This window comes from Vitis riparia, chromosome 13 (genome assembly GCF_004353265.1).
Source record: "Vitis riparia cultivar Riparia Gloire de Montpellier isolate 1030 chromosome 13, EGFV_Vit.rip_1.0, whole genome shotgun sequence".
Taxonomy (NCBI): Eukaryota; Viridiplantae; Streptophyta; class Magnoliopsida; order Vitales; family Vitaceae; genus Vitis; species Vitis riparia.
This window is the reverse complement of record NC_048443.1, coordinates 23252653-23541010: the sequence shown is the minus strand read 5'-3', so window position 1 is coordinate 23541010 and position 288358 is coordinate 23252653. Positions and strand designations below refer to the sequence as shown.

The window sequence follows — 288358 nt, the reverse complement described above, 5'->3', positions numbered from 1 at the left end:
TTCACATTTATGAGGTTCACTCTTATGCTCTAAGTTCCAACTTCTAACCACATCCATGGTGTTTCACATATTTCTCTTTCCAACAATTAAATCTGGTTGGTGGAAGAGTCATTTCCTTGACGTTTTCCAACCACCACCTCCTCCTGTCATCATCTTGGATTCAATTTCCATCACCCAGTACCCCTCCAACCTCAGTAGTGATACAACCACACCTTCACATTCCAAGAGAAATTAGCAAACTTGAGGGCTAAAACTTCTCCTCTGGAATAAAATTAAGAACAACATAAAATATATGTAAGGATTCAGAAAACCGTCCTCCAGCTCTGATGTAGAATTGAGAAATATTGGTTTACATCCCAGAACATTAAAAATGTAGGTATAGATTATTTGTCTCACAATGATCGATACCCTTATATCACTTATCAGAACTGAAAAAGAGTTGAAGGATACAGCTTATTTTAAAGGCATAAACTAGTATATGACACGGCATGTTATAATTGGCATCATCCCATTTTTATAAGAGAACGGCGCCTACGCGCCACCATCTCCACCACCGGCAGCGGCCCGTTCGGCTCTGGTTCGAAGCCACTCGACGATGTCCCCAAACACCAACTCTACATTCTCATCAGGCTCACCCACCAACTGGTGGATCATATCGGGGTAGATCTTCAGCGTCTTATCCTTACTCGGGGCGCGTCGGTACAGCTCCTCCACGCACGCCGGATCGCACACCACGTCATCGGCGCCGTGCACCACTAGAAACGGCACCTCCACCTCACCGTATCTATTTTGGATCTCTCGGCACACTCTCAGAAGCTCCTGCGCTGTGGCGGCTCTCGGCCTCGCCACCGGACGGCGCGGGCTCGCCAGGGCCAGGTTCCGCTTCCACTCCACCTTGAACGACAGCTGCGGCAAGGCGCCGCGCGTGGGCACCACGCGCCACGTGGGGACCACGGCGGCCAAGAGGAACAGAAAGTGTTCTAATGGCCAAGGGGGTTTGAACTTGGGGCTTATTCCGCACATGGCGCCGTTAAGCACGAGGCCGTCCCAGGGGCGGCTAGGTCCGCGGCGGAGAGTGATGAGGAGGGCGATGGCCCCGCCGAGGGACTCGGAGTAGAGGAAGGAGGGGAGGGATGGCGCGTGGCGGGCACGGAAGGAGTCGAAGAAGGCGATGCAGTCATCGACGACAGGGTTGATGTCGGGGATATGGGCAACGAGGCCGTCGGAGAAGCCGTGGCCCTGGTGATCGATGGCGCAGGTGGCGAAACCGGCTTTGGTGAAATGGACCGCCGTGAGCTGGAGAAACCAGCTGGACTCGCCGGTGAAACCGTGGACGACGGCAAGAGTACCGATAATTTTAGTAGGAGGGAGGGGAGTCCAGGACTGCGTGAAGAGCTTCATGCCCCTGGAGTTGGTGATGTACTCGGAGGAGTGAGTGACCGAGTGACGAGCGTAGAACTCGGAGGGAGAGAGCGAGCCAAAGGGGCTCTGCTCGTTGGCCTCAGCCACTGGGTGCACCATTGTTGGCTAAAATGCGCCTGGACTGAGAGGCTAGTAGTATCAACTATCAAGTGAAGCGCATATGCAGAGAGAAGAGGAGGGAGGTGTGGATTGGAGGATTGTTGAAAACGGGTGGGGTGGATTTATTAATATTCAATGCCTCCATTCTTGGACATTATTCTGTGAATTTCGTCTCAAATTTCTGCGGCTCTTTCAAATATGGACTATTTCGACAGATGATGAATCCCAAGGAACTCAAAATTTCAAAAATAACCCTGCTATTACTTCTTCCTTTTTTCTTTTTCTTTTTTTAACATCTTTACCTCAATTTATTTTCCTCCAAAACCACCATATCCCTATGGTCTATTGAACTTTGAACCAAAATACTACATTTAAAAAAAAATCCATAAATTACCCCCTTTCTAAAATAATGTTCAATCTAATATGTCTGCGTCATATAGATTGTCACATCATAAAACCGTAGTTGATAACTACGGTTTTATTTTTAAAAAATAGTCAAAACCGTAGTCACCAACCACGGTTTTAACTTTAAGTTTAAAACCGAAGTTGGTGACTACAGCTTTAACTATTTTAAAAACAGTCAAAGTCGTAGTCACCAACTACAGCTTTAACTTTCCTTTACCTTTTCTCCCTTTCCCGATTAGTTTTATTCATTTAAACTAATTGGTTTTAGGTTTAAATTTAAACTAATTATATTTATAACTAATTAGTTACAACAACACTATATTGATATAGAAAAAATAATATATTAAAAAAAATTTACAATCTAAACCTCCAATCAAAATAACTTTTAAAAAATTGACCATTCACATGATTTAAAATTTGAACTTAAAAAATTGGTTTTAGGTTTAAATTTAAAGTTATGATCACCAACTACTATTTTGACTATTTTAAAAAAAAAAAATCAAAAATCATGATTACCAATTACAATTTTGTGATGTGAATACCCACGTGAATAAGACACACGTCACATTAAAAATTATTTTGAGAATAAAATTATTTTGTGAATTTTTTGTTTTAAAGAAATCATTTTTGCCCAAAACTCCCATTAGTACCCAATAAAAAACATTTTTCTTATTATCAATGAATTTACAAAAATATTCCAAAGCATTTTCATCTATTTACTAAAACAATTAAACTAAATAGTGAATCGATTGGAAAAACAAAGGTATTTTCTTTCTACAATTCTATATTTTAAGAAATGGAAAAACAAATTCTTTTAGGTTGGCATTTTAAGTTTAACATTTTAAGCATTTCCATTCCATTTTGATCCCATTTTGAAAGGAGAAAAATGGAAAAAAAATTTATTTTTGTTGTATTTAAGTAATTTTCCAATTATTTACCCACTTGAAGTCATATTATATTTTGAACAAGTGCATAATTGCCTTTAATTTTTGCACAAAGTTACAAAATAATATAACATTCTTCATTATGAGGGTATAAAATAGTATATTTATAACTAATTATATTTATATTGAGTATAGTGCCAAATATTTTCATAAAATTATCAAAATATATTTTTATATTAAATTAAAGACATCAATTATTTAATTTTATATATTACTATTCTTTAAATAATGAGATTAATTAAAATTAAATATTTTTATTACACCACTTACATATTTTTAATCAATATAAAATCAAAATAATATAATATTTTATTTAAAAAATTAAAGGTAAATATATATATATATATATATATATATATATATATATATATATATATATATATATATATATATATATATATATATATATTTATATATAAAATTAAAATTAAAGTCGTAGTTGGTGACTACGCCTTTGACTGTTTTTAAAAATAGTCAAAGCCGTAATCATCAACTACGGTTTTAACTTTAAGTTAAAACCGTGGTTGGTGACTACGGTTTTGATTGTTCTTTAAAAGTAAAACAACTACGGTTTTATGACATTAGATTGGGCATTATTTTGGAAATGGGGGTACTTTATGGATTTTTTTTTTAAAACATCGTATTTTGGGTCAAAGCTCTGGTCTATTTTCCTTCAAATGTCTCTTTTAGTCTTTTCTCTATGTTTTATTCCAAAAAAAATTGAGAGAAAATGTGATGAAAAGAAAATAAAAATGAAAAGTAGTAGCTGAAAATTAAAAAATAAAATAAATAAATTATTTTTATATATTATTTTATTTAATTAAATTTTTTATATAAACATTAAATAATTTATATATATATAAACTTTTATTTAATTTTAATTATATTTTATTTTCTTTCATAAAAACTAAACATAAAAAATCATTTTCCTCTAATTTTTACAATTTTATCTAATTTCCTCATTCAGTACATATTTTTTTCTATCTTACTAATTTTAAGTTAGTTTTATTTTGTTATCATCGAGATTGCACTAATTTTCTCTTACCACTATCAATTTTTGTTTATATTTCTCTCACTAACACGCTCTCACCCAATGATAAAAAAAATCGATAATTATGGATATATCGGTACTTTGATTTTACATATATATCAGATATATACGGATATTTTGAAAAAAAAAAAATTGATAAGTCTAAAATTTATCAAAACTCATGAAAATATAAGAAAAACATGTAATTAGAAGTATAATAAACATTTTAAAGTTATTTTGTTGGATAATTTGATATATATGTATGTGTTTGAAAATTGAAATTTTATAAATTATTTGAAAATCGAATTTTTGAGAATTATTTAAAAATTTGAGTTTTGAAAATTAAATTTTGACACCAAAATATGAAAAATTAGAAGGATGACATTTGACCTTTAGGTAGTGCACTGGAAGGTGGCCGTGCATAGCCATGTGGGAGTGAGTCTTAGGGTAGAGAGATGCTAGTAGGGATGGGTAGAACTTTGGTGTGCTGCTGAAACTTATTTAGATCAAAGCATCAAGTAGCTACAATCTCTTCATAAATCTAAGCTTTCATCACTGAATTCTCACCATAAAAACCACCATATGCAGCCCACAATATCACCTGAACTCCACTGAAAATTCAATCTCCAAGAATCCATTAACAACAATGAAAATTCAACAAGTTTTAGTTAGCATCAACAATAACAAATGGAAGAGTTGAACTCCACTTTCAGCAAATAAATAAAAAATCTCATTTTCTCCAACCATAGCCCGGCCATTGATGATATCATCCCACCATCAACAAGAAACATAGCAATAAAGTGATAAACAGAGAAGAATGAAAAAAACAAAAACATGAAAAATAGAATATGAACTTAGCTCTTTTTCATGGATTGTTAAAAAGTTAAGAACATGTGGATTTAGCAAAGAAAGCAAGCATGATTCTTATATATATATATATATCAAGTCCAGGGATGGAGTAATGCATCAACTACTTACAAGAGGAGTCAAGGAAACCAATATAAAATCAAATAGAGCATGTATGCAAACAAACATATTCGGCTAAACAGACTAAAAATCCTTAATGTCCAAACCAAACAATAAAATAACACCCAAGAATCTGCAGAAAAATGTAGGACAATAATATGAAAATGAGGAAATGTAAGGTTCACAAAGACCTTACTTGGGAGGCCTCCTCTTGAGCAAGACTTTTTTCGTCCAGCTTCCTAATTCTTTTTCCTCTGCTCCAACTCTCTATCTCACAGTTTTTCTTGCTTTCCTTGCAAGAATATCAATAGACTCATAGCTCTCCCTTTTTCCCTCAAGCTCCCCAATGGATCCTCTCTAACAGCTCGTCATCGGAAAATGTTCCCCTAAACTAGAATCTGAATCCTCTATTTCCTTAATGTCTCTTATCTGATCTCTCTTCCATTACCTCACTCTCTCGAAATCACTCCCCTATAACCCTCTAGCTCCCCCTTTCTTTGCTCTGTTTTTCTTTCTTCTTTTTTTCAAGTCTCCAACTCCCTCCAAAAACCATTTTTCTGCAACTCTCTCCTTCTCGAATCCCTTTCTTTGTCACACCCCTTCGGACTCCTCATTCTTCTCTATTTAATGCTCATATCATCATCATCTAAAGCTCCCTCCTTCCAATCATCTCCCTCTTTTCCTTTTTGCTCTGTTTTTCTTCCCTTCCCAATCTCTACCCGTTCCACTGCTCACCCTCTACTCTCATGCCCTCTATTCAGAAAATGTCTCCATCTCAACCACCACCATGGAAAGGTGGTAGTGTATTTTTGTCACATGTCCCATGCAGTTCTAAGCACTTATGGAGTTCGTCTCCCACTCCTCTAAATGAAAAAAAAAAAAAAAAACAGTTCCTCAATGGTCCAAAGAGGGTCTAAAGTATGATACAATTTATCATATTTGATAATAATATGGTATACGTGGGTAAAAAAAATGTAAATTCTATAAGGGGGTGTTTGGTACACGGGAATAGAAAGTGGGAATAGACATCTCATTCCTTTTCTCCCCTATTCCTATGTTTGGATAAATGTTAAGAAAGCGGAAATGAAATAAAAAATTATTCCGACAGAAATCAAATCCAACTTATGAGTCGGATTTGCATTCATTAAAAGTAGGTGGTATTCTGATTCATTAAACCTATTTGATAATATAAAATAACCTAAATTACTATTTTACCCTCTTATCTTGTTCTTCAAACCCGATGTTTATCTTCTTTGTAAAGGTAGAGATCCATTCATCATCCACTTCTTATCTTCTTTGCAAAGCTAGAGACCCACTCATCATCCAATTCTCTGCAACAAGTGATTCTTCCAAATTGAATCAATTAAACCTTCCACGATATTTTAAAAAAAAATAAATAAATAAATTTCTAATTTATAGGGTTTTGGATGTTCATTTTGATTGTTGGATCTAGGATTCGTCATTGTTTGCTGCAACTAGGTTCTGAAAACTCCCTTCTACATCTTGGATTAGGTTTACCTTATTTTCTCTTTCTTCTTCTACTTCTTTATATTTGTTTATTCTTCTCTATAAAATAATTAATTTTGGAGGATATACTAGTTGTAGATTTTAGTAGATATGGTACTTATATTGAGAACTAGAATGAAGTTTGTGTTTTTTTATTTCCTTTTTTGCAAATAAGAAATAAGTATTTGGTAGCTTTGACAATTTATATGTTCTTATATTTTTTTCTCTTTTTTTTCTTAGTAAAATATAATTCTATAGCTTTTTTTTGCATGGCAAATTATTTAAAATTTTGATAAAAAAAAATGAATATTTAAAATTTTTTAAGGTTATGGATTTTATCGGATATGATACTTGTTGAAAATTAGAATAAATTTGAATTCTTTTATTTCCTCCTTTGAAAATAGGAAAAACATTTGCTAGCTTTGAGAATTTAAATATTATAATAAATAATTTTTTTTGCAAAATATAATTTTATAACTACTTAAGCATGACAAATTATTCAAATTTTTAATAAAAATAATAATTGAATATTTGTGCATTAGGGTTATACGATTTTTTATGGTTAATTTTTTATTTATTGAGTATATATATATATATATTTTTTAGTCTTATTATTTAATAACGAAAAACCTCTCAAATTTTATTTTTTAAAAAATAAATGTAAAAATAAAAAATATTTTAAATTATATGTAAGGATATTATTGTAAATTTATTTCTTTTTCATTTCCATTCCTATTATTATCAAACATTGGAATGGAAACAAATAATCATTCCAATCTTGCATTCCTAAGTTCATCCAAATGCTAGAAATGAAATCATCAAATTCATTCCATTCCACTAAAAAATAGGAAAGGAAACAAAATATTATTTTCATTCCCTATTCCGACGTACCAAACACCCCCTAAGTGTAAATTCATTATTCAATTACATCAAATATTATCCAATAATAATATTATAATATTTTATTATAATATATCTAATTTTAAAATATATTTAATATTAAAATTATTATATATTTAATTGAAGTGTATTAAATGGAATAAAATAAATGATGATATATGTATAATTTTTTTATATTTAATTAATATATTAATAATATTAAAAATACTATGAAAAAATTATCATAATATTTTTTATATTTTTGGTAATTAATTAAAAAATTATTTGATTATAAAATAATTATCTTTTAATATTTTTTTATGAGATAACTTTTAATATAAATATATTAAGATATTTTAAAAGTTAATATATATTACACCACTTAAAATAAGGTGAGTTGGACTCCTCAACTACGTAGAAAATAAGGTGAGCTTTGACCGCATTTGACTGGAGTTGGTAGCAATTTTTTTGCCAAATTTCGACAAAATTTATATTTTTCCTGCTTCATTGATTAATCGATAAATGCAGAAATTTCGATGAAATTTTGGTGAAACTTGTCGATTTTTTTGGATATTTCTGGCCTCTGACATTTCGATTCTCTATTTTGTTTCCATGACTACCGAAACGCGATATTTCGACGAAATTTTGCCAAAATTTATGGAAGTTTTGCCAAATTTTATGAAAGTTTTGCCAAAATTTATGGAAATTTTCATCCATGCTTTCACCTCATGGTACTCTCATTTATAAGTTGCAATCCTCTTTTAAAAAAAACATGAAGAAAAATATATGACAAGATCAAACAAAAGTATATAAAAATATATATATATATATATATATATATATATATATATATATATATATATATATATATATATATGACAATATCAAATGAAAGTAAAAAAATAATAATAATGATAACTGAAACAGCGTTAGCTTGCTATTCTTAGCACTAATGATTGTAAGGAAATTATGAAATTTTAGACTAAAACTCAATGAAATTACTTGTAAAAGAAATTTATATGAAGTGAAGTGATATTCATATTTAACAATATAAATTTGGATGTCACAAGTGTCAAGTTTTTTATAGATGAAACTTAAGGACAATTAATTATGGCTTAAATATTGATAGACAATTCAACGATATTAAGTTGCTTGCAAGGAATGTTAACACCAATTAAGTCTAACATTGTTTATCAGTACTAATATTCTAATCATTTTTTGTTAGAATGATTAATAAAGTGAAAATAATGTTTCAAAAGAGACCGGGTGCAAAATGAAAATATGTACCACTTTGAAGGGTGTTAAGGTAAGGATACCGAGATTAAGAAGAATACGACCTATGAAAAATTCTTAAGATTTATATGTCACATTTTAAAAGCAAATCCAACATAGTGTCATCATTCAATGAAATAAGTATTCAATGTTAATATACCAACTCCCATACAACTAGGTTATTACGGGGATGTGAAATTTTTCATTCATTTAAATTGCACAAATAATAGGTTACCAATTCTATTAAATATCACAATATAAAAGAGAATAAATGGGCATGAATCAATCATCCACATTAATGTTGATTATCATACGTAATTTGGGTTTGAGAAAGAAATCGATGGAGACCTCATATCCATACGTGCAAATGAACCTCAAAGTAACTTTGATGATGAAAGCAAAACAATATTAAATTATAATCCACTTAATTGTTTTGATAGTAATGACTTGAACATTAACAAGGATGATGACGATGGTGGGATGAATGTTAACCCTATTGAGAGTGGCCAAATGACCCAAATTAATTAAATCGAAAAGACAACCATAGAATATGAAATTAATGAAAATTAAACATAAGGAAATAGTTATACTTGTGTCACTCGTTATAACCATATGAAAGACCACCAAATATGCTATAATAAGAAAGAATTGCAAAAAGGAGTTATACATGATTACTTAGAAAGTAAAGTTTCAATTTTAAACATTAAAACCTTCAACCAAGTCATTACATGTGCAATCAAATTAAGAAATTCTTATTTATTTGAAATAAGGAAATATTATTCAATACATGCATGTAGCTAAGACAGTATCTCCCCTTCTCATCATCATGCAAATAGTTGGTTGGTCGTCAACCCAATCAAAACACATTGTAACTAGCGTTTGAAATAAGTATGGGGTGGGGATCAACTAGGTCTAAGTGAAAATCAAAAAACAATAAATCCAAGCTGATTAGAATTGACCAAATCAGTTTGGTTTTCAGTTTCTTTATCTCCTAATCAATAAAATCCAAAAAAAAACCAACATTTTGAGACTAATATCTCTTGTGGTTTATAATTATTCAATGTTTGATGAGTTTTTTATATTACACTCTATTAAATTAATTTATTATTAGAAGACTATGGTCACATTGATTTCTAAATGTACTCATTATATTTTGGGTTATAATTTTTAAATGTATTTTTAATGTCAAATCAAAGTTGGTTTTAATTACTTTTAAAAACAAATTGAACTTAAGGCCTAAATTAATTTGTATCCAACCGATCATTTCAATAGAACTAAATCAAATCAACCTCAAATAAGCTTGGTTTAGTTGAGGTTGTTCATCATTGAAAGGTCAATTTGATTTTGATTCAAGCAAAAAAATCAACCATATCAACTCAATTTAACTTTTCTTTTAAAAAAAAATCGATTAAAACATGCATTTTTACACTCCTAGGACAAACTATAACAAGGCAGAGAGAGAGAGAGAGAGAGAAAGAGAGAGGATTTGCTCTAAATTTTATTTGAGGATCACTAAAGAAGGGACATTATTGTGTTTTACCATCTTATAATTATGTCTTATATATGAAGCAAAAGAATCATGATATCGTTGTCAATATAGTTATTAACCATGACAATTAATTTAAGTATTTTTTATGGCTTTTGGTGTCTATTTTTTGGATTTCACGCATCAATAAGGCATGTTATTTCAATCAATAAAACATTTTCAATGACAAAATTGTTATGAATTTTGTTTGTTGCAGCATATAAGGATGACAATAATCATAAATGCCCTTTGTGTTTTAGAATTGGTGATTCTAAAAATGATTCTTCTTGGGAATGGTTCCTTATAAAATTGTATGAAGTGATTAAAGATGTTGATGATTTAGTCATGGTTTTGGATCATCACAACAACATTGAAAAAGTTGCGCAAAAAGTGTTTCCCCATGTAAGCCATGGTGTATGTAGTTATTGTACAAAACAAACTTTAAAAATGTCATAATCCATAAGTTGTTCCATGATGTTGCTACAAATATCACTAATTGAAGTTTAATGTTATATTTAGGCAATTACAAATAATTTCTCTAAGAGTAGCAATATACATAATGAATGCATGTGTTGATTAATTTATTTGCTATACTCCATCAAAAAAATATATAATGTTAAATACTTCATCAATTTGAGACTTTAACTGAGTACTTTAAACATTCCAAGTGGCTCTGAAATCCTATAATACATAGTGAGGGCATTGTACTTATATAAGGGGTGATTGCGATATCCCATCTGGATAAAGGAAGAAGTTCTTTGCACTATATATGTGATATTCTCTTATTTAGCTAGATGCATATTAAAGTCATGCGGGTTCCTTGTGCCTAAAGTGGATAATATATACATAGGAAATAACAGACCATTACAAATGGTATCAAAGTTAATCTTCAACCCAAAGTGAGACTTTTTCCGTCCAACCTCACAAAATATGTTTATCTATTAGAGCTTGTAATCCTATTAAATACAATAAAGATGTTATGCCTGCATAGAAAGATGATTGTGGGTATGATGATTATAATATTCCACATCGATTAAAGGAATAAATGAACAATATTTACACAAAATAGAGTGCTTTGAGTATTTTGAGTGGTCACACAATCTCATGAAACACAACAAAAACGTTGTGTATGCATAAGGGGTGATTGTGATGTCCCATATAAAATGGGGTAAAAAGTTTTTTACACTATATGTATAGTAAACTTTTCTTAATTGGGTAGACACATTTTAAAGTAGTGAGGACTTATTGGACCTAAAACAAACAATACTTGCATAAAAGGGAGTAAATGATTATAAATAATATTAGAGTCGATCGTCAATCCTAATATGAAACTTTATCTTTCTATCTTATAAAGTGTATATGTCTATTTGGCTCCGCAATCTCATGTGACATAATGAGGAGATTGTGTTTGCATGAGAAGGTAATTATGATATTTCATATCAATTAAAGAAAAAAGTTTTAACACTGTATAAGTATTGAGTTCCTCTTATTTATCTTAACTTTACAATTTTGAAGATTAAAAAATATTATAAAATTTAAATTTTATGAAATGTATAAAAAAAAAAAAACCAATAAGATGATTGCGATCTGTTTGTTCTTATCATGTATTTGTCTCTTTTTTCATAACTTTCCTAAAGTAGAATTCTCTCTATCATAGAAAAACTTATTAAATGCCAAATAAATGAGATGAACAAACAAAAAGGCGATGACCAGACAAAATGATGGTTGGCACGCTCATGCTGCAACAACATCTCATTCATTAGTCATGACACTTCACTTCCCATCTTCCCCTCTTTAATTTCTCACTTTGTCTTTTTCAATTTTACATTTATTAGTCATGACACTTCACTTCCCATCTTTAACTTTTCACTTTGTTTTTTTCAAGTTTTTGCCTATCCTTATAGTCTATATGTAACTAATAGCAATAAGGAATGAAGTCCAATGACTTCTTTCTCAAGTTTTTTTCCACTTCTATATATATCTTTTTAAATTAAAAAAAGTTAAATATTATTTACTCTCTCACATTATTTTTACTATATTTCTTCATATATTTTATTGGCAAATCGAAGATTGATATCTAGCTTCACCCTAATTTTAACACCTAAATAAAGGTTTAAATACTTTAAAACATTTAAAATATTTTCCCAAAAAGTTGTGTATTAAGGTTGAAGTCATTTCACATTGGTTAATAGACAAAAGACGGGAGTTTCCTTATACCATAAAAGGAGGCTTTCACCCCCTACAATATTCATAAAATAAAAGGGATTACATTATTTTGTAAGTTTTTATATTCTCTTATCTTAATTTAGAGAGAGGTTATAATTTGGTCATCATAGTGGATGTTTTTTCGGTTTCTTGAGTATCATTTCAGAGCAATATACATTATAGGCCATTAGTTTTAATTTGCATAAAGCAAAAGAAAAAAAAATCATACGTTGTATTTTGAATAAGTTTTTTTGAGCAAAAAGTTAATAATAAACATATTGTGAAATGAAAAGAGTGTATTTGTACTTACAAAAAATTAAAAAATTACAATAATTTCTATGATCTCATTCGTATGCCCTAACATTGTGCTCGTGTAAAGTTGAATAATTGACAATTTAACGATTGATGTCATAAGATAAAATAAAATGTTGATAGTTATACCACACATTTTAATTCAATACCACATAATAAAAATTATCAAAGTGGATGTTCCAATTCATCACATACATGGAATGAGATGAATTTGAAAGAACTTATGTAAAGATTAGGTGTAGAACATGCAAATAGAAAGGTCATAAATTAGACAAGTATAGTACTTAAGATCGGGACAATCTTCCAATATCCTTGATAAATGACCTTTTCAAATAAATATTGAATTTTTTTTTTCTTAAGACTATACTTGGATCCTAAAAAATTTGAGGGAAAATGAAAATGAAAGAAAAGAGATAGAAAAAGAACCATAAAAGAATAAAAAAAATTGAATTTAAAACCAATAAATTATTTGTATATGTTATTTCGAACTTATTTCACTTATTTTTCATTTTCTATGTAAAGATTAAATAATTTTAAAGTACATAAGATTTTAACTAAATATAATTATATTTTTTTTCTTTCATATTTTCTATGGTGAAATTAAATATACGAAAATTATTTTCTTTACTTTTTTTTATCTTTTTGGAATACTTTTCAAAAACCATGTAAGAGGTGAATGATTTATGAATGACATATGAACCCTTTGAATAGCCAAACAAGGTCTTAAATGATGTACAAATTCTTGATGTTGGATGAACTTTTCTAATAGTATTCCAAGTGAATAATGTACAACATTTTGATAATTGTGTAATAAGTGAATGATATATGAACTTAAAATTAGTATAGCATGTAAAAGATTATTTCAAAATATTTAACATAATTATGATTGTGAATTTATTAATATCCAACTTATTTTTATAGGTGTTATGGATTTAAGTTATTGAACTACTTAATTGACTGAAAAGTGTAAGCTAGTGCATGATAGTGAGATGACAGTACATATCAAAATAATATGTCACAACTCTAAGAGATAAAAATCTTTTAAAAAATTCCTAATGATCTACGAATTAAAATGAATTTGAGACTTAGATTATTCAGTGGAAATCAATAAGACACTTAATCCAGTCCGATAAATTATTTGACAAATCCAAAAAAAAAAAAAAGAAAAATTAAGTCAAATTAGTCAATTTATGGATATGCCAATTTTTTTATTTTTTATTTTAAATATTGATGGATCAATTAATTGGAAAATTCAATAATTGAAAAAAAAAATGTATTTTTCATTAGATAACAAATTGTACAAAAAAAAATTTCTATTTTTTTTCAATTAATTCAAAAGTCCATGAATTGAAAAGCACACTAACTAAACAAAAAAATAATCAAGAAGATTTACTTAAATGTTACATAAACTATTTTCTTCAACAAAATTGTTTTTTTTTTTTTTTTTTTAGCAAGGAATTTGAAAGTTGTTATTTAATTATTTGTTTTAAGGTTTGTAACTTAAATGGATTTGTCAAGTAGCTCATAAGGTACTCTTAGGAGTTATTATTTGTGAGCACATGGAGGGATTTAAAAAATAAATAAATAAAATTGGACTTCTATGCCAAAATAAATCAAATTTAGGGCATATTCTTTTTGCTTTTTTCCAAATTTTGGCCTCAAAACATAATTCTCTCAATTAAATTTATTGGTCCCTCCTAAAGTCGGGAATACTATTTTGTTGACATACTGAAGATGAACAACGAATCATATAGTGTGATGTGTGTAGATTCTAAATTTGTCACATAGTACTTTCAATTTGTATCATCATAGTCCTATATGTTTATACTTTTATCCAATATTTTAAATTTCATTACACATTATTATTTAATAATCAAGGCGAGAAGGTCATTTTTCTAATTATGATCCACCTCCAATTAAAATTCAAAAAACATTGTTCATAAATATAAATGATCATTTTTAACTAAATTTTACATTTTGTATTATTATGTTTAATAAGAATTGTAAAAAAAAAGAAGGGTGTTTGAAAGCAATCATGAAAATATCAATTTTGATAGAAATATTTTATGGAAATATGGATATTGATCATAAGAATTTATATAAAAAAATTTTAAAAATCACAAAATTAATTAAAAATATGAAACATTTTTATCAACTTTGATAAATGAAAAAAATAAAATAATATGTTCAATTAATTTTTTAATAAATTAATATCATAATATTGATATCATAAAATAAAGTTTGTATGATTATAGAATAATATTTAATTTAATTTTATATGACATTTGCACAAGAAGATTGTTAAATATCTGCATTTCTTCTTTTGATGCCTATACATCTAAATTATGGATACAATGAATATACTTGATATTATGAATATTTTTATTCTTGCTAGAAAGAAAAAATAATAATTATTTATTTATTTATTTGGTGGAACTACAAATAGCTGGTAAGATGAGTTGATCATAGATTAGGCCATCAAAATTGAAACCTAATTTTGGACTCACTCTATGGTTAGAAGTAAAATAGAAAGCCACCAAATGGTTTCTACAAAAACGTTTGAATGGTATTTGTTTTTTTAGCTTTTTATTGAAAGTAATTTGTTTTCAGAATTTAGATTTTTTATTTTTTTTATTATTATAAATTTTTTACTAAATAAAAAAAGTCTATGCAATTTTTTTAAATTAAAAAAATAATATATTAATTTTTTTTCCTTTAAATACTTAATAAAAATAAAATACTATAAAAACAAATAACTTAAGGTTCTATTTAAAATTAAATAAAAAAACAAACACGACGTTGAAACCTAATTTGAATGAAATAAAATTAAACTACAATATGTAATTGGCTTCTTGCTCCGTTGTGATATCATTTTCAATTGCGTACGTAAACAATAATTGTATTCATTTGTGAGGCCCCAGGGGCGTGCAAGAGGCTTCGATGAATTTCGAGCGCTTACAGTGAATGGGTAGAAGCCAGAAGGCGACTAGAGAGAGGGTGAGTCAGGTGTAGCTGAACGTGTCCTTTACATTTATGAATGAATCTGTCCGTTGGCATTACCGTTTACCAAACCTAACGGCTCGCATTTACAACCATCACCATTATCTTCCTACCACATAATTTCTCTTTGTGAATTATATAACATGAAGAGAAATTAATGGTATAAGATACGATGATTTTATATCAAAACCTTAACTTTCTTTCGTATTTTTTATAAGAAAATCATTTTTCTCAATATTGTTTTCCTTTCCTAATATTTTTCAGGAACTAAATATAGCCTTCGACACTCAACTAATTTTAAATTTAAGTAATTAAAAGAAAACATTTTAGTTCAATTAAAAGACCTAAAGTCCACTTTATGCTACATTTTAATCAAATTATCATTTCTCGAACCTTTTTAGACTTATTAGTATCATCCTAGATTGATCAAACAACAATTTTGAGTCTTCAAAGGAAAGTAAGACATAAACAAGTAGAAAATTTCTAAGCTAGAATGAATAGAATAATATCATCAAGCACTAACACAAACTAATGCCTCCACTCTAGAAATTGTTGCAAAATGCACTTAGACAAATAAACATCTTGTGCAATTAGATAAATAGTTGTTTCTGTCTAAATACCTTTTTTTTTTTTTTTTTTTTACTGCAGAATAAGTTGAAAAAAAGCAATTTTCATATTTGAATTTTCAAATAAAATTTTGTACTTAAAAATAATTTTAAACTATTTTTAAAAATTATTCTCAAAATTGATTTTTTGAGACCTATTTCCCAAAAGGCTGCCAAACAGCCACAGAACACCACTGTAAAATCTAGATATGGCCCCTGTTATGATATGTTCCGGATGGCTTCACAGATGATGAGGAAAAAAAGGCCCCACGGCCATGCCCAATAATGCCTGTGGCAGGGAGGGATGTGGGGAGATTTGACAGTTTTGTCAGCATTGAAGAAGCCGAACTCTCTTCAATCAAACACTTGTAGAAGAGAGTGAAATGAACCAGGACTGTAAATGAATCAACATCTTCATATCAGCCAATCAACTAAGCTCAAGCTTCATTTTTAGGCTTATTCGTAAACCACCCAAGGCTGAGGGGACCCCAGCTTGAGGAAAGAACTTTTAACAAAGCAATGAACTGATTTACAAACTGGATTGATTAAGCACAAGAAAAAGTTCTCTAACTACAAAGAAATGAGACATGCTTGAACAGGCAAGTTGAGCTTGATCCAAGAAGAAGAAGAAGAGAACCAAACATGATGAGAATATTATGGAGTTTATTTAACTTAACTATGTATGGTCTCTGTTATTTACTCTGTAAATCTTGTTTGCACAAGGATGGCTTTTACCACGCCCCATAGTCCTTCCCAAAACATGCACAGTATCAGTTCTATTCTTCATCAACACAAGCTGAAAATAGGTAGGAAGAATGTTATCAGCATGCATGACTAGCAACTTCAAATTTCAATGCCCTCAATATGTCAAATGCAGAATCTTCATTAATTTTGATACTGAGGACAACCCAATCCATTATTCAGCTTGAAAATGCTTGTTAAAAATCATACAGGCATGCAAGACTAAAAGATGAAAACATGAGCATGAATAATTAAAACAAAAGACATTTTAGCAATGTCAATCCCATCCAAGGGAACCTGATTATTGACTAATTAAAGCACATTTGACGCAGCTCTAGCTTCCAACAAGGTCTGTTTTTCTACTTAACAAAGTTTTAACTTCTGAAACCTCTTCTTTTAAGCTCTTATGCAGAAGGATCTCACTTCAAAACTTTACTGAAAAGAGCTTTAAGCCACTTCAAAAATTCTTTAACAAGTAATCAAATAATTGTAAAGCTCTTTAAACAGTCTCAAATGGCTTTTAGCCAGTCAAAAAGCTGCACAAACAAAGCCTTATAGTACTGTGTAGAAACCTATAATCCATATACAGAAAAATGTACAAGAACTTAACACCCAACTGGCAACTGTTAGAAAACTCAAGTCTTCATGACATTTCACATGGAAAACTGAGATTCATTTCAAGCAAAACCCAATTTAATCATGTATCTTTTCTGTAAGATAATATTTTTTTAGTACTACAACACTGGTGACAAAGAATTTAGAATCCAAAAATTGCAAAATGTTTAAAAATATAAATCGAAAAAGAAAATTGATGCATTTTAACAAACAAAAAAAATTGTCTGCCCTACAAAATAGAACCTCTCAAATCCAGAAACTAATTCTTCCATAGATGTGAAAAGTTATGGTATCTTCAAATATAATCAGGATTAGCACGAAGCTAGTTAGGCTTTGTGGAAACTTAAATACATATACCTGCCCATCATTTGATTTTTCTCTCAATATTATGGCTTTTAATAAAATAATATTAAAGAGATGCAAAACATTAGAACTCTACATCCAAAAACTTTCTAAAACAAAAAATAGAAAGGACATTATCCAGGAAGGCATAATCTAAACCATCAACTCTTGCCAACAGAAGATATGAGTGCCTGTATCAACTCTTACCTCATTCCAAAGTGGATTAATTCCTAGCTGATGAAGTGCCAGTAGCAAGGTCAGCCTTTTGGGGAGTCATGTATTGGCAACTGAGAGGATTAATAAATACACCAACACAGACACCAACATTCTTTGAAACCATGCCTCAGTACCAAAATCTCCACCTCCTTCAGGATCAATACAATCCATGACCAGCATTTCACTTGAATTCCATCCATTAGATCGATTGGTGGCTGAACTCATATATCAGTTCTCTATCACAATTTTAGTTTAACCCCTTACTCTACTAAATAGAAATAATCTTTTCAAGATTCACAGCCTCAAAGCAACAAAATCATCCATACTGAGAATCCTTCACAACCACTGTCACATCCTTCATCTCCCACAACTTCAAACTTTTGTCAAGGACTACCATTCAGATCATCCACAAGTATACCATGCCTCAAGCAAGCAAACCACAATCCCTTGACATTGTACAAATAACTTAAGCAAAATTGTAAATTTTAATCAGTAATTTTCTTCTTATTTGAAAATAAGAAACATCTATCTTATTTATCCTGCAGGTTCCTATTTCTCTATCTTTAGCAAACTTGAATTTTCCATGCCTTGGGGGAAAGAGAATATATTGTGTTCCCCATGAAAACTTAAATCTTCTCTGAAATTGTCAACATAAATTTAGGGGAAGATACAAAAAAGAAGGCTTCATGGTTTTGCACTTTCATGAGAAGCTGCAAACCAGTACTCTCATCCTAACAAAGTGCAGCCTAAGGAAACTGGAAAGTTTTCAGTTTAACACAAAATTTTGCAAAATCCAATCAGGAATGCTTCTGAAATCAATCCTCTACAATCCCATAGATCTAGGAAAGTTAGATACTCATAGGGCCTTCTCTCTCAAGCTCCTTAAGGCAATTAATTTTGGAAATCATCTCAATACCTGATGAATGGATCTTCTGGATATTAAAATTTCTCCTTGAACTTCTCATATCCCACTCAGCCCCTCTCTTCTATCTGCTCAGTGGGACATAATTTTGATAACAATTTTCTTCTCTGACAAGGACAGCCATCTCCTTGGCTCCCGTTTAAGATTCTCTCTCATCCTAAAAAACCAATACAAAATTTGTATATCCAAAATGCTGCATAGCGCAGACACCCAAAAAATCTGTAGGTACGATACAGATGGCGTTATATGAGGCAAAAATTTACAAGTTCCAAAGTTAATAAGGAAAACCAAACAAGCAATGTAAACAAGAAGGCAAATGATTGCCAAAAGTATGCCATTTGGTATAACAACCAGATTCTATTCTACAACATTAGTAAATGACACGATCAACAAGAGGACTTCTTTTTCTCCTCATCTTTACACCCTTATTTTCCTTGTCATATATGTTTGTCAGTAAATCCACTGATCCAGAATATGTTAAACTACCACCAAAACATTTGGCAATTAATTTGCAAATTAAAATATATCCTCACATATAATTTTGGGCAACAAAGGAAAATTCCGTATGTCCACCACATATGGATTTTCTTCACATCTTGCAAACCAAATTCACAAACTTGCATTAATTTGAGCAAGCCCAACTCAAAACCAACCTTCCAAGGCCAACTTTTTACTCCTCATAGAGGCTGTTATTCTCTAATTCTAGAATTAAAAGGTCAGTTTCCCATTAGCATCATGCCAGCCTAGAATGGTCCTGTACTATCAACAACCACTTTAATCCATCTCCAGTTATAATTGACCTTCTGGCAGGCAGTGACTTCTTCAATAGAGTACTAACGACGTTTCAATTTGCTGCTGCTATTATTCTCCTCAAGAAACTACCAAATATTCATACCACCTATAAATAACTAATTAAAGAGCTCAGGATTTTTAATTGTATCTCTTCCTCAACCTCCCTTTACAAAGCATCAAAATCAACCAAAAACATACACACAAATAAAAACCAAATATAAGGAAACCCCATCTGAGAAAAAAGAAAAATCCAACAAAAATCACAAAAAAAAAGAAGAAAAAACACAAACAGAGGAAGCGGGGTTACCTCCACAGCAGAAACAACAGTAACAGCAAGAAAGAATGATCAGGAGGTCTCTGGAACAGGCAAGAGTTCCATGCTGTTCAATCGGAGCATTCACATCATTAGAGCCTCCTTCTTCAGTATTCAGAAGTTTCTTCTTATTAGTTGGAGACTCATTTTCCATTCTTTTGAGGTTCCATTCCAGTTTCTTGAGGTAATCAAACTTGAACGACTCTCTGATCCTCAAGGATGGCCATAGATGCATCTCTCTCTTCCTATACCAAACAAAAAAAAAAAATAACCACTAATAACTACAGAAATCAGACCTTGTTAGGGTTCTAAGGTTGCTGTGAGGTCGCCCAGACTTCCAACGAGGAGAGGATTAGCTAACGACGTCGTCTTAACATCCTCTGTTCCGATGGAACTGTTGAGTGTAAATTTAAAATTGAGATAACCGTATAAAAGGAATGAAATCTTTTCCAAAAATTAAGCCTTCACCTTTTTCAACCTTAAAAATACATATTTTAACAAAAACACCCTCATATTTTTCTTGTAAAACTAACCATTTCTTTTAAAACACACATATAAATAATGAAAATAATGAAAATATTGAAGGGTATTTATGCCAAAAATGATTTCTTTTCAAACACACATGTAAATAATGAAAATATTGAAAGGTATTTATGTCAAAAATGAGTTACTCTTTAAGTTTAAAAATTGGGAAGGTTAGTTTTACAAATTTGGATGTTTTTGATCCTTTTTCATCCATTAATCCTTTAAAATTTGACTTGCTTACTACGTTGGCGTAAGCGAGGGAGTAAAGCTGTCTGGGCTGGGCCTGGGCCTGGGCCGAATCAATTTTGGAGTTCCAACCTTTCTGGGTTTGTGGGTCCCGGAATGGTCCACACCACAGAAACTGGGCTTAAACCCCGGGCTCAAACTACTGGGCCAGTTTTACAGGCCCATAACAAAGGTAATAAACTGTAAAGCTCTGCACTTACAATTTCTTTTTCTCTGGAAAATCCCTTTTGCCATGTTTCCTCCTTATTGTTTTACTTTTAGATGAAGGAAGTTTCTGTATGAGTTGTGATTTGTGTATATGTATGCAATCACCTACAAAAGAGTAATCAAAGTCCAGGAAAGAAAACAAGATGAAGTGAGGAAGCCCATGATTCAAACCATTTACATTCATCACCTCAAACATTGGCTAAATATCACAACCAACAATCAACCCCAAGAACAAGGCCTAGAGTTCTCACTGCAACTCATTATGTGTATGAATGGTAATTCCTTTCATGCCAACAAACCCCTCTAGTGAATAGACTCGCAACATGCATGGAATCATAAAAGGGTTAGCATATCTGGATGCCAGATGCCAAGCTCCATGGGGTCTTGATACCTGAAACCAACGCCCAGCACCGGAATCAGATGGGTGGTTGTGAGAAGAGAAAGAGATGAGAGGAAGAGGAGGAAGAGGGTGGTAATAGGTGCCATCTTGATGAGAGTGAGTGGATCTGGTACTTGGACGATTGTTCATTGTCATTGAGTCCCCTTTATTAGGCCTGAGGAAGCGGTTGTTGCTTGAGTATGAAGTATTGTGTTACCAATGCTGTGGGCAACATGATTAAAAGTGCTTCTACCATTGCTTATTCCAATTGGAAAAATGATGTCTGGTAAACTGGTGAGTGACTGGCAGTTTCAAAGAAAAAAAAAGGGTCTAGGATTAGGTGGTGTGATCAGAAAAGCATTTTGTGTGCATATACACACACACCCTTCAATCCTGAACCCGGAAAGGCAATTGTATTAACACAACACCAGGGCCAAATGACTGGAGATGTAACATGAGGAGTAGGCAAAGCCGCAAAGGTATGCTGTCAGTTACTTTCAAATTGTCATTTCTTTAAGCTTTAGAAGTGGAGTAATAATGGTTTACAAGGGAAGTGGAGATAATGAGTGCCTTGAAATCTACCAAGTATCTTGCGTGTGGAATTCAACAATGCCTTGGTTGGCATGTAACAAACGACTTATTTTCAATAAGGCAATGTTTGGTTTTTCTGATAGTTACACTTTGAAGGGGATAAGGGAATTTTGAGAGATTGGGCTGAGCTTGTTTTATATTCAATTCCTTATAATTAACTCTCCATTGATCTCCACTCCAAAGAAAAATCTGTTCTGTATCCAAACTGCTGAACACCATTTTCAAAATTCATCCCTGAGAGGACTAGCATTTTCTTATGGAGCTCTACCACATGGTGAACTCCTCTGAGCTAGGCTAGAAAATGGAAAATGACAAAAATTGGGAGGGGAGATGCATGTGCTGATCACAGATAATGAAGGAGTCCATCAGTGAACAAATGGGATAGCAGCAGTGACTGACATATATTGGCACTGGGTGAGGTCTGAGGTCTGAGGACTCAGGACTGAGAACAATTCATGCCATACAAAAACTGAAAAACTTTCACTTTCTTATGGGTTGTCCTCAGCCATTTTTCACATTTTTTTCTCAGATGTTTGCATCCTGTTTTCCAAATGAGCATCCATTCTGTTTGTCCCAGCCATTGAATGCTTCTTTTGTGGGTTCATTTCTCCCTTTCTTTCCATATATGATTAAAATGAGTGGATATTTTGATGGTAAACGCCCTGCTACCATCTGGCAGGATGATCAGAGAGTAACATGCACAAGTCACATGAACTATGTGCTACTTTTTAGGCAGTGGTCCATCTCATGTTTGGACTCATTCACCTACTTGGGAGTTGGGATGGATTTTTCTAGGTTCATCCTTGCCTCATGGCCATCACTTTAAAAGCTTTTTTTCATTTTTTTTTCAAAATTTTGTTGCCTTAAAATGGCAAAAAAATTCCAAATATTGGCCGAATCCATGTGAAGATTGCCTTGGATTTTATTTTCTTGACAAAGAAGCAACAGCAACCCACCCTCCCAAAGCCAATGGGGTCTAAAGCCAAAAGCGCATCGCCCCTAGGGTTTGGCAGTACCTACTCTTAAAGCTTAAACCAAAATTTCTAAAGAGTAATCAAGGCAGACTAGGATAAGGTTGGTCATGTCATTGAGCATGATTTTGATGTACATAAGCAAGAACATACCACAATGTCCATGTGGCCACTGGCCACAGAGTACTAGAATGGAAAGGGAGTGTTCAATTTGATATTATTTGACCCAAAAAGTTGTTTTGATTCAAAATTCAATTTCATTGGTCTGCATTTTATAATTTTCTTCAACCTTTAATTTCTTGGTATTAGTATCTAGAATAGGAAAATTTCACTAAACCCTATTTAGAAGAGGAGATAAAAGACTAGAATGAACAAATATTCTAAAGGGTGTCCAAATTTGATATCATTTGATCAAAGAAAAAGTTATTTTTGAACAGGAGAATGTATGTTAAATGGTCCAAGCTTGAAAAAAAAATTAAAAAAAAACCAGGAAAATAACAACTAATATTTGAACTAGTGGCTACAAAGAGACAAGAGGAAATATGTGAGAGAGATTCGCAAGGACATGGTTAGAAAGAGTCCATGCTTTGGAAATTTGGATTGGATTAGTACCATGGCAGCAGTACAGAGTGGAAATTGGATTTGGAATTTTGCAGAGAGAGGATGAATTTGGTTTGGTATATTGAAGAGGGGAGAAGAAAGTTGCCCACTTGCCCCAACAAAAAATTAATGCCCTGTGGACTAGGGAGAAAAGGTTGAATTTTGTGGCTCAACCAACCCCACATAAATTTTACTTTGCTCATCTTTGTATTGAATTTTTGGCAACCTCATCTTCCAGTGCTCTCCAATAATGCAAGCCAAATGCAGAAGAGGTTCATTTTTCTGTCCTCTTCTAATAATGCAGAAGTAATTCACCTTTTATGGTAACTGCTAAATTCTAAGTCAGACAATTTAATTATGCTCCATAATGGCCACAGTGGGCATCTGAGAAAAGCTAAGAAAGGGAAGCAGTTGAAGTTAGACTAGAATCTACGGCAGTGGATGGAGTTGGCTGAGGAGAGATTTTGTGATGAAATTGTAAATGAAATAGCAGGAAATAAATATAAAAAAACAAAATAAAGCCCTTTACTTCCAACAAGACAAAGCCACAACACAGAATTTTGTTCAAGCATGAGCAAACAATGAAAGAGAAAACTAGGAAAAGATAAGCATGAAGTGGATTAAAAGAAAAGTGCTTAAGGGAGGAATACAAAAAGCTTCCTATTTCCATAGAGATGGTATCTACAATTTCATGCCCTCATAATACACATCAATAACAACCTCCATAATTATTCTTCCAATTCCGATCACTTCTCCTTCTTCCAAATTCTTTTTCTTCACCCCCAAAAACAGTGGAAGAAGGAATCAAAATGGCTCTGCAAATCACACACGAGGGGTGCTCCTGAATGACCCAAGAGCCTTGATAGCTCCAGCTCTCAATATGAACTGGTGGTAGAAGGCTGCAATGGCTGCACCAATGAAGGGTCCAACCCAAAAGATCCACTGCAACCCAAAAAGGAAAAAGGAAAATACATTAGACACCCATCATGGTGATAGATTGACAGTGACAATAGGTAGCCATGGGGGAGGGGAATATACTAACCTGGTCATCCCAGGCCTTCTCATTGTTGTAGATAACAGCAGCCCCCAAACTCCTGGCAGGGTTGATACCGGTGCCAGTGATGGGAATAGTGGCCAAGTGAACCATGAACACGGCAAACCCAATTGGAAGAGGTGCCAGAACCTTAAATCCAAAATAGCCCAGAATACAAACATACATCAATATTTTCCTTACACCATTAGCAAATGCAGAAAATCACAAAGACCCAGTTTTAGATTAGTCTAATACCCCTTTTTTCAACTAACACCAACATAATCAGCTCAACTAGGAAAAAGAAACAGAAAAAAATTATGCCAAAAGTTAAAAATAATGCTCCATATCCCAAGCATAGGTTGGATCTAGTGCCTCATTTTCACAAAAATACAAGACAAAATCAGGATTCAAGTGGATTGAATAGGATAGTGGGGGTGGTTTAAAAGGCTATGTAATCTATGGGATCATATGGAAGAACAATATCGTGCCAGGCTCAGCCTATCAAGTGTTTTTGGACTTTTTTGTGGGTATAGCCGTTACAGGGCCCCCACACTTGACGTTAAAAGCACATCACTAAAATACAGGCACAGACCACAGACTCAGAATACAGCAAAGCACTGGACCCTTCATGAAGGAAAAAAAAAAATGTGTTTAAAGTAAAAGCCACCTTTTGGCAACAAAACAAAAACTACCCATGTCCATCAACAGTGCCTCCCACAACCACATCCACACATCCTCCCCCATCATGCCAAGAATTAAGCCGCCCAACGCCTCAGCCACATTTTTTCTAACTCAAGAACATCTCTCCTGTCCCTTTTTCTATGAATAAGGGCACAAACATTACTTAATAATATCTACTCAAGATTCTAACAATAATCATTCACACCAATTTTGATTGGAAACAAAAATTGGAGAGAAAAAAAATTCAACTCACAGGAACATGGGAGTCTCTGGCACTCCTCTTGGGGTCAGTTGCAGAGAAGACGGTGTAGACAAGGACAAAAGTTCCGATGATCTCAGCGCCCAAGCCGGTGCCTTTGCTGTAGCCGGTGGAGAGCTCGTTGGCACCGCCCCCGTAGCGATCATAGTAAGCAGATTGGAAGGCTTTGACGAGACCCACACCGCAAATGGCTCCAAGACACTGAGCCACCATGTACAATATTGCTCGGATCAGCGACACCTTCCGGGCCAGGAACAGCCCAAAGGTCACCGCCGGGTTAATGTGTCCCCCTGCGCATTTTACAAAACTATCGATCAGCATATGCTACCTTGCGCCATGCCATTTACATTAAGATAAATCTTTTGATTTAAGGAAAAACCATGAGAAAGGGGAAAGAGTAAATCAATTTCAATTCATTTATTCTAAATTTTTAGCATGAAAAAAAATCAAAACTTTCTGGGTGGGAAGGAAATTACATAAAGCTGATTGAAAAAGTTTTTTTTTTTTTAGAGAAGGTTCTCCATCACGATCGGAGAAAGAGACCCATACCATCTGTTTGGTGAGAAGGAAAACTAGAAAAAGGATAACATAAGTAAAAATTTTATGTTTATTTTTCGGTTTGGGGCCCAAAGGAAGGGGTAAGGCAACTCCGGCCAATAGTTGAGTTGAAGCTTTTTACACTCTAGGAAACAAAGCCAACACTATTTTCCAATTATTTCTCAGAAACCAAACGTCAACTCCATCAACTACCTCCTTCAAGTGAACCTTTCCAGCAGAATTATTTATCCAGGGAAAGAAAAAAAAGGACCACAAAGAAAGAAAGGTAAGAAAGGAAAGAAAGCTATGAAGTTCTAACAGATCCTTTCTTTCTTTCACTTTTTTTTTTTTAACTTCACAAAGAAATGGTCATAAAAATAAATGAATCCCTGAAAGAGAAAGAGAAAGAGGGAAAAAGAGAAAGAAAGAAAGAAAACCAGTTTTCTAACCGATGTTTGCAGGGTTTTTTTTTTTTTTTGTTGTTCTCGAGAGTCAAAAAGAGTGCATGAAAACAAAAGAAAAAAGAACAACCCAGAAGAGAGAAAACTGACCAGAAATGCCGGCAGTGCAGTAAACAAGGATAAAGATCATGCCACCAAAAGACCAAGCGATGCCCAGAATGCCAACACCCCCGCATGGGTCACCCCCAGCAGTCTGGCTCTTGTAGCCGATGACTGTCAGCACCGTAATGTAAAGGAAGAGCAGCGTGGCAATGAACTCCGCAATCAGGGCCCTGTAGAAGGACCACTTAGTGACCTCGACTGAGTCGAACAGCGGCGCCGGCGGTGGGTCATGGTAGTCCTTGGCGGAGAAGGACCCATGCTCCGCAACCTCAACGTCCTTAGTCATAAATGTTATAGCAGAAAAACACTAGGCAAAGAGAAGAGCTAGGGGGGTTCAGGAGAAGGTAGCAGAAGGTGGGAGAAGGTGAGAGTAGAGCGTGGAGACTGAGAGGAAGGGAAGGGCTGTATTTATGGGGAAGAAAGAGGGGTGGTGAGGTGGAATTGGGCTGGGCTGCCTTCTTGTTCACTGTAACCCCTCTGCAATGGTAAGTGGTAACTTGCCTTTTGTATATTGTATTAATATTATTATTATTATTATAAGGGCTTTTGGAGTGGGGTGTGGGTGGGCCTGCAAAGGGGCAAAGTGGGAAAGGACACTGCATTCGCCAGCCAGCCAGCCACCTTCTCACCACACCCTCACTCACTCAGCCGCTGCTGCTGCAGCGCTGCTAACCGCCCCAGTCTCGTGCGACCCCACTTTCATGTCTCTTTAGTCTTTTTCCATTCAAGTTTTTTCTTTCTTGTCCCTTCCTTCCTCGGAATTGGCTTTGGGTGTCTACCCACCAACTCTTCTGGGCATATCCCATCACCATTTCACCATCCCATTCCTTTCTAACCACACCAATCCTTGCTTTCACTTCAAAATATAGCATTATTTTTCTTTCCCAATCTCAACAATTCCCCATTTTGTGCAGGTTTAAAAGATTAAAATCTTATCATAAAAGCTATATTTTATTATTTTATCTCATATACAAACATTTTTCCTCTTCAATCAAAATTTTTGTAATTACCATTTCAAAATCATGACATTTGCGAACAACAAAATGTCATCTCAAAACAGCCTTTACAAACGACCAAAACTTTTGGGGACAAAAAAAAAAAAGAAAAGACTTTTAGTCACATCTTGAATTTAGTCTTCCATTTAGTGATATGTCATGTACTTTCTGGCAAGTATTTATCTTCTCTACCACGCTTTATACCCTAATAATGAAAAACATAATATTATTTTGTTACTTTGTGAAAAATTTAAAACCAATTATGCACTTGTATGAGATATGATTGAAAAATTACTTAAGACAACAAAAATATTTTTTTCCATTTTTTTCTTTCAAAATGGGATTAAAATGGAATAAAAAAACTTAGAATTTTAAACTTAAAATACCAATCCATTTAAATTTATTTTTCCACTTCTTAAAATATAGAATTCAAAAAAAAAAACCCTTTGCTTTTTTTATTAATACACTATTTAGTATAATTGTTTTGATAATAGACCGGCTTTGGAATGTTTTTGAAAATTCATTAAGAAAAAAAAATTCTTACTTATTGGTACAGTGTTTTTGGGCAAAAATGATTTCTTTAAAATAAAATTAATTTTATTCTCAAAATAATGTGTCTCATTCATATACATATCCATATTATAAAACCGTAATTGATAATCATAATTTTAATTTTTTATTTTTTAAATAATCAAAAAATCATAATCGATGATCGTATGTAATAATCTACACTCAATCTTTCATCATGTAATATGACTTTTTCATGTTTATCACAACATGAAAAAGTCTTATATATAGTCACCGACGGTTTTATTGAAAAAAAAAAAAAATTCAAATGTTGAAGTCGAAATCACGACTTATTTTGGTAGGAGATTTAATTTGTAAATTTTTTTAATATATTATTTTTGCACAAAACTAGTACCGACAACCGAGGACACGCATATTTCGAAAAACATAGGTAAGTAACACACGTGCAACTCACGTGAGAGAAGCTGTGTGCATAATGCATATACGATCCTTTTCCCGTATTAAACACTCATACGATTGCATGGAAAGAAGTGCAATGTTTGCAGTCAAGCGAGGAGAGCCGACTGTGCCCGTACGATTGTAATCTGGCGGGGCAGACCCACGGTGCACGGACTCATTAATAAGGCCCGCATTCACACAGCTGATCGTTCTCACAGGTCAAAGTACGAACGTGGCAGCCTTTGATTGGTCTCCATGAAAAGACAACGACGAAACAATGGAAATTCCGGAGAGTAAAACGTGGAAAAATAGGGGCCAGTTGTTGACCATGATATTCAAGACCGACACGTGGCTAAAACATAAGGCTGGAGATGAAGTGGCGGTTCCGGGTGGGATCCCATGCACAGTCAGTGGACGGTGATTGGATGAATAAAAAAGGAGAAAATGTGGGGAGATGAGATGACGTCGGTGGACAGGTCAGCATCAGCTGCTGAAGGGTCATTCGAGTGCAGTGTTGCTTAAGAAACTTTTCCTGCTATTCGCTCACTCAGTGAGTCAGGGTCCTTCTGGTCATCATCATCAATGCCCTTTAATATTTTAATGAACGGGTTTAGAGTATGAGTTCACGTAAATTTAAAATTGATATTAGTGGGTGGGGACTGGGAGAGATTGGATTGAAATATTCAAAAATCATTAGTCCAATTATGGTTTGATTGAGAGACTGAAAATTACTTAGACAGCACACCACATGAGCCACTAATGAAGCCAGGTGGCAATTAAATTAAAATACCACTAAGTTGGATTAGAACATTCTGCAGTCTTCCAGCCTTCCTCAGAATGGTTGCAGGCCGTAAAAGATGAATGAACTTGGTTTCTTTTTTTCTTTTTTCTTTTTTGTGGTTTTCATGAGACGCGTGTGTTAACATGTGAAGATGACCGTTGTTGACTTTAAAAAGCACATTAAAATAAGAGCAAAAGGCAAATGAAACAAGCAAGCTTTATTGCCATTCTTTTTTTCTTTTGAAGTCTCAAGGCTGTGGTTGCAGATCATGCATCAAACCCATCGCCTTCTCTTAATTCCATCTCTCCCTCACTCCCCCTTTCTAATTCAATATTTTTATTTTTTTTGTTTTTGTTTTTTAGTTTAATTGTGGGCACCACTAATCCATATTTCCACATTCATCACATGCTTAACCCAGATTCTTCTTCCACCAAAAGCAACTAACGGGCAAATCCTTGCACGTGAACAAACAACCCATTTAAAATCCCAAAGGCCCACATTTTTTAGTTCCAATATTTTATTTATTTCAAAGAGGAGTCTGGAAGGGATTAATAAGACACCAATGCCAGCCAAGAAAAAGCGGCTTCATATATACGTTGAGCAGAGGAAAAATGATTGATTTTAATTTATTTTTTTTCTATGATATAAATAAGTTTGATAGAAATAATAATAACAATAAAAGAGAAAGAAACCAGAGGCAAACCGACCATGACAGCCAGGCAACCAGAGTGGAGGATAGAGATGGGCATGAGCGACGTAGGTTGGCAGGCGGCTGTTCTAACTCCAAACCTATTATTTAGGCTTACCGACTACCAAGTTCCAACACCGTATAACTCAATAATTTTCCCTTGTATGATGATGATGGCATTAGATGGACTCCAAACATTTTTTTTCAAACTTATACGGCCCGCCCCCCACCCTTGACGCACACGACTCCCATCACACCATTTGTAAGCTAGGATGCTTTTAACTCCACGTTTTATAGGTAGAGAGGGATTGTGGTGTGGGACACATGGTTAAATGTCATATTCAAATGCAGTGAGTAATGAGATTATAACAAACTATATTCCATTTTTATCCTATACTTTTTTTTAGTAACACTGTTGATATGGTATGCAGTATTTGTTGCATTATTATTTAATCACTATTTTTACCTGGGATTTTCAAATCATCAACTACTCTAAATCTATGAGGTTGAGATTCAGAATTTATTGAGAAGACACACAAAAAAGACGCAAGAGTCACAATCACCACTAAGCAAAAGTGAAGGCGCTTTAGGGTTCAATAAATCAGAGCCACATCTGGAAACCCCCCTGCCACCCCAACTCCATGTTCTACGAGAGAAGGCGACCCCCCGTCCAACTCAGAGAGAGGGCCACCAACAACCAAATCAAGAATATGCCTACCATTATGATTTGGTCCCACTCAGATGTGAGCACACACCATCCCACGGACCACTCAAACCTCTAGACAAGGGCTATCAGGGGGTCCCTCCACCCGTGTTCGACAGATGCACAGCTCAGAGTCATATTATTCCGGAGCCGGGTCTGTATTACAACAGAAGCCCTCATTTCTCAGTCATCCTTGTCTTTGTTTGTGTGCAGTGGATGCCTTTTCTATTCTTAGGAAAGAAACATTTCTTGCGACCACTGCAGCAAGCAAGGCCAGGGAAGTAGAGATGGAGAGCTAAGGCTGCTCCAATGATAATCATCAGAAGATATCTTATTGATAGTAGTGAATACAGGAAGGTTTTCCAATCTAGACGCTTCTGATTACATGTCCTCCTGCTATATTGTCTGCTGGAGATGCAGTTCTATCTCAAGAATAGACAAATATGCAATTAAAGGGTTGATTTCAATTCTAGTACTGCCATATTGTAAGTTCAAAAAGCAATCATCAAAAATGATTCTGATGGCCACCAAAAGTCGTGAATATGCTTTTACAAGGATTATGGCACAAGAAGATTCTTGACAAGTTCACAATCAAGGGATAAATAGTTTCTATGATACCAAACAAGAATGAAATGATATAGCAGCCGTTACTATGTTCAATAATAGTCATGCACGTCAGCAGAAAAACAATGGGCAATGGATGTTAACTAAAGCCTGTTTTTGAAGAACAGATTGATTCCAGAAGAAATATGATTCTTCTAACCAAGAATCTCCAAGCTATCAAAGCTTAGCAACGCATTAAACATATCAAATCACTTCCTTCCAGAAATATTCAACGAGGAAGGTTTCCTTCTAACATCCAAATTAGATTTGATAGAAAAAAGAAAATTAAAAAATAAATAAATAAAACAAAACAAGTGGGGATCCAACAGAACAACTTGAATGGAGCCACACATCCAACAGACCACAAAAAAAGGGAGAAGACGACAATCCAATCTAATAAGAAAAAAATACAGATAAGACTTCAAAACTGTGTATATGTGGATGCATATCAAGATATTTTGCTGCGAAATGGGTAAAAGGAAAAAGGAAAAAGAATTAAAAAAAAAAAAGGACTGTTCCACTTTTAAAGTTTCCTCTCCCTGCATAATCAAAGGAATGATTAAAAACAAACAAAATATGTGTTTCTTCAATTTCTTTCCTTTTCATCAAGAAATATTCAAAAGAAATCACAATATAATAATTCTTTTAAGCCACTACCTGAGTTGAACCAAACCCACTGCATCCATTTTGTAGTTGCCATTTATAAAACATATTTGTAATAACACCTAAAAAAGGTGTGATTCTTTACGATAACAGACACCACCAAAAATAATAAACATCAAGATGCATATACCCCCCCCCACCCCACATCTATTTTTACTAGTTTAGCATTCCTAAATTGAACTTTTAAAAAGTACTGTAACACTAGTATCATGCTATCAGCCAACTATCCCATCATAGTTAGCACCAAATTAAACATAACATGCAAGGCTGTGCTACAATATAATGATTCTTATCATCAATGGCAAATAATATTACATGGATTCAATCACATCTTCTTTGCACAACTCTTGTTTAAGTCATCTCTATTGGCATTAAATCTTTTTTCCTTTTGTTATTGAGAAGCTTTTCTTGCTAACAATCCCGCTCTGGTTTTCATTCTTCCCTTCATTCAGCTTTTGCTCCATTTGGATCAGGAAAAGTGGGAGGGAAGGGGTGAGAGTGGCAAAAAACAAGGAAGAGAGGAAAGGAAAGAAAGATTGAAGAAAAAATTAAAAATTTAAGTTTGAATTCAGTAATTTTTCCCCCCCAATTTTACCTGCTTTCATGTATGAAATAAAAATTCAGAGAATGTGTAATCTTTAATATAATCTTCCAGCATATTTTCCATGGAAAACTAGACGCGCATTTGAGACTTTTTTCCTTTTCTCCATTTCCTAATACTTTCCAAGATCTGAACCATAGTAGATGTCATAATATTATTACTGGAAGTGGAAGACCAGATATATCTTTTTAATTTTTGAGAGAGGAGACAATAATTTGAACAAATTTGAGAGATTACAGGAAGAGGAAGTTAAGGTGGTGTGAGAAGTTGAGAGATTGGAAAGCATGGAATTGGAAGATGTTTAGAGATTCACGGACATTAAAGTTGGAAGACGGGGAAAGAAAATGCAACTAAGTTATTCACAGAATGAAGATGGGACACCAAGAATAGAGAAACATTATTTGAACAGTTCTATGACACTATTAACAGGTTATTTGAGCAATTGGCACCCTTTACATATTTATTAATATACATACCCTTATTAAAAGGTTATCTTACAGTATTTCACAAAGATGGGACATCAAAGCAAAATTGGCTTTTCTTCTGAAATAGCATCATAACAACATATAATTCCTAATTAAACAAAATGGCCAAATGGTTTATAACTAGTATTCTCTAACATTCATAATTTGGCCAGCTGCATATCTTATTTAGCTACTCAAGTGGGGTTGAGTAATCTCTTCTTAGAAGATTAGTCCTCTAAACCTTTTCATAGTCCATGGGCTATGATTTATAGTCTCTAAAGCAAGCTGCAACACAATTGCCTGGAGCTGTCTTGGCCCAACCCAGCTGCAACATTGGGCAAGCTTGGCCAAAGTATTTTGATAGCTCAAGTTGCATTTGGTTTATAGACACCATCCTTTCACAAACTTAGATTGAACATCAACCCGAGCCTGACATCTGATAAATACATAGATGATGCATGATGGGCTCATTTTTAAATCATAAAAGAGAATAGAAGCATGAAATCACACATGTTCCAGAAGGGCCAAAAGGACCAACCCTACTTCTCTTAGATATCTTTACACTTAATTCCGCCTATGGTCATGAGACTCTTGACTCTCTCCTTTTGCTCTCGCTGGGAGGCCTTTGCACTTGTTTTATTCTTTCATTTCTCCTCCACTTGTTTCAATTAGGTTTTCCGAAAAGTATTTTCCTGCTTATTCTCAACAAGATAAACAAACAAACCATCAACTATTCAATTTAATTCTTGTTTTTTTCTATGGAATCATTTTGATAACAGTAGATCTGCATACAGTTTTCACCAATCTGCCATAGAAGGAGCCGGAAATTTGATCAATCTGAAGAGAAAAACCTGAATGCAAATAGCATCCGTAAAAAAAATCTTGGAGTTTAACTCCTAAGAAGCACAGCTATTTCCGCAGGATTGGGTAATTATGGGCACATTGATCCTATGGAAACATGGAAATATTAATGGAAACATCACAAAATATAATCTTAAAATAATAAATATAAAAAGGTGTAGTATTTATAGGGTGAAATTGTTACATATTTGCTTCTTCAAAAATAAAAATATTTAGAGAAATGCAGAGTCAATACTCAATAGGATGATTCTGTCCACCAAACTGAAATATATTGTATCGTCTCTATGACTATCATGAAATATTAAAAATATTAAATAAATTGCATCTCTATAATCCTCATCAAATACTAGCAATATCAAATAAACTGCATACTGGATTTAAATAATTATTATAACAATATATGTATGTGTTTAAACGGATCAATATATTTCAATTACTAAATTCTCTCTACTTGATGTCAAAAATGTTTCCAATGGAAAATATCTTAAACAACACTATATAGTAGTAGCAAATTACCAAACAACAGTATCTTGAATACCCATCTTCCCTCAGTTAAACTTCACTAGTGAGCGGGCTCACAGAAATTGTGATGTTATATTTAATATTGACTAATTTGAATTTTTTTATGAAAAAAATAAGTAAATACTTAAAGCACCAAAAAGAGGGCAGAGCCTACTACAATGGGAGCATATAAGCTTACCGTAGAGGGAAGGGGAAAGAAAAAAACAGAAGACCCAAAAAATATGAAGATTTGATAGGTGGAATATGTTGGATTTGAAGTCAGGTAAGAATCAAATAGAAAAATAAGGACAAGGACCAAGGAAGGATCAAATCACCTTTCGACTATTTTTCAAGGAAAACAAGCATGGGAAAGAAAATTTCTGCAATACTCCATGGAAGAAAACAAGTTGGAGGTGGTAAGTGCCCCATCACACTCACTTGCCCATCTTTTCCTTGGTTCTTCTTTCCAATTCATTCTCAGCCCTGAAGTTGCCCCAAAATGCAACAGGTCATGTAGCTACCTAAGTTTCTCTTCTACTACTCCATAAGAAATTATAGTGCCACGCACATGCAACAACTGGAAATCAACTCACCCTCCCTTTCCTTACCTGAAAACTCAAAACCATAACCACCTTTTATTCACCAATCAACCAGAACCATAATATAAAGGAAAGGAGACAATGAATTCTCCCCAAAAATCCAGCTCGATACCTAAGGAGCCACATTATTCAAGCGCACCAGAATAAGAAATCTAAAAACGAAACACAGTTTCTTCTTCTGTTTCCCAGTGCTTTCCAAATATTGAGATTCAATTAAATAAATCTAAAAACTCAAAATGAAGATACGTCACCATGAAATTCCTACTTTTTAGACATGTATCAGTAAGTTTTATGAACATCAAGAAGAGGAAAACAAAAGCACATTTAGCTTCGTGGACAAATGCGTTATCCCTGACCTTATATACACTGGCAATCCATTAAACTCAACGCACATAAAACACCACGTCGACTCAGAATGAAATCCAAGATACCAGTAAACCAAAAAAGAATGCATCATTTTGTAATCAAAATTCAAAACAAAACTTATGTGTGCAATATCATCCAACTACAAGCCCATAAGAAACATCTAATAATATAACAAAACAAAGCATCAAATCTAAAGATACATAAACTTCCAAGTAAGTCCCTCATTCCAATTTATGAAACTTGGACAAAAGAAGCAAACCGTAGCAATCCGAAAACGCTCAATCTTCTGGAACCTCGACGTCTCCATCGGCAATCTCCTGCTGCAAATCCTTGGGATCATTACCGTCGACCGTGCAGCCGACAGACACGCAGGTGCCGAGAATCTCCTTCACTGTGCCGGACAAGTCCTTGGCCATGGACCTAGGGCGCATGACCCTGGCGATCTCGATAACATCGTCCAGCGAAATGTTGCCATTGTGCTTGATGTTCTTGGTCTTCTTGCGGTCGCGCTCGGGCTCTTTGAGGGATTTGATGACCAGAGCGGCGGCGGAGGGGACGACGGAGACCTTGGCCTGGCGATTCTGGACGGTGAGTTTGACAGTGACACGGAGGCCCTTCCAGTCCTTGGCGGTCTCTTTGGCGATGTCTTCTCCGATTTTCTTAGGGGAGAGACCGAGAGGGCCGATTTTGGGGGCGAGTGAACTGGCGGCTCCGACTTCGCCGCCAGTGACTCTGACGTAGACGTCGACGACTTGGGATGGGTCGAATTTGGGCGGCATTGTGGGGGAATAGGAAAAGAGTGGCTGTGCCGCGGAGAAGAAGAAATGATCAGGGGTTTATGGGCTTTTATAAATCTAGGGTTTTTGCTGAAGGATGGTCAGTTCCTTGATCACAATCCCTAACTTCCTAAACCAATGCTTGGATTGGGCCAGAGTGTACCCTAATACCTTCCTCCATTTGTAGCCGAATTTCATGATTTTTTTAATTGAATTAAAATATATATTCTAATTCTTTCAAACTCTCTTATACATCACTTTCGTTATAATCTTGTTAATTATAAATTATAGCAATAAGATTAATTTTTTTCCCTAATGCATTGCACTCACACCAAATATTAATTATATTTTTCATTATTTTTACATTAATAAAAATCAAAATCAAAATCAAAATCAAATAAGATTTTTTAGATTCTACTTTTAAAAACAGTTTCCATTTTCCTTAATCAAAAGTACAAGTGGTGAGATGCAATTACATGCATGCATGCATGCATGGAGAATGAATTTCGACTGCATAAAGAATACGAAAATGAAGATGTGCTTAACAGTTTGATAAAGAAACCTGGATGCCATTGTTCTTCCCATAATATGCTTCTGAAACAATCAGCTACTACATAGGCAATGCATACACGTATCAAAGAGGGCATAGACTTATTAGCTGGTTCATCTTTAAAAACATCGGTCTGGAAATCCCAAATCGTAGCCGAGGCTGAATCCATCAATTTCGTAAGGCCTTGTTTTCAGACCAGCAAGAATAAATATAAAGAAAATTAAGGAGATATTTTGCAGTTCTATAAGGAGAAGTTGCGCCCCCTTCTTTTTATTTGCCCAACACTTCTCTTACAGATTCTGAAACCAAAGATAGAAGCAAAAGGTCCTGCACTATTTCCATTTTGATTAAAAAAAAGGCATAGAAATACAATCAAATACCCAGTAAACTAAGACTTCAACGGTCACTAAGTCAAATGCACTGTCTTTTCAACCTGATAAAAGCAGAATGACCAAAGACAATTTCCATAAAGGGCTTCTGTACAGAATATACAAACACCCAAACCTGAAGATCTGAGATACACAATATACAGCTGGTACCTCTACAAAGGGCCCTAATGCTGTCTAGTATAGTACTGGTGAAATGGCTGAAACTAACCTCCTTAACTGAACATGGCAACACTTTACTTTACAAGAAAGGGATTTGTGTTTGACCTCTAAGCAGAAAAGGCTGAATCCATTGCTTTTAAGATTGCCGTGGTATCAAACCTGAAGTTTCTGAAGCTCCTGCCAGGACCTGTGTCAGGAGGGTGAACATCTGATACGGGTTTTGTTGCCTGGTTCTCCGCTATCATTGTGCTACTCCCTGTAGAGCTGTTCTTGGCATTCCACACACAGAATCCTTAACAAAATGACCAAATGCTCATCAGCATAACCACACAAGAAAATTAAAGCACCACCATACTTCTTATGAAAATCATAGTATGCAAACTAACAAAAAGAAACACTAGGGCATGTTGCTAGGCAGCTTAATTAGATCTTTCTCAAATCAAGAACCCAATTTGAAACAAAAACAAGCTACTGCTTACTCAGTCTGGCTCTCCATTTTTTGAATCAAACAAATTTTCTTTCAGCATCATTTCTGTTTGATAGCAAAGATACGTAGGGAAAAGAGCAAAAATTTGGAATGCTATAACAGGTTGGGGTTTGGGTGGCTGTTGTAAGATTCCATCCAAGTTCCCTTCTCTTCACATGACTTCTTAATCCTAATTACAAGTCCTGATAAATAGTTTAATAGCCTGTACTTGTGTCAACAACAATATTAAGATTTAAGACACCATGTAGTGATTATTTTGATGATGCTTCCTTGTTGAAAATTTTCTAACATGGCAATATTAAGATAATTAAGAAAAGTGAGCTCAACTTTTTTTCACTGTTTTAGATTAGGGGCTGAAGATACATAAACTAATGGGAAATGCAAATGCCCTGTTTCTGGGGGGCTCTATCTGAGTTATTTTCCTTCATTCTTTTTCGGCTTTCTATCCATTAAACATAAAGAAACACTTTAATGGGATACCTATCACAAGTAAAAACAATGAGAGGAAAATGTCAGAAGTTTCAGAAATTCCATTCATGGAAGGACAAACCTTTAGCAGGCGCATCAAATTTTGGGGCTATGGGGGGTTGATGTGCTGAAATCCATGATTTCAAAGATCTGCATGAGAACACTATTGAATAAAAATTGTCCAAGAATGTAAAACCCTTTTGGAGATCATACCAAAATTCTGTAAACAATACTCACAATAAGAAAGGAGCAACCATGTAAAGCTTGACACCTGAGAGCCCACGAGATATCACATCACCACTTACTGGCTGAAGGTCATCGAGTCGATGCCATGAGATTTCCTGCAAGCAGAAAATTAAGGCAACCTCTCAAAATTTCAATTTTCTGCAAGGTACCAGCCTTTAACATTGCCTCTCACTTAGTTAAAAAAGTAAAATAAAATAAAAAGATTTGCAGCAGTCGTGAGAGGTGTAACAATTCAGAAACTTAATTGGACGGCCAAAAAGAAGCATGAGATGTGTCCTAAGAAGGTCCTTTAACTAAGTATAAGCTAAAAAAATTTAGCCTGTAAGATTACAACACACTAGAGTGATGAAGTTCCTTATCTAGTTAATTTCTAATCCAAAGTTAGATAAGAATTAGAGGGTTTTTTTTCCTTCTATTTTTTTAATAGTTTTCTGTCTCTTGGTAGGAAGAATAATAGTTTTCTGTCTCTTGGTAGGAAGAAATCACTAGACTGATTAAATCAAAACTATAATCTACTTGCTATGAAACCTCCAATATAATAACCCTCTGCCAAAGTGCATATGCTTTAAAATCTTCCCAAGATGAGAACTCCTAAAAGATTGATCTCATATAGTGGGTTCTGGAGGGCTCAGTTAAAATGTTCTCTGCAAAACCTAATGGATGTGTGCATGCATATAAATTAAAAATATAAAAAAAAAAATTATAAAATATTAATATATATATATATCACATAGTAAGAGTGTGCATGCACGCAGAGGGCTGTGTGCATGTGTGTGAGAGAGAGAGGAGAGAGAGATTTGCACATGTTTTGCAAGGGGAGGAAGGTACTATTCAATGCCAAAGTGCATATTCTATTGGTCATCAGTATTGCAAATACAAAGCTCTTTTACCTTTCATTTGTAGGTACCAAGCTTAAAAAACTAGTCCAGGAAATTCAACAAATTTGATCTAAGCTGGTGTGGATTTAAAAACAGATTATTTAGCATGTCTTGCAAGTAAGAAAAAAGCAGGACATAAATTTCAGGTGATAACTTAGAAACCAAGAAAGTTTAACATCAAATCTACCCAGAAATTTCTCTTTAACTGGTAAACTTCTTTGCAAAGAAAAAAAAAACTGAGAAATGGATTTATCTTAAAATATTGACAGTGTTTAAAAGGAGAGGAGCATATACACTGATCTCTTTTTTGGTAAGTGGCGCAAAGGCAGTATCATCCTTCACACCAGCGATTATGTAAAGCCGCACCCTTTGTTGTCCAAATATCTCTTCAATGTACTCATCTTGGTTAAGAAGTTTTGAGACATCAAAACCTGTTTCCTCCTGGACCTGCATCCACCATAACAAATAGTTAGGTGAAAAGTATGAGAAAGGTATAGAGAGAACAGCAGTTTAATTTAGTTCTCCTTTTATTTCAAACAAAGGCAAAAAGCAATAAGTGATATTGATTTAAGAATCCAATCTGTAGCTTGAAATAGCAGGTTTCTAATAAGTTTAGCAAGGTTACTTAACAAATTTTATATTATAAATTTTAATTACCATCCTCCTTATCGCAGACATCATTAGCATGCAATAATTAAGAAGAGAAATTCACACAAAAGAAGAAAACACAACCAAAAGAGTTTAAGGTAGCTATATCTATGGGTCAAGACAGCAAAACTAGATCTACTGAATTAATGGAAATTACAAGAACATAAGTTCTTTCTCCTGAAAAAATAAAATGAGAGAGAAACAAGCAAGAAAACCAATCATGTCTGGGACTCAGGGGTCACTCCCAGAGTCACAAGACACCACTCAAACAATATCAAAGTAAACAGTTACTCCTAAATGCTCCAGAACTCTAACAAAAGCCACAACACTTCTCCCTGAACCATGCTCCCCAAGAATGGGGATTTCAAAATCACCCAAGCATGCATTTTGTTAAAAAAGATTCTAAAAAAGTTAAAGACAATTCTAAAAAGTTCCCTATTGAAAAAAAAAAGGACCTAATTGGACAAGGAATAGCAAGCTAATCAACAAGTAAATCTTTAAAAGTGGTCTGGAAATAGTGACAATTTTCAGGCAAAATGAATGGGCCCTGCAAAGCAAGTAGTAGTGGAGATGGAAAACAGCTTGCAGAGGAGAATCATCAATGCAATTTATCATCAATCCTCAATATGGTAATCTACCATTGGCTGTGCTCCTGGTTGTACATCTGGAAGAATTTGAACAGAGGAATTCAACAATATTTTGGAAAGCTGTGAAGGTTTTGGTAGGTACAATAAGGAAAAGACAAATTTGGCTGACATTTAAAGCCAAAAAAGGAACTCCCCTTTACAAAGCCAGCTGCAAGTCTCATCATCCTCTCCCAACATGGGAAAAGCTTTGATCAGCACTTGTGGACTCCAGGTTGTTAGTATTAATGGTTACACCCCCTAGCTTTAGAATCTTCATGTTTGGGAAATTGATTCCATATAGATCCAGTTACCCTTCCTTTGGTCATGCCCCTCAAAGGTGGAGGGGCAGGATTGTTCTTGTGGAAAATTAGTTTGGAAATTCCAAGCCCCATCAGATTTAGATTTCTTCTTCTGGTGTGCATTGTCAAAATAAATTTCAAGGACTGATGATCTCATTTCAGGAAAATGACATTCCAAACAGATGTGTTATGCAATTATGTGTAAGAAATAGTGAGAGACACTGAATCAGATACACCAGGATCATCAAGTCCTTACAGAAACATCATTTGACAACTTGTTATGATAAAACCATTTCCCATATTCTAAGTCAATCTTGGACAACATTATGATCTTCAAGGCCTGAAACTAAATTAGAAGTTATGAAAAAATTGGTAACATTTAAGCCTTTTTCCCTTCACCATCATGCACCAACTAGTTTGAATCTATGGGAAATGGTGTTTTAAACAAGTGAAGAGTTATATAAATAAAAGAACCAGATATACTGAGATAGTCCAATAAAATACACAACGGCAATAACATCTTACTTCTCTAATGGCACACATGTGGTCTTCTTCATCTTTGTTCTTTTTTCCACGGGGAAAACTCCAGCTTGTTCCTTTCCATCCCTTCACTAGTAAGCACTGTTAATTATACAAAACAAGCATCAAAACAGTGTGACAATATTTGTAAAAGGAGAGCTGAATCAATTACTTCAAACTATTAGATAACTCTGTTATGTGTACTACAGTTTACATTTTACATTCTGAATCATACAGAAAAGCATTTAATGAAGGATCCAATTCACCAAAATTGCAAAAGAGATATTGGTGTGCAAACATGAGGATATCCAGTTAAAATATAACGGCAGATAGGGAACCATCTCTGTCAACTGGTTAGGAGGAAGCCAGTTAGGCATGGTGTAAGAGAGGTTATATAGAAAATAGATGTTCAAGTATCTTTTAAACTTAAATTGAGAGAAAATGAAGTTTATGCTAGTCTTGCAGTAGCATTACAAGCCAGACCTGCAAGCTATAGATCTTCAAATTGAGCTACTACCAGCCAAACCATGACCCACTACAAAAGTGCAGATAAACAAGATTCTTAACAATAATTAGATAGGACTACTCCACTATTCTAGGAGAAACCTTCGCTCCTTTTCCTTTTCATTTCTTTTCTTTTCTTTTTTTATTTATTTATTAACTTTTTTGTTCTTTTGATAGGTAAACCAAAAGCACATTGGGAGTTGAACCTGGGAAACTCCCACAAACCCTCCCAACCTTTTACCACTTGAGCTAGGCCTCAAGGGACTTTGTTTCTTTCCCATTGCAACTGGGTGAAGCTCTTTCCAGGCTCTTAGGAGGCTAGATTTCACATTTCCATGAAAAAATTCCACTTTCACCTATTCACAAGTAATTTGCATCACTCGCAATATATTGAACAGTGGACTTGTACTCCTGTTCTCTAAAATTCTACAAAGTTCCATTAAGATTTCCATTTCTTCCTAAAAATCTTCTGAATTTTCACATTTTTGTATAATCACATTTTCAATATCATAAACACTTCAGTAGCTCAAAACCAGCATTTCCATCATCATATAAAGCCTTAATGTTTCTTATCTTCACCTCATATTTTCTGCCAAAGAAATAATCAAAGAGCCATCAGTGAAACAGATGGTGAAAAGCTTCATTTATGGCAGGCTGTGAGAATTTATTGGACTGCTAAGGAAAATGCATCAGACAACTATGAAACATTCAGATCAACAGTATGCATTCTATACATGGATGACAAAATGTAAGATAGAATCAATGACAACAGATTCTTTGATAGGCAAGCAGCAACATCAGATCTTAGGCTAGTGTAAAGCTGCCAAAAGTAAATAAATGAATAAAGGTTGGTTGTTAAAAGAAAATGCTATAAAAGGGATTTTTCTCTCCAAGAAAGGACCAAAATAGAATAATCTTTCCCTAGCTTTCATTGACAAGAGTCCTCACCCGTTCAAAGGTTTCATCCAAAATGATTGCCCCAGTTACAGGTACTCGAACCTTGTAGGAAGTGAAGTCCTTAAAAATGTCATCTATATGAGCAACATAAGGTCGTAAAACATCACAGCTGTTAAATACTGAAAGATGTTAAGGAAAACAATCATAAACCAATACGGAAATACATTGAAAGAATAAATCCACAATAAATGATCATCACGTTGTCAAGAAGCTAGTCCTTCCAAAGTAACCTTTACAATAACTTCATATTGATGTTCCAATATTTGATTGATTGGGTGGGCTGTTAGCCATACAGGCTTTCTTTTTTCCTTTAGATAAGCAAATGATAATAAAGCACCAAACAATATGGTGCACAGGAACCACATCTAAGAAGAAAAAAGAAACAATTAACAATTACATTCCCAATCTATTACTTAGTGCACAACCTCTCAATGAAATCTATCAAGGATGTGGAACCAACTTGAAAATCATCTTGAAGAGACCCATGAGACCACATGTATAGATTAGAAATAAGGGAGCCCTTAAGAGATTGGTTTGTGCATTGCACCCCTTCAAAACTTATTTGGTTATGTTCCTTCCAAATTGTCCAGAATAGGCAAAGAGGAGTTGCTCTCCAAGCCTTTCTTCTCTTCTTACCCACAAAACTCTCATTCCAACAAATCAACAAGCATTTCATTGAAAAATAGAAAAACCACAAAATGCCAAATAAAGAGAACAAGAAGTGCCATCAATGTAGGACAACTCTGAGATGGTTGCCTACACTCAAATAGGTGAGCTAGGGTTTTTCTTTAAGGAGATAAACTAGGAATAAAGTTTATGGTCGAGAAAAAATAAAATAAAAAATAAATAAAGAGAAAGAAGATACAACGAATAAAAGATGGAAACCTTAAGAGTCTCACTAAGGCCTTCTAGAAGTCTCACCTAGAAAAAAATCGATGGAATCTCACCATCGAGGATTGCAAGACTTGTAATAATAAAAACATAATATTATTAACACCAATCAATTCATTACTTTGATTTATTGATTAGTCCTATTTATTGGTTTCTCTAAGAAATCCAAAGTTTACTAGAATTCTAATAACCTATCATGACTCTAATTCTAATTATCTTATAACCTAACTAGCTAATCCTAATTTGACTCCAACAAATACTAATCATAATTTAATTCCAATTAATAATAATTCTAATTTAATTCCAATTAATATTAATCCTATTTAAAGTTTATTTATATCTTCCCTTTCCTTCTTGAATAGACTTTAAAAGACTTTCCCCCATCAGCCATAGTCCCTACCTTCCCTATAATGGATGAGTAAATGGTTTACTTATTCTTCTACATTTTTATACATACAATAATAACTCGCTAAAAACCAACCTCTTCTTTTAAGTTGGTTCATGGTTAGAATCCTTCTCTAAGCCGTTTTCCATGTGCAGAAACCCACTTTGGTAGGAACCCAAGATACCCATGCTATCTATGAGGGGAAAAGCACTTCTACCTCCAAACCCAAGGTAGAGTAGAAGGACTTAACCAAGAATATCCCACTCTTAATAGTCTTCTATACCATTTTGTCTTGTCCACTACTCCTTTCTAACACATGTAGCTTTCGAAGCATCTTTGTAACATTACTCACCTCGCAAACTTAGGAATGTCTCAAAAAGCACGGGTTCTACAGGACCAACTCACTCTCTACCACCCAAACATCACCCACTCAAGCCTTTTTTTATTTTATTTTATAAAAGTTATAAAAAATAATAGAGATGGAAAAGAGTCCTTCAAAGGAACATCACCACATTATACATCTTGCCAAAATTTGATTCTTCTTCCATTGCTTATCTCAAACCCTGTTTTGGCTTTAAAAACTTCCCATCCTTTTCTTATCATCTTCCACAAGCCAAGGTCATAACCTTCCTTCCTACCCAAGAGCACCACTTATCCGGCTCTTCTCCAAACTTTCCCACTATAACCTTTCTCCAAGGCAAATCCCTCTCCAAAGCAAATCTCTAACACCATTTTCTTAGTAAGGCTTTATTGAGGGTAAACATGTGCTTGATGCCTAGGCCCTCTTTCGTTTTATCTTTGCAGATTGACGACCATTTTTACGAGATGATTTTTCTTGTTAAGAACCCCTTCTCCCCATAATGAATTGGTAGCCATACATGCATGTTTATGTCATTACCTTACCTTACACATACAATTGAATCAGCAAGATCATATCATTCCCCAGCCTCAAGCTAATAAAAACAAACTTCAAGTTGCAGTAGACACAATGATTAAGACTTACAGAAAGTTTGTACTTTTACATCGTAGTTTCCTGAACTTCTGTCTTGTTGGAGCTTAGGAAGTTTTTTTTTTTTTGTATAGATTCAGTACTTACGAAAGTTTATATAGTTTGAGTTCAAGGCAATTGGCAACCACACACATGCATAAACAAGAACTTTCTTTATTTTTTTTCTTTTTCTTTTTCTTTTAATTGGCAGATAAAGAAGATGCATCTAACAGAAGAAGGGCACAACCCATATATATACTATGTGTACAAACAGCACACCTGCAAATAAAGCAGTATAACAGACCTAAGCTAATTAATCCCCATAGTGTTCTACATAAACAAATAATTCTACAGACAACAGCGATCTCTAGAGATTTTTCACATTTTTAATCACTCTTTTAGATAATACTTCTAGCAGGAATTTGTTAATTCTAAGGTTATCTTCTCTTTTTGTTTATTTTCTTTGTTGTTTTGCACAGTTACACAAACAACCATCTTGCCCAAACTAAAATATGACAAACGGTGTCAAGATAGGTTGCTTTGTCTTTGTTTGACATGTTTAGGTATAGAAGAAATCAAGAACGTGCTTACATGAAATCTGGTTCCACCAAAAGAATAAAAGATGATTAATTTTGAAGTTATCTTTGACTTTATAAAGTAATAGAGGTCTGTTGACTCAATGCAAGCAATCATAAAATGAAATGAAACTAATAAGCAGCGAATAGGATACATAAAGAGGTAAATTCTTTTAAATTGAAGGACTTCAGCGACGGATTTTTTTCTACTGAGTTGTCCTCATAGAACCAGTGTGCATACTCCACAAGAAATAAAATCCTCTCGAATGATTGTTGGTCTTCCTTCGGCACATTCAAGACAAAACGACTGCAGGGGAAAAAGGGATTAAAGCTGAATATACATATTAAAGAAAAAAACCTAGTCTTGAAAAAGAAAACACGATATGCAAGACACTGCAACTTAGAAGGTTGATGTGATAATATCATAAGCACGGAGAAAGTAAAAACAGGCCTCCCAATTCTATAGATGGTACAAAAAATGTTTAGGAGTCACAAACTAACAGCTAAATGAGATTTTGCAATTATTCACAGCAAAACACAAACAGAAAGCAGTTGCTCAACCAGTCATAAAGCTAATAAATATTTTGAATTTGTACAAATGGCTATTCAAATCCATGACATATCAACAAATATTTCTTCCTTTTCATACAACGCAGTATATTACAGATTGAGCAAATTCAGTATAGATCAAAACAAGCTGCAATTTTCCACTCTGAGATCCACACCTATCAAGAAATTTGGTCACATAATCCTATAGCCCGTTTGCAATATGAGAGCCACGGAAAAATAAAGAAATGGGTATATGTATAGATACAGCCAGAAAAATTTGATCATACAGTTTGACCTTGATTTGGTTCCTAAAAATAAATGAAATAATCAACTCAATAAAGTCATGAGCAATTACTTCGATGAATTAAACTGAGTTCCTCTTTTCCTTGGAATTTAAACAGCAAAGGAATGCCAAACTTCAGTTTCTTTTTCTTTTTTTTCCATTTTCTTTTCTCCACAGCTAAACAGAGGGCAATGTGAAAAAATATTTCCTGTCCTCCTCACATTTCATCACGATAGAAAAATCAAACACCAAAATAAATGTACTTCCTGTTACGCCACTAAGCGTCCTAAACCCTAACAAGCGATTGCAAAACAGTACCTACAACTGAAAAACAAATGCCATCGACTGTACACTGAAGCTCTGTTTGGCTACCGAGAAACCACAAGAAAAATGAAAAAAAAAATAATAGAAAACACAACTAAAAGAAGCTCAAAAGCTCTTGAGTTCCTATTTCTTTTCCACGCTGTTACTCGACAACCAAAGGTGTACTTACCTACAGAGATCGTCGAGGAGTTCTTGAGGAGGATTTCCGTTCTTCAGAGTAGCGCTTGAAGATCGATGGATGCTTGACATGACTTCTCTGTACAATTCAAAACCCTAGTTTTGGGGAAAATAAGACGTTAATCTCTATTTCTTCCGTTGACGGAAATGGATCGGATCGGACTGAGCAAATATTTCCCGACCTGGCCTTCTATGGCACACCGAAACGGTGCCGTTTTAACTTTTTATTGGGACTCTTAAACCGAGCCGAACCGCCGTTTGAGGCCGGCTGGACCGCTCGGGGGATTTGCCCTTGCTAGTAGGGCGGTTTCCTTGTTATCAAGTTTTTAGGCTAAAAGAGGATGATTTGGTAACAATGTAATTGGACTACATTTTATAAAATCTCATAGAGATTTTCTAACATTAACCATTTTTATGTAAAATACTTTAAAAATTCTTTAGTGTGGAAGATTTAATGAAGTCATGACTATCCTATGCTTGTCATGTGTCACACTTAAATTCGATTTTAATACATCGGTCTTAAATTGTCACGTGTCTTTCCTTTATTCAATTTGAATATACTAGCCCTATATGTATTAGTAGTTGGTTTGGAACATGTTAAATCAATTCAATTTGAACATATTAACCCTCTATTTGTTAGTAGTTGGCTCGGAATATTTTAAACCAAACGCCTATCTTTGAGCTTCATCATCGATACATTAATTTGGAATATGGATTAATTGATTTAGGTTAACTCGTGCAAACCAATCCTATCAATACTTTATAGAGGTCATCATGTTCATCCTAAGCTAACACCTTGACATAGTGACAAATATAGCAAAACAATTGAAACTCCTACTCAAAACAAACTCTTGTTATGATAATAATCAAATATCAAGATAGTTTACGATATAAATTGTTATGATAATAATCAAATATCAAGATAGTTTACGATATAAATTGGTTGTTAGAGTGCTTTTGCCATCAATTTTCCTTATAATGAGTTTCGTGCGTACGAGTAAAGTGTGAAGTCAAGTTAACCCAACCTAAATATATACCAAAGAGAGAGGGTGAATTGAATGTTGATCAATTTTTACAGAGTGATGTAATGTTGAACAATTTTAAAGTTTAACTAAAATGAATTGCAATTGTTAGATAACAAGGAAAAACAAATAGTAATGTAATATGGTTCAATGCAACGTTAGCTACAACCGTGACCTTAAGCTCCAATCCAAGCCTTCAGGTAATCCACCATATAGCAAAGATCCTTCAACCTAAGTGAATGCTTTAACTTGTACACTTGATTTTTAGGTATAGACTTTTACAATTCAACAAGCATCCTTCAACACTTAAAGGGTATTTGTTTTTTAGCTTTTTGTTGTAAGCAATTTGGTTTCAGATTTTAGATTGTTTGTTTTTCTATTTTTTTTTATAATTTATTATAAATTTTTAATTGAATAAAAAAGGTCAAATATATGACTTTTCCAAAATAGAAAAAGTAACATGTTGGTTTTTCTTTATCTTTTAATACTTAATAGAAATAAAATATCATAAAAACAAATAACTTAATACTTAACATTATCAAACATTATTTAGTTTTAATTTTTATTTAGAATTAAGTAAAAAAAAAAAAAAACACCACCTTACATACAATATAACGGTTTAAAAGAAAGCAATAGCTAACTATAATTAATGAAGCACAAAGAAGGAAAGGGCTTGACTCTAATGGTAAAATCGATATAATATGTAGGTGGGTATAATTGTAATTAAAGGGTTCTTCAAAATTTGATCAAGACCTCTTCGAAAAATCTTAGGTTAACAATCTCGCATTTTTTCAATGATGAAAAAACCTATAATTTTTTAAAATATATTTCCCTTAAATACATGCAATATGTGGAGCTAAAAATAATTAACATAAAAGCTATAAACATAAATCCAATCATTCATACATATTCATACCATAAATCATCCATAAAACCATATAGAATGATAAAATAATAACTATGTCTAAAATATAAAGATGGCACTAAACATAACTAATATCATTCATGATGGAATCCACAAAGCATAGTATGATCATAACTATGTCCAAAATATAAAGAGATATTAGAAAAATCTAAAAAGTATCAAGTAACACTAGTCGAGCATAACCATAACCAAACATAGTTGTCCAAAATACAACCAAAAACTTTAATACAACCTTTTTTTATCTCGCTAGAGGGGGAGACTCCATATTATACTAGCATTTATTTCAATTCTTCAGTCATCCAAAGGTTTATATTCCCATTATGCCTAGATTTGGTATCATAAATTATATCATTTCGACTTTTTCAGGAAAATCGGCCTTCTCATAGCATCAATAACCTATACTCGTGTCCTAACTACTCTGATAACTAGATTCACCTCAATTGCTTGTCTCTTGCCCTTAGTTCATAGCCCGTGGCTTGTCTTTGCTCCTTATCCTTGACCGGTCTTTTCCTTCATCAAAAATCAACTTGAAAATAAAATACATTTATTGAACTAGGAAAATATAATTTTTTTATTTGATTACAAATCCTATAATTTGTTAGTCTCATTTGACGTTCCTTTAAAAAGACCATCATCTTGTTCTAGTTATTTCACTTAAATTTTCATTTTGTAGTTTATTATTGATTAGATAAAATCAAGACATGGTTATAAATATTATTATAATCCAAATCTTTATTTATATAACCATTTAAGTTTATACATTAATTATTCAACTTTTTTATATTCTTAAGAATTAATTATAACTATGATAAGTCAATTCAAATCTAACATCGGATAAAAACAATTGTTCGATGAAATTCAAAATTCATTTTCTTTTTCTAATTCTCTTAACCAATTTATATCTCATTGGAAAATATTAAAATCACAAAAAGAAAATAAAAAATTAGATTAAAATAAGTAGTGCAGATGGTTCATATAAAATGTTTAATCACCAAGAACACTTAGAATATAAGACTTTACACATACTAGAAATATAAAAAAGTTGGATATTATACATTTATTTATTTGATTTTATCTTTATTTGTTTCATGCTAGAAATGATTACAAATGATGAGATTTGTTCAAGTTATTGGAAAAAGTGGGTTTTGACTCATTAATATGAAAATATATGAAAAAAATGAATCTTTAATTTTTCAAATCATTTTAAAAATAAATTGAAATATATATATTTTTTTAATGAATCATCTATTTATTTCATAAAATACTCATTTTACTTGTCATGTTATCAACATCGGACAATTAGACTCCACCTAAATATTTTCATTCCTTTTAAATTTATTATTATTATTTGTTATTTTTTTCACTACTTCTAATGTCCATAATCTTCAAACTACCTCACTTTTACTAAGGGATGTTTACTCATGGAGAAAAAAAAATCTCAACTTTTCCTAAGAGGTGTTTACTTCTAGAAGGAAAATTTGTTGTAAAATAATAATAATAATAATCATATAATAATAAATCTAAAAAGAAGATAAACATTTATGTAGAGGAATATAATTGTCAAATGTTGATGACATGACAAGTAAAATGGGCAATTTAGGGAATAATTAGGCGACTTCATAAAAAGTGTATGTATTTCAAATTATTTTTAAATAGGTGAATCTAATGTTGATTTAAAAATTTTGAGGTTTTTTTTTTATATATTTTCATATTATTGAGTCAAAATCTACTTTTCCTTTCATTTTTCTATATATTTTTCATATTAGTGAATCAAGACCTATTTTTTCCCAAAAGTAAAGTACTACTATATATAAAATGATTTTTAAAATATATTTAAAACCATTAAAAATAAATTAAGAACAAGTCAATTTCCAAATAAAATTTTGATAATAATTTTCAATTTTTTTAAACATTTTTTTGCTATAATTGTTGCAAAATAGGAACTAATTAAAAAAAACAAAATCTAATTAAAAATAATATTATATTAAAATTTGATATTATAAAGTAATTACTAATGTCAAGAAATAAAATTGAAATTATCATTATAACATTTCACATTTCCAATCCTCTTGGAAATATCTTATTTTTCTTCATCCCTATAATATTTCATAATTCAGAGTCCGTTTGATAGTAATTTTAGGAAACGTTTTTAATATTTTTAATATTTAAAATTTTTATCATTCAAGCACTAAAAATGCTAAAAATCATTTTCAAACATATTCTTACTAGGTCAAAAGCTACAAAATTGGAGGTCAACACCTAAGTGAAATTACCTTATATTATAATTTACATTATGCCCAATTTAAAAAGTGTTCTCAATTTCCAACAAGGAATGATAAGGTGGTCCTGCATATAAATTTCATTACCATATCATTTATTTTCGTGTACCTTTTTTTTTTTTTTTTCTTTTTTTTTCATTGGGAGTTGTTGTATTAAATTTGTCTGTCAACAAAAACACTCTTTGACTGAAATGTGGCACTATAACCAACTCATTATGGAAGAAAAAAAAATAAAAAATTATAAAATAAATAGTAAAATAGCATGAAAGTACATGGCAATGGAGTTAAGAACTTAAGAGTGCCTTAGAGTTGCTGGCTGAAACTCTTCAATTAATAAATTTATGCTTTCCATGTTGTTAGAATAGTGGGGCCCTTAAGCTTCTTGATTTTCTAAAGGAATATTTTTTTTTTAATTCACTATTTGGATGGTAGTACGGTACTTGACTGTTTTTATCATAATTTTTAATACTTAACAGGAATAGAATGTAATAAAAATTGGGTTTGATTTATTACGGGATGTTTGATAAAATTTAATATTTATTATTTAATTTTAAGCTAAATTATATTTAAGTTATTATCTTAAAACTTATTATTTAATTTTTTACTTTAAGTTATATCATTAAATTATTTTACTAAATATATTTGTTTTACTTAATAACTTAAATTAAATTATTAAGTTATTTTAAATTATTGAATTAGTTTACCAAATACCTACTTTACTAGCATCTACTTATCATTTAGTAATATATTTTTCTTTTCTTTTTTTTATTTTATACATATTCAATAACGCTTGTTGATTTGATGATTACATTTCTTTAATGGAAGAAAGGGGTAAGGAAATAAATTGATAAATTGATATATTTTTTTGTTTTGTATTTTAAAAAATAGAAAATAGTGATGATTTATATGTAAAATATAGTAATTTTTAAAACTTGTCTTATGAAAATTAATTTTAAATTTTAAAATAGTAAAAAAAAATAGTACTTTATTTATTTATTTATTTTTTATATGGTTAGAGGAGTTATTATCATTTTTTATTTTTAAAACTAAAAATAAGAAGTGTATCCAAATGATCCTTTAATATTGTGTTTGTGATTATTGAAATTTATTAAGAAAAAAAATCAAATATTTGAAAAAAAAAATTATAATTTTTAATTCTTTAAACAACAAATAAGGTTTCATGAAATTTGAATTTTATTAAAATAGAAGTCAATAAAATAAAATTTATAAAAATACAAGTTATGGATTTCCTTTCAATTCATCATTTATTTGTTTTTTCTTTTTTTCTAACCTTAACCTCATCATAAACTTTTTTTCCCATAATATTATCCTTATAATTAAATTTTCTATTATATGAAGGATCTAATTCAAGTTGATTAGGTAAAATCGATAGTTGACCCAAGTTCAACTCGAATGAGAAGATCAAAATTGAATCCAACTTGAGTTGTCTAATCCAAGTCCATTATGAACTTATGTTTCTAAACCCTTTTACATTCATATTGAAATCAAATCAGGATTGATTTAGCATTTATGGACACATCCAATTAAATTAGATGTGTTGATGCTAGTTGTGAAATTGGGTAATTGGGTCACGTTAAGTTGTCTCCATGACAAAAATATCAAGAATTTGTAAAATGAAAATATAGAAACCCTCCTCATAGTGTAATTTTAATTTTAAAAAATCAGTTATATGGCGACCAATTTTTCTCCTATAATGAGGGAAAACTGACAATGAACTCATTAAAATATTGGGATAATATTGGAATTATGATAAAATTACTAAAAATTTGCCAAACATTGGTTGTCCAAGATTTTGTTTGCATTTTAGTGTTAACATTGGCTAAAGATCGAAAATTTAAAGCAATGTGAGTCCAAATGTCTAAAACTTTAAACATTAGTTGTATTTAGTGTGACAAATAACTAATTAGATTAAGGAAATCCCTCAAGGGAAGGGAAATGTGGTAAATCAGGTGTTTTAAAACTTTTTCCAAAGCAATTAATCGATAACAAAAATAAAGAAAAATTTAGATGTAAGACGATAACAAAGTAAAAAGATAAAGAAAAGATATATGCAAACTTTTTTATGGTGATTTGACAAGTCGCCTACTGACCGAACTTCTCTGTTATATCAAAATATTTAAGCCTGATATGTAGTAGCTTTAGCTAAGAAAGATCAAAGAAAAAGTTGTTACGACTTTTGTAGTGTTCCGGGTATCATCCTCAATAATTGGCTTATGGGATTTGTCAATATTAGGGTGAATGAATTGATTTTGTTTGAATCATAAAGTGGAAAACGATATGTGAATAATATGAAACTAAGTAAAATAAAATAAATTAATAACAAAATGAATATTGATTTTAAATTCGATTGATTCAAGTTTGGAGATTTTCACAATCCAACTTAGGGTATAGAAATTAGAGAAAATAAGGGTCTTTTAAGTAATATGATCTTAGGGTTTTGGGATCCTTGGGCATTCGCGATCAACTTGAATTCTGTAACTCAAAATTGTATATGAAGCCTAATTTTTCATTTTTTAAAATAGATTATTAAAACCATCAAATGAATGAGATTGATTATTGGTTTAAGAATTGACTTTTTAACATTTTCTATTCCTCGTAGCTTTGTTTAAGGGCAAATAATGATAGGAAAAACGAGGATAACTAATGATCAAGAGTTACCAATAATCACTAGTATCGGGTAATAACTTACTGTATCATTCCCTAAACTAACTCACAACAATATGATAAAAAAAAATTTGATAAATTGTTACCCAACCAATAATTAATCACATTGTTATAACAATTTACCCATTGTTCTTATAAGTTTCCTAACCCTTAGGTTTTCATACTTTAAGCCCTAAGTTGACTTCTTAACCTCTCATGAGAGTGATGTCACATTTATAATCCATAATAGGGTAAAAATCCATAATCTAAATAAAAATAAACTAAAAACAATATATTTAATAAAAAATAAAAGAAAACAAACTAAAGTTCTCATCTTCTTCCACCTTCAATGTCAAACTCTCCGAAAAAAAAGATCCAAGATCTCTAAACCCTAGAACTAAGAGAGTTTATATAATATCGTCAATAACTCAACATGTGACACACTCTCATTGGCCACTTATTACAAAATAATTATCTAAAAGTGATTAAAAATAATAATAAAAATGGTGATTTTTAGTCGTGTGGGGTCCACTTAGGGTGGATGGAGTGCCTTAAATGTAATTCCTGAGATAGAGGAGACGAAACATCAAAGTGACAGTAGGTGAATTCAAAATATGGCAATTTCAAATTGGATTTCGAATTTATAAGTTGGATTTCGAATTCATAAGTTGAATTTCGAAATGGTCTTGTAACTTTATGCAATAGTCTTCAAATGACCATAACTTTTTAATTTCAACTCCGATTTGCACACCGTTTAAAGTGTTGGACTTTTGACTTCTCGAGCTTTGAAAATATATATGGTATGTATAAAATGGACTCCATAAAATACTCCAAATTTTTCCTCAAAGTCAAAGCATATGTTGCCACCAGATTTTGAGATCTAGTGAGTTTAAGATAAAGGACTTAGGTATAACGAAGCAGATACTTGGGAATATTAGAAAAGTACTATGGGATATGTGTTCACTTTTAGTATTGCTGCTATTAGTTAGATTTCTCAGTTGTAGAAGATTGTTGCTTTATCTATATAAATATATATAAAATAAAATTAAAAAAAAATCATTAAACTTATCGAACTAACTTATCATTGATGTATTGTCTCATCGAGATCCGATCCTATAATAATAATAGAATATCTATAATTATATATATATTATTATATATTTTATAATACACAATTGGTAATATATGATTACTATATTGTATCATAAATGATTTTATTTATAAATAGAAATAGGAGTGATCTCAAACTGTTAATCAATCGAGTAATAGGATGAATACGTCGAATATTTGGTGAAGACATGAAATAAATAAAAAAAGGAAGTTGTAGTAAAAAGAAGTGGTATTGGGGGCATTTGACATTTGGAATGATATTAACTCCTATTTATTCATTATCTATGTCACGCCAGATGTTCTATGGATACAAGCTATTTAATGCCCCAAACTCTTATTTTTTTGATTCTGGACCGCGAGAGTTATTTGTTTTGATCTCTATCTTTCTACCCGTAATAGGTATTGGTATTTACCCGGATTTCGTTCTCTCATTATCAGTTGACAAGGTTGAAGCTATTCTATCAAATTTTTTTTATAGATAGACTAAAACAAAGTATGTGACTATGACAAAAGCTAGCACAGAGATGATTTGGTTACAAAGTTTGTTGGTAGAGTTAAGATTCACATAGGTGATGAATGTTTTGCATATTGATAGCCAAAAATGCAATAGATTTGGCAAAGAATTCAACATTTCATTCAAATACTAAACATATACCACTTCGTTATCACTTCATTAGGTCTTTACTTGAAGATAGGGTGTTAACACTTATGAAGATACAAGGTAACATGAATTCAACTGACATGTTGACCAAAACAGTGATAATAAAGAGACTAGAGTTGTGTGTAGTTTTAGTGGGTATAGGGTGAGGACAAGTTATTTGAGTGCATTATACCATTAATCATTGAAACAGAGTATTTATTTGTATTTTAATCTTCAAATGGCAGATTATTGGATTGTAAAGCATAAATCGGTTTTGTTGTGCTTTGTGCGCCAAAAGTCAAGCTAACCGTTGTGATGAATGGCAAATTTGCTCTCATTATATATTTAACCTTATTGTGTTTTTTAAGGTTTTTTTTAGAGAGCGCGATTGTGATTGAGAAGGTTTTTTTTAGAGTTTAACATTGTAATTTTTTTTCCTTCTTTTGATTAATGAATTGTTGAGTATTTGTGCACTCTGTGAATGTATAGATCACATTACTTGTCAAACCATATTAAAAATTTTGTATTTTTCTTTATCTTTTGCTCATGTGTATGCATGGTTTTAGTTAACACTTGATATCTAGTTAACTTAGTTTGATCCTATTATTAACAAATATAAAGATCAAATCTACAAAATGGTTGTAAGTTTTTTATTGAATAGAGCTTAAAACCAAAATTAATAATGGTATTTAATCAATTTAAGAAATTTCGAAAAAAAAAATATAAGTTCCAAAAGTCTTTGAAATTCAATTTGATCTTGAATACCTTGGATCCTAGATTCTAGATTTTACAATGCTTTCTCCAAATATTAGACATTGGATTGAAAAACTCTGTAGCATATTTTATTTTATTTTGTTTATAACATTAAATATTTTAGGAATTCTTTATCAATATTTTATTTATGTTCATTTAAATTGTGGTTTCATTAAATCTATCAAATGATTAATCCTCTTAATATAAAAAAATTGAACACATTAGTATTGATCCAAGAAAACAATCACTTGAAATATTACAAAGTTATGATAACCATATCTTTGGTGTCTCTTGGCCAAAATTATCATATATTTAAACTTTAGTAATTTAATTACAAGAGAGATTTGCAGTCAATAGCTCATAGTCCAAATATTTTATAAACTAAGTCCCTTTTTTTTTTTTTTCAAAAACTACAATACGTCCATTGAAAAAAATGTTATTTTATTTTATTTTTTATTACGAGATATCTTTTCATAATGGATTCTCTTCAATAGTTAAGCTATTTCAAAAGATCTAACTTTGATACCAAATGAAGAGTTTTGTTAAGTAATCGTAAGTAATCACAAGAGGTGCAGTGAATTAGATGATAGTCTATTTTAAATTTTTTTAGATAAAGAAACTAATGTGTTGAAATTAAAAAGAGTAAAAGAAGAGAGGATGCAAACAAGATGATTTATTACGGTTTGACAACCCAAATATGTCAACGCCCTCTAACTCATCCCCAAGCCTTAAGGTATTTCACTTTTCAATTAGGAGTCTCCTTAATTCTCTTTTTGTGAAGGTTACAATCAATGAATAATACAAGAAACCCTTTCAAAAGAGTAGTGGGCAAGTTAATGCTCAAGTTTGGGTGCTTTAAAAGAAGGTTAGCAAATGTAAGTTAAAAACATTCTTGAAGTTGTTAAAAATACTCTTAATAGAGTTGTAAAGTGTTGGGTCTATGTTAAATATATGTAAGGTATAGCATTTGTAGCTGTGAAGTCAAACACTCATTGGACCCAAGCTCTCTAGAAGAGGTCAACCATGTTGTCCATTAGGTTGACTAATGGCAGACAATTTTTTCTTTCATGATTTTCTTTGTTTATCTTGAAATAGGGAAAGAAGTTGACCATAGGTGAATCACATGTGTTGTACCAACACCTTTGCTAATCTTTGGGCTTTATTTGAGAACTTTTGATACCTTCAAATCCCTTGAACTTTGAACCATTTTTTTTTAAGACTTAAACTAACTTTTAAATTAAAAGGTCTCAATTTAATCTCTTGACTTCTTATAAACTTTAAAGTTGATTATATATATATATATATATGTTTTCTGAAGCTTGTTTTTAAAAACCGTTTTTTTAAACTTAAAAATAGTTTTTTAAAATAAGTTTCAGAAAACATGGTTAAAAACTATGAAATAACTCTTATTTGTTCTCTAAAAATTGTTTTCTATTTCATTTTATTTTTAAATATTATTTTCAAATAACAATGGTCAAACAATGTTAAAAATATTTAAAAACGATTTTCCATTTTTAAAAACAGAAAATTGTTTTTAAATCACACTACTAAATAAGCTCTTATATTCAAAATAATTTTCTATTACTTAGATAGGGTCTTTATCATCAATATATACTACATTTTTATTTAATTTACAATCATAAAACTTAAAAAAAAAAATCTAACTAGATTTTCGTTTACATCTTCAAGTTTTCTTGCTAAAAATCGGCTCTTCTTTAATTATATTTTGTTTTGTTAATTTTTTTTTTCTTTAGAGATGCACTCAAATTTTGATATATGAAATGACATAACCATTTTTGGTCTATGCACTTAAATAATAAAATCATTAATTTTTTCAACCTTTACTTTGTTATCATCAAAATTAGTTGGCTTAGCAAAAAAAAGGGTATGCTAAATTCATACTCCTTTAAAGGGTATTGTGATTTTGAGGTGATGGGATACAATAAAAAAAATACCAATAATCAACCAAATACAAAAAAAAGGGGGAAAGGGGTAAAAGAGTAAAAGTGACATGTAATGAGCAATTTGTACGTGTAAAGGAAGCTGAAAAATTCATGAAAATACTTTTAAAAAACATGTGGATAAAATATTTTTGATTTTGTCAGAAATTACACATAGCGGAATTGAGTGGGGGTAGAATAGGGGAATTGTTTGGACAGTAATAGCAGGTTTTTCTTTTGTATTTAAAATGATGAAGAAAACAAAAAATGTGAGACCCACCCTTCCAAACGGCCCCTAGAGATATAATAAATAATAGTATTATTGTAACCACTCGCAGAGATATTGTTCCTATACGGCTAAATAAACAAACACCTATTATGGGCCAAATAAATCCCAGATTAATAATCAATTTTGATATTATTTATAACGAGTTACACCCGATCATGTAAATATTTTTCGGTTCTAACCTAAAAAAAGCTTCCCAAATGTAGATTAAGAGGAGCCCATATGTGTATATATATTATGAGAGAATAGAGATATCATAATTATTTAAATATGATAATTATTTAAAATATATATATATATATATATATATATAAATAAAGGAAGGAGTATTCAACAAATTCAGAAATACAAATACAATAAATCCATGGAAGCGAAAAATCCGGTGGAAGTCAGAAGGAGCTGATTCTACAGAGACCGCTCTCACTCGTCCTTCACACTTCATAGTTGTTCAACCCCAAATCTTAATGGCCGATCAGAGTATCAGTTGTTGAGCTGTCTCCTCATCTAAACCCTCGCCTTCATTTACTTCGTTATCTGGTCTCCCTCTTCTTTCTCTCTCTCTCTCTGGTCTCTGTTGTTTTCGTTTCTCTTGAAAAAGGCTCACAATGTTGGAAGCCAAATCATGGAAGCTGAAGAGGAGGAAAACCAGGTGCTTTTGACAACACTGGGGGCGTTTCTCGCAGCAGATAAAACAAAGCAAAACAGATGTGTTTTCGAATATTTTTGTTTTGGTTCAGTCTGCTTCTGCTTTCGTCACTTTACGTTTTGACCTAATCGGACCCTAGACGGACTCTCCAAAGCTCGAGAGGGGGGAGGCTTGTTGGTTGTTGAGGTTGAGGTTGGGGCTACGCGATGGAGGAGTTGGCGGCGACGGTTGGAGCTCAGGGTGAGAGCAGCGGGGGCGGCGCGGGGGGAGGCGGCGGCGGCGATGGAAAGTATGTGCGTTACACTGCGGAGCAGGTGGAGGCGCTGGAGAGGGTGTACGCGGAGTGTCCGAAGCCCAGCTCCACTCGCCGGCAGCAGCTGATCCGGGAGTGCCCGATTCTTTCCAACATTGAGTCAAAGCAGATCAAAGTCTGGTTTCAGAACCGCAGGTTAGGGGGTTTGGGTTGGGAATGGTGGATCAGTTGTGCTATTTTCTTGAAATTTGTTGTTTGTTGTGATTCGCTTGCACGAGAACAACGGCTTCCTTACAGTGGTTTCTTTATGTTCTTGGAATTGCATGGTGATTTTCAATGGTGCTGCTGTCGTTACCTGCTTTCAAGTTTGAATTTTTAATGCTAAAAAAGTTATTTTGATTTGGTCAAGTACAGAAAGGGCGAGATAAGAAAGAGAAAGAAGATGAAGATAATTTTATAATACTTTCCATGCTTTTTCTATCATTTTGAAGACACCATTCCTGAAAATTTGCTTGTTTTCAAGTGAGAATCAATCTTTTAGAGTCGGGGCTTAAGCTCATTAGACAGCAAATTGGTTTCCAGGTTGTACTAAGTTGATTCTGAGGATGCAATTCAGAGTTCTGTTGTTGAGTAGAAAGGCATATCTCATTTTATTAACATTTTTCCTTTTTCTTGCAGGTGCCGGGAGAAGCAGAAGAAAGAGGCTGTCCAACTTCAGTCTGTGAACAAGAAACTGAATTCAATGAATAAGCTGTTGATGGAGGAAAATGAACGGCTTCAAAAACAGGTGTCACAGCTAGTATATGAGAATGGATACATGAAGCAACAATTGCAAAATGTATGGCCAATCTATTGCAAGCTGTTCCATGTGACTTTGTTTCTTGTGATTTTGTTCCCTTCTGCTTTATTTTTATTTTGGTTAACTTATTGAGAACTTTTGTTGCTAGAACTTATTCAAGATATGATTGCTATGCTTAAAAAGTAGATGCACTTGGATGCATCTTATATTTGATTTTGTCTGGTTCTTTGCATCATTGCAGTTTGTACGCTATCCATTGTGATTTATGTTATGGAAGGGGACAATCTCGATTTAAAAGGGTGTTATCTCTCCATACCTCAATGGGGTCCCCCTTTCTATCATGTTTCTTACAACAATTTTTAACAGTTTTAATGTGTTTTTATGTAGAGAAGTTGTCCATATTATGGCTTCCTGATATCTTTACAATTTTATTGAGAAAATTTTCCTTTTCTGTTTTGAGAGATACTAAGCCTTGTTATTTTAGGAGATATTAAGACTTCATTTGGATATTTGAAAGTACTAAGGAACAAGAAAAGGAACCTTACATTCTTTTCTTTGATTTTCTATGGAAGATATGAAGGAAAATGTATTGAAAATTATTTACAAAGTTGACACATTTTCAAATTGTCATTATCCATATAAAAGTGGAATTAAATGGAGAGTGATTGAAGAAAATTTTTTATTGATCTCAAACTTATTTTTTTATTTTTACCTCACGCTTTCCATGATCCATACAGAACCTAAGCATACTTCTGCAACTAAGATGGATGGTAATAAACTAATTTGCTAATTCAGAGGCTTTATCACATTTTTTTGCTTATTGTCGATTTCTATGCAGGTAACTGCAACAACTACTGATACAAGATGTGATTCTTTGGTTGCTACTCCTCAACATTCTTCAAGAACTGGAAATAATCCTATTGGGTAATGTTAACCATCAGCAATATGGACCTCTGTAGAACTCCACTTTTGATGTAGGTTTGCTATCATTTTTTCAATTGCAGCTGCTGATGCACTTAATCCTTTATGTTCTACAGGCTCCTCTCAATAGCTGAGGAGGCCATGGGGGAGTTCCTTTCAAAGGCTAAGGGAACTGCTGTTGATTGGGTCCAGATTCCTGGGATGAAGGTATTTTTTTATATTATCTTCATATATTTATATCTATACATGTGTGGTGTGCAAGTGTGTTGCATCACATTGATTCAAACTTTAGGTTTTACTTATCAAATGTATGTTTTTCATTATCCTTGTAGAGCTGACTCATTTACATCTTGTGCTTGTTTCTCTTTTGAGTCCAGCCTGGTCCGGATTCGGTCGGGACTGTTGCCATTTCCCATAGTTGCAATGGAGTGGCAGCACGAGCCTGCAGTCTTGTATCTTTAGAACCTACAGAGGTAACCACTGGTATTATCAGAGTAGATTCCATAATCTTCCATAAAATTGAGAACAACCACTTTCTAAAATTTTAGATGAATAAAACATATTTTCATGGGATTACTTATAATTTATTTCATCAACTATGCATGTCCAAACGATAATTGGAAGACACTTATGCTATGTTTGGTTCTAGGAAAGTATTGAGGAAAGAAAATAAATACTAGGAAAAATAATTTTCTTATGTTTAGTTTTATTATGGAAAAAGCGACAGAAAATAAAATAAAACTAAAATTAGTTAAAAAGTTATGCATTTTTAAATTATTTAATCTTTGTATAAAAGAGTTAAAATAAGTGAAATGAGTTTGAACTAACACATAAAAATAATTTATTCACTTCAAATATATTTTTTATTTTCCTTTACTTTTTCATCCTTCTACTTTTTTTTTTTCTCTCATTTTTCGCTCAAATTTTCCAAGAATCAAACATAGCCTTAAGAAATATGTCTAGTAAAAAATTGAAAGGAGTTGCTATTCCATTGCTTGTGGTGTTCCGGTTGTCCATCTTACTTTTTTTTTAATAAGCAAAATGAATATATTGATAATGACAAAAAGCAGTTTTCCATTTTATTTGTTTGTTATATGCTTGAAAACTGATCTTTTGGTTTTCTTTCTTTGATAGATAATGGAGATCCTCAAAGACCGACAATCTTGGTTCAGAGATTGTCGGAAACTGGAAGTCTTCGCCAAGTTTCCAGCGGGAAATGGGGGAATACTTGAACTGATATACATGCAAGTGAGCAGAAGTGGTTGAATGTTGTTACTTTATTTTCTTGCTTCTGGGTTTACAGCAGCATAGTATGGAGGTTTAACCTTTTGATTTCCTTAATAAAGCACTAATATTTTCTTTCAGGTTTATGCTCCAACTACACTGGCTCCTGCACGTGATTTCTGGACTCTAAGATATACTTCAAGTTTAGAAGATGGCAGCCTTGTGGTAATTGCAGTTGCAGTTTACTTGTTTGCTATTTTTTCATTTGTTATTTTTTGAAATAATGAACTTTGGAGCAATGATTTAATGTGGTAAATGTTCTTTGACTTCTTTCCATTGATCATCTGGTGCTTTTTACATAGATCTCTTATGAAAATGACATATTTTGAGTGTTCCTGCTGTCATACACGAATTTAAGATATTTGGTGATCATGTTTGAATGTCATATTTTCCAACCAAAAACAATCACAGCAGTACCTGTAATTGTTAGATCTATTTATTATTTTATCACAGGAATTGTTAGACTTATGGAATTTTCCCCTTTGCTACTAGTCATATTGATTCAATCTTTAAGGATGTGTTTAATTATCAACTTTGAGTGTAATTTATCAAAAAAAAATTATCAACTTTGAGTGTTGAGTCACATGTATTTTGAAGTAGAACCCATCTTCTGGCACTTATGCAATGCCAATTGATATGCAGTGATACCTGAACCTTTGTCTATCAGTCAGTACCTTTGGTTTGCTAGCCATCAGAACTTATATTTTTTGAGTTCTTATTGAAGTGATAACTTGAATGAATATGCTAATAGTCTAGTTGGCTGTATACTTCTAACTGAATTTTTAAGAAAATTTTATCAGGGTATAGTTGAACTTAATCTAATTTGCTTTTTATACTTGATGTCAATATCTCAAGGTATGTGAGAGATCAATGTCTGGGTCTGGTGCTGGCCCAAATCCCTCTACCGCTTCACAATTTGTCAGAGCCAAGATGCTGCCCAGTGGCTATTTGATTCGGCCCTGTGAGGGGGGAGGTTCAATCATTCACATTGTTGATCACCTAGATCTTGAGGTTTGGTTTCTAGCAGTTATCTTTTAAGACATTCTTTGCTATAGACTTATTTTCACAATCCTTGTAGGCATGGAGTGTACCTGAGGTGCTGCAACCACTTTACAAGTCTTCCAAACTTGTGGCACAGAAGATGACAGTTGCTGTAAGTGGCCAATTGTTTTGAATCCTGAAAGCATGTAGATTATTTTATCTTATAATTGTTGATGGAAACATTATGGTGGATAGTTTCTTGAAAGAATACCCATGAATGTTAAGGATGGCCATGACCAATTGCATTCAAAGTGTTAAGATTGCCTCTCTCTCATCTGCTGCCCCATTCCAAATACTAACATGATAGATAACCTTAAACTTTTGACATATAGCTTCTGAAAGGACTACAAAAGAGAAAATCTGGCGGAATGGTGCTGTAAATTTTCCAGAAATTCATGTTTTATTGTTCTTACTTTTTTGTTAATTTTATGCTAGATCGAAGATATAGCATGCAAAGTGAACACTTCCAGTTGTTGAGCCAGTGGGCTTTATGACTTCCATGCTCTTTCTTATTGATGTTTTTTGAGTTATCAAGCACAGATTTTGATGAATAATATTCAACTTTTTTTATGCTCTTCCACAGCAAAACTCTTACAGATTCTAGTTTCTGTATTTCCTTCCAATTCTTTTCATTGTCCTAGTTAATATTTTTATGGGGAATTTGGAGTCTCAGCATTTGTTGCATCTTTATAAATCTGTGTTGGGGTACAATGGATTGGAAATCAACATTTCTATGTTTTTAAATATGTTTTAAAAATAACTTTTATATATAGTGCTTTATTTTTAATCATTCTCTATATTTGTATAATTATTTTTTAAAACAACCCTTAGAAAGCAAGTGAAAACAACTAAAAGTTAAAACACCATGTTTTCTATTTTTAAGGAGAGAAAATAGTTTTCTATTTTCTAGTTGCCAAACGTGTTTTCTTGTTTTGGAAAATATAAAATTGTTTTAAAAAATAATCACCAAACAAGCCCTAAATCTTCTTTTTATGAGTTTTTTTGGAATAGGCTAGAGTGTACATACAATGATCATTCATTTGGCATGATAGGTTTTATTGATTGACTTAGTTCTAAGTGAGGAGAGGGAGCTGGTTTTTTTTTGTGTTTTCTCTTCTCTTTGCTTGTCTGTTGGTGCCTATTGTGTACATCATATGTACTTTGGTGTGCCCTTTCCTTAGGCCCTATTAATATATATCCAATTTTTGCCTCTAAAAAAAATCATGGTGCTCCTCTCTCAAAATGTTAGGTGTACCTCACTCAGCTGTTGTCGTGGTCCCACTTTAATTTAGATACTGGTCCATCCATTGTGCTTAAAGTCTCTGCATGCCCCAAAACAATCTTTTATCTTGTTGTTGCTTTGTTACTATTTCTTTGTTTAAAATTCTGATTTAAAAATTTCATTTCTTCTTCCTATCAAAAAAAATAAAAAATGAAATTCCATTTCTTCTTAATTTCAGCTAAGGCTTAATCTCTACCTTTTACAATATTGTTTTAGGACACATTTTTCATTTTTGGTGAATCCTTTCTCCCTCCTCTCTCCAAGATCAGTCCTTTTTGACAGGACATTCTCAGCTACTTTTGAATAGTTGGTTGATCATATCACTCTTAGTATGGCTGAAATCTTCAGTCACATTCCTTAACACCAATCTCTCCTAGGTGAACACTGAAAGAGCACTGGCTCACAAACATATAAAGAAAATTTACCCATTGGGCATATCACTGTGTCAGCTTCTTTAAAAAAAAGTTATGGATAAAAAAGAGATTGAATAATTGAATCCTCATGCACTAAAATTTGGGTCACAGGCAGTCTATGGTTCTTCAAGCTCCTCCTCTTGATAATTCTACTAAAATAATGTATTGGCCAAAAATTGAAGCTATTTTTGATAGGCAAGAACAAAAAGAAAAAAAAATTATCAAAACAACCCTGTCATAGCTGTCTTCAGGGACTACCCATGCCATCAGTAAAATCTAAGAAAGAACGTGTCCTAGTTGCTGTCAGTTCTGCTTTCCAAACACATGGAGAGACCACAAAACTCTTTTTTTTCTTAGCTTAATTGCCAAAAAATTGCCCCTAGAGATCCTTCCATTGTGCTCCCTCCATGGGCACCAACCTGATCCCATGTAGGCAACATATATGTCACACATACTAATCAAAAAAAAAAAAGAACATATATTTCACATGTATTACCCATGCATACACTTTGCCCCTGAGGCTTAACTGAAGTGGCAAGGGGTTGGGGCCTCTTTGTGTTAGGGCCAACTGTTAAACATAAGACAAAGTACCCTGGCCCTAGACACTCACAAATGAAGGTAGAATTAAATGTTCATGATAATCTTTGATGTGGAATTCCTTTTTGAGTTTTATTTTAAGTGACATAGTAACAAAGGATAGATGAACAGACAAGCATTCCCTGGGACTAAGCCTGAGCTTTGATGTGTCATATAGGCATTATTTTTTCTCTTTTCCATCTTAAGAGGTAAATTGGTTGGAGAAAAATTCTCTATTTATTTAAAACAAAGGTTTTATGGCAACTTCCCCCAAATCATATCATTCTCTTTTACTAAACTGGGTGGGAAGTTAAGGTTAATGTTAATTGAAGTAAGAGGAGGATGGAATTACTGTCTGAAATCCAAGATGTAGTTTCTGAAACTGGTTTACTGTTTCCTGTATTGGCATGTGGCATCATGTGCTTAATTTCAACTTAGAATTGCTTATGAATTATGATATAGTTATATCCTTCTCAAAATTAAGGCATTCTTCTTTAGAACTAAAGTCAGCATTTTCTGTGAAGGCTCTGCACCATATTAGGCAAATAGCTCAGGAAACAAGTGGAGATGTAACACATACTTTGGGCAAGCAGCCTGCTGTTCTGCGAGCTTTTAGACAAAAATTGAGCAGGTGAGTTCTATAATATTTTGTTCTTCTGTTTCTCCTCTCATGATACATATAGTTGTGTAGTACATTAATACACCTATCTCTATAGTATATATGTTGACATACTGACACCATGTGGTTGGCATTAAGGTTTTTGAATTGAGAATGCATTTGTAGAAATCATGGCACTAGAATATCTTGGAAATTGAATTTTTTGTTTTCCAATCTTTTCCTTGATTTCTGTAGAGGATTCAATGATGCTATCAATGGATTTAATGATGATGGCTGGTCACTGATGCAAATCGATGGTGCTGAAGATTTAATAATATCTGTAAACTCAGCCAAGAACTTGAGCACCATTTCAAATTCGACAGCTGCTCTTTCCTTGCCTGGAGGAATTCTCTGTGTGAAGGCTGCCATGCTACTCCAGGTGAGTTGCAGGATGATCCCTTTAAAGTTATTATGACATCTATTATTGGATGGTATTGTATTCCTGTTTATTGGTGAATGCTTGCTAACTTTGTTAGGCATTTCTAGATAAGTTACTTTTCCTGGAAAGTTGACCTTGACATGGGAAGGAAATATAAGTATTGTATTTTTAGTTTATGAAACTTAATAACTCATGTTGATGTCTGGATGAATAGCATTCTCCAAGGAAATCTGCCAGCTCAAAATTGAGGAATTACAATGATCTTTTGGGAGCTTTTTCTCTAATTGGTCCTAGTAAAATACGTTATTGGCATTACTTCTTCTGCTTCACTAATTGAACTGTCTGTCAAAGGAAGTTTGAAATTGAAACCTTGTTGAGTTTTGATTTTTTAGCAAAACATGAGTTCTGTTTTTTTTTTAGATATTAGCAAAACATTTTATCCTGCCCCTTACCATCTAGCGTTGTTTGATAACATAAGGAATATCAGTGCACATTGCTTTGCTTTATGAACCAAACATAGCTTAATAGATTGACAGCATTTAAGATTCTCTTTTGGCTAGACTCCTGTGATTATAGCAACATTCTATCCATACTAGAAGTAAGTGATTGTGTTGATGTCAAGCTTCGATGAGTATTCTGATGAAATCTGAGAATAAATTTTGTTGGTTTACAGATTAAATGTAGAGCAATATCAACTCTTTTAACTGTATGATGATCAGATGTTTTATGATCCCTTTGCTAGAATGTTTCCCCTTCACTGATGGTTCGATTCCTGAGGGAGCACCGTTCTGAGTGGGCTGATTTCAGTGTTGATGCATATGCCGCTGCATCATTGAGAGGTGACACGTTTGCTTTGCCCGGATTGAGCCCCTCCCAGTTTTCTGGCAACCAAACTACCATGTCTCTTGGCATCACAGCTGAAAATGAGGTCTGTTCATTATTAGAATTTTAGGTCTCTCTGTCTGGTCAATCAATGAAGATACAGTAGATGGAATTTACTATTTCATGATTTGGCTTTCATCATATAGCCCTAGCTATGATTCTATTTTACTTCGTTACTATGTATTTTGTAATTATTTGGACTGTAATTATTGTTTTGCATCCCAGATACTAGAAATAATTCAACTTGAAGGCCATGCTCTCAGCCAAGAAGAGGCTTCTGTTATGTGGAGGAACATTCATCTTTTACAGGTGTTCTCTTCAGCGTCTCTCGGTGATTATAGTTGAGAAAATTGTATGCATGCTTTTCCTTGAATATTGCCTGTTATACATGCGTGTGCTTACACACACAACGCTCCTTTCACATTTGAGAATTGCTCCAGTTTGACTTAGAATCATAAATTGCCATGAAATAATGGCCCACACAGGTTAACCTGCCATGCTTAGTACATCTTCATAAAAGAATTTGATTTTCCAAAGTTGAAAAAACATCTGGAAAAATCAAATTTGTTGAAAATGTTATACTCTGCTCAGCCACTCTATTTTTGCTGGCAAAAAGGTCCCTTACATTTTGGTGTGTGTGTTATGACTTGCAGAATTTTGACATAGTGGATGTGATATGTTTGCAAATAACTTGCAGATTTGTAATGGAGTGGATGATAATGCTGGGGAAGCCTGCTCAGAACTAGTTTTTTCTCCAATTGATGAAATGTTTCCAGATGATGCTCCGATTCTGTCCTCTGGGTTTCGGATCTTGGAGTTGGATTCAAAAACAGTTGAGTTAACATGTGCTCCTCTTGAACTATTTTTCCATGGCAAATGTTGTTATCTAGTACTTCATTAGATGTTTATTTCAGAAGATGGTGACTGTACAGTTTATCAAATTGTTACTATATGTTGCCCTGGTAATTTGAAATTTTGCTTCGTTATTTCAATGTATTCTCATGTTGAGGTTCTTTTATCAGAATAATAAAGAAATGGGGATGGTGCTCTCAGATATGCTTGGTATTTTTGTCAAGTTGGACAATGCTTATGCTGAAAGAAGCATTAGTATTGCCTTGTCCTTTCTGTCACTGGTCGTACTACTTTTTTAACTACTTCTCATTGTTGAACAGTCTTGCAAAAGAGCATCTTCTTTCTAGGACTGCCAAAATCTTGTGATTAGCCTGTTGGAGTCATGTTTATGAGGATATAAGTGAATGCATATCCATGTCTATGTGAGTTTAAGAGTGTTAAAGCAGATGGATGAAAAAGGACAACTGAAAGTATCTTTTTTGCCTTCCTTTTGAGACGCTCTTGAGCTTGCTGATACTAAATGAAACTTAGACTAACTCTGCTTGTCAAGAGTGTCTGCTTTGAGTACATTAGTCATCTTATCATCTAGGCAGAGCTTGTAAATGGGATGACTTGTCTCAGTACAAGTTATGGGTTTAAATGATTTCAAACATTAAGATTCTATGGTGTTATATATGTTTCAACTGTTAGGTAAGTGTATTCTTTAAGTTATTATTTCTAACAGTTTCTTTTTACAGTGTGACAGACAAGATATGTTGGCTGCAAAACGAATGATGAATCTAGCATCCAATCTTGAAGTACGCTCATCCGACGCTACTGGATGCACAGCTTCATCTAGTGATTCTCGCTCAGTGTTGATTATTGCCTTCCAGTTTCTTTTTGAGAGCCATCTTCAGGGAAATGTGGTGACTATGGCTCGACAGTACGCCCGCAATGTGATTTCCTCTGTTCAGAGGGTTGCTATGGCAATAACCCCATCTGGATTGCATGGGAGGCCAAAGTCAACCTCAGGCTCTCCTGAAGCTCTCACCCTTGCTCGTTGGATCTGCCAAAGCTATAGGCAAGTTGAATGCAGTGCATGTTGGAAATGTGGAAATGAAACTTCATGAACTTGGATTACTACCCCTTTCAGTGATCAAAAACCTTAGTCATTCAAATGATAATTTCTTCCTAACTAGGAAAAATATCTATACCTAGTTGTTTTTGCATATGAGAAAACAAACCTAATAATAGTATAATAAGCTCTTAGAGTTTTAGTATTGTGGGAACCTTTGTATACTCAGTCCTTTCTCAAATAACTTGCACATCATCCCTTAACGATAGAAGATATACAAATTTCATTTGAAGATTCTACTGCCAATACATATGAGGATTCTACTGCTGATACATGTGTGGATTTTTAGTTGTATATAAATGTCAATTTTTTTTCCTGATATGGTCCAGTCCTAACTATGTAGTATCTCATATGTACATATAATGCTCATAATATGGAACATGTCCTACTGTGTTCAATGGCTTGTCCTAAAGCATAAACCATTTTGAAACTAATTTCCATCATCTTCATAGAAACAAAAGTTTCAACAATGGTTGAGAAACTAAGGTTAACATGTTTTTTCCTTTCTTTTTCAGTTTCCATTTAGGAGATCAATTGCTAAAGTCTAATTACCATGGTGGAGACTCGGTGTTGAAACAGCTCTGGCATCATCAGGATGCCATATTATGCTGCTCATTGAAGGTACGTGTCTATGACGGTGACCCTTTTTTACCCATGTTCAACTGATCCACTAGGTTGCCTGTGAAAGACAATGGTTTATGAGTGAAACAATTCTTTGAGATTTATAGGCAATAAAACATATCTGTCAATCTGGCAAGGAAAAAAAACTGGAAAAGAAAAGCATGCCATGGATTAGGTGTGCATCTTATTTCACCTAGAAACATTATACATCTTTGAACTCACGACATCCATATATTTTGGTTTGTATGAATTGGAAATGCTGTAAAGCTGGCTATATCTCACACCTGTTTTTTATATTTGATATACATGTATTGATCATATCATTGGCAAAGTTTCAAGGAGATATTTGAACAATGGATAAATTAAACAATCTGAAACAAATTAAGGAGATAGGGTTTAATGGTTGTCTGGCTGGTTGGCAGTTGCACCCGGTTTTCATATTTGCCAACCAAGCAGGGCTTGACATGCTGGAGACTACACTGGTAGCTTTGCAGGATGTTTCACTGGACAAGATATTTGATGAGGCTGGTCGGAAGGCATTATGTAATGTCGTTCCCCAGGTTATGCAGCAGGTAATTTTGGTTGGTAAATAATACTGATAACCGGATAACTTGACATTTGTCGCTTTCAGTTATTATTTTAGGCAATGTCCTCTTGTATCAAGAAAAAGACTAATTGATTTAAGGGAGGATAAACCAGAGGTGTTAATGAATGTTCATGTTGCAGGGTTTTGCTTTAGTACCAGCTGGAATTGGTATGTCAACCATGGGGCGTCATGTTTCATTCGAGCAAGCCATTGCTTGGAAGGTCCTTACTGAAGAAAATACCGTTCACTGCCTCGCCTTTGCCTTCATTAACTGGTCTTTTGTGTAGATAGATATCTTTTGATATCTTTTGTATAAATTAGACAAAAGAAGGAAACTGTTCCCCTGTTTTGCAATTAGTTTTTCTCCATGCACCAAATGCTTTTAGGCTTGAGAGAGTTTACCAGCAGTTCCATCAACAGACGCCAAGTTTGATTTGATCATTCTCCGGCCCTATTTGTTTTTTGGCAGAAAGGGAAACAGCTGTGCAGCCTAGCGTTTAGAATCAATTGCTTACGGTTAAGGTAGTAACTTAACTGGAAGCATCAAACCTTTTTACCTTGTTTGAATTGGCTGTTCAAAAGGGACAAGGCTTCTGTTTTAAGTTTTAGAAGAGTAGCGCACAGACAAACTCCAGAAAGAAAGCACATGGATTGTTTAGATGATTCTTAATGAAGCGTTTTTGCTTTGACAAGGAGTGTACCACAAAATAAAGACGGTGTTGCTTCTCTCGAAAGTCTTTTTTAGCTTATGTGAAAAGCATTTATATCTTTCATGTAACTTGGCTATGAAAAAGATAAGGCCTTGGATGATAAGCCTGCTCGATTAAGGACATTATGGAGCAATTTTGCCATGAAAATCAATCATTTCACAAAAGGAAGGACTTCTGAGGAGACTACCATCAGTTCCGAAAGGTTTTGTACTAAAAAGGATACTTGAACAAAAGGGAAAATTTTAGCAGCCATAAATGTCAGCCTACAGGTGGTAACCAATTGAAAATATGGTTCACCAGGGTCAACAGATCATTGATGGCTTATACGTACCCACTGATCAATTTTGGAGGGCTATCATTCCATCTTAAATAGCAACGTAAAATCATTAACACTGATCGAGACCAAAATATTTATATTTTCTAGCAGCAACCAAGAGTTTTACCCTTTCCCCTGCAGAGGGTAACTGTTGTCGCTTTTTGATGATCAAGTGGAGCATGTCTATGACAGTTTTCTGCAACCAAACGGAGATTCGCTCACAAACTGATTTTTCATAATTTCATTCTGTGTCGTGAATTATAATTCACAATAACGAAAGAAAATCTCTTCACCCCCAAGCAAACCCATTGCACTCTCAAGGCAAAAACAGAGCAACGTATGGTCTAATTTTCCTACAAATAACAGTTCTACTGAACTAGTACTCAACTAAGTATTTGAACAGGGCCACCCCAACCATGTGCCTGTCGCGTTTATACAACAATATAACTAGTGATCCTAAGATTTCTTCATAATAATAGTTAAGCCATCCAAACACTCAAAACTATGGACTCTTTCTCTTCTTTGCTTCCTTTTTTGCAGTTATAACATAATGTTACACAACTGCATTTATATGCCAAACCAGACTTGATTTTACACAGGAAGGGTCATAGTATCTCAGGTAAATGGGAGAAAACCAACAGGGAAATCATGCCAAGAACACAGTTTGAATAATACTTTAGTAAGCTACCCCAAGTAATGGGGATTTTGGACTTTGTTGAATTGAGTTGAATCCCATCTTGGTTCCTTTCACTTGGATGCCAGTGACCAGAAATTCAAGAGAAATGATGGTGAGACCGCAAACCAACTGAGGAAGGCCATTGCTGTAGCTGTTTCAAATCTGGTGCAGTGGTTCACAGCACAGTTATCAAGATCATTGCCAATAAGGACTGTTATACCAGCAGATGCACAGGCTGCAGCAAATGTAAGTGTCGAAGTAATCTGCACATTCCAAAATAGGAAAAATGAAAACGAGAGAGAAAGAGGTCCATCATTTTGTGTTGTGGAACAAACATAACAGACTATTCTAAAGGCACCCACCAGAGAAAAAGGCTGAGCCCTATTTAGAAGTGCTTCTTAAATGCTAAAAGAAACATTTGAAGGTCCAATGCAATTTTTAATGATGTTTGGATAAAACTCACAAATGTGGGTCTCACACTTTTGACATGATTTATCCACATTTTGGGAAAACAGGGGAGACCTCTACTTTTTTTAAAACCTGATGCAGTAAGCAGATTTTTACAGTAATTAAATTTTTAAAAATTTAAAAATTATTCTATTTTTAATAAAAACATTTCTGAAATATAGTTTCCAAACCTTAAATCAATCACATAGCAAAAGTAGTTCTTATACTGCTAAAAGTAGAAATTAACAGCTCTCCCAATTGAGCTCTTACACTTACACTGTTTAGAGGATGCAACTACTTTTCATGTCAAGGTCAGAGAAAAGAAAATTACTATCAACACAATTTGAGAATGAAGGTTAGACTTGTATTTATGACTATCATGAAATGACAGTGAGGGTTGTCAAGCAAACAGAAAATTGGCCTTATATGGCAACCAAAACATAGAAACTGAATCCTACTGAATTTGATGCTGCTCCCCCTTTCGTTCACCCTTTCATGGAATCAGTACACGCGTATAAAAAAACCTAAAAATAAAATAAAAATAAAAATGTGCCCATTTGATTCTAATCAAAATCTTTAGGCAGTTTGATGCAGTTGCTAAATGAATAATGTGCTTGGCTTCAGAAAGGGACAGATCACAAAAGCCTGTAGTTCTCACTCAAGCAGAGGATTGGTACTCCACTCCAACAAAGTTGATCTAACTCGGGTATGGCTATAAGATGGTTAATTGTGAACAAAGGAGAATGAAAGAGCTGACAAGCTGTCCCAGCAGTCTGAAGCCTGAATTTCTCATCATGCAAGGAAAAATTCTTCTCCTCAACTCTGGTGTTTACAACAGCAAAGATTTTTGGATTCAGGTTGTTTAGTTAGTTGTGCATTAAACTCTCTATTCATAGATTTATGCACAAAGCATATTTTCCAAGTGTCAAGAAGCATTAGCACTACCTCTATCATATAATTCCATGCCCTTCCTCATTAGTGCTCCACTCATCCTCTAATGGTAGGATGGAAGAAGACTCTCATCGTCTCACTAGGAATGGCAGATTGGGTAACCCTTTTCCTATTCTCACTCCATAAAATTGGCAAATATCCTAGCTGCTCTAACTAGCATTCTACTAATTCAAATCCATAATAAAAATATAGAAAATGAGACTGTATTAAGAAACCATTCATTTAGACAACTAATTTTGGAACTTCAGAGCTTCTTCTTCATGTTTCGTATTTTCCTTCTTTTTTTTCCCCTTGATAAGAAATCTTGAGCTCATTCCTTCCCTCAAAGTGGGGAAACCAACAAGAAAGAAAGCCCTTCCACAAGTGTAAATTGGATATCTTAGCTTGAAAATCTTCTGTTTGATCTTATTTGAAGGATAGCTCATTTAATGAAAATCTATTTTTCCTATAAAAATGGAAAGGTTGCTCAGTTAGCAATTGTGTGAAAATTAGGACCATACTTTGATGAATTAGTGAAGGAATTAGCCAGCACAAAACAAAAATAAATAAATAAAATAAAAATAAATGAGAAGGATTTGGATGAAGAAAATAATGGTTCAGGCAGCACAATGATATAAAAGTTGATTCTCCCCTTTTTCTTTTAAAGTTGATTGGGTAATGTGGCTGGAAGGTGAAAAGGTTTAAAGAGGAAAATAAGAGATAGGATTTGAAAGTATGGGGGTCAATTAGGGTTTGCTAGAGATTACTTTGAATGTTTAAGAACGAATGGAACTGGTTTGCTTAGAAGTTGAGCTTGATGATAGAGGATAGAAAGAAGGAAAAAGGAGATAACTTAGGATACATGCCTAAATTTGTGATAACTTAGGAGACATGTCTAACTAATCTTTGAAAGACTCCCTTATATCTAATCCATATATGTGGTCTTAGACTCTTAGGCATATGTTATAGTTGATGGTCAAGCTGGTCCACTATTCTTTATAGATTTTATTGAGTAGTTGAGCTTTAAGTGCTAGATTGAAGTTGTGTTGCTGCTTGCTTCTTTTTGTTTTCACACATGTACACTTCTAGTGTGCTATACTCTCCTTTTGTTTATCCTTATTTGCCTATAAAAAAACCATCTATACAATACACAAGCCCATGAAGGTGCCCTTTAGCAATGAGAGCATGAATATTCACCAACACTAAAGACCAATTACAAATGAGCAACTTCTATTAGGCTAATATTTTGCCTAGCAGCACAGAATTAGCCTAGTAGTACATGACAACAAATATAAAACCAAAATCAGTGATTTTATGTCTATTACCAATTTTCCTCCAAAATTGACACTAATGATATAAAGAGATGTCGTTAATCTAATTACGGGTGGGATTTAATGAACTTGCAAGTGTATTCTTTTGGAACAGTACCAAACTATGAAGAAACCCTAGCAGACCCTAACTATCATCCATGTAAAATACAGACTAGATTTGACCAGTTGCCCATCCTTGATCCTACCTCCTCTATCCCACACATAATGCACCTCTTCAGCATTATCCAATTTCAACCGATCAAGTGATCCAACATCAATCATTTACCCCTCACACAACCCAGCACACAAAGCTGCCTTGGTTGGAACAGATGAAATCCACACCCTCCTGGTCAGGAATGCAATCTCTTTATAATTCTCCAACCTCCAACATCTTAAGAACAGATTAACCAAGAACAAGGCATTATCACACTTCCATGCCAAACCTCCTGATCATTCACTTCTCTATTTTTCTTTATGGATACAGCTTTTGAAAGAATAACAGAACTTAAAAAAAACTATCTTATTCCCAGTTATGGAAGTTTGTAATGATAATCACAATCTGACCAACCCACAACATGCTCTTTCACCTGCAATTCTCCTATAAAGGACAGGATACTTCTCCATTAGATACAAATTGCTACACTATATTATTGTCTAATGCTTCCTCAGCCTCTCCATAAATCTTGGCCCATATCCTTCATTAGTGTCCAAGCCACCAGTAATGATCTTCCCCTATCAACTCTATGGCTTAAAACTTTTAAACCATTAACTCAAATAATAGATTGCTACAATGCCTCCTCATGATCTACACTTCAGAGCACCACAGTGTGTGCCTAAAACATGATGGGGATAAATCTCCAAGATCTACTCCAGAAAAAAATGACAAGAAATCAAGAAACCCCAAATTACTTTATCAAGAATATTTACGTAATTTTGCAGATTTTTTTTGGTTCTCTAGAAAGTGATTGATATTTGACTTTGATTTCAAATTTGGAATTATTTTATTGAAAATTTCTCCTTGAAAGAAGTTTCCACATTTCTAAATTTTTATTTTTAAAAAGTTTTTTTTTCCCCTAAAGTTTGCATGAGTTCTCAAAATCTAGAAGTATTATTTATTTATTTATTCATAAAAAAATGTATTAAATGAGGATAAAGAAATACAAAAGAAGAATGGAGAATCTTCCCTAAACTACAATGACCTGATAAAAAAATATGTTTGACACATCCAAAATACTAAGTACACTTATACATCAATATAGTAGCAAATAGGAATGTAAAAAAAACAATTCAATGAGCGGAATGCTCCTCTCCTTGCTACCCCAACCTTTTGATCTACACACTGAATACCAATCGGTTTGGAACACATTGAGAGGAATGCCCTTTAAAGTAGTGGACCAAGAGGCCCAAAAGGATGAGTAGAAATGAATGAGGTCCCAAAGAGTATCTAAAGTCCTCACCTTGTCCTAAAACATCCTAGCATCTTTTTCCTACCCAAACATATGAGACAAATGGTTTGCCAAAAATCTTTGCCTCTAATGAAGCTCCCTAAGTCCTTATATGAGATAATCATCATTTCACAAAGACTCGTAGGGGAACTCAATCCAAATTAGCTACTCTAAATAGTCAATACCATAGCTCCAAAGTCAACGGACACTATAAAAAAAGATGATCCACAGTTTCTCCACTTTCCATATACAAAAAGCAAATATCAAAACTAAGGGCTTTGTAGGGCATGTCATTGGTGTTTACCTTCTTGTGTGTCGCTAACTAAATGAAGACATTGACCTTGAATGAAACCTTGGGTTTTCATAGAAGTTAGCTACTCTAAAAGTATTCTTTATTACAAACTCTAATTACAAAAGGTTTCTATAAAGTCAAGCTTCTAATTCTAAAAAGAAAGTTTCAATTTTATTTTAATTTTTTAGAAGATTTCATAGTTTTAAAGAATGAATAAGAATCATAATAAGTTATTACATAGCTTAAGTTTTTATTCAATTTTTAAGGTTTTCCAAAGCCTACAAGTAAGCCTAATTGCTGTAAAATGAGATTAATGATAAACAATAATAAGTCTTATACATATATTGCAATTTAATTTTCAAAGGTGAAATTTTATTACTTTTTCTTCTAGGTGAGACTCCAATAATAAGGCCTTAGTGAAACCCTTAAGGTTTCTTATTTTTCTTCATTATTTTTTTCTTTTTCTATATTTTATTTTCTTTGTCCAGCTCCCATAATTTTAGTTCGTCATTTCTCTCCTTAAATTCTAAAAGATTGAAGCTTTAGCCCAACCATTTAATTTTAGACAACCACCCCAAGGTTTCCCTACATCATAGAAAGTATCTAATGTGAACCCCACACACAAAAAACTTCAAAACAAACACATTGTTGAAATTGCAGAGAATAGAAACAGCAGGTACGCCTATTCATATTTATTTTTAAGTTTTGACTCTCAATTGCCTAAACCTATTGATAAAGCTCCTAGTTTCACCATTATTAACCCTACCAACATCAAAGGATCCAAAGAAAGCAAAGATGATGCTAACTACATGATTCCTCAATTCCAACAAGATTGAGTTGGGCCAGATTTTTAACACCCCCAATCCAACAGGGGAAATTTATTTATTTAAAAAAAAAAAAAGAGTACCACTGAAATAATATTTCATAAAATGTAAAGGAGAACTGGATAATGCCAAAGACGAGAAGGAAATGATGCCAAACCCTACACAGGAATGCTACTCCAATCTCTAAGGTATGGGCTTTGATAACAACTTTGGGGAATAAAAATTTCCAAACAGAATAGTTTCTTCATCTCTTAACTTGAGATTGTTCACCTTCTAACCTGGCCTACATGATGTGACAACATAACAGAAGCCCGCCAAGACCCAAGACATGTCTACATTATTAATGTAACTGCTCAATTTTGTTAAAATACCATGCAAATATTCCCTTACCCCATCACCCACTGTAAATAAGCTGACAATTCTGGAATTTCGCAAGCAGCGCCTCACTAAAAGTGCATATATATCAACAATGGCAAGAGAAAGGCTCCACGAGCTTTGCAAGCTGACAGCAGCAACAAGGTAGCTGGCACAGAAAATACAGGAAATCCTATTATGCCATGAAACAGAAAATAAAAAATGCAATCCTTGTGTTAATTCTGTATTTTAAAACTGGGAGCACATTCCATATCTTGCCAAGAAATACAGACAGAACATACAAGAACCATTTTTCTTTTTCACTAAAGATCTGTTCCCATGAAGAAAAAGGTAATTCCTTTATAGCATTGTATCAATTTGTGTTTTAAAAACAACTTGTTTCCTTGGTGTTGTCAAAGAATCAGCCTTTAGGCACTACTTATAAACACCAAGGTCCTATCTACACATCAGAGTCCATCTGTGCAGTTAACACCCTTTAAACTCCAGCCCTTAAACTTACCACCTAGCAAAAATTCGTTCATGCTCATTTACAATTTAGTGATGAAATAATATGTATTGACCATGTTATTTTAAGTAGTTACTTCCCTCAAATCCAAACCGTGACATGCAAAATGTTGATCTTGTCCAAACATAAGGAAGTTTCGTTGGCATAAATGTTATAGAAGATACGTATGAAATGAACAGCTCCTAAATTTCACTAAAAGACAAACATCCAATATCTAAGACTTGACCATTATAAACTCCAAAGGGACCATAATATCAGGATCCGCCAACATTCCCAGCGCCAAAAAGAAACCTCCCTCTCTGTAATAAGAACAAATCGTGCTAAACATTCAGGCCAAAACTCAACATTTCATGGGAATTCCAAATCTCTTCGCTGTGTTTAAAATAAAAGTTTACGTACAAATCCATCGCCGCGTAAAAATTACAGTGAAAAAGTTGAAAACTGATCTGAAGCTTTGCAACAACTCCAGTTCTGCATCTATACTTCCAAGTTCTACGCATCTAAAAAATTTTAAAGCTACAGAGAAAGAAGGATGCCATACCAGAAGGCGGTGACAGAGGGGAAATCACTGGTGGTGGCCATGACACACAGCGACACTGCCGCAAACGCGAACTGGAAGAACCGCAACACCAGGCCTCCAAGAGTGCCCGGCATGCCTTGGATGTCCTTCATCCGCGCCCTCGGCGCACCGTTGGCGGCATCGGTGAGCGGAGGTGCCTCAATTGGGTGCACCGCAGGGTGGCTTACATTCATCGTTTCAGAGAAAAAAAAAATGCTATACCGCCACTGTGCCCATGGATTCTTGCGATCCGCTCAACTGAATCAATTTCTTACGATAAAGATCGGTGATTGTATCGATTTCTATAATTCGAAACCGTATTGAATCAGTGATCGGCCGCGCCGAAGAATTCCCGGCTCCGCTCTGCAACTCGGATAACCCTAACAGGTCAATCCAAGTCCCTGGCAGCAACCCTCGGTAACAGATGTAGCACACTGATACGACGTCGTTTGCAGATTCGCGTTGCAGTCGTTAGGTAGGCGTTTAGCAGCTAGCTGCTTTTTTAGTTAAAGTACGGAGTGTTTTGGAAAAAGGCCAATAGGAATTTGTGAATTTACAAATATATCCCCACATTATCACAAAATTACTCAAGAAAGGCGGTAATGCATAACTTTGGGCATGGGATAAATAAATTAACAAGTCAAATTCTTAATTTGCAAATTACCTTACTATGTTTGTTTATGAAAGTACTAAGAAAATAAAAAAAATATTAAGAAAAATGGTTTTCTTATATTTAAATTCACCATAAATTTTTTTAAATATAATTAAAATTAGTTATAAATTTATATATTTTAAAATTATTTAATCTTTATATAATAGGTTTTTTTTTAATAAATAATAGATGAAACTAAGTGAAAGGAGTTTAAAGAAATATATAAAAATAAGTTATTGATTTTGAATCTATTTTTTATTTTTTATTTTTTTTTCTTCCATTTTTCCTCTTTATTTTTTTCTCTCACATTTTTCGGGAACCAAACATAACCAATATTTTGAATTTATAACGTTTATTTGTTTGTTATTTGTGTAGATGATTTTGATAAGAGGCTGATTGGGCATGATGAGTAAAGTTTTGTTTTATTAGGAAGATTACAAAATTAATAATGTGTAAGATGGCTATAAATTAAAGTTTTCTTGTTTGTTTATTTGACTTCCTCCCATTGTAATTTAGGTTATAAGTTTGTTTTTTTTTATCCTAACTTATATAATTTTTATCTTAATAAAAATGGTCAAATTTTCCATTTTATTTTAATAAAGAATATCCCCCTTCCTTTTTATTCTCTTATTAACCTTCCACCCAAATTCAAGTAGGGATGGTAAAATAGGTTTAGGGAATGATAAGATTTACCATAGGTTTAGGAAATGATAAGATAGGTTTAGGATGTCAAGTTGACTTGATCTTATTTCATTTATTTATATTTATGGGGAAAATGGATTTCGATTCACTAATTAGAAAAATATGGGAAAAAGTAAGCTCAATTTTTTAAAATTGGTATTATCTTCATCAATTTAAAAATTATTTGAATATATGCATTTTTTAACGAGTCATCTGATTATTCCCTAAAATGCTCATTTTGCTTTCCATGTCATTAATATCAATTGACAACTAGACTGATCCACGTAAACTTTTCCTTCTTTTTAGATTTTTATTATTATTGTTTTATTATTTTATTATTCAAAATTTTATAATAATAATAATAATAAATGTAAAAATAATGAAACATTTTTGTGAAAAAGTCTAGTTGTTAACCGGTGTCGATGAGAGAGTAAGTAAAAATGACATTTTAGAAAACAATAAAATAACTCATTAAAATGTGCATGTATTTCAAAATATTTATAAATAGATGAAAATAATAGTGATTTAAAAAAATTATTTTTTTTTCTCCATATATTTTCATGTTCTCATTATTACAAAATAAATAAATAAATAAATTGATCACAACATCTTTGATGTAGAAAATTCTTACATTCCACCATGCTTTGTTTACTCATGAAAATATTTTACAAATATTTAAAAAGTCAAAAGTAATAATTAATTAATTAATTAATTAAAATAATTTTTTATTTTACTATTATCCACAAATGAAGCGGGGGCTAAATGAGATAAAGTCATATTAAAACATTTGATTATTTTACATATATTTGAACAAAAAAAAATGATAAACTAAATTATTAAAAAAAAATCTAAAATGGCTAAAATATAAAACATATTAATCACTAAATATTTAGATATTACTTGACACAAATTTCTACTCATATTATTTTAACACTTGTAATTATTTGAAAATTTTTTCTCTTCAAAAAATATAAATTTATTATTTGAATATTTTTTCCTTCTCGAAGCATATAAAAATTGATCATCAAATTTAATATATCGAAACTCTTATTCCATATATATTTAAAATAATATAGTAGTTGAAGCTATTTAATTTTTCTATCTAACTTTTTTTATATTTTAAATATGATAGTGGAAGCTATTTAATTTTTATATTTGTTTATTTTTCTCTATGTACATATTTAATCGATGGATATGAATGAATAGCAGGCAGCAATTCAAGTGTGATCTGATGATGTATCTTCAAATTGTAGCGTGAGCGAAAAACTTTATACGATTCAAAATATGATACAATTCCTCAATCAGATTTGGAAATTATAAGGAGAAAAAAAAAAAAATTAGAATCCTTTCGTAGATTCAGCTTTCACGTTAAGTAGGCGCGTTTTCTTCTTCCTCCAGCCCCAGTCTCCGCACCCACTTTTCGCACTCTGCCATCATGCCTCCTCGAAATTCGCCACCAGGCAATGCCGAAGTGGTGAATTCGTCCGGTGTGAAGTACCCCAAGAGATCAGCGCTCGTATGGCTGGCCTTGTTCGTCGTTATCATATATTTCTCTTGGGCTGTTCATTACTATCAATTCGATAACATGCCTGCGCCTCTGGGCGCTGACCATGCCGGCAAAAGGGGTTTCTCCGAGGTTGAGGCCATCAGGCATGTCCGCGCCTTGACTCAAGTGGGTCCCCACTCTATCGGTTCTGATGCTCTCGATGACGCACTCCAGGTTGGGTTTATTCAATTCGACTAGTCAATTTCACTGTTTTTCATTGTTGTTGACTGGCTATGCAATCTGTGACCAACCAACTAAATGCCTATGGATGATTTGAAATTTTGATAGTCATGACGTTAAGAAGCTGTGCTGCAATTCTAGCTTCTGGTAATACGATTCTTTCGAAAGATTAAGTGAATTTTTTTTTTCTGAAACCTCTTCCTCGAAGCTCTTCTTTATAACTGTTTCATCCCCAATTTGGCTAAAGAGGGACTTCAAAGCCCAACACTAACGCATTATTCAGAAAGAGAACCTAAGTGTAAACAGAGATTGCTGAATGGTCAGAATCCCTGTGTCTTCATGTAAAGAGTGTATTCTCACAAAGAAATAACGGTGGACATGGGAAATATCTTGCCTAAAGGGGGTTTATTGTTTTGAGGAAGGCACTCTTGTAACCTATGTGAAATTTTGGGAGAGTGCATGAATTCAACCAACTTGGACTCTTCTATCTGATGGATCCGGAATGTGTTAGGAAGCTTTGCATATTCTGCATGCCGTTAATTTGTTAGAAGAATGGAATAGTTGTAGGGAATTTTCATTGTGCTCTCAAATTGATCAACATGGCAATGTTGGGAATGATAAAAATTGTAAGGTGATTTATTGATTTATTTATTATTTAAGTTCCGTAGAAAAAATGTACACTATGAGTTGATATTAGGCGTTTTCCTACATCTTTTTTGATGTCTACTCAGAACTTCTTTTCTTCAAGTTTTTGTATGTTTTTTAAGTTATCAGTTCTCACACATGGTCATAATTGTTCCCGTGTCTGTGGGACACACAGCTTATGGCTGCACTGTTGGTGCATATGGGTTGCTCAGCCCAAAGGAACAATTATCATGGCTGTGGCACACGCAGCCCTTAGCCGTGCTTCTGGTGCACACGGCCATGCCATTCTCAACGCCTCATTGCCATCACTTTGTATAGAACATGACCATTCCCTTACAGATATCACCTATATCACATAAATAGCGAATGCTGAATGCTACTTTTCATAACATTATGTTCAAGACCCTTGTTCAAATCAGGTCATCATGAAGAAGATGCCATTTGGTGTTAATTAAATAAATGGGTTTCCAAGTTGAAATGGTATATGGTGTTCTTATAATTGGATATGGATATAGCTTGAAATCTGGGCACCCTGTTTATGAAAACCAGAAGAAAAGCTAATTCAACTGCCACTATGGTTTGTATACTTATTTTACTGATTCCTCAAATTTTGAGCCTGGATCAATTCCATTATTTTCCTTCTTGTTAGGATTAATATTATTCTTATCCAATTAATGGTCTTTTGATGATTCCTTCCTTGAAGATCATCTTGTAGAAATCTTCCTTTGACATGCTTTCCACCACAGTATGTTTTGGCAGAGGCAGAAAAAATTAAGAAAATGGCTCACTGGGAGGTTGATGTTCAAGTGGATTTTTTTCATGCAAAATCTGGTGCAAACCGTATGGTCAGTGGCCTGTTTGCCGGGAAAACACTCATTTATTCGGATCTTTATCATATCATCTTACGAATATTGCCAAAATATGCATCTGAAGCAGAAGACAATGCTATCTTGGTGTCTTCACACATTGACACTGTTTTCTCAACGTATGGTTCCTTCATCGTTATATAACCCTTTATTCTTACATTGCTGTAATTATTTTTCAGACACTATGGATTAGTTTATCAATATAAGTGGAATGCTTGTCTCGGTTTTTTCTAAAAGTGGTGACCATCAATTTAAATATGATGTTTTGATAATCAAAGTAATGGCATCAATATAAGTATTAGTTTGTCCTGTTTCCTTCGGTAGTAAGCATACTTGTCTATGGGACTTAAAACTGTCATAAGTATCTAATCTCTGGCAAAGATCAGATGTTTTTTCTAGTAAATTCTATTGCCCCAAGCCTATGATAGTGCCCTCTGAACAATTCACGAGTTTTAATCTCTTTAAGTCCCCCATCTGATGGCTAGAATTTCTGCATTGTAAGAATCTGCTTAACCAGCATGTCTAGAAAAAAAGAAAAAGAAAAAGATGATAGCTCATTAATTGTTTTGACCTATCAAAAAAACTATCGCATGGTTGTTTCTGCATATCCAGCCAATGCCTGTTTGCCTGGATTGTTAAGTCTACTTGCATAACCAATTTGGGTGCACTAGAGGGCTGTCGCCTCATCTGGAAAAACGAGCGAATTGACACCCCATCCATTTGGAAGTTTGAATTCACAATGCCTTAGAATTCATTGCTACAAAGATTGGAAGAAGTTGTGGCTTTCAGCCAGCACCCCTGACAAGGAAGAGAACTTGTCTCATCCCATGAAAGCTCTTTTTTTTTTTTTTTTGGTTTTACCCCCCCTCTCCATGTGATCCTTAGGATGGCCAATCTGAGATGCATTCATAACTTGGAAATTTTGAAAACACATCGTAGCATATCTTTTGCCCTTCTTTCTGACATGACCGTTCAACTCATAAATAATTTTTTTAACGGGTTATGTAACTTGAAAAGGATGCTTCTTATGTTCCAGGGAAGGAGCTGGTGACTGTAGTTCATGTGTAGCTGTTATGTTGGAACTTGCTCGAGGGGTTTCTCAATGGGCTCATGGATTCAAGAATGCTGTTATATTTTTATTTAATACCGGGGAAGAGGAGGGTCTGAATGGTGCTCATAGCTTTATAACTCAGGTTTGCAGCATTTTTCATGTATCTGCCTAAAAATTCATTATTAGTATCTTCAGCAGCTGAAAAGATTGTCTTTCACCAGTAGATAATAGATTTGATGAGAATTTAGTGCTGTTACATGCTATATTATGTGCTACATTATTTTTTCTGATATTTTTCATGTTTTGTCTATAATGAATACAAAAAATTGATTTTCCATCTACCATTTTTAGATACACATTATTTGTTGCATCTGTGCAATGCACTTATTCACAGTGATCATTTTTATTTGAAGTAAATTGCAGATTAGTCTTCTAATCACAGTATTTAATATGAAAGCTCCAGAACTAATCAAAAAATGAATTTATTTATAAATATTTGTGACCAATATAAAAGAATTTCCTTCCCCAACCTCTGGATCATCTATGTTATGTACTGTAAACCTTTGTCTGTTAGGCTTAAATCCATAGATAGAAAACTAGAGTTAATTGTCTTACAAAATCTTATAATTATTTTTGTACAAAATTATGCGCATTTTATTCCAACAATGACTGCATACTATGACATGGTAATATAAACAACTAAATTAGCAAACAGAAATTTGCTTAGGGTAGCACATTAGTCGAATCAATCACATTTTTTCTAAATGTCTAAGGGAAAAGTTTGAGGTTTTTCAATTTGACTGCTAAATCACCTGGTGTTCTTGGGAGGGCAGGAATGAAAACATAGCCTATCACTGTTTGCATAAACATGGACGTCCATCTTAAAGAGCACATGTTTCTGATAAAAATAATGTTAAAGAGCACATGTTAAGCCAAATCTCATCTAATTAAGAGCTTTGCATTATTATTATTATTATTTTAAATACTATTAGAAAATTTTGTTCAATTTTTGAAGGATAAAGGTGAATATGTATAGAGTAAGTTAGGGATGGGTTATATTGCAAACTGTCAATAATTATCTTTCTTTGTGAACTGCCCCTGCTTAATGAGATTATATAGCCTTATGTCTATATGTTCTAAATCCAAAAGTAATGTTTAGCCTAAAACATTTGGTAGCCTTTTTGTTATTTGCTACAACTTGGTGCCCAACACTTGAGAGAAAGGGCTTCGTACTAAACAGCAACAAAAACACAATTTACTAAAGTGATCTGAAATGGATATGAGGTTTGCATCTCTCATGTGCTTTGCATGCATAATCTGCTAGTGCCACAAAAAAAAAAAAAAAGAAGACAAAAAGTAGGTCACAGTACCACTAATAAGAACACTAAGAACATAAAGAAGAATGTAAATCTGGTTAAATATGGAGTGGAATGCTTGTTTCTCTCTATTGTAAACATAAAAATACTAACTTAAAACATATGGCTGCCATTTTATTATTTATTAAAATATGATTGGACACGGAGTCAACTGTAGAAAACTTGATTATACTTTTATGGGGTAAATGGATAATCTGATACGTTAAATTTTGTTCTATCTTTAGTAATTGTGCTAATACTTAGTCTTCTTGTATGCGAGTAGGCTTAATCTTCTTGTATGATCCTTGGTGAGTAGGCCGGAAGTATATCTCAAATCTAACCTACATTCGGTGCTCATGAATACTTCATAACTGCCAAGAAGGATAAAAACGCCAAGTGTTTTTAAAACAGCGGGACTTGTCATTGTCATGGTAAATAGGTAGATGGGAACTGTTTCTGTATCATATGCTGGCCAATCAATCTGAGTTAATCAACTCATATATGAAGTTTTGATTGTGTCTGGAGACACTCCATATCTCCTTTGGATACCCTCATGGATCATTCAACTAAAATTGAAGAAATAAATACTAAAATCATTTTCACGTTTATCATTTAAAATTACTTATGCTGACACATTTATGTACTGTTATGATATGAGCTTCTGCCTATTAATTTTTTGAAGTTCTTTTTTCTTTTTAGCTTTTTATTGTAATAGAATGCTTGAAATTTGACATGTTTCCAAATTAGCCTGCTAACCTTCACATATCGATGAATAGTGAGTTATGTGCCGGCTTCTCTCTGAATTATAAATAAATTGCAGTTTGCTTAGTATATGAAGCATGTTATTCAAGAGAAATTCTAGATTCTATACATTGGAGGGAGTAACCTTGAATTTGTTAATGCAGCACCCCTGGAGTAGCACTATCCGTATGGCTATTGATTTGGAGGCCATGGGCATAGGGGGAAAGTCTAGCATATTTCAGGTAGTTTTATGAATCACCAATCCTGAACCTTTTAGTTGATTCACCTCCTGTTGGACTTAGATGGTGGTAGTTATCTGATATTGGGCTATCAATTGTGTGCTGTGTATATGGTTTTTTAACTAGATATTGATTAAAAAAAATGTTAATGTTCTTTGGTTTTTTAAATGCTAGAAAATATTATTGCTTGCAATGCTATTTGGTATTATGAAATATTAGAACATATTGTATATGCCCAAATTTTGCATCCAAATCTAGTGGAGAAAAAGTACTGTATAAAAGTAAGATGATTAATTTTCAATAGATATGTGGACACAATCCTATGTGATGTATCATTTAATCATCTTGATCTTGATTCGAGAAGTGAAGAACTTGTGCCCTTGAATTGGAAGTTTAGTCTACTATCAGAGGTGGCTTGATCTCGAGTGACCTTGTCAAGGGTGTGTTGTGCTTGGTATTCTTCCACAAGTTTGTGAGGGCTTCCCTTGTTTTTGTCTTCGGAAGCCTGTAGTGAAGGAGGATACCCCTACTTATAGGAGGAGCCAGGGCATTTACTTAGGTACCTAAGAAATTTAATTCACTGAATAATGGAATTTGCCAATGAGAGAATATATCTGTTTTTTTTTTTATTCTCTTTTGAGTATAATTTGATTTGATCTTCATTTTGTAAGACTTAATTTTGTGGTCTTATAAGGTTTCACCATGTGTCTTTCGTTTAACTCATAAATTTTTTGATAAGCTGAATGTCACATCTATAATGTGTGAGACTCCATCTTTTGTCAAACTCGGATTTGCTGAGTTGAGGAGTCAAAGTGTTGAATCGTTAAATTTAATGATTCACTTGATGGTGATTTGAGCCCACCAAATTTTTGGTTTCTACACCCTATAAACATGATGTGAACAAAACTTCACCCATCAACCTCTCCAAGTTCCTCCCTCAACTTTCTTATTGATCCTGTTAATCTGGGAATCATAATATTTGTTTTTCTTATTTTTTGTCCATCATTTTATAGGCTGGTCCCCATCCATTGGCTATTGAAAACTTTGCCAAGGCAGCAAAGTACCCAAATGGTCAAATTGTTTCACAGGTTTGTATTTTCTTATTTTTAAATCTTCTTCTTCTTTCATTTTTAACAGTTTATTTGTTTCAATTCATGACCAGAACTTAAATCCAAGTAACTTTACTGCTGCAGGATATCTTTTCTTCTGGTGTCATAAAATCTGCAACAGATTTCCAAGTGTACCAAGAAGTTGCTGGTCTTTCTGGTCTTGACTTTGCCTACACAGATAATAGTGCAGTATATCACACTAAGGTTTTTCTTTGCATTAATAACATTTTGAATATCTCCTTTATGCTTTTGATTGAGCACATGAAAAGTCATTTTCTATTTGGGTTCAATTTACCTTCTTTGGGTTTGAACTTGGAATGCCCTTGAACAATGCTTTTTTTCCTGAACTGGAAAACTTTATGGCTATATGATTGCCTAGAGGGTGATTGATTAGTTAATGGCTTCCTTGTGAACAAAATTTTTCCAATTGCAACTTTAGTTCTATATTGACTTTGTATTCACTAATCAAAATTTTAATTCCTTTGCAGAATGACAAACTAGAGCTTTTAAAGCCGGGTTCTCTTCAGCATCTTGGAGACAATATGCTTGCTTTTCTGCTTCAGACTGCACCATCCAATCTTCCAAAAGGCAAGGCAATGGAAGCTGAGGAGAAAACTGGCCATGAGACTGCTATATTTTTTGACATTTTGGTAAGCTAACATTGTTCTTGGCTCTCTCTCTTTCTCTCTATTTCCCCTCCTTCCCCCAAGCGCATTCTACTATCTCTAAAGTAAGTTTGTACTGCAATTTTATTCTAACACTAACGTGAATTTCCAGGGAACATACATGGTTGTATATCGTCAACGTTTTGCAAATTTGCTTCATAATTCTGTGATAATGCAATCCATTTTGATATGGGTTACATCCTTGCTTATGGGTGGTTATCCTGCTGCAGTTTCATTGGCCTTATCACTCTTAAGTGTTATCCTCATGTGGATATTTTCATTAAGTTTCTCAATTCCTGTTGGCTTCCTATTACCATTGATTTCTTCATCACCAGTGCCCTTTGTTGCAAACCCTTGGTTGGTAGTTGGGTTATTTGCTGCCCCTGCTTTCCTTGGGGCATTGACTGGTCAACATTTAGGTTATCTCATTCTTCATTCATATCTATCACATGCATCTTCCAAGAGAATGCAGAACCTGTCTCCCATTATTCAAGCTGATGTGATTAAGTTCGAGGCGGAAAGATGGCTCTTTAAAGCTGGATTTGTCCAGTGGTTTGTTCTTCTGATGGTGGGAAACTATTATAAGATTGGATCTTCCTATGTGGCTCTTGTTTGGCTGGTCTCACCTGCATTTGCATGTAAGTTTGCTATCATAACTTTCTTAGCTTGGGTAACTAGAAATTATGATTCCAAGAAAAGAATTGAAATATGAAGAATAGTCGTGTGGATTCATATCAAACATGAGGGATCTCTGTGGTGTTGAAAACTACTAAAATGGCTATTTTTTTTTTTTGTTTAATGACTCTTAGGTCATGTTTGGTATGTGGGAATGAGGAGCGGGAATGGACATCTCATTCCTTTTCTCATCTATTCCATATTTGGATAACTCAAATGATGATGGGAATGAAATCAATAATGATTTCAAAGGAAATGAAATCCCACTTATAAGTGGGATTTCAATTCATTCCCATAAAAAGCCATTTTGATTCCTTAATGCAAGTTATTTTTAAAAACACTTTTAAATTTTTTTTAAAAAACCAATAACTTTTTTAGATAAGTTGTTTTTAAAAATAATTGTGTATTTTGATTTTGTAAAAAGCAAATTGTAATTCAATTTATATAATATAAACAAAATTTAATTAAAGTCTTATTAAAAATAAAAATAATTTTTAATTACAAATTAATAGTTTTTAATAAAATATGAATAGTAATATTATAATAAAATCATAAATTATATATTTTTATAAATATTATAAAATATGGATATTAACATCTTACAAAAGCATAATTGATTTATTTTGTTAAAATAAATGATAATAATTCAAAATTAATAACTTATATTATTTTATGTTGAATGAATTTAAAAACAAATAAAGTTTAATTTTTTTAAGTTATTATTGACCCAAAATTTTCACTTATATGCATATATTTAGCACTTAATTACAGATATGGTATTATGAAATTTTTTATTTAACCTATCATTAATTAATCTGTTTTTTGAATTTCAAGTTATTCTTAAAAATTAGAAGATTCATTAAAGAATTTTGAATCATGAATTATGTTTATTTTTTTTTATAGTCATTATAAATATTTTGTGAGTTCCAAATTATTTTTAAAAATTATTAAACTTATTAATAAATTTAATACAAAGTCTCACTTGATTAGAAATTCATTTCTCTAGTGAAAAAAATGGGAAAAAATAGTTTGCTATTTTACTTTGTTTTTAAAAATTGTTTGTAAAGAACAATAACCAAATAGTGGTATAAATTTCTAAAAAACAATTTTTTTTTTATAGATTATATGCCCAAATAGGTTTTCATTATTTAGGCTAAAAAAAAAACTCTCAGAGATGTTTTTTTAAATGCAAATAAAAAATTATTTTAAATTATGTATAGTGTGAGAGTTTTTCTTTTAAATGAAGATAAAAATTATTTTAAACTATATGTATGGATATTATTGTTAATTTATTTATTTTTTTCATTCTCATTCTCATTATTACTTGACATTAAAATGGAAACAAATAATCATTCCAACCTTACATTTCTATGTGCATTCAAATATATGAATTGGAATCACCAAGTTCTTTCCTATTCAAGGAGAAATAGGAATGGAAGCAAAATATTCATTCTCATTTCTCATTCCCATGTACCAAACATGGCCTTAGGGTATTTTGGTACATGGAATAGGTGAAAGAATGGAATAACTATTCCATAGAGTTAGTTAGTCCATTGTTTGGTACCTCTTCTACTTCAGCAAATAAGTATTCCCTTTTCAAAACCTAAGGAATAGCTATTCCATCTGGCTATTGGAAGAGGCATCTTTAAACCCATTCATAATCTGTTGAGAAATCTAATCTAAATTGTGTTGGTGTCTAGCCTGCACAAATCCTAGACAACTAGCAATCTTTTGTTTTAACTGGGCCGATTTATTTCTTAATTTAGGTCGATTTTCTAGCTGTATGATATCTATAATTTTTTTTTCCTTATATGTTTTCCTAGCATATTTCTTGCGTAGAGTTTAACTAATCTCTTATATATATATGTATATATGTTTTCGGTCATGTACTATGCATAGTAATAAGAAAATTCCAATCCTAAATTCAACATGGCATGAGAACTTCTATGGGTTTTGGGCCACGTGGATGTTGTAGGTTCTTCCATTAGTTAATCAACCTTCATTTGCTAGTTAAATTCAGAGATCTCAATGTCTAAAATCACATTTGAGAAAATGGAAACTCTTGTGGAGCAATTTGCAAGCTCCAACAAGAGTCTCACGATTCATATTAATAGACATAATTTCCTGAGATGGGCATGGTCTTTGAAGTTTTTCATTACAGGCCAAGGTAAGATGGGGTGCTAGATGGCTCGAAGAAGGTAATGAATCTAATTGATTCTGGATTTGATTTTTGGGATGCTGAAATCTCAATGATAATGTCATGGCTAATCAATTCCATGGAAATCGAAAGCGGTGAATCTCACCTATTGGAATAAGGACAATGATGCACAATTGTACAGTCCGAAGTGCGTGCATGATACCAAACAAGGAAACTAGTTTTTGACAACCTACTACATCACTATGAATTGGTAGTATGATTTTCTTACTATAGGCAAATTCCATTAATCAAAGTGCAGCTGATCATACCATGTTTAGTCCCCAAGTAAAGTGACATGGCCTCCTTTTACATGGTTTTAGAATATGGTATGATTGGTTTGGCTTTGCATGTATCCCTGTTACGAACTGATTTGATATATTTTTTAAACCAAGCCAAAATGAGTTGCTTCAATCTGTAGAGGGACTTTCTCAACTTGCAAACTTTTTTTTTTTTTTTTCCAAGTGTTTCTTCAAACCTTGATGGCAATTTCATGTTGACTTCTTCCTCAATGTCTCATGAAGGAAAACATTCTTAACGTCTAGTTGATTTAGTGGCCAGTCCTATTGGAAGCAATCACACTTTTTTTCTTTTTCTTGATTTATGTGTTTCTCTCAAATTTTTAGGCTTTCAAATGAAAGAGTAGGAGTAGGGATAGAAATAGAAATAGGAGTAAGAGTAGGAACTGGTATAGATTACACATCCATGGTAACTGGTATAGATTTCAAAACTGATCTTCCTTTCTATTCCTTTCCCCCTTGAGAGTAGGGTGAAATAATGTTGATTCTTGAAGAAAGTGACATCCATAGTAACTAAGAACTTTTGAGATGTGAAATTGAAATGCTTATACCCTTTTTGAGATGGTGAGTACCAAGAAACACACGCTTAGTAGACTTTGGGTCTAATTTACTTTTGGTGCAGTATGGTCATGAACAAAGGCAATGAAACCAAACATTTGGGTGTAAGGGAAGAAAAAATATGAATAGAGGGAGGAAATGCCCCTTTTGCATGTTCACTGAAGTTTCATACTGAAGAAAACGAGTTGGCATCCTATCGACTAACTTGGAATCTATCAACACAACTACACCCTAATAGTGTTTAGGAACAACCATTTTAAACAACAAAGCCCTGGCCAGTTCAAGGTGTCTTTTTTGTTCTTGGCCACCCTATTTTGTTGGGTTTACCTATACTAGAAGTTTCATGAATAATCGCATTTTCATCAATATATTTTCCTAGGATTTCTGAATGGTATTCTTTCACATTCTTAGTTATTGGAACTTGGAATTTTTTTTTAAATTGATTTTAAACCATTTTGTGAAAATTTTGAAAGACCTTAGCTGCATCAGATTTGTATTTAAACAGATATGTGTAACACACACAGGTATGATCAGCTATGAAAGTAATAGACCATCATGCACTAGATATGTTATTCACCGAAGAGGGGCCTCACATATCATTGTGCAGAAGAAAAATGGGCTAGACTGAACATAAATTTGTATAGGAAAAAAGACTTGGTGATGTTTAAAGAGCTCACAAGTTTCATATTGAAAATCGGAAACATCCTCCTTAAATAAAGAAGGAAATAACATCTTGATTTGAAGAACTCTAAGATAGGATGCCCTACTCTAAGATGCCCCAACATTATTTCATCCATTCAATTTGAAGAACTCTCACATTGCAGTACCTGCGGAACCTTCTTGATTTCTTTTAATTCTTCTTCTAGAATAAACAAGCCTTCCATCTCCCTAGCACTACTAGTCCTCTTCGCTGGACATACCTCTTGAAATTCATGGTGAGTTGGGGAGAATTTAGCTACTCAATTTAGATCACAAGTAAGTTTACTAATTGAGATAAGATTATAGAACGGATTTGGGGCATGTAGGACAAAATTTAGAACAAAATTTTTAGACATGATTATAGAACCTTTTCCAGCAACAGAGGAAAGAGAACCATTTGCTATTTTTACCTTTTGTTATCTTGAGCATGGAGCATATGAGAATTTTTTTTTTTTTTCTGAAGAACATATCACATGATCTAAGGCCCCAGAATCAATGATCCAGGGGTTCGATTTTGAATTTCTGGTATGTAAAGCATGGATAAAATTACCTCCTTGGGCTGCATTGGCAATGGAGGTAGAGAGATTGGAAGGGGAATGGTTTTAACTCATGAACAGAGATATTCTAGTTGTTCCTTGCTGAAAACTGGAGGTTTGGATGGTCCTGATTGTCTATTCTGATCCTTTTGCCAATTAGCAACAACTTGATGGCCTCGCTTGTTGCATTTGCTGCTGCATGTTCTGTTTCTTTTCTCCCTTCCTTGTAGTTTCCCATGAAGTTTCCAACATGCCTCTCTCGTGTAGTGTGATTTTTGCAATTATCACACCAAAATCTGTTGTCATCATTCCTTCTGTTATAATTCTACTGAGCACCATTCTAGAGTTTGGCAGAGACTAAAGCTGAGTTTTTGTTACTGGGATTGTTCATCATAACTGTCAACCTGCTTTTCTCTCTCCTTATTGCAACATAAACATCCCTTAAAGAAGGAAGGGGCTTTGTCCCAAGAAGTCTCCCTAACTTGATCAAATGCATTCAAACTAGCAAGGAAATAAAACAACCCTAGGCCTTTTTGCGAACATTTTTGAAAACAGTTATCAAAAAATAGTTTTAAAAAACAGTTTTCTAATGTTTTTTAGAACAAAATTTTATTTGGTAACTTGGAATGTTTTCAATATGTTTTCTGTGTTTTTAAATATCTCTTAAAAATAATTTTTTTTTTGTTTGTAGTACTTTATTTTCAATCATTCTCCTTATTTGTACAATTATTTTTCAAAAAAGTGTTTTTTATCAAAAGAAAAAAAAGAGTCAAATTTTAAAGTAAGTTTACTACTAATATGGAGGATGATTAAAAATAAAGTCCAAATTTTTAAGTCTCAATTAGACTCCCCATCTTTTTCAAGGATCGTTTTATACCTCAGGTTGTCCTCAACCCATTTTCAGTCATGATCTTGATAGAGATCCATCTCTTACCAAAACGATTCATAGTGTTGTAGTACGTTGTCACAGACTGGTTTCCTTATTTGGTATCATGCACTCATATTGTACAACTGTTCATCATTGCCCATATTGGATTAAGTGAGATTGACAGCCTCCCATAACAACTTAGTGGTGGAAAGAAAAAATGTAGCCTGATTGATCTTGGTTTCTGTGGAATTGATTAGCCATAGCATTACCATGGAGTTTTCAGCGTTCTAGGAATCAAATCTAGGATCAGTGAGATCTGGTGTCTTCTTTGAGCCATCTGACAACTCAATCTTGCCTTGCCCTTGATGTAAACTTCAAGGACAATGATGCTAGTTCTGTCCATTGAGTTTGTAAGTTGTAATATGAATTATGGGATTCTCATTGGAGCTCACGAATTGCTCCATGGGAGTTTCCATTTTCTCAAACATGACCTCAGACATTGAGATCTTTCAGTTTAATCAGCAATGAAGGTTGATTAATGATGAAAGAATCTAAGAAATCTACTTTGCCTAGAACTCACAAAAGGAGCTCCGAGACCATGTTGAAATTTAGGGCTGAAATTTTCTTATTACTATATTACATAAGGCATAATACCTGTCAAATATATATATGTATTACATAATGCATAATACACAATTGAATATATGTAAGAGATTAGCTAAACTCTATGCTATAAATCTTCAAGGAAAGAATATAAGAAAGGAAATTTTTTTTTATAGATATTATATAGCTGCGAAATTGGCCTAAATAAGGAAATAAGTAAGCCTAGTTAAAGTAGGAGATAACTAGCTATCTAGGATCTGTATAGGCTGTACGCTAGCCCAATTTAATGGGTAACCCATGTGTGTGTATGTATAAATAAAATTATAAATTATAAAAGAAAACTAGAAAAATGGAGGAAAAAAAAATTAGAAAAGTAAAAAACCAAAAACATAAAAAATTTTAAACTAAATTGGATACTAACATTGAGTTTAATCATAGGGATGCTTTTCCTTCCAACATCTTTTATTTGTAGGAACAGCTATTTTTATTCCGTCAGGAATAATCGTTCTGTGTACAAAATGCACCCTTGGTTATTAACAAGTTTAGGATTCATTATTTGACAATACTTGCCTTTTAACTAATCTTGTATTCTGGAATATCTAGATGGCTTTCTTGAAGCAACTTTATCCCCAGTCAGGCTGCCAAGACCACTCAAAATCGTAACCCTCCTAATGGGCATATCTTTGCCAATTTTACTTTCTGCTGGCATGTTTATTCGGATGGCAGGCACTCTAATTGGGACTGCAGTTCGATTTGATAGGTATTTTTTTTTCTATTTTTGTTAATTTATAAATGTGAAACGACTCTTTATAAATCTGTATCCATTTGGGTTTAAATTATTGCTATTCTTTTTCATTTTTTCCTTTCATCTTCTAATTGGTTATAGAGTTTGGTTAGTTTCTATGTGGAAGACATTGAATAAATAGCAGTTCCTGCAAAATATTTGGATGCTGGTGGTTGTGTGGAGGTGAATTAATAAAAAATTAGAACAGAAAAGGGTAAAAAAGGGCAAGATTTGGTGTACTCTATTCTTTTTGGTGAGTTCAAATATTTTTAGACGTGTCTTCCTCATGCTTGTGCCAAATTCCATACATTGTAATGGATTGATAGTTCTCTGACATTCATTCTGCACTAAAATATCTGTCTTTGAATCTTTGTACTAAAATCCTGCATGCTTTTAATTCTGAAATTCATTAAATGTTTTAAGAATTCCAGTAGTACTGTTAATTTTCCAAATTTTTTGCAGGAACCCTGGCAGCACTCCTGAGTGGCTGGGGAATGTAATAATTGCGATTTATATTGCTGCTGTCATATGCCTGACGTTGGCGTATCTCCTCTCTTATTTTCACCTTTCAGGTTTCTATTTATTGCAATTGCATATTTGGTTGCTCATGGTATTTGCATTCTTGTTGATGACAATGGATCTCTCACTAGCTTGTAGGACTCTCAATTGGCTGATTTCAGGCTCAAATTTAGCGTTATCTGATCTGGACCTTGTTATTAGCTTTGGGTTCAATTCTGAGAAGGAACTGTTGGTTGCTAATGCATGAAATGGAGCAAATCTAGATAAATTGGGGTGTGATCATCCTTGTCCCCAGTTTCCATTTTGGATACAGTCAACCAGACTGTTTGGATCCTAATAGCATGAGCAGATATGTTCCATGACAAAACATGGGATATGTGCTCTAAGATCTTTATGGAACCTGATGTTTTGGTCCTTTTTGGTCTTTTGCCAGTTTGAAATGGTCCTTTGGGTATTAAGATGTTATAATAAACTTACAGGAACACAACTACCATAGATAGTATAAGAGAATCATTTTTCCTAAAAGCTTAAACTTGTAGGATTTGGGACTAGATTATATATCATGCTCTCCAACATCCTTTCTCACTTGCAGCCTCATACCTACACATGGAGAGAGATATAGACACATTTTTTTTTTTGATGAATAAAGAGACAATATATTAATAAAAAGAGGCACTTCAAGGAAGCACCCCAACGTACACAGGAAGTATACAAAGAAAAAACCTTTACCCATGGCCTAACCAATCAACAAAATCTACAACGGAAGTGGGATCAGAAACAAAAAAACCCCTGGACCACGCCCACAGATTACAAAGTAAAACCGATTTACACCCCTGAATCGAATGCTCTACATTATCAAAAGCCCTACTGTTTCTTTCCTTCCAAACAGTCCAAAAAAGGCACAAGGGTGCTGAACGCCACACTTTCCTCCTTTCCTTTCCCACACAAGGCCCTAACCACCCCAATAACACCTCTCTTGTTGAAGAGGGAAGCACCCACGAAACTCCAAAGAGAGAGAATAGTAAGCTCCATAAACTTTTGGCCAACCCACAATGCAAGAGGATGTGATCAATAGATTCTTCCTCTACCAAACACAAATAGCATCTATTAGCCAAGGAGAACCCTCTTTTCTGAAGACGATCCAATGTTACGGACTTTTTCCACGTGGCCTCCCAAGCAAAAAAACTTACCCTCGGAGGCACCAAAGAATTCCAAATGATGTTTGCAGGAAATTCTTCACGTCTTTTCGGATCCAAATCCTTGTAAAGAGACTTAACTGAGAATCTTCCGTCCTTTGCCTTAGTCCAAATTACTTCATCTTCCACATCACTGTAAACCCTCCTCCCTTGCAACCTCAAGAGAAGGCGTTCCACCTCGATCACCTCCCAATCATTAATTCTCCTAGAGAACCTAGGAGCCCACACTCCCCCTCCAGAATGACTCCATACATCCGCTACCCAAGCCTCCTTATCCAAGGATATAACATATAGAGAAGGAAAAAGAGAACACAACTTATCATCTCCACACCACTTTTCCTCCCAGAATCTAATCCTCCTACCATTTCCCACAGAATAGACCAAATTGTTACCTACCGCTTCCCACCCTCTCCTAATCGCTTTCCATAACCCAACCCCATAACTTCCTCTCACAACACAAGACCTCCAACCACCCTCTTCTTCCCCGTACTTTGCACTTATGACTTGCCTTCATAAAGCTTCCCTTTCCACCGCAAAACGCCAACTCCACTTACATAGGAGAGCCTTGTTTAGCAACGCCAAGCTCCTCACACCCAAACCGCCCTTTCGTTTATCTGAGCGAATAATAGACCATTCCACTAAATGAGGCTTCCTTTCCAATGCCCCACCACCCCAAAAAAAATCCCTTTGGATTCGCTCCAATCTCGAACTCACGCTTCTTGGCATCTGAATCAGGGACATACAATAGATAGGCATGCTGGACAGAGTGCTCTTGATCAAGGTCATTCTGCCCCCCTTGGAGATATACTACCTTTTCCAAATAGAAAGCCTCTTCCTCAACCTTTCCTCAACTCCGTCCCAAGTAGCCACCTCCTTGAAGCGAGCTCCCAAAGGAAGACCCAAATAGGTAGAAGGAAGCTTGCTGACCTTGCATCCAAACTCAAGGGCCACCTCCTCTACATTCTCCACTCTTCCCACCGCGATGATCTCACTTTTGTCTAAATTCACCTTCAACCCTGACATTGCTTCAAACCACATAAGTAGCCAACTCAAATAGGACACCTGATCAGTGGAAGGCTCACAAAAAACTAAGGTGTCATCCGCAAACAACAAGTGAGTGATCTCCACTCCCCCCCTCCTCTACCACTGAGTTCCCACCCCGACAAAAACCCCCCCTCCTTTGCTCTCTTCAACAAGCAACTAAGAGCCTCCATGACAATCACGAACAAGTAGGGGGAAAGGGGATCCCCCTGTCTCAAACCCCTAGAACTTTTGAAAAAACCTGAGGAAGTTCCATTAATCAGGACAGAGAAACTGATAGTCCCAATACACCACTGAATCCAACTGATCCACTTAGCTCCAAAGCCCATCATTTCCATCAACCAAAAGAGAAAACTCCAATTCACATGGTCGTATGCTTTTTCAATATCTAGCTTGCAAAGGATGCCCCCTCCCCCACTTTTTTGCATTGAATGAATTGCCTCATTCGCAATCAACGAGGCATCCAAGATTTGCCTTCCCTCCACAAAAGCATTTTGGAACTTGGACACTAACTTATCCATCACCTTTTTAAGCCTATTAGCTAACACCTTTGCTAACAACTTATAAAGACTTCCCACCAAGCTTATAGGTCTAAAGTCCTTGAAGTCTTCGGCTCCTCCTTTCTTAGGAATTAAGACCAGAAAAGATGCATTTATGCTCTTGACGAACTTGCCCTGATCATGAAAGTCCTTGAAAAACCCCATCACTTCCTCCTCCAAAAAGCTCCAATTGAATTGCCAAAACGCCATTGTGAAACCATCAGGACCAGGAGCTTTATCCCCATTGAGATCCGATAGGGCACCAAAAACCTCTTCCTCAGAAAAAGGAGCTTCTAACATAGTTGCAGTTTCCCCTTCCAAGACCCCAACCTGCAGCCTATTGCACCTAGGCCTCCACTCAGCTGTTTCTGACAACAGAGAGTGGAAAGCCTGAACCACACCCTCCTTAATGTCATTCTCTTCAGAAACCCACGTCCCATTTATCTTGATTTTCACCATGGAATTGACCCTCTTGTGAGCATTGGCCATTTTATGAAAGTATCCAGTGTTTTTGTCTCCCTCCCTCAGCCATAACTCTCTCGACTTTTGCCTCCAAGCTGTCTCTTCCATTAACACCCACTTCTCATACTCCTCTAAAGCCTGCTTTCTGGAATTTTGCTCTTCAGTATTCAACACCCTATCCCCTTCTATTGAATCCCAAAACATCATTTGCTTCAAAGTTGATTCTTTTCTGGCATTCACGTTCCCAAACACTTCTCTATTCCACACCTTCAAGCATGCCTTAAGCGCTTTCAGCTTTTCAGACAGCATGAAACTAAAGGAACCTCTGAATTTGAATCCCACCCACCAATTCCTAAGTAAATCCTTAAAACCTTCTTCTTTCAGCCACATATTCTCAAACCTAAATGGGGAAGGCTCCTTCCTCGTTCCTCCACAGTCCAGCAGAATTGGGCAGTGGTCAAAGACAATTCTAGGTAAAAGACTTTGAATTGCCCCACTGAAATAACATTCCCAATCCTCTGAAACTAAAAATCTGTCCAGCCTTGACTGAGTCTGATTGTTCAACCCACCCCTCCACGTGAAAGACCCCCCTTGCAAAGGGAAATCCCTTAATTCCAAGTCGTCAATGATCTCCGAAAATCTTCTCATTGCTGACGACAATCTTGATATCCTGTTCCTTTCTCCCAAAAATCTAACAACATTAAAATCACCCCCTAAACACCACGAGTCCTACCACAATCCCCTGATTGTCCCCAATTCCTCCCAGAAATCCTCCCTCAACCTCCCAATAGCAGGGCCATACACCCCTATAAAGACCCAACAGAAACCATCCTCCACATTTTTAAATCGGCAAGAAACCGAAAAATTCCCAATTTCCATTTCCAACAGCTCTAGAACTCTAGTATCCCAAAAAACTAACACCCCCCCTGCCATACCCCGAGAATCAAGAGCTCCCCACTCCAATGATCTTCCCATCCCCAAGGACCGAACCAGACTAGACGACATTCTTTGGATTTTGGTCTCCTGCAAACAAACCAAATCCGCTTTTTGAGTCTTGGTTAGAGATTTGATGAGCCTTCGTTTATCTCTATCATTTGCCCCTCTCACGTTCCAGGAGATAATTCTTAACTTCATTTACCCTCAGAGACTGACCCCCCACTCTCTTTAAATAGAGCTCTTCCATGCCTTGAACTTTTAAAATTAATGGAGCACTCCAACCTTTTAAGTTCCCTTACAGACTTTGAGGTTTCAACCTTGACCCTTTTAACCCCATTCCTCTGATTCTTCTGGTCTTTCCTCATGATCCATTTCTTGAGCATATTTAAAATTTCCTCTTCACATCCCGTGGTTGGCATGCCTAGAAAATCACTAAACTGAGCAAGACAAGAGGATTTCCATTCCTCAACTGACTCCGTTCCACCCACAGTCTGCCTCAAAGAGTTTCTTTCATCAAAACTCGTCTCTCCGACCAAAACCATGGCCATTTCCTCCTCGGAACAGCCCACCTCATCCCTTCCGTCAGCCAAAACCATGTTCAGGGGGCTAATGTCCCCATCCACTCCAACCATTGCCGTCGCCGATCCACAGCCGTGTGTTCCAGACCCATTCGCCGCTCTTTTCCGACAGGAAAGAGAAGAAGAAGAGAGGGCCCGCACCCCCCTAGACCCTTTCGCTGCTCTTTTCCGACAAGAAAGAGAAGAAGAAGAGAAGACCCGCACCCCTCGAGACACCAAAGGAGAGGGAGAAGAGGAATACCTTGACGCTTCAGCCTGGAGAACTTCATCGGCGCCTGAGTTCCAAGCTTCCGGTTGCTCGAACCACTCCAGTGGGACAGTCGCTGCTGCGCAATCCTCCCTCGCGATGAGCCCTAGCGGGTTCTCCACCCCCATGCTGCCCCCCTCACTTAAAAGAGAAGGGCCCCCGAAATGGGCCCGACCCAATCCTCCCCTTACTTCAAACACAGTCCCAACTCCCCTTTTATCCTGTTGCCTCTCAACTGGGCTTTCCCCCACCGACCCGCTTGCCCCCTTAGAGTCCCTTGTCATCTCTAAACATGCCCTCCTGCCACCGCCTCCAAAAATGACCCCGCCTGCAACTCCCTTTTGGAGATGGCTGTCCAATCCTTCACCTAAACAGCCACTCTTCCCTCCAGAGCTTGACACGTCTTCTCTACCAGTCTTTCTCCACTCCCTTGCTCGCGCGTGGATCACCACCACCGTCACCTCTAACCTTCGACTCAGGCGACCCTTCACTGAAACTTCTCAGAACAACCATTGAAAATTTCGGGAAGACTTCCCACCAGAGATATAGACACACATGCTTGTAGGTAAACAAACCATAGACAACCTTCTTTAGGGTTATATGTGAGCTCAATAAATTGGGGAAATAGATATGTTGTAAGGTTTGAACACATTATCTCCTGCCAAACGAACCTTTTATACCATGTTTGCTGACCATTTTTCTTAAAAGCTTTAGCTTGTAGGATTTGGACTCACAATGTGTATCATGCTCACCAACACCTTTGAAAACAGAGAATGATTTTTGAATAATAACTGTGTATTCACTAGATATATTTACAACCTATTTATAATGTTTACAATGGGAAAAAGAAAAGGAAATCATTCCATTTTAGGCCTAGAATTCCTTAGTAAATTAGCTAGTAATTACAAGAAATAAATACCAAGTCAACTATAACAAAAAAGAAACAACCCTAAATTAAATCCCAGCCTATACAAGCTGTATAATCCAATAATTATTGTATGGATTCTTCAACACTCACCCTGAAGTAGTTGATGAGTAAATGTTTATCATCCCGAACTTGTTTGTGATAGATTGGAATGGTTGGGTTGTAAGTCCTTTGGTCAGTATGTCAGCTAACTGTCTTTCTAAGGATATATAGGGGGTGCATAACAACCCACTATCGAGTTTCTCCTTGTTGAAATAACGATCAATTTCAACATGTTCACTTCGGTCATGTTGAATTGGATTGTTGGCTTTATCATAGTATAGCTTCATTGGATTTTCCTAACTTACCCTAAGATCATTTAGAATAATTTTTATCTAGAGAAGCTTACATAGCCTATGTACTATGGCTCCAAAATTCTACTTCAACACTTGACCTAGCAATCATTGATCATTTCTTACTCTTCTTATGTTACCAAATGCCCTTCCAAGAATGTACAATAGTTAAATTTTGACTTCCTATTAGTGACAATCCTACCTAATCAACATCTGTATAAATTGCAAGTGTCATCTTTCTAGTTTTCTAAAGAAAAATACCATTGCCAAGAGTTAACTTTAAGTATATGACTACTAAGTAACCACCTCCACGTGTGTCAATATTATTCGACAAGACCTGATTTGGCACCATCTAATTCAGTCGTTGATGAATATCATCTTCCTAGTTTTCTAAAGAAAAATACCATTGCCAGGAATTAACTTCAAGTATCTGTATCGAGTAATCACCTCCATGTACCTCCTTAAGATTGTGCATAAATTGGCTCATCACACATATAACATATACTATATTAGGTCTAGCATGTGATAGGCAAATTAACTTGCCTACTGAGCTTTAATACCTCTCTCTCAATTAGAGGACTTTCTAATCCTTCATCAAGTTTGTGATTAGCCTTAGTGGGTGTATATGCTAGCCTACACCCCAACAATCCTATTTCTTTGAGGAGATCTAAAATATAGTTATGCTGTGAAATCATAATTCCCTCCTTTAACCAAGTGACTTCGATCCATTGTAAGTATTTAAGTATTCCTAGTTCTTTAATTTGAAGCTTTTTCTCCAACTTCTCCTAATGACATCATCAACATACACAATGAGACTAGTTATTTTCTCATTCTTGGAATATTTAAAAAACAACCCATGATCCCTTTTGCTTTATATATAATTCATGTTCTTCATTGCCTTAGCAAACCTTTTAACCCAAGCTTTAGGGTACTATTTAATTCTATGCAAAGCCTTCTTCAATTGACAAATCTTGTTTCTTTTGAAATTTTCTTCTAGATTAGGTGGTATCTACAAACTTGCTTGATGGGTGAAAGCCTTTTAAAGTATATTCAAGAAAGGAAAGACATAAATAAACTTTAATTAGGATTAGTATTAGTTAAAATTAAATTAAGATTAGTATTAGTTAAAATTAAATTAAGATTAGTATTTATTGTAGTCAAATTAGGAACAATTAATTAAGTTATAGGAATATTAGAATTATAGTCATAATAGGTTATTAGAATCCTAATAGACTTTGAATTTCTTAAAAAAGCTTGTAAATAAGGTTAATTGATGTAAATCAAATTAATTGATTGGTGATTAAATAATATTAGTTCTTTTGCAATTCTCAATGATGAGACTCTATTGATTTTCTTCTAGGTGTGACTTTATTGATTTTCTTCTAGGTAAGACTCCTAGGAGGCTTTAGTGAGACTCTAAGGTTTTTATCTTTTCTTCTTCATATCTTCTTTCTCTACATTTATTTTATTTTATTTTTCTCTATCATAAAATTTATCCCTTGTTATTCTCCTCAAATCCTAAAAAATAAAAACCCTAGCCCAATTACTTGGTTGTAGGCAACCATTCTAGGGTTGTTCTACACCAGTTTTAGTATTAGAGCAAACATTCTTGGCTTGAAGGTGTATGCAATCGAGGAGTGAAACAACTTATGCAAGCATGAGTTCAAAAAATACTTCTAATAATCAAGATGTCATTACAACACACTCAAAGGAAATTTTTGCCATACAACAATCTCATCATGATGCTATAATACAACTAAATAGCAAATTTGATGAGATTATGAAGTTATTAGAAAAGAGTAAAAAAAAAAAAAAGGCCTGATTGAAGATGATATTACAAGCCATCAATTCGAACAATCATCTCATAAACCACGTGATGAACAAGGCAATTTTTTGATAAGAAATCAAAGATGGGACAAAATCTTTGAGCAAGATGATGATGCAACAAAAAAGGTTTGCCTTGAAGTTGTTGAATTGTATGGAAAATAAATCCAACAACTTTTCTTGATTGAATTATGTCAATGGAATATTATTATAATGGTATGACGAAAGGCCATAGTCTTACAGTGCGGCCTTTGGTAACTATATCAAAGGTGAAGGGAAGAAGATTGGTGACGTACTAGCATTTTCCATACACATATCTCTTTTCAAGGGAGGTTATGTATCATGATTATTGATAGAGGTAGCAGTTTGAATATAGCTTTACAAGAGCTTGTCGATAAGCTAAACCTTAAAAGAGAGAAACATCTAAATCCATTTTGAGGAGCATGGGTTAATGACACCTTCATTTTGGTAAGTTTTCGTTGCTTGGTCACATTCTTTTTTGGTAAGGACTTTGAAGAGTTTGTGTGATGTGAGGTCTTACCATTAAAAGTAAGTCATATTTTGCTTGGAAGACCTTGGCTTTTTGATAGAAGGGTTCAATATGACAACTATGCAAATACATATACCCTCGTGCATAATGGGCGTAAGAAGATCCTTCGTCCAATGAAAGAAGTCTCGCCAATTAAGAAGTCAGATGAGGCACAACCAAAAAAAGGTGTTTACTATGCGTCAATTTGAAGAGGAGAGCATGAAAAATAAAGGTTTTTTTTTTGCTCTAGTGGTTTGGGAAGTGGATGAATTTAAAGAGTAAGATAAGGAATATCTAGAAAAAGTGCGTAATATCCTTGATGACTTTTCCAACTTGTTGCTTGTAGAATTATCTAATCAACTTCCTCTTACGTGTGACTAACAACATGCCATTGATTTGATTCCTACTGCATCATTACTGAATTTACTAGCCTACAAAATGGACTAAACAGAACATGCTGAATTGAAGAGGCAAGTTGATGAATTACTTACTAAAGGCTTTATTTGAGAAAGCTCGAGTCCTTGTGGAATTCTTGCTCTGCTAACACTAAAGAAGGATGGATCATGGCAGATGTGTGTGGATAGTTGTGCAATCAATAAAATTACAATCAGGTATTGATATCCCATTCCAAGATTTGATGACATTCTAGATATGATGGTTGGATTAGTAATCTTCTCAAAGATTGATCTAAGAAGTGGATTTCATCAAATACGTATTAGATTGGGGGATGAATGGAAGACATCCTTCAAGACTAAGGATTGATTGTATGAGTGGTTAGTCATGTTGTTTGCATTAGCCAATGCCCCAAGACATTCATGTAGGTCATGACATAGGTATTGAAGCCTTTCATAGGACAGTTTATTGTTGTTTATTTTGATGATGTTCTTATCTATAACTGATCTTGTGAAGATGATGTTAAGACAAGTAATGGACACTCTTAGGGCTGAAAAGGTTTACATTAATTTGAAAAAAATCTACTTTCATGAGCTCTAGTGTTATATTCTTGGGCTTTGTCATATCTTCTAAGGGTATTGAAACAAATCTGGAGAAGATCAAAGCTATAGTCGATGGGTTAGTACCAACAAAAATCCTTGAGGTGTGAAGCTTCCATGGAATGGATACATTCTATCAGCGATTTGTTTGAAATTTCAGCTCTGTTATGGCCCCAATTATTGAATGCATGAAATATGGTCCATTTATTTGGACCAAGGCAACGAACAACGCAGCGAACAAGGCATTTGAAGAAATCAAGTCTAAAATAATGAAACCTCTTATCCTACATCTACTAGACTTTGAGAAAGTATTTGAGGTGGCTTGTGATGCTTCCCATGTGGAAATTGGAATTGTTCTTTGCTAGGAAGAACATCCTATGACTTCCTTTAGTGAGAAGCTCAATGGGGCAATGAAAAAAATACTTTACATATGATCTTAAATTCTATGTAGTAGTGCAAGTAATTAGGCATTGGCAGCATTATCTTGGTTACAGGGAATTTGTTTTGTATTTAGATTGTAAAGCCTTGCGATATCTTAATTCTCAAAAGAAGCTTAACTCTCGGCAAGCAAAATGGAGCAATTTTCTTCCGTTATTCACCTTCAATTCAAAGCATTATGTAGGAGTTGAAAATAAAGAACCTAATGCCCTTAGTAGGAAGACACTCCTCTTAGTAAACATGTCAGCCACTACCATTGGATTTGAGGAATTAAAGCATTGCTATGGTAGTGATGCTGATTTTGGAGATTTTTATTCCTCTCTTTTGAGTGGTTCAAAAGTAACACAAGTTGATTTCCAAATTTTAGAAGGGTACTTGTTCTATAAAAATCATTTATGCTTACTAACGGCTTCGCTACATGATCATGTCATATGGGAAATACATGATCATGTCATATAAAAATCGTTTAGATGAGATAAGACCATTGCTTTGGTGGAAGATTGCTTCTTTTGGCCTAGTTTGAAGAAGGATGTTTGGAAGGTTATCAAGTAATGTTGAGCATGTCAATTAGGAAAAGGTTCAAAGCAAAATATAGGGCTATACATGCCATTACCAATTCCAACCAAACCTTGGGAAGACTTGAGCATGGATCTTGTATTTGAATTGCCAAGGACACAACGGGGCTTTGATTCTATATTTGCTGTGGTTTACATATTTTCCAAAAGGGCACCTTTTTTATCAAGTGAGAAGGCTTTAGATGCTTTTTATGTTGATGCCTTGTTCTTTAAAGAAGTAGTTTGCTTGCATGGATTACCAGAGTCCATTGTTTCTGATCATGATGTCAAGTTTATGAGTTATTTTTGCAAAACCTTGTGAGCCAAGCTAGGTACCTAATTGAAATTTTCAAGTTCTTTTCATCCTTAAACTGATGGGCAAACGGAAGTTATCAATCGAAACCTTGGTAATCTTTTGAAATGCATTGTGAGATATTTGTTGAGAAATTGGGACAATGTCTTGCCTATATTTGATTTCAATAGCTCCATTAATCACACTACTTGGTTCTAACCTTTTGAAGTGGCACATGGGCTGAAACTTTAGCAACCTGTTGATCTTATACCATTACCTACTTCTGTATGCACCAATCAAGATGGTGATGCACTTGGATGTAATATACATGAAAGGGTATGAGAAAAAATCAAAATCAGCAATGAGAACTATGAGGAGGCAGCAAATGCACATCGAAGATATATTCAATTTCAAGAAGGTGATCTAGTAATGGCTTGTCTACATCTAAAAAGATTTCATCCGGGCACATATCAAAAGCTTCAAGCTAAGAAAACATGCCTATTTCGGGTGCTAAAAAGATTGGGCAAGAATGCTTATTTGCTAGAGCTTTCTTTAGAATGACATTTTAGTATAATATTTAATGTGGAAGATCTATTTGTCTACCATGGTCATCAAAGTGAGGTAGGTGAAGAATTGTATCTTCAATTGCCCACCTAATCCTAGCTCATGTCCTGAAATTAAGTATGTTCTTGAGTTTATTTGACAAAGTGGATACCAAAAAATTTTTGTGAAATGGCAAGGCAAAGTAGACTCTGAAAATACATGGATTACAACAATAGATTTTCAGAAACTTAACCCTGATTTCTATGAATTGGATCAAGCATCTAACTCGTTGGAGTTGAGTTCTTTCAAGTTGGGGGAAATTGATGGGGGAAAATCTTTTAAAGTATATTCAAGAAAGGAAAGGAAAGACATAAATATTAATTGAGATTAGTATTAGTTGGAATTAAATTATGATTAGTATTTATTGGAGTTAGATTAGGAATAACTAATTAAGTTATAGGAGAATTATAATTCATAATAGATTATTAAAATCCTAATAAATTTTGGATTTCTTAAAGAAACTTATAAATAAGGCTAATTGATGTAAACCAAAGTAATTGATTGACAATTAAATAATATTAGTTCTTTTGTAAGTGTTACAATTCTCAATGGTGAGACTCCTAGAAAGACTTAGTGAGGCTCTAAGGTTTCTATCTCTTCTTCTTTGTATCTTCTTTCTATACATTTTATTTTATTTTCTACCATAAACTTTATTCTTTGTTCCTCTCTTTAAACCCTAAAAAAATAAAAATGCGAGCCCACTTGTTTGATTGTAGGCAACCATCCTAGGGTTGTCCTACATCACTCCTCTAAATTCTCATGGAGGAATGTATTCTTTACATTAGTCTGTATAAAGATCAATCAATGTTAGTAGCAAGGGATAACAATATATCAATAGTATTTTCTTTGCCATCAAAGCAAAGGTTTCTTAGTAATCCATCTCATAAGTTGGAGTATATCTCTTAGCTGCCAATTCAACCTTATACGCCTCTAGTGTTCTATTTGTTTGACATTTTATTGTAAACACCACTTACACCCAATTTATTTCTTTCCAACAAGAAGATTCGCAACCTCCAAAGTGTCAATTTTTTTGAAGACACTCACTCCTCTTGCATTGCTTTCCTCCAATGCTCATCACCTAATGCCTTTTGAACACTTTTGGATATCCAATGGAGTTAAATTTGATAGCAAATGCTTTATGAGATGTAGAAAGGTTATTAAATAAAACAAAGTTGGTAAAAGGGTGTTGAGTATAATGTCTCTTACCTTCATCAAACAACAATAGGTAAATGAAGATCATTAAACACATTAGAACTAGACTCAAATTGAGTTTCAATGCCTTTCTGAGTTGATAATTGGAGCCATGCTCAAAGGTCTAGCAATAGATTATATTATCCTAGGTAAAACTTATGTGGTAGTATATCTTTCTCCTTGTCTTCTTGGACAACAGAATTAGGAATAATGGATTGAGGAACCACAGGTTCAAAGTCGGTTGGCTTGGGGTGAGCTTGGAGGGTGACTTGGGGAAAGACTTGGAGAGCTTGGGACAAGAGCAAGCACTGGTTTAGAGTTATGACTTAGGAGCAATTTTAGTGTATGAGGACAGAAAAATTCCAACAAACTCCTAATATTCTACAAATGGCTCCCCTTGAAGATCTTGAGAAAATAGAGGATTTTCATGAAAGGTAACATTCATATGCATGAAAAATTTCTTGAAAGTTGGATGATAGCATATATATCTCTTTTTTGATAGATAATAGCCAACAAACAAATACACACCTAAGGGCTCTATGATCAGTTTTTGTTCTTTAGTTAGCATGAATGTGCACAAAGGTTACATAACTAAAAATTTTAATAGATATATGACTATAGCTATCAAATTTGGGATATGATTTACAAAGTTAACTCATAGGTGATTGAAAGTCAATAACTTGAGAGGTTAATCTATTAATAAGATGAGCAATAGCAAAGACAACTTCCTTCTAATAGGTTTTGGGGAGATTCTAGTAATTTCAAGCAAATGCTTGTTTTTTCCCTAGCTATCCATTCTATTGTGGGGTATCAATGCAAGAAGATTGGTGAAAAATGCCCTTTTTTATTAGGTATGATGTAAGACAATGGTTAAAATATTCCCTCCCATTATCAAATCCCAAGGTTTGTATTTTTGAGTTAAATTGGGTGCTCACATTTTATGGAAAACAAGAAATATAGTACCAAAATCTGACTTTTGTTTCATAAGGTAGACCCAGGTAACTCTTGTACAATTATCAATAAAAGATGCAAATCATTTTGCCTTAGAAATACTTTGAACCTTTATGGGTCTCCAAGTTTTTGTGTGAATTAATTTTATTGCTCAAAGAAAAAGACATTCGATGGTGCTTGGCAAGTTCATCGACATCACAATGCAAAGTCTGAATATCTAATTTTTCCAAAGGGAACGTTTCTTTAATAATGTTAATCATAGACTACCAAGACGAAGATTGAGTCACTAAACTTCGGTTTTGTTGAACCCTGAACTTTCAAATGAATAGGAGAGAGGACTTGAGCCTATTGTACCACTTTCAACTTTAAGGAAGTGTAATCCACCTTTTTCTTTGAACATGTCCAATTATCTTTCTTGTACTAAGTTCTTGAAAAGTACACTCCAAAGGTGATAAATTTACAGATCAGTTTAGAATTTTAGTGATTTTAGAAATGGAAAATAGGTTACTTGAAAGCTTTGGAACATGAAAAATATTTTCAAGGATGATATTTTTAGCCAAAGAAATATATCCTTGACTAGTTATGGTGAGAACAGGTTCATCTACTATTTAAATTTTCCAATTTCCATGGCTTGAGTTGTAGGTTAGGAAACACCTTGAAGAATTGGTCATATGGTACCAAACTCCTAAATTGATGACCTAAAGGCTTAAAAAATGTTCTTTTAAGACGTTTAGGCCAAGAGAATACTTAACTATCCGAGCAAAACATTGTGTCTCCCCTGGCTTTTCAAGTTGTGACAAGAATTACTTCAATTTTCCATGTCTTCTGTCTTCAATTCTCCCTCTCAACAGACATTATTGTCTGGAGGGTTTTTCATCAAGGTTGGTGAGATTAACTTGAAGTTTGTACTCTTGGTTTCCTCCTTGGCCATCATTTCCTCTTCCAAAAACATTTGGAGGCTTTCCAAGGAGTTGCCAATATGACTCTTTGGTATGTCTAGGTCTCCAGCAGTAAGTGTATCACCATGAGTCCTTGTCACTCGACCTTCTGCCTTCATTCCTTCCTGGGTTTATGGCTGAAGTAGCAGGAGCAGTATCAGTGGTCCAACCAGCAATAACAACAACAGTGTTTTTCGGCTAGGTAGTGACTCATGCCGAGCCATTCGTAGGGTTCTGATATAATATAACTTGTCTTAGACCTTCTTCCTCTCTAACAATTGCAAAAGCTTCCCTTAAGGAAGAAAGAGTTTCTTTACCAAGAAGTTGAACTCTATTATGATCCAATCATTATGTAAACCAGTCAAGAAATAAAAAACTCTCCCTTTTAAAAAAACTCTTGATTCATTGTTGTATCTTTGCCACATTCCATTTTTAAATCCGTTACTAATTTAATTTGAGCTACAACCCTTGAATTTCAAGCACTGAAAAATTACATATTTTGATATTATGAATTTAGTCTTTAGTTAATAAATCTGAGCAGCATCCTTAAATTTTGAATAAGTATGATAGACAACATCCCAAATCGCTTTTTTTGTAGAGAGGTACATATAAGTTCTGCCGATCTCCAGCTGCATTGGGTAAATGAATAAATTTCCCTTTCCTTTTAGGCACATTTTTATAGACTACGACTACTCTACTTAATTGCTTCCATTAAGGTGAAATGTGGCTCATACACTTTGAAATTCCTCTGAAATTGGGATTGAGCTTTGGGTGTTTATGTTTGTTTGGGTAGCAGTGGAAGAGACATTAGATTTTTTAATCATCTTGGACTGATTGGAGATTGAATGGGATTATTGTGATGAGGAGGATAAAATTAGGGTTTTTTTTTTTCCGATACTAGGTTCTACAACCAAATACGTACCAGGGAAGGAAACACATACCAGAAGAAAATAGGCAACAAAAAATGGGTTTCCAACCAAACCTTTTAACCAACACCGACAATGAAGCCCGAAAGAATACATGAACAATCCAACAACTTAGGCTAGAAAAAATTGGGACTGACTTTGCAAATTGGGGCCGATCAAAGAAAGAAAAAAAGGCTATTGAGCCCAACACTAATACGATGAAAATAGAGAGTGATTTCTGAATAATTCTTCTGCATTCATTATATATTTTTGTAGCCTATTTATAATGTTTGCAATGGGAAAAAGAAATGGAAATTATTCTATTCTAGGCTTATAATTACTCCAATAAATCAACCACTGATCACATGGAATAAACATCAAGTCAACTGTGTAGAGAAAGAAACAATTCAAAATTAAATCCCAGCCTATATAGGTTGTATATTCTGACAATTATTGCACCAGTTCTCTAACAGGAAGGATCTATTTGGATCTTCTAGTATGGTTTTGTATATGCACTGGCTTTTACGATTTCAATTGAGAAGGCACAATTTATCTAATTCTTTTACTAGACTTCAAATTTTAGACATATGAATTGACACAGTTAAGTAAGAATTTTGATTAAATCCACTTCATTTTATGCTCAAATAGCTAGTTACCTAACCCTACTCTACTTCATGGCTTTGTAGTCACTTGTCCCACTAGATATCAGGTTCGAGGTGGCTGAAGTCTCATTGATTTTGTTAAATGTATGACAAGGAAAAGAAACTCAATCGTATAAGAAAATAGCAGTATCTTATAATACTAGCCAAACCATTTAATTACTTAAAAATGATAAACTAAAAAAATCCTCCAGCTAGGGGGTGGATGGGTTGGGTAATTGGTATACACGTATCCATCCACAGTGTCTAGTTGATGGGTTGTATTTTGGTTCTTATCCTATCAGCCCAAGGAACAATTATGAACATGTGTAATTAGCTTCTTCAATAATTTTCCAAGGTTGTTAAAGTCATCAAGATCTAGCAACTAACAAATTCTATAGAATCATTTGGTATATGCCTTTTTGGCCAGCGGTCCATTAAGTGGCACCTGGTGCCTTATCTAAGCTGCCTAGATAGATAAAGTGGCAGACAGGTGATAGGCGTTACGTCTTACCTTGGTCTGAAAAATACACTACCGATCCCTCAATTGTGTCCACAATTTTATTACAAGAATAACTGTGTTGTTTCCTCCTTGCTACTGCTAATAACTGTGCACTTTTCCCCTTGACTTTCTTAGGTGCATTGTCATAAATACCAAGGCTTTCTTGATATTACACATTACTCAGTGGTTATAACTGCAACTCATTTTATTTGTATAATTGGTGTTTAGGTGCAAAAAAATCAATTGTCCTTTCAACTTGCATGCTGTTTGGTCTCTCCCTAGCTGTTGTATTATCTGGTACTGTTCCATCATTTACTGAAGACACTGCTAGAGCTGTAAATGTAAGTTTCCTTTAGAACTTAAAGTCTGTTGTGCTAGCTATTGTATGAGTCTCTATGTTTGTTTGTTTGTTTGTTTTTTTTTTTTTTTTAATTTATTTATTATTATTATTTTTTTGTGTTGGATAGCCAAATACAAATAGTATGCTATAAATCGAAATGCCAATAAACAGAGGTTGCAACCCAAGTGCACAGGAAGTATATGAGTAACACCAAACTACACACACACAAACGGGATAATGACAGAAAAATGTAATTCTCAACTACTACCCAAGCTATCTAGGAAATTTGAAGAAGACAAATTTTCATCTTCTAAAGGATCACTTGAACCATAGTTTTAAAAAGTGCAAGGGGCACCTAAGGTGCAAAAGTTTCCCACAGCTTTGGTGCAAGGCGCAACACAAGGCATATGCCTGAGCTAAGTGAAACTTGACCTAAGATGCATACAATTTTATAAAATATGATCTAAATCTAATACGATTAATAAAAAATTTAAGATTTTATACATTTAAAAGAAGTATTCAACAAAAAGTAATGAAATTATATAAATTTCACCATCCCCGCCTGAATTTTCCAAGCACCACTGTGTTTTCTCTTTGCGACCATCTCCTCAGGAAAATATCATGTCCCCTCCTTCACTAACAACCTTCCTTGCTCTTAAAGCCACCAGGCTCTTTTAGCGGAGTCCACAAAGAACAACCCTTTAGATGCCAAGAATGGAGTTATAGACACCATTCCCCTCAAAATCAACTTTCGGGCAATAGCCTTTCCGACAGTGACCCTATTCGACTTTCACAAATCATGGTGCTAGCCCACTTCTCAACTGGAATTAAAGCTCTTCTTCTTGGACCCTCCTCTTCTACAACTCTCAGGTAGGAGCGTTTCACTTTGCAAGAACCATCACCCATTGCTTCCTCTGTATTCACCTGATCTGATTGTCCGACTATAATAACACCAAAAAGAGACTCCAACACTGAGGATATCATCTTCCTTGGGGTTTCCTATCCTCTGCTTTTATCACCCTCAGGAATAACCAATGTTGTGGTTCTTCTATTTGTAATAAACTTGGTGATTTTGATGAACCCTCCTCTACTGTTGAAACAAATCTCCAAAAGATGTGTCCTTGTTTCTCTCCCCTGTACTTCTGAATGAAACCCAGAGAACACTCCAACTCTGATGCCCTCTTCAGTTGCTTCCTCAGCCAAGCAATCTCATCTCCTTCAAAAGCCACTAAGAAAACAGCCCCTCGAAACCTTTCTGTGACAGAAGTCCATTTCACCCCATGGAAGCCTTCAAACTTAACATCAAAGATATTCTTTTCAGCTTCAAACAGCTTCACTGCCATTGCCATACCATCACAGAAACCTAAATAATAATCACATTGCTTTTATGATCTCAACCCAATTCTTGTCAGCCCAGTCCCCAGTAAACACACATTAAAGTTTTCTGCAAGAAGCACAAACTGTTGAGCCCCCAAACGGAATCCTATTGTCTCTACAAGCCTCTGTCCAGTCTAGAAATATCATGCCAAATGAATGCCCCTTCACTTAATTAGACTAGAAAAGTTTCACAGGGTATAAATGTATGATCTGTACTAATACTAGTGGGGGAAAAAAAAAAATCTAAACATGGAATTACTCCATGATCTACTCTCCATGAATATACACAAAACATTAAATAAATTAGATGCTATGAATCTGGATAGGTTCTAATATAAAAACGAGAATTTGCAAAGTACTTGTAAAAATGCAAGAGAGAGAGAGCGAGAGAGGGCGAGAGAGAGTGCGATGGCTAGTGCGATGGTGAGGAGGGGGAGGAGAGCTCGGCGCCGAGGAACAGAAGGAAGGAGTGCAGTTTCACAGTGGAATCCAAGGAGTTCGAGATTGTTGTGGAGGATAGAAGAGGAAAAATCCAAGGCTTCATTGTGGAGAAGAAGGGAAGGGTGTTGTCATGGGTCAGATTGGGTTCGGATAGCATAGGGTTTTTCTTAGAAGGGTTGAATCTCTGTATCAAGGATGAGAAAGAAGCAAGATGGGGAAGGAAATGGAAGGAGCAGGGGAGAATGTATTCTATGATACGAGGGATAAACAGAGGGGGGAGGGGGGGGGGGGGGGGGGGGGGTTTATACGGCTAGGGCTCTCCGATATAGAGGGGAAGAGGTACTACATTTTCATCCCGAGAGGTTGAAGGGATAAAAGGGGGTGGATGACCATGGTGGAGAAGCTTAACCAGATGGTAGGGTTTCTTGGCAAAAAACCAGATAATCAGGAAGCAAAAAACCAGATAATCAGGAAGGAAAGGTTGTGGAGAAGGCTGGTGTGGGAAGATCGTATGCAACAATGGTGAAACGACCAATGTTGGGTAACCAAAATGTTGTTGTAGTGAAGGTGAAAAAGGAGGAATCAATAGGACTATTACAGAAATTGGATCATTGTGTTGTGGCGAGTTGGAAAGATAGGTCAGGGGGAGAAGATGATCTTGCGAAGTTGGGGCAAATCTGGGCAAAGTCTTGGGATCTTAAAGGTAGTTTAGGGCTGGCTAAGCTGGATAAGGAAAGAGTGCTGCTGGAATTTGAAAAATTGGAGGAGGCTAGACGCGTTGTTTCCTCTGGGAATCGCGCGATGGAAGAAAGGCAGGTAAGGCTGGAGTACTGGAGCCCTAGGAGTGGATGTTGGGCAGAGGAGGAAGAGAGAAAGGAAGCCTGGGTGAGGATAGTTGGGCTCCCAATCTCGTTTTGGAGTTCAGAGATATTGAAGAAAATGGGGGACGAATGTGGAGGGTTCATTGCAGTCGATGAACAGACGAAGTCGATGGGTGAACTCCAATGGGCCAGAATCTTGGTGAGATTGAGAGGAGAACTTAGACCGAGCGTTCTGGAAATCGAAGTGGAGGAGGAGATTTACGCAGTGTCCTTATGGTGGGAATGTTGGCCGGTGATGAGGAGAAAGCGCAGAAACGAAGCCGGTCGTCAGAGCAGTGAGGTTAGGGGTGAGGTGATTTCACGCGCGGGGCAGCGAGTGACGAAGGAGTGGGTGAGCGTGAGGCTCGAGGCGCTGAACCCGTCAGACGAAGGGATGGACATGCAGGGGGCCGGGTCGGGTCGGGTTGAGGTCAGTCCAGATCTAAGCCCGACAACCCGGACTTGGGCTTCAACTGGCAAGATACATTCTTTAAGTCCAATTGCGGGCCCAAAGTTGAGCGGGTCCATGGACTTGAAGAAGAAAGGTGTGGCTGCAAGCAATTTTGACCTAGATGCAGGCCCGTCGTTTAGGATGGAAGATGTGGGCTGCTATGCTAAAGGCCCAGCTTCGCCAATAGTCCCATCATCAAACGAAGGCCCAAATTGTTCAAAGGGTTGCTTCCAACAGCTTGATCCAGGTGGAAAACTAAGGGAGAGCCCAAAATCATCAGCAGCCCAAGAGGAGACGGGCTTTCTGTTGAAGTGTCTCGCCTCCAGTTATCCTCCTGAACCAGAGCCTTTTGTTGCAAGGGAGTCTGACGATACAAGGAAGCTTCAAGGTGGGGTCAGGCTGACAAAGACGGATAGGGCGCTCGAAGAGGAATCAATGAGGTATGGAATGGGGTATGGTTCTTGGGGGAAAAGGGTTTTAGGGGATTCTCATCTCAACTCTTTTCTTTTTGATCGGACTCCGGCGGGGGAGTTTTACGATCATTCTGGGGATTTGGATGAGGAAGTTCGGGCTGATAATTCAATGTGGCTTACAGTGTATGAGGCCTGTAATGAAAGGATTAATGGTTGTAAGGAATTGGGAGTAAACAAAAGCAGTAGTGACAAAGACAGGGGGATGGAAGGGGTCGGTGACACATATGATGCTCAAGTTGAGAGAAGGGAGCCGGAGGGCAAATGGGAAGAGAGTGGATTGGCGAGGTTCAGCCAGTTCCTGGGCTTCCCCACGGAGGGGCTGGAGAAGGAAATATTGAACTTTTTGACCAAAATCAGAAAAAGACGGGAGAAAATTCATAGCAAAGAGTTACTGGAAAAGTCTAAGTTTGAAAGGGAGTTAAGAAGATTGGAATGTTCCATAAATTATGAGGGGGGGATGAAACAGAAAGGCTCGGTATAGGGTAAAGGGCGCCAAATTGTGATTGTCCAATGAAGGTGAAAATTCTGAGCTGGAATGTGAGGGAAGCAAATGATAGCTCCAAAAGAAAAGTGATTAAGACTGTTGAGAGAGAGAGAAAGAAGAAAAACCTTAATTCTCATTAATGTAATGATCTACTTACAATTGAGAAATATATATATATACAAGGCTAGGAGTCCTAACTACCATACATGTATCCTATATTAACAAGGAAAGGTTATATACTATAAATACATTATATTCAACACTCCCCCTCAAGCTGGAGCATATACGTCATATGCACCAAGCTTGTTACAAATATATTTAATCCTAGACCTCTGAGAGATTTAGTGAAGATGTCAGCTAGTTGATCATTTGAATTAACAAAACTTGTAGCAACACATCCTGATGCGATCTTCTCTCTAATGAAATGACAGTCAACTTCAATATGTTTGGTCCTTTCATGAAAGACTGGATTGGATGCAATATGTAATGCGGCCTGGTTATCACATATGAGTTTCATCTGTTCATCCTTTCCAAATCTCAACTCTAGAAGAAGATGTCTCAACCATATGAGTTCACATGTTGCAAAGCCATAGCTCGATACTCGGCTTCAGCGCTAGATCTGGCCACTACATCTTGTTTCTTACTCTTCCAAGATATTAGATTACCTCCAATAAAAACACAGTACCCTGAAGTGGAACGTCTATCTGTGGGTGAGCCAGCCCAATCTGCATCTGTGTAACCAACAACCTGAGTATGACCTCTGTTCTCGTACAACACACCTTGGCCTGGTGTACTTTTGATATATCGAAGAATGCGGATTACAGCATCCCAATGGCTATCACATGGTGACTGTAGGAATTGACTAACAACACTCACAGGAAAAGAAATGTCTGGACGAGTAATGGTGAGATAGTTCAATTTACCTACGAGCCGTCGATATCTCCCGGGGTCTCCTAAAGGCTCCCCCTGTCCTGGTGCAAGTTTGACATTCGGATCCATAGGTGTGTCTACCGGTTTACAGTCTAACATACCAGTTTCTTCCAGGATGTCTAAAGCATACTTCCTTTGGGAAAGGACCACAGCAGAACTGGATTGAGCTATCTCAATTCCCAAGAAATACTTGAGTTTCCCCAAGTCTTTGGTCTGAAAGTGGGTAAAAAGGTGTTGCTTTAGTTTCTGAATACCATCCTGATCACTGCCTGTAATGACGATGTCGTCCACATAAACAACCAGATAAATACACTGCCCCAAAGAGTTATGATGATAGAAAACTGAATGGTCTGCTGTACTGCGAAGCATGCCAAACTCTTGAACAACAGAACTAAAACGGCTAAACCATGCTCGAGGAGATTGTTTCAAGCCATATAGAGAACGGCGTAACCTGCATACTAAACCAGACTCCCCCTGAGCAACAAAACCAGGAGGTTGCTCCATATAAACTTCCTCGGCAAGATCACCATGAAGGAAGGCATTTTTAATATCCAATTGATAAAGAGGCCAAGAACACATGCAGCCATGGAGAGAAGCAGACGGACAGAAGCAATCTTGGCAACCGGAGAGAATGTGTCACCATAATCAGAACCATAAACCTGAGTATAGCCTTTAGCAACTAAGCGGGCCTTAAGGCGATCAACCTGACCATCAGGACCAACCTTAACTGCGTAACCCAACGACAGCCAACGGTAGATTTACCCGAGGGTAAAACAACAAGATCCCAAGTGCCATTAGAGTGCAGAGCAGCCATTTCATCCACCATTGCCTGTCGCCAGCCTGGATGGGAAAGAGCTTCATGGGTGCTCTTTGGAAGAGAAACAGAGGATATAGCAGAAACAAAAGCAGAATAGGGTGAAGATAATCGATGATAACTCAAAAAATTGTAAATAGGATGAGGATTACGAGTAGAGCGAGTACCTTTCCGAACAGCAATGGGTAAGTCATTAGGAGAAGGCAGAGCCGGGTAGGTGAAGCCGAAGGGATAGGAAGTGAGTCAGCAGGTGCCTCAGCAAAAGGGAGAGGAGCAACGACACGAGGGCGACGATGATAAACCTGAAGTGGTCGAGGAGGCATAGCATCAGGTGGGGAGACAATGGGAATAGGCAAGACTTCAGAAACAGGAAGAGACTCAGAAGTGGTGGAAAAGAATGGTGAGTCCTCAAAGAAGGTGACATCAGCGGAGATAAAGTATCGATGAGTCTCAAGGGAATAACAACGATAACCCTTCTGAAGTCTGGAGTATCCCAAGAAGAGACACTTCATGGCTTTGGCGGAAAGCTTGTCCTGTCCAGGAGTGAGAATATGAACAAAGCAAGTACAACCAAAGACACGAGGAGGAAGGAAATAAAGTGGTTGGTCAGGGAAGAGAAGGGAGTGAGGAATCTGATCATGTAAGACAGAGGAGGGCATACGATTAATCAAATAACAAGCGGTAAGAACAGCGTCCCCCAAAAACGAAAAGGAACATTACTATGGAGGAGGAGAGTACGAGCTGTCTCAACAAGATGTCGATTCTTGCGTTCAGCTACCCCATTTTGTTGAGGAGTATGAGCACAAGAAGACTGATGAAGAATCCATGATGAGACATAAACGAAGTAAATGGGGCTGAAAAATATTCCCTGGCATTGTCACTGCGTAACACACGAATAGAAAATTGAACTGGGTTTGGATTTCAGCATAAAATTTCTGGAAAATAGAGAATAACTCAGCTCGATTTTTCATTAAAAATAACCAAGTACATCGAGAATATCATCAATGAAAGTGACAAAATACTGAAATCCTAAAGTAGACGCAGTCCGACAAGGACCCCAAACATCAGTGTGGACAAGCTCAAAAGGAGACTTTGCCCGATTATTCAAACGCTTTGGGAACGAGACACGAGTATGTTTCCCAAGCTGACATGACTCACACGGAAGCGACGATAAAGTGGAAAAACGAGGGACCATCTTCTGGAACTTGGAGAGACTAGGGTGGCCCAGACGATTGTGAATGAGGAGAGGAGCATCAGTGGAAATGCAAACTGCAGGAGATGAATCCGAGGTGAGGTGATAGAGGCCTTGAGACTCACGTCCTATGCCAATCGTCTTCCCCGTACTCCGGTCCTGCAAGGTCACAAATTTATCAGAAAAGGTAATAGAGCAATTAAGAGTACGAGTGATTTTGCTGATGGAAATAAGATTAAAAGGACATTCAGGAGTATAAAGGACAGAAGTGAGAGGTAGAGAAGGCAGAGGAAGGGCCAAACCAATACCTTTAGCCACAGTTTGAGAACCATTAGCTAAGGTAACAGTAGGTAAAGCAGAGGTAGTAGTAATAGAGGAGAAAAGATCCTTATTACCAGATAAGTGATCAGAAGCTCCAGAATCTAGAATCCAGGGTCCAAGAGAAGATGTGTGGGTAAGGCAGGCAGAGGCATTACCAGGCTGGGCAACAGAGGCAACAGAAGCCTGAGATGCGGAAGAGCTCGGAGCTGAGGCAGCGGAGAATCAGAGGACTGGGCCACATGGGCAGTGCGAGGAGGTCGTCCATGTAACTGATAGCAACGATCGCGAGTGTGGCCAAGTTTATTGCAATAGGTGCAATGAGGACGTTGACCTCTACCTCGGGTACCACTACGGCCTCCTCGAGAGTTAGTTTGAGAAACTAACACAGAAGAATCTGAAGTGCTATCAAATGGCAAAGTCTGAGTGGAGGAGATACGGAGGAGGCGAGCAAACACATCATCCAAGGACGGAACTGATGAACTACCAAGAATCTGATCGCGGACAGGCTCAAGATCCGGACGGAGGCCAATAAGAGTAAGAACCATGAAGAACTTGTCAAGCTGTGTTTGTTGAGCCCCAACATCAGGAGTAAGAGGCATCACAGTCAAGAACTCCTCCTTAAGAGAGGCAATCTGGCCAATATAAGTAGATAGATCCAAGTCCTGTTGGCTGAGATGGACAATGCAGAAGCCACCTTATAAAGACGCTGGATATCATTCGTATATAATCCTTTGGCCTGAGTCCAAAATTTAAAACAAGTTTTGTAGGCCCGAAGATGAAGAAGAATCTTGGGATCAACCGATTGCCATAATACACTACATAACTGTGCATCTATCTTCCTCCACTGTACGCGGTCAACCTCAGGGATATCTGCCTCCTGTGTAATCAAGTGATCCTCATATCCTTGACCCATAAACCAAAGTTCAACAGAGGCAGACCAGGAAAGATAATTGTCACTGCCAACCAATTTCTCCGAAGTAATCATAGGAGATCCAGATATAACAGCGGAAAAAATGGAATTTTTAGTAGTCATATCTACTTATCTGGAGAATGAAGTATGTTTGGATCGAAGAGAGCCCTAATACGGCTTCAGATTGCGGCGTGGCACCACCGAAAAAGGGAGACGGCCTCAGATCGCGGCGTGGTACCACCAGAAAGGTAGAAGAACACTTCCCAAGGCACGTGCAGGGATTGGAGTGGAGAAAAAGTAGTCGGAGCTTCGCCGGAAAGGCTGTTTGGAGGGCCGACGGAGACAAAAATCCCCAAAAGAGGTAGTGCAGGGCTCGGATGGGAGAACCAGGGAGGTAGGGAGGCTGGTCGGCGTCAGGCGAAGCTGGAGGAGGAGGCGCGTCGCCGGAAAAGGCCTCACGCGCCTCACGCGCCGGCGCGTGAGATTCAGTCGCCGGCCGGAAATTTGCGCGTGGACGGCGCGTGGATGGATTTTGGTGCCGGTGCCTTCACAAAAGTTGTAGATCTCCTCCAGGCGCTCCTTCTGGTATAGTCGGTGTCGGAAAAATACGTCGCCGAAAAGTCGCCGGAAAGCTCGCCGGAAATTCGCCGGAAAATTCGCCGGCGGTGAGTAGTTTCTGTCGACGATCCGAATGACCGGAAAGTATTGGAAGATGGGGAAGGTGACCGGAATGAAACACGGTCACCGGAAGGTTTCCCGGAGTTGATGACACGGGAAACAGAAAGAATTAGGTTTTCTTCCTTGGCTCTGATACCATGTTGAGAGAGAGAGAAAGAAGAAAAACCTTAATTCTCATTAATGTAATGATCTACTTACAATTGAGAAATATATATATATACAAGGCTAGGAGTCCTAACTACCATACATGTATCCTATATTAACAAGGAAAGGTTATATACTATAAATACATTATATTCAACAAAGACGTTCATAAGAAATCAGAGGGTGGACTTAATTTGTATTCAGGAGACAAAAATGCAAATTATGACAGATAGCATAGCGAGAAGTTTAGGCTCTGGGAGATTCCTAGATTGGAAAGCTGTGAATGCGGAGAGGGCTTCGGGAGGAATCTTTATATGTTGGGATAGAAGGTCTTTGGACATTATAGATTGGGAGGAGGGTCAGTTTACATTATCTTGCAGATTCCGTAACGTAGAAAATGGGATTGTCTGGGTCTTTACGAGAGTGTACGACCCTTTCTCTAAAGTGGAAAGGGATGCGTTATGGGAAGAGTTTGGGGCGATTAGAGGGCTGTGGGAAGACCCCTGGTGTTTAGGGGGGGATTTTAATATCACTTTGTTTCCAAGGGAAAGGAGTAGACAAAGGAGAATTAGTTCAGCAATGAGGAAATTTGCTGAAATTGTGAATGATCTGGGGCTGGTGGATCTTCCCTTTTAGGGGGGAGAATGTACTTGGAATGGGGGCCAAAATAATCAGACCTGGGCTCGTTTGGACAGGTTCCTGGTGTCTCCTAGCTGGATAGACCAATTCAGTGGGATTAATCAGTGTAGACTGCCCCGTCCGGTATCCGATCATTTCCCAATTATGTTAGTGGGGGGTGGGATAAGACGAGACCCGACTCCATTCAGATTTGAAAACATGTGGCTTAAGGCTGAGGGCTTCAAAGAGCTTGTGCGCAGCTAGTGGCAAGGGATTGATGTTAGGGGCAGTGCTAGTTACAAGTTGGCTACTAAGTTGAAGGAAATCAAACAGAAGCTAAAAGTCTGGAATAGAGAAGTCTTTGGTAAGCTGGAGAGCAACAAATCTGAAGCCTTGCAGCAAGTGGAATTCTGGGATAGGGAGGAAAATGAGAGAGTTCTGACTGTGGAGGAAACAGAGCTGAAGAAAGAGGCAAAAGAAAATTACAGAAAATGGGTGATTATGGAGGAAACTCACTGGAGATAGCTCTCAAGGGAAATATGGCTAAAGGAGGGGGATAGAAACACGGGGTTCTTTCATCGCATAGCAAGTGCTCACCGTAGAAATAATTCTTTGGAGAGAATTAAGATCAATGGGGAATGGTTTCTAGAGGAGCAGGAAATTAGGGAAGGAATTGCTAATGCGTTTAAAAATTTTCTCTCAAAAGATACGGGGTGGAAGGCGGATATTGGGAGACTCCAGCTTGATCAGATCAGCCATCAAGAGGCTGAGAATCTGGAGAAGCCCTTTACAGAGGATGAAATCCATGCGGCTCTGATGGAGATGAATGGGGATAAAGCCCCTGGCCCGGATGGCTTTACTTTGGCTTTTTGGCAAAGCTGTTGGGAGTTTATCAAAGAGGAGATTCTAGAAATGTTCAAGGAATTCTACGAACATAGCTCTTTCCTCAAGAGCCTTAACAATACTTTCTTGGTATTGATCCCCAAGAAAAGTGGGGTTCAGGACCTTGGAGACTTTAGACCCATTAGTCTCCTGGGGGGACTTTACAAGTTATTGGCTAAAGTGCTAGCTAACAGATTGAAGATAGTAGTTGGAAAGGTGGTCTCTACTTCTCAGAATGCCTTTGTGAGGGGAAGACAAATCCTTGACGCTTCCTTAATTGCAAATGAAGTGATAGACTCGTGGCAGATACGAAAAGAAAAGGGCCTTATATGCAAACTGGATATAGAAAAAGCTTATGATAGTATCAATTGGAAGTTTTTGTTGAAGGTGTTGCAAAAAATGGGCTTTGGACCTAAGTGGGTGGGGTGGATGTGGAGCTGCCTATCCTCAGCTAAATTTTTAGTGTTGGTTAACGGTGTGCCAGCAGGATTCTTTCCTAGCACTAAAGGTCTTAGACAAGGAGATCCCCTGTCTCCTTATCTCTTTGTTATGGGAATGGAAGTGCTAGATGTTCTTATTAGGAGAGCTGTGGAGGGGGGTTTCTTATCAGGGTGTAACATAAGGGGTGGTAGTGAACCTCCTTTGAATATCTCTCACTTGGTTTTTGCTGACGATATAATTATATTCTGTGAGGCCAGAAAGGATCATCTAACCCATTTAAGTTGGATTTTATTCTGGTTTGAAGCGGCGTCAGGCCTAAGGATTAATTTAGCCAATAGTGAAATCATTCCAGTTGGAGAGTGGTGGAGATGGAGGAGTTGGCTGTTGAGCTAGGCTGCAGGGTGGGGTCCTTACCTTCTCAGTACTTGGGTCTTCCCTTAGGGGCTCCCAATAAAGTGCCTTATATGTGGGATGGGGTGGAAGAGAGAGTCAGGAGGAGACTAGCTCTTTGGAAACGGAAATATATTTCTAAAGGGGGAGGAGTCACCTTAATAAAAAGTACTTTGGCTAGCATGCCAATCTACCAAATGTCTATCTTCAGAATGCCCAAGATTGTTGCTAGAAGGCTTGAGAAAGTGCAAAGGGACTTCTTGTGGGGAGGGGGAAATATGGAGGGGAAAATTCATTTGGTAAATTGGGAGGTGGTTTGTACAGATAAGGATAAAGGTGGGCTAGGCCTTAGGAAGCTACCTATGTTGAACAAAGCTTTACTTGGCAAGTGGATATGGAGGTATGCTTGTGACAAAGATAATCTTTGGAAACAAGTGATCAAGGGGAAGTATGGGCAGGAGGATTTTGGTTGGAGGCCAAAGAAGGCTAATGGGACGGTGGGAGTAGGGGTTTGGAAAGAGATTTGGAAAGAATCAGATTGGTGTTGGAATAACATGACTTTCAGAGTAGGGAAGGGCAACACGATCAGATTTTGGACAGATGTGTGGTGTTCAGAGTCAACGCTATCCCAATGTTTTCCTCATCTCTTTGGTATGATGGTTCAAAGGAATTCAACGGTTGAGGAAATGTGGGATCAAAATTCGGGGCAAGGAAATTGGAATCTAAATTTTTTGAGGGATTTCAATGATTGGGAGCTGGAGTTGGTTGGGGATTTTCTCCATATATTGAGGGGTCACAAACCCTCTTTGGAGGAAGATTCAGTTCTGTGGAGGAAAGGAAAAAGAGGTCAGTTCAGGGTCAAGGAAGCTTATAGTTTGTTGGCGAGGTCTGATGATACAGGCTTTCCTTCAAGGAGCATTTGGGTGGCAAGGGTGCCAACTAAAGTTGCTTTTTTTGCGTGGGAGGCGACATGAGGGAAGGTGCTCACTTTGGATAGACTTCAAAGAAGAGGGCTACAACTTCCAAATCGTTGCTTCCTGTGTGGTTGTAAGGAAGAAAGTGTAAATCATATCCTTATACATTGTACAGTGGTTAGAGCTCTATGTGATATTGTTTTTGGTTTAGTTGATGTGAAATGGGTTTTTCTAGAAACTGTAAAGGAGGTGTTAGCTAGCTGGAGGGGCTCATTTGTGGGAAAGAAAAGGAAAAAGATTTGGGACGCCATTCCGTTGTGTATTTTTTGGACGGTGTGGAAGGAGAGGAATAGATTAGCTTTTAGGGGAGGTGTGTTGAACGTGCAGAAGTTAAAGAATTTTTTTGTTTGTAATCTGTGGAGTTGGGCCAAATTGTATGTAGGTGAGGAGGCGTTCTCCCTTATAGGCTTCCTAGAGTGGATAGCTTCCATTTAAAGGGAGGTGATTTTTTGTTGTTGTTTTTTGAAGCCTTAGCTGCCTTGTATACTCCCTGTATACCTTGTGGCGTTGTGCCTTTTGAATGAATATCCTTTACTTATCAAAAAAAAAAAAAGAATCTGGATAGGTTCTATGAATCTAAACAATTTGTAGGAATTTGGGCAAATTCTATGTTGCCCCTACTAATAGTATAACCAAGTGATAGCTCTTTTAGGGAAATGGTTGTGGAGGTTTCCTAGGGAGAGTACAACTCTATGGCATCAGGTCATTCTTAGCATCTACGGGACACACTCAAATGGTTGGGATGCCAATACTCTAGTCAGATGGTCACACCGCTGTCCTTGGAAGGCCATTGCACAAGTCTTTCAGGATTTTTCCAAGTATACTCGGTTTGTCGTAGGAGATGGGGAAAGAATTCGCTTTTGGGAAGATTTGTGGTGGGGGGACCAGATCTTTAAAGACCAATATCCAAGACTATTTAGAGTAGTAATGGATAAAAATATTCCTATATCTTCAGTTCTCGGTTCGGCTCGCCCTTTCTTATGGAACTTTAATTTTCGTCGTAATCTAACCGATTCTGAGATAGAAGATCTAGAACGCCTCATGCACTCTCTTGATCGTATGAATTTATCCACTTCCGATTCAGAAGCGAGATCTTGGTCCTTATTGTCTTCAGGATTGTTTACAGTCAAGTCTTTCTTTACAGCCTTGTCCCAAATGTCTGATTCATCTCCATTTTTCCCCACTAAGTTTGTATGGAAATCTCAAGTCCCTTTCAAAGTTAAGGCCTTTATCTAGCTTGTGGCACACAAAAAGGTAAATACCAATGACTTGCTACAATTGAGGAGACCCCACAAAGCTCTTAGCCCTGACATTTGTAAGTTGTGTATGGAGCAAGGAGAATCGGTAGATCATCTTTTTCTTCATTGTTCTGTGACGTTGGGGTTGTGGCACAGACTTTTTCAGCTAGCCAAGATGGATTGGGTTTATCCGAAAAGCAGTTTAGACATGATGTTCATCAATTATAAAGGTTTTGGCAAGTCTAAGAAAGGGGTAGTTTTGTGGCAAAACGCGTGCATAACTTTAATTTGGGTTGTGTGGCGGGAAAGAAATGTTAGGATATTTGAGGACAAAGCTAGGAATTCTGAGAATCTTTGGGACTCCATTCATTTCCTTGCTTCCTTTTGGGTTTTTTGTTTTGCGGGTTTTAAGGGCATCCCCCTTAACGTGTTACAACTTGATTGGCTAGTAGTGTGTAGTTCCAATGGGACGGTCTAGCGTATTGTTATTTTTTCGTGTTGTTTAGTTTTACTTTTGGCGAGAGGATTCCTCATCCTCCTTTTGTACTTCTTTTTCTATCAATATATTCACGTGTGGTTTCCTATATAAAAAAAAATAGTATAACCAAGTGACATGAGAACAATCATCAATAAAGGAAACAAACTAACAAGTTCTAGTGACACTTGAATCCAAGAGGCTTCCTAAACAGTAGTATGAATTAATGGAAAAAGATAAAATGATCTATTATTGCTCAAAGAAGAAAAACTCAATGATGTTTGCTAATTGACAAACTACACAATGAAAGTCATTAACATCCAGATTCCGAAAAAAACAAAGGAAGTATAGTATTTAACAAAGAAGAAGACATATATACTAAATATAAATGATGTAGCTACATTTGGACTTTATTGGATGAAAAACTTGAAACATGAGATAAAGGTATGTGACCACTACCTTTCTTACTCCCAACATCATGATGGTAAAGCCTCTCTTGGTCCTTAGCATGACGTATTGTCCTTCTTTTATCTAGGTTTTGAAAAACATAGTGGGAAACATGTTACCGTGTAATTTGGATCTTTGGTGACTTGATGAATTGATGAGATTTATTGAGAGTTTAGAAACATGTAGTACAAATCTTTGGTAACTCCTTAGTCCAGCCGCAGTAGCTAAACTACCATTAGCTACCTTGTTTTTTTTTATTCCTGGGACATCTGGTCTAGCACCCGATTGTATAACCTAATTTTCATACCAAGGAGTATGATGCATTGGGCTTATCTCAAGAGGTGAAAAAATTCCATTCTTTCAATTTCTTCCTTTTTCGAGTCCCTCAAACTTCGAGCTATTTAAATTCTCATGGCCGAATTTCTCCAAAAGTGTCATATGTGATAAGCCGCCTTGTTGTTTGGACTGCTGCTGGTTTTGGTTTTCATCATTCTTGTCGAGGGACTGTGGTTTCCCATGTAACTTCTAGCACATCTCCTCTATATGCCTTAGTTTCTTGCAATGACTACATCAAAGGCTATCCTTGTTACTTGGCCACTTGGATACCTCTCCTCTACTAGAATTTGTGCTAGAGATTGGACTGCTTTGAGAGCCTTCACTTGCTAGAGCGTCTAGCATTATGCTCCTTCTTCCTTCTTCAACCCTTACGATTGAGAGTACCTAATTCAACTCGCTCAGTTTTCACTACTATTATTGCAAAGTGTATCTTCCTAAATTGTATGTGCTCATAGTTTTGTGACCAATAATTGTGCTAATAATTCATGAGGTAAAAAACCCCTTTAAAAAAATATTGCATTTGTTTCAATTCGTTTTATCAGTTGCCTGTAGGCTGATTAGTATTATGTTTACATACATATTTAGTTTTAGACCTTTTGGTTCCCTCCAATGCTTTGCATTATAGGATTTTGTACAAAGATGAGCATCTGATTCTAACCATCCTTGTTGAGTCTCAAACTTAGGTCTCAGGGTAGGAGTATGCTTTTCTATTCCCAAAATATTCAGGCAAGAGTTTTTATTGTATTCATGTATTAAATTACTTGTTCTCTAATATGGCTAGCAAAGGGTTTACTTACAAGTCAATTCATGGACAAACAGCTCTACTGACTGCATATCTTACTGTAGTTTTCCAATTATTTAAAGTCCCGTCAACAGTTTAATTACTTACTATTCCTTTGTGATTTGAGATTTCTGAAGAAAATGCAAGCATTCAATCAACTATCTTAATGACTTGATGGTATTTCAAATATTTTATTGTTCTCAGGTTGTGCATGTTGTGGACACAACAGAAAAGTATGGTGAAATGCAAGATCCTAGATCATATATTTCCATATTTTCTACAACTCCTGGAAATTTGATAAAGGAGGTGGAACAAATAAATGAAGGATTTGTTTGTGGAAGAGATAAGGTTCTTGATTTTGTTACTTTTTCTGTCAAATATGGTTGCTTGACAAATGATGACATTGGAGGTGGGTGGAGCAAATCAGATATCCCTGTGCTGCATGTAGATAGTGACACAGAGGGGGATGGCAGAACTACACAAATTTCTATTGATACAAAGGTTTCCACACGCTGGTCTCTTGCAATCAACACTCAAGAAATAGAAGACTTCTTGTTCAAAGGTATTATGGATTTAGTGGATTTGTATCTTTCATTTTTTCTCATCAGAAAAACTAACCTGAGGGCATGCTACATGGAAAACTGATGCATATATTCCAGGTGTCAGGAAATGAATTCTAGGGCTTGTCAAAAACCTGAGCTTTTAAGGGACATCTTAGTGCCTTATGGGATCATTTTAGCTGCTCATTTAACTTTAATTGGGTGGCCAAATGTAGACCCAACTTGTCACTTCCTTCTACAGTGGTGGCAGCTGATACAGTTTCCTGACTTAACACCACCTAGCCCCATATGGTTTATAGTCTCTGGTGTTTTGTCTGAAATGTCCTTATGTGCATCTATATTCCCGTGGGATTAATATACAAGGGTCTTGTTTCATTGTTAAGTTGTTCTTTACAAAAGGTTTGACACATACTCCTTGGATTAATATATTATAGGTTCTGCATTTTGCCTTTCCATATTATAACTTGAACTGAGGTCAAGGCAGACCCCTTGGATCTAATACCTAAGTGGTGTTGTAAAAATTTTACTGAATTATTTTAGATGCTGTTTACACTAATGTCGCATGTTTTGTGCATTGAATGTGTATGCTCAATTGAGTGGTTTTTAATCATGTCCAGATTGTGAACTTTTGAAGGTTGGTTGTTCTTGCATAGAATTCCAAGATTGATATTTGCTTTTTCATTTTTAAAATACGTAGTGGTTGAGCTGTATTGGCCTTTAAGAGGACAATTTAGCTCAGGGATGGTTGGAGTTAAGCCACAGAGTGATTCAGGAACATTTAGTTTTTAATGTTTTCCAGTTGGCCATCGAAAGATATGTTAGCTAAAAGGGAAAGTAGATCCTATGTTAGCTAAATCATATCATTTGCAATACTTGATGACTCTAATATCATTTGCCATTGATTGAATATAGGAAGTGAATGCTGTCAAAATTGACAGGTTTTACCTGCATATATGTGTTTGTAAATAATTCAAATCATGTGAGTTGAGATTTACCTGACAGATTTTATGGCTGTGTATTGGTTCTAACCATTGGACTTTTGGCAATAAGTTTTATGGAGAAATTTGAATTTCATTCATACAAATGTTGAAATTACTATAGGATATATGTACAGCTGTATGAAGTAATTCTAGGAAACTATCAAATGAGTCTAGCCACTACTATTCAAGAATTTACAGCCTACATATTAGCCTGCATACATTTTCAACATGTGGGGAACTATCAGCATGCATATTTACAGAAATGGTGCTATTAGGAAGAACAATCGGCCTGAATATTTTCAACAAGTTTCTGTCTCTATCTTTGTTTATATGCCTGTTTCCCCATGAGAAGAACTCCCCACTTCTTGTACTATTCTTCTCATGGGCTTGACCTGACAACTTGTATTAAACTGCCTTGTAATTAGGATTCCAATTAGTTGTTTGTTAGAGCAAGAGTATACTGTTTCTGACATGGTCGTTCCTACAATAGTTCTGTACATATTTTGTTATTATTTCCTGTTGGTCATTTCATCTAACTATTTGGATAAGTAGCATGCATCCTGCTTTGCCAATTGATCTGATATGATTGTTCATTCTTTCTTTGAATGCAGAAAATTCTGATGAGTTAGTTCCTCTGGGTGGCAAGGGCAGCAACAACGGATGGCACATCTTCCAGTTTTCTGGTGGGAAGAATTCACCAACAAGGTTTGATCTGACTCTTTTCTGGAGAAAAAATTCTACCAAGTCAGCTCACAATGCGGACGGACAGCGAGCAGAGCAGCATCCCCTGTTAAAACTAAGGACGGATGTTAACAGATTGACACCAAAAGCTGCAAGAGTGCTTACAAAGCTTCCCTCATGGTGTTCCCAATTTGGGAAGTCTACATCCCCTTACAACCTAGCCTTCTTAACTAGCCTTCCTGTTCTTTTCTAGGTACCCAACAATTTCATTCCCCAAATGCAACATCTATAGTTGGCAATTTTTATTTTTTATTTTTAATTTACAATTAATAAGTGTGTCAGATCCTTAGATTATTCCAAGATGAGCTGTTTCTTTTTAAAAATTTTCATGTTCAGGTTGTGACAGTAGGAACGGTTGAGTTGAGGTGTATGGTGAACTTTCCTTGGATCACCTCTGTGGCCAGGAGAAGCATTTGATTTGGCCCTGAAAATGATTGTTGGTAGTTGGTACATCCCTTGATAAACCCCATCTGAGATTTGGATGGAAAATATACCGATAGTAACTCGGGTTTGTTTGAATCAAATCTCATGTTCGTACAATGGATACATTTTATAATTTTTGTAAAAATTACTTTTAGACATTTTAAAAATATGTTTTGATATCTCAAAATTTTTAACGGTTTAAATTTTTTTTTTCTTTCAACTTTTTAAAAATTATTTATTTAACCTTTTTTTAATAGGTGAAAATATGATTATGATAGAAAGAATCATAGGAAAAAAGAAGAAAATTTGTGTTGAGAAACTAAGAGGGTGTTTGATTTTTTTAGTTTTTGGTTGAAAATAATTTGTTTTTAGAATTTAGATTGTTTATTTTTTTATTATTTTTTATGACTTATTATAAACTTTTTACTAAATAAAAAAAGTTAAAATATTTAATTTTTTTTAAATAGAAAAAATAATATATTGATTTTTTTTATTTTTTAATATTTAATAGAAATAAAATACTACAAAAACAAATCATCTAATATTTAACACTATTAAATATTAAGATTTTATTTAGAATTAAGTAAAAAAAATAAACATCAATTATTTTTTCTATTTAAAAAAAATTACATATTTTAACTTTTTTATTTAGTAAAAGGTTTATAATAAGTCATGAAAAAATAAAAAAATAAAAACTTAAATTTTAAAAATAAATTGCTTTTAACAAAAAGCCAAAAAAATAAACATCACCTAACTTAGGTGAACATATGATTTATGACAGAAAGAACCATCGGGAAAAAAAAGAAGAAAGTTTTTGTGTTGAGAAACTAAGTTGAAAATGAAGTTATCCAAAGTGTTTTGATTCTTGAAAGAGATAGAGATACAAATAGGTAAAGGAATTATGGTAGAGGAATTAAAGTGGAGAAAAAGAAATGAGAAAGAAAAAATATTTTTGGAGAGAAATAAAATAGAAGGGTAAGATTGTCAATCAAATTTGAACAAAGAGTCATTTTTGCAATTTAGCGGGTATTTGGACCCACCTCTTCAAATAGCCTTAAAATTGTTATTATTATTTTTTTATTTTAAAAACATAAAACAGAAAATGTTTCTGCAGTGAAAACATGACTAAAGTTGAATTAAATTTCAATGGGTGAAGTGAAAAGAAAAAGGAAAAAAGGGAAGAAGAAGAACATGCAGGGGGATTTTTGCTTGCACGTGCGACACAAACAGTTGACAGTTTAGTGGGGAGTGGGGTGGCGGGTGACAGTCCAGTGATGACTGATGAGCAAACAAACACGTGTGTAGTGGTTGTACATAAAGCTGCTTCTCACATTCTCAGTCACACTTGAGAGAGAATCTCCTTTAGCTGTAGCGCCGTCGATTTTGGAATCTCAGTTTCTTTTCCGAGAAAGAGTGCGAAAATTTTTCTAAGAAATGCGGACTCTACCGCTAGGAGTCTCACTGGTATCCCCTACCACCACCACAAGCACAGCCACCCCCATTAATTCTCCTCTCACCACCATCAAGAAACCGTCTAGGGTTTCTAATTTCCCCAAATCAGGTACCACTTTTCTCCATATTTCTTCCTCCGTGGATTTTTTTTTTTTTCAATTGTTGAATATTTTTATGTTTGATTTTTAGGCCATTTGGATTTCTTCAAAAAATAATAATAATAATAAAATAAAACAAAATAAAAATAAAAATAAAAATAAAGAAATTCATCACTAGAAAGCCAAATAATTGTGTGAAGTTTAGTTGAATGAGGTCTCAAGGCCAAATAATGAAAGATCTAAGACTCAAATTTTATTTTATTTCATTTCTAATTGTTACAGTAGAAGATAGATTCCTGGGAAATTTTTCCAAGAAAAGATAGTGATTCTGCTATTACTTAATTTAGTTTCACGAAAATAAAAAATTCCAGCTAAATTTTTTTTCTTGGGAAGGGGATTTACCGGAATCACTGGCTGTCAAGACGAATCCAATAATGTAAATTTGGGTTTCTGTGCTTATACAGATATATTTTGGTAACTGTGTTATCTGGTGTATAGGGATTTGCAGAGCCAGTCAGGTGGTTGAGCTATTTCCAACAGTGTTGCCCGAGATTGTCGTTCGGGAGGCCAGGTTAGAGGACTGTTGGGAAGTGGCTGAGACTCATTGCAGCTCCTTTTTCCCTGAATATTCCTTCCCTTTAGACTTTGTCTTGAGGATTGACAGGCTGTTGGCAATGTTTGCGGGTTTCTCTCTACCAAATGGTTGCAGGAGAACTTGTTTGGTGGCTGTCATCGGTGGCTCTGCTGATGATACCTTCTTCCTCGGGAGTGAAGATTTCAAAATTGGAGGTTTTGATGGGAAATTCAGTTTTAACAAGGGGTATGTAGCTGGGATATTAACAGTGGATACTGTTGCTGATTTTCTACCAAGGAAAGGCCCGCTTCGCCAAAGAAGGTGAGTTTGGTATTCTTCTTTCCTATTCCTGAAACTATTTCTGATAGGTTGTGCCATTGTACAAGGATTTGACATGTAAATGCAACTAGATTTGGATGAGGCATTTCTTTTGTATGGATGTTAAAAGGGTACAAGAACATAGTGATTCAAGTGTTCTTGAGGGCTACATGACTGGGGAGAGTGAGAGAGAGTGCGATGGAGAGGAAGGAGAGAATAGTGCAGCGATTCGAAGAAGAAGGAAGGAGAGCGGCTTTGCAGTGTAGTCCAAGGTGTCCGAGATTGTTTTAGATGAAAGAAAAGGAAAACCCCAAGTTCTCATCGTGGAGAAGAAGAGAGGGGTTTCGTCATGGGTCCGAATGGGATCAGAGAGTCTAGGGTTTTTCATGGAGGGCCTAATCCATTGCATCAAGGATGAGAAAGAAGGAAGATGGGGAAGGGAATGAAAGGACAAGGGGCGATCGTACTCCCTAACGCGAGGGTTAAATAGAGCGGGATGGTTTCTTCGGCTAGGGGTTGTCGATTTGGAAAGGAAGAGCTTCTGTATCTTCATTCCGAGAGGCAGAGGGGACAAAGGAGGATGGGTGACTATGGCGGAGAAACTACATCAAATGGAAGGATCTATTGGCAGAAAAGCAAATATGCAGGAAGCAAGGGTCGAGGGGAAATCTGCCTTGGAGAGTTTGTACGCGGCAGTAGTGAAGAGATCAAGTTGGAGAGATACAAGCTCAATCAGAGTGAAGGTTAAAAGGGAGGAAACTCTAGGAAATTTGCAGAAATTGGAACACTGCATTGTTGCGAGCTGGAAATCCAGAACAGAGGGAGAAGAGGACCTGGAGAGATTGGGAATATGGGCAAATTCTTGGGGCCTAAAAGGAAAATTAAGGCTGGCTAAATTGGAGAAGGATAGGGTCTTGCTGGAGTTTGAAGATCTGGAAGAAGCAAGACGCGTTGTATCCTCAGGGAATCGATCATTGGGAGGGCTCTAGTTAGGGCTGGAACAATGCAACCCTAGGATTGGCTGCTGGGTAGAGAAGGAGGTAGGAAATGAAGTCTGGGTCAAAATCGTTGGGCTTCCAATCTCGCTGTGGAGTCCGATGATTTTGAAAAGATCATCGTTGGGCTGCTGGGAATGTGGGGGTTTTGTTGCAGTCGATGATCAGACGAAGACATTGGGGGATATTCAATGGGCTAGAATTTTGGTTAAAATGACAGGAGACTTTAGGCCGAGTGTGCTGGAAATCGAAGTGGAGGAGGACGTCTATGTCTGTCACTCTATGGGAGTTCAGACTGGTGGTGAGGAAGAAACACAGTGAAGCGTCTAGATGAAAGAGTGATGAGGTTAGGGGTGATGTGGTCTCACGTTCGGAGCAGCGCGTGGAGAAAGAGCTGGTAAGCACGAGGCTCGAGACGCTGAACCTGTCAGCTGAAGTGAGGGGTGTGCAAGAAAATGGGTCTGGCCGGGAGTTGGTAAACCAGGTCCAAGGCCCGGTGATTCGGGACTGGGCCTCCACCGATGTGCTAGCGTCTGGGTCGACTTCATTAGGCCCAATCGTGGGCCCTAAAGAGGCGAGGAGGGCTGGTGGGCCTGTCGTGGTTAATGGATCCTTAGGCTCAAAGTCAAAGGAAGTGGCAACTGATGATGATGGATCAGAAGCAGGCCCATCGTCAAGGAGGTGGGCTACAGAAATGGGTTGCCAAAAGCTAAGTGGATTTGAAGGTATGGAAAGGGCCGACCCAGTCACGCTAATATCCCAAGCCTCAAGCAAAGGCTTTCAGGAGAAGGCCTGCCTTCTGGATTGCACTATTTCTAGAAGTGGGAACCTTTCAGAGACGGAGCCCTTTGTTGCCTGGGAATCAGAGGAACTCAGGAAGCAACAAATAAATGTTTGCTACTCAGCGACAGACCGGGCGCTTGAAGAGGAAGCTTTGAGTTATGGGTCGGTTTTCTATTCTAGGGGAAAAAAGGGCTTTGGAGACTTCTCATCTTAATTCTTTTTATGCTGATTGGGCTCCGGAGGGGGAGTTTTACGATCGTTCTGGGGGTATAGAGGAGGAATTCCGGGGTGATAAAACAACATGGTTAACAGTGTACAAGGGGTTTAATGAGAATGATAATGGTTGCTGGGACTTGGGAGAAGCCAATAGAATCAGTGATAAAGTCAAGGGTACGGAGGGGGATTCTGGCACGCCTGAGATCCAAGCTGTGAGAAATGAGAATGAGGAAAAATGGGAGGAGAGTAGTTTGACAAAATTTAGTCACTTTTTGGGATTTCCGACAGAGGGATTGGAAAAAGAAATCCTGAGCTTTCTGATTAAAATCAGAAAGAGACGGGAGAAGATACATAGCAAGGAGCTTCTGGAGAAGTCAAAATTCGAAAGAGAGTTAAAGAGGTTGGAGTGTTCTGTAAACTATGAGGGGGAGAATAAGCAGAAAGGTCCATCACAGGGCAAAGGGAGTCAAATTGTAGTTGTCCAATGAAGCTAAAGTTCTGAGTTGGAATGTGAAAGGAGCAAACGATAGCTCCAAAAGGAAAATTATTAAGTCTTCTATAAGGAATTAGAGAGTGGATTTACTATGTATTCAGGAGACAAAAATTCAACCTATATCGGAGGGTCTTGTGAGAAGTTTAGGCTCTGGGAGATTTTTAGATTGGAGAGCTCCGGATGCTGAGGGGGCTGCGGGTGGTATTCTGATTTGCTGGGACAAGAGGTCTCTTGACATTCTGGACTGGGAGGAGGGCCATTTCACACTATCCTGCAGATTTAGGAATGTAGAAAATGGGGTTGTTTGGGTGTTCACGGGAGTTTATGGCCCGTTCACCAAAGTGGAAAGGGATGGTCTGTGAGAAGAATTTGGGGCGATTAGAGGCCTTTGGGAAGACCCTTGGTGCCTAGGGGGGGATTTTAACATCACCCTCCTCCAAAGGGAAAGGAGCAGTCAGAGGAGAATAAATTCATCAATGAGGAGATTTGCTGAGATTGTTGATGATCTAGGGTTGGTGGATCTTCCTTTACAAGGGGGAGAGTTCACCTGGAATGGGGGCTACAATAACCAGGCATGGGCTAGATTGGACAGATTTCTTGTGTCCCCTAGTTGGTTAGACCAATTTAGTTGGGTTACCCAAAGCAGGCTGTCTCGGCCAATTTCTGATCATTTCCCAATCATTCTAGTGGGGGGTGGGATAAGAAGAGGGCCTACTCCATTTAGGTTCGAAAACATGTGACTTAAGGTTGAGGGATTCAAAGACCTTATTCGAAGCTGGTGGCGGGGGATCGAAGTTAGGGGCAGTGCTAGTTATAGATTGGCTGCTAAGATGAAGGAAATAAAAAGGAAGTTGAAAGTATGGAATAGAGAGGTGTTTGGGAGGCTGGACTGTAACAAATCTTCAGCCCTGCAACAAATGGATTTTTGGGATCGGGTGGAAAGCGAGAGAAGCCTGAGGAGGAAACAGAGTTAAAAAAAGAAGCAAAAGAAAGTTATAAAAAGTGGGTGCTTCTGGAGGAAGTTCATTGGAGACAACTTTCAAGGGAAATCTGGCTAAGGGAGGGGGACAGAAACACGGGTTTTTTCCATCGTATGGCAAGTGCTCATCGTAGAAACAATTCATTGGACAGAGTTAAGATTAATGGGGAGTGGCTTTTAGAGGAGCAAGAGGTGAGGGAAGGAATTGCTAACACCTTCCAGCAGCTGCTTTCAGAAGATACGGGGTGGAAGGCGGATATTGGAAGGCTTCAGCTTGATCAAATCAGTCAGCAAGAAGCGGAGAATATGGAGATTCCTTTCACAGAGACTGAGGTACATACGACTTTGATGGACATGAATGGGGACAAAGCCCCTGGTTCGGATGGCTTTACTGTGGCCTTTTGGCAAAGCTGTTGGGACTTTGCTAAAGAGGAGATCCTGGATATGTTTAAAGAGTTTCACAACCATAGCTCTTTTCTTAAGAGCCTCAATAATACTTTCCTGGTCTTGATTCCTAAGAAAAGTGGGGCTGAGGATCTTGGAGATTTTAGACCTATCAACCTTTTGGGGGGGCTTTATAAATTGTTGGCTAAAGTGCTAGCTAACAGGCTTAAGAAAGTGGTTGGAAAGGTGGTCTCCACTGCCCAAAATGCCTTTGTGACGGGAAGACAAATTCTTGATGCATTCTTAATTGCAAATGAGGTGATAGACTCGTGGCAGAAAAGAAAAGAGAAGGGTCTTATCTGCAAATTGGACATAGAAAAAGCTTATGACAGCATCAATTGAAAGTTTTTGTTGAAGGTCTTGCAAAAAATGGGCTTTGGGGCTAAGTGGTTGGGGTGGATGCAAGGATGAAAATATCGGTAATCACGGATATATCGAAGATATATCGGCGGATATTTTGGAAAAAAATATCTTTAAGCTTAAAATTGTTAAAAACTCATGAAAATGTAAGGAAAACCTCATAATAATATAATTAGAAGTATAATAGACATTTTAAAGTTATTTTATTGAAAATTTTGATATATGTATAACATGATTTATCATATTTGATAATAATATCGTATGCATCGATAAAAATATGAATTTTATAAGTGTACATTTATTATTAAATTACACCTAATATTATGATATTTGATTATAATGTCTAATTTTAAAATATATATTAATATTAAAATATGATCCATTTAATTCAATTGTGTTAAACAATATAAAATAAATTATGATATTTATATAATTTTTTAATATTTAATTAATTATTAATGATATTAAAAACATTATGAAGAAAATTGTATAATTTTTATATTTTTGGTTATTAATTAAAAGATTTTGCATTTAATTATAAAATAATTATAATTAATTTGCTCTTTAAAATATTCTTTTAATATTTTCTTTATATAATGAGTTTAAGTATATATAAATTTATTGCACATTATATATCAAAGGGCAAGTTAGCCCAGATGGTAAGTGGGTGAACCCCAAACCAAAAGGTTTGGGGTTCAAATCCCCTCGGCAGCAAATGGGAGGCGCACTGTAGCGGCACTGTAGCACATTGACTGCACTGTAGCATGTTTGACTTTCGTTGACCCGCGTTGACCATGCGATATATCTGGAAAAATCGACGATATATCACGAGAAATCGCTGATTTCTCGAGACTTATCCCGAAATATCGTTGGACCGATATTTCTCCATGAAATATCGTATCGATACCCTTCGATACACGATATTTCGGCGATATACGTGGAGTTGCTTGTCTTCATCCAAATTCTCAGTTTTGGTTAATGGGGTGCCAGCTGGCTTTTTCCCTAGTACTAAGGGGCTTAGACAAGGAGATCCTTTATCTCCCTACCTATTTGTTATGAGAATGGAAGTGTTGGATGTTCTCATTAGGAGAGCTATGGAGGGGGGATTCTTATCAGGGTGTAGCATTCGGGGTGGTAGTAGATCCACTTTGAACATCTCCCATTTATTTTTTGCTGATGACACAATTGTGTTCTGTAAGGCAAGCAAGGAGCACCTAACTCACTTAAGTTGGATTCTCCTCTAGTTTGAAGCGGCTTCAGGTCTAAGGATTAACTTAGCCAAAAGTGAAATTATCCCAGTTGGAGAAGTGGAGGAGATTGAAGAGTTGGCAGTCGAGTTAGGCTGCAGGGTGGGATCCTTGCCCTCTCAGTATTTGGGACTTCCACTAGGGGCTCCTAATAGGGCTCCTTCTATGTGGGATGGGGTGGAAGAGAGAGTAAGGAGGAGACTTGCGCTTTGGAAACGGCAGTATATTTCCAAAGGGGGGAGAATCACTCTCATAAAAAGCACTTTGGCTAGCATGTCAATTTACCAAATGTCTATTTTCCGAATGCCCAAGATTGTTGCTAGAAGACTAGAGAAAGTGCAAAGGGACTTCCTGTAGGGGGGGGGGGGGGGGGGGGGGGTGGAAACTTGGAGGGGAAAATTCATCTAGTTAAATGGGAGGTGGTTTGTATAGAAAAAAACAAGGGTGGGCTAGGCCTAAGGAAGATAGCCATGTTGAACAAAGTCTTGCTTGGTAAGTGGATATGGAGGTATGCTTGCGAAAAAGATAATCTTTGGAAACAAGTGATCACAACGAAGTATGGGCAAGAGGATCTTGGATGGAGGTTAAAGAAGGCAAATGGGGCGGTTGGAGTAGGGGTTTGGAAGGAGATCTTGAAAGAATCTGATTGGTGCTGGGATAACTTGGTGTTTCTAGCTGGGAAGGGCACCAAAATCAGATTTTGGACAGATATTTGGTGTACTGATACACCGCTGTCCCATTGCTTCCCTCACCTCTTTGTCATGGCTATTCATAGGAATGCAACGGTTGAGGAAATGTGGGATCAAAATTCTGGTCAAGAGGCTGGAACCTAAACTTTTTGAGGGACTTTAATGATTGGGAGTTGGATATGGTTGAGGATTTGCTCTATGTTTTGAGGGGTCATAGGCTTTCTTTGGAGAAAGATTCAGTTCTTTGGAGGCGAGGAAGAAATGGTCAGTTCAGGGTCAAGGAAGCTTATAGTTTGTTAGCCAATCCTAATGACACAGTTTTTCCTTCAAGGTGCATTTGGGTGGATAGGGTGCCAACTAAAGTCGCTTTCTTTACTTGGGAGGCGACGTAGGGGAAGGTGCTTACTCTAGATAGGTTCCAAATAAGAGGGTTGCAACTTCCTAATTACTGTTTTTTGTGTGGTTGTGAAGAAGAAAATGTAAATCATATTCTGATACACTGTATGGTGGTTAGAGCTTTGTGGGATATTGTTCTTGGGTTAGTAGATGTTAAATGGGTCTTTCCAGAAACTGTAAAGGAGGTTTTGACTAGCTGGAGGGACCCCTTTGTGGGGAAGAAAAGGAAAAAGGTTAGAAAATCTATTCCGTTGTATATTTTTTGGACGGTTTAGAAGGAAAGGAATATATTAGCTTTTAGGGGGGCTGTGTTGAATATCCAGAAATTAAAAATTTTTTTTGTTTGTAATTTATGGAGCTGGGCCAAATTGTATTTAGGTGAGGAGTCTCTCTCCCTTATAGGCTTTTTGGAGTGGGTAGTATCCACTTAAGGGGAGGTAAATCTTTTCTGGTTTTGTTGTTCTTTTTGGAGGCCTTAACTGCCTTGTATACCCCCTGTATGCTTTGTGGCTTTTTGCCTCTCTATTAATGCATTTCTTGTTTACTTATAAAAAAAAAACATAGTGATTCAAGTTAGTCTTGTCTTTACAAAAAATGAGTCTATTTAGATAATTTATTGACTGTTGTCTCTGTTTGAATATGTAAGCATGTTCTTGATTCGCAGAAGCTACTTGGAGGGGTTGAATAGGTAGTCTACAATTTTCATCCAATTATTCTGAAAGCACAATTATTGATTGAGTCAATTAATTAAATGGAATGATTTGATTGACTCTAAATATATTCAAGAAGAACCAAATATGACACCAGATGTAATTGGAAAACCACCTGTAGAGATTCATGGAAAGCTCTGCAGATGTAAAAACTACGACCTACTGATCATAGCAATAATCCACTAAAGATAAAAGAATATATAGATTTTACTTGGTTCAAATGCTACTTATCTTACAAGACTTATACCAACCAGTACCTACACTTCTTCTTCACATCCCTGATGCAACACACTCTTAAGGGACTTTGTGTGCTTACTGAAGATCTTGGACAGATCTTGAAAGTCCATGTTAGATCAACTAAGCCTTTCATACTTGGAGGCACTTTCAAGATTTTGTTTGGACAAATCTTGATTGAAAATTTTAGAACTAGGGTTATATTAATGGGGGAGACTCTCATTTTCTCAAGGCTCTCTCAACATATATTTTTCAGTTTCTTTTTAAATCTAAAGTTAAATTTTTTGTTTTGTCAAACTCAGAAAACCAATTAAGGTGGCTCTTGAGTGTCCTTTATTAAATGTTTAGTGTCCCCTGTTGGATGTGTCCTAGTCAATTTTCCTCATTTCAAGTGCAAACTTCACTTGATCATTCTCGGTTGCTTTCAAGCATCATTTGTGCTCCTTTCAGGCTTAATTATGACTAAAATATGCATTTAATCATTTCATTATGTTGTCCTAAATTAAATCTCTAAACTCACTTGAGCTTCATTTGTAGAGTCTTCAACTCAAATATGACGTGTATAAGTCTCAAAGGAAGTGAAGTAGATTTGACCTAGTGATTTTGGAGAAAATTTGCCAACCTAAACTAAGACATTAACATAGCATATTCTCAAAATGTCTCTAAATAATTTAATGATTAGGGGACCCATGGAAAGAATGAAATGGTTTAATTTTTGGGAGAAGAATTAACATTTGCTAGATCTGATATGTAATTAACAAATTCATTAATTCAGATCAATGAGAAAATGCTTGTGATTTATCTCATCAAATGGACTTTTTTTTTTTTTTTTTTTCTTTTGATAGATAAAATAAGCAAATATATTAGAAGTGCTTGGAAAAGGCACGCAAAGTGCATATGGAGTATACAAAATGTGCCAAAAGGCAAGCATAGGGGAAAGAGAAACAACAAACCACAACCAAATACAACAATAACACCTTAAAGATCTAGAAAAATAGAGAGCTCCCAAATGACCTTCTTGCAGGCAAACCAAGAAGGTTGTATGAGTTTATTTGATGAATTTGTCTCATCAAATGGACTTATAAGTTCCGCATTTTTAGCATGAGACCTTAACACATTGTAATGCAATTCTGCCATCTCACATGCATGTACTTGGATTTGGTTAAGTTTGACAATTACTTTCACTTTGTCTGCAATGAAACAAAAAATAAAAGTTTTTGTTCAAAAGAGCTAACCTGTATTAATTTTTATGCATCATTGCTATTACATTTTGACATTGTTAATTCAGCTTCATACTACCTAAGAATCGGTATAACATGATTGAAGCTCATATGGAAGTGTGTGTATATATATATATTCTTTTTCTTTTCTATAGGTAATAGTGATTTTATGAAAAGTCCCTAACAAAAGAGAACGCGCTGTATGTGTACACTGGAAGTTCATATAGGAATATATACTTTCTTATTTTGTGTTGGAAGCTATATAGCAAAGTTAATAGTGCAGTGAGTGATCGTTTTGATAGGGAGAAATTAGAGTTATCAACGGTCAGGATAGGGAGTTAGGCACCTCGTTTCTCTAGGCGGCTCAATGATTGGGAGGTTGATATTTTGGAGTGGTTCCTCTTGAGGTTGCAATGGTGGAGGCCTGGAGGGTGTGTAAGGATTTGGAGGATATATTGGTGTGGACTGGGTTGAAGAATGGAAATTTTTTGTTAAAACCTTGTTAAGGATTCAGAGTTGGGAAGACAAATGGATTTCCCAACAAGTGTTATTTGGAACCCTTGGGTGCTGCCCAAGATGGGCTTCTTCAATTGGGAGGTCACTTGGAATAAAGTTTAACTTTGGATCATATTCAGAGGAGAGGGTGGTTTGTGACAAATAGATGTTTCTTTGTTGCAAAGAGGAAGAATTGGTTGATCACATTCTCATCCACTGTGACAAGAACATCTTTTGTTTTATCTTTTTGGTGTATCTGGGGTGCTCCCCTCTTTAGTGAAAGAGACACTCTCAAGTTGGCATGGATCTTTTGTGGATAAGAAAAGGAAAAAGGTGTGATGGGGGATCAGTTATTGATTGGACAAAGGATATTTCAATTGTGACATTGACTTGTCCTAATGCACCTGTTATTGACAACTGAAAATGACTCCCAGCAGATAGTCATCAATCATTGATTGGACAAAGTATATTTCAACTCTGAGGTTACTGGTTACCAGCTTTATGCGAGACCCCATATCATTCTGGCCCTTCTTCCTGAGAAAGAAAACCCTAAGGCTTATTTATCGATTCAACCCAACTTATAAAGACACTGTTTGAATTTATTATGAGGATTACAATTTAGCAACTCAGTTATGATTTTGTTAAGTATGACATTCTGGTTCCAGCTGAATCCAAAACCGTGTCTGATACTGGATATGTGACACATTTTAAACATACATCCAAATACTAAGCCTTATTTTTCATTTCAACCCAACTGGACACTCGTCAAATTCTTTTCATATTCCTAAATCTCCCAGGCCCTTTGTGCTTGTACCTGTCTTTTTTGATAGGATCCATTTGTGTTTATATGGAGGATTACAATTTAACAACTCATTTATGGTTTCATTAGTATGACAATCTGCTTCCAGCTGAATCCAAAACCATGTTGGGTACTGGATATGCAAAACATTTTAACATACTTTCTTATATTACTGTATAATTCTTTCTTAATTATATTTTTACTAATACCTTGCCAGCTGTGGATGCACAATTGTAGAAGATATGAACCTTTAACTTGTATACTTACATTACTACTGATTATTTTGCTCTGACAAGTGAGGCATTGATTTTATCATTGCAGGAGTGGAATTGCTTACATATCAAATGTTGCAGTTCGGGAGACATTCAGGCGCAAGGGGATAGCCAAAAGGCTTATAGTAAAGGCAGAGGCTCAAGCTAGAAGCTGGGGCTGCAGAGCAGTTGCACTGCATTGTGATCTGAACAACCCTGGGGCTACGAAATTGTACAAAGGCCAAGGTTTCAAATGCATCAAGGTGCCAGAAGGAGCAAATTGGCCCCAACCCAAAACCTCTCCAGATATCCAGTTCGGCTTTATGATGAAGCTCCTAAACACCTCTAGTGCTGCTTAGATTCTATAGAAATATACAAAACATTGAACAGGCAGAAAAAGAAAAAAATTTGAAAGTGCATGCCAAATTGGGACATCGAGATTAACTTGTATATATCTAAACTGTATTCATGATGCTTACAGTGCTTATACTGTATCAATAACTTCTCAATTTGTGTGATAACTTCTCAATTTGTGTGATAATTGGCTAATTTTCTTTCCAAGCTAACGAAGGTTTTGTTGTATTGCCGACCAAGTTGCAACTCTAGCATCTACACTCTGCCTTTTTCTTCTTATCTCCTTCAGTTGCCTTAATTCACTAGATGTGTTTATTCTGGTGAATATAGTCATCCCCGGTTCATGTATATTATTTATTCATTACTAATTTTTTCCAAATCTTCTCATGCATAAGGAATAATGCATCTTTTGACAGTATCTCTATTTCCCATTTAATCTAATCCTTATTGTCTCCCGATTGTTTCACAACCAATTTTAGGTCTTCTACACGACTCTAGTTATTGTTCTATACAGTAAAACAATGATGCTAATTTTAATTGGTCCATAGCCGGCTGGTTGTACTAGCATGGTTGTTATCTAGTGGATTTCTTAGAAAGCGGATACCAGTTGCACTCTGCCTTTCTTGAAGACCCGCTGTTAGTGCCTTTGGCAGGATGGATGAAACCGAAACTCCCAAGCTTCAGATAGAAAAGTATGGACAAACTGGCCCGTTTAGTTATAATTGGATTTGGGGCTGGCTGCTAACTGACAACCCACCTAACATACATTACTCACTTTAATTTTTCAATGTTTTGAAGAAAAGGGAATGGTAGTTGGGGATTTTGTGGCCTTAACCCAAAAGGATTGCCACCTCCAACCACAGGCAAACTAAGTCATTGTTGTATAAAAGATGTATGGTTCCTATATTAATTCCTAAAGCTTATAGTTCCGGGAATGGTGCACTTACATCCAAGCCCAATGCCACTCCCTTCGCTGGAAAACTGGGCTGATCACTAACATTTACTTTGTCATGAAAACTAGCTGGCAGAGTCTTTGTTAAGTCCAAAATAAGAATCCAAAACAAGAAATTGGTGGTGCATTTATAAATCTGGGTACACGAAGGAAGCAGTCATTGCAACATATTGATCATCATACCAAAATTGCAGCATAATTCATGGGCAACTGTGGTAGGTAATGTTACCAAATTTGTAACTCTTGACGTATACAATCATCACATCGAGATAAGTCATATCCAAGTCCCACCACAAAACTAGAGTTTGTGAGAAGCTAAAACTTCTCAGAAACTCTTAATTACTCAAAGTTAAGAGTTGCAGATCAGTCTAAGTACAAAAGTTAAGTGTTCCTCAAATTTGAGATAGAAATGCACAGGGTAATCTCCAGCTTATGCATATGATACTCGGACAAACTTGTCTAAGGCAGATGTAACCAAAGCTGGAAACTCTTTAACAGCAGCAAGAATGGCAAGCACCAGTTTCACAGCATCATCATGGCCCTGATTATGATGATTGGACAAACTTGTCTAAGGCGGATGAATCCAGAGCAGGAAACTCTTTAACAACAGTGAGAACAGCAAGTCCAAGTTTCACAGCATCATCATGGCTTGGTGCCTATGGAGTTCTCATATTGTCAGTTGCAAAATATCTGGTAATTATAACTTAACGTGACACTTGAAAAGGGATTATACCTCAATGTTAAGGGGAAGAACAGGGTCATGAAGGGAGAGTCTTAGAAGGAACCATCCCCCAAAGCCAGAAGCTCGAACCTGTTCACACAAGCAAAGTGGAAAAATGAGTTTGAACTTTTAAAACCTAAAAATAAGAAAAGAAAACAATTTTGAAAAAGCTACAAGATGGGTCAGAAAAACAGAAAATTATGGATGAGTTTGTCCAAGCATTTTCACAAGGTGTTCTATGAGACTATTTGAGGGAAGAGACATTCTTAAAACTGTGTTGATTGCAATTGAAATTATGGATGAGAAGTTGAATTCTGTGGGGGGAATGGTTTTCAGTGTGAATTTTAAGCAAGGCTATACCATATTTATTGAGATTTTGTAGTTTCCAAAGTAACATTGTAACAAGTTAATCTTCTAAGCAGTGAGTGTTTTTCAAGGTTTTAGGCTTGGAGGAAATGGATCTGAGGTTGTATAACCTCAGTTTTGTTGTAACTGTTCACAGTAGGAGTTAGGTGTTGGATTGAGATTGGGAGGGAATGTGTAGGAGTTCCCCACATGCAATTTTTTTATGACAGTATCTTTCTCTAAGACTAGTGTATATGATGTCTTTAACTTCAAGCTCATCCTCAAAACTTCCATCTAGTATCAGGCTTTCAAATCAATGTATGCAAGAGAACTTTCACTGGTGCTTATTGTTAACAGGATGATTTAGATTTTACCTTGGGTGGTAATCCTAGGGCACCTAATTTTTGGGACTTGATTGTTGGGAAATCTCTAGGAGATTTTATGGGGAGAAGAAAACCCTCTTTTCATTATATGTTGCAGAGGGTACAGAACCAACTTCTCCAGTATATTACCTTTTCCTTTTCAAGATCCTAGTCTAAATTGCATCTAAGATCGAGAGAATTCAAGAAAATCACTTTTGGTTGGATATAGGAAGGAATAAAAAGAGGCATTTGATTAAGTAGAATCAAGTGTGTAAGCCAGAAGTGAAGGCAGTAAAGTTGAAATGGAACTCTAATGAATAAGTGGTTGTGGTGGTTTCCTACGAAGTGAGACACATTATGACAATGATCAGAAACATTTATATGTTGCAATGTAACAAATGGGATGCTGACTTTTTGGTTGGGTGGTCAGACTATTATCCTTTGAAATCCATCTTTTAGAGGTACCATGACTATGCTCGTTTTGTTTAATAGGGTATCAGAAATAATCTATTGAAAATCTGGTCATTGGAGGCTTTATGGTGGGAGAACCAACCCCTCTGCTTCCTTTACTGCATTTGCGTCCCTTCACTTAGACTTTCCACATCTGTGATGTTCTTGCCCTTAAATACTCCCCCTCGTTTGGGAGAACCAACCCCTCTGCTTCCTTTACTGCATTTGCGTCCCTTCACTTAGACTTTCCACATCTGTGATGTTCTTGCCCTTAAATACTCCCCCTCATTTGTCATAACATTACAGTTCAAGAAATAAAAACCTTTGTTCTTTTCTAATTGCTTTGCATCACATGTCTATCTCCCATCACCATTATTGAATGAAGGATGACAAACCTTGGACACCTTAAGCCTTTTCTCACTGAAGTTCTACTTTCATGCTCTTTCAGATAAAGAGATTGACAATTGAATGATCTTTCCTGAGGCCAAATTTATTTAGAAGTTTAAACCTCCTCAGTGAGATTTTTTAGTATTGATGCAACTTAAAGAAAAATTAATTATGACATGAGCAATTGATCGTTTGGTAAATTATAGTTTCAAAACTGTTGTAAGTTTCAAAACTAACATTTAAGTAGTTGATAAACTGAATTGCTAAATTGCAATGACATGAATGATGACTAAAGGGATGTCTTTAATTAAATAAATCATTGTACCATTTAAAAAACCAATTCTCAATATTTTCATTCTAAAAAAATTAATTTAATTTTTCTATTTTTATTGAATTCAAGAAAACATATCCATGAGTATAGTTTTTTTTTTTTTTAGGATGACTAATATCAAATATAAATTCCAACAAATATTACACATCGACAATTAAAGAGTTTTAACTAACATTTAGTATAATGCACACATTAAAGTAATATTATTTCTTAAATGATTCATTTATTGCGATTTTGGACAATTGAAAATAAATTTCAGATATTAAAAAATTTTGATTCAAACAATTAACTTATTTGAAAATAAAATTATTTTATTTTATATGATAAAATTTAAGCAAATATTTAACAAATATAAAATAAGTTCATATATTTAATAGACACATACATGTTATAATATAATTGACTGTAATTGACTATATGTATAATATTAAATAATATTATTGCATTAAAGAAGATATCCTGATTCATGGAAAATCATTTTTGAAAAACTACTTTTTTACCTACTTAAAATAACTATGAAAGTAGATGAGATTCTCCAAAAATCACTTTCCTTTTACTGGTCTAAGAAAAGTGATTTTGAAAGGTCTAGATTCAATCCCAATCACGGGCCTTTATCTGGCTAATGAGTAATAAGGTCAATGCTAACATTGTAAATTTGGAGATCATAAAAAGCTACCAGCCTCGAGTGTTGTATCATGTATTTAAAGAAAGAAGAGATCACTGACCATCATTTTTCTTCTTTTATCCTATTGCCTTGTGTTTGTGTTAGATGCTGTTTCTTTTTGTCTGGTATGTCATGGTCTTCTCCCTGAGATATTGCACATATGTTGGTTACTACATCACCATGAAACCTAAGGGAGAGAGTATTGTGGTTTGGAACTTTACTAGGTATTCTTCTAGTGATTTACTAAAAAGAATGACAGGATTTCCAATAATAAGAAAATCTCTGTGGATTATTTTTGGGAAAATATGCTATTTAACCTCTTCTCTTACTAACTAATCCACTTGTCTTCCAATCAATTTGACATGTTGAACTGGCAGGAGGTTTGCTGTTAGTACAGGAGGAATGGTATGGCCAGGGCTGAGTAGTTCTCTCCTTTTAGGGGGCCTTAAGCTCAATTTTGATTATTATTCTTTAGATGGGTCAGAGAGAACACGGATTGGTGGGATTTTCAGAGACCATGAGAGGGTGGTTAGAAATTTCTCTGGACAAACTTGTTTTGGTTTGATAATCAAGGAACAGGTTTGAACTTTATTGGAAAGGTTTAACAAAAAGCGTCATTATTAGGAGTTACTAATGCCTCGGTGGAGGGGGAATTATCTATTGCTCTCTGCCAGACAACTGACCATTCTAGAGTTAGTGGTGCACTTTTGATTAGAATCAAGAATCAAGCTCAGCCAACCAGTTAAATAGACCCCCTGGCTAAGTAAGGAGCTACCTTGTCAGAGGAGTTTGTTGGGGATGAGTCCATACACACACACACACATATATATATAGAGAGAGAGTCCTTTCTAAGACTTGAACTTGGAACCTCCCACACCTTTTGCCACCTGGGCCAGACCTCAAAGTCTATCTGATATTAGTTAGACAGGTTTTCCTTTCCTACTAATAAAATGCAAGCTTCCTATCAGGGAAAAAGAACAAAGAGGGTATATAATAAAGGAAAGTCCTATCGTATGTATTCAATTCATGTATTGTATGCATCAAAATTCATTTACTTGGTAAAAGTTTTTCTACCCCAACTACATTCCTTTGTTTTGTTTTGTAACAACCACACTATTGCCATTATAGTTATAACCAAAAAAGAACTTCCTCATGCAAAGCTAAAAGCTAAAATCAACCCATGAACCATAATGGTTCCATTATGGATGGAATAGCATTGATGGCATGCAAAACATAAGAGATACAAAAATATAAATTTACTACCAATGCTGAAATGAACTTTCCAAGTTGGTTGAGGCTAGAAGTGCTAATTTCAAGAAGATACTACAGTCATGAATGGATGAACATTAAACGTTAATCAACTCAAAAATCACATGTGTGTAGAGAAACTTACTCCTTCATAGTTAACTGGGGCTTTCTGTAGCTTAGGATCTGAATCAGTCAAATTCTCCAGGAGTTTCAGCACTGCCTCTCCATATTCTCGGAAAGATCTGGAAGCTCTAAATTATGAGTGAAATAACAATGAAAGTAATATATCAGTATAACAAAATACAGCAAATGGCGTACCCTCCTTTAAGATCTTCATGGCTCTTATCAATCTTTAGCCTCAGTTCGACTGCAACAGCTGGTTCCTGAAGACCCTCTACCAGATCAGTCAATACTTCGCTGCCACCACGTATTCCAGACGCTCTAGCTGAAGCAAGTTTGTTTAAGAGCTTGACCTGAAAACAACCAAGAAGCCAATATAGAATATACAATGTCTTGGCACTAACAGTCACATGTGACTAATATGAACCAGATGCTATGACTTCAATTCTACTGGTGACCAAGAGAATGAACATACAAAATGAACAAAATTTTTAGAATTTGAAATGATTTCTTTCTTGATCAATGAATTACCAATCTAGCATATCAAAACATACTTCAAAATGACAATTTCTCTAAAAGGCCTACCATGAGGTATGCACCATCATCAAGCCAGTGATTCTCCTTGAGAGCTCCATGGCCACTAGTCTCAATAGCCAGATGTGACTCCTCACCAACAGAATTCTGTCAGCAACATTACTCTTCAGTTAAAATATTCTCAGCAGTGGAAACCCAAAATGCAGAATAGTAACCAAAGTGTGACAAGGAAGAAGATTGTTTATATTTCTAAATTGATACGAACAAAAAATAGTGAGGTACAATAAACAAATGGCATGCAAGTTTGACTTTGAGATATAAAACCTTGTTTGAAGGATTTCACATTCAACACTGGATAAAAAATAAAAATGCTACTAACTGGGGACTGAAACTCCCAGTTATCCTCTGCTCTAATTGTTGGCCTAACACATGAGAAGTCTCAACCTTCAATGGAAGACCAACAGCTAATGATGGCAAGTGATGTTTACAAGTAATAAAGTACTTATAATGGTCTGAGCACTCAGATTCAAGAGTTTCCTTAGTTACTTCCTCAGTACGGTAATTCATAAAACTCACATTCTTAAACCAAAAATCATGTAAAATTAAATCTTACCAAGCGGATAGCTTCATCAATGACATTTTTATAGCCCCTTTTGAACCGGTGGTGCTTTCCTCCTATAAGGAACTCTTGAGTTAAGAACAAATTCATCATTATATGATATGGACATTATGCCATTTCAGTTTCAACATACCAAGTTTCTTTTCAATGAATGTAGTCAGGCCATCTGAAGTTACACTATCTGTGACTATGGTTGTTCCTGGATGCTATGGAAAGAAAACAAGAAGAACAAATTAAATATACTATCCAGACAAAAGTTGGACCTATAAACAACAGCTCTGAACATAACTGAATAAGGAAGACCATACTTTCTCAAGAACAATGGCGGACATTAAAGCAATCAGACGATTCCTATTTAACTCTCGACCAGTGGAATCCACAGCAGCAGATCTGAACAAAACACTTGCTTGTAACAATCAAACTGTATGCATGTTAAATGAACAAGTGAATGGAAATAGCCATCACCTGTCAACATCTGTATCAAAGATAATTCCCAGATCAGCCTGGTTTGCTAGGACAGCCTGGGTGATGGCTTTCATTGCTTCCTTATCCTCCGGGTTAGGAATATGATTCGGAAACAAGCCTGATCCACACAAAGATCTTTCTTCAAATCCATTAATATTAAAAAAAGGGGGGTGGGGGAGAGGGGTTGCGCGGGGTGGGCGGTGGGGTGGGGTGCAGGGGCAGGGGGGGGGGGGGGGGGGGGGGGGGTTGTTTAGATTTAAATATTACCATCTGGCTCCAAGAACTGACTTCCAGTGGTAATAGCCCCAAGAGGTTCAAGCACCTTTCCCTGATTTCATTAAGAAAAAAAAAACCATTATTATGGAATAAATAGTGAGTGCAACAAGTTTATCAAAAAAAATCAAGACGCTACTTTTCAGACTCCAATAAGCCATGTCTACCATCGAAGCATGGACATCAGCATGTTATGTGATAGGTGATGGCATGTAATGCCCATGTCAAGGTGCCATGGATTCACATAGCATAGCCATGCAAACTGATGCCACACTATTGTAACACACAATCATCACTCAATCATGCCCGAGAAAGGGGTTTGGCTCCCTTGGCAATTGGCCACAATACCCACGAGGCAGATAATTTAGCAATGACATAGGCATACTTCCCAAGGTTTACATGTCATAAGCCAGCCCAGCAATGGCAAGAGCTTCCAACACACACGCCATGATATTCTGTTGCTCCAAATGAAAGCCGCATTTGGCCTCCCATGGAAATGGAATTACATTTTTGTGAAAACAAGGCACTTAGCATCCCATGGATATGGAACTGCTTCTTTATAAAAACATGGCATTTGGCATCCCATGGAAATGTTGCCACTCCATAAAAACATGGCATTACGAGTATTTCCATTTTGCTTTTTCATAGCATCTGAAACAAACTATGCCCCACTGTTTGGTTGAATTCGTTGAGCCTTGTTCATTGTGCTCTTTTTTTCCCTCCTATAGCTCCAGATGAATCTATCTGTTTATTTTTTTAACACTAGATTAAACAAAGAACAGTTTAGGATTTTAGTGAATAAACTCATATCTATTTTATCATAGTGGTTTTAAATATTTTTTTATGATTAAACCACCAGCTTGTTTTCCAAAATGCTAAGTATAATACAATTTGCTGGTCCAATTTTTCCATTAAAGTTCAGGAACACTCCTGGGATTTCAAGAAATAAAATCATCTGTGTCTTAATCACTCCATTCAAAATGATGTATTGCACCTCCAATAATATTCGGAAGGGCATTTGATAGAAGCCAAAGAATGCATTAAAAATTTAAAATTAAAAAAGACAACTTCATAATATAATCCTTCAATCTATATGGACATCCAATCTAAGGAGAATGTTGCCTAGACACAGTGTCATAAAGCCATAGAACTAGCGTGGAACTTGACACTAAAAATTTTAGTGAACACCCACCCCACAATTCCCCCTCCTCAAGACAACTCTTTCTCTATCTCTATCTACATAAATTGATGTATATTTATACGGGAGATACTCCTGGCTACTCCTCTATTTCTACATAATACACCCACACACACTAATATTTAGAAAGTCATACATACTATATATTTCCTGGAAATTTTACACATCCCCATAGCATGCTTAGCAAATAGCATGTTTAAGATAATTTATATTATTAATCTTTACGAAACAAAACAAACCTGTATGTGCAATCTCAAAACATTTGGAATTAAAAATGATTATAATGATGAAAGCAGGAGCAACAACAAGATTTAGAGATTGTTTGAAAGTTTTTAAGACTAAAAAGCCCATAACTTCATATTAAAAAATGTTTTCAGAAAATTTCCTACAGTTATATCCTTACAACTGAGGAAAAAATGCTAAAAATGTTGAAGTAAAGAGTATGAATGAAACCTACAGCAAAAAATCCTCCTGCTCCATTCCCTGCATCAACAACTATATGCAACCCCTCCAATGGCCTCTCTGAGAATAAATAATACTAAGTGAAATTAGCAAACTGGATCAGACCACTTAAGAACATACCCCATAAATAGTATAAAATAAGTACTGGTAAAAAAAGGGGGAAAGAATTTTTGGAAGGCTGAAACAAAATATTAATTTCCAACCTTAGTACTGTATGCTGAACATAGCATGATGACACCCATTTACCAAGAAATGTACTTCATGTAATGGGAGAAGGAGAGGGTAATCTCCAAAGGCAGTTCTTTTCCACAATTTTCATTATTCCACATGAATGAAACATCTCAAGCAATATTACCTATATTTCCTGCAGCTCTACGAACTGCCTCTACAAGGTAAGACGTATAAAGAGCCATGTAATCAACTCTCTTTATCGATACGGAAGCCTTCCTTTCGGAATCTACCAGACCTTCAACTGCAAAATTACTGTATATACTTGCAGCCCGCTCCAAGATGTCTTTAATGTCAGCTTTTCCAAGCCCTCCAGCATTTGTGAAGAATTTGAATCCATTCCTGTTGTAAGGAAGATGACTAGCTGTTTGCAGGAGAATGTTAAGTAGAGTTTTTCATTAGCTTAGAAACAACCTTTTAATTGATAATTGTTAACATGATCAAAAGGATTCTCAGGTTTAGTTTGTTATGAAACTAAGATATTATGTCCTGAGCATGAAAGAATATTCGAAGGCAACCACTTGAAATTTAGTTCATTTCAGGTAGATAAAGAGAGTAGACCACATTATGTGATAGGATCTTCAATTGCCGGATAATTTTAAATGCCAGATTCACCAGATATATACAGTTTGACAAAAAAGTACATTTCATATTACCGGTTATCATAATGGATCCATCTGCAGGACACAAAAACTGTTCGCCTTCAGTAAGTGTGCTATTAAACATTGCTGGTGTTGAAGCTAATCTGAAAAAAGAAATGATATCAATCAAGGCAGTAAAAAATCAGACAAAAAAAACAACAAAATTTCCCTTGATGATGGTATCTATGGAAAACATAGCATATAATTCCAAGGAAATAGAGAGGACAATATCATTCCTGAAACACTTTCTGTCTTTCCCTTTTCTTCTAGGCATCTTTTTTGAACCATTTTGAAACATTGCTATCAGATTGAAGCTATATACTGAACCATTTGTGGGACTAGTCATTGGATGAAACATCAGGTTGAGAAACCAAACTATGCATCATAATTATATTTAAGTTAAAAACCAATAACTACTAAACTAGAAAAAAAAATGAGAATTTTTTGAAAGATTAGTGTTATGTTTTTATGGTCACCAATTTAATGTATTTATATGTATCAATGAATTATCATTGTTTATATGTATACATGTAACTCCAAATATCCAAAGTATGAAAAGAGGTAAAAATAAATAAATAAATAATTATATGGAAAAGTAACATGATTATATATGCAAAACATAATAATGTTACACAGGTCATATAAAAGCTCTCTGGGGACAGATCCTTAAGTAGAAAAAGGTATATCAGACAACCCACTTATAAAATGGAAAATCACCACTCACCCATATTGAACAACTTCCAGGCCAGCACTAGCAATTCCTAGAGAAACAGCTTCCTGAAAATTGAAATATCAAAATCGTAATAAGTGTAGGGAATTGTGAATACTAAAAGTTCATGAGATTTTCCGTAACAGAGGCATTAAAATAGTAAAGAAAGATTCTTCCACAAGACCAAATTCAGTCTGTTGCATCATACTTCTGTAAGATTGCATAAGTCACGTGCTACATACATTTTCAATTGCCACAACAAAGAAGAAGAAGAAGAAATACTATGATTATTATTGGGATTTAAGGCTTTGACGAGTTGNATTAACTTCTCAATTTGTGTGATAACTTTCTCAATTTGTGTGATAATTGGCAAATTTTCTTTCCAAGCTAACGAAGGTTTTGTTTGTATTGCCGACCAAGTTGCAACTCTAGCATCTACACTCTGCTTTTTCTTCTTATCTCCTTCAGTTGCCTTAATTCACTAGATGTGTTATTCTGGTGAATATAGTCATCCCCGGTTCATGTATATTATTTATTCATTACTAATTTTTTCCAAATCTTCTCATGCATAAATAATGCATCTTTTGACAGTATCTCTATTTCCCATTTAAGCTAATCCTTATTGTCTCCCGATTGTTTCACAACCAATTTTAGGTCTTCTACACGACTCTAGTTATTGTTCTATACAGTAAAACAATGATGCTAATTTAATTGGTCCATAGCCGGCTGGTTGTACTAGCATGGTTGTTATCTAGTGGATTTCTTAGAAAGCAGATACCAGTTGCACTCTGCCTCTCTTGAAGACCCGCTGTTAGTGCCTTTGGCAGGATGGATGAAACCAAAACTCCCAGCTTCAGATAGAAAAGTATGGACAAACTGGCCCGTTTAGTTATAATGGATTTGGGGCTGGCTGCTAACTGACAACCCACCTAACATACATTACTCACTTTAATTTTCAATGTTTTGAAGAAAAGGGTGTGGTAGTTGGGGATTTTGTGGCCTTAACCCAAAAGGATTGCCACCTCCAACCACGGGCAAACTAAGTCATTGTTGTATAAAAGTGTATGTTCCTATATTAATTCCTAAAGCTTATAGTTCCGGGAATGGTGCACTTACATCCATGCCCAATGCCACTCCCTTCGCTGGAAAACTGGGCTGATCACTAACATTTACTTTGTCATGAAAACTAGCTGGCAGAGTCTTTGCTAAGTCCAAAATAAGAATCCAAAACAAGAAATTGGTGGTGCATTTATAAATCTGGGTACACGAAGGAAGCAGTCATTGCAACATATTGATCATCATACCAAAATTGCAGCATAATTCATGGGCAACTGTGGTAGGTAATGTTACCAAATTTGTAACTCTAGACGTATACAATCATCACATCGAGATAAGTCGTATCCAAGTCCCACCACAAAACTAGAGTTTGTGAGAAGCTTAAAACTTCACAGAAACTCTTAATTACCCAAAGTTAAGAGTTGCAGATCAGTCTCACTAAGTATAAAAGTTAAGTGTTCCTCAAATTTGCGATAGAAATGCACAGGGTAATCTCCAGCTTATGCTTATGATACTCGGACAAACTTGTCTAAGGCAGATGTAACCAAAGCTGGAAACTCTTTAACAGCAGCAAGAATGGCAAGCACCAGTTTCACAGCATCATCATGGCCCTGATTATGATGATTGGACAAACTTGTCTAAGGCGGATGAATCCAGAGCAGGAAACTCTTTAACAACAGCGAGAACAGCAAGTCCAAGTTTCACAGCATCATCATGGCTTGGTGCCTATGGAGTTCTCATATTGTCAGTTGCAAATATCTGGTAATTATAACTTAACGTGACACTTGAAAGGGGATTATACCTCAATGTTAAGGGAAGAACAGGGTCATGAAGGGAGAGTCTTAGAAGGAACCATCCCCCAAAGCCAGAAGCTCGAACCTGTTCACACAAGCAAAGTAGAAAAATGAGTTTGAACTTTTAAAACCTAAAAATAGAAAGAAAACAATTTTGAAAAAGCTACAAGATGGGTCAGTAACAGAAAATTATGGATGAGTTTGTCCAAGCATTTTCACAAGGTGTTCTATGAGACTATTTGAGGGAAGAGACATTCTTAAAACTGTGTTGATTGCATTTGAAATTATGGATGAGAAGTTGAATTCTGTGGGGGGAATGGTTTTCAGTGTGAATTTTAAGCAAGGCTATACCATATTTATTGAGATTTTGTAGTTTCCAAAGTAACATTGTAACAAGTTAATCTTCTAAGCAGTGAGTGTTTTTCAAGGTTTTAGGCTTGGAGGAAATGGATCTGAGGTTGTATAACCTCAGTTTTGTTGTAACTGTTCACAGTAGGAGTTAGGTGTTGGATTGAGATTGGGAGGGAATGTGTAGGAGTTCCCCACATGCGAATTTTTTATGACAGTATCTTTCTCTAAGACTAGTGTATATGATGTCTTTAACTTCAAGCTCATCCTCAAAACTTCCATCTAGTATCTGGCTTTAAAATCAATGTATGCAAGAGAACTTTCACTGGTGCTTATTGTTAACAGGATGATTTAGATTTTACCTTGGGTGGTAATCCTAGGCACCTAATTTTTGGGACTTGATTGTTGGGAAATCTCTAGGAGATTTTATGGGGAGAAGAAAACCCTCGTTTCATTATACGTTGCAGAGGGGTACAGAACCAACTTCTCCAGTATATTACCTTTTCCTTTTCAAGATCCTTGTCTAGATTGCATCTAAAAGCTCGAGAGAATTCAAGAAAATCGCTTTTGGTTGGATATAGGAAGGAATAAAAAGAGGCATTTGATTAAGTAGAATCAAGTGTGTAAGCCAGAAGTGAAGGCAGTAAAGTTGAAATGGAACTCTAATGAATAAGTGGTTGTGGTGGTTTCCTACGAAGTGAGACACATTATGACAATGATCAGAAACATTTATATGTTGCAATGTAACAAATGGATGCTGACTTTTTGGTTGGGTGGTCAGACTATTATCCTTTGAAATCCATCTTTCAGAGGTACCATGACTATGCTCGTTTTGTTTAATAGGGTATCAGAAATAATCTATTGAAAATCTGGTCATTGGAGGATTTATGGTGGGAGAACCAACCCCTCTGCTTCCTTTACTGCATTTGCGTCCCTTCACTTAGACTTTCCACATCTGTGATGTTCTTGCCCTTAAATACTCCCCCTCATTTGTCATAACATTACAGTTCAAGAAATAAAAACCTTTGTTCTTTTCTAATTGCTTTGCATCACATGTCTATCTCCCATCACCATTATTGAATGAAGGATGACAAACCTTGGACACCTTAAGCCTTTTCTCACTGAAGTTCTACTTTCATGCTCTTTCAGATAAAGAGATTGACAATTGAATGATCTTTCCTGAGGCCAAATTTATTTAGAAGTTTAAACCTCCTCAGTGAGATTTTTTAGTATTGATGCAACTTAAAGAAAAATTAATTATGACATGAGCAATTGATCGTTTGGTAAATTATAGTTTCAAAACTGTTGTAAGTTTCAAAACTAACATTTAAGTAGTTGATAAACTGAATTGCTAAATTGCAATGACATGAATGATGACTAAAGGGATGTCTTTAATTAAATAAATCATTGTACCATTTAAAAAACCAATTCTCAATATTTTCATTCTAAAAAAATTAATTTAATTTTTCTATTTTTATTGAATTCAAGAAAACATATCCATGAGTATAGTTTTTTTTTTTTTTTAGGATGACTAATATCAAATATAAATTCCAACAAATATTACACATCGACAATTAAAGAGTTTTAACTAACATTTAGTATAATGTACACATTAAAGTAATATTATTTCTTAAATGATTCATTTATTGCGATTTTGGACAATTGAAAATAAATTTCAGATATTAAAAAATTTTGATTCAAACAATTAACTTATTTGAAAATAAAATTATTTTATTTTATATGATAAAATTTAAGCAAATATTTAACAAATATAAAATAAGTTCATATATTTAATAGACACATACATGTTATAATATAATTGACTGTAATTGACTATATGTATAATATTAAATAATATTATTGCATTAAAGAAGATATCCTGATTCATGGAAAATCATTTTTGAAAAACTACTTTTTTACCTACTTAAAATAACTATGAAAGTAGATGAGATTCTCCAAAAATCACTTTCCTTTTACTGGTCTAAGAAAAGTGATTTTGAAAGGTCTAGATTCAATCCCAATCACGGGCCTTTATCTGGCTAATGAGTAATAAGGTCAATGCTAACATTGTAAATTTGGAGATCATAAAAAGCTACCAGCCTCGAGTGTTGTATCATGTATTTAAAGAAAGAAGAGATCACTGACCATCATTTTTCTTCTTTTATCCTATTGCCTTGTGTTTGTGTTAGATGCTGTTTCTTTTTGTCTGGTATGTCATGGTCTTCTCCCTGAGATATTGCACATATGTTGGTTACTACATCACCATGAAACCTAAGGGAGAGAGTATTGTGGTTTGGAACTTTACTAGGTATTCTTCTAGTGATTTACTAAAAAGAATGACAGGATTTCCAATAATAAGAAAATCTCTGTGGATTATTTTTGGGAAAATATGCTATTTAACCTCTTCTCTTACTAACTAATCCACTTGTCTTCCAATCAATTTGACATGTTGAACTGGCAGGAGGTTTGCTGTTAGTACAGGAGGAATGGTATGGCCAGGGCTGAGTAGTTCTCTCCTTTTAGGGGCCTTAAGCTCAATTTTGATTATTATTCTTTAGATGGGTCAGAGAGAACACGGATTGGTGGGATTTTCAGAGACCATGAGAGGGTGGTTAGAAATTTCTCTGGACAAACTTGTTTTGGTTTGATAATCAAGGAACAGGTTTGAACTTTATTGGAAAGGTTTAACAAAAAGCGTCATTATTAGGAGTTACTAATGCCTCGGTGGAGGGGGAATTATCTATTGCTCTCTGCCAGACAACTGACCATTCTAGAGTTAGTGGTGCACTTTTGATTAGAATCAAGAATCAAGCTCAGCCAACCAGTTAAATAGACCCCCTGGCTAAGTAAGGAGCTACCTTGTCAGAGGAGTTTGTTGGGATGAGTCCATACACACACACACACATATATATATAGAGAGAGAGTCCTTTCTAAGACTTGAACTTGGAACCTCCCACACCTTTTGCCACCTGGGCCAGACCTCAAAGTCTATCTGATATTAGTTAGACAGGTTTTCCTTTCCTACTAATAAAATGCAAGCTTCCTATCAGGGAAAAAGAACAAAGAGGGTATATAATAAAGGAAAGTCCTATCGTATGTATTCAATTCATGTATTGTATGCATCAAAATTCATTTACTTGGTAAAAGTTTTTCTACCCCAACTACATTCCTTTGTTTTGTTTTGTAACAACCACACTATTGCCATTATAGTTATAACCAAAAAAGAACTTCCTCATGCAAAGCTAAAAGCTAAAATCAACCCATGAACCATAATGGTTCCATTATGGATGGAATAGCATTGATGGCATGCAAAACATAAGAGATACAAAAATATAAATTTACTACCAATGCTGAAATGAACTTTCCAAGTTGGTTGAGGCTAGAAGTGCTAATTTCAAGAAGATGCTACAGTCATGAATGGATGAACATTAAATGTTAATCAACTCAAAAATCACATGTGTGTAGAGAAACTTACTCCTTCATAGTTAACTGGGGCTTCTGTAGCTTAGGATCTGAATCAGTCAAATTCTCCAGGAGTTTTCAGCACTGCCTCTCCATATTCTCGGAAAGATCTGGAAGCTCTAAATTATGGGTGAAATAACAATGAAAGTAATATATCAGTATAAACAAAATACAGCAAATGGCGTACCCTCCTTTAAGATCTTCATGGCTCTTATCAATCTTTAGCCTCAGTTCGACTGCAACAGCTGGTTCCTGAAGACCCTCTACCAGATCAGTCAATACTTGCTGCCACCACCTATTCCAGACGCTCTAGCTGAAGCAAGTTTGTTTAAGAGCTTGACCTGAAAACAACAAGAAGCCAATATAGAATATACAATGTCTGGCACTAACAGTCATGTGACTAATATGGACCAGATGCTATGACTTCAATTCTACTGGTGACCAAGAGAATGAACATACAAAATGAACAAAATTTTTAGAATTTGAAATGATTTCTTTCTTGATCAATGAATTACCAATCTAGCATATCAAAACATACTTCAAAATGACAATTTCTCTAAAAGGCCTACCATGAGGTATGCACCATCATCAAGCAGTGATTCTCCTTGAGAGCTCCATGGCCACTAGTCTCAATAGCCAGATGTGACTCCTCACCAACAGAATTCTGTCAGCAACATTACTCTTCAGTTAAAATATTCTCAGCAGTGGAAACCCAAAATGCAGAATAGTAACCAAAGTGTGACAAGGAAGAGATTGTTTATATTTCTAAATTGATACGAACAAAAAATAGTGAGGTACAATAAACAAATGGCATGCAAGTTTGACTTTGAGATATAAAACCTTGTTTGAAGGATTTCACATTCAACACTGGATAAAAAAATAAAAATGCCACTAACTGGGGACTGAAACTCCAGTTATCCTCTGCTCTAATTGTTGGCCTAACACATGAGAAGTCTCAACCTTCAATGGAAGACCAACAGCTAATGATGGCAAGTGATGTTTACAAGTAATAAAGTACTTATAATGGTCTGAGCACTCAGATTCAAGAGTTTCCTTAGTTACTTCCTCAGTACGGTAATTCATAAAACTCACATTCTTAAACCAAAAATCATGTAAAATTAAATCTTACCAAGCGGATAGCTTCATCATGACATTTTTATAGCCCCTTTTGAACCGGTGGTGCTTTCCTCCTATAAGGAACTCTTGAGTTAAGAACAAATTCATCATTATATGATATGGACATTATGCCATTTCAGTTTCAACATACCAAGTTTCTTTTCAATGAATGTAGTCAGGCCATCTGAAGTTACACTATCTGTGACTATGGTTTGTCCTGGATGCTATGGAAAGAAAACAAGAAGAACAAATTAAATATACTATCCAGACAAAAGTTGGACCTATAAACAACAACTCTGAACATAACTGAATAAGGAAGACCATACTTTCTCAGAACAATGGCGGACATTAAAGCAATCAGACGATTCCTATTTAACTCTCGACCAGTGGGAATCCACAGCAGCAGATCTGAACAAAACACTTGCTTAACAATCAAACTGTATGCATGTTAAATGAACAAGTGAATGGAAATAGCCATCACCTGTCAACATCTGTATCAAAGATAATTCCCAGATGAGCCTGGTTTGCTAGGACAGCCTGGGTGATGGCTTTCATTGCTTCCTTATCCTCCGGGTTAGGAATATGATTCGGAAACAAGCCTGATCCACACAAAGATCTTTCTTCAAATCCATTAATATTAAAAAAAGGGGGTGGGGGAGAGGGGTTGCGCGGGTGGGCGGTGGGGTGGGGTGCAGGGGCAGGGGGGGGGGGTGGTGGGGGTTTTTAGATTTAAATATTACCATCTGGCTCCAAGAACTGACTTCCAGTGGTAATAGCCCCAAGAGTTCAAGCACCTTTCCCTGATTTCATTAAGAAAAAAAAAAACCATTATTATGGAATAAATAGTGAGTGCAACAAGTTATCAAAAAAATCAAGACGCTACTTTTCAGACTCCAATAAGCCATGTCTACCATCGAAGCATGGACATCAGCATGTTATGTGATAGGTGATGGCATGTAATGCCCATGTCAAGGTGCCATGGATCACATAGCATAGCCATGCAAACTGATGCCACACTATTGTAACACACAATCATCACTCAATCATGCCCGAGAAAGGGGTTGGCTCCCTTGGCAATTGGCCACAATACCCACCAGGCAGATAATTTAGCAATGACAAGGCATACTTCCCAAGGTTTACATGTCATAAGCCAGCCAGCAATGGCAAGAGCTTCCAACACACACACCATGATATTCTGTTGCTCCAAATGAAAGCCGCATTTGGCCTCTCATGGAAATGGAATTACATTTTGTGAAAACAAGGCACTTAGCATCCCATGGATATGGAACTGCTTCTTTATAAAAACATGGCATTTGGCATCCATGGAAATGTTGCCACTCCATAAAAACATGGCATTACGGAGTATTTCCATTTTTGCTTTTTCATAGCATCTGAAACAAACTATGCCCCACTGTTTGGTTGAATTCGTTGAGCCTTGTTCATTGTGCTCTTTTTTTCCCTCCTATAGCTCCAGATGAATCTGTTTATTTTTTTAACACTAGATTAAACAAAGAACAGTTTAGGATTTTAGTGAATAAACTCATATCTATTTATCATAGTGGTTTTAAATATTTTTTTATGATTAAACCACCAGCTTGTTTTCCAAAATGCTAAGTATAATACAATTTGCTGGTCCAATTTTTCCATTAAAGTTCAGGAACACTCCTGGGATTTCAAGAAATAAAATCATCTGTGTCTTAATCACTCCATTCAAATGATGTATTGCACCTCCAATAATATTCGGAAGGGCATTTGATAGAAGCCAAAGAATCCATTAAAAATTTAAAATTAAAAAAGACAACTTCATAATATAATCCTTCAATCTATATGGACATCCAATCTAAGGAGAATGTTGCCTAGACACAGTGTCATAAAGCCATAGAACTAGCGTGGACTTGACACTAAAAATTTAGTGAACACCCACCCCACAATTCCCCCTCCTCAAGACAACTCTTTCTCTATCTCTATCTACATAAATTGATGTATATTTATACGGGAGATACTCCTGGCTACTCTCTATTTCTACATAATACACCCACACACACTAATATTTAGAAAGTCATACATACTATATATTTCCTGAAATTTTACACATCCCATAGCATGCTTAGCAAATAGCATGTTTAAGATAATTTATATTATTAATCTTTACGAAACAAAACAAACCTGTATGTGCAATCTCAAAACATTTGGAATTAAAAATGATTATAATGATGAAAGCAGGAGCAACAACAAGATTTAGAGATTGTTTGAAAGCTTTTAAGACTAAAAAGCCCATAACTTCATATTAAAAATGTTTTCAGAAAATTCCTACAGTTATATCCTTACAACTGAGGAAAAAATGCTAAAAATGTTGAAGTAAAGAGTATGAATGAAACCTACAGCAAAAAATCCTCCTGCTCCATTCCCTGCATCAACAACTATATGCAACCCCTCCAATGGCCTCTCTGAGAATAAATAACACTAAGTGAAATTAGCAAACTGGATCAGACCACTTAAGAACATACCCCATAAATAGTATAAAATAAGTACTGGTAAAAAAAGGGGGAAAGAATTTTTGGAAGGCTGAAACAAAATATTAATTTCCAACCTTGGTACTGTATGCTGAACATAGCATGATGACACCCATTTACCAAGAAATGTACTTCATGTAATGGGAGAAGGAGAGGGTAATCTCCAAAGGCAGTTCTTTTCCACAATTTTCATTATTCCACATGAATGAAACATCTCAAGCAATATTACCTATATTTCCTGCAGCTCTACGAACTGCCTCTACAAGGTAAGACGTATAAAGAGCCATGTAATCAACTCCTTTATCGATACGGAAGCCTTCCTTTCGGAATCTACCAGACCTTCAACTGCAAAAATTACTGTATATACTTGCAGCCCGCTCCAAGATGTCTTTAATGTCAGCTTTTCCAAGCCCTCCAGCATTTGTGAAGAATTTGAATCCATTCCTGTTGTAAGGAAGATGACTAGCTGTTTGCAGGAGAATGTTAAGTAGAGTTTTTCATTAGCTTAGAAACAACCTTTAATTGATAATTGTTAACATGATCAAAAGGATTCTCAGGTTTAGTTTGTTATGAAACTAAGATATTATGTCCTGAGCATGAAAGAATATTCGAAGGCAACCACTTGAAATTTAGTTCATTTCAGGTAGATAAAGAGAGTAGACCACATTATGTGATAGGATCTTCAATTGCCGGATATTTTAAATGCCAGATTCACCAGATATATACAGTTTGACAAAAAAGTACATTTCATATTACCGGTTATCATAATGGATCCATCTGCAGGACACAAAAACTGTTCGCCTTCAGTAAGTGTGCTATTAAACATTGCTGGTGTTGAAGCTAATCTGAAAAAAGAAATGATATCAATCAAGGCAGTAAAAAATCAGACAAAAAAAACAACAAAATTTCCCTTGATGATGGTATCTATGGAAAACATAGCATATAATTCTAAGGAAATAGAGAGGCAATATCATTCCTGAAACACTTTCTGTCTTTCCCTTTTCTTCTAGGCATCTTTTTTGAACCATTTTGAACATTGCTATCAGATTGAAGCTATATACTGAACCATTTGTGGGACTAGTCATTGGATGAAACATCAGGTTGAGAAACCAAACTATGCATCATAATTATATTTAAGTTAAAAACCAATAACTACTAAACTAGAAAAAAAAATGAGAATTTTTTGAAAGATTAGTGTTATGTTTTTATGGTCACCAATTTAATGTATTTATATGTATCAATGAATTATCATTGTTTATATGTATACATGTAACTCCAAATATCCAAAGTATGAAAAGAGGTAAAATAAATAAATAAATAATTATATGGAAAAGTAACATGATTATATATGCAAAACATAATAATGTTACACAGGTCATATAAAAGCTCTCTGGGACAGATCCTTAAGTAGAAAAAGGTATATCAGACAACCCACTTATAAAATGGAAAATCACCACTCACCCATATTGAACAACTTCCAGGCCAGCACTAGCAATTCCTAGAGAAACAGCTTCCTGAAATTGAAATATCAAAATCGTAATAAGTGTAGGGAATTGTGAATACTAAAAGTTCATGAGATTTTCCGTAACAGAGGCATTAAAATAGTAAAGAAAGATTCTTCCACAAGACCAAATTCAGTCTGTTGCATCATACTTCTGTAAGATTGCATAAGTCACGTGCTACATACATTTTCAATTGCCACAACAAAGAAGAAGAAGAAGAAATACTATGATTATTATTGGGATTTAAGGCTTTGACGAGTTGTTAAGTCCAGAAGTTGTCAGCATCAAACTCCCTGTAACTTGAATAAGACAAGCAAGCTGCCTAGAATGCTATTTTAGTGTCTAAATTTCATTGATAATATGAATTTGAATAATGCTTAACCTGAATTTGTATAACTTTTTTTTATAAGATTGTTGAAAGAAAATGCATATATATATATATATATATATATATATATATATATATGAACTAAAAGGGAAAACAAGAGGCAGAACTTAAATGCTGGAGTTTACAAAGATTGCCCTCAGGAAAACTTTCAAAAAAAAAGAACAACAAAGACACTTGAAGAAGAGGTCCACTACAAGACGCGTCCACTTAAATCTAAGAAAGGCCAAATGAAACAAAAGTTTCAAATTTCCAACATTCAACTTGCAAATTAGGTTACACGTCCTCAAGAATCCCCTTGCTCTCTTTCTAGATGCACCACAAGACATGTCGAGGGGTTATTCTCTACTCCAGACTGGCGGAAGATGCCTGGTCATAAACTTGGGTTATTCTCTACTCCAGACTGGCGAGAGATGCCTAATAATAAACTTTCCTTCCCGACTCCCCAAAAACTCCCTCACTGTCATCGCCTTAACCCACACCATCCCAATATAGCAAATAAAAAAGCCCAGAACTATCTTGATAGAGACAAAAGCAATAAAAGGTAACCAGCTGTCCCATCATCATTTTTGACATATATAGCCCTAATTAGGCATAAGCTTTCCCTTCTTAATTAGTTTATCAATATCCCCATAAAGAAAACCACCTTTGAGGGGTTTTAGGATGCCAAATCTGTTTCCAAGGAAATATAACATCCCTTCTCCCTCATTAACTTCATAATAAAAACGATTTCATATGAAAGACCCTTCTCTTGTTGCTGTCCAACTCATCTCAACCTCTACTTCTCACTGAAACCTCACCATACAGGTTTTCCTCAAAAAGAATGAAATTACTCCATATCCCAATCCCAAGCTATTCTAGTTAATCTTTGGCTCCAATGACTGTCATCACTTCTTCATCCTAGATAATCTCCATGTTTTCATGTAGTCTGCAATATTCAATAAAACCGATACCAACCTTCAATGCCATACACCGGCACCTAATAACAAGCCAAGAAAGAACCCCCTCCCTGCCTTTCCCAACATCAAATGAATACCCAATGATGAAAACATCAATATCGATAGAAATATCAATGGTTTGCATTTACAAAAATATCGATATCAGTGGGATTATGATTAAAATAAAATTAAAATCATGGAAATTGACCAAAAAAATATAGAAAATTTGGAAGAAACTTTGAGAAATGATAAAACAATTAAAATACACACATTAAACTACTTTTTTTAAAGAAGCCATATATATATAAAATAAAATTAGTGGCATTGGTCAATAAAAGAATGTGCACTGATGATAAATACAACTTTGAAAGGAACTAAATATTAATACAAAGATAAAAATTGTATCTTATTAAGTTTCAATACTTGAAAACACATTATATTACATTTAATGCCACAATAATGATTCAAAAAAAAAATATAGAAATATGAACAGTGCTTACATGAAAATGCATTCTACACAGCTATATTAAGAGAAGATTAAATCCTAAGTTTTAGGTTGTTCACCAATTTTTCACACTTCAATTCCTAAAACACCTTGTTAGAAGCATCACCATGAATAAAGCGAGGTACCTAAGTAAATGCAATCTAAGCATGAATCAAGCACCCAAAAAGAATAGAGAGTGGGATGAACCTTAGTAAGCATAACAAGCATAAAATTCTACCAAAAGAGGATGGAGACGTGGTTGATCCAGTTTAAGTGTAAAATTCTACTCTGTGTGTGTGTGTGAGAGAGAGAGAGAGAGAGAGCGAATCCATTCACAAAGAAGGGGACAAACATCATGCATGCCCATGACCCCTTGTAATAAATAAATTGAGGAAGCACACAAACAACTTCTAAAGGAAACATCTTTAAATTAATTTAAGGACTGTTTATATTGAATTCGTTGTCAAAGGAGGTTGGACACAAATGAAGAAATTGGCACTAACTCTCAATGGATTTCTGAAATGGAGAGAGTTAATTTCAAAAAGGCAAAATTCTCATTCTTCGAATAGTGACCCTTAGCCTATTTATAGGTGCTTCAGTCAAAAAGGGCCAACTAAGTGATAAAACATGAAGCAATAAGCCAGTGTCATGTGTACAGGACTAAATAAGATAGGCTCATATGTAGACTGAATCAATGTTGGGGCAGGTCAAGCCCACTACGAAGGTGCACCAAGCTCAATTATGTTTTCCAAGCTCTATTCCTAATGGATGCAAGCACGAGGCATTTAGATGATATGCTCTTAGGCATCTAGGAGGCATCTCAAGGTGATGATATTATACTTACGGCACACACCCAAACCCCCTCACCACCACTAACCCAAGAACTCACCCTGCCCCCAACCAGGGGCATGAAGACAGCCATGGGTTAGAGATTTAGGTATCCCTTTCCTCAATGGCAGAATAGCCTTAGTAATCAGCACTAATATTGCTGGCAATCACATGACACTGCAATTAAAATAGTGCTACTAATTATGTGATTTCGTTACATGACACTTATGTTGCAGTTCATGATAAATACATGGTGTATAACCTTTAGTCCATGTGTCTCTGCAAAATTAGATATCAACTAGGAAGGATAAATATTTCATTTAGCCACTGGAATCATCTCAACACATACTAATATTGGGAAACATACCTGCAACTTTTGGGCAGATATTCGGGAATCATGACCAATGGAAACTCTCAGTCGTCTAGATCCATCAGCTTTCTTCTTTTCTAACAACCAGGCACCAAAGGCAGCTGCTATTGCTTCTGTAACTGGTTCAGTAAGAGTAACAGGTTCTCCCTCAACACCAGCAACAGCTACACCTCGAATATCACTGCATGGACGGAGATCATTCCAGATAAACGAATAATCTTGATATGCTCATTAAATGAAAAAAAAAAAAAGAAATAGCAAAAATTATGTTGAAGTGTATTATTGTGAAATTAATAATAATAATTAAAAAAAAAAGAAGACTCAAAAGGCAGAACTTTAGTTTCCATAAACTCTCCCAGAGATAATCCCCATTTGGAGACATTTTACAAAGCATTTTTTCAAACTCCGGGTCTAAAATGCCCATAAGATAAAAATGAAAAATAAAAAAGAAGAAATTTTATAACCCACTATGGCTTCTCTCTTTTACCATGATCAGAAGTTCTTTCAAAGCCCTAGCCACCCATTCCACCCTCATATCTTCTGTATTTTCTCAAATTTTATTGACTCTTCTCCAATACATTTTCTCAAAAATTTTGCTGATTAAAGGCAATCTTCTACATTTCTGAAATTTTCTTCACTTTTCTCCTCCACAACTTTTCAAAACTTCATTATACATATATTAATCAGAAAATTTTTGCAGATTGAGGATTTCCATGTCTATTTTTGTTCTTGATGTAGCAAATTGTTCTCCACTGCTTTGAGTTGATTCTTTTCCTAGGATTGTACACTTGCAAATGTTGGAGAATTTAAGGTTTTACCCCTAGTTCCTCATGCCTATTTATTGCACAAGGGGTGTCTTATGAACCATCTTTTCCCTTATCAACATTTAGAGTTTGACCTGATTTATTTTTTCTATGCAGTGAAAACCATATGATAAGAATGCCCATATCTTCATCTTCATTCTTGTTTCTTCATTTTTATATTATTCTTGGCTTTCATTTTCTAATTTTTTATTTATTATTATTGCTTTTTTGTATTAGGGATAAGTTTTCCTTCATGAGCTTTGGCCTCACAAGTCAATTTTGTAGTCAAATTGCTCAGTCACTTCCATAAGGTAAAAGTGAGGAGTTTTCTCGAGATTAATTTCTGGATAAACACCCCCCCTTTTTTTGTATAAATGTAACAAGAACTATAAGATTAAAAGCATGTATGCAACTGACAGTATAATGTGGGGTGCAATTTTATATTTGAAAACTTCTTTTATAAGAAGAAATTTTGAATTTTCATGCAAACAAAAATGAATGTACTGATGTCCTACCTTATAGAGAGGAAGGTACTACAATTTACAAAAGGATGTACTAACCAGTATTTTGCTTCCAATGTTGGTTTTTTTATTTCAACGGCTAACTAACACTCTCAATATGGATTTTATGATGATTATATGGTTTGGGTATATGTGTATGTACCACTCTTGGTAAGCCAATGTACCACTCTTAGTAAGTCGATGTACTACTCCATATAGAAGGGATGTACTAGCTCATATAAAAGGATGTACTAACCCATACAAGAGAATGTATCAGCTCATAGCATGTGCTAACCACTGATTTTATTATCAATTTAATTACATAAATAATTCAATAATTTCATTAAAAAAAATTAGTATTAAATTTAGGAAATTATCATGTAAAAAAGGATAATAGCATGAAAAAAATGCAAGTAACAAAAAAAAATTTCAATTTAAAAAAAAAACACTTGATTTCAAAATTGATGCGTTTTGCAATTTCTTTTCAAAAAAAAAAAATTAATTTGAATGCTTAAATGAGAATTTTTATTTTAGCTTAACTATAAATGAAAAATTAAAAGCATATAAACAACAACCAAACAAAATCTTAATTTTAATTAAGTCAGATGCAATGCTTTTTATTTTTAAGGGTGAAGATTCTTTTTTTTTTTTTTCTTTTTTGTTTTTCATTTTGATGGGGATTGACTTAAGACTTTAGAGGGTTAAGAAGCAAGGGTCACATGTCCCTCCAATGTGGCCCACAGCAGTTTGATGTGTATCTATGTTACAATTTATTTGATTTATTCTCAATCAGTCACATATTTTGAGTAGTAATTATGCCTAAAATGCTCTTACTAGAAAGGCTCTTCTTTTGGTAAACATGTGTTGCCATTACGATAAATTTGAGGAACTAAAGCATTGTTATGAAAATGATCCTGATTTTAGGATTGTTTATGCCTCTCTTTTAAATGGTTCAGAGTTACCACATGTTGAATTCCAGATTTTAAACAGGTATTTGTTCTATAACAATCATGTACACTTGCCTAAAACTTCTTTATGTGATCATTAGATATGGGAACTCTATGGAGGAGGTATGAGGGGACATTTTGGATGAGATAAGACTATTATTTTGGTGGAGGATCGATTCTTTTGGCCTAGCTTAAAGAAGGATGTTTGGGAGGTTATCAAACAATGTAGAGCAAGCCAACGGGAAAAGGTTCTAAGAAAAATATGGGTTTGTATCACCCTTACCTATTCCAACTAGACCTTGAAAAGACTTAAGCATGAATTCTGTACTTGCATTATCAAGGATACAACACAGGTTTGATTTTATACTCGCAGTTGACCGGTTTTCCAAGATGATGCATTTTATACCATGTAAGAAGGCTTCAGATGCTTCTTAGGTGGTTAAAAAGTTACTTTTGGAAGACCTTATGGACCATATGAGGGACTCAGTTGAAATTTTCAAGCTCATGTCATCCTCAATTTGATTGCCAAACGGAAGTTGTCAATAGCAACCTTGGTAATTTCTTAAGATGTCCTATGAACAACCAACAGAAAAGTTGCTACAGCATCTTACCACAAGTTGAATTTGATTTTGTTGAATATAATGTATTTATAGTGTATAACCTTTCCTTGTTAATATAGGATACATGTATGGTAGTTAGGACTCCTAGCCTTGTATATATATATATTTCTCAATTGTAAGTAGATATTACATTAATGAGAATTAAGGTTTTTCTTCTTTCTCTCTCTCTCAACATGGTATCAGAGCCAAGGAAGAAAACCTAATTCTTTCCTGTTTCTCGTGTCATCAACTCCGGGAAACCTTCCGGTGACCGTGTTTCATTCCGATCACCTTCCCCATCTCCCAATACTTTCCGGTCAGTCGGATCGTCGACAAAAACCTCTCACCGCCGGCGAACTTTTCCGGCGAATTTCCCGGTGATGTATTTTTCCGACACTGACCATACCAGAAGGAGCGCCTGGAGGAGATCTCCAACTTTTGTGAAGGCACCGGCACCAAAAGAGCATCCACGCGCACTTTTCCGGCCGGCGCGTGAGGCCTTTTCCGGCGACGCACCTCCTCCTCCAGCTTTGCCTGACGCCGACCAGCCTCCCTACCTCCCTGGTTCTCCCATTCGAGCCCTGCACGTACCTCTTTTGGGGATTTTTGTCTCCGTCGGCCCTCCAAACAGTCTTTCCGGCGAAGCTCCGACTACTTTTTCTCCACTCCAATCCCTGCACGTGCCTTGGGAAGTGTTCTTCTACCTTTCTGGTGGTACCACGCCGCGATCTGAGGCCGTCGCCCTTTTTCGGTGGTGCCACGCCGCAATCTGAAGCCGTATTAGGGCTCTCTTCGATCCAAACATACTTCATTCTCCAGATAAGTAGATATGACTACTAAAAATCCCATTTTTTCCGCTGTTATATCTGGATCTCCTATAATTACTTCGGAGAAATTGGTTGGCAGTGACAATTATATTTCCTGGTCTGCCTCTGTTGAACTTTGGTTTATGGGTCAAGGATATGAGGATCACTTGATTACACAGGAGGCAGATATCCCTGAGGTTGACTGCGTACAGTGGAGGAAGATAGATGCACAGTTATGTAGTGTATTATGGTAATCGGTTGATCCCAAGATTCTTCTTCATCTTCGGGCCTACAAAACTTGTTTTAAATTTTGGACTCAGGCCAAAGGATTATATACGAATGATATCTAGCGTCTTTATAAGGTGGCTTCTGCTATTGTCCATATCAGCCAACAGGACTTGGATTTATCTACTTATATTGGCCAGATTGCCTCTCTTAAGGAGGAGTTCTTGACTGTGATGCCTCTTACTCCTGATGTTGGGGCTCAACAAACACAGCTTGACAAGTTCTTCATGGTTCTTACTCTTATTGGCCTCCGTCCGGATCTTGAGCCTGTCCGCGATCAGATTCTTGGTAGTTCATCAGTTCCGTCCTTGGATGATGTGTTTGCTCGCCTCCTCCGTATCTCCTCTACTCAGACTTTGCCATTTGATAGCACTTCAGATTCTTCTGTGTTAGTTTCTCAAACTAGCTCTCGAGGAGGCCGCAGTGGTACCCGAGGTAGAGGTCAACGTCCTCATTGCACCTATTGCAATAAACTTGGCCACACTCGCGATCGTTGCTATCAATTACATGGACGACCTCCTCGCACCGCCCATGTGGCCCAGTCCTCTGATTCTCCGCTGCCTCAACCTCCGAGCTCTTCCGCATCTCAGGCTTCTGTTGCCTCTGTTGCCCAGCCTGGTAATGCCTCTGCCTGCCTTACCCACACATCTTCTCTTGGACCCTGAATTCTAGATTCTGGAGCTTCTGATCACTTATCTGGTAATAAGGATCTTTTCTCCTCTATTACTACTACCTCTGCTTTACCTACTGTTACCTTAGCTAATGGTTCTCAAACTGTGGCTAAAGGTATTGGTTTAGCCCTTCTTCTGCCTTCTCTACCTCTCACTTCTGTCCTTTATACTCCTGAATGTCCTTTTAATCTTATTTCCATCAGCAAAATCACTCGTACTCTTAATTGCTCTATTACCTTTTCTGATAAATTTGTGACCTTGCAGCACCGGAGTACGGGGAAGACGATTGGCATAGGACGTGAGTCTCAAGGCCTCTATCACCTCACCTCGGATTCATCTCTTGCAGTTTGCATTTCCACTGATGCTCCTTTCCTCATTCACAATCGTCTGGGCCACCCTAGTCTCTCCAAGTTCCAAAAGATGGTCCCTCGTTTTTCCACTTTGTCCTCGCTTCCGTGTGAGTCATGTCAGCTTGGGAAACATACTCGTGTCTCGTTCCCAAAGCGTTTGAATAATCGGGCAAAGTCTCCTTTTGAGCTTGTCCACACTGATGTTTGGGGTCCTTGTCGGACTGCGTCTACTTTAGGATTTCAGTATTTTGTCACTTTCATTGATGACTATTCTCGATGTACTTGGTTATTTTTAATGAAAAATCGAGCTGAGTTATTCTCTATTTTCCAGAAATTTTATGCTGAAATCCAAACCCAGTTCAATATTTCTATTCGTGTGTTACGCAGTGACAATGCTAGGGAATATTTTTCAGCCCCATTTACTTCGTTTATGTCTCATCATGGGATTCTTCATCAGTCTTCTTGTGCTCATACTCCTCAACAAAATGGGGTAGCTGAACGCAAGAATCGACATCTTGTTGAGACAGCTCGTACTCTCCTCCTCCATAGTAATGTTCCTTTTCGTTTTTGGGGGGACGTTGTTCTTACTGCTTGTTATTTGATTAATCGTATGCCCTTCTCTGTCTTACATGATCAGATTCCTCACTCCCTTCTCTTCCCTAACCAACCACTTTATTTCCTTCCTCCTCGTGTCTTTGGTTGTACTTGCTTTGTTCATATTCTCACTCCTGGACAGGACAAGCTTTCCGCCAAAGCCATGAAGTGCCTCTTCTTGGGATACTCCAGACTTTAGAAGGGTTATCGTTGTTATTCCCTTGAGACTCATCGATACTTTATCTCCGCTGATGTCACCTTCTTTGAGGACTCACCATTCTTTTCCACCACTTCTGAGTCTCTTCCTGTTTCTGAAGTCTTGCCTATTCTCATTGTCTCCCCACCTGATGCTATGCCTCCTCGACCACTTCAGGTTTATCATCGTCGCCCTCGTGTCGTTGCTCCTCTCCCTTTTGCTGAGGCACCTGCTGACTCACTTCCTATCCCTTCGGCTTCACATGTCCCGGCTCTGCCTTCTCCTAATGACTTACCCATTGCTGTTCGGAAAGGTACTCGCACTACTCGTAATCCTCATCCTATCTACAATTTTTTGAGTTATCATCGCTTATCTTCACCCTATTCTGCTTTTGTTTCTGCTATATCCTCTGTTTCTATTCCAAATAGCACCCATGAAGCTCTTTCCCATCCAGGCTGGCGACAGGCAATGGTGGATGAAATGGTTGTTCTGCACTCTAATGGCACTTGGGATCTTGTTGTTTTACCCTCTGGTAAATCTACCGTTGGCTGTCGTTGGGTCTACGCAGTTAAGGTTGGTCCTGATGGTCAGGTTGATCGCCTTAAGGCCCGCTTAGTTGCTAAAGGCTATACTCAGGTTTATGGTTCTGATTATGGTGACACATTCTCTCCTGTTGCCAAGATTGCTTCTGTCCGTCTGCTTCTCTCCATGGCTGCTATGTGTTCTTGGCCTCTTTATCAATTGGATATTAAAAATGCCTTCCTTCATGGTGATCTTGCCGAGGAAGTTTATATGGAGCAACCTCCTGGTTTTGTTGCTCAGGGGGAGTCTAGTTTAGTATGCAGGTTACGCCGTTCTCTATATGGCTTGAAACAATCTCCTCGAGCATGGTTTGGCCGTTTTAGTTCTGTTGTTCAAGAGTTTGGCATGCTTCGCAGTACAGCAGACCATTCAGTTTTCTATTATCATAACTCTTTGGGGCAGTGTATTTATCTGGTTGTTTATGTGGACGACATCGTCATTACAGGCAGTGATCAGGATGGTATTCAGAAACTAAAGCAACATCTTTTTACCCACTTTCAGACCAAAGACTTGGGGAAACTCAAGTATTTCTTAGGAATTGAGATAGCTCAATCCAGTTCTGCTGTGGTCCTTTCCCAAAGGAAGTATGCTTTAGACATCCTGGAAGAAACCGGTATGTTAGACTGTAAACCGGTAGACACACCTATGGATCCGAATGTCAAACTTGTACCAGGACAGGGGGAGCCTTTAGGAGACCCCGGAAGATATCGACGGCTCGTAAGTAAATTGAACTATCTCACCATTACTCGTCCAGACATTTCTTTTCATGTGAGTGTTGTTAGTCAATTCCTACAGTCACCATGTGATAGCCATTGGGATGCCGTAATCCGCATTCTTCGATATATCAAAAGTACACCAGGCCAAGGTGTGTTGTACGAGAACAGAGGTCATACTCAGGTTGTTGGTTACACAGATGCAGATTGGGCTGGCTCACCCACAGATAGACGTTCCACTTCAGGGTATTGTGTTTTTATTGGAGGTAATCTAATATCTTGGAAGAGTAAGAAACAAGATGTAGTGGTCAGATCTAGCGCTGAAGCCGAGTATCGAGCTATGGCTTTAGCAACATGTGAACTCATATGGTTGAGACATCTTCTTCAAGAGTTGAGATTTGGAAAGGATGAATAGATGAAACTCATCTGTGATAACCAGGCCGCATTACATATTGCATCCAATCCAGTCTTTCATGAAAGGACCAAACATATTGAAGCTGACTGTCATTTCATTAGAGAGAAGATCGCATTAGGATGTGTTGCTACAAGTTTTGTTAATTCAAATGATCAACTAGCTGACATCTTCACTAAATCTCTCAGAGGTTCTAGGATTAAATATATTTGTGACAAGCTTGGTGCATATGACGTATATGCTCCACCTTGAGGGGGAGTGTTGAATATAATGTATTTATAGTGTATAACCTTTCCTTGTTAATATAGGACACATGTATGGTAGTTAGGACTCCTAGCCTTGTATATATATATATATTTCTCAATTGTAAGTAGATATTACATTAATGAGAATTAAGGTTTTTCTTCTTTCTCTCTCTCTCTCAACAGATTTTAATAGTGCTACTAATTGCACTACTAGATATTCTCCTTTTGAGGTTGCATATGGGTTAAAGCCTTAACAACCTATTGATCTTGTACAATTGCCTAATTCATTTCGCATTAGGAAGATGATTCTTTTGCCCTACATATCCGCAATATACATGAAGAGATGCGAGAAAAGATTATAAGACTAGTGACAAAAATTAGAAAGCGGAGGCAGATATGCATTGGAGGTTTGTTCAGTTTAAAGAAGGTGATCTAGTAATGATTCATTTACATACAGAAAGGTTTCAGCCTGGAACACATAAAAAGCTTCACTCAAAAGAAAGTTAGCCCATTCTGAGTGATAAAGTGCTTAGCCAAAAATGATTATCTGCTAAAACTCCCCTTAGAATTGTGTTTCTGTCTAATATTTAATGTGGAAGATTTGTTTGGCCATCATGGTCATCAAGATAATGTGAGTGAGGACATTGATATTCAACTACCACTGCACTATAAACCTGGTAGTAAGATTTTGTCCTTGAAGATCAAATTGTATCAACTCATCAAGGAGGCAAAATACCAAATTTTTTTTGTGAAATTGAGAAACAAACCACATTCAGATAATACTTGGATTATGGCCACTGATTTTCAAAAGCTAAATCTCAACCTTGGAGCCGAGTTCTTTCAAATGAAGGAAAGGCCAAAAAAATAAAAATAAAAATTTAAACTTTCTATTTCCTAAAATAATTTATATCTAAATGATCCTATTTCGAGTCCTCAGAATCTTGTAGTCTTCTTTATTGGAAATGTATTATGAGAAGTTTCTATAAAGTAAGTTTCTAATTCTAAAAAGAAAGTTTCTGATTTCTTTCAATTTTTTTATAAAATTTAATAGTTTTATGAAAGGAATAAGAGTCCTAAATAGTTACTACATAGGTTAGGTTTACTTTTTCATAATTTTATTCAAATTCTAATGTTTTCAAAAGCATATAAATAACACTAATTGATGCAAAACAAGATTAAGAGTTAATGACCAATAATATTAAGTTTTTTTTTTTTTTTTTGTAGACCTAGCAATTCTTAATAGTGAAATTTCATTGATTTTTGTCTAGGTAAGATTCTTAGAAAGGCTTAGTGAGATTCTAAATTTCTATCTCTTCTTTTTTTTATCTTTCTTACCTCAGTTTATTTTACTTTCCTCCATTGCCATAATTTTTTATTCCTCATTTCTCTCCTTAAACCCTAAAAGATTGAAACTCTAGCTTGTCTATTTGATTGTAAACAACCATTCTAGGATTATCCTATATCAAATACTTAACAATTAATGAAATTTCTTCCAAATATTCAGCTTTAAATCTCCTCCTTCCATTAAACTGGTTGTATTCCCCTTACAATCACTCTTTTTCTCCACTGGTCTACATGTCGAATTTATAAACCACTATTACAAATCACTTTCACAAATCCATCGTCCATGTGTTGTCTCACAATTACATTTTTTTTTTTAACAGAAACAAAAGATGTATTACCTCATAATTACATTCATAGTGTACACTTTCTCCACTTCAGCTATTCCTTGCAGTCGAATTTGAAATATTGCTTTCCCCAGCATAAGGGAGAAAGATCATCTCCAAAAATTTAAAGAAAACACATCAAAAGCATCTTTCTATTTTGAATCGCTTTTGTGGCCTTAAGGTCTCCAAAACCATCACTTCTGACAGCATCCATATTTTCAGATAAAACAGGCCAAAAACTGATCACAATTCATTAGGGTCTGAAAACCATCAAACCTGATCCAAAACCATACATAGCGCAGTCAATGTCCTCATCATTTGATTAACTGTCCTATACATTCAGACCTGTGGGATTTTACATGTTCAGACCACCTTATAACCATAATTTTTAAATTCCTATAGCAAACTGACATTCTGAAGCACTATACAGCCCTAGTACAATAACAAAGTAGTCAACCAGAAAATCACGAACCATAACTATCAATTTTCCTGTAAATTTCAAAATTGTATTGATTTCACTAAAACCATTGCAACAACAAAATGCAAAACAATGAACCAGCATATTTAATATAAATCACCCTACAATTGATGAAAACAATAAATGAGATGCTTCAAGTGTACAAAAAAATAAAGAGAAGAACAAGAAAACAAAGATCATTTAAATTTAACAAATGATATGGCAAATCAAAAAATTCTTTACCTGCCATTTTGAAGCTTCAGAAAATCAACTTTTTCAAGAGATGGTAATGAAGTAGAAGATGGAGCAGCTGCAATCAAAATCAAAAAATGAAAATAAGTAAACTCAGAAAGATTAAATAACTATCAGCTTCTAATCATCCATATCAGCAAAATTAAAATTAGCCCGTGTTTTTATGCAACCAAGGCTGTCACAAAAAAAAAAAAAAAAAAAAAAGAACAAAAAGCCATGTCAATAAAGAAAAAATGAACAAAGTTCAATTCACACTAAGAATGAAAGAAGGGGGGGAGGGAAGAGAGGGGGAGGGGAGGAAAGATATTTTAAGCAGGCTCGAAATGTTATGGCCGCACTTGATATCAACCTGAATAGTGAGAGTCTAGAACGGACCATTGCAGTAAACATTTCCTTGGTTAACAAAACCACTCTGGTATTTTGATAAGTTGCGCAGATGCATGGAAGAGATGCCAGTCCATGCCAACTTCCTTCCTTGGAAGGGAAGCAAGCTGCGCAAATTAGGGGCACATCTGTCCCTTTGATATTGGGCGCCGAACTGCCTATTCTGATGGCAGCATTGTGCTACAAAAATGTTTTGGACAATCTTCCCTGACACTGCTGCATAAAAATTTGGAATTTTATCAGCTTTCAGGTTTGTAAGAGCTTAATCAAAAGTTCAGAATTGTTAATGTGATTACAATTGCAAAATTTTCCTTAAGATATTCCCATTTTTATTTTTTGATCAGGTTCTACCCAAAGATGAAGACGCTATCATTAGTATTGCATGAATTATACATTGACAATCCAATACAATATATATTTACTATATTCAATCTGTTTCACCACCGATGATATCATTAAATCTTGCACTCAATTGAGGGTTTTATCAAGCCTAGTTCAAGACTTCAATTGATCTCATTTTCATTCTTTATGTTGTGTATGAAGACTTTTCCAACAATAACAACACAAAGCATTTGTCAATCAGCACCAGCATTTCCCAGTCCACAACTACCTAATTACTCCTAACTCCCAATGACCCCACGAACCCAAACAATGAAGCATGCTCTTCAAATGTAATTGACAAAGTTCCTATGGACTCAAAACTAGTGACAATCTAAGGAATGAGCATGTGAATATATAATAACGATGGGTAAACTTGGAGGGGGTGCTCCTATGCGTGACCCTTTTCAACGATGTCAATGACTGCTCCATAACTTGTCACCCCCTTTCTCATTACGACGTCCTCCATGAAAGAAAGCATGAGGTATTGAATTCGTTTGATATCATCCATGAAATGCAATTCAATCTTGCTTTCACTGTTGAAGTTTTTCCTCAATTCAACCGCAGGTTTGGAATTCAAATTCCAAATCCATGGAATTCAAAAATCCTGCTTCTACTGTGTACTTGTGGTTGGGGATTCAGGATTTCCCAATTGTTTAGACAAATAAATCAACCAAACTGCAGATTCTGAGTAGGAACCTAAAATTCCATGCAACCAAACACACCAAGAGCACACACGACCGAAATACCATAAAACTGAATTAACTAGCAAGAATATCAACTTTGATGAATGAAGAATATTACGACATGACAAATTAGAATCAAAATAATTATGGGAGAATTGATAAGAAAATCAAGAAAGCAAGTCTGATTCACCTGCCATTTGATGACCGATAATTACAAGGATCGAGGGAGCGTAGAGAGAGAAGATGGGCGGATATAGAGAGCAGGTGCGACAACGTGAAGAGAGAGTGGAAGGGGTAGGTGGTTAAACACCACAAAAGAGGGTGCACGGTGAAGTTGCCGCACCGGATTGGTGCTATAGCTCTCAGCTATCTGTTGCATACGTGGCCTGCGATAGGATGCCACTGTCATGGGTCCCACTTTTAATCTGTTGTAACTTGTAACGTAATCAAATGTCTTTTATTTCTTATGCTGCTAAATATCTTACTAAGATAAATTGTGTAGACACTGTCCGAAACTAAAAATTATTTTCCTTCACTCTATTTTTTTATTCTCATAAATTGAAAAATATGTATATAAAATAAAATATAATTAAAATTATTTAAAGTTTTATATATTTTTAAATTATTTAATCTTTTATATAAAAAAAATTAAATATATTTAAAGCAACATATAAAATAATTTAATGATTTCAAATTTATTTTTTATTTTTTTCTACTTTTTCTTTCTATTTTCTTTACTTTGTGTTTATTTTCGTATCTTTCTGAGAACCAAATATAACTTTAAGGATTCAATTCTCACGAATTTATGAAAGTTGTTGTCTGATTTTTTTTTCTAAAACTTTATGTTTCATGTTAATATAAGTCTCACATATTTATGATAAAGAAATTTTGTCTTTGTGTGTAGCGTATTATAATCAATGATAAAATGTCGATATTTACAAAAGTACTAATAGTTGAATTTTACTGATATATGGAGAAGTTACAACAAAAATTTGACCAAGAAAAAAAAAATGAATCAAAATTGATCAAAATTTATAAAAATATATTAAAAAAATTAAATAAAAAAAGGTAATAATACATCTATTAAATTTATTTTTATTAAAAACGATATATATATATAGGACATAATTTTTTATATATGATAAAAATATGTGGAACTTAAAAATGTGTTTTACATTGATTTATCTAATTTAAATATATTTAATAAAAAAAAATATTGATATATTTATAATTTTTTATTTAAAAATATTTCAAATTTCATTCATAAGTTTACATTTCTTTTTTATTTAGTTAATATACAAAAGTTAAAAAAAAAAAATTTGTCATCATAAATTTTATATTTTTAATGGTTAAATGGACTTTGAAAATAAAATAATTAAATTAATTAATTTTTAAAATTTTTAATTTTATATAAACACAATATTATTATATAAAAACTCCTTGCCCAAATTTAAATCAAGGGTCCATTCTCCATTTCATCAATAATTAAAATAGAATGACTAGTAGGATTTTTTAACCCTTGCTTTTTCCATGTCTCTTTTTTAAGCCCTATAGGAGCTTGGAAAGATGAAGCCATAGACTAAGACAAGGTCAGTTAATGCCATGCGATCTTAAAAGAAAAGAAGAGTACTCACCCACTAGCTATATTTCAAAACAACTTTTGGCTTAACATAAGTTAAGATTAAGATTCCAACTATCTAACCATGCTTATAATGGTTAACCATGGTTGTAGCCTTTCGACCATAGTTATAACAACTCAACCTGAGGTTATCGACAACCTATGTAAAGATGAATTGAGTTTTAAGTGGCATCAAACAATCATCTATATATATAATTAAAATTAGTTAGAAATTTATACATTTTAAAATTGTTTAATTTTTATATCCATAAGTTAAAATAAGAAAAATGAGTTTAAAAGTAACAAACAAAAATAAGTTATCGACTTTTAATCTATTTTTTTATTTTCTTTTATTTTTTTCTTTTTCATTTATATTTTTTGTCAAATTTTTCCGATAACCAAACATAGCCTAAAACATTCCTTGGCTTAACGGTATCAAAAATAGATATACATGAATCTTTTGCTTGGTATTTAATGAGTTTGATGTTATCTTCATCCACTAAAGTTAAATGGATATGCTTGTTTATGCATCATGTGTTAAGAGGAGAGGAATTCCCCATCATTACCTCTACAATTCCCCATCTACTTATCTTTAAGGTGTTAATAAGTTGGAAATTTTTTATATACATATGTTACGCTCACTTGAACCAAGGTGTTGCACAAACCAATATGTTATTATGGCCTGATGCTGCCAAGGCTTGCATCAGAGTAGTCAGTGTCATAAAGGCTTCCATCAGAGTACTTGGTGTCATAGAGGCTTGCATTAGAAAGCTTGGCAGCACTGAGTGATAATCTTAGACCAATGTGTCAATCAAATTAAGGTGTCACCTATAGAAGGTTACATGAAAGGGCTTGGTATTGTGATCTCCACGTCGGTTCAAGTAGAAAGTCCTTGACATGTTATATGTAGAGGTTTTTCCTAATTTTATAAACTCGTTTTAAAATTGTAAATGTCCATTTGAGTTTAAAGAGGATAATATCTATAAATTGAGTGTAGATTATTATAAATGATATTAGAACCGATCTTCAACTTCAGTGTGAGGGTTTATTTGGTCCTGTAAGGGGTGTTTGTTTATTTAATCTTACAATGTTATAAGACAACGAGAATATTTTGTTTATATGAGAGAGTGTTTGTAATATCTCATATCGAATAAGAGAGAAAATTCATAACATTATATATATAAAAGATCTTCTTAACCCTGTAAATATGTTTTAAAGCCACAAAAACCCTTTAGGGTTCAGATCACACAATATTTATATGATTAAATCCCTGACTTGTCTTCATATTGTATCTAGAGATAACTTTTTAAATTTTTGTCATGAACATCCTTAGAATAAAAAAATTCTAAGGCTTCTCGAATTACTTTGATTCCAATCATAGTAGTGGATTGCCATTCAAACATGCAAAAAGAAAAAAATGATACTACATCAATGCATTCATAACGTGATTATAGACAATCTTTGAATCTTCTCTCATAGACAATCTTATCATTGGAACCAAAAATTTTAGAACTCCTACATTTTACTTTTAGGGGATCTTCCATCTGGCTAGTATGTCTCTCATGTAAGCAATAGTATATTTTTAGGACATGCAAAAAAAAAAAAAAAAAAACACTAAATCATGGTTCTCCAAAGTGCAAAAATAAAAGAAATTTTTGAGTTAAAAGGTTGAAGAGTGCATTTAGTAGTGATTTTCGGAAGTATTTTTAACATTTGTAACATCTAAAATTTTTCATCATTCAAATATTAAAAATACTAAAAACACTTCTTATAATTACCATCAAATGTACTTGAAAATGTCCTTCACTTTATAAAAGTAATTTACATATATTTAAATTATAAATATAATCTCAAATAGACAAAAATACCCTTATGTTATTTTACAAAAAGTGCTCTAATGTGAATGGGCAAAAAAATTTTGGTTGGAGGGTATTTTGGTCTAAAAAAGGGTATTTCTTCTAGTTTAAAAGAAAGGGCTTTTCAATTTTTTATTTAAAAAAAAATAGAATTATAAGTTGACTTTATTTAATTAAATATCCCAAAATGCAATAAGCTATCCTATAGGGACATGTAAAATGCTATAGTGTGTGCATTCTGATGCCCAAAATGTGTGCAATGTACATAAAAATATAAAATCTTAGAAATTAAATTAACGGCCCAAATGCTGGTTGGATCATGTACTCATTATGAACCAATCCAGCCCATTTTTCACCTAAGAAGTCTGGCCCACCATAATAAGACCGGGCTCAGTTTTTGAAGAAGAAAAATTAATTATTTTATTTTTTATGTTACATATGTTCACTTCTAAGGAGGTTCTTTGCAAGTTATTGATGAATTAAAAAAAAAAATTACATAGGGTAAAAATAAATAATTGTATTTTTCACATTTTTCCATTTTAAAATGATTAATTTAAAATATCATTTTTATAGGTCTTTTTTACAACTAGTTTACTGTGGTGTAATACATTTGGTTATCAATTCTGTCATAAATAAGAAAATACATTAAGAATGTGTTTTTTTTTTTTTAATTTTTATTGAAATTAATTCAATTTTAAATTTTAAATTGTTTGTTTTTCTATTTTTTCATGATTTATTATAAATTTTTTCTTAAATTAAAAAAAATCAAAATATTTAATTTTTTTTTAATAAAAAATATAGTTTTTTTATTTTTTATTTTTTAACGGTTAATAAAAAAAAATAATTTAATTCTTAATATTATTAAATACTATTTAGTTTTAATTTTTATTTAGAATTAAGCAAAGAAAATAAACCACCTAACCACCAATCAATGGGATATGTTTCAAAATCGTTGGGTGCATGGTTGGCAAGAGTTGGCATTGTACAGAAAGGGTAAAACGGTCTGCACACTTTTTACCAAACCACCCCTCCAAGACAGTTGAGAAGTTTGTGCCACATAAAACGTGGTCAAATCACACCCCCGATAACCCCCCTTTATTGCATGACTTTAAGACCAAAAGAAAAAAAGGGAAAAAAAAATCAGAATCCACATGCAAATTTGCGAAAAACGATGTTGGTTGACAAATTGGGGTTTGACCCAAATTAAAGAACTGATACATGCTTCCCATGCAAATGCAAATTGGTCAGCCTAGGCCTTACCATTTTTCACTAACATAATCATGATAACAAAGTAAGAAGAAGATGGGGAGTAGGTAGCTTCTTCTCCATGATCGAGATCTGATTTCCAGGGTTGACTCTGGTTCTATGAACATGGGTATGGATTTCTTGGATCCTGCTCCCTAAATTAAACCACTCCACAAATTCAACGCTTTGGGCCGTGGATTCTGGGGTTGGTTTTGTTTGAATTTACGGAAGAAAGAAAATTCTGAGAGCTGACATTTGGATTGAGTTGGGGGGTCTGGGGGTGGTCAGTGGCGGTGTGTGAATTCTTGTTCACAGAGAGCTACGCCCCATACGGCTGTTTCGAATCCCCATGGATGAGGTGATTTGTTTTCTCCAGCATTTGCGCCATGTTAGTGCTTAGTAGGTATGGTTGAAGGTTGAAACCATTGAATTCCAGACTTGTGCTATTTATTAATGGGATGAGTTCAATTCATTTTAATTGGACCCTCTGGTTTTCTGCCCCCACCCCTCCAAAAGAGGGGAAAAAAAAACAAAATCTGTATTAAATTAAGAGGAATCTGCTTTTGATGTTAAGAAAATATTTTAAATTGTAAAAGTCTTTTTTAAATTGCAAAAATCTTTGGGAACAACTTGGTTTCTCAGGTGATGGAAGAGCTGCCTTTGACAGTTGCTAGGATTTTGACTAAGACAATTGGAATTTTTTAATTTTTTTTTTCTGTTAGATCTTAATAGGTTTTGACTAAACTAGCTGGAATATTTTCCTGGCAGGATCTCAATCTGTGTTCTATTTTATAATGAAATCCAGGTCTTGAATTGTTAAAGGCAAAATTGGCCAATCCATGTGACCACCCTAAACATAGGCATGGTTGATGCCTTGGGTAAAGATGAGAAACCAACTATGCCTGCTCCATTGAGAAATTTCCATGTTCTATATATATTCAGCAGGAAATACTCCCATCTCTCAGCTTAGTGAGAAGGACAAAGACCACCATGGATGGATAGACTCTGAGAAGATAATTCATCTTGACTTATAGAAGCACCAGCTGATTAATGTCTCTTCTCAATCAAACTGAAAACTTTTCCTTCTTAGCATATAGATTTAGCATGTTCCTGTGGAAAAGGGTTATCGGTCTTTTTCAACAATTCTGCAACCCTTATGATGTGTCCTGCAGAAAGAATTTCATATCCGTATTATGTGGGATTGAAGGCAAGTGTTTGAACTAGCAATAAGGAGTCAGTTCATTTAGAGACCAAATTTAAGCTGGGCTAACAAGTCACGAGCTATGATATTGCAAAATCGGATGAAAGCGGGCTTCTCCCATAACTCCCAAAAGCCAAAACCAAAACAAAATTAAACTGAGATTGTTGGCTCTGTACATTTAATAAAAGTCACCTAGTCTTCTACCTCCCTAGGGTGTTGCTGCCGAGTCGGCCAGAATTGTTAGCCTTCTTGCTGTCTTCAAAAACTCACTGCAAATGGCACCAAAGGAAAGAAGTCAGATATCTCATAGAGCTTAAGTTTCAAAAACTAATTGGAAAGGATCACAACATAAAGATTGAAGATATTTACCCAAAGGGTGCATCTCCAATGTGCTTAACAATGCCCGCCTCATCCCGGTAGAGTACATTGCTCAGCATCTCAGCTCTTTCTATGCCAAACATGTTGGCCAACTTTCTATAGAGTTCTTCATATGAACCAAGTATTGACAGATCAAGAGTCCGACCCACATCCTCTGATTCCATGAACACCTTGCAGTGACCAGTCTCCAGGCCAAGATTAGTTTTTTGGTGATCTTTGTACCAAGTGAGGAGCCCTTCATCCGAGGAGCTCTCCTGTGGGCCATTCTGGTGAAATGCAGATCCAGAACCGTCTGAGAAATTTGGCGTTTTCTCTGGATTTCCATCTGATGAACTGATTCCAGCTGTATCACCAGAGCAGCTCTGAGAAACCTGCTGCTCAATGAGAATAGGTTGACCAAAGAGGAAGAAATAAGGTGCCTTTATTTCATTATTTTTCTTCGAGTTCTGTGTGGAATTTCCAATTGTAAGCAAGCAAGAAATATTTTCATTGTTCTCATGGTTGCTCATGGTATTCCCACTAAGAATACTGGAAGGTGGGGCAGTCTGATCAAGCTGCTGCTGTAAACCAAGTGGAAACAGACCCAACTGCAGTTTGTTGAAATGGAGATCTGATGAAGATAGTCCGAATTGAGCATGCCTGGCTCCCTGTATGCCTGCAGGAATGTTGTCAGATATACAACACAAGGGGCTGCTTGGCCTGAGGGCGTTGCTGGAAAATGATGGCATTGGAATTTGGCCAACTAGGGGGAATTCTGACTGTTGTTGAAGCCGCAACTTCTTTCTTGGTGGTGAGAAGGGGGATAGATGGATAGAGGGCACGTGTGACACCAATTCAACCAACCAGGGGTTAACTCGCTTCACATTCTGGAGTAAATCTGGCTCATCCCATGTTACCTGCAAGATCAATTTACAGTGTATTTAAATGTGAGCTGACTATTTTCTGAATCTCATATTCCAGAACCTTGAAGTTAGGCATGACAAAACTAAGTTACCAAAAGGAGAAACAAGGAAATTTTAGGCCAAACGCCATTAGATTTACTGGCACATTGATTCTGAAAGTCGATATACTTAGGACCATGCACATATGGGAAAAAGGCACTTTGGATTTTCCATACTAATCCTACTAACCATGCATGACAAGGATCTATAATCCCCAAATTTAGCCAAAAAAAAAGACATAAATTCTGAAACAACAGTAATTCAAGTTGGTGAAAATAGAGAACAAGATCAAGAATAAATAGCAAGTAATCCTCAAATTTAACCATTCTCAGGAGGGGACAAAAAAACCATAAGTTAAGAACCAACAAAGATTTAAGCTAGTGAAAAATGGAGAATAAGGCACGCTAGAAGTCATTGAGAGTTTAAAGAAAACATTATTCCAACTGAACCGGTTGGGGGAAAAGGTACCTGAAGAAGCCGCCATGGAGAATTAGGCCAGCGAATGGGGTCATTAACGTGAACAGAAGAAATGTTTCCCATGAACCAGCTAATCCGAGAAGAATCATCGGTTTCAAAAGCCATTTTGAACTTCATTCCAGGACACCACTGGATCTGCATTGCCGCTCTCACAGATGAGGCCTTCACACAAAACTCAGGAGTGCTTGCACGTGGATAGTAAACAATAACAAAGGGCTGGCCATTCGCAGCAAGTGTTGCAGCTTCAGCAACAGATTCAGCCCTTACTCTTCCCTTTCCCCTGAATCCCGCATTGGAATGTGTTAATATCGGCCTATTCTCATCCTCCCTCAAGAACCCAGAATATCCCCTATATGGAGAGGTACCATTTCCAGATGCTGGGTTCCAACCAGATGGAGACTCAGGTCCACAGCCAGCCCTCTTTGCCCGCCGAATTCCAACACAGAGATCCCCATTTTCTGCTCTCAAGAACACAATCGAGTCCCCTGCAACAAGATTCTTCTTGTTTACAAAGTTGCTCCATCCTGTTGTTAAAAGATGGCGTCGTGGAGTTCCCCTATAGATATGCCGAAACCTCCAAGTCTCACCATGTACATCCTTTGCAAGGATAGTTTGGACAGGCGGGTCTGCTGAGTAATCCAAGCGTGGAAAGATCGTCTCAGCACAGTAACGAGGGACGGAGAAACCTCCACCATTATTTGCATCAGACTGTGTCAAGGTCTTTGCAAAAGAAGCTGGTTTCTCAGGAGCCTCAATTCCATTGCCTCCCATTAACACATCATCTTCCGTTTCACCCTCAGTGTTTCTCAATGGAATCAACCTTATCTTGGCATAAACCTCATCTGACTCTGGATCCGCCAAGTATTTTACAGCAGATACTCTGCAGAGGACAAGCGGGGGAATCCGGGGATTCCCAAAATCCACATTCCCATAGGCGTGTTCAGCATGGCCCTGAGGGAAGTAGACGACCCTAGAATTAAGGGATGGCATATGCACCATTCCTCCTGCACAGGCATGCCATAATTGAGGATCCAAGCACTTGTCCAACTCCTTCATGGGATCCATAAGACTGATCATCAAAATAAAACACACAAATCCTTGTTCCTTTATTGCTTTTCAGTAAATGCTGCAGAATAATAAGATTACAAGCTTCAGGCAAACAAATTCATAATAATAGTGCTCCCCTTTGTGAATGAGGAAATGTAGGAAAAGAAATGAAATCAAAGTGTTAGTATTTGGCTTAGGCCGAGGTGTCTTGATACATCTTTCAAAAGTAATAAATAAACACATAAGATTCAACTTCTGTTCTCGTTTTTCTCAGTAAACAAACAGAGGAAAACCGACAGACACAAAAAGACAAAGAAAATTTTCCGACACTGTTTGGGTGCCAAGAAAATGTAGAAAAGGAAATTAAATTTAGAATTTCAGATTTTTCATTATTTTAGACCTCTACTTTGCGGAGCCTAGAACAACTAGATAGCTAAGTAGAGGTGACTTTTTCATATTTCTTTAATCGAATATAACAGAAAAAGATAAGATTCATATTCCATTCTATATTCTTCTCTTTTCCTAGCCTAAAATTTCTCAGCTACATACCGATCAAAGCATTCAACAATTTTCGTACCAAAAAACACTACCAAAAGCAACAATCTCTTACCTCCCTCTGTCCTTCTGTCTCCCGAATTGAATACGAAAAGCCTCAAATCAACGAATGCAAGGAACAAACAGACTCCTTGAAGAACACTCTCCAAGTTTCCCCAAAAATTAAAAACCCTAAACACAGACAAATCCTCCGATACGAAACAATTCTAAGCCGAAACTATCACACCCTCATTCAGCACCACCAGAAAAAACAAACCCTAATTCCAAGGGAGGAAAAAAAAAAAAGTCTCCGCAGTCCACAATCCTCACCACCAAACACGCACACACCCTTCAGCTCTCTCCATTCCAGCAACTCAACCGCAAATCGAAAGGAAAACCTTTGCACTTCCCAGCGCCCGCCAAGATTCATCCCAAATCGAAAGAATTCGGAATTCCATCTCGATATTCTTGCACTGGGTTTGTTTCTACTTCCTAGAAAAGGTTGAGCGGAAGCAGAGAGAGAGAGAGAGAGAGAGAGAGAGAGAGAGAGAGAGAGGGAGAAATGGAAAGATGGGTGTGTGGTATAGAAGTGTCAGAGATTATAAGCAGAGAAATGTAACAGTACACAGACACACCTGAAAGCTTCGTTGCCGACCAGACTGTAGTCTCTGTAACAGTGAGCGAAAGAGAGAGATTTGACACTATCCTCCAAACACCAAAATTTTAAATTGCATTTATTTAGGACAAGATGTTTTCATTTCCATCGCATAATTCCAAACCCAATCCCAATTTTATCTCTTTCACGGTTTCACCCTTTCCCCCATATCTCTCCCCTACTCTCCTCCCCCTTCTAAACCCTACTCTCACACTACCCTCCTCCTCACTCCTCACTCCTCACTCTCCACTTCCCTTCTCAAGCGCGTGTTTCGGACTATCCCACACTAACGCAAACCGTTGCCCGAATATTATCACCAAAAAAAATATAATATTTTAGATTTTTTTTTAATTAATTTTAAGAATTGGTTGTAAAAGTGGTTCGCCAGTTGGACAACTGGCTGTGATTTATTAATCTTTTTTTTTTTTAAAAAAAAAGAGAGAATTTATTTATTTAATAATATTAATTTTAGGAACGTGAAACAACCAAGCGGAGGATTCGGGCCTTCATATGACATGACATATCGCGATATTATTTCAAGATGGCGAGGGTCACGCGCTGCACTGAAATCAAGGCATATCCTAACCCAGATGGATTAACCGTGGTTAAGAGTCAATGTTGTTGTTGTCGGAGGCCCTAACTCTCCGGCTAACCAGAGTTTGGTTTGATTAACCACGGCGATCCCCAGTTTTTTGTCGGGTGGTGAAAGATCTGGTCGCAGTAATGGGCTGAGGGAAAAGACGAAAGAGGACAAAATCTGTGAAAAGAAACAACGCCATGCCTTTTTGACATGGAATTACCGATTTACCCTTTTGAACACTACGGTAATGTGTACATAAAGAAGAATTCACTTGGTAAGGGGCTTAGACTAGAGTTAATTTGATAATGATATGTGGTTTGAATGCAAAGTGCCAGAATGATTCGGCAGCCGACTATGAATTCATGACCTTGGTCGGTCCATCCAAACTTACCTTTACACGTCTCTTAATTAATGTGTCATTTTGAATTCCTTCTCTAAAAATCAAAATGAGATTTAAAGTTTTAGAAAATGACTAAAATTTTTAATTGATATTAATATTTTATATTTTCTTATAAAATAAGAAAAGTTATTATCAAATCATATTAAAATCTCGTATTCCTTTTTATTATTTCATATATAAATTATTTTATTTTTATGTTCTTATATTAAATAAATGGGTTCATTCATTGAGGTTTAGTGTAAATATATTAAACCAGGTTTTAAAATTTCGTCATTCCTTATAAATATATTTTATTTATAAGTTTTATTTTTTAAAGAATAAAATTTAGTTTTTAAGGAATTGTTAAACATAGCTATTTGAAATATTTTGATAAAAAATCTTCATAAATTTATGAAGATGTTAATTGACGAAACTTGATATCGATAGTTGTTGGGTGTATTTATCCCGAAATATCAATGGATTAACCCTGAATAGATGTATATGGAACTTGAAATAGAAAAATAGTATCAAATAAGGTCATTTTCCGATGTCCTTTCAACACTTTCCCTCTCTCATTTAATAAAAATAAAAAACCCAAATAAAAAATAAAAGAAAATTATCAGACATTCCAAGGAATTTCACAAGCATTAAAGAAAGAGACCCTCCAACAAGAGAAAGGGTTTGGCCACAAATGGAGGAGAATGGTTGAGGATAGGAACAGTTGTGGAATGTGGAGATGAAATAAAACAAACATAGATAAGGACATCCATGCCCATCCCCATCTCCCTCCAACTCATCTCCAACAACTTCACCTTTCATTTCAACTTTCAAGTGTTGTTGGGTGCCCTTTTGCTTCCTCTTCACACCACTCCTCTCCCTCCCCCCACCTCTTTCTTAGGCTCAAATGGGATTGTCTTGTGGTTGTCTTTCTTAAACCCCCACCCTTACCCTTCAATATGGACCATCTTGGATTGTGACACCCTTCACCCTATTTTTCACTTTTTTCCCACTTTATTATATTCTTCTTGGTGGAAAACATCACTTTAAAGAAATGTAATTTTTGACATGTTTTCAAAGCCAAGTTACACAATAAGTTAAAGCCCCTTCTAACTTTTGACTTTAATATCATCCCTCATGTTGTAACTTCTCAATATTATTTGTCTTTGTATGAAGGAATGTTAGGTTCTTTATTGTTATTTGTCTTTGTATAAAAGAATGTTAGGCATCATGCGATTATTAAAAAGTACGATGAAAAGAAAGAAAGAAAAAATTTGTAAATTCATAAAAACATGAATGAAATCATTTAAAATGTTTTTATTATAATTAGCGAAACTCACTATATATAATAGACTTACTATTCTAGTCGAGGCTCATAATACTAATAATTACATGAAATTTGAATTATGACAGTGTTTATAACAACCCGTCTTAAAACAAAAACAACTTTTTATTATATATTTGAAAAATAAAATTATATAATGAACAAATGTGTTTTTTTGAAAGTATTTTATAATAAGATGGGATACTTTTATCGGTCAATAGTTTACCAGAATCACTTGTTCTCATACTAAGGAATTGTTTTAAGGTTCAGACAAAATTATTGAAGCTTATTACATAAGATGAACTAAGATTTCTCATTCTTACTCATGATATTGACAATTGGACAAAATTTTAGACACGGCAAAAGTATAATGATTTTTTTTTTAAAAGAAACAAAACTTTTAACCTATTTTAAAGTAAAGCAATACCCAAGAAAAGTTGGTTTTGTTTTTTTTGTTTTTTTTTTTTTTATCATTTTAATTATTTCAAATTTTGTGAATAAGATGCAACATCATCATCTCCTTTATGACTTGGAGGTAAGGTGTTACTTGTCTTTGTAAATCTCACCAATATTAATAAAAACTAAAGAAAACTTTTAACATTATGATAGGATGTGGGGTGAGAAAAACATGGTTGGAGGCCTAGAATAATTGAAATGGTCCATGGCTTTTATGACACATAATGATTGAAATTTGGGAGTGTGAAATGGTGGCATTAGAAAATGACAAGCATCCTACCACATGGAGTTAAAAGTTTGTTACAAATGATTTTACTAAAGACTATAAAATTCATCACATGCCATTACTCTTTACCTAAACCACAATCAATGAATCCTTTCAATTTCATTACTTTGGGTATGAAGGCCATATGGGTTTGTTAATTTTGTTACTTTTAATTCATTGATTTATAAACCAAAAGACATTGGATTTTAAAACCCTTGTACTTGGGTTTTAATGATGTCCAAAATTTAATGTTTCTTAGGCTAGACATTTAGGGGTTGTTCCCATGTCTCCCAATGAGGCTGAATCCATAGTCTAATAAGAGCTATTTGCATTTTGGTATTGTTTTTATGGCTCATGACTAAATTGGTTTGGAAGTGGATGCATGCCTTGCAATTGGCTTGAGATAAAAAGATGTAATTGTAAACACTTAGGTGCCATTTGCTAAATCAAGTAAGGCTAGGTTTTGGTTATCAGAAAAATTGAAAGAAAAGACAAAGAAAAAGAAAATAAAAAATTATATTTAAAATTTAAAAATTATTTTTATATATTTGTTTATTTTTTTAACTAATTTTAATTATATTTGATTTTTTTAGTATTTTTTTATAATACTTTAAGAATCAAACATACTAGGTGTTAAATAAACCAACTTAATAACTTAATTTAAGTTATTAAATAAATTAAATATGTTTGGTAAAATAACGTAATGACCTGACTTCAAGTCATAAATGACCTTAAGTAATAAAATTAATTAATTTTTTCTTAAATTTACATTTTCATTTTACTTTTTTTATCTGTATTTGTCCTAATTATTTTCAGGATCTCTTTTACTATGCTACGAATGGTTACTCGACCTCCTTTATCTTAATTACAATTTATGAGATAAATATGTCAAATTTGATGATTTAAAATAAATTTTAAATTAATTTTATCAAATAACGTTAATACTTAAAGTAATAATCAAATAATAAATATTAGTTTTAAACTTACTATAATTCTTATTTCAAGTATGTTATGGTAAAACTACCTTAAATATTTTTCGAAATTATTGAATTTGAAAAAACAAGGGAGAAAAGAGTGAATGTGTCACTATAGTGGACATTCCACAAGTAGTTAAGAATTTTAGGTAATGAAATGACAAAGCTATTTTGAATAAAATAATAATAATATATTTTTTTAATTTAAGCTAATTTTGACTTTTAAGTATAGTTAATTTGCTATTAAATTATTTTATTAAATATATTTTACCCTAAAGAGTACTTAAACATCACGATTAGAATCTAAGTTGAAAGACAACTTTTCACATTGCATAAGTAGAACTTTTGACAATGGTCTTACATTTTCTCACATAGAAATCATTGCTTGTCTTTGTTGATGATGATTTAGACTTTTGGCAATAGAAGAAGAATATATAAAAAAAGGTTAATTATTTTTATTATATGAATTAGTTTATGTTTGAGAATTTATTATATTTAAAATTTTAATTAAATAATAATGTGCCTGCCATAACGTCAAAGACTCTTCCCAATGAAATTTATATTCAATCAAAATTATATTTATTTTTAATCAAAAGTATTTTAAATATATAATTTTCAACTGTAAAATTAATTCCTATATATACACCTTTAATAGATAGAGGTCGTTTGACCGTAATTTTAGGAAACACTTTTGATTTAAAAAGTGTTTAGAAAAATGATTAGGTGTTAGACAATTTTTAAAAAATATTTTTAAAATCTTAAAAATTACTTATAAAGTTTTCTAAAGAAACATTTATAGATGATTCTCTTGAAAACACTTCCATTAAAAACACTTCAAGTATAAATACTGTCAAATATACTCCTTAAAGTGTGTTTGACAGTGATTTTTTGAAGCGTTTATAGTATTTCTAACATTTGAAAATTTTTATATTTTAAATATTAAAAATATCAAAAATACTTCCTAAAATCACTACCAAATGTACTCCTAAAATATGTTTTATAATATTTTTGCTTGAAGTGTTTTTAATTGAAGTGTTTTCTTTAAAAATATTTTTAGGAGAATCAACCATTAACATGTGATTTTCCAATACTATAAATGATTTTTTATATTTTTATAATTGTTTCCTAAATTTGATCAAATACCTTTTTTAAAATAAAAAAACGTTTTTTAAGTTAAAAAAGTTTTCTAAAATTACTCTCAAACGGATTTTTAGTCCTATTAACTTAATTATTTGAATTTATAATTTTCTTGTAGAATGAAATTGAGGAAGATATCGGTAAGTTAGGGTGAAAAGGAGGTATAATCATAAAATTGACATTAACAACTAACAACATCATGAGTTCTCAAAAATTAATTTAAATTAAAAAAAATTATTAAATTTGTTTTTTATTGTGAAAAAACCGTTTTAAGAAAACAAAAAAAGATGATTTTGAAAAGGGTTACCGGACAGGTATAACTTAGAAGAAACTAAAATACAAGGTTATTCAATAAAATAAAAATAAAATAAAATAATTGTGTTGTGAGTTTACAAGAGAGTAGGGTGGGGGGCAGGCCAAATCGGCAGCATGGGGACAACTGGACAAGTGTGATGCTGATCAGTGCCGTACGAATCCCCCACGTGTCATCATTCTGCCTTATTTGACAGCGATGCCTTGTCCCCACGTACTGTAGTGTACCAACCCCCCGATTCAATCGCACGTGACCCACCCCACCTTCATTCAACTCTCCACTTATTTCACTTCGAGCTCATTCCTAATCAAATCCTAGGATGATATGATGATATCTTCAAATTTTTATATATTGATTTATAAATTTATTTTAAATATTATTATTGATTTATGATTCTAAGCATATGAGCATCCATGAATTTGTTGAATTTTTTGTGGGGTGTGACAAAATTAGGACTAGAGGGGATTTCACTTCAAATTTTGATTTATTAGAAATCATTATGGGGAGAGGGAAAAAAATAATTTAAAAAACACCCAAAAAAAGAAATATTAAATATTAAAAATTGGGTTTTATTTACTTGTTTTCAATTATTTCGCTTTTTAAAATTAATATTCAAGTTTTAAAGTTGATGGTGATTTATATTGTTTTTTTTCAAATATTTTCTTTCTTTAATAATAATTAAAAAACAAAAACATTTTTTCGTTTTCTCATTATTTTAAAAAACGTTATAAGTATGTCAAGAAACTTATGTTGCTTGTGATATAAGAAAAAAAGTAGTGCTAGAATTTTTTATTTATTTTTTACTCAAGAAGAGATATTATATACATATTTTTTATTTTTAAAATGAAATTATGATGTTAATGATTATATTGATAAAAATATCATTTCAAAAATGGTCTTTTTCCTTTGGATTAAACTCAAAATTTCAATATTATATTCATATTAAGTTCGATTCCTCACTATTAAAAAATAATCCTAAAATGGACGTATAAAGATCGAAAATGATTATATTTGTTACAAGTCTGAAGATGAACTATGACCCTGACATAAGGGTGTTATATTTGATAGGTTAAGTCCCGATATGCGAACCTTAATTTCATTAAGCCCTTAATGAGTATAAATGAGTGTGATGTTAAATCACATAACGAGAATTAATTTGATGAGCCTTAAAAGTCTCGTGTTGAAGATTAATATGTAAAAATATAGGATTATATCATGATAGCTTCGAATCAATGGAATTCCTTTATGAGATGAGACGATTAAGTTTTTTTTTTATTTTTTATCGTAACAGAAAATATTAAAAATAGAAAAAAAAAATGTCTAAAATTTTTATCCTTACTTTTTCTTAAACAAACTTAAAAAAAGTTTATGAAGAACATATTTAGTGGTGTACACAATGACAACTTGGTTCCTTGAGGAGCCTATCATAAAACCTTTTGGTGGTAGTGACTAATAAGAAGTAGAAAATGACAAATATTTGAAAGCATGGCCCAAAACAAGGGTAAGAGAGAATCATGATCCAAAGAGCACCTGCAAGGTGTCTTTTTGGTTCCTGCCCAACCCAACACCAATATCATCTGTCTCTACTCTCAAGTCTTATCCCAACCTCTCATTTTTCCCCCCTTCTTACTCTACCATCTCATTCCATGCCAAATTTTCATAATAATAATAATAATAATAATAATAAAAGAAACATTAATTTGATTCATTTGATCGTGATGAAATTTAAAGATTCAAATCAAACATTATGATATCAAATCAGTATCTATCGAACATGTAATCCGGCTTATTAAGAATGTACAACAAAACCTATCGGATTAAGTACAAAACAATGATGCCAAATTTAGGATTTGTAAAGAAGGTGAACTTGAATCAAGTCATTGTCCCACCTGTCCAAGAATAAGAAGAATCTTACACTAATGGAGGAGTTGGAAAAGGTAGAAGACAGCCCTTTTTGTAACCTCATCATTTTCTCATTGACTAGAATCCAATTTTTATTTTTATTTTTTTTAATATTTAAGGTGGGGTCTTTGTAGGGCTGTTGAAATCCCCCCATGAATGAAAAACATGGCATGTGGATGAGAAAGGTAGGGGTAAATAATAGAGGGACTTTTCTCAGCCACATTCAATAATAGAGGTAGAGTTTGAAGTTTTAGCATTAGTAGTTTGTAAATGGGGAAATGGTAGAGGGTGGGTGGGGGTTGTGGATTTTTCTCCATATGAATACTAACAAAGATTCCCTACAAAAGGACAGTAGGGTTTGCATTAATTTCTTGTCCTCATTCCACTCTCTTTACATCACCATTCAATGCTTCACATTTCCCTTTGGGTTGGCAAGCAATCATGAATGAATTATAGGACCCCCCCCCCCCCCCCCCCCTTCCCCTTTGGTCATGTCTTTACAACATTTTTCTCAAAAATAAAAATAAAAATTAAACTTCTCTTTGTTAGAGACATCTCACTCTAAAAAAATTTTATTTTTATTTTTGTGAATTATGGGTCACATTTTAGAACTTAATTTGATGTGGACACCTGTCAAATAATAAGATGATCGAAATATGAAGTAAAAAATATGATCAAAATATAAAGAAAAAAAAAATTATTAAAGGATAAGATTTAATCCCAGTCTCATTTTTATTATCAATGATTCAAATTATACGTTAAAGTTTAATAATTGATATTAAAACTTTGATACAATAGATTTTCGGTAAAACTTGGTTTGTTTAAAAGTATGTCTTTCAAAATAGTACCATTTTGGACCTATTTAATATAAAAATTCCCAATCGATCATCTATGCCGACAGATGGTGTGCCCCCCTCGTCTTAATTGTAATGTGTCACATTCATTCTTTTAGACCAAGTCATGATCATCAAAATCATTTTCGTTTCTACTTCTAAAATGTTAAAAAGACACAAGTACCGTGTTGACAAAATGTTTTGGTTTTGGATTACTTTGAAAACAAAATTTCAAAACATTATTTTTCTTGTCTTGAAAGCATAAGCCTTCTCAACAATTATTATTTAAGTGTAAGGATGAAGATGTTTTTTAAAAGTTTATTTTCATAATAGTGTCGACCTATTTTTAATTTCTTGTTTTCTAGTTGGTCCAATAATTTTTATCATGTCCGGAAATTGTTTTTGAAAATAGTTTTTTGTTTTTTAGAATAAAAAATTATTTTCTAACTTAAGAAATACGTTTTCTTTAAGAATTTGTTTTGAAAATAAATTTAAAATGTTTTAAGTTTTTTTTAAAAGTATTTTGAGTAATAATTAAAAATATGTCAAATACTTCGTAAATTTTTTAGTTTCTAAATAAAATTTTATTTCTAAAAACAATTAAGAATTGTTTCAAGGAATTATTTTCAAAAAATATTTATAAATAAATAAATTTTCGCCTTTTGATTTGAAAAACCTAAAAAACTAAGAATACATTTGACAGTGATTCTATGAAATGTTTTTAGAGTGTATTTGTGAGTGATTTTAGAAATCTTTTCTAACATTTTTAATACTTGAATGATAAAAATTTTAAAATATAAAAAATATTAAAAGCATTTCTTAGAATCACTATCAAACAGACTTTTAATTTTTTAATACTTGTAAGTTTTTATCTTTTTAGTATTAAAAAAATAAAAATATTTTCTAAAATCACTACCACTTTGAATCAAGGAGAGGCAAGAGAATGTCCAAAACGGCTTCAATTACCCCATTGGCAAAATTTGGGCTCTTCATGGCCCATTTGAACTTGCCTCAAATATGGCCCGTCATCTGAGCTTAGGCCCATGTCTAGCTAGTCATCGCCAACCCAAACCCAATAATCCATCATTCTTTTTTCTCTCTGTCCTCTTTTTTTCTTTTCCCGTAGTTTTTAGTCATTCTGAAAGATAGAAAGAAAAAATAGAGGAAATTTTTGGTTATTCCATTTAATCATTAAAATAATTAAGGATTAAACAAAAAAAGGAAAAATTATAATTATCATTCTGCTTTTTTTTCCTCAATTTTTTTAACTTTATAGTGCGTTTGGTAATGATTTCAGGAAGCATTTCTAAACTTTTAATACTTACAAGAAAAAAAAAATTTAATTATTAAAAAAGTTAAAAAAAAATCGCTTTCTAAAATCACTACCAAACAAACTTTTAATAGGTCTAAGGACCTTTAAATGAATTGAAACCATGTTTTGGGTGCGGGAAACATGCCCATTTTACTAATAGGTCCCTAACCCGGCCAATAAATTTTTGGGCCTGAAGCCCAATCCAGCCCACAGAAGCCAGTTACAATGTGGTGTCATACCATCACCTATTGCAATCCCAATCTCCATTGTTGAAAGTGCACGAAACAATCTTGATGGATTGGATAAAGATATAAAAAAAAATGAGACCAAGAGACTATGTTTGGTTCCAAAAGAAAATATAGAAGAAAAATAAAAGGAAGGAAAAAGTTAAAAGAAATTAAAATTAGATTTAAAGTCAAATGAATTATTTTTATATCAAGTTTCAAACTTATTTCACTTATTTAATTTTTTTTATATAAATCTTAAATAATTTAAATATATATAAATTTCTCATAAGTTTTAATTATATTTGACTTTTTTTTAAAAAAAAATTCATATTAAAACCAAGCACAAAAAAAATCATTTTTCTTTAAGTTATATTTGGTTCCAAAAAGTACTAAAAAAATTTCTTGGGAAAATGATTTGTTTTTATATGTAATTGTCCTATGAAAAATAGAAAAAAAATCAAATATAATTAAAATTAATTAGAAAATAATACATTTTCAAATGATCTAATCTTTAAATGAAATAAAACAAGTGAAATAAACATAAAGTAACATATAAAAATAATTTATAGAATTTAAATTTATTTTTTTTCTTCACATTTTTCCTCAAATTTTACTAGAACCAAACATAGCCTTAGTATTTTTTTCTTTAAAAATTTTCGATAATAATGTAAATACTAATAAATGAGACTAAGGTAAAAAGTAATGTAACTTAAATACACACATAATAATGAGACTACGATGGTGTTCCTTTTTCTGGCTTAATTCTAAATAGAACTTAAAACTAAATTATACTTAATAGTGTTAAGTATTAAATTATTTATTTTTTTAATATCTTATTTCTATTAAGTAATTAAAAAGTTACTTTTGTTATTCAAAATCAAATATTTTGACTTTTTATATTCAATCACAAATTTAAGAATTAAATAATAAGTTAACAAAAAGTAAAAAATAAAAAAATAAATTATTTAAAATTTTAAAACAAGTTACTTTAAGCAAAAAGTTGTTGCAAATGAATTGAATTAAGCCAATATATAAAATAAGGAGACTTAAAAACACAGATGATATGATTTAATTGATGACTAAACCTCTTTGGTACCATATCCGGACTTATGGATAAATCATCATTTTTTAAATTTCATAAATATAGAAATGTTTCCCCCATTGAGTAGCCAGGGAAGTGTAACCAGGAGACAAAATGCATGAATGATAATAATTTTGTAACAACTATTGGACTGTACCATTGCCTACAAAAGATGCAGGTCATGTGGTTGGTTTAGGTAGTTAAAAAGCTACATCCATTAGGCCCCTCATGATTCATTCGTTTGCTTTTAGGTGAAGCAAAGCCATAATCTTGTAGGGCAATGAAGATGGAGAGCACATCCAAGCTTAGTCTTCTCTTTGAAGTTGTAACTTCTAACTTAAAAATCCAAGTCACAAGCATGATCATATCATATCATATTTTATTGGTAACATCCTCCTTGATTTCATGATCTGTGTCCATGGCCAGCCTCCAAGCTGGACCAAGAACCCATGCATTGAATTTCAGGAACATGGTCATTCCCATGTGCAATTTTCATCAATCTGAGAAAGTCCCATGTGAATTTTCCACTAGTTGTCTAAAATTGTCCAATTGAGAGAGAGAATGTGATGGAAACCAGATTGAAAGAAACAGAAACCCAATTTGGTAGAACCTTGGAAACGTGTGATGGCGTGTGGGTTTAGGTCAAGGTTTAGGTTTTTGGGCAGAGCAGGAATAGAAAGTGGAATTTGAACTGAAAAGAGGAGAAAAGAATGAGCAAAGTATTTTTTTTTCAATGAAGCATAACATCATTTCAAACCCCATTACTTATCTCAGAATTTCCTACAAACAAATGAACTGCAAAAAGAATTCCCATCGAAGGAGAAAAGAAAACGGAAAAGAGACAAAGACACAAAACCCAACATCTAATGACTGACTGAACTTGACCAGAGAGACCTAAATATTGCCGAACCTAAATCCCTTTCCCTCCCCCTACCACTAAGCTTCCATTTCTCTCCTACCCCTTTTCTCTCAGTTTTCTCATTTCATCCTTTTCTCTACTTGCTAAAAATATGGTCATCTATAGCTCCTATCCACCCCCTTTCCACCTCTGTACAAAAACCAATGAACAAAGAAATGAAAAAACCGGTAAGTAAAATAACATGAAGACCCAAACTTGAGAGGCAGCCCGGAGAGACTCCACCAACTAGGAAAACTGTTCTCTACATCCTCCTTCCTTCACAGATAATCCAATGAAACACTGCTATTTGGAATGAGCTCCGGTGGGGAGGTGGTCCCCGTTGGTGCGCTTGCAGTCATTGCAGTGTTTTCACAAGCTTTGTTCCTCATCTCGATTACCTTCTTGTGAGAATTGGAGTGCAATGCGGGGACAAACGTAGGACTTGCTGCAGGCCGGTATTCTGGGAAGAGCCGACCTGACTTGTAGCGAACACCACAGGCGTTGCATAGGGTTTTTGGCCCCATTGGGCCTGCCCTCCATTGTGGTGTCTTTGTTATCTCACAATGCATGCATTTCCTAACTGCTTGTGCGGGTGGATTTTGGTTCATCTCCACAGGACCCAGTGGAAGCGACAGCTTCATCTTCTTTTTCTTCTTATGTTCTGCTGCAGCCGGTTTTGGCATCTTCTTCAAAGGAGAAGACTCTGCGTAATTCTCAGAGTCAGAAGACACTTTAGGGACAAGGACCGGCTGTGGTGATTCGGTAACAGACGAGGTTGGGGAGATAAGCTGAATGGCAGGGCGAGGGTTAAAGGTCGCAGGGCGAGGACGCTTGCTGCGGGCACGTTGAGCCCCACGATGATTGGGGCTGAGCGGTATAGTCTTCCCTCCCCCTCCTGAGCAGGAGCTGCTGCTTTCCAGCACAGAAACCGGGCTGGATGTCTGAAACTGATGATGGGGCGAGTCCTTAACAATGGAGCCATCTTCTTTGTTGAGGCCGATACTTCCACCAGAGAAGGAATCCTCAACAAAGTTTGAAAGCCACTCGAGCTGAACGATGTCCTCATACTGTAAGACAATAGATAACACACCAATCAGAAATGGGACAAATGTTTCAGAAGACCCGACAATTGAAGCAAACAAGCAAACAGAGGTGCAGGCCAACACATTCATACTGACCAGAAAGGAATTGAAGGTCTGAAAATAAATGCATAAACAAATGGTTCATCACAGGACAACAGCACTGCATTTGTTATAAAACCGCAGTCTCAATTTAACCATTGATGCAGACCGGCATCACTGGAAGTGATAGTACACACAATTATACCACCATCTCAACTGGGGTATTTATTATATCACTTCACATTCATTCATTCTAGCCCAGCAGTCCATAAGTAAATAAACAACTCAACTCCAAACAAGCTAACTTCAAGTATATCCCCCAACCTACCATTTTTATGCCCTCAAAGAAAGAAGCTGTCACACCATACACCCTTTATACCGTATAATTCAACACATTCAACACTATCGACACTGTCACATTAAGCTTCCCTACTGACCCTGCAACTTTTTCTTATGTGATATTTCTTTACACCTGTATCCAGGATTGGAAGGCACTGAATGCGGACGTATATGTGTGTAAAATTACCAAAATACCCTAGTGGAGCAGGAAATTTGAATTGTAGACACAACTCAAAAATTCATTCCTACCAGTGTGTGGGTGAAGACAAGAAGGCAGCTTAATTGCTAAGAAAAGGACGCAAAAAAGACAGCCACCACATGGGTGTGTGGACAAGCCAAGACACTTCAATGCTGGCATTTATGACATAGAAATATATAATTATGACGTCATTAATCATCACGCGTGGCCATTCATTCCAATTTTGTAAAATTCAGAGACATTTCGGCCAAACGATATCAGAATGTGACACGTGTGGAGAGGCTCACCGGAACGGAGAGCTCCGCCGAGAGGTCGGAATTGCTGTTGCTGTTGGGACCGGAGAACACCGAGTCCGGTCCCGCCAATGGGTCCGATGCGTTTGTCCAAATGCTGGGGAAGGAGTTGCAGTCCCCGCCCATGAGGCCGCCGGAAACGTCCTCGGGAGGGAATTCGAGCAAGTCGTCGATGTGGTCGAAGAAGCTGCCGCAATCTATCTCGTCCATGAAGTTAGGCCCAATCATTTTTCCTGCGAAAAAAACGAAAATGGAGAAGAAATGAATGGGACTGTAAGCGGTATAAGAAGGAACCCGGAAATGAAAAACCGTGGTGCGCTATATATGCACGTACGCGTACGCGTACGCGTACATACGGTGGGCGGACCGCCGTGTGGCGCATGTTAGCAAATTAAACATGCCATGTTAATTAAAGAAAATTTTAATTTCCATAAACCCAATTGGGTAACTGAAATAATAAAAGCAAAAAAAAATGATTATACATCAAATTTCCCAAAAAAAAAAAAAAAAACATTTTTCTCTTGGTTTAGGATAAAGCGCAGGTTAGAGCCCTGATGACGCAGAATAGGAATAGCCCAGCTGTGAGATATTCCTGTGTATTTTTCCAAAGTGGCAACAATTTTGAAAACCAATTCACAAAATGGGAATAGCAATGAGGAATACCTCAGTTTATTTTTTGCCCTCAAAATGCTTCTCTCAGTTCTCTGATACTCTTTGAAAATGGTGGAGCTTGAAGCCCACAATCAAAATGCACACAGCTTCAACCTCTGTACTCAAACCCTGCAAAAACAGAATCAACACATAAATGCCCTGGAAACAAACTGGAAACAAATGCACAAACTTTCACAAATTTCCAAGCAAAATCAACAAATGTAGCCCTGCTTTTTTTTCCCAGGAAATTGCTCCCACCGACAATTTTGCTCAAGGTAAAAAAGACTCAAATTCGAGGGGAAAATTTCCCTTTTCTGGTTTTTCTTTTTCCCTGGCTCATTCCAGCAAAACAAACAAACCCCAGCTCGTTAAAAACCTCTTGAGCCAGCCACAGTGACACAGAACCCAAACCCATACTAAAATTTCAAACTTTTTGTAGAAAAATACATATTTTGAGAAATAAAGACATAAATGCAGAACCAAACCTAAGCTTGAACCCTAGTTGCTTCCCAAAATGTCAATGCTAAATCCAAGTTCCCAAATTTGCAGCGAGTCACGAAGGAAAGACGAAAGAAACTCGAACAGCAGTGCTCCGGAAAAAACCTTAAAGCTCCATTAGAGAAGAGAGTTGGGAGGGGAGTGAAGATTGAAAGGAGAAAGATGGGAGGAAGAAAGACTAAAAAGGGAGGGTGAGAGCAGAGATGGTAGGTGAGCCTCCTCCTTCATTGCTAGCTGTCTTTTACTATACCCTCCCTGTCGTGATGTTGAAGTCTTCTCTCTCCTCTCATTACCCGTTCCCCCACGGGTCCCACCACTCCCACCGCACCATTTTCCATTTTCACGCTTTTTCAATTTTCCTCACCGCTCTCTCCCCTCCAAATTTTAGTTATTCAATTTGGTTTTTCATCATAAACCTTGGCTTCAAATAAACCCTCTTTTACAGCGTGTAAATTCTTTCCCTTTTTCTAATTAAAAAAAAAAAAAAAAAAACCAAACAAACAAACTTTGTTTCCCAAGTCTATGAGTACGAGTATGAGCTGACATTTTTCAGGCTTTAACCGCCGTTGTTTCCGACACAGGTTCCCACTTTTTTACCCTTTAAATGCGAAAAGTGAGCCAGACTCCCCATCCCCACCTTCCTCTCTTCCGCGTGGTCACCACCGTCCGCTTACCTGGACTCGCTGCTCTGCCCTCCTTGCGTGTCCTGCGCGTGGAATTAAAGTTGGTCCGAGTAAAAATGGCATACAGTGTTCGGACCTTATTACGGGTCCAAATTTACCATCTTACCCTTCACGTTGCGTGAAACTTCAGTCCCGCCCAGTTTTTTCAAAAGTGACGCGTTGTACAGTGACGTGGCAGCTCCTTTTTGCATGATGGGGAGGATGTATTCGTAATTATATTATAATAATAATAATAATTAATTAAAGTGTACGGTGACTTTAAGTGTATTTTGAATAAAATATTTTTATATTACGATAATTTTTATGTAAGCAATCCATTTATTTAATTTAGGGCACGTTAAAAAGTTACCATCACAAGCAAACCCAAATTTGTTTGGGAGGGTGTAACAACTCAAATCAATTGCCATGTACATTTATTATCTTCTCGATTTTTTTTTATTTAAATTCAATTTTGAATCATTAAATTAATTATTCCATGGTAAATTACCAATAAGCCCCTTGTTTTCTAAAGGAAAAAATGAACAATTTTTGTAAATACAAGCCAAGAAAATCCAGGGAAATCCAATAATTAAAATTAAAATCTCATGATATATGATAAGATATGTAAATATTTGAAATATATTTTTAATTTTATAAATAAATCTGTAAATTCATTGAAAAATTAGGATTCAAAAATTGAAGGAAATTATTCCTGGCCAGATGCCTTGAATGTCCATCTACATTTATACAGAGGAATAGCTAATATACTGCATGCGTACGGAAATCTCAATGCACCTGAGTGGCTTGCTGACATTCAACGCAGTACCACCCTTCGATCCGCAGAGGTTGGTCCCACAATTTCTTTACTATCATTCAAGCAAGGAGCAACTGCACAGAAGACACCGTACTGCGTACTATCAAATCCCCGCTTTATCGATTGGTATGTGGGCCCTGTTTCGTATCGTACAAGAGCACCAGCTCCGCGGAGCACCAGATCATTCATTCTTCATTTCCAGAAGGGCATGCGTGGTAATTCAATGTACCTTTGCGGGCATTTCTGCTTCCTGAACTTTAAAATAGTCATGAAACTTCAAACTAACGGTTATATTAGGAAGGAAAATTTGCTTAGCGCATTTAAAATCAGCTCGTTACTCAATGGGTCAACATTTACAGTTCTGGCCCCGGAACCCCTACCTCCAATTAAAAATTATATTTTATTTTATTCTATTTGGGGTGGGGTAAATAAGGAAAAAAAAAAAAAGAAGAAGGGTTAAGAAAAGTGACCCAATAACAGAAGCTTGTCGTGGTTTGGGCCTGAATAGAAATGATGGGCCTCACACCCATACCCTTATCCATCTCTCTCTTTTTAAAACTGACTTGTGGTCTACTCTTTGCATCAATCCCTTCAACCATACTCTCTCTCTCTCTCTCTCTCTCTCTCTCTCTCTCTCTCTCTCTCTATGTCTAGGAAATCCAATATTGAAAGGGCAAGTGCTGCATGCAACTTTGCTCTTTTTAACCATATGACTTGGGTTCTACTCTTTGAATCGTTTCCTTCTAAAAGACTTCTCCCTCTTTCAATAAAGTCCCTCTCCCTCTCATTTCTATTTTTAATTTATGTGGGCGTCATAAAAAATAAAAATAAAAATAAAAAAATGACAATGCCTGCTATGTATTCTTTTATTTAATCATACCCTTTTTCGTAAAATCACTTTTATGTAATTTTTGAATTTTTATTTATTTAGGAAATGCGAAATATATTTGAAAAGCATTTAACAGAGAGAGTAAGTAAGTTTGATAATTTATTAATAAAGCGTGATGGGCATGTGATTTCTTCCCTTGAAAGGAAAAGGAAAGGTGTTATGGGCCATCATTCATGACCAAATAATAACCCCATAATAATCATCATCAACCCCTAACCAATGCCACTCTGAGTACGTATTCAAAATGCGTTAAGTAGTCACTGTTGGGTATTTAAATTTTCAAAATATAATTTTGTACAACCACCCTTGGATTCAAATTACTCCTCTGATAAATAACCCAAACCATCGAAATAAAGAGAGATTGATGCCTCGCCCACACGTGAAAATATAGACCCAAAAGTGTCACCGACGTCCACCAGGGCACCACCCCTCTGCATGACCCTTATCTATCCTATGTGTAACGCTTTCAAATCTCATTTAAATAAAGAAAGAAAGGTGCATGACCCCCCATCCCCCCTCCCCCAAAGCAAAATAAATAAATAAAAAGCGTACCCTCACTTTTGTCGCTGTCCATAAAAATTAATCACTTTTAATAAACGCCAAAGTATTAGTTGCGTAACCATAACCCCCCCATGTGTCGGTATACAGAATGTGGGCGACGAGGATGTGCACATGGGGGTGTGCCCTAATTTGGTGGTTTTGTGTCTTTAAAAAAATTATGTGGGTGTTTAAGCTCAAGTATTCCTCTTCCTCTCTTGATTTTGGCTTATACTTGAAAATCTCCGAGTTTCTGTAGCTTTAATTAATGCCAGCACCCTATAGACATGGACTTAAATTGACTCTTATTTTCCAGCATCTTAGCTCTCTCTTGTCGCTTAATCTTGCTTAATTTGTGTGTTTTTTTTTTTTTTTTTTTTTTGAAATCATGATTTTATTACAACAACCAAAATTGGGAGGCCTCTGGTTAGCCCTTCGTTGTCACCATATTCCGTAGGGGTAATCACGCACTCGCTGATGGGGCCGCGAGTGACAACCACGCGCCTATGTTGACTGTGGAATTGACTGGCTTTGTGTGCACTTGCTGGTGGAGGAGAGTGGGGGTTGACGTTGTGTTTGGATGTCATGTTAGTTATAACGTAGATATTTGAGTTTGATGAAGGAAAGGACCACGTAACCTTCCTAAGTGCGACGTAATGACGAAATCACCCTCTAATTTCCGATGTTTATACTGACTTGGGAGTGGGTGATATGGTAATTAAGGATTACGTGAGATTTCTGGTGACGTGGCTATTTCCGGCGCTAAAAGCGGGGGGAATGCATATACTGCGTGCGAGGATGTACGAACCCATGTTCTGTGGGGCCCTTTTGCACGTTCGAGAGTCGGTAGATACTCGTCCACACGTTGTGACACGTGGCGAGAAGAGATTGATTCTCCGATGTGGAGCCCACGCGCAGCGAATCAGCTGATCGCGGCCAGCGAGGTGTCTAGAGGGCATGTGGGACAGCGTCACGTGACCCTGCTCCGGGTTTTCTAACTTCGAATGAAACTGATCGATTTGTCTACTTGGGCGTATGATTATTCGCCACGTTGTGATGCTGACCTTTTATTTACCGAACTGCCCTCCATATATTTTTATTGACCTCCTTGGTCATGGTAAGCAACGGTGGTGAATGGAGATGGTGGGGTCACCGGCACATCCGTACAAAAATAGTTGGAGCCGTATGTGATCAGAAGCCGTGTATCGTCCAGGGTAAAGCAATTTGAGAGATCTGTCCACTATACTGGCACTGAGTGCAACAAAATTTTCTTCTTATGACATCCATGAAAACGATAAAACCTAAGAGAAAATAGAAATGGAATGTCGGTGTTTTAATATATTTGCATAATGTCTAATCAAAAAATGAAAAAAAAAAAGTCTAACAGATTGTGGTATTTCTAAAATAAATGATTTTAATATTTATAAAGCTTAAAAGTTTTTATCATTTAAATATTAAAAATAAAAATAAAAACATTTTCTAAAATTAATGTGAATCAAACTCTATATCATGCAGAATAAAAACCCATTTTAAAAAATAGCATCCAAATAAGGTCATGTCGGTCATAAAGTGGACATGCAACCCAAATTGCAAAATAAAACGTAAGGGTTGTTTGGTAAATTGTTTACAAAAATAATTCTGAAAATTGGTTTTTCGATTTTATAGAAAAAATGTTTATTTTAAAATCTAAAATATTTTTAATCTACTTTTAAAAAATAATATATATAATATTTTATTTTTAATTATTATGTATATTTATATAATTATTTCTTAAAACAACTATCCACAAATAAGCAAAAACAATAGAAAAAAATTAAAAAAATATTTTTTAAAAACATATTATTTTTTATTTTAAAAACAAAAATTTGAAAACAGGAAAAAGTTTTTAATTTCAAAACATGTTTTCTATGTTTTTTGTTTTAAAAAATAAAAAATAAAAAATTGTTATAAAATACAATTCTCAAATATGCTTTAATTCTATTAATTAGCCAAAATAAATTCACTTCAATATTTATTTATTTTCATTTAGAAATACGGTATTAATACTCAATGACTAAACTAGCAGCTACCTTTATAAGTATTTATTTATTTATTTTATTAATATTATTTTCCTTAAATAATCATCTCCACCATGCTTAACTAAAAGTAGTATGTTCTAATAAAAGGGAAAGTTTTGGAATTTTATTTTCGATTTATCAAAAAAATATAAAGAGCATAGAAGAGGGAGGTGTAATTTATGAAGAATTTTTTTTTCTTTATTGAATAAAAATAATTGTATTAAACAAATTTGTGGAAAAAATATAAATATTTTTCTAACTTTCGTACATAAAGTTTGGATGAGACAAAACCCGGTGAACTTTCAAGGTAGAGTATGATTGCTAAAACCAACAGCCGGTGAGGTGAGTACTTGTCTGGAATAAGTTTAATTTCCAAGGACCAGTTTTGGTAAGCCACACAAATACTCAAAGTCCACACGTTCAACGGTCAAGATCATGCCCTTCTTTATTCGCTGTAATTCACGTGCGCACGTGATCACTCGTTTGCAGACTGTACATACCCGGTTAAAATAGCACGATGGCCCCACCACCACCCCCTAATCATGCCGCCCATAATTGAACCCCACTGTATCACCATAGCCCACAATACATCCAATCACACCCCCCCGTCTCAGTACAAATCCGAAGAAGTCCCATTTCAGTGGTACCATAAACCAATGAAATCGAAAGCACATTGAAATACCCCTGACCTCAAACCTTTTTTTCTCTTTCTTTCTTTTTTTTTTTTTCTTTTTTTTTTTAGTGGCTTAAAAATAACACCGAGATGACCGGGAATAAATCTGGCGTGTCGGTGCCGACACTCATCCCCAAACTTTCACCGACACAGTTACCGGGCATACCAGGTGACCACCACAACGTTTTACCGGCTACGAAAAGTGGGAAGTTCAAATTCCTATACAACAGTTTGAGTGTAGTGCGCCACCGCGTCGGTGCGGTATTTTTTGACTCTCGTGACTCCGTTCTTCCAACGGTTTCCGTTGCACTCCGGATTCGGACCGTTGACATTTCAGTATTTTTTTTTGAATTTTATTCTTTTAATGGAATTAAAACTAACTCTGTTTGGCAGACAATTTTCTTACCCCCTATAAATATCTTTAATTATATGCCAATAATTATATTTTAAAGCTTTTTTTTCTTATATTTTATATATTTTATTTAAAATTAAATAATATATAGTATTTATTTAATCAATTTTAGCAAGAGATTTGAAAACCAAACAGGGCATTAATGGTATAAAAATGAGGTTATAGTAGTGGTGCATGTGATGATGCCAGTGTGTTATTATGAAGATAAAATAATAAGAGTAGGGTGATGGTGACGTGGAAAATAATGTAAATGTATTATTATGACCACCGGAATGGGTGCCGAGAAGAGGGACATGAAAGCGATGCTGACATGTGGGCATTTTGATTTTCAAAATATGGTAAAATATTTAAATTTTAAATTTTAAATTTTTAAAAAGTCATGTTTGAATGTGGTCACGTGCCACGTGGGGGGCTTCAATCGGTTGACACAACGTGGCGACAACGTGTGTGAGAGAGATTTAATTAATAATGGGCCCTGATTGAATGACGTTTTGGGCCATTAGGTGATTTGTTGTTTGTCTAGGATGGATTAAAAGGGCCGGGCCGGCGATGGGTGAGGCTACTTTTGGTAACCCTGACTTGACTGGGCCTGTCAATTCATGCCATTAATGAATTCTGTTGTATTTCCCGAATTTATGGTTGATTGGGCCTGGTCTGTTCATGTGTCTATTACCAAATTTTTTTGTGGTTAAATTTCAGCCATGTGTTTTACACTCTTTAATGGTTTAGATTAGCCCCCCTGTTTGTGGCCCGTGGGCTTCGAGCTTGGTCCAAATTGGGCTGGGCTTAGGTGTTTCAGTTTCTAGTGTTTGGTTCAAAAGAAAAGTTAACTCGTTTCGTAGTGATTCTAAAAAACTAAAAAACTATCCAACACTTAAATGATAAAAAATTTAAAAATACTTCCTAAAATTACTATCAAATGGATTCTAAGAGTGCTTTTATTTAAAGTATTCTTAGTGGAAGTGTTTTCTTATGAAACGTGTTTAGGAGAATTACCAATGAAGTATTTGTTTAGAAAACATTACAAGTGATTTTTCAATATTATAAGTTATTTTTTTTTAAAAAAAAAGTATTTCATAAATTTTGTCAAATAAAATTTATCATTCAAGTGTTAAAAATATTAGAAACACTTTCTAAAATTACTCCTAAATGCACTCTAATGCTTTTTCAAATATACTTTTTAGACTAAAAACTTTTCCTATAATCGCTATCTAAGTCTAAATTGATTGGAACTTATAATTGAGAAATTGTTGGGGAATCATTCTGATTTTGGAGTGAAGCTAGGAAAACAATAATGATGTGAGTAGGGCCTCCTAAATTCTGAAATGGTTCCATTTTAATCATTTTGAAAGAGTGGCAATGCTCTCTACTGATAATGCATGGGAATTTTTGGCACTTTGTATCAAATAAACGGCTACTTTTTTCAAAAGTGGGAATCATTATCTTATCTTTTCCCTTAAACTGAATAATCACATTCCCATCTTTCATCATTCTCATCATTTATGGCTTCATTTTCTTCACATAATAAAATCACTTAATGGGACAAAAAAAATAGTTTCCTCTCAGCCAAACACAAGATAGGAAAATAACCCAGAGAAGATTTCCTGTGAAAAAGGAGGACAAGTGCTTCACAAGGGGTAATCAATCCAGATTGTTTTCATATTTCTGTTTCTTGTCTTTCAGCTCACAGTGGATTTCAGGCTAGGATCAGTGATCCAATTGCATGGAAAACTTTATCTGCATAACAACAATCTGTACTAAAAAGCTTCAAATTTATAATAATGGTTTAAACTAGAGGCAATGCACAATTTTTTATGATCAATGAATTTGAAGAATTAGGTACTTATGGATGTAGTACTTTACAAAATTAATTGCCCCAGCCAAAGAATTTTTCTTTGACAAAAGATACAGCTGCCAATGCGAATTTGATTGGTTGCAAAACAAAAGGTGGATCTCTCTCCTGTCTACATTTCTGTTCCGCACAACTCAGTAATCCAGTGCCTGGTGTGCCCTACAATGGACTACCACAAGATTGTCTAGCGATAGTCATGGTTGTACTAGAACGGCCTTGGATGCATCCAGATGATTAAAGCGGCATGTTCCAAGAAGGACTTCTGGGAGTTCCTCCTGTGTGTTAGCCTGCAAGATGTTTTCGGGTTTATACATGTTCAGAAAACATGCCATCCTGTATATATATAGTAAATGACAATGATGCTGGTGAGAGGTAACATATATTTCCTCTTGTTTGCCTTCCATTTTCCCAAATATAATTGGTATTTTCGGATTATCTTGCAAAATCTTTCATTTTCTTTACATGCATGCGGATTTTTGAGTCAGTTTAGAGGATATGGATGATAATCACCGATATAAATCATAAGGACATAGCTATTTTTACCTGTATTAAAAATGCCATTTCTGTGACCATATTGTTCAGGTATCCAACAACAAGATTAACCACACCCCTTGCCACTGTTGATGACCCGGCATCAATTCCAATCTGAATTTTGGCAAAACACTTCCAAATCAGCATATTGCAGAACATCCAACTCAAATATTGATACAAGCAGCGAGAGTGGAAACCAATGTCCATCTTCCACTCTCCTGGTTTATTAGTTATAAATTTTGTATTTTACCTCCAAGTAGTTCTTCCCTCGAAAATAATTGGTTTCAAGTGCTTGACCAACTAAGCATGCTTTCTTTCCAACACTCTGCTTTACTATCCATGACCCCTAAGAGACCAACATTGGGTGGAAAAGTATAAATTTGCAAGAATAGGTTAAGACAAGATCATTTATGGTCTGAATTCAATCAACTATTATGTTTGTTTTTTGGCTGAATGAGATGCTTTTAGTGGGTATACTAACCTGAGAAATGTAGGGTATGAGCTTAAACCTTGAATTCCTGAAAGCATCATCTCCATTGACAAAGCTCTCTAGTAAGGGGGTGTCTTTCAGCGGAGTTCTCAACATGTAATATAGAGCAAGATTATATCTAGTTGCACCAGGAAGCTGTTCAAAGAACTCTTACAGTAAATCTTTCTAATTCCTGAGGATGATAATGATGATGATGATGATGATGATGATAATCACCTGTAGATTAACAACAAAGAAGAATTCTGGTCTGCTCCACTCTGCATATTTCTGCACAGTTCCAACAAAACTTGCATGTAGGAGGAGAATTGAAATTGGTTCTTTTCTTTTTGGGTTCTTTTCTCTTTTATTTTTTTTTCTTGTTTATGTGCACATATAGTTTTATCTCGAATATAGATGATTATTTATGACGAACAAGATCTTTATTCCAAAAGGTCATATATGTTTATAAATCAAACCTGAACAATACTTCCAGGACGACCAGCCAGATCATCCTCCCGCTTGTTGGATCTTAGCCAATCCGCACCAACCAGTTGCATCAAGGTCTTTTGTGCCTTAATCTAAGCAACAGAGAATGATTTTAGTATAGAATTAAAAAATAAATAAATAAGTAAAATGAAAAACATCATTTAACACAAACCAGTTCCAAAGCATATTTAGCCATTGGATATTTGACATAAAGTCGTGAAACAGCATCCAAGTCTTTTGAAAGTCCTGCTTTCTTTCCTCATACACTATTTCCATTATGGTGCTAAAAGGTGGTGCTGAGGAGAGTGAAACCATGTAGGGAGTGTTTAGATGTCAATTCAATTCAAAATCAGCAATACCTTTTTACCAATATCTGAGGTTTGCAGTAAAACCCTTTTCATCATTCTAATCTATCTAGGGCCACGATTATGAGCTAACCTCTTTCCTCAAGACCCGAACCCTTTGTGGTGTTACCCTCTTCTTTTAGTACCTTCAACCAGAACTGTGAACCATGTAATTCATGGCCTTGCTCATCTTGCCTCCAATTGATGCTACCCTCAACTCCTTGAGAAAGTAATTCATTTTTAATCATATCATTTATAAACATGTTATTCCTAAATTGCCCAAAATCTACACCATAAAGTATCAGTAAACTAATGAACTTAACAAAGCCTCAATCCCAACTTCTTGGGTTGACTACTTGAATCCTTCTTAACCATTCATCATTTACACACTACTAACTACACATCTAGAGCACCTCTCCGCTTGACCACTTCATATTAATTTGGTTGGCAGCATGCTCACATGCTCTTCAAGTCTGTGGATGATTGAGCCGGTTATTCTTGGTCATCCATTCACCATGGGTTAACTCAGCCGGTTCTTGACCAAACCATCATGTTTTTAACCTCACAAATCAAATATTTAAGCCATGCTTGGATCATGGGAAAGCAGCTTGGATAGACTACACATCCCATAATATTACCTCCCTCTGGAAACATGAGGTATTGAATATTTCATTCTCCTGTTTAGTTCCGCATCCGTTTCATGAAAGGATAACATACCATGATACTCGGTCTTTGATCTCTGGTTTGATGGTTGCACATGCTAAAAATCTGCTACAGTTTATGTTTCATAGTTTTTTCTATTGATTGAGAGTGAATTATAGCATTTGATTTATTATACTTGAACTAGTGAAACAATGTTAAAAGTGAAAACCCCAAATCAACATGAGATTCATTAAATATAACAACCATGAAAACGCCTAATTTAATTCCTTCATGGTGTTGATAGAAGAATAAATTGGAGTTGTTTCTAGAGAACAGATGGATGTTATCAATTACTTATGACATTCATGCTACTGATCATATGACCTTTTCTTCACACTGTTTTTCTTCTTATAATCCATGTTCTAGGGATAAAAAAATTAAAGTTGTTGATGACACAAAGTAACTGTGGCAGACCAAGGAAAAATTGCTTAACTTTGACTTTCACATTAAAATCTGTGTTGTATGTTCCAAAACTTTTAGCTAACCTCTTGTCAATTCATCAAATTACTAAATATTTGAATTATACAGTCACCTTTTTCCAATCTCATTGTGTGATCCAGGACCGAGCCATAACGAGGACGATAGAGCATGCTAAGGAACATGAGGGTTTGTATGTGCTTGGATCCAGTTTTGGCAATGGTGTTCGTATGCCACTCTCTCATTTTTCAAAAAAGTTCTCATTGAATAAAAGCCCAAATATGGTTATATCATCTTCATTTAGGGCATCCATCTTTTCTTTGCTAAAAAAAAGTTTCCTTTATTATTTAATAAATTGGATGTTAACAGTTTTCATTGTGAGGTTTGTCAATTAGCTAAACATCATTGTGTTCCATTTCCTTTAAGTAATACAAAATTAACATTTTCTTTCTTGTTAATTCATACTGATGTTTGGGGTCCCTCTCGAATCGTAAGTCTTTTTGGATCAATGTGGTTTGTGTCCTTTATTGATGATTGTACTAGGGTGAATTGGTTATACTTCATGAAAAACAAATAAGATGTTAGTTCTACATTTTCTATCTTTCACCAAATGGTTAGCACACAGTTCACAGCTAAAATAAAAGTCATTAGATTTGATAATAGGAAAGAGTACTTTAATAAGGTTTCATCTCACTTTCTTGAAAAAGAAGGGATTATACACCCACAACAAAATGGTGTGGTTAAACGGAAAATAAACATCTATTAGAAATCACCTGAGCCTAACTTTTTTAGAACAATATGCCTAAATCACATTAGGGAGTGATTGTCTTAATCGTAACTCATTTGATTCAGCGATTGCCCTCAAAAGTACTTGAAAATAAAACTCTATTGGACACACTCTCAAAATTTTTCCCCCATTTGAATAGCTTCAATAAACTTCCTCTTAAAGTTTTTGGTTGTGTATCGTTTGTCTATGTTTATCCTCCAAATCACAACAAACTTGATCCCCAAGCTTTAAAATGTGTGTTTGTGGGATACTCTCAAACCAAAAAGGGTTATAGATGTTATCATCCTACCTCTTGAAATTTTTTTACGACCATGGATGTCACTTTTGCTGAAAATCAATCATTTTTTCCAAATACTTATCTTCAAGGGGAGAGCTTAGGTTAAGATAAGTTTCTATCTTGTGGTTTGCCTGATTTGCCTCTTTCACCTAAGGGAAGGTCATCTAAAAGCTCTATAGCCTTTTGACTTCAATGGATAAGCCTCAATCAACATTGTAAGCCAATTCATGCATGCTCACAAAGAAGTTCATCTAGATGCGGTATACAAGATTCTACATTACTCAACGTCTATTCCAGGAAAAGGAATTTTCTTTAAGAAAAATGAAGAGCTAAGCCTAGAGGCATACACAAATGCGGATTAGGCAAGATCAGTGGCAGATTAGTGTTCTACCTCTAGTTACTGTATATTCTTAGGTGACAACTTAGTGACATAGAGAAGTAAGAAGCAATCCATGGTGGTTCGATCAAGTGCAGAAGTAGAGTTCAGAGCTATGGCACATGAGATTTGTGAGTCATTATGGATAAAGATTGTCCTTGATGATCTAAGAATCAAGTGGGAAGGGACAATGAAGTTATACTGTGACAACAAGTCGACAATCAATATTGTTCACAATCTAGTACAACATGACCGAATGAAGCATGTCGAAGTAGATCAACACTTCATCAAGGAAAAATTCGATGGTGGTTTGATTTGCAAACCCCATGTTTCAACAAAAGGGCAACTTGCAGATATGTTGACCAAAGGATTGACTAGTCACCAGTTTCAAATAATTACATGCAAGTTGGGAATGGACAACATCCATTCTCTAACTTGAGGGGAAGTGTTAGCAGATTCAAAATAATTTTGTATTTATTTCTTTCCTTTTCTTTTTCTTTGGTAAAATATAATTTATGTGAGAGATTATAGGACAATCGATGGTAGGTGAATAAGATCTCTGATTTATAAGAGATATTTTAGGGGAATCTAATCTCAATTGTGTATAAATAGGATGTACATATTGTACTCTAATACAATTTTAAGGAGAGCAGAATTTATTTCATAGAGTCTACTATTTTATGCTTGTGAGAATCTTACTATATGACTGAGGCTGCAAATGAGTTGAATTGTTCATGAGCAACTCAAGCTTGGATCAATAACAGGGCTTGTTCAAGTTTGCTGATTTAGCAAAAGAACTTGATCCTCAAACAAACGCTGAATTCACATACAAATTATATTTCTTGATTTTTGGTTTATTAGAGCGAAGATTTACCCTTTGAAACTTGCAGGTGTAATTCAAAGAATTAGGGCTAGGCCTTCTTTCAGCTCTTTCTCTGCAGTCCTGCCTCAACATGCAAAAATCTTATTGCTACTTCAAACTCATGACATGCCCCAAATTCCATGCTGCTTCAAGCTCATGCAATTTCATAAGAGTTGGTGTCAGTCTTTTGCCCTTTCTCTTCTTACTTTGTCTATCGGACCACTACACATTCAATTACAAATGCAAGTTGTGCCCCACCATTTATTATAATCTTATCTCTCATCCAAAAAATGAGCATGTGAACAAGATTATGGTTTATGTTTGTGAAGATAAATTCCTTTGTTCAGATCTAAGAAGCGGAAATGGTTGCAAGATAAGAATATGAGTTCCTACTCCATTAGATGAAAAATGGGATTTTAGTTTATAGCGAGCTCCTAGAGAGTTCCTCATAATTGAAAGTTGAAATGGGTTGACATCTCATATATTAGGTGTTCAACTAGAGTTGAGTGAGTTGAGCCAAGTCAAGTTGAGCTTAACAAGTGTAATCAAGTGAAACCTCAAAATGGTGCCATAACTAACAAATCAAGCTTGAACATACTTGTCTAAGCTGACACCTGATTTAGTTGGGCCTTGTTGAGCCTAGACATATCTAAGACTTTGCTTGACTTGGTTCTTCTGGTCCTACAAATGGTAGTTTGCTTCTTTTTTCTACACCTTGGGGTTTAGCTTGAACATGATTTAGTCTAATCAAACCAAATCCAAACATCTTAATAAGCTCAGATCAACTTGATTATAGTTGTTCACAGCTGGCACAAATGAAAGTTTTTGTCACTTTTCTTCCATAATAAAGTACACATCTCAACTGCTCCAATAAATTCTAACCGATGGTCCAATACTCCTGCATCATAATTTAGTCCCACAATTGTGGTCTAACTATCAAAGCAGGTCATAAGTCTGATATGGTATCCTGCATATACTCCCAAGCCTCAATTGGAGGGCCATCTAATTTTAAAGCCTTCATTTTCATCAATTTTCCCCAAGCCGCTCTGGACTCAGATGCCCTAATCTTTTTAATGAAGTTTTTTAATCTTACCAACATTATCAAATTCATCTGCACTTACAACTCCAAATATGATTTTCATTAAACAACTTCTGATTCTATCATCACAATCCACAATTAATCATCTTCCAATATGTACCGCTTCTAATACACCATCTCTCAATATGTGCTCCCAAAAAACAGTATGAACACTTCTCAAATGGTACAGAAACAAATAGACACATTTTAATGTGTCTAAACACCGTCTTATCTAATTGGAAGATATGGGGAGCATATCCATTCAAAGACTCAATTTCTCTCTCTCTCTCTCTCTTTCTCTCCTCACCCCCTCCCCCTTTCTCTCCCTCCCTCTACCCCTCAAAATATGTACCTCCAGTAAATCATCTCACAATATGTACTTCTAATGAATAATATGGACCCTTTTCAAATAATACAAAAACAAATAGACACATTTTAATGTGTTGAAACACCCTGTTAGTCTTAGCCAATTAATCGAAGTAACGAGGAGCATATCCATTCAGAGATTGTCAAAGCCATGTAAAACAGTGTCAAACATTCTCACAAATTCAAGTTAGAGAGTAAATATAGGTGAACTTCAGCCAAATGTGCAAGATGAATGCCCCTAGATCATGCAGTAATTTTGACATACCGAACTGATCAATTAAGGTCATATGTAAAGCTATATGCAAACCTATTTGAATTTCAAATTCTTGTTTGTCTTTTCAAAACAACAGCAAGAATTGAATGGATACCTTCTGATGGTCTACTAGATAATTATCTCCACGTATTAGAAATGTAGATGGATCAGCTTCTGCCCAGCTGCAATCCAAAGTACAATTTGGGTCTTTTTCAAGAGTGGATCCATAGCAGCATGATATATCATCTTCCCTAGATACTTCTTTTAAGTCCATGTACCCCTTCTTTTGAACTGCAGCAAACGGAAGTTTTGAGTCAGCTCAAAATCAGACACTTTTTTTTAACCAATGGTTACATCAATCCAATCTATCCATCATACAAGATATACAATAGTGCCTGAACAGGACTCACCTGCAAGGTCATGCAATCTTTTCACAAAAGAGGCAGCAGATGACAGTTTAGGCTGGTGTATATCCTGCACATCTCAAAACATCAACTATGTTACCAAAAATGGAAAAAAAGAAAGAAAAAAAGAACAAACAGCATTCATCAATCATCAAATATTTCTATAGCTAACAAAAGATAAGAACAATATATACCAGGGGAAATTTGGTAGTCCACAGAAATGAAACCATTTTATTAAGCTTTACATAGCATTTTTGAATGCACAAACTGGTTTCAAAAATGCTACTTGAAACACAGAAGATGGCCTCATTCTCATGGGATGTGCAAACACCCCTGACAAGAGAAAGAAATAGAAAAAGGCCAAATTCATGTACAGTGAATCATGAGTAAAAAATAATATGGGAAGGTCATTTTTCCATAAATGCCTATCTTTTGATCTAAAATTATAAGACTAGGCCAATAATGGATTTATCACACCAAGCTTATGCTAAATCTGAGCAATCAAACAAACACAGTCATCCAATTCTTTCAAGTTGACCATATACATCTAAAATCAGGGAGAAAAACTTCCCAACCTTGCTTTACTCTTAGGTGCATCAAAGAAATAAGAGGACCTCTGTAAAATACTAACATATATGTATCTCTTAATGAAACGTTCAATGTAGAAACCACGATGTAAAAATATAAAATTGGTGGTTAAAGGTCACTAACCCAATAAAAAAAGTCATAAACTTGAAATCAAATTATTTAATGACATAGTGAAAATTTTTTATGTAAATAACAAGGGAGAGATGCTGAAGCTAGCAACTATATACTTCCAAATCGTAGCTCCACACTCTGACTTCAACAAAGGCAGTCAATGATGTTCATTACAAGAAAAAATATGATGAGGAAATAAATAGAAGTGAATTAATCTTTGAAGTTTGAACACACTACTACTGGAAAAAGAGAATGTCATCTATGTGACCAGCAATTACCAGAGAGTGCAGGCTTGAACACTGTTCAGAAGGCCATTCATTCTCTAATTCGTTACCATCTGACAGTTCCGGAAAATCAAAGAACTCATCAGCCGCATCATTTAGTCCCACAAAATTTGCAGGTCTTGAAGGCAATTTCTCTGCCCCATCTTCCATTAAATCAACCTTCTCTTTCTTCTTAATTTCTTCCTGCTTTTGAACTTCAACCTTAATGCTATCTTCTTGACTCTGGGGCAGCTCCATATCTCTTTGCAACTTCCCAGATGTTAATTCAGAGGGGCAACTTCCAGCTTTGGATTTGAACAGCTCTCTTAATGCTGCCCATTGCAAAAACAGAGATGTTAACCATTAAATACAGGTAAATTTCCCATTCAAAAAAGAAGCTAAAAACTAAAAGAGCAACTCTTTCTCAATTAGTAGAAGTGCACCTGCAACCCTCTCAAGCATACGGATAGTTATGGATCTTGCAGACGAAGCCGGTAGACAACATTTCCAGAACTTCCAATCAGCAGCAAGCATATGTTTCACAAGCGACCTTTTTCCATGGTCCATAGGAGTTACTACATATCCTCCACCTGAGTGGTTATCAAAGTAAACATTCATACAATAAAAAGTTAGCTGAACTACACACTGCTCTTTAGAATACACAAGGTCAAGTCATGGACTGAACAATTCAAAAAGGAATTAGGCAGCAGAATAAAGAGGATGTGAATGATTTTTGAAAATTAAAATAAGTGAAGGGAACAGTGGTGCAAGCATATGACCATCATATCATTTTTAGTAATGTCATTGCTGTCTTGCATTTCTTCACATCTTATCTCTATGAGGGCCTTGGAAAAATAATGAGCTAGCTCTCAGACACCAGAGACTCTAACAGAGAAACTTGTTATCTGGACTGAACTTTATTTTAATGACAATTCAACCTTCCATTCCAATTTCATGCCACTTTTAGGTATTTGACATTGAGAATGCCTATTAACTTCAACCTTTTTGTCCATATAGAATTTTGTATATGTCGGCGACATTTCGAAAATAACCCAACATATCTGGATATAATATTAATTTAACCAAAATAAGAATTTCTATTGAAGATGGAAACTCCAAACATTGACTGAGACCTTATGAAGATATTAGCAATGCACACATGCCTAGTCTAGCCCAACATATTGCCATAACAATCATATCCATCAGTTTACTTAGATAGGTAACTTAAACCCTCCAATTTAGTAGTTTCTAAATATTCAAATCATAATACAGAAAACAGAATGGAAATCTCTACTGTAGAAATTTTTTTATTAACCAGGTTAATTTTGAACTAGAAAGCTCATTGACATTGGTGTTGGATTCCAATATTCCTTTATTCTCATCATAAAATCACGAAATGTTGTTGAGGAAAGAAATAAGAAGGTATGGATAAGCACCACATGTGAATCACAAAGATGCTTGTGTACAATATGCAAAAAAGAGAAAGAACATAAAAACAAAAAGTGACGATTCTTATGTTTCTTCCAAAAAGCCTATCACTGACCAAAGCATATATCAGTCAATGGACATCACTAATGGGAAAGAGGACATTATTTATTCCAACTTCAAGACAATGTTGGGAAAAGAGGACAAGGAGAAGCAAACAGGAAGTTCCATATCTATCGCAATATTGTGTATATGAATAATAATGCCGAAAATGGAACATTATGAACTTATATGAAAGGAGATGATTCTCGTGTTCCTTCCAATCATGTATCATGCATATTAGTAAATTGAAACTGCTAATAAGAATTTTTTTTAAAAAAAAAAACACAAAAAACCAGAAATAACAAACAAAAAAACAATTTTAATTTCAAAATCCAAAGCATACAAGCATACATTACTTTTAAGGCAAGCACGGACATAGCTTCTTTGTTGTGGACATTTTTTGTGAAACACAGAATGCTGTAGAATTACTGTGACACAATCGGCCAAAGAAAGTTAATGCCTGAATGATAATAAGAACTCTTAAAAGATTCATATTGCTTTTCAAAATTTCTTTCAGAACATGACTACCATATGTGCCATCGTCCTCCCTTCTCCAGTAACGCTGCATCAGTAAATCTCTTCGTTTCATTCCCCTGCAAACAACAAAGATTTAACAATCAGGTCTATCATAAATGTGTTCTCATAAGTGTGTTCTCTTCAAAGAGGTTCCAAATCTAACCATGGTAGCCAATCACGGTAAAACTGCTCGTGAACAATATCTGTATGACCATCAAGGTGCTCAACCACACTGCCTTGGTAAAAACAGAAATCCCATCTGCAATACACTTGGCAGTTTAAACTTTGGAATGAGAACATTTTATCATCAGGGAAGGCTAAATATTAGGAGCTAGTTTGAATTTTAGCTTAGCAATTGGGCGTGACAATGAAACCTGAAGTCTGAAAAATACAACTAATTCTCTCCACATTGCATCAGTAAAAACAGAAATCCTATCTGAAGGACACTTCATCATTTAGCCTTTGGAATAAGAACATTCTAACAAATAACACAAATTAATCACCATGCAACTTTTCATATCGTATATCGTATATCTTAAGACTCTTCATTGTCTTAAGATAGTTTCCTTCTTTTCAGAGAGTCGTGCTTAAGCTGTACAGGAAGTAAATGGAACTTCTATAGAAGGGCCCTTTTAGCTCCTTCTCTAGAGGGTGTAAAAGGGTGCATAGGGAAGAAAAAGAAACAAGAAAACAATGGCAAAATACTTAGGTGGTAGTTCCCCATGGCTAGATGAAATATTATGAGCCTAAATGAATAAATAAATAAAGGGGTGGTTGGCAATGCATCCAGTTCAGGCCAAACTAGCAATGAACTTGGGCGGGCCTAGCATCTCAGACCTAAGGCAACCTAGAAATCCATCAATATTATCATAATGGCTTAGAAAGCACAAAAATCTTATGAAAGCATATAAAAAATATGCTACCAACAAAAAAGAAAAAGAAAAAATTCTATATGTATGAATTGGACACAGGTCAACTACAGATGACAGCTGACTCCAAACTGCATAGAACTAATAGATTTGAGTGTGTTTGTGGGTTAAAGGCGAGCTTTACCAGCTCTTTGGTGGAGCTACATGGCTTTCATTACTGATACAATGTTAAGTATCAACTAACAGACTTAATGTTAGGATAGATACAGAACAGTACAGATGGAATGGGATTTCTTTCTCCCTACCTTATTTATTTATTTATTTTTTGTGTAATTTCTATTCTATTTTTACCTAATTTCTTTTTCTCTCTTCCTGTCTAATTCCCTTCTCACTAAAGTTTTTCCCTTCTGTCATACATTAATTACATCATACAGCTAATTGATGGATTGCAAAGATTCAAGAGCATGTGCACCACATCATACAATGACACTTCTCTATTGGAGAGATTTTCATAACATCAATAGAAGAAAAGAGGAAATATACTAGAAATCTTACTCTGATCTTGAAGGACCAAGAGACATAAGCACCTGGAAAATCGCCTCTGGAGTTGCATCAACCACTCCTACTGCCATTATTGCGGGATGATCATCCCAGTTCTAAGGATAGAAACATATTTCAGAAACAAAATCCCATACCATTACAAACAATATTGAATCAAGAGAGCAACCTACCATCCTATGAGAGTCCCCATCTTTTGCTTCTTTGAATAGCCGCAACCCTGCATAAGTTTCAAATTTTGGACATATTGAATTCAGACATTTGAAACACAAACAAAGAACTTGACTCTTACCATTTTGACAACCAAAAATTTTCCATGGTGAAGGTGCAACAACATCAGAGGCAATTGCATCCGTATGCATAGGTGAACTAACAGTCCAGTCTAAAGACGTTTTATGGCCTGTCTTCTTTGAACCATGTAATCTGATAGAGAGAGACAGAGAGAGAGAAGGAGATTTTATAGATTCAAGAGGTAGAAATCCTATGAAATTGAAAAAAGAAATGCTAAAGAAATGAAACCCAATGCATGCTGATGAAGAAGAATACAATATAAATGTAGAATGTATTCATCAACTCCTCAAAGCAGGAGTAAGACCCAAAAAATATAGACAAATCTGAGGAATGAAGCAGGAAAAATCAAATTTCAACCATAAGGAAGCAGTTTGAAAGATACTAAAGGGGGCAAAAAAAAAAAAAGGAACCATCATGTTCTTAATATGCATGTTGTAACTAGTACTGTTAATAAGGATATATTAAGCTGAGTAGGTCAGGGTCAGAAGCCAAACATATCAAGATACAATCAAAGGCTTTACGATCCAGATGAAAAACATCAAAGGAACCAATTATAGTTTCCAAAATATGGAATTTCACTGCATTTTAAAATATCCAAATTCACAATTCTGAAACCATGTATGCATGTGTCTTTGAATATTCGAAGTAATCTTTCAATACAGATATAAGTAACTAAAACAAATAAATGTAAAGATATGCACGTCATAGCTAAATCAGCCTACTAGCCTTGCATGTGTACGTGCCCATCTCTGAAAGAATGGAGATATCAAAGCAATACCATTAGTTGCAAGGAGTAAAACACTAAGGTCTGCTTGATAGTGAAATAAATATGCATCTGTTTTAAATTACATCATTTTCAGAAAATATAGAGACAAAGAATATGTTTGTTTTGAATCATTTTCAATTGTTAAGGTGTTCACATTTTTTAATGTAGAAAACAATATTTTCATGCTTTCTAGTAACAATTGATTTTCAGGAAATGTTTTTAAAAGATAACTTTTTGAAATGTGCACCAAAAATTTTCTTTTGGTCATTTTATTGTTCTCTGTTTCTGAAAACAGAAAACGATTCACAAGAAGAAAGAGAATAAAGAGAACTATAGTATTGGGAAGCTCCATTTTATCAATGTGTAATGCTGGAGCATGCATGATGTACCTCAAATACTGCTTTTTGCTCTTAGGATAAGGATCAACATCATTTGTTGGGTTTGCACACTCCTGCATATATACTAGAATATCAGGCTTCCATTGTGAGTAAAAAGATTATACTGGTAGGTTATAAGTCAGTAATTCGAAACCTTGGTTACAGCTTCCTGTAAGGAATGAATCCATTTTGCTGCTTCTTCTGAACTACTTGCTCCCAACTATAGAGTTAAAATTTTCAGACTTATGTCAATAAATTATAAAATAAAAATGAACATATTTGACTAGAAATTCACCACACCTTAAGCTGATTATTGGGATTAGAAGTATCATAAAGTGTGAAGATGAAGAATACCTGCAAGTTGCAAACAAGGTTAAAATATAGAGCTATTAAAGGAAGAAAAAATCTTTTGCACACCCATTAAAGAAAAAATGATTATTCAGCACCCATATGAATGCTGATTGTAGGTTCATACATGTCTTTGGATGTTCTCTCTTCCATTGTCTGTAACCCGAAATCTTGAGTCAATTACTGCAGTTCTAACTGGCTCCTGATCAAACAAAAAGTGTCATTCATTCCTACCTCACTAAGGTTTAATCAAAAGAGTTCTGGTTGAAGCAGCAATATTAACATATAAGAATGTAAAGATATTATGGTTCTTTGAGAAACATATGGATGCTAGAGTGCTTATCATATATGTGAAATAGGAACATATTTTTCCTTTATGGAACAAAGTTACATTTCTCTAGTTATTCTATAAAGGGAATATTTTCCAATATCAGATGGCTATTTCCCAGTAGTCATACAAAATTTCCAGCATATCTTTAAGAGATGGAACTGTTACTCCAAATCAGGAATAAACCATTTTACGTGTGGATGCTTTCAATCCTTATGTCCTTTATTTGAAGCTTCCTCTTTATGATGCTATCATGCTTCTGCCATGTTATATAACTTCATAGTCTCTCAACAATTCACCTTACTAAGGTCTTATCAGGGCATTTACGCAAAGTCCTCCATGAAACAGTCTCTGGCTCTCAAGGAGCCTTTGTTGAAGGGAGACACATTTTGGATGCTGTGTTGATAGCCAATGAAGTGGTGGATGAGAAAAGAAGGTTAGGGGAGGAAGGGGTAGTCTTCAAAATCAATTTTGAGAAGGCCTATGATCATGTGCTAGAAAGGAAGGGGTTCAATCCAAAATGGAGATCTTGGATAAGGAAATGTTTGTCTTCATCAAGTTTTGCAATCCTAGCTAATGGGAATGCAAAGGGTTGGGTTAAGGCCTCTAGAGGCTTGAGACAAGGAGACTCCCTTTCTCCTTTCCTTTTTACTTTAGTAGCAGATGTTCTAAGTAAGTTGATGATCAAAGCAGAGGAAACTGGGCTAACTGAGGGTTTCTTTGTGGGGAGGGATAGGACTAAAGTGTCTTTGTTACAGTTTGCAAATGACACCATCTTTTTCTCTAAAGCCTCTCTAGAACATCTTCAAAACCTAAAGATTATCCTTTTGGTTTTTGGGCAAGTATCAGGTTTAAAAATCAACCTAGAAAAAAACACCATTTCAGGTATTAATATTGGGCAAGAGTTGTTGTCTAGTTTGGCCTCGGTTTTTTATTGCAAAGTGTCAGAGTGGCCTTTGTCTTATTTAAGCCTTCCTTTGAGAGGGAACCCAAAGACAATAGGCTTTTGGGATCCGATGGTTGAGAGAATTTCGAGGAAGTTGGATGGTTGGAAAAAGGCCTTTTTGTCTCTGGAAGGGAGGATTACTTTAATTCAGTCAAGTCTGTCTCACATCCCTAGCTACTTCCTCTCCCTCTTCAAAATCCCAGCATCAATAGCCTCAAAGATTGAGAAGTTGCAAAGGGATTTTCTTTGGTCTGTGGTGGGGGAAGGGAAGAAAAATCATCTTATCAAATGGGATGTTGTTAGTAAACCAAAGGAGTTGGGGGGTTTGGGTTTTGGGAAGACTTCTCTGAGAAACATTGCTCTCTTAGGGAAATGACTTTGGAGGTTCCCTAGAGAAAGGAGTGGTCTTTGGCATAAGGTTATTGCGAGTCTTTATGGGACACATCCTAATGGATGGGACGCTAACATGGTGGTTAGATGGTCACACAGATGTCCTTGGAAGACTATTGTTCAAGTTTTCCAGGATTTCTCCCCTTTTGTCCGCCTAATGGTGGGGAATGGAGAGAGAATTCATTTTTAGGAAGATCATTGGTAGGGTAACCAATCTTTGTGCTCTCAATTTGCCGGTCTTTATAGAGTTATTTCTGTAAAAAACCTCACTGTCTCAAATGTCCTTGGCAATTCATTTCCACTGTCTTGGAGTTTTAATTTTCGTCGCAATCTCACTGATTCAGAAATTGATCTCCTTCATAGTTTAATGTCTTCCCTTAGTTCAGTGCTTTTCTCTCCTTCTTTGGAAAATTCAAGAGTGTGGTCTTTGTCATTATCAGGCCTATTTTCAGTAAAAAAAAATTTCTTGGCCTTGTCAAAAGTCTCAAATCCTATCTTGTTCCTTCCGGCCAAGTTCTTATGGAGTTCAAAAGCCCCCTCAAAGGTTAAGGCCCTTGCTTGGTTAGTAGCACATGGGAAGGTAAACACCAATGACAAGTTGCAATTGAGAAGACCCTACAAATCCCTCTGTCCCCAATGGTGCATTCTTTGCAAAGGAAATGGAGAATCGATAGACCACCTTTTTCTTCATTGCCCTATTACCATTGGACTTTGGTACAAGTTGTTCAATTTAGCAGGGTTGGCTTGGGTTCCTCCAAGGAGTATTGAGGACATGTTGGTTATTGCTTTTAAAGGATTGGGGAACTCTTTAAGAGGCAAGACACTTTGGCAAATCGCTTGCCTTACTTTGTTATGGATGGTATGGCAACAGAGAAATAAAAGGATCTTTAAGGATAAGGAGAGAACGGAAGAGATGTAATGGGACTTGATTCTGTTCTTTTCCTCTCTTTGGGCCTCATGTACTGCAGCTTTTAGAAGAGTTCCTCTAAGTGTTTTACAACTCAACTGGACTGTGGTGTGCGCTTCAAAAGTTTGAGAGTGTTGGGTTTTTACTGTGTTTTTAGTTTTCTTTAGTTGGGTGTTTTCTCTTTTGTTCAGTTTTTTGTTTTGTGGGAAGGACCTTTCATCCTTCTTTTGTTTTCTTATCTTTCTCCTGTATCTTTTCCTCTATTAATATACTTTTCTTCGTTTCTAATAGAAAAAAAAAAAAAAACAATTCACCTTACTAAACAGGTTTGCCATTTTGCAGTATACACTCTTGTCTTTAGTTGCCCACAGAACTGTGTCCTAGGGCATGTGGCCTGCTATAGTATAGATGTTGATCAGAGGAAGTAGCTTTATGTGAACGATCTCAACTGAATAAAAATATATCCCCTAACTCTCCAATGTGGACCTACCTGAGATCCACTGTGAATTTCTTAGATGTGTCACCAAGAATCTTAAATCATGTGTATCTTTCATTGTTTACAATAGAGTGGTGCCATCTAGATGCAGAAGTGATGAGCTTCCAACTTGATGGGTGTACCCTTAGCAATACAAATCTCGGTGAAAGGGCTGCTTTCTAGGTTGTGTCAGGTGTCGAATTTGTGAACATTGTCCAAGGAACTGTAGCAACCGCAAGCAGTTGTACTTTTAGAGGTAACTTGATGGATCACCAATGTGATGATGAGGGAGATGGTTCCTCCAGTAAAAATGGATTTTTGAATGTTGATTATCTTCAAGAAATAGACGTATTCTTCTTCTTCTTCTTTTTTGTTTTTGTTTTTTTTAATATCACTTTTACACTTATTCTTGCTGCACTAAAGCAAGAATTTGATGATTGGAAAAATACTTCTATATTTCAAATTATAAAATGTTGTGGCAATGAAGCTTCTGAGTCAATTATTAATGGAGAAAACAGTATGAATGCAATGTTGGAAGCAACCATTACAAGGTTAAAGTAGTTCTATTCAATCATGATATAATTGTTTGGTTTCTATTTCTTGTGGTCATTATAATGGTTTTATATGGTGTGATGTTATTCCTATGACAATTAGGCATATTTTACTTGGTTGACCTTGAATGATTTGCAATACCATGGAAGAGTGAAGACTTCTTCTTTCACATGATATTAAAGGGAACATTGTTTTGAAGCCTATCAGTATGGAACAAATGAAAAAATATCAAGAAGACAAGCCAAAGAATGTTGCTGAAACTCGAAACAAGCCTTCGTTCATTCTTACCAAGGAGTTCAAAAATGAGATTAGGAAGGATGGGGTTGTGTATGCTGTCCTAGCCAAATAAAATTAATTTCTAGATTGATTGAGATTAAGTAGAGAGTTACAGATTTGCTTCTTCAAAGTAATCCAAACCAATATAAAATGCTTTCAACTTTACAAGAAAAGTAGGAAGACAAAAGAGGAGGAAAAAAAGAAGTGAAAGAGTAAGAATAGTAAGAATGACTTCCGTAATTGCAAACTCAACCAAGGAGGCCAAAGATTGTGAATCTTACCATTAGCTAAATTTTGAAGCCATACATAAGAGTATCAAAGATATAGGAAAAGAAAAAGAATTGATGCAGTTCTAGATGATCCCGGATTCTGTTTTTTGAATACAATTAACAAAATCATTTCTCGAGCTTAGGAACAAAAAGATTGTGCAAAAAACGTCTCTCCTCTTGCACCATGAAATTTTAAAGCCAGAGGTCAAGCAACCAAGTTGAAGTAGCAGCTCAAACAAAAAAATCACTGATCCAGAATGAGCCAAATAGCCTATTCTATGCTTTTTATTCCTTTTTTTTTTCCTTTTTGGATGGAGAATCAACCATTCAGATTGCTTTTTTTAAGCATTGATTTCGTCCAGAAACTAAACGTGCTTAAAATCTTTCAAAGAAATGAAATCTAGCAACTATTTATAGCAAAATGTACTACACAGAAATAATCAAAGATCTCTTATCACAGGTTATCAAAAATATGGTTCAGACAAACATTTGAAAACCATGGTACATGCAAAACCCACATAAAAAAATATTAATCCAAATTCAAGTAATACTACTTATATATTATGCCTCTGATAAATCAAATATCAAATAAAAAATCATTGAACAAAGAACCCAAAGAGGGTGGTCTGTCTCATTCTGCAACATGGTTCACTGATAAAGGCCAGAGCAGTATATCGCATTATGCGCCATGATCCTCCAAACAACATCAAAATTATATATACAAATCGTGAAAAAGAAAAGAAGAAAGTACCTCTTCCTCTGAAATGGGCATTGATCTGAAGCCCCTGAGGCAATTATCTCGGAGAATAAGGTAGCGTTTTCGCAGGTATTGCAGTCCAAAGCGGTTGAAGCGAATGAGATAAAGCCACCCTTCCATTTTTCCACCAGTTTGTGACATACCCATTTCAGAAATCAACAACACCCACCTTCAAATTTGGTTTGTTTGGTTATACGAAGCTTAGAACCATGAAAGTTTTTGAATTTTTGAAGCAGGGAAGCCAAGGTGGCAACCTATAAAACTTAAAAAAATATTAATAATAGTAAAGAACTTGTTGATGATAAATTGATAATCCTCTGATTCCCAGTTAGGGAATCAGAGAATCAATGGAAGACAACACTACGTCCTTTTTCCTTTTTCTTTTTGTCTGCCTCCTCAATGGAAGAAGCTCTGTGTTTTCATTTCTATTTCCTGTTTCTTCTCCTGTCTGAAATAACTGATTTGCTATTTGTGAGCAAGAATGCTGCCAAAGCAAAAATTACATAACTGCCCTTTACTTTCTTTTCTTCCAAACAATATAACCCATCCTTGTAAACGTATTTCCTATGAAATCCAAATGCTGTTTTTCAATGGTTGGGAATAATACTTCCACCAACTGCAAGGGCAATATAGTAAAATTACTCTCGGTTTTCTTTCAATTTCTAAGAAAATGTCATCAATCACACATAATTATAAACAATGACATGTTTACTAATTAGTAATTATTCATAAGGCCCCCATTGGGGTATGAAAGAGACCGAACCGGCCCAGCTGGGCCCAGCCCAGACAAAGTAAAACGGTGTCGTTATAAGTCAGTGCATGCATTCAAGTGGATGGTGCCAAAATCAATGTACTTCTTCTCCAGCAGACTGCCCATGCCACTTGGTCAACCTAAAACCAGTCCACATGGGTCTACACTCTAGGAAATCAGACTTTGCACTTCATTCCTAAAAATTTCTGGTCTCCCTTTTTCTTCAAAATCATTATTATATACGATTTTTTGTTTACATTTTGTTAAGTAATAACAATTACAGCTAATCATGCTGACTTGCTGGCTTGCTGACAAACAATTATGAGATGGGTTTCTCTATGTCTCTTTTTTGGTCATGTTGGGATTACTTTAATAACATTGTATAAGATGATTTTGTTTGATGTAAAGTCCAAAAAGGACTTTATGTGGTAAAGAAGTAAAATCAATTTAGAGGAGAGGAGAAAGCTGTCCTGCAAGAGTAATTTCTTAGGCTTCAAGCCACCTACTATGGTTTTTTAGGACCTAACCCTAATGATTGATCGAGCAACCCTTGCACCTTTTGGTTTAATAGCACAATGGTATGGCCTAGAGAGCTTTGTTTGTGACATCCAGTGAGAGAGAGGTCAAAGGCCCAATTGGGAATTGGGATTAGGTCCCAGGGTGTTCAGACAATATTAAAAGCCTTCATTAAGAAGGAAAAAAAATGTATTGATTTAGGGGGTTGGGGGTTGTATGTGTTGCTACTTGGCATGAGTTGAAATGAAAGTAAACCTAATCCAATTGACTGTATTAACTCACGAGTACGATACTGTCGAGAACCCATGACTCGAAGGCTCAAGAAGCAATTGTTTACTCCACGGGTCTTTGTCTTTGTGCCCACCGAACCATGGCTTATCCAAATATTGAAGACGGTGTAGAAGAAACCAAGAGATAATTTATTTTAATGGAGTCATTAACACACTAGAGAGAACTTGGTGGATTGAAGAGTAAAAGGGTGGTTGAATGTGGATAAAATTTCAAGGATGATACCCAAACTTGATGGGAGATGGGTGTATGGAGAATGAGAGAAGAAGTCATTCTATGACGCCAAGCATATCCTAAAGCAAAGCCGAAGAATTCAATGAGTCTACAAATTTTCTTGGAGGGTAGTGGGGATCCGGGAAATGCTGTAGCCTTTTCCATGTTTAGTTGCGACCAAGAATCGAAAGCCAAACAAATGAAATTACGAGGATTTAGGTGTTGTGCAGTTTTCTTCGGAGATGAAGCTTGGGGTAGAAGGTTGAGACTTAGCTTGTCGGGCACGCCAGGCAAAATCATTAGAGATCACATGCACAGCCGTTCTATGTCAAATTAATTTAATAAACAACACGCTTAATAATATATCATAACTAATTTAGCATGCTCCGTGATTAAAATTTATGTAGAGATGGAATGAAAGGTGATGGCATTGCACAGGGCGTTCATCAAAGGAATATTTGTTTTTGATGGCTAGCCTTCAACGAGTGAATGTTTGTTTGTATGGTGAGCATCAGTTGTTTGTACCTCCTTTATAACTTGGTAAGATTTCTTTATACCCTAATCCATTATCCAAGATGTCACCACGAGTATTGGTGTCATGTAAGCGTCATATTATTAAAAAAAATATAATATCTAACCACCTTTTAAAACTTATGTTCAAATTGATTTCTTTGGTGTCACGTAAGCGTCGTATTATTAAAAAAATATTTTTTTTCATCATTTTAGTTAAAGTCTTAATTGGTAACTGATACTTCATTTAAAACTGAAATCTCAATTGACAACTGAAACTTTATTTTTGAATTAAAACCTTAATTGACAATTAAAGTTTCGTTCTTAAACTGAAGTCTTAATTGGCAACTGAGACTTCATTTTTGAATTAAAGTCGCAGTTGCCAACTGAGACTTTAATTAATTTTTTTAAATTAAAAAATTATTAAATTATACAAATAAATTAATATCTTAAAAAATAACAAATTAAATATCTTAAATCAATAAATTATATAATTTTATATATTATTTATATGTTATATAAATTTATTATTTTAAGATTATTAATTTATTAATAAATAAAATATTTATTTATAATATTTTCTATTTATCAATTTATGTTTGTTGAAGTAATATTATATTCTTAAGTTTAAATATAAATAATTTATTATTTAAGTATATTTTTAAATTTTCAATCATAATTTGTAATTTAATAATTTTTAATTAAATTTTAAATTTAAAAAAATATTAACTAAAGCTTCAGTTGGTAATTATGACTTTAGTTCAAAAATGAAACCTCAATTACCAATCGAGGCTTTAACTAAAATAATGAAAAAAATATATTTTTTTATGACATGATGTCTACGTGATACCAAAGATGCTAATTTAAACATAAATTTCGTGGTTAGATGTTATATATTTTTTTTAATAAACGACCGAACCCAATACCTTGTCACCACGCACGTTTAGATGAAAAGTTTGATAGATGCCAATTGGACACCTTAGGCTATATTTAATTACAAAAAAAAAAATATGATGAAAAAATAAAAATATATTTAAAATTAATAAATTATTTTTATATATTACTTTAAACTCATTTCACTTATTTTTCTTCTTATATATAATCATTTTTCTTAACAATTTTTTTCTTAGACTATGTTTGATTCCTAAAAAAAATTGAAGATAAATACAAGAGAAAAACTAGAAGAAAAAAAAAGTTAAGGAAAAAAAAAAGATTTAAAATTAATAAATTATTTTATTTACTATTTCAAACTCGTTTAACTTATTTTATTTTAACTCATCAATATATAAATTAAATAATTTGAAAATACATAATTTTTTAACTAGTTTTAATTATATTTTATTTTTTTATTTATTTTTCATAAGACAACCAAACATGAAAAAACTATTTTCTTTGTATTTTTTGGAAACCAAACATAGCCTTAATATTTTTGAGAACTGAACATAATCTTATTATTTTCCTCCCATGGTTGTAACCAGCCTACAACCAACAAACCAAAAGGTTCCTGGAAACCCAAATTTCTTCATACTTCAGCCTTCTCAGCAATCATGCAGAAAGCTAATAATTTATCAACCATCTTCAACTTCCAAAAGGTGGAAAAAAAAAATGTTTTCTTTTTAGTCTCAATATATTCCTGCAACCTTATATATTTCTTAAATCAAGACAATACTTTTATGCTCACCTTGGATGGAGGGGCTTCAGTTCCATCTTACTGGGGACAAATTCAGAGACAAAAATTCTAATTGTGACCTATTTCTAACAGAAGAAATTATCCAAATTAATGCCCCCAAAATGTTTTTTTGTTTTCACTTACGCTTGAGTCCTAGCTCTACCCATCATCTGCTCAGTCACAGCATGCTTTATAAGTGGATGTGCGTCATCCGTTTCAGCTACAAGAAAAGAAAGTAGGTTTCAATAATAATGATTTACTCTGCAAACATGAGAAGTGTCAAGCTGATGAATCACTTCAACAATTTTAGGTTTCAACAACATACCTTTGAGAATTCTCTCGACATTTTGTTATTTGCGTATGGAAAGATCGATGTGCAAGTAAGCCACACAAGCCATGAAAAAGAAGAAAAAGACAGAAGCCAACATGAATGGCTCTGCAAGCATGAAAATAGGGTTGAAATTATAGTAAACCTGCATAAGAAAAGGTGGGAAAAACCCAGGTTAATAGTCATTGTGCAATATACCAAGATCAGAAAGCAGTGAACAAGTATTCTTGCTGCTGAAAGAAACGCCAAAATGTTAAGCACGATCATCTTTGGAGCAGAATTATGTTATACACTTAGTGGCATAAATCTGCTAAGAGGTACATGCAGGAGAGATTTACCTATGTGCAAAATAGGCCCCACCAAGGGTATTACACCAACAAAACCCCATCATGATGAAAGGATGAATAGTTATGATCATTGGGCTGGGATAATTGTGAACTAATTTGTGTTCATAGGTGTATCATTGTCTCAGGATCATGACAACTTGCCAGGATTGAAATTCAAATTTTTGTTACAATAGTGAATAAAAATAATGGTTCTGAATCCTTGGTGATAGGCAAGCTGCTATTAAACGTGTCTTCTCAAGAAATAAATTCAACTAATTCTAAACATGCGAAGAACAAACTAAAAAGATTTATCCGAGTTAACTTGGTTTATTCAGATGTATGTAAAGCATCCAACATCCAATATTTTGTATTTTTGACTTTCCATCACCTCTGCCGATTTATTCCCCTGATTTTTGTTGATTTCCATTTCCAAACAACAAATTTTTTTATCTAAATAATGAGTTTGCAAATCACCTGGAAAGGAATACTGTGCTCAGGAACTACATTTTTCTTTTCTAGAACTACCACAGTCCTTCCAACAACATCAAGGTAAGAATAACTGGTCTGCACAGATTCAAACGAAAAGATTTCAGTTAACATATACCACCAAAATGCTGAGGCTGCAAGTGCATATAATCCATGCACTTACTAAGGGAAAAAGAATGTCTACCATACTGAATATTTTATTAAAAAAGAAACAACAAATTAATGGAATTCAATGTTTTACAATGACATTTTCTAGTTCTTTCCTATAAAAAATGATAAACCAAACAGTAGGATCAAATAGCCTATATATAGTGTATCATTATAAATAACCACCTCCAAATGTTGGTCCACTGGGAAAGGAACCACAGCAGAAGGTTCTTTCGATCCCTCTGGCAGCACCACCTGAGACAAAATCTTAGATGAGATCACTGAAGCAAAAAGTAAGGAGAAATCAAATAATTACCATATGAATCAGAATAATAGTGCTAGACCTACTTTGACTGTCAACTTGTCAACTACGGTCTCCACAAGTGGACAACCAAAAGTAAAGTTGAGGTAGCGCCTGCCGTCAGATGACTCAAAAAGGAAGTCTTCCAATGGCACCCCATATCCAATGACAAAAGTGGCTTTCCAACCTCCAAATAAAGGATACCGTGGTTCTATTTCCAGTTCTGACTGTAAAGAAAATAAATAGAGTCAAGCATATAGAAACAAAAACTATTTTCATATCATAACATCATTCTAGCGGGGGAAGTAGAGGATTGTGTAGATTGGCTTCTTTGCTTGGGTATAAGGTTGGGAGGTTTCCTGCTTCTAATCTTGGTTTCCCCTTGGAAGTGAATAATAAGTCTAGTGTTGTGTGGGATGTTATTGAGGAAAGGTTCGGTTGAAGATTGACTTCTTGGAAGAAATAATATTTGTCAAAAGGAGGAAGATTAGTTCTTGTAAAGAGCACTCCTTTGATCTTACTAATCTATTTTATGTCCCTTTTTGCTTTAAGATTTGCAAAGATAAGAAGTTTGGAGGTTCAGGCATTAGAAGATTGGAGGTCCTTAATCGGGCCTTACTTGGAAAATGGCTAGGGAAATGGTTTAGGTATGAGTCTATGAAAAGATGTATGAAAAGGTTGGGAGGAATTCAGTCAAATGATAGTTATCCAAGTTAAAAATGGTAGATGAACAAAATGTTGAAGGGGACTTGTGGGTGGGGGAGATCTGTTTGAAAGAAGCATTTCCTCAGTTGTTTGGACTGGCTTCATATAAGAATGCTACTATTGTTTGACATGTAGGAAAGGAGAGGTTGTGGAGGCCAATGGCTGGTACATTTCAAAAGACCCTTCCAAGATCAAGGAAATGGAGAAGATGTCCCAGTTTTTCAAGCTTATTTATTCAGCGAAACTGCAGGAAGAGGGTGAAGATTTTTTTTGATAGGTAAAAAAGATTTGTATTAAAAAAAAGAAAGTATACACGTCGTATACAAAATAGACAAAAGACAAAAAAGAGGCGCGAAGACACAAAAACCCGCTACTGCGCCTTACCAAGAGCCTACCCAATCCAAAAAGTCTAACAACGATAAAGAACCACCCAATCTAACCAAATCCCCAAAAAAGATACAAGAAATAATTTTTAATTGTTTGGTCTATGCTTTTATAGTTGTCAAAAGCCTTCATATTCCTCTCCTACCATAAGGTCCAAAATAGACACAACAGTACAACTTTCCAAGCCTTTTTTGGAAGGAGGATAAAAAGGGAATCTTCAGTGTAAAGTCATACTATAGTTCATTGTATGTTGAATCTGGAGTGAACTTCCTAGCCAGAGAAATTTAAGGTTCTCATGCTCCTATGAGATCATGTTTTTTTAACTTGGGAAGCAATATGAAGGAAGATCTCAAATATAGACGTGTTAATAAAGAGGGGGTGGACAATGGTTAATAGATGTAGCCTTTATAAAGAATGTGAAAAGATTGTTGATGACGTTTTGATTCATTGTGCAAGGGCAAAGGTGTTATGGATGTTTCTGCCATCAATTTTTGGGTGTTTCCAACTATAGTAAGGAGCTCTTCTAGTAGAAGTTTAAGGGTTTAGATAAGAAAAGCAAACATGTTTGGCAAATGGCACTCCTATGTTTGTTCCGGTGTAAATGGAAAGAGTGAAAACGTAAAATCTTTAATAGAGAAGAGCTTGTAGATCAAAGGTTAAAGGAGAACTTCATTAAATCTCTCCTTGATTGGTCCAAAGTGTTGTTAGATATGAGAAATCTCTTAATAATGGTCTTCATAGATAGTCTTAGTTGCGGATAGTTTGGTTTTGAGGCTGTCTTTTTGTGGATACCTGCTAGTATTCTTTATTTTGTCTTTTGTGTATGCTTCCTATATACATAGGGTGTGCCCCCTCTATTAATAGATTATATGTTTGCTTATCAAAAAGAATATTATAACATCTTTCCATGTTATTTGTTTAAGTCATCTTTGCTATACTTCCACTACCTTTCTTTTCCAAAGTGAAACATGGCAAAAGTTTCATTATGAAGGAACAACACAAGTGGTAAGCTCCAATAGAACTTCATATGCAGTTCCTGATCATTTTTAAAGCCGGATCACATAGATGCTCCAAACACAATGATTGACAGGATAACTTTTGCTATTTAGAAGCTTGTTGCTCCAATGATCACCAAACTGGACAGTAATCATCTTTTTTTGAGAGCTGATTTTGAAGAATAGTATATCTGAAGAAGTCATAGTAGGATTAACCAATTGCCACTCAAAAACAAATACCCTTTGACTGAATTATCAACCATGTGGAATGATGTAGGTTAAAATGTTAAGGTTTAACTTCTTAAACAAATATCTGGTACATTGAGAATGCTAAATGTATCTATGACATTTATTTTTGCGTCAAATTTGTAGGATATCAAAACATGCCTCACATGCCATTTTAAAAACCAATAATATTAGTAAACTCCTCAAAAATTAATTTCATTTCACAGTTGCAAAGAAAAATAAGTACCTTCCGAGAATCCATACGCAAATGCGATGAAGAGATATTCCCAATTTCATCTCGGTAGTAGACAGAGTGAACCCTAGGGGGTAGCCTCGCAAGAATATGTTTGAAAGAAGACACGCCGCTGATAGATGGTCTAGACTGATATTCAACCCTGCAAAATAAAGTTTCAGAATATGATGATTCAAATGAACTTGAACTCAAATAAAAGAAATATATTTTAACATACTGAAAGAAGGAAAAACCATAGAGGATTTGATCAATCACTGAAGGAAAACACAATCAGCAGATTTGAAATTCAGATGAAGATATTCTCTTCTGTTTGAGGTCTCAAGGTTTTTTACCAGTTTATTTTACAATTGCATATTCCAGAACCAGTTTTTTCCCCAGGAGTTTTGTGAAAGTTTTAGAATTCTTGAGATTTCAATAAAAAAATTGGATGTTTTTATTTCCTACATATGCTTTTAATGCCTCATAGGAAACTAAGATCACTTGCTTGGCAAGATTTACACCTTCAACACATAATGGAGGGATGAACCCAGATCTACAGACACATAACTCCAATAATTATCACTGTAAATCTTTCTTGATATATAATAGAATCAAATCTTTCTTGATAAAACAAATTTAAGAAAATAAATAAATGATTGACCAAAAGAAACAAAAAAAAAATTAAAGATAAGAGAATCAAATAACTTCCTAGATTTTAGAAGGCAATTGTGAAAAAAAACAACAGCTGAATAGCAGTAAACCTTAACTTGAAAAGATGCTTTCCATAGATTTTGAAGGACAATATTGACAATACCATATCCAAATAACAGAGAACCTTACCTTGAAAAGATTCCCTTATGCCGGGCACCAGCATGAACCAACTTGTAATGCTCTGTGATCTGAATGCTGCCCCAATGAGATATTTCCACCTCACGCACAAGCTCCTCAACAACAGCAAATGGATTGTTATTCTCAAAGTGAATGACGATGGGAGAATATGAATATGGAGGCTGTTCATCGTAAGGCCCATACTTCAATTCCTTACCCGCGTGGATTGTGGGATCCACTCTTGTGTATGATTCCACCTTGGTACCTGGTGTCTTAATATAAGTTGTCTGTTGTTTAATAGCATATGGTGATAATATTATTGCACTATCACGGTAATACACCAACTGAGACTCTGATTGGCTTATCTCCACTGGGAAAGGTTCCAGGGAATGCGTCAATATATAAAACACTTCTAAAGTAACACTTTCACCCTTGCCTAACGGTTTGAGAAGAGATACAGAGAAGTATTTAGTTCCATTTGGAGAATCAGGTTGCTCCGATGGGTTTACATCAAGTGGCTGATATGTTTTCTTCTTCCGTTTTCCCACAGTAGCTGCTGCTTTGACAACTGCAAGATGATCAACTTGTGTAGGTGGAAAAGCAAGAAGAATTTCAGAAGCAGGTGATGCCCCAGTATTCTCAACCTGGAGAGGATTAATTAATGGAAGTTAGATGGTAAAAATGAGCAATTTCCAAACGGAAATCTATATGTATATATATAAGTAATCGTGACATTTAACCATGTTTTCAATATTAGGGGACTTAACGTTAGTCCTAATTTTTCAGCCAAAACAGGTTTAGACAGGCATCTTTAAATTGAGATGATATAAAGTTCCAGAGGCATTATAAATTTATGTGCTGCTTGTTATTCTATATAACAGAATCTTGCCTAATTCACAGATTCAGGAGAAGATACTGAACTTTTGTATTTGAAAAATGTTTCAAGATGGATCTCTAAAGTAAATGGTGATTGATAGAGTAACCTTTGATCATAATTCCCAGCATAAGTACTGCATCCAACACGAAAATTGTGACTTGTGATTGGGAGTAAAACACCATGGCAAATTTGAAAGTTAAGCAGAAATTAGGAGATGTCATCCTGTATTGGTGCTTTTCATTAATTTGGTTAAAAATTCAGATAAATATCCAGTAAATTTGATTCAACATTAGGTGAAATTCAGCTGAATTATCAAAAAGCTTTGATATTTTATCATCTCAAGAGCTGTCTGGGATTTGGGAAATTTGGGAAATTTGGATTTAAGCAAAAAATATTTCAGGCATTGTGAAATGCAATTACCATAATTAAGACAAAGACATGTGAACAAATTCTTTACATCTCCTACCAACAAACACAATTTGTTCCATTAAGAAATAAAGCATGACCTTAGTCTCATTAGTTTCAGTTTCAAGATTTCTTTTTTTTTTTAAAAAAAAAAAAAGAAAACGAAAAGAATATACTCATAAACATCCAATCCAATCAGTACCTTCAGAGTCAGGAAAACCTTAATGATATGCGAAGTCAAGTCGATCTGCACCAATTGTCAGCATATTAGTCATGAATAATAATATTTGATTTCCCAGAAAACCCAGGAAAATGAAAATAAATAACCACTGAATATTTCCTTTTATCTTCTCCTTACGGCCCCCAAGAGGAAATGATAAACTCACATTAATTAAATCAAATAGTTGGTCCACAATAAAGAAAAACGAAAGGTTCAAAATTAAAATTTGATGAACGCTTCTGTATTTTCTCGGGAACCAAACAAGGAAGACTCAAACATATTGAAACAAGAAATTGAGGAAATTATGGATGAATGAAGAGCGTACTCTACGCTCGGCGTTGGCGATCTGAAGGTCCTGAGAAGAGGATCTGGCGAGCAGTGAGAGAAGAGCGAAGACTGAGAAGACTAGGGCTAGTCGAAATCGGAGCTGAGCTGCCATGGCCGTTTGATCTTTTTTCTCTCACCACTCGGTTTTTGAGTTTTGACCTTCATATAAATTTGGGTCTTCGTCTCATCTGGGGTCAAGCCCTGGTTGGGCCACAATCATTATGGGCTCGTTTTTTGGGCCTCTTCCTCAAGCTACCACCAGGCCTGCACCCAGCTCGTCTTACCTTTTTCTTCGATAGTTTTATTATACTAAATTTTTTAATAATCCTCAATTAATTAATAAAAAAAACTCTAATCTACAAGCCAACGGTAACCTAATTCGAAATTAATTTCACCCATTACATCTATTTTTTTACATTTATTGTGTAAAAAAAAAGATATTGTTCATATCTATTACTCACGTTCAATTTATCATTGATTTGATCTTATTTTTAATCAAATATTTTTTCCAAAATATAATATACACAAAAAAAAAATTATTATAAAAATTATTTTTAATGTACTATATATTAAAAATACAAATCTTTTATTTATTTTGAACATATTCTTAGTATCTTATCGCTTTTGTTGTACTTTTTGTACGTTAATTATATTTTTGGGTGTTATGGAGGGTTATATTATTTATAGTTATGAGATCAATTTTTATAATTTTGGGTATTTGCGATACTCTTTGTGCTATAGTTGCATTTTTCACACTCTAATCATAATTTTTGTACTAAAACTATATTTTACGTTGTTTAGTTACGGTTTTTATATCATAATCATATTCCATTCAAGTTACAATTTTTGTATTTCAAAGTTATTTTTATACTTTGATTATATTTTTGACATCTTACTCATATTTTTATACATCTTAATCGTATTTTTTGCATCTCAGTTACAAATTTTCATATTTTAGCACATTAAACATATTTTTCTTACTTTGGTGATATTTTTTGTATCTTATTCATATATTTTATATACATATTTTTCACACTTCGATTACATTCTTATTTCCGAACACAATTTTATTACAATGATATATCGATAATAATTTTTAATATGTCGGTTGTATTTTTTATATTTTAGTCACAATTTTTGTGTATTGACCATATTTTTCGAACTTCAATAGTAATTTTCATATATCGATCACATTATTTGTACCATAGTCATAATTTTTATACCTTAATATTTTGATTGAATTTTTTATAATTTAATGACATTTTTCAATTATATTAATCCTAATCACATTGTTAATACATTCTCTATTTTATTTTTAAAAAGTAATGAAGGTATTCTAATTTCAAACCTTTGTTTTTTTTTAATTGAAATTTGGATATAATTGTAATTTCAATCTTTGGAATAATTTTAATTTTCTTTTTAAAAAAGTTAAAAAATAATAAGCGGATGGAAAGATAATTTAGTTTTAAAATTTGAATTAAAGAAAAAGAGAAAAAGGAAAAAACTGCAACTGACGAGAATTCCCAAACAGTGCCTTACTGTTATAACAGTTGAAACTGATTGATCTCCTGGGTTTCCACCCTTAAGACCCGGGACCACCCTCACTCTCTCCCAAAACGCAAGAAAAGATTACAGAGAGAGACACAGAGAGAGAGACAGAGAGACAGAGAGAGAGAGAGAAAGAGAAAGAGAAAGAGAAAGAGACAGAGAAAGAGACAGGGGGTGGGACTCAGAAATCTCATCGTCGCTGCCCTTTCTTTATCATTATCATTCCGACACTTCTTTGCGTTATAGACAAAGCTCTGCATGTGAAGTGTGGTACCATTCTCATGGCGTGCATGAAGCTTGGATCCAAACCTGAAGCCTTTCACCTCGATGGCCAAACCTTGTTAGTCCTTTTATTTTTTTTTTCCTGCATTTTGTTTTCATTTTTTATGATTTTGGAGTGGTGGGTTTGCGTTAACATTGGAAATTACGTGTTGGGGCTTCTATTGTTTGGCGTTTTCGGATCATAATTCTTTCGCAATTGATTTTTTTTTTTTCCTTACCGTTTGTGGTGGGCTTGTTTTTCTCCATAACATCCGTTCATAGCTGATGTATGGGTATGCACTAGCGTAGTGTGAATGCAGTATGGAATTGTGTTATCCATCCAATGTCATTGGTTCGATTCTAGCTTACAATTTTGAGGAATATATAAGAAGGGATAATTTGATGTGTTAATTAGTAAAGTTATATGGTGGGTATTTGTGAACTTAGCTTACTGCACTCGTCTTTGTTAATTCTGTCCGGGTGATGTTGGTCTTGCTGTTCTGTGAAGGCCAATACACACTGTATGTGATTTGAGTTTTCGCTCGTGTAGATATTTAGTAGAAGAATGTGGAAGGCTAAGCCCATTTGCAGTTGTAGATTCTCTCTATCTTTTGTTTTTTCAAGCTGATTTTATTCGGATATGCTGTTCATTCCTTGTGAAAAGCTCGCAGTGGCTTAAACCGGTGAATAAATGGGAACACAGATTAAGATGATTTAGACATTTGAAAGAACACCATTGATATATGGGTAAGAAGGAATTTGTTTCTATGAATTGAATTGGAGGGCTCAAAAGAGGAGCAAGTCTCAGAAGGAAAACATTAACTTCATAATAGAATAACAGGCCTTTTGATACGGTGGAATTTCATGAAGGTCTGTTGAATGTTGGTCAATTTGATGTATATAGTTAGCTCATTCCCGAAAAATTCATGCCTTTTGTGGCCAACTGGTAGTTTAATGTGATATTATAGTTTTGATATATGGGGGTCATGGGTTTGCAGGTGGGATGTTGAACATCGTTCAGCTTGATTTACATTGTTAGCCCATGTTCTAAATGCTCAAGTTTTCGGGGCAACTGATTATTTAACAAGATTAAAGTCGTAACTTCAAATCTTCAAGAAAGGCCCTCTGTTAATTTTTAGAGAGGTTTTTTTTTTTTTTTTTTCCTTTGGTCACTGTACCTTCAAGCCTATTGGAAAGAAGTTCTCTAGACTGAAAATCTTGCATTTGGCACAGAGTGGTTTGAATTTTAATTAACTCAAACCTACTCAGTACAGAATCAAGCTCCTGTAGTTTAAGAAGTGTGTTGGTAGCATTGGACGCCCAGAGTGTATCTGGCTGCCTGGATTTGGATTTAAGATAGTGATTTAAGCTTGTGTGATTTCTAGATAACTACTGACACAAATCATTTTAAAGCCAAAGACTTGAGAGTCTAACATCCTGATAAGGATTTCACTGAAATCCAAACCCATAATGTGAGATGTCTTACGAGACAATAAATGTATTTTTTGAAGAATGTCAATAATCAAAACCAAAGATAGACCTGAACACTTCTAAAATTGCTTAGCTCTTCTTTCCATGCATCACCAAAAAGAAACCATTTCGTGCACAATTCTGAAGCTTGATAATTGCAGATGTTGGCTTGCTGCAGCTTCAGTTTTAATTTTTTTTTTCTCTTAAAAATTTCCCTATTCCTTGCATGTATCAAGAAAAGATAAAATCTGAGAGGAACATAAAGTTCAAAGCATGCATGTTTGATCAGTTTAAGTGCTTTTAAGGTGCCTTTCTTAGGCTAGAGTGTGTTGTACTAGATTTTGGCACTACCTTTTGCTTATTACCCTAATATTGAGTTGGTAGGTTGCATCTATGATGAGATGCTGCTGAGATCAATATGTGGGCATCTATGATCAGCTTAGGATGTCTTCTAATTGTAACAAATCTCCATCATATTGGTAATCATGTAATCCCAAACATTTTTAAAAGTTACTCTCCTATATTGTTCTCTCCTTCCTTGAGAGTAGCATTGTAGCTGTATCTTTCAGTTGGCTCATTTTAGGCAGGGGATCCTATAGGCTGAAACTGTTGAAGTTTATTCAATTCCCCCTTATGGCTATGCCATTGAAATTTATCTGAGTTGCAGTGACATTTGAAGAAAGGCATTTGCTGCTCATGAATTTTAAACTGGTTTGATGTAACAATACGCATAAAATTCTCATTAAGTTGTCAAATTTTCTCAAGACTTTAGAATATATAACAATCATGATAGCGAATAGTAATAGCTACATAGTTTATATAATGTACTAATACGATCTTTCCTGTTGTTTCATGTGTTGTGTCCCAAATTATGCTATCATGGAGCTTGCTTCTGGTTTACAGGGATGTTTCCAAATTATATATTAATCTAGGCTTTTAATTGTTTGTGAATGCTGACTCTGCAACCATCACTAGTTACAATGACATGTCAATTTTATGCTTAGGGTACAAAGTGAAATATTATTTGAGAAAATTTTGTTTCATCTTTTAAATCTTCTTTTCTTTCCCTCGACATCTAATATTGTCACTTTCAGGCTCTGCTCAACTGGTCTTCCAAGCGATGTTATCATTGAAGTTGGAGAAATGTCTTTTCATCTGCACAAGGTGCATCTCACATCATCAAGCCTTACTTTTTTCCTTGTTTCTTGATTTGTCATATGCTATCGTTTCCATGAATTAGAAACCAGGGTTTTGAAAGGGATGCTTCATGGCTCACATTTTGGTAGGTTTGAAGAGAATGTCTGAAGCAACCATATAGCTTATCACAAGTTTTTTTCTGAGGTCAAATGTTTTATAAAATTGAGACTTTTTTTTAGATGGGCTTTTAAATTCTTTAATTTATTTAAATTAAAACCTCAAATTTGACAATCAAAAAGAAAACCTAGTGGCCTTCATGTCAAATCAGAGAAATGCCGTTAGGGACTTCTATGAATGAATGAATGAAGGTTTCATCTCATCAGCTGTTTTTGGAAATGTGAAATTTGTATGAATTGATGATTGAGTCTCTTGTTCTTTGTGTAGCTCTGAATAGAGGTTTAACCATGTTTTCTTTTTTCCTCCGTACCTTTTTATGATTTGGGATGCATGAAACTAGGATGAAATTCTTTAGAAAAACATGGAAGACGTAGACACACACAAAGGCCTCCATCATAGTTTGAAAGCTAGAGGTAGATAAGGTGTTTGTTGTCCTTGCTGATGTAAGGCAAGGTTGAAATTATCTTTATGTTTCCATTCATGAGTTTGTTTCCCATCTCCTTTTCTTTTTCCTTTTTGATATCTTCTGGTCTAAATGTGCTTCCCCCTTCTCTCTTTTGCATGTACTCCAGTTTCCTCTGCTGTCCAGAAGTGGGGTAATAGAAAATCTTATTGGTGAATCTTCTGGTGAGGATGAAAGAAATTGTATCTTGCAACTGCATGACATACCAGGAGGAGCCAAAACCTTTTTGCTTGTGGCCAAGTTCTGTTATGGTGTTAAAATAGAACTCACTGCGTTGAATGTAGTCAGTCTCAGGTGTGCAGCCGAGCATCTTCAAATGAATGAAAACTTTGGAGAGGGGAATCTGGTTAGTCAAACAGAAAATTTCTTAAATGAAGTCTTTGGAGACTGGACAGACTCACTTACAGCTCTTGAAGCATGTGAAGAGGTTCTACCACATGCCGAAGAGCTTCATATTGTTTCAAGATGCATTAATTCTTTAGCAGTGAAAGCTAGTGCAGATCCGAGCCTAGTCGGTTGGCCTGAGTCGGGAGGTGAAGCAGCACAGAGCCCAGTGGGCACTGTTTTATGGAATGGAATTCTCACGTCGTCCAATCCCCATCCTGTAAGTGATGATTGGTGGTATGAGGATGTGTCCTGCCTTAAACTACCAATGTATAAGAGGCTGATCCTGGCTGTTGAATCAAGAGCCATGAGGCCGGAGAGGATTTCTGGGTCCCTCATGTACTATACAAAAAAGTATCTCCCACTGATGGGTAGACAATCGAGCTTTCAGAATGGAAACCGTGCTGCCCTTGGATCAACTGTTTCTGCTCTGTCTGATGCAGATCAAAGGAACCTCCTTGAAGAGATAGTAGAGTTACTACCTGATCAAAAGGGAGTCACATCAGCCAAGTTCCTGCTTAGGCTTCTCCGGACATCCATGCTCTTACATGCAAGCCCATCATGTCGAGAGAATTTGGAGAAACGGATTGGGGCCCAGTTGGATCAAGCAGTCCTTGAAGATCTCATTATACCAAATTTGGGGTATTCAGTGGAGACCCTTTATGACATTGACTGTGTTCAGCGAATCCTCGACCACTTCATGCTGGTTGACCGTGATGTAACTGATTCTACAAATTGTATAGTAGATGAAGCGCAGTTGATGGTAGGGTCCCATTCACTGACTCGAATGACAATGGTGGCAAATCTGGTGGATGGGTATCTTGCCGAGGTGGCACCTGATGTCAATTTGAAGTTGCAAAAATTTCAGTCACTTGCTGCTGTTATCCCTGATTATGCCAGGCCATTAGATGATGGAATTTACCGGGCTATTGATATATACCTCAAGGTAAACTCAAGTATTCTGTCATTCTTCTTAGAGATTTTCATGGTTGAAAATCATCATGATCATATGACTGTTGACCAACTTGTTTCAAGATTTCATCCCTATTGTTTAGGAATTTTTTTGTTTGATTTGTTTGTGACTTTTTGCTAATATGGTTTTTCCCATTCAGGCACATCCATGGCTAACAGATTCAGAGAGAGAACTAATCTGCAGACTTGTGAACTGCCAGAAGCTCTCATTAGAAGCGAGCACCCATGCAGCCCAGAATGAGAGGCTGCCACTTCGACTCATCGTCCAAGTTCTATTCTTTGAACAGCTTCGTCTGCGCACATCCATTGCTGGATGGTTCTTCGTCTCGGACAACTTGGAGACCTCTCAGGACCCTAGTGGGAATCTTGCCCTCCCCAGGAGAAGCACAACACAGGATGAAATTGTTGCGGTTGACGATATGAGGGAGCGGGTTTCCGAGCTCGAGAAAGAGTGTCTGAGCATGAAAAAAGAGATTGAAAAGCTGGTGACGACGAAAAGGAGCTGGAACATCTTCTGCAGAAGGCTTGGGTTTAGACTAAAGCCAAATTCCTCCGGTCCAAAGGCCTCCAATAATGCCAAAGGTTCACCATCATCAACTACGCCTCTCCTAAATACTAGTCAAAATCAGCACAGTGGTAAGCTAGTGTGATTGAATTTTGAAAGTTCCCACATCAAACAAAGTGATTTTTCCTTCATTCCAGCTTTGGAAAGTTATAGTTGTTCATTTGTTTGTGGAGTAGCTAATGCTGTAACCATATTTACACATTAGATATACTGAATTGACCCACATGACATATTTTTTTATTTTATAGTATGATCCCAATTTATTTCTAATGGAGAGTCTTCAAGCATATTAATTTTAATTTTTCTTGGCCATAATGAATTAGGGTTAATTTCATTGATACCCGCGTTTAGTGTAAATATATTAAGCCGGCACAGTTTTTAAATTTCGTAAATTGACATCCTTATAAATGTATTTCATATGTAAATTTTATTTTTTAAAGAATAAAATTTAGTTTTTGGAGAATTATTAAATACTCTTATTTAAAATGTTTTTACTTAAAATCTATCTAAAAAATAAAATTGATAAAGGAAATAAATTTATAGGAGTGCTGATTGATGAAATTTAAAACCAATGGTAGTTGAGTATATTTACATTAAACTTGGGGTCTTAATGAATTAACACCCTAATGAATTACTTTTATGTATCTATTTGGATGGATTTCTTATTTTTTATTTTTTAAGTACAAAATAATAATAATAATTTTTACATGTTACATGAGAATTTTTAAAGGCACACAAAAAAATAATGGTTTTAAAAACTATTTAAGATATCAAAAAAAATTTATTATTTTAAAATTTTAGGACCTGTTTGGTCATATTTTTTGAAACTTATTTTTAGAAACTGTTTTTTATTCTTTAACTTAAATTTTTAAAAACAAGTTTAAGAAAACATGCCTAAATGGACCAATTTTTTCCTTTTATTTGAAAAAATCGGTGAAAATAACTCTTATTTAGTCTCTAAAAATTATCATTTATTTCACTTTGTTTTTAAAAATTGTTTTTAGAGAATAGTAAGTAAGTAGGGTTAGAAATGTTTAAAAACAATTTTCTGTTTTTAAAAAAAGAAAACGGTTTTTAAAACAAACACCCAAAGAGACTCTTATTTTTAAATATATAAAGTAAATATATACCTTGGATGTAAGATATTTATTTTTTTATAATTTTTTATTTTAAAGATATATATATATATATAATGTTCAATATTTTAAAATAATTTATTTTTATTTTTATATTATCTATAACACACACTCTATATATATATATATATATATTATATAAATGAAAATTTATGAAAAATTTATTCTCATTTTTTCTTGTCCTTCCTTATAAACCTAATGAAAATATTCCTGTATCCTTAACAAATTTTTTATTAATTTTATAAGAATTTTCTAACTTTGAAAACCATTTATAAGAATTTTTTTTTTTTTTTCCTAAAACCTGTTTTTTGACAAGGGTGTTTTTTTCAAGCTCGTTGAGAAAGGAGCACAAAAATGAAATTATTTTAAAATTTCGTCCTTATATATAATTATTCAATATTTTTTTAAAATGGTAAAAGAAAATTTCAAAAGTAAAATAGAAAAGTTAAAAAAACCACACCCACAGGTCTACACTCTACACAAAACAAAACGACGAGCATCGCGTCGTTTTAGTGTCAATACGTTGTTTGAAAATAAGCGAATAGGGCAGACCGGGAGAGATCATCAAACGGCGGCCGGCGACGATCTCCTTTTCATAGTGGCTCAAAGGTAACGTTCTCTACTCACTCTTCTTGGAAAATGTTTGTTTGTTTATTTATTTTTTCAAATTTTGGAATTTTGTAATGATTTAATTTGCCATACGTTACCGGAAATCAATCGAATTTGAAGGTCAAGGTTGGATGGTTAGAAAAACCCTAGAAATGATTGGTTGATTTGGTTGTGATATCGAACTCACGATACAGGTCCTCTTGTGGCATGCAGCAATGACGTCAATGGAGAAAAAAGCTAGCAATCTTGCGGCTACAACCGCCGCTAAGATTCAGAAATCGAATCCGGGATTCAAAAGGTGGGGCAGGCAAAATCCATTTGTGAAATACGGGGTTCCAATGATCTCCCTTACGGTGCTCGGATCGGTCGGCCTCAGTCATCTCTTGCAAGGCAGGTTTGTATTACTGTTATCCAAATTCACGACTTCAAAGCTTACTCTCACCAGTCATTTTGTGGAAATTAAAATTTATGAAGCGCTGCTGGAGCCCTATATTCTATTTTTGTATTTTTGGTTCTGTTTTTATGTGGGAAACAAGGGGAAAAAGCAGAGGAAAGTCAATTTCGGAAGAGTAATTAGAGAAAGTTTTATGCTTTGAAGCCCCTCATGCCTTAGAAAAAGAAAATTGGATGATAAGAGTGCAGGAAAATTTTATGGGCTCAGACTTATTTTTGTTCTTTTTCCTTATTCTTTCCCTTAATTTTCTGATTGCCCTTGTGCTTTCTCGGACAGTCTTTGAGGATTAAACAGAACCTAGTTAGATGACCTTCGGTTGATTCTAGCCCAATGTCCAAAAGAGCCAAGCTCCAGAAACCGGTGGCTTGGGTGAGTTAGGTTCATGACATGTTTTAGTGGTACTCACCTGCCGTCCAGGTATCTATGTTTGTTTTGCACAATTTCAGAAAGCTGGGTATCATCATTCTCTAGCATTCATAGCTATTCAGGAAGATACAGTACCATGTATGAATGAGAATTTCTCAATATTATTAGTGGAAAAGACTAGATGTTGAATATATATATTTTTTCTCTCTCATTGCTTAATATACATGGAAATCATATGAGCTTCTAGGAATTCTTGCAGATATTAATGCTCCATTTGGATCTTGGGAAGTAGTAAGCAAGGGAAAAAGGAAAAGAAAAGGAAAAGGAATCCAAGTTCTTTTGTTTGATTTTGCCAATACCAGAGAAAATGAATATAGTGAAAATTATTTTGTAAATTTACACATTTTCTCCTTCTTCATTCTTCATATAAAGGGGGAATAAAATTAGAGAAGAGTATAAGGAAAATTTGTTACTCAAACCTTTTTTCTACCTTCCTTGGATTTTTCCTTCCTTTCCTTTTTTCTCTTTTTCTTTTCCTCAACTTTCCCCTCCTATTTTCCTTGAACTAGAAAGAGCATAAAAGGATAATGATGGAATGTATGGTGTCCTGATTTCAGCTGTTGCCACATCTGGCATGAATGAAGCTCACTGCATAGCATGTCAACCTATGATGCATAAGTTAGGATACGCGCGTCTTAGTTTGGATGATATGTCTATTAATCTGGATGTAATTTATATTGCAGAATAAATGTTTTGATTACCAAAAGGGAAATTTTGACTCCTATACTGCTAGGTTTCATACTATTTTCTCATAATATTATGAGGCAAAGGGGCACTTATCAAATAATAATATTATAAGGCAAAAAGGTGAAATTACTTCTTTTAACATGTTTATACCTGCTTCTTTCCCCTTTCTCTCAAATTGGCGAAAAGCAAAATTACTTCTTTTAACATGTTTATACCTGCTTCTTTCCCCTTTCTCTCAAAATGGCGAAAAGCAAAACTTGAAGAAGGTCTAGTTGCAGATTTTATTAGTGGAGAACAGTTGTGGTACATGGGATGGATGAAGTCTTCAACTCTAGTCGTATTAGGGGTTTGGACTTTGTTTTACCATTTCCTTTTTCGGGTGACCCCTGTGTCTCTGTTTGCTGTAATGAAGTTCCTTCTGTTCCCTTTTAGTGAGAAATGACTGTTACTTGGGGGAAAAAAGAAAAAAGAGAGAGAGAGAGAGAATGAGTCACTATGTCTTGCATGCATTCACCCTGTAGTTTTCCTTCGTAATTCCTTATTTCTTGCTTGAACTTAGTATAACCCATCTGTGTAAATGCAAAAATAAGTCATTTTGTACCTTCATGCTTGTGATTGACTTTAAGTTGCATATATTTCTCCTCATAGTCTTTCATCAATTATACCTGGTTTGGTTAACCTGTGGCCTTACTTAAGCTGAAATATAAACTATCCTTGAATCCAAACAGAAATTTTCATCCACTAATAGAGAAGCTTTGAGCGTTAGGGAATTTGATAATCTGGCATAATGAAGCTCATTACTTAGCATGTCAACCTGTCATACATAAGTTATATGTTCATTGTTTCACTGCTAGGGTAGATCTCATCATTTCTTTTAATTACAGAATAAAGGTCTGATTAATAAAAAGGAAGTTGCTCAATCTTATTTCTCATAATATATCAATGCAAAAGCTGAAATTGCTTCTTTTAACACATCTGGAACCTGCTTCTTTCTTTTTCTGCTTAAAGTAGCAGAAAGGCAAAACTTGAAGTAGGGTGCTCACAGATTAACTAATGGAGGACCATTGTGGTACATGTTGAAAGGACATCCTAAAATCTAGCTTTTTTTTAGGGCACTGGACTTCATTTTATTTTTTATTTTGAGGCAGTCCCAGCATCTGTGATTGCTATATGGAGATGCTTCAGTTCCTTCTTGTTAATAAATGACTGTTATATTATATCATTAAAAGATGAATCACTGTGATTTGCATGCATTTGACCAACTTCAGCCTTAACAACCTAGTACACAGCTCACTTGGCTTTTGTGCCTTACCCTATTTTGGAGAGATGGGTGTTTGTTCCTTACGATGATTTGGGGAACAATGAGATTACCATTATAGCTATTTTTGAGAAAGGAAGTTTAAATAAGAAAGGGAGAAAAAAAAAGCATCATGCTTACCAATTTGATGTGTATCCACTATGACAACTGTTTGTGTTCTTGTTAACTTAGCTGGTGCTTATTTGCATTCTTATTGTGTGCCTATTTGGATTGGAATTCTGGATATATTATCTGGACCTTTAAAGAATGTTACTTGCTTTACTCACTGTTTGGTACCTTTAGCTTTTCATCATCATCTAAAAGATCATGGGTCTTTCTAGCTCAGCAAGGATATTGGGAAGGTGAAAGATGATCGTGAATGGGAGATCACTGAGGCAAAGAAAGCACTGTCCAGGACAGGACCGGTTGGTGCGTATAAGCCAAAAAAGATTTCAATGGAGGAGGAACTAAAGGTATAACACTTTTGAGCTTGCAACTTGATAATTAATCTCCATGAAACCAATTATAAGTAGCTTCATCAATTTGTCCTTGCAGGCTATGCAACAGAAGATTAACATAGATGACTACGAGTATCAGCCAGTTCCTAGACCAAAGGAAAGCTAGTCAGACTCTAGTAAGCTCTTTTTTCTGTTTTTGAAGTTGTCATGTATTGCTCATGAGCATCTAGTAACAAAGTTCATAAATGTATCATATATAGAGTAGGTACTATTTTGTTGGATATTTCCTTCTCTTTCCTTGGAGAAGTGGAATAATTAGAGTTGCTCCCACAGTTCAATTTTGGCAATATTTTGACTATCATGGGCCTTCCAATTCCAGCAATTGTTTAATTTCCTTAGCTTAGATTTCCTCCAAATCTTAGAATTGGTTTACCTGGTTCTTCAATCTATCAATAAATGTAGTATGATTTATTTACTTGGCTCCATATGATTTGTTGAAACATTTATTTTCCAGTAGTGTTAAAAGACTTGTTTCGCTCCATATGTTTTGTTGGACAACTTTATTTTCCTCGAGTGTTAATGTCACGACCCAAGTACTATAGACCAAAATCATACCTTCCACCAAAACGAAGCCAGAGACCAAAATCATACCTTCCACCAAAAGGGCATCATCCTCTGGCTCTATTAGGGTCAAGGCAAAAACTCTACCTACTGCCTGCCTCCCCATGCCTTTAGCACTCGACCCTTGGGAAGATCGAGTTTGACTACTCATAGTGGCTGTTCGGGCTCCTTGCACTGTTAGGGATAATTGCGGCATCTGGTAGTAGGGTAGGTGAAACTAAGGAGGTTGGAAAGGCAATGTTGACTGCTGTCGGGGCCTCCTTAAGGCTGAAATTGATCCTGCAGTGTGCCCTTAATGGGCAAGCCCCTCCATAAATGATTTTCTGCTCTACAACCATAACATACTCTAGCAGTAGCCGCCTTCTGAGCACCCTGCTCACCTCCAATGTAGAACGAAGAATGTCTTTCATAATGCTAGCCTTGTTGCCTCTGTTGTTGATGATGGGACCTTCTTTGGGAACTTTCCCTCACTTTTTGTTTCCTTACTCTATCTCCCCTTTGTTCCCGGATTTGATTGGTGTCCTCCATCTTGCTCCACCAATAAAGCTCTATTAACCAACTCAGAATAATCCTTTATAATCATAATTCAACATAATTAACACCATAACACTTCTTACTATCATCAACAAGCACCATAACAATATTTTTTTCAAACAACAAGAATAAGCAATTAAATAAATAAATCAATAATCAACTCATTAACTAATTACATACAACAAATCATAAACATAACAAACACACAAACATTGACCCTATGGTATTATTGCAATCTTGGCTCTGATACCACGTTGTCACGACCCAAATTTCAGACGACCCAAAATTTGGCCCATGACCCTAGGTCAAAGGATTGACCCTAAGGGTTCCTCCTAATCCAAGTTGGTAGTAAACTAAAATGCTTTGATTTTTATTTTTTCTCTAAACATAAATCACACTAGAGCTCCTTCCAACTAACATTCCAATTTATCAATATACAAACCAATACTCAAGAGCAACAAGATATGGTAATTATCATTAAAGTTTAGAAATAAGAGTTCACAGTTGAGCAAATTAATTAAAATAAAGTCTCATTACAAAAATAGTTTCAAAGTTTGCTATTACAAGTTCCAAAATAAACCAACAGAACAACTACACTACAACCACTAGACTTCTCCAAAACCTCTTGGGGCATCTTGAAGCCCTCCCTGCTCTATCTGTTGATTCTCAAGGGATATATTTGCATCTAAAAGTTTTAAGAAATAAGGGATGGACATTTCCACATTGCTCAATAGGATGTCTTACACCTAAGAGGGTTAATTTATATTACTAAGGTTCAAGATATACAAAATAAATATTCAACCATAGTCAACAACCCAAACGTTTCATTCACTCTAATTGTAACACTCCAACAATTAAATAAAAGGCTGAAATTGAGCCTGCAGTGTGCCCCATAATTTACGAAAGGATATGCGTTCGTACCCAAATACACTCTCCATTCGGGTCTTTCTAGGGTAGATTTTTGGGTTTTTCACCATAGGAATCTCACTCCCTTCTTAATTCGCCTCTCATGGGCTTTGCCTTTCCATTTCATTATTATTTTTTTCTTTTTCGTTTCTATTTCATGCAACCTTATAACAAATTTAATTGTTGAAGTGTTACAATTAGAGTGAATGAAATGTTTGGGTTATTGACTTTATGGTTGAATATTTATTTTGTATATCTTAAACCTTAGTAATATAAATTAACCCTCTTGGGTGTAACCATGGATTGAAATTTTGGTATTTATCGATGATATTTCGCTGATATATCGGATATCGGACGATCCTGAAACGATTTTGAGCACCGATTATCGAATGAGAAGAATATAGGGAAAATCGCCGAAATATTGGTCTAGAATCGATATATCGGCGATAAAATTGCGAGTGGTAGAAAAAAATCGCCGAAAAATCGACGATTATATCATCAATAAATCACCTATTTTTTGGGGTTATTTTTGAAATTTTGAAATTTTCCATATTTAAATTTTTGACGATCCGATTGCTCATATTTCACCCATATTTTTATATTATCCTTTTATTTTTAACGCTTTTCATATTAACTCATTAATCATATTTTTAAAAATTATTATTACTTCACTCTTAATTTTTTTTATATTTGTCCTTTCAATTTTATTTAAATTTTAAATGTTTTTATTTTAAAATATTAAAAATATAATTTTACCCAAAAAATTGTTATAATATAAAAAATTAAGAAAGTTCTAATATTTTATAAATCTAAATTAATTTGATAAAATAAATTATTAATAATTTTAATTATTTAAGTAAATTAATGTTAATAGAAAAGGTTACCACATATTTTTAATAAAATTTTAGAAATTAAATCTCAAATAAAATATTTTATATAAATTACTTTAATTTTTCATTTAAAATGTAATAAAATATGTTTTAATAAAAGTATTTTAAAAATTTTAAAATAAATATTATCTTTAATAAGATGGACTCCCTTCATCTAACGATATGATGAAATCACATCGATCTTCATTTTGGTATTAAGGACTAATAGTCATATGTAATTATTTTTATTCAATAAAATCAAATATTTTTTAACTCAATTCTAATTTTATACAAATTTTAAAATTCATATTTATTATTCTTAAAATCCAAGTATCGAATATACCGATATATCTTTATCTATCGATGTTTTTCTTTTTGATCATATCTATGTCAATTACACCTACAAAATAACTTAAAAATGTGTGTTCTTGCTTATTTTATTATTTTTTTGGAGTTTTTTCAAGCAATCTTATGAATTTTGAATAATTTTCGCTCCACCCACATTTGTTAAAAAACATCCATCTATATTTCTTTGATATTTTCGATATATCCGTAAAATGAAAATACCGATATATATGTGATTACCGATATTTTCATCATATTGAGCAATGTGTAAATACTTACCTCTTCTTTCTTAAAACTTTTAGATGCAGATATAGCCGTTTGAGGATCAACATATAAAGTAGGGAAGGTTTTAGGATGCCCCAGGAGATTTTGGAGTAGCCTAGTGATTGTAGTGTAGTTGTTATGTTGGTTTATTTTGGAACTTGTATTAGCAAACTTTGAAATTATTTTTGTAATGAAACTTTATTTTGATTAATTTGCTCAACTGCGAACTCTTATTTCTAAACTTTAGTGATAATTACTATATTTTGTTGCTCTTAAGTATTGGTTTGTATATTGATAAATTGAAATGTTAGTTGGAGGGAGCTCTAGTGTGATTTATGTTTAGAGAAAAAAAAAATCAGAACGTTTTGATTTACTGTCAACTTGGATTAGGAGGAACCCTTAGGGTCAAACATTTGATTTGAGGTTATAGGCCAAATTCTGGGTTGCCTGGAATTTGGGTCGTGATAGTTAAGATGGTGATCATACTGCAGATATAAGAGGCATGAACAAACTCAAATAAAAGAGAACTGTTTGCAAGTAATGAATAGAGCTAAGAGTGTTGAACACTTGAGAATCAGTCGTAGCACTTCCATCATTATTTTAGTGAGATCTGCCGTTTTGTAATGCAATGAACTCTATTTGATGTGAGTATTGCTATAGGTTATGGATTTACCACCAAGTTTGTGTGAGATAAGAGGTGTATCACTTTTTTACCCACTTCAAATTGGCAGGCATTTCTGAACTGCATCTTTGACAGAACTGAATGAGCTACAAAATAAGTGGAGCATGACATACAAGGAAAAAGGTGAAGAAGATAGAAAAGTATGCTTTGGGTGCAGGCTTTACACCATCGTGGAGGGCTAGTTGATTGGTCTTATAACAAAAAAAAAAAAGGGGGGGCTACTTGAGATTCCCTGGGAGGTTGGTGGGAGAAAATTGAGCTACCATTTGGGAGTTTGGCACAAAAATAGTTCATTTAAAAAATAAAAAAATATTAAATTAATATTTTTTTATATTTTTTCCCTCAAAATAATCACCAAATTCTTTCTAGTCATCTTAGTGCCCATGTTCGGTTTATCATGGTTTTAGCTTTATAATTAGATATTTTTATTTTTTATTAATTTATTTTTTTTATCAATTTAAAAACATAGACAGTGATAATTAAATATTATAATAAGCAAAAATTAGGTATTGGAATATAAAATAAAAAAAATTACTTCTGAGTATATAAAAATAATATAAAGTATTAAATACAAATTTTTTTATGAAAAAATATATATATTTTTAATCTTATAAAACAAAAATTTTAAATTTAAACCAAATAAAAAGAAAAAAAATGTTAAAACCGCAGTCTCTTGGGGTGATTTTAAGCATAAAGCAAAAAATTTTAAGCATAAAACTTTAACATTAATCCAATATTAGGTGCTATTTGTCTTTTTTATGACTTGATTATAAATAGAATTTAATTTAATTTAAAATTAAATAATGTTTAATAATATTAAATATTAATTTTTTATAAAATAATCATTTATGACCGTGATTTTGAACGTTTAACACTTTTTTTTTTTTTTTTTTTGAAAAAGGAGTATTTTTGTGGCAAACTCACCATTTGGTGAGAGATTCTGAAATGGATACTTGCATAGTAGTAACTGGTGGGAATATTCTTAAAGACGAGACAAGACAAGACTTCCCCTTCACCTTGGGCTATGGGTTGCTCCAATCTCACTATTGGCCGGCAGGTCTTTAATGATACTACGGTCACGGATCGTCAATACTAGGCATCACTCTCTCTCTCTCTCTCTCTCTCTCTTTCTCTCTCTCCTTTTCCCAAGTTCATTCACCAAAAGCAGGGTTGTTCTGTGCTGTCCATAAGGCAAGTGTAAACAGCATCATGCATGCTCTATCAAACAAGTGAAGAGAATGGGGGCTTCATACTTGGGAAAAAGAAATCTTTTTTTAAGTCATGAACAGAAGCTTGTGAAAAGAATCAACAGCAGGTATATATTATATATTTAGGTGAAGATTCACCCGACTATCCTCGCAATTACAGACTTGTACCAGTTCTCTCATAAGAGAAAAAGACTATTTCTCCCTTTATGTACATCAACCCCCAACACCATCACAAGGACAGAAACCAAAAACAGAAAGAGCAAAGATTAAAAAGAAAAATGAAATACAAAAGTTTTAAACCCTACCTAGTGTTCCTTTTCTTTTCTCTCCCCACCCCCCACCCCCATGCCAAGATGAAAGATATCTGTTTAACCCTTTTCCCATTTTTATTCATTTACATATGTAAACCAGGAACAGTAAAACAGCCCAAAACCCTCCTCTTATCCCTCCAATTTGTCCCCATTATAAGTCAAAAAATAGAAAAAAGAGGCACTAAAGTATTCAACTGTGTTTTCTTTTTTGAAGCTAACCCCCCACAAATTTTTTTGATAATTTACCTTGGCTTGGGCTGTGAGGTGCATGACCATACTGGTCGAATAAGCCTCTGGGCTGATGGACTGCCCAGTAAGGTAGCCTGAGAACGTGTAAGCATCTCGGCCATTGATGGGGTTTGGTAAGCTTGAACCAGACTTGAACCATCAGTGGAGTCACCTCTTGCTGTTGCTCTTTGCCATGAGTGTGAGCTCAATCCTGACAGAATATAGGCCCTCCCTGATGCCTCATATACATGCCTGCTTGCCATCCGCTCTTGCATCTCCTTGAGCTCAGCATCCAATGCCACACAGAGCCGATCATGAGATTTAGCTGACACTGTATCTGATAATGCCTTACGGCAGCTTTCAAGGATAGAAACTGCACCAGCTAGGTCTCCCTGCTCAGCTGCAGCTCGTGCCTGTACCATTGCCTCAGCTGCTTGGAGCCTGTTGCGTTGCCTGTCCACTTCTATTGAGACCACCTCCTGACCAACTGTTTCAGGTCTTTCAATCCTAACTTCTTCACTCTCCAAAGTAGCCATTTCCTTCGTTAGGGGATCTTTGTAGACACATCTCACCTTTATCAATGAGGTCTTGGATCCGGACAACTCAGCTGGAACTTTAACTGAAACCAGAAAATCCCTCTCTTCATCAGCATACAAATCTCCAACATCAATAGACCCTGTGCGTGCATCACCCATCACGTGGCTTGGGTAACTTCCTGCTTTTAAAGAGCCAAGGCGGAGACTTGGGTCCACACACTCAACTCCCACTTGCAGCTCCTGAACCACAACACTCAGAAGGCCCCCAATGCATTGGGCAAATGCATCCTGGATCACAGATTCAGTCTCAATGAAAGAAAAGGTTCCACCAGAAATTTCTGAAATCGTGTGCATTGATGAGGCATCATGATCTGTCCCAAATCCAAAAGAATGCACTGGAATTTGAAACCCTGTGTTCTGACTGCCATGCATAGACAGAGGAAGTAGCAACTGATAATTTGGTTGTGGTTGGTTGCCACTAGAGCCATTGACAGTGTAAGTATCCTGCCCATCAGACAACAGTATAATACTTGAGACTGGATTTCTTTCCTTTCTGTCTTCCATTACCTTGGCACCCTTCCTCAGGCCTTCAGCTATGTTGGTTCCACCATTTGCCACCAAAGAGTTAACAGCTTGCAATGCCTGCTGACGCCCTGCATCAGTCATCCGGCGAAGAGGAAAGAGGCGGCGGGCGGTGGAAGAGAAGGCAATAACTGACAGCCTGTCACTGGAGCCAAGGTTCTGTATCACAAAGCCCATGGCTCGCTTTAGCAATGCGAGCTTTGTACCTGCCATGCTGCCACTGATGTCAAGCACTGTAACTAGGTCAACTGGAGCTCGAGGATTATGAGAGTTTAATGGCGAGTTAGACATGTTTCTCTGAAGATTTTGTCCTGTATTTGCAACAGCAGCTTTAAGATGAACCAGAACAGTGAAGTTATCATAAGATTTGGACCGTGGAGCAGCTGAAACTTCTGGGTATGTTTTGATTTCTACTGTCCTAACAGGGTTGTTATCTGCCGCATTGCCACTTGAAGCGTTTCTTTCTGCAGGCACAGGTTGGTGATCTAAGGATTCATCATCATTGAAAACACCAGGCTCAGAGGCCTGATGCAGTGCCATGATGTTTCGATTAGAATCTAGACGAGGGGGAGGTATACGGCGAATTATGGTCATCAAATCATTATTTTGGTGCCAATCCACAGGGTTAATTCTTGCCCTTCTAGGGGGAGGATCCAAATTGGGACCCTCAAAGGGGATTTCTTTCCATTTTGCTCTGCAAACCGGGCAAATTTGGCTGCCATGCTTCACATTTGAAGTAATGCAGTGGAAATGGAAAGAATGTGAGCATTCTGCAGTGAAGATAGCTTGCCCATGCCCTCGTTTCATTGAGGTTAAACATATCGCACAGGTTTTCTGCAATTTCAAAACAAACACAAGTGAGAAAGCATCAACATACGACCAAACTAAAAGAACAAAGCACCTAATGGTACTTGGATGAGTAAGAGCATCAATTAAAAGACAACACATGCACACACACGTCTTTAACTCATGAATGTTCACATGGTACTACTATTTGAGGACAGAATAACTAACCAAAACTTCATTAAGAACCCACAATTTTCAAGAAGATAACAAGATATATCTTATGATCCATGTTTAAACTTTATGCTCCATAAATTGAAGGGCACTATTGAAAAGATATAAAATCAACTGAGCAATCTAACTTGGAAAAGCATATGATGCAATATATCACAAGCTTTGAACCAAATTATAAAATCACAGATATGCAACATTGTCCTAAAGCCCTGGAAAAACTAACCCAAATAATCTGCCCTGCATTTTGATTAGATCAACAGGACAATGAATCTTCAAAACCTTGCGCAAATAAATAGTGAAAAGTTGCACAAGTAGGATGCATTTAAAGAAAATCCATTTAAAGAGAGCTACCATGAAACAGAGACAACAAAAACATCCCCACAGAAAAAATAGAATGTTTCAACATTTTCGTTTTTATTTTCTGCAGTGTTTATTGTGATCAAGCAACTGTTAGTAGATCGTATTAATTCCATTATCGGATGTATTTTAGGAGTATATTTTTTAGAAGATTGAAAAACATGTTTGGTTTTAAAAGGTTATAAACACCAGTATGATACATATTCTGTAAGTCCAGAGACAACTAGAATAAGCAAGATTCTCATCAAGATAAAAAGATTAAATAGTAAAGATGAATCAGCATCTTAAGCTGGAAAAGAAGTCAATGTTGGGTAATCCACGTGTAGGGGGCATGTTTGGGAAATTAAGCAAAAGCAAGTGAAAGACCTTTTTCGAAGGGTAAATAAGCACCTGTACAATGATACAGATGAACCAACAGCTTTCAAAACAAACAGGGAGAAAAGAAGTGCAAAACCCATCTTTCAAAGAAAAGGGAATCATGAGTTGCTTTATGTGTTTATTTTTATTTTTCTTATCTCTTTCTTTTTCTCCTTGATTAAAACTTACTGCATGAAAACTTGCAAATTAATGGTCAACAGATGAGGCCACCAACTAAGCTACTTTTCCCTTCTATGAAAGGAGGAAAAGGAAAGGTTAAACCCATAAACTTCTTTTACTAGGAAGGCAAACCACAATGGTCCCGGAAAGGGACTCGTCCATTAACCCCACGAGCCCACAGAGTGGAAAACAACAAGACACCATCAAACCAATCTCCCTAACCCCACATTCTATGTAAAACCCCTAATACAATATTTTGCCATAGGATATTACCCATTGAATTAAGCCATTCCCAGATCAAACTACATGGTTTAGAAGAAACCCCTAAAAAAAACACTCACAAAAATGCATAATTTTCATATAAGATTTTTTTTTCTGCCTACCAAAATTCAAACCAACTGAATCCCTGAATGCGACCCATCTTTGATCTGACAGGTTGGACCTCAACTGGCGTCATTAATGAGGTTCAGACCCGTCAAAAGCAACGCCCCTATTAGACAAGTGGTCATTTGTCATGTATCGACACTTCCCATAGGGGTTTTGCCGTATAGCTAGCTAAACGGCCGATGTGGGAAATTTAAGCAAACAAGAAATATGGATGCTAATAAATATTCATGTGATCTCAGAGTAAGGAGATAAAAAGCCAGACAGACTGAACAAAGTACAGATATTCTTCTCTCAAGTCACATGAGGGAAAGCAATAGATTCCAAAGTCGGACAGGAATGCTAAATAATACTCTGTTTGGTTGCAAAGAAAACATGGAAGAAGAAATATAAATGAAAAGCTCTCAAATCTTAGAATTTTCATTCGCCAGGCCCAGGGACAAAAAATCAATCAATAAATCAAATCAAATCAAATCCCAGTTTAAAATCACTTGGCTTAGCTGGGTTTCCTCCTTTTTGCAAACCAAAACAGCGCAAAAGCACGAGACGCAGGACCCCATTTCCTTACCTTTCCCCTCCATTTTCGCAGAACCAAACATAAAAGTAATAAAAGAACTCTCCGTAACAGCAACACAAACCTTGGAAGATCTGCTCGCGCTCTTGGATAGCCTCAAGCCGCCCGACGAGGGCGTAGGCGTCATGGGCATCGCCGGCGAGAGCAAAGCCGCATCGGACAACCTCTCAGCGGAGTCTTCTTCCTCCGCAGTCGCGGGAACATAGACGCACATATTGAACCCAAGTGCCAGCTTCGCCCTCCTCCACGCACTCCCCATCTCAGTGCAGATCCAAAAACTCCTCCTCACACCCAAAGAAAACTAAAAAAACGCTTTTGAAAAACCCAAAAACAAAAAAAACCCAAGCCCAAAGAAAACAGACCTCGAAAAATGCTTGGGGTTGAACTGCTTTCTTTTAAAGAGCTTTAAAAAAAGCAGAAAAGCAGGAGGCTTAGAATGGCGGTTTGCATGGGGAACTATGAGAAGGCAGTGTCAAAGCTAAGACTGAGAATGGGTCGTGGCGGAGAAACCAGATTGCATAGGCTCCTTGTACCAGTACACATACAAATTTCCTTGTTTTTAGCGGCGAACGCCATGAATGAATGAATAAAACTAGTACAGAAGAGAGAAGGAGAGGAGAGCTGCGTGTTATTGACCCTCGGATAAGTAAAAGCACGTTTTGGTTTTGTTGAATGAGGAAAGCAATCGCTTTATTATACAATTCCCACTTTTTCCTTCCCATTTTACCCCTCCTGCAGGGACAAATCTGTCCAAGTCAGACCATGTTTTGTTCTATTTTATCACCAAAATCTTATATTATATCCTAGAATAATTCATAAATCAGAAGACGTGACTTGATCAATCACCACGTTGCTTGGTCTGTATTTTACTCTTGGGGACAGAAATTCAAACCTCTCTTAGAAGATGGGTTTTGTCATTTAATGCTTTCTTTATTCTTGAAATAAAATTTTCTCAAAAAAAAAAAAAAGTTTTTTTCTTTTTTTTTTTTCTTCTGGCTGAAATTGATTGAAGCATGCTCCTCCAATGATTTTGTCTTATACTTGAAGGTGGGGTGGTGGGATAAATCTAGTGGGAAATTGGTAGAATTGCATGGGCGGTCGGTCAACTTGAGTTGACATGAGGCTTGGTGGATAATGAGCAGCTCAAGGTGGACTTCATCATTTATCATATATATATATATGGTTATTTAATTCAATGTTTCTGATTTCATCACAAATCAGTTGGTCAAACACACTTTTAAAGAAATCTATTTGCCCTAATCTTCAAATTATTTAGATTGTGTTGGGTAGTTTTAGTATTTTTAACGAAAATATTTTATGTAAAAGTGAAAATGTTTTCTTTAAAAGTGTTTTTAGAAAAATTATTGGTTTTATATTCATATCAGTTTTCTGTTTTTCAAAAAATAAAAAATATATTTAATAATTAAAAATTATTTTATATTTTTGTTCTTAAAAATAGAAAATAAAATATTTTTAAATAATATCTTTTAACTATTTTTTATTATTTTAATTTATTTTTTAGGGTTATTTTAAAAATAATTAAAATATTGAAAATAATTTAAAAATATTTTAGGTTCTATAACATCATACAATAGTTTTAAAAAATTATTTTTAAAAATTAATTTTTAGAACTTCTTTTGAAAACAATTATCAAACAATCATAAATGATTTTTTTAAAATTTTAAGCTAAATTCGTTTCCTAGGATCATTCCAAAACGGGGTTGTTACGGAAATGCAAATTCGTACTTTTATAATTAAAAATCGGTGGGCAAATGGGTGTAAAATCTTTGTCCCAAGATTATTATTATTATTTGTGCATTAAATAAGGAAAATGGTAGGTGGATCATGCAATATATATATATATTTTTAAATCCAATTCTAGAAACCCTAACAAGCGAATGAGAAGAAATGTCAATTAGTACAAGTATGACCAAGTAGAATGAATTGGGGTTTGGGCCCCATGATGAAGCATAATTGTTGGGTGTAGGTCAAAAATGTGGGACTTCATCTAAAATGATGGATTTTTTCCCATCATGGTGGTGATGAGTAAGCCCACACGTGCACATCATCTAATACTATTCTTCTTCTCCTTCTTCCCTCCTCCTCTTTTAGGGTTCCTGCGTCAACCCTTTTGACATTACCCACATCTTATCTCATGTCTTTGGATTTTACCCTTTCTTTTGCATGGGTGTAACATATATTATCCATTTATATAGTGTTTTTTCTAAACTAAATTTCTTGTAATTTTTATTTTTATTTTTTTTTAAATGGGTGTGGTGGATTTTGTAATTATAATAAGGGTGGATGAAATTTTGGGGGCATGGGGGATTAGGGTTGAACTTTCCACGTAAGAGCATGGGTTGCAAGTCATAACAAGTAATAATTAAAAAAAAAATCAATTTATTTGATTTGGAGGCCCAATCTTTATGAAATTTGTGCCCTACTTCTCCTTTTAATGACAATTGATCACTAGTTACGTGCTTAATTTTAATCCCTAATAACCATGATGTTTTAGGTGAGCCCATGAACTTGGTTTGACTATGGATTCCCTCAATATTGGCGTCTATCTAATGTTAAAAAAAACAAAATTAGCTAAAATATTCTATTTGAATAAAAAAAGACCGAATACATTCCCAACTAAATAATATTGAATTTTATATTTATAGGATAAGATTACCCTTCTTTAAATGTTCTAAAATTTTTCACACAAAATCGTGAATGAAACCATACTAAAATCAAGAACTACTTTATTTCACAATACAAAAGTATTTCATTTTTTTGTTTAGATTTTTTTTTTTCAAAAAATAGTAAAAATGAGAGAAATAATCTTTATTTTATTTCATTTTATTATGATGGTTTTTGGGCAGTTTTTATCAGTTCCAACTCTTGAAAATTGCTCCATAAGCTCTTATTTGATTAGATCGGGTTGGATTAGCTTGACTTAAATACCCATCCAACTCCAATAATATTAAAACCCTTCTTTGCAATTTATAAAAAAAAAAAATTAATTTGAGTTAGTACTCTCAATTTTTTTTTGTATAATTTTTTAAAACTATTATTTTATTGTTACTTTCTGTTTTAAAAACAAAAAAGTAAACTTACATATGATGATAATGGGGAAATTGGAAAAACAAAGAAGATATGCACGCAAGGAAAAGAAGAAGGATTGGGAAGAATATGTGCCCTAAATCTAAATGGACCATGAAAATCACTCAAGGGGTCAGCAATACAAGTCATGGGTATGTATAGAAGAAGTAGCTAGTAAAGGCAAGAAATGTTGGAGGTGGGTAAATGGGAGAAAGGGGCATGCACTATAAGTAGGAAAAAACTAGTGGAAATGTGTTTAAGTGGTGGAAGAATTTTGGTGGGCATTTGAAATTGCATGGGGATAGGGGGCATCAAATGATTTCATCACTTTTGTATTCTTTCAAAGAAACAAGAATCTTTGAGAGGGCATAGAGTAGCCAAGTTGGGAGCACCATATCATATCCATGATAAATATTAATGCGAGTATAGTGAGAGAGAGAGAGAGAGAGAGGGAGAGAGGGAGAGAGAGAGAGATGAGGGCATGATTCAGAGGGGTTGAGTGGAGCAACCTATTCCCCCACTCACTCCCTTACTTTACCCTCTCTCCCCTCAAAAGACAACCTTTTAAAAGGAAAAATGCTCCATCTTTTATGATGCAAAAGTTTATTCCCTCTCCCCCACAAAAGAACATCAACAAAGAACCAAGACAGTGACTCCTTTTCATCACTCTCCCCTCCTTTTGAGAGCACACATGCCTCATCACTTCTCACTGTGTGTAATGAGGGCTTCCTTGCAATGAGTGGAGATCCATTCACAAAGAATCCCTCATTAAACCCCTTTGTGGGGGATAGGATTCCCTTTACCCCCCTCCCTCTCTAATAAAATTCCCAGACTTTCTATTGCAAGTCAACCACAAAGCTGACTTCTTTTTTTTTTCTCACCTTTTTTTCCCCCAAAGGAACCTCTACTCAATCCTCATCTTACGCTGCATGCCCCCCACTTACAACTTAATTAATGCTAATTAATCAACACCTAAATCCCCACTAGGGTTTTCAGACCATGCATGGCCCCCTCATCAATCCCTTCATGGGGTGTGGCATATCAACACATATATATAATTTTATCTAAACAAGGGTTTAGAGAATAATTAGATTCTTAACCACTGTTTAATTACTTTTCTGAAATATATAGATTATGTATGAGACAAGACATATTGAAGAGTTGATTAAACCATGCATGCACACCCACAGCTGCCCTAGAGAGAAATAATTAAGTGGGGTGTAGCATTGTCTAATGATGATGTCTCATGAGTTGATCACCACACCACGCAAGTCAAACATAATCCATGCAAGCATCCAACTTGGGTCCACTCCACCCATCTAACCCAATCTCCTAGTCCATGTATGCATACACCTAGGTATACATGAGCAGGATTCATTTGCGTACACGGCTCTTCAATGATGAATGGGTTGGTGGAAAATTTTCTCTAGAAAAACAACTTGGACTTGAGAGGTTCATCCACAACAAAGGAACAAGTACTGTTGAAGAGGAGAAGGTTGAGTATATAGTACCCCTTTGCCTACATCTTAAGACTTAAGCCTTTTCCTTTAAAACCTAAAAAATGATCACAAAGGTCTAAAGGGTTTCAGCCAGAATCAATTATATTTCAGTTTGTATTCTTCTGTTTAGAGTAACCTTATACATTTTGAGGGGATGACTCTAATTTGTTTTTTTCATAAGTTTACTCCTAGAAAGAAAATGAATAAGAGTGATTATTATGTTTTTGGACTTAATGAACATCATTCGTAGCAAAATAATGTCGGGATTCTAGAAACTTGACTTCTTTTTTTCCAAGTAAATTATTATTTTTGGCATTTAGTGTAACTGGAGTCAAAGTATTGCAGCTAGGAGGCGTTTGAAGTAGGGCATTTGAAGTTCCTTGGACAGTTGGCTGTTGAATTTCTCTGTCTTCCTTTTTTTTTTCTTTTTTTAATTTAATTTTTTCACTCTAATAAATTTCAATTTAATTTAATAACCATTGTAGTGCTATAACCACTTCAAATAGGTAAATACCATAATCACATTCAAAGTTTGAGTACATTGAGCTTGATCATAATAATAATAACCTAAGAAAGTAAGGGTCTATTTGATAGTATTGTTTTTAAAAATAATTTTATATTTTTCAAAAAAAAAAAGAGAGAGAGAGAAAACACGTTTGAAAACAAAAACTTAAGACCTATATTTTTAGAAATCATATTTTAGTTGTTTTATATTATTTTAACTTATTTTCTAAGGATTGTTTTAGAAAATAGTTACATGAGCATGTATAATGATTAAAAATAGAGTACTAGATATAAAAATTATTTAAAAACATATTAACAAATATTAAAAATAATTTAAAAATATTTTAAGTTCCTAAATAGACTTTTGTTCTATATATAAAATATTAGAGAATAGTTTTAAAAAATTAATTTTAAAAACTGTTTTTTAGCATTGTTTTAAAAAATAGTTATTAAACTGGGCCTAAGTAATTAAAGTCAAAATTAATACATAAATAAAACAAAATTATCAATATACTATACAAGATTGATTCTAAATATCGATGACAAGATATGAAGTTTCGATAACTCACACTTTAAGTATTAAGGTTGTTTAGTAAAATTAACTTAAAATTTATTCCAAATCATTAAATTGATATATTTATTTTTATTAATTTAAACTAATATTTATACTTTCATTACTCTTATATATATAACCAATTTTATTTGTTAAATATCAATATTTAAACTATTATCGATATATAAGAGAATAATCAAAATGTTTACCATAAAAGATAAGTTGTGAATGTAAAGTAGATATAAAATATACTTGTTAGGAATTTTAGGCTAATCCAACCTATGGTAATCACCCTAGAGGGAGGGTGAATAGGGTGATGGTCTCTTTTTCCCAAATTTAAACTATGTAAAAATAAGAAACAATTATATGCAAATATATAATAAACAAAATAAACACAATTGCATATAATTTAAAAGAGTAAGGGAAGAGAGAGTGCAAACACAAGATTTATAGTGGTTCGGCGCAATCCGGCCTACATCCACTCTCCTCAATCTCCTAACCGAGTGAGGGTTCCACTGATTCAAGGCTTCCACACCAAGCCTTCAAGCAATACAATTGGATTATGGTTCCAATCCACCCTCTTGGACTTTTGGCTCCAAGCACCCTTTACACTTCTCAAGAGATACCACACTCTTGGAAAACTTCCTCTCAAAGATTTACAATTAAAGATCTCACAAAATCCTAGTACAAAAGCTTTAAGCTCAAATGATACAAGAAACTAGGATTGAATGGTGCACTAATGATATGCAAGTTTTGGAACAATGGTGCACTCAAAAACACTCTTCTAAGGCTCAAATATATTCAAGAATGATTTAGGAAGGTTAAGCTCTTGAAACAATGAAGATTGGAGCCTTTTTATAGAAGAAAAAAGCCAAACTAGCCGTTTGGGGTTCGACCGGTCGACCGGTTGACTAGCCGTTAGCATTTAATGCTTAGCAGGTGACCGTTGGGCCTCGACCGGGCCTCGACCGGGCCTCGACCGGACCTCGACCGGACGAGGTTCAACCTTGACCGGTTGAACAACCGTTCTGGAAGAAAGAGAAAATTTTTGCATTTTTCAAACGGTCGACCGGTTACTGTTCATACCCCTCAACCGGTTGAGCTGAGGGTCAACCGGTTACTGTTCATAACCTCAACCGGTTGAGCTGTGGGTCAACCGGTTACTGTTCATCCGGTTCAACCGGTTGAGCCATTTTTGGCTCAACACCCAACTTTTTCAATTTAAAACCTTTAAAACAAGTTTGGAAAATATTTGACACAAGGTTTTAATTGAAAACATGAAATCATCCAATTTTAAAAGGATTTAAAATGAATTAATTCTTGGATGATTTTGGTGCATAAGTAAAGAATGTAATGCATGAAAAAACCTAATGCACCAGCAACCTTACAAAGAGATCTTATGAAGCTTGGATCTTGAAAAATACTTCTCTTTGAGGTGGTCTTCTTCTTCATGATTTCTCTTTGGCTTGATATGTCTTTGTAATTGCCACTTTGGAAATCCTCTTGCCTAATCACACTTAAAATATAATCATTAGTTCTAAACAATGTTTTGTTATCATCAAAACCGAGATTAACCAAACCTTGGTTTCACAATACTTTCACTAAAATATGAACAAATGAGGAATAAATGATTTAAGATTAAGAATAAGTTAAATATTTTAATTTAATACTTAAAATTGTTTTTGACTTTTTGATATGATATTAAGTTATCTTACTAAGCATGATCAATTTATTTAATATTTTAAATAAAGTTATTAAATATATTAAGTCACTAAATTGATTAGCTAGACACCTTCTTAGAAAATATTTCTAATATAATAAAATCCTTTTTAAAGAAAAATTGTCATTTGACCCAATTTAGAAAGTTTTTAAAAAGTTGAAAAATTACGTTTAATACTTTCAAGAAGAATACTTATTATTTCAAAAATAATTTTAGAAACATTTAAACTAAAAACACTTTTAATAGAATATTCTAAAACACACTTTCCTTTAGAAACATTATTGGAAAGGATCACTAATCAAGTACTTTTTAAGAAGCACTATAAATAAATTTTAAATTTTTCTAAAAAAAATTATTTTAAAGAATTATTTATATTAAAACTATTTTTTTTATATTAAAAGTGTTTTATTAAAAGACTGTTAAATAGACTCTAATAGCTTATTCATCTATCATGCACTAATTCATTTGTCAAAAGTATTAGAAACTCAGAATAAAAATTCATACAAATCATAGGTTTTCATTTCACATAAATCATTATATGACATTTAATAATAGATATTACACCATATACCTTTCTTGATTTCTTAAGCAAAATCTTTCCACAATTTGAAACAATTAATTATATATTGACCGAAAAGTATCCTAGGGCTCTCACTCAAGAACACGCATTCATGTCTCGCATTAATCCACGCATGAATCTTTTCCCGGATATTTGGATCTTTCACCCTAAGGTACTTAACCCTTCTTTTAGGAACTCTCATTGAGGGATCATTCCCCTATTGCTTTTTATCTTTCTTTCAAACCGCCTATTATGGTGCCTTTTTTGCAAGTTATACCAATCCTTTCAACACTCTCAATGTTGCTTATCCTACATCAACCGATTAGTTCCAACAAAAACAAAGTATATCTCATTACAACCGAACATATTTCAATCATGAGCAATAAATCACAATCAAAATTTCTTATACTCAAATGCAAGACATAAGCAAAACTCCCATGTGTAACAACACACTTTGTAAAAAAAATTGTAAACATCTCAATTTAGTTTAAACTTCATGTGTAATAATACACTTTGTAAAATAATTAAAACTAAGTTTTAGACAAAATTTCCCTACTTCTTTCAGTGACTTAATTTCAGTTTTATTCTTAAAGAAAGTCTTACCATTTACCTGTTTTTTATTTTCCAAAACAACAAAGGTTAAGAATAACATTTATTTATTCAGAAGAAACTATTATCAAATGTGCAATTTTAAAAGAGTCTTAGTATTCCCGGAAAACCAGTTTGTCACAACTGTTCAACCTCTTTTTAACTCATCAAGTTTTGCTGAATTCTCAGCAGCTCACTCAAACAAGCAGCTTGCTAAGCTATTAGTTTACTAACCATAAGGAAGAATCTATCGAAAACATCACTTATTCTTAATCATCTTTCAAGTTGATTAACAAGCTAATTAACAAATTACCCAACTTCTTTAACTTATTAATCAAATCAATTTACTAACCAAATCACTAATCTTAAATTAACCTTTAATTGAATTTAGGTCTTCATAATTTTAACCTCCTTAGTCTATTGTAAATATTTTTTAAATTCTTTACTATGTCTCTGTCAATTATAATCCTTAAATCAATAGAATGAATAATGTAGATGAAGACATTGAAATATAATGACTAGAAGTCTTAAATTTATGAGTTGCTGTTGTGACTCCTTCCATTCTTATCAAGTTTGATAGAAGTGGGCAAGAAAATAGACAAGAAAAATGGAATGGAAGAAAAGTAGTTAAGGAATTTTTTTTTTAAATGAAAATCTATGATTTATATGAATTTTGATTCTGAGTTATATAAAATATTTTATATAAGTATTTTAGCAATTCCTTTATGATAATCAAATCATTTTTTATCGAGTCGTAACTCACTTTATATATATAATTATTTTCTATAGAACAACTTAAAGGGTTTAAGAAGAAAGGAAGAGTTGATTTTTGGTATTACAACCAAGAGACCTAAGATGTCGTATTTTTGAAGTATAAGTGTTTTGGATATTGAAAGTATTTTATAATAGTATTACTAGAAGTAGGAAATATATGTAAAGATGTATCCAATCATTTGAATGGACGTATAATGTTTAATGGAACGGGTAAATATGCAAGTTCCAATATTTTTTGATCTTGAGGTGTTATGATTAATTTTAGGTATGTTTATAGTTAAATTTATGAATTTCCACTTATGGTACAACAAATATTATTTAATTATGTTAATGGTTATTTAATGAAGGAAAAACTAAGTTTTAAAATTGAAAAAATACGAAGTTAAAAACATGAGAGAAAATAGTGTAGGTAAGCTTATAAGTTATGGGTGTGCAATTTAATTTGGAGATGAGTGGTGTTAGAGGTGAACTACTTTTACTCAATGTATGTTAAGTGCATTGTTTTAATTGGGAGAGGGACTTTGTTGCAACTAAGTGTGCTATTGCCAGTTAAGTGCGTTATTTAACTTATTTGAGTCGCCTAGCCTGCTATTTGAAGACATGATGCACTCTGGTGGGCCAATGTGCTATGGTGGGTTGGGTTAGTGCGTTATTGGAGGTCTATTACTTTTCTTTTGAATTTTGAAACTTTTAAAAATAAGATGTTTTTTTATACTCAATAAAATTCTTGAAGGATACATAATAAATAAATAAAAACTCTTAATCCATTGTACCATGTTATTTAAAATATCTTAATATGAAAATGAATTGTTAACATCCTATATTAGAAATATCATATTAGTATCCTTTAATTCATATTTTAAAATTTAAAATTATGGATTAATCTTTTAATCTTTTGTATTATAATTAAACCATAGTTTTAGAATTTGGGATGTGATAAAAATTCATCCAAAAGAAATACAAAGAAAAAATTGTTTGAATTTAGAAGCTATTATGAAAAATTATAACTTTGTTACAAAGAAATAAAATATTATTTTATTGATCTCTCAAATGTTACAATATTGCTATCAAATTCGTTTTTGACTTCTGGATCTCATTTATAACATGTTTATATTGGCTATATTATATAAGTATTTTTTTTTTCTTTCAGTATCTACCGAAAAGGTACATCAATAAGTTTGTTTTATGTATACATTTTCAAATCTCATTGTTTGTATACTAGTCCCATTTGTTTGCATTTTATACCTAGATCTTATTTATTTGTACCATTGTTTCATGGTCGATGCCTAGATCTTACCTTACATATTGAATGATTCAAATTCCTTTTTCGATAGTTACCAATGTAGTAACATAGCATTTTCCTTATATTTATCACTCTCTCTTGTTACCATGGACCAGATTTGGGCCAGCCCAATTAAATTAGCTCAGTCAATTTGTGAGTTCTTGAGGCTCTACTTAGCTTATCTACCCTGAACAAATGTCATCACAAAATTACCAAATTAACATGAAATCAATTTCCATTTTTTAAAAACTAAATGGATGTTTAGTAAACCAACTTGATAACTTAAAGTGACTTAATAACTTAATTTAAGTTATTAAATAAATTAAATGTATTTAATAAAATAACTTAATGCTGTGACTTAAAGTTAAAACCAACTTTAAGGAATAAGTAAAAACAATTAACTTATTTTTATATCTTCACTTTACCTTTTTACCATTATTTGTCCTAATTACCTCTACAATCTCTTTTATTATTCCACGACCTCCATTATTACTTGACCCCATTTGCCTTAGTTATAATTTATAAAGATAAATATGTCAATTTGATAATTTACAAAAATTTTAAGTTCGTTTTATTAAACAACTTTAATACTTAAAGTAAGAATTAAGTAATAAATTTTAAGTCAACAACTTAAATATAATTTAATTTAAAGTCAACTTAAGTTATTAAGTAATAACTATTAAGTTTTACCAAATACCCCTTAACTTTCCTCTACTATTCCACCTTAATAATATCTGGGTTTACTTTATTTTCATTTTTATTTACACTAGAACCAAAAAGATGGAAGATTGGAGGAATGAAACTAATTTTGTATGAGAACTATATTACCATCACCCAATCTAGTATAAAATGTTGAAATTATAATCCGATTTAAAGTAAAATTATAAAAATTTTAGGAATTTGAGAAACATTAGGAATTGTTATTTATTTAGGTTAATTTCTTATGTTAATTATGAGTTTTGGTCTAATAGGAATTGGAGCCCTAGTATAAGTACTATTAGTTTATTATAAATAGGTTTGTTACTATGTTGAATAATAAAATGCAATAAATTATTACAACCTTTTGCAACCAATCTTGCCTTAAACCAATCAACTTTATTATTAGGTTTATATTTTGTTTTGTAGATCCATTTAACACCTATAGGCTTCTTTCTAGTTGGTAGAATAGTTAGCTCTCATGTATTGTTCTTCTATATTGATTGAATTTCTTCATCCATTGCTTGAATCTACTTCTCATCATTTGTTACTTCTTCATACGAAATCATATCACAATCTCCAAATAAATGTGAAGTCAGCTTTTCTTAATGGTGTTATTGAAGAAGAGGTATTTGTTGAACAACCATAAAGATACATTAAGGTAGGGCAAGAGAAACAAGTTTACAAACTTAAAAAAACATTGTAAGGATTAAAATAGGCACCACATGCTTGGTACACACCGATTGATACTTATTTATTACGACATGGATTTCAAAGGAGTCCTTTTGAGCACATACTTTATATCAAATCAAATTCTAATGGTGATGTAATTATTGTATGTCTCTATGTGGATAATTTAATTTTTATAGAAAATTATCAACAAATGTTTGAAGATTTTCGGAAGACAATAAAACAACAATTTGAGATGACAAATTTAGAATTAATGTCCTATTTTCTTGGAATTGAAGTCCAACAAACAGATGATGATATTTTTATCTCACAAAAGATGTATGCTATAAACATTCTAAAGTGATTCAAAATGGAATCATCATTAGCAATTCGTGCTCTTATTGTAGAGTGACTAGAGATGAAAAAGAAAGATATTGAAGAATTAGTAAATCCCATATATTTTAAGGACATAGTAGGAAGTTTTCATTATTTGACTTCTACTAGACCATATATTGTTTATGAAGAGAGAATTATCAACCAATTTATGAAAAAACTATGACATTCACACTTACAAGCAATAAAGCGAATTTTAAGGTATGTAAGTGGTATTTGTGATCATTTGAATTTTCTATTCCTACTCAAGTAACTTCAGTTTAGTGGGTTACACAGATAACGATTGGGAAGGTGATGTAAAGACTACAAAGAGTATCGCTGCTTTTTTTTTTTTTTTTTTTTTTTTTTTTTATCTTGGAACAAGATCATTTTCATGGTCATCAAAGAAACAATTGTGGGGATTGAGTGCCTAAAAGCAAGACATGATCTAACAAAGTTAGATTTAACTGTCTACTTGTTATCTCTTTGATATATTAGCATTGATTTGAGTATTCAACTCATGTCTCTCATATTGTACATGACTTTGGTGCATTAGGAGTTGCATAAAAGATACTAATCATGAGTTCCTTGTAAGTTAATAAATTGTCCACAATCGATTCATATATTTGGGCAAAATAGAGATTGTAATGTGCCACCTCATAATTGAAGGAATGACTTGTCTTGGCGTTTAAGATGATTTCCCATGTCTAAATGTTATTTAGATAAAATATTGGAGTGTAGTTAATTCTCTTTAGTGAAATATTGAATCAATTTCAGAATTAAATTTTGAGGGAGCTAGTACTCTTATGGATCCCAATGGTCCCCGCTCTAAGCTCATATACTATGATAGCACGGTTTATAAGAATTGAATTGACTCTAGGTTCACTCTTATGCATAAGGGTATTTTGATAATTATGCGAAATTGCATAAGGGATAGTGAACAATGTCTTTGGATTAGGTTAATTGATTGATTTGATGATCCTATGTATTAATTAATCAATTATGACCCGTTTTGGACTAGATTAAGTAACCCAAACCTTGTTGAGCTTAAGTCACTTAAGCCTAGTAAGAGAACCATATAAATACCCCTTAGGGATTAGGGTTTCCATAATTTTTTGGTGAGAGCCTTCTTCCACCTTTAAAGAGAGAGAAAGAGAGAGCAAAAACTTCATTCTTTCCAAAACCCACACTTTGGAGTACCAAGATCGTGGTTTGAGTCATCGAGTGAAAAATCTTAGGTGTACGAGACTTTCAAGCATGTTCTTCACAATAAAGAATAGATCTGGAAACATCTAAATTTAGGTATGAGCATTGTTTCTCTAAATTTTTATTCTAATATAGTTTTTATAGCCATATGTTTTTATTACGATAGATTTAGAGAAACCTAAGATAGTTTACATGCACCTTATGAGATTTAGGGACAGGGAATGGAGCGATTTGGGTATTCCTACCAACAATAAGTTGTAGCATTATCAACTATAGAAGTTAAATACATGATAGTGACTTCTACAGCATGTCAAACAATTTGGCTTCACAGGATGCTTAGTGAATTGAAGTATGAACAAAAGGGTCTTACAAAGATTTTGTATGATAATAAATCTGTTATTGCATTGACAAAGAATCTAATATTTTATGGTAAAAGCAAACACATAAACATCAAATTTTATCATATTAGGGAATTCGTGAAAAATGAAGAGATCGAACTTGAGTTTTGTAAATCAGAAGATCAAGTTGTGGATATTTTTACAAAGTCATTAAAGACGGATGTGTTCGAGAAGTTGAATATGATGTTTGGTGTGATTGACTTTACAACTCGTCTTAAAGGAACTATTGAAATTATAATCTGACTTAAAGTCAAATTAAAAGAATTTTAGAAATTTGAGAAACATTAGGAATTGTTATTTATTTAAGTTCTATGTTAATTAAAACTTTTGGTCTAATAGAAATTGGAGTCCTAGTGCAAGTATGATTAGTTTATTATAATCAAGTTTATTATTATGTTGAATAGTAGAATGCAATAAAGTATTATTTTAGCAAAAATATCATCAATTGCCAGTCGTGTGAGTTCCAACATAAAATTTGTTTCTTCATTCCACAGATACAAGACCATCAATACATATAAGATTCTTCTATACAAGCTGCTATACTCCTATTTCTTTATCCATAATCCTTTGAAAGATGAAGACAGTAAAACAAGTTGCAAAACGTTTTCAAGAAGATAAAAAAATGAATGTCCATCAACTTAAACTTATGATACTTGGATTCTTCCCTTCTTTTAAAAAATATTATGAAGTTGGGTATACATCATTTTCCTCGTAAATTTCTTGGTTGTATTAATCTTCAGCATTCCATGTATGGAGGTAGAAAAGCTGTATCGATGAGCTGATAGAAGCTAAAGGAGATTTCATTGTGTGCTGGTTCCAATTCTCAGATCATCTTCCACTTTATCTCAAGGTGTATTTGTCCATTCTTAGAATTGATGAGATGATATTTGTGGTTGATGCGCCCATTATGCACAACGTCTGTAAGATCAATGTCCACATGCCCCATTGACTCCTACAAGAAGACAGTACTTCCACAGCTAAAGCTTAATGGAGGGAGGGGGAAGTAGAATTATAGATTTAGAAATATGATGACAATACCTTTGACCTAAAACCGATTCCTGATCGCTGGCTTATTACTTGAATATGGATCTTCTCGCTCAGAGGAGGCTCTTCAAGCATGAATTGGAATTCTTCATTCCATTGCGGGTCACGAGTCTTCTTCATCATCTGAAGGTGTACAAAAATCAGGGTAAATAAACTGGAAGTCTAAAACAAAAACATGCTGATAATATATTTTGCCACCTTTGTTTTCTTCTTTTCTCCTCTGAAAAGGATTACAGCATAAGGGTTATTGTGGCGCTGGCCCTCTACATCCTCAGCTCCTTGGATTGTGACCAAAAGTAAACCTGCTCCGCTTGGGGTGTCATCGTCTGATGTCCTTGATATTCTGCTTTCCTTCCTTCCATATCCATCCAAAGGCCCACTGTAACACTCATGGTCTTCTTTAAAAGGATCAAAGGTCAGCTCCACCACAATTTTACCTCTTTGCTTCTGTTGTGGATCGCTAAGATTTGTGTTCTTGAACAAATCCAGTGTAAATTCCTGTGTCTCATGGGGTGTTAACAGTTTCAGAGGAACTAATTGCATTCCCAACTTGTCATGTGCCCCCACCTGTGAATAAGAGCCAAAAAGGGGAATTCAATTTTCTTTCCCAAATTAAAAGCCAACAGAATAACCTCTCTTTAGCTTGGGGTGAAGTCTAGCTATAGGGAAGGAACTGTAAATCGGAATTACTTCTATGGCTCGAGCTTGTCTGAAAATGCAGGTGTGCTCTCTGCCTTTTTCTATGAATCACTTCAACAATGATGATCTTAAAGAAAATTCTAATATTGTGCACATTCAAAGGTTTGGTCCTAGCTTAAGGCTGAAAATGGTATCACCAGCAACACCGATTTGAAAGCACAAATGACCTTTTTGATACCTTTTTCTCATTGACTTCATTGATAATTTTGGAAATCCTTTATATGAAGCAATAAAAAATGAAGAAACAGGAGATAACCTTGTCCCAGTCATAAACATAGAGCTGAAGAACTTGAGCCTGGGGATCCCTCACTATGAGCTTAAACTTCTCATTCCACTCAGGGTTCAAGTTCTTCCTCTTGACAGTAGTTTTCTTTGCTGGAAGCCTTTCTCCACTAAGGCTGAGCTTAACGTAAGGATCAGATGAACCCAAGAAGTCCATCTTCAATAGTTTGAGTGCTCGAACAACCTTCACATGTAGTATTCCCACAGGCTTCTTAATGGCACCTCTATCAACAGAAAATAGATTAGATTCATAAACACCCAATGAGAAGTATTAGACTCAAATAGTTTAACAGCCTAATTTTCATGTTCTGATAAATCTCATTCAAAACAAACAGACTGAAGCATTCTAACATAAGGTTACATAACTAAGGCGACTACCCAACCTTTTGAGAAAATCATCCTGCATTTAGCTTTAAAAGCATGCACTTACATAACAAGAAAACTACAAAACCAGGAAACTTTCAAAAAGTAGCTCACTTAGAAATCAAGATAGGTTGTATTACATATCTCGTATGAGCTTACGTTGCAGCATCAAGAATGGGTATTTCAAGAGTTTGAGGCCATAGATAGAGCTTTGCCACTTCTCTTTTGATGGTTTCCTGAAAGTTCCCACAATCGTTAGTCAATGTAATGTAATAACCTATTCCCAACTGTGTGGATATTATCCATTTTGGCTCCAAAGGGGCCTTCACGGCTTTAAAATGCATTTACAAGGTTAAGAGGAGCCATATATATATATATATATATATATATATATATATATATATATATATATATATATATATATATATATATATGTAGTGCTTGGATCTTTTTCCCCTATCTGATGTGGGATTATCACATATAAACTGAGTTTCAACATCCTAATTTCCCAATAAAGTTTATCAATGCAGCACCTGAACAAACCGATAAAGGCCAGGTATGGACATGATGTCCCCTCCCAGTATCTTCAACCCAAAGTCTACATGTGGCTGCAAGTAAACAAAAAGAATGGAAAAAAAAAAAAAAAAATTGTTGTAAGTCCATTCACCCAGAAAGGGAACAAAGTTTCTGCTTACCTTCTCCATCAAAGATAGCACTAGGCTTGCAAAACATGGAAAGGTAGGCACAAGAGGTTTCAAAGTTATCCGCGGTGCAGCAAATATTTGTAAATCCACTAACTGAGAACAAGCATAATCAATCTTCCGGCAGAAAAGAGAGATACATTCTCTATTTATACGAGCTAAAAACACACATTCTGCTGTTAAGGATTGTGTTTAGGCTCTTCTGACCTGAATTGTAATTCGGAAAGGCAACCATTTTAGCACCAAAATTATGTTGGGATTGCCAGCCCATTTGATCGCTGGTTCCATGGCTAACTCCTTCTCATTAGTCTCATACACCTTAATACCTGCCAATTTGTAAAGGAAACCAAACTGAAAAATCAAACAAACTAAAGCAGTCTCACTGAGAAATCAAACATAATCTCTACTATTATGTTGGAAATTGAGACCAAATATTCATTTCTTTGTTGTCTGCTTGAGCATGCTAGACACGAAACTAACCCAATGAAACTTTTTGGACTCAAAAAAACTATTCAGTCAACAAGTAGATGAACCCAGAGCATACTCACCATGAAGTATAGGAGGAAGGGTTCCAAGACTTAGCTTCTCAAACTCAATTGCTTCAATCTGATACTTCCCAATGTATTCATCAAATATGGGCTGTGCCATGTATCTAATTGTGTCACAAATTGCCTGTACATTGAAACAGCCTGAAGCTCAATATTTCAATTTTTAAAGGATTGAAACCTGTTGAGCTAATGGAATCACCTTATCAAGGTAAGGCCACATATTCAAGATAAACTTGTTTAGCCAGTCTACCTGCATAAACACAAACGTATAAGAAAGACAACCAAAATCATGATTATGATTATATGTAAGATCAAAAAGTGATACTTACTCGATCGTAGTTGGGATTTTTCACCCAGAATGGAAGTTCAGGGAGAAGATCCATCAGAGTGCTTGAATCAAGCTCAGAGAGTGGCCTGACATCTGGGTCCTGTGGGGGTGGATGGATTACAGAAAAAAAAAAAAAAAAAAAAAATTGATTCATATGACATGAAATTTTCAGATTATCGAAGTATGATGTACACATTTCCATCAGAAGGTCTTTTTATGTAGATTAAATCTGAAATTTTAACCTAACTAATTCAAAGAAAGTGTACGGAATAATTGATACATAGAAAAACATTACAAAATATATGATTGTGATTGAATAAATCATTTGATGCACTACAATAAAATCAACTACACTTATTAGGGATATAAATGCTTATATATTTCCGATTTTCTCCCCATAAATCAGGGAACACTCCAAGAAAATCTCAAACCCAGAAAATCTTGCCCGGAAAGAAAATTCTCATTACACCCTAATATATCTACTCCTTCAACTACTCCGAAATCTCCTCTTCTTAAAGAATTCTTCAGACTTCTCCATCTTGAAGAGAATAACATTACAATCACAATAAAAGAAATCCAAACCCATAACAAAGGATGCTAACAAAGAATGCTGACAAAGGATCAATAAGCAATCAAACACACAAACTATCACAAAGAAAGCAGTAAAATCAGATAAAGTTAAAGCAGAAAATTTTCTCGGAAAAATATGAAATTGATGATAAAGCTTGAAGGAGACGGTACCTGTACATCCTTGGGCTGGGAATAAACAAAAAGGAAAAACCCCACCAAAAGCCCAAATGGGATTCCAATTCCAAAACCAACAATATCCAATAAACTGCTCAGAAATCCCATTCTCGTCCACTCCAAATACCCAGGAATTGATCAAACAAACGCGGAAGTCAAGAACAGATGAAGTGAATGGAATGCAAAAGCATTGTCGGACGAGTAAGAAATATACAAGAGAAAATTATGCATGTATCTGGGGTAGGTTGGCGAGAAAAACTAAGAAAATTGGAAGAAGCTTAAACGGAAACGCAAATGAATAGAAGAGGCTGTCGATGGAACCGCCAAAAACAGACACACGCTGTTTGATACTTCAAAAGAACAACCAACTTAGTAATCATGGGATTACTCTGATTAAATGACTCCTATACCCATACTCTCAATTCATTATTACAAAACCAAGACTTGACCGTTGGAAGCTCCACATGGCAGGGCAGAGATGGGTGTTGGAATTGGTTAATTATTTTTTATCAGTTGGGAAGGTTTAGATTACACGGTGGAGGATGAGCTGGACCTCCTCTTTCATTATCATGATTTAACATTTATTTTTAATAACTAAATTTAATCCAATTTAGGAAGTAGAAAAATTTGGGTTGATTTTAACAAAAATGACTCAATAATTTCTAAACTTATCAATGAAGCAACCCAAGAAAATTCTGAAAAAGTAAAGCCAATGGCTCCACGTGATTATGCTCTATATTTTAATTATGGGTCCATCATATTGGTACTTGAAAGATCATTTTATGCTGCAGATTCTTGATTTTTTTTTATTTTTTATTTTTTATTTTTTATTTTTTATTTATGAGAGAGATAAAGAGGGCATGGAATATGAATATGACTCCACAATGCATGCTTTGAATTTGATGCCAACTTTTGCTCATATGAAAAACTATATATATATATATTAAGAATCTTAAATTTTTAAGAAAATTGATATGATTTAGTTTGATTGAAAATTTCAAATATTTCAATTTTTTTTTTTTTTGGGGCTTTTGGGATCCCACCTAAAAATATGTTTACCATTTTTATATTTTCTAATTTTAAATATATGCAAAATATGTACATCTTTATGAATAGTTGAAACTTTCTTGAATTCGTGGCATAGAAATCAAATTGGATTAGGACTTATGAAATTGCGGTTGAGTTGGACCATACGAGGGGCTTGTGATTTGTCAAATTTGTATTGGATGAAGCCAAAGGTTGAGAAGAAATAAAGGTAGGATGGAAAATGAAGTGTGTTGGCTTGTACTACTTGACAAGCTGGTCTTCAAGCTTTGTGTGATCGGATCCACCTGTGTCCAAAGACACCATTTTCAAACAACGGTTGGTAGTTCGGACTTGTACACTCCAAACTTTCTATTAAATTAATAAAAGATTATATGCTGAATGCTCATCTTCACATGACTCTTTCCCTGTCCCATTCTACCCCGAATCCACGATCTCATTAAATTAATATAAATCTGGTTTTAGTGTTGATGGGCCAGTACCTAAAAGACAAACACCCTGGATCAAATCCTGCCACATTTATATTAAGGTTTCATTAATTTACTTCAGGTTGGATCTTAGTTTTATTCTTTTATATCTTAATCTTATTATTTAAATTTATTTTTTTATACTTTATTTTTATTATTTATATCATGGTAAAACATGATATGTATATTGAACTTAAATCCTATAAATTTAAATATTTAGAAAAATTAATAGATCAACACGTTTGGTTTGAAGGGAAGTTGTAGTTTGAACTACTCCATAATTTTCATATTTGTTTCTTCATCTGGTATCTACTCTCTTTTTTAACAATTCTTTGGTATCTCCCCCGTCTTGTCATTTGCAATTCTATGAGAAGAGATCGTACCGTCAGGGAGGGTGCTAACCCAAATCTTATAAATTTAAACTTTTAAGAAAATTAATAATTTAACATTTATCACAATCAAACTGAATTTTTTTGTAAATACTTCTTTAGTGCTTTAAGTTATGTTTGATTGTTCAAGAGTATTACGAAAAAAAATATTAATGAAATATTTAGTTTTACTTGTTATATATAATTAAAATTAATTAAAAGTTTATGTATTTTTAGATACATTTAATCTTTATAAATAAAATAAGTTTTAAATAATATATAAAAATAATTTATGAACTTTAAATTTATTTTATATATTATTATTATTATTTTCTAATTTTCCTCTTTATTTTCTTTTCTGAACGAGCTTTACAACTTTTTCATATTTGATATGCTTTAAAATATTAATACGATTGAATCCCTAATAATTTATTAGTCAACATCTTCCTTCAATTCTTATTTGAATCTTCCCTTGGATGCTTCCAAATTTACCATTTTCACTTGACATCTAAAAAGATAAACTGGTGGGCCAATTGGAATTATCTTGACAAATCAATAATATTGTAATAAGAAAAAATAAAAATCATAATTTAAAGACTTTCACAGACCATGCTTTTCAATGAGGAGGGTGCTTTTATCTGATATCTTTTAAGTTGATGATCTGTTCATGTTTTCTAAAAAGCTAAAAGCCTTGTTGATGCTTTCTTTTAAGGAAAGCACTTCTGTGAAAAACTTGTCATTTGACAAGATATCTCTTTTAGCAAAGTATGCTTGTTTCTCTAAGGGTCTGTTTGGAGTTTTAATCCATTTTAAATGTTTTAGTATTATTTATTTTTTTAAATAAATATTATTTTCAGATTTTTTTTTAAACATAAAAATGTTTCTTATATGCATTTTTTTCAAATTTATTGCCAAATTTTCCTCCTATGTGAAGAACAAAAAAAATATATTAAATAATTTTCACCATTTTTCATGTTTTGCTCAAATTTTTAATAAAAATAGAAAAAAAAAATCTCATTTAAAAAAACATTTTATTTTTGGCTTTAGCAAGAAGCTAAACCATATTTTTCAAAAGAATAATCATTGACATTTTAAATATCGAACAATGGCTTCTAGAAGAAGTAATATTGTATTATCTTGGGTATTAAGCTCTTTTAGTGGATAAGATCTTTTGAAAAAAAACTATCCTAATAATGTCTTGCAAGCTTTTATTGAATTTAAAGAATACCTTCTAATTTTTAAGATCGAATCCAAATAAGGCCCAAGAGATTTTAGAAATTTTTTCTATATATATATATATATATATATATATATATATATATATTTGGTTATGTTTGATCCTTTCAAAAAAGAAAACAAGTTACTAAAAAAAACGATACAATAGAAAAAAAAAAAGTGTGAAAAAAATATAAGTAATAGAAAGGAAAAAAAATTTATTTAGGAAAATAATTTTCTCCTATTTGGTTTTTATAGAAAATAAAATATAGTTAAAATTAATTAGGAATTTATATATTTTTAAATATTTTAATCTTTATATAAAGATTTTAATTAAGTAACATATAAAAATAATTTATTATTTTTCTTCATTTTTTCTTTCCTTTTATTTATTTCCCCTATTTTTTTTCCTTTTTATTTTCCCTCGAATTTTTCAAAGAACCAAGTATAGCTTAAAGAAAATAAAAGGGAGAAAATGACAATGTTATGTTTGGTTGTAGGGAACTAGTAAGAAAAAAAAAAGATGTAAAGGAAAATAATTTTTCTATGCTTAATTTTACTATGAAAAATATTAAAGAAGTTAAAATATAATTAAAATTATATGTATTTTTAAATTATTTAATCTTTTTATAGAAAGGTTAAAATTAATTAAATGAGTTAAAAGTAATATATAAAAATAATTTATTAACTTTAAATCTATATATATTTTTTTTCTTCACTTTTCTCTCTATTTTCTTTCCTTCCTATTTTTCCTCATATTTTCCTATAACCAAATATACTCGTCCTATTTTCTTTGGGTAGAATTTAAGAAATTTTAAGGGAAGTATATATTTTAGTGTCCATTTGAATACATGTCTTGTTTTATATTTTAAAAACCAGAAAGTAATAGTAACTTCTATATAAAATTCAAGAACTTTTAGAGGTTTATGTAAAAAAGATAATAGATTTAAAAAAATCAATTTAGGTATTAAAAAACTTAATTATCTCAAATTTTAAATTTTTTAAAAGTAATTTTAAAATTTTTATGTAAGAGTTTTTATATTTTTTTAATCAAGAATCTCTATTTTTAACAATATAAAATAATATCAAAATAAAGCCTTAATAATTTAAATTTTGGAAAACCAAGCACAATATTTTTCTTCACATGATATTTTTTGTGATTTAAATTTGTCAAAGAAAAACCTAAATGAAAGAAGTTTATGGAGAATGGTTCGTCATTGGCTTATTGCAACTTTGAAATAATGATTACAAAGTGGTCTTTTAAATACAATAGGAGTTTTACCATTGGGAATCTACAATTTAGACAACAATGATTATAACCAAGATAACTCAACTATTAAGTTGACTAAACTTCTATACTTAGCTCTAATGGAGGATCTAGTCACTATGAGCTGCTTTTTGGAATGTCAAGATACAAA

General features: G+C 34.8%; 18 protein-coding genes and 1 pseudogene across 29 annotated transcripts; 5 read left to right on the top strand and 14 right to left on the bottom strand.

Annotated features, from left to right (window-relative positions):
• Positions 1-291: 291 nt before the first annotated feature.
• On the bottom strand, positions 292-1710 carry LOC117929300 (caffeoylshikimate esterase-like). The gene has a single exon (XM_034849576.1). It carries the CDS (start codon positions 1519-1521, stop codon positions 532-534), a length of 990 nt encoding a protein of 329 aa, XP_034705467.1. The 5' UTR covers positions 1522-1710; the 3' UTR covers positions 292-531.
• A 14855-nt stretch (positions 1711-16565) lies between these two features.
• Positions 16566-20554, bottom strand: LOC117927521. Its single transcript, XM_034847062.1, has 2 exons — positions 20106-20554; positions 16566-16966 (listed from the first exon to the last, which is right to left on the bottom strand). Exons 1-2 carry the CDS (start codon positions 20344-20346, stop codon positions 16947-16949), a joined length of 261 nt encoding a protein of 86 aa, XP_034702953.1. The 5' UTR covers positions 20347-20554; the 3' UTR covers positions 16566-16946.
• A 3579-nt stretch (positions 20555-24133) lies between these two features.
• On the bottom strand, positions 24134-27148 carry LOC117928549 (probable aquaporin PIP2-5). The gene is made up of 4 exons (XM_034848434.1): positions 26692-27148; positions 25598-25893; positions 24673-24813; positions 24134-24572 (listed from the first exon to the last, which is right to left on the bottom strand). The coding sequence occupies exons 1-4, from the start codon at positions 26987-26989 to the stop codon at positions 24453-24455; spliced, it is 855 nt and encodes a 284-aa protein (XP_034704325.1). The 5' UTR covers positions 26990-27148; the 3' UTR covers positions 24134-24452.
• Positions 27149-35556: 8408 nt separating this feature from the next.
• Positions 35557-36387, bottom strand: LOC117927545 (60S ribosomal protein L12-like). The gene has a single exon (XM_034847091.1). The coding sequence runs from the start codon at positions 36271-36273 to the stop codon at positions 35773-35775; it is 501 nt and encodes a 166-aa protein (XP_034702982.1). The 5' UTR covers positions 36274-36387; the 3' UTR covers positions 35557-35772.
• A 747-nt stretch (positions 36388-37134) lies between these two features.
• On the bottom strand, positions 37135-47371 carry LOC117928979 (mRNA-decapping enzyme subunit 2). The gene is made up of 8 exons (XM_034849146.1): positions 47165-47371; positions 45995-46146; positions 42992-43119; positions 41546-41641; positions 39742-39894; positions 38561-38664; positions 38406-38473; positions 37135-37660 (listed from the first exon to the last, which is right to left on the bottom strand). The coding sequence occupies exons 1-8, from the start codon at positions 47242-47244 to the stop codon at positions 37476-37478; spliced, it is 966 nt and encodes a 321-aa protein (XP_034705037.1). The 5' UTR covers positions 47245-47371; the 3' UTR covers positions 37135-37475.
• Positions 47372-59157: 11786 nt separating this feature from the next.
• LOC117927599 (homeobox-leucine zipper protein REVOLUTA-like) lies at positions 59158-71864 on the top strand. Of its 3 annotated transcripts, none has more exons than XM_034847198.1 (18): positions 59160-59885; positions 60369-60528; positions 61328-61413; positions 61527-61617; positions 61788-61883; positions 62545-62658; positions 62776-62859; positions 63550-63705; positions 63773-63847; positions 66531-66637; positions 66860-67043; positions 67786-67971; positions 68151-68234; positions 68623-68757; positions 69515-69837; positions 70407-70512; positions 70935-71084; positions 71239-71864. In XM_034847198.1, the coding sequence occupies exons 1-18, from the start codon at positions 59644-59646 to the stop codon at positions 71383-71385; spliced, it is 2526 nt and encodes an 841-aa protein (XP_034703089.1). In that variant the 5' UTR covers positions 59160-59643; the 3' UTR covers positions 71386-71864. The 3 variants fall into 3 exon arrangements, with proteins under 3 accessions (XP_034703090.1, XP_034703089.1, XP_034703091.1); XM_034847200.1 differs by lacking the exon at positions 59160-59885 and adding an exon at positions 59928-60016; XM_034847199.1 differs by lacking the exon at positions 70935-71084 and having other exon boundaries at positions 59158-59885.
• A 476-nt stretch (positions 71865-72340) lies between these two features.
• Positions 72341-79956, bottom strand: LOC117927601 (CASP-like protein 5A2). Its single transcript, XM_034847201.1, has 3 exons — positions 79470-79956; positions 78439-78571; positions 72341-73063 (listed from the first exon to the last, which is right to left on the bottom strand). The coding sequence occupies exons 1-3, from the start codon at positions 79679-79681 to the stop codon at positions 72872-72874; spliced, it is 537 nt and encodes a 178-aa protein (XP_034703092.1). The 5' UTR covers positions 79682-79956; the 3' UTR covers positions 72341-72871.
• A 2084-nt stretch (positions 79957-82040) lies between these two features.
• On the top strand, positions 82041-132367 carry LOC117928110 (endoplasmic reticulum metallopeptidase 1). Its single transcript, XM_034847951.1, has 13 exons — positions 82041-82540; positions 83938-84176; positions 85094-85250; positions 87369-87446; positions 88457-88531; positions 88637-88756; positions 89041-89202; positions 89330-89855; positions 96253-96409; positions 96896-97005; positions 113794-113906; positions 129767-130124; positions 131714-132367. Exons 1-13 carry the CDS (start codon positions 82256-82258, stop codon positions 132034-132036), a joined length of 2703 nt encoding a protein of 900 aa, XP_034703842.1. The 5' UTR covers positions 82041-82255; the 3' UTR covers positions 132037-132367.
• A 1164-nt stretch (positions 132368-133531) lies between these two features.
• On the top strand, positions 133532-145603 carry LOC117928749. 2 transcript variants are annotated; one of them, XM_034848755.1, is made up of 4 exons: positions 133532-133827; positions 134315-134387; positions 134526-134711; positions 145090-145603. In XM_034848755.1, exons 1-4 carry the CDS (start codon positions 133701-133703, stop codon positions 145376-145378), a joined length of 675 nt encoding a protein of 224 aa, XP_034704646.1. In that variant the 5' UTR covers positions 133532-133700; the 3' UTR covers positions 145379-145603. The 2 variants fall into 2 exon arrangements, with proteins under 2 accessions (XP_034704646.1, XP_034704645.1); XM_034848754.1 differs by having other exon boundaries at positions 133534-133827; positions 134315-134711.
• Positions 145604-146421: 818 nt separating this feature from the next.
• LOC117928437 (phosphoglucomutase-like) lies at positions 146422-156156 on the bottom strand (the record flags this gene model as incomplete). Its single annotated transcript, XM_034848318.1, has 14 exons — positions 146422-146981; positions 147059-147136; positions 150979-151075; positions 151152-151306; positions 151539-151634; positions 152101-152162; positions 152240-152312; positions 152415-152496; positions 152572-152689; positions 152839-152899; positions 154500-154564; positions 154860-155096; positions 155389-155477; positions 156098-156156. Coding segments are annotated over 14 exons (1383 nt in total), but the record flags the coding sequence as incomplete, so codon positions are not given.
• Positions 156157-157299: 1143 nt separating this feature from the next.
• On the bottom strand, positions 157300-181700 carry LOC117928750 (annotated as a pseudogene).
• Positions 181701-187336: 5636 nt separating this feature from the next.
• On the bottom strand, positions 187337-191468 carry LOC117928806 (auxin response factor 18). 2 transcript variants are annotated; one of them, XM_034848823.1, is made up of 4 exons: positions 191338-191468; positions 189113-190247; positions 187695-188599; positions 187337-187594 (listed from the first exon to the last, which is right to left on the bottom strand). In XM_034848823.1, the coding sequence occupies exons 2-4, from the start codon at positions 190196-190198 to the stop codon at positions 187534-187536; spliced, it is 2052 nt and encodes a 683-aa protein (XP_034704714.1). In that variant the 5' UTR covers positions 190199-190247; positions 191338-191468; the 3' UTR covers positions 187337-187533. The 2 variants fall into 2 exon arrangements, with proteins under 2 accessions (XP_034704714.1, XP_034704713.1); XM_034848822.1 differs by lacking the exon at positions 191338-191468 and adding an exon at positions 190779-191327.
• Positions 191469-202848: 11380 nt separating this feature from the next.
• Positions 202849-206338, bottom strand: LOC117928788 (GATA transcription factor 8-like). Its single transcript, XM_034848801.1, has 4 exons — positions 206124-206338; positions 205651-205767; positions 204982-205220; positions 202849-204102 (listed from the first exon to the last, which is right to left on the bottom strand). Exons 3-4 carry the CDS (start codon positions 205213-205215, stop codon positions 203314-203316), a joined length of 1023 nt encoding a protein of 340 aa, XP_034704692.1. The 5' UTR covers positions 205216-205220; positions 205651-205767; positions 206124-206338; the 3' UTR covers positions 202849-203313.
• A 7597-nt stretch (positions 206339-213935) lies between these two features.
• LOC117928941 (protein ENHANCED DISEASE RESISTANCE 2-like) lies at positions 213936-233007 on the bottom strand. The gene is made up of 21 exons (XM_034849084.1): positions 232493-233007; positions 227726-227800; positions 227551-227604; positions 227405-227470; positions 227263-227324; positions 226109-226239; positions 225990-226036; positions 225814-225914; positions 224553-224648; positions 224402-224466; positions 224230-224301; positions 222790-222936; positions 222362-222678; positions 221391-221454; positions 221096-221271; positions 215509-215610; positions 215270-215320; positions 215045-215188; positions 214814-214909; positions 214576-214677; positions 213936-214319 (listed from the first exon to the last, which is right to left on the bottom strand). The coding sequence occupies exons 1-21, from the start codon at positions 232643-232645 to the stop codon at positions 214227-214229; spliced, it is 2214 nt and encodes a 737-aa protein (XP_034704975.1). The 5' UTR covers positions 232646-233007; the 3' UTR covers positions 213936-214226.
• A 3360-nt stretch (positions 233008-236367) lies between these two features.
• On the bottom strand, positions 236368-243377 carry LOC117928947 (dolichyl-diphosphooligosaccharide--protein glycosyltransferase subunit 1B). Its single transcript, XM_034849091.1, has 9 exons — positions 243230-243377; positions 242887-242931; positions 241415-242046; positions 240590-240737; positions 238081-238260; positions 237919-237987; positions 237574-237663; positions 236771-236918; positions 236368-236665 (listed from the first exon to the last, which is right to left on the bottom strand). The coding sequence occupies exons 1-8, from the start codon at positions 243341-243343 to the stop codon at positions 236796-236798; spliced, it is 1401 nt and encodes a 466-aa protein (XP_034704982.1). The 5' UTR covers positions 243344-243377; the 3' UTR covers positions 236368-236665; positions 236771-236795.
• Positions 243378-244883: 1506 nt separating this feature from the next.
• Positions 244884-250478, top strand: LOC117927655 (BTB/POZ domain-containing protein At5g03250-like). Of its 4 annotated transcripts, none has more exons than XM_034847284.1 (4): positions 244884-245119; positions 247605-247674; positions 248397-249617; positions 249784-250478. In XM_034847284.1, exons 1-4 carry the CDS (start codon positions 245061-245063, stop codon positions 250291-250293), a joined length of 1860 nt encoding a protein of 619 aa, XP_034703175.1. In that variant the 5' UTR covers positions 244884-245060; the 3' UTR covers positions 250294-250478. The 4 variants fall into 4 exon arrangements, with proteins under 4 accessions (XP_034703175.1, XP_034703177.1, XP_034703176.1 ...); XM_034847286.1 differs by lacking the exon at positions 244884-245119 and adding an exon at positions 245149-245327; XM_034847285.1 differs by lacking the exon at positions 244884-245119 and adding an exon at positions 245149-245333.
• Positions 250479-251849: 1371 nt separating this feature from the next.
• On the top strand, positions 251850-258956 carry LOC117927589. 3 transcript variants are annotated; one of them, XM_034847187.1, is made up of 5 exons: positions 251850-251953; positions 252167-252347; positions 255164-255290; positions 255373-255451; positions 258853-258956. In XM_034847187.1, the coding sequence occupies exons 2-4, from the start codon at positions 252169-252171 to the stop codon at positions 255439-255441; spliced, it is 375 nt and encodes a 124-aa protein (XP_034703078.1). In that variant the 5' UTR covers positions 251850-251953; positions 252167-252168; the 3' UTR covers positions 255442-255451; positions 258853-258956. The 3 variants fall into 3 exon arrangements, with proteins under 3 accessions (XP_034703078.1, XP_034703076.1, XP_034703077.1); XM_034847185.1 differs by lacking the exon at positions 258853-258956 and having other exon boundaries at positions 255373-255757; XM_034847186.1 differs by lacking the exon at positions 258853-258956 and having other exon boundaries at positions 251860-251953; positions 252148-252347; positions 255373-255757.
• Positions 258957-260789: 1833 nt separating this feature from the next.
• On the bottom strand, positions 260790-265898 carry LOC117928989 (E3 ubiquitin-protein ligase WAV3). The gene is made up of 2 exons (XM_034849162.1): positions 265295-265898; positions 260790-263195 (listed from the first exon to the last, which is right to left on the bottom strand). Exons 1-2 carry the CDS (start codon positions 265487-265489, stop codon positions 261258-261260), a joined length of 2133 nt encoding a protein of 710 aa, XP_034705053.1. The 5' UTR covers positions 265490-265898; the 3' UTR covers positions 260790-261257.
• A 13696-nt stretch (positions 265899-279594) lies between these two features.
• On the bottom strand, positions 279595-284174 carry LOC117927508 (synaptotagmin-3). 3 transcript variants are annotated; one of them, XM_034847039.1, is made up of 12 exons: positions 283844-284174; positions 283104-283202; positions 282974-283024; positions 282775-282898; positions 282434-282552; positions 282221-282322; positions 282059-282133; positions 281685-281761; positions 281137-281386; positions 280380-280748; positions 280176-280304; positions 279595-280089 (listed from the first exon to the last, which is right to left on the bottom strand). In XM_034847039.1, exons 1-12 carry the CDS (start codon positions 283952-283954, stop codon positions 279961-279963), a joined length of 1635 nt encoding a protein of 544 aa, XP_034702930.1. In that variant the 5' UTR covers positions 283955-284174; the 3' UTR covers positions 279595-279960. The 3 variants fall into 3 exon arrangements, with proteins under 3 accessions (XP_034702930.1, XP_034702929.1, XP_034702931.1); XM_034847038.1 differs by having other exon boundaries at positions 282059-282322; XM_034847040.1 differs by lacking the exon at positions 282221-282322.
• Between the last annotated feature and the right edge of the window lie 4184 nt (positions 284175-288358).

What these genes read in the sequence shown, in the direction of transcription:
- LOC117929300 (XM_034849576.1), bottom strand. Translation starts at nt 1,521, where the DNA reads ATGGTGCACCCAGTGGCTGAGGCCAACGAGCAGAGCCCCTTTGGCTCG.
- LOC117927521 (XM_034847062.1), bottom strand. Translation starts at nt 20,346, where the DNA reads ATGCATCTATGGCCATCCTTGAGGATCAGAGAGTCGTTCAAGTTTGAT. An exon ending in CTGTTGTTTCTGCTGTGGAG is followed by an intron (nt 16,967 to 20,105) that starts GTAACCCCGCTT and finishes ACCTATTTTCAG; the next exon opens with CTTGTGTTGATGAAGAATAG.
- LOC117928549 (XM_034848434.1), bottom strand. Translation starts at nt 26,989, where the DNA reads ATGACTAAGGACGTTGAGGTTGCGGAGCATGGGTCCTTCTCCGCCAAG. An exon ending in CCAGAGACTCCCATGTTCCT is followed by an intron (nt 24,814 to 25,597) that starts GTGAGTTGAATT and finishes TTTGGATTTAAG; the next exon opens with GTTCTGGCACCTCTTCCAAT. An exon ending in AGAAGGCCTGGGATGACCAG is followed by an intron (nt 24,573 to 24,672) that starts GTTAGTATATTC and finishes TTTGGGTTGCAG; the next exon opens with TGGATCTTTTGGGTTGGACC.
- LOC117927545 (XM_034847091.1), bottom strand. Translation starts at nt 36,273, where the DNA reads ATGCCGCCCAAATTCGACCCATCCCAAGTCGTCGACGTCTACGTCAGA.
- LOC117928979 (XM_034849146.1), bottom strand. Translation starts at nt 47,244, where the DNA reads ATGTCAAGCATCCATCGATCTTCAAGCGCTACTCTGAAGAACGGAAAT. An exon ending in AAAAGAATTTACCTCTTTAT is followed by an intron (nt 43,120 to 45,994) that starts GTATCCTATTCG and finishes AACATCTTTCAG; the next exon opens with TATTTAACAGCTGTGATGTT. An exon ending in ACATGTGTGCCATTAGAGAA is followed by an intron (nt 39,895 to 41,545) that starts GTAAGATGTTAT and finishes TGGTGGATGCAG; the next exon opens with GTCCAGGAGGAAACAGGTTT.
- LOC117927599 (XM_034847198.1), top strand. Translation starts at nt 59,644, where the DNA reads ATGGAGGAGTTGGCGGCGACGGTTGGAGCTCAGGGTGAGAGCAGCGGG. An exon ending in TTGATCACCTAGATCTTGAG is followed by an intron (nt 63,706 to 63,772) that starts GTTTGGTTTCTA and finishes CAATCCTTGTAG; the next exon opens with GCATGGAGTGTACCTGAGGT. An exon ending in GCATCACAGCTGAAAATGAG is followed by an intron (nt 67,972 to 68,150) that starts GTCTGTTCATTA and finishes TTTGCATCCCAG; the next exon opens with ATACTAGAAATAATTCAACT.
- LOC117927601 (XM_034847201.1), bottom strand. Translation starts at nt 79,681, where the DNA reads ATGAATGTAAGCCACCCTGCGGTGCACCCAATTGAGGCACCTCCGCTC. An exon ending in CCCTCTGTCACCGCCTTCTG is followed by an intron (nt 78,572 to 79,469) that starts GTATGGCATCCT and finishes TTTCTGTGCCAG; the next exon opens with CTACCTTGTTGCTGCTGTCA. An exon ending in TATTTACAGTGGGTGATGGG is followed by an intron (nt 73,064 to 78,438) that starts GTAAGGGAATAT and finishes TGGAATGTGCAG; the next exon opens with ATTACTTCGACACTTACATT.
- LOC117928110 (XM_034847951.1), top strand. Translation starts at nt 82,256, where the DNA reads ATGCCTCCTCGAAATTCGCCACCAGGCAATGCCGAAGTGGTGAATTCG. An exon ending in ATTGACACTGTTTTCTCAAC is followed by an intron (nt 84,177 to 85,093) that starts GTATGGTTCCTT and finishes CTTATGTTCCAG; the next exon opens with GGAAGGAGCTGGTGACTGTA. An exon ending in CTCTTATTTTCACCTTTCAG is followed by an intron (nt 97,006 to 113,793) that starts GTTTCTATTTAT and finishes ATTGGTGTTTAG; the next exon opens with GTGCAAAAAAATCAATTGTC.
- LOC117928749 (XM_034848754.1), top strand. Translation starts at nt 133,701, where the DNA reads ATGCGGACTCTACCGCTAGGAGTCTCACTGGTATCCCCTACCACCACC. An exon ending in TTCTAATTTCCCCAAATCAG is followed by an intron (nt 133,828 to 134,314) that starts GTACCACTTTTC and finishes TCTGGTGTATAG; the next exon opens with GGATTTGCAGAGCCAGTCAG. An exon ending in GGCCCGCTTCGCCAAAGAAG is followed by an intron (nt 134,712 to 145,089) that starts GTGAGTTTGGTA and finishes TTATCATTGCAG; the next exon opens with GAGTGGAATTGCTTACATAT.
- LOC117928806 (XM_034848823.1), bottom strand. Translation starts at nt 190,198, where the DNA reads ATGATCAGTCTTATGGATCCCATGAAGGAGTTGGACAAGTGCTTGGAT. An exon ending in CTCCATGGCGGCTTCTTCAG is followed by an intron (nt 188,600 to 189,112) that starts GTACCTTTTCCC and finishes TTGATCTTGCAG; the next exon opens with GTAACATGGGATGAGCCAGA. An exon ending in ATTGGAGATGCACCCTTTGG is followed by an intron (nt 187,595 to 187,694) that starts GTAAATATCTTC and finishes TGCCATTTGCAG; the next exon opens with TGAGTTTTTGAAGACAGCAA.
- LOC117928788 (XM_034848801.1), bottom strand. Translation starts at nt 205,215, where the DNA reads ATGATTGGGCCTAACTTCATGGACGAGATAGATTGCGGCAGCTTCTTC. An exon ending in CGGCGGAGCTCTCCGTTCCG is followed by an intron (nt 204,103 to 204,981) that starts GTGAGCCTCTCC and finishes ATTGTCTTACAG; the next exon opens with TATGAGGACATCGTTCAGCT.
- LOC117928941 (XM_034849084.1), bottom strand. Translation starts at nt 232,645, where the DNA reads ATGGGTATGTCACAAACTGGTGGAAAAATGGAAGGGTGGCTTTATCTC. An exon ending in AGCAAAAAGCAGTATTTGAG is followed by an intron (nt 226,240 to 227,262) that starts GTACATCATGCA and finishes TCTCTCTATCAG; the next exon opens with ATTACATGGTTCAAAGAAGA. An exon ending in TATGCTTGAGAGGGTTGCAG is followed by an intron (nt 222,679 to 222,789) that starts GTGCACTTCTAC and finishes TGCAATGGGCAG; the next exon opens with CATTAAGAGAGCTGTTCAAA.
- LOC117928947 (XM_034849091.1), bottom strand. Translation starts at nt 243,343, where the DNA reads ATGGCAGCTCAGCTCCGATTTCGACTAGCCCTAGTCTTCTCAGTCTTC. An exon ending in TCGCCAACGCCGAGCGTAGA is followed by an intron (nt 242,932 to 243,229) that starts GTACGCTCTTCA and finishes CAATTGGTGCAG; the next exon opens with ATCGACTTGACTTCGCATAT. An exon ending in CATAAGGGAATCTTTTCAAG is followed by an intron (nt 240,738 to 241,414) that starts GTAAGGTTCTCT and finishes TTTATTTTGCAG; the next exon opens with GGTTGAATATCAGTCTAGAC.
- LOC117927655 (XM_034847284.1), top strand. Translation starts at nt 245,061, where the DNA reads ATGGCGTGCATGAAGCTTGGATCCAAACCTGAAGCCTTTCACCTCGAT. An exon ending in TGTCTTTTCATCTGCACAAG is followed by an intron (nt 247,675 to 248,396) that starts GTGCATCTCACA and finishes CATGTACTCCAG; the next exon opens with TTTCCTCTGCTGTCCAGAAG. An exon ending in CTATTGATATATACCTCAAG is followed by an intron (nt 249,618 to 249,783) that starts GTAAACTCAAGT and finishes TTTCCCATTCAG; the next exon opens with GCACATCCATGGCTAACAGA.
- LOC117927589 (XM_034847187.1), top strand. Translation starts at nt 252,169, where the DNA reads ATGACGTCAATGGAGAAAAAAGCTAGCAATCTTGCGGCTACAACCGCC. An exon ending in AGTCATCTCTTGCAAGGCAG is followed by an intron (nt 252,348 to 255,163) that starts GTTTGTATTACT and finishes TTTCTAGCTCAG; the next exon opens with CAAGGATATTGGGAAGGTGA. An exon ending in CAATGGAGGAGGAACTAAAG is followed by an intron (nt 255,291 to 255,372) that starts GTATAACACTTT and finishes TTGTCCTTGCAG; the next exon opens with GCTATGCAACAGAAGATTAA.
- LOC117928989 (XM_034849162.1), bottom strand. Translation starts at nt 265,489, where the DNA reads ATGGGGAGTGCGTGGAGGAGGGCGAAGCTGGCACTTGGGTTCAATATG. An exon ending in GCGCGAGCAGATCTTCCAAG is followed by an intron (nt 263,196 to 265,294) that starts GTTTGTGTTGCT and finishes TTGAAATTGCAG; the next exon opens with AAAACCTGTGCGATATGTTT.
- LOC117927508 (XM_034847038.1), bottom strand. Translation starts at nt 283,954, where the DNA reads ATGGGATTTCTGAGCAGTTTATTGGATATTGTTGGTTTTGGAATTGGA. An exon ending in CTTTCCGAATTACAATTCAG is followed by an intron (nt 282,323 to 282,433) that starts GTCAGAAGAGCC and finishes GCTTGTTCTCAG; the next exon opens with TTAGTGGATTTACAAATATT. An exon ending in GCCTTTATCGGTTTGTTCAG is followed by an intron (nt 281,762 to 282,058) that starts GTGCTGCATTGA and finishes GGGAACTTTCAG; the next exon opens with GAAACCATCAAAAGAGAAGT.